The sequence below is a fragment of the Cimex lectularius genome, unplaced genomic scaffold (assembly GCF_000648675.2).
Source record: "Cimex lectularius strain Harlan isolate CLEC.00 unplaced genomic scaffold, Clec_2.1 scaffold185, whole genome shotgun sequence".
NCBI lineage: Eukaryota > Metazoa > Arthropoda > Insecta > Hemiptera > Cimicidae > Cimex > Cimex lectularius.
The window spans coordinates 115365-357558 of NW_019392756.1; the positions used below are offsets into that span (position 1 = coordinate 115365).

Consider the following 242194-nt stretch of genomic DNA (forward strand, 5'->3'; position numbering starts at 1 on the left):
TGAGGATTTTTATTTACAGAAGAAAAGAAAAGAAAAGTGTTCCATGGCATAAATGATCATTTTGTATTTTCAACCTCAATGGCCTTTCCTCAGCAGGCCTTTGGGTCAACCTGAGTGTTCATACAAGTAGCGACTTTAGTCTATTTAAGTAGGTGGTATGTGTTTTTCCTATGATGCATCCAAAAATGTGCCACCTGGTATGTATGTGTGTTTGTTGAAATTCGCTGATTGTACAATATTTTATTTTTCCAATCTGCAATAAATTTTTTAGTTTATTTTGATCTCACCCAATCAAGAAAAGTATCCAAGACATTAATTTATAAATAAATAATCAAGTGGACAGTTTGAGTAATTAAAACAAAAAAAAATAAAAATTGTAAGATATGTATGTAATTATTTTTATATTAAAAAAAATTAATTAAAAAAGAACATTTTCTTTTTTTGTACCATCTTTGTTTTATCATTTAAAGCCAATCCATCATAGGAAGAGATAAATTTTAAAAAAATCGGACTGAAAGAATGCTGTGATAGAACTTTTTTACAATTTGTCCCCTCCGGCCTTGATTTTTGAATATTTTATTTTTATCGGTGCTGACGGTTATTTTCCCTTCCCTTTTCTTTTTAAGATTTTGTCAATATATACACGTAATATATGTATATATTTACTTACATTCTTTCCTTTTAATAAACGATGTGTTTTGTGCCATTTTTCTTTAGTTCGTTAATTTTAAGTTTTACATTATTGAATAGGTTAATATACTGCATATGTAAAAAAAAATTGATAAATCATAGAATTTAAGATGGATTGGTTTTTGAATTATTTTTTCGATAGAATTTTAAAAGAAGTAACTTGAAAGTTATTTAAAACGTTGACTGTGTGGTTGATTACGTGTCTGCCCATAGTCGACATGTTAAGAAAAAGAAAGAAAAGTAGTAAGGAAAATGTAAATAAAATGAAACTGGACAATTTTAACTATTTTGTACCCTTGTTATATAAAAATTAGAATTTAATTACAGACAGATTCACAGAAGAACAAAAAGAGAAAAAATGTGCAAAAAATTCTTTTCTTTTATATGGTAATTATATAATCAATAATTGTAATGTATACGAAAATAAAAAAAAAACTTTAGTTACCAAAACTGTTTGATTTTTTCTTTTTTTACCCCTTCTCTTTAATAGTGTTATAAAGAATAACCTGAATTTTTTTTTATTTCCCTGTGATTAGCCACGACCATAAGGCAATAATGGCATTTTTGATCAGTGGTACAACTACCCTCAATTTAGTAACTAGTAACACTGAGAAAGGAAATATTAAAAACAAGAGTAACAAAACTACCTATTGGGAGTACTACAACATTGTATATTTACTATAGTCTAGTGTTGTTATCAGTTTCACTGTCAGTGCTTAAGAGATCCTGCGTCCATCGGAGGGTTTGAGGCAATTCATTGGGATGAGAGTTTCTGGATGTGAGGATTTCTGGTAGTTGGGAAGGTTTTATGAAACTTGCAATAACTTTAATCCAATAAAGTCTCAACAGGCTACAAAGAAGAAGAATTCAAGTGGTCATCAGATACATGATATACAGATGGCTCCAAAACAAATGGAGGTATCAGAATAGGTTTTTTTTTATATGAGCAATCAAACTCATTAAGGAAGTGTACACCTTGATCTTTCTACATATATGCCATGTGCCTTAAAAATTCTTAAAAGAGAACTAACAAAGAGGAGTAAGATCAGATAACCAAGTAGCTATTAGAACACGCATTTAATAAACCATATCAAAATTAGCCAGGGAATGCACATGGGGAAACACTACAACCTGTTAATATCTTGTATACCAATAGTACTGATAGTAGTTACTTGAATTGCTGTATCATCTACAAAAGTCATTGTGGTGGTTAAAGGATTGGACACAAGGTAAAGTGTTGGTCCTGAAAACAACTCTGAGGAACACCAATGTAGAAAGGAAAATATGTGGATAGGGAATTGCCTTTGTAACTCTGAAAAACTGATCAGCGAAGTAGCTGTGAAGTATGGGATAGTAGGTAGATGGGAGAATGCCCTAGAGCATGTGTTCATGCTAAACTCAATAAAAAAGCTTGGCTAACTTCAAAACAGGCCACAGAAAAGTACTCAAGGCAAGGGAGATGTGTCTAAAATGTGATGACACTGGAGGATAGTACAGTTGCAAAAATCAAATTGACAGTCAGAAATTCAATTTTTAGGTATATAATATCTATATATTTTTGAAGATAGATAAGATACTCTATTCAATATATACAATATAAAAAACATGTACAAGTTATACAACATACAGTATCGTACAGATAACAACCCATCTATCGAGAATATTAAAGGGCATAAAATAAGAAGAAATCAAGAGAGGTGTGAGACAGGGGTGCAACCTGTTGCCACTACTATTTAATATATACTCCAGGGGGGAAAATTCAGGGAAGATTCTTGGTCTTGTGGAGGAGGGTTTAAAGGTAAATGGTACCCCAATAAATAATATTCGATATGCGGATAATACTGCTTTAATTGAACCAGCCAAGAATTACAAAGCCTACTTGATAAGTTGTCACAAAAAAAGTAACAAACTGGTTTAAAACTAATTGCGGCTATGACTAAATACATATCAGATAGATGATGTCACCTTAGAGAGGGTCCAAAACTATCAGTTGAACAACCTATGGGACTACTCTAAAGAAGTAAAAGCAAGGAAAGAAAAGGCAAGGACATCCTTTATTAAAATGAAAATGGTACTGTGCAGTCACAAATTAGATCTGGGGTTAAGAATAATATTATTGAAATGCTACGTCATCTCACTTCTACTGTATGGTCGAAGTTTGGACACTACCTACACACCTCTGGACCTTAGACAGTAAACTAAGCGTCTATGAAAAAGTTTTAGTCCTTTGGGATGAGGACCTATAGAGGGAAGCTAAAAATAAGCTGGATAGAACACCACAGTAATACAGAGTAACTCAGAAGAATAAACGAAACAACAATAAAACCAAGGAAACTTGGGTATTTCCCTAAACTCTGAAACTCCCTTCCCCTTTCTATCCATCACGCTGCCTCCTTTTCCTCTTTTAAATCCCACCTGTATAATCACCTCCTCTCCCTCCAAGCAGAGACCTCACGTTAACATTTGTTATTTTTGTTTAATATTCTCGTAATTTTCTCTTCTGTGCTGCCTTACTGGTATACATTGTGCCAAGATTTTTATCTTTTTTTTTACTTTTAACTTCATAGAAGGAACTTCCTTTATTTATTTCATGTAAATTATTCTTAGGGGACACAGTCCCAGAATAAAGTTATTTTTCTTATTTCAGTCATGTTATACATCACCAGGAGAAATATGAACTGCTTAAAATTATAATAGAAAGAAAAATCTAAGAGAGACAAGATTCAGGTGCAAGAAGAATTTCCTGGCTTAAAAAATCCAATGGGTCAACCAAAGCCCAGATCCAATCCTTTTAGGAAGATAGTTCCTACTCACAGTAAGTTGTTTTCCAACGATCCGTATTTCAAGCTTTTAGCTCATCATCACTCCCTCGACCTGATGATGAGCTAAAAGCTCGAAATCCAGATCATTGGAAAACAACTTACTGCGAGTAGAAACTATCTTTTTAAAAGGATTGAACACCGCACTCACTCCACCATTCATCATTTCTAAGCACCAGATCCTTCTTTAGAGCTGCTGTTGGCAGATTGTGCATTGCGATCACATTGACCAACATTCATTAACATATAGGGTATGCAAATAAGAAGAAAGACAACTTTAAAAAGAATAGCTAATTAGGAATGGTCCAATATATATAACTAAAACTTAACCTTTCTTAGTCAAATAGAAAAAACAAATGGCAATTTTATTTATTTTTTTAATGAAAAGTAATACGTATTGAACCAATTGAATTGCAATGAATTGCTTACATAACAAGCAACAGGTTGTCAAATTTGTTCATTGTTCCAGATAAATTGAAAGTAAGAAAAAGTTGTGTGCGCCTAATATTCAGAAGATAGAACTCTGATACAATTTTGCATTCAGCCACAATGTTGAAAGATCTTTATTCATGAGTTGCATAAATAGTACAATTAGTCTTGCATGGGTTTTTTTAACGTATAGTCCAAATTTAAAAATATTTGTTCAAATCATATTTAGTAAGCATCGCATATCTAAGAAGTGGAAAATGTTTGTCTGCTTAATCAAACGATTAAAGTACAATGAATGGTCCCAAATCTTTATAAAGGAGGAAATAGGTCTACAAGACTTATTTAAGCAGTTCTCATGTTAATTATCCCTTTCATCTTAAAAGGATTATAGTGTATCAGGATTGATCAGTGATGATACAGGTTACTAATCATTTTGGTCTGCCTACCCTCCACTGAAGACAGCAAAGAGCCGAAATGCTCTGACTGACTCAAGATAGGTTAAAATGATCATGAACAACCAAAATACATGTGTAGCTCATATTATGGAACATTCTTTTGTAAACAGTTTTTTTACATACCTTTTTTAAGTATGAGATTTGGTCGTTTGATGCGGTTTTCTATGATTCTCTGCCTGGACATCCAAGTTCATCTTGTGTGACTATTCTTATACTTATAACCTACCAACTCCTAACCTAACATTTTTGGGAGGTTATTTCAGCTGTGAGGTTATATGAACTCAGTGTGCTGGTCCTTTTTTTTAAAAAAGCTCATTTTTAAGTGGGTTGGGTTCGAATTCAAATGCAAGGCTGCTGGATTCGAACCCAAGACCTTTACAGTGATGAGTGCTGTGTCAACACCAAACTTTTTGCAGCCACCAATGCCCCCTCTCTTGTCTACTCTATTTAATCAGGTACCTGACAAATTATGTACCCTTACAAGGTAAGTTATAAAAATATTCGTGTAGGTTTGAATAAATACACATTAATATAAATAATCCCTTTATAAAGTTATAAGTTAACACAGACAAATGTTCAGTACAAAGATAAACTAGACATAAAAACTATGTAATATTTTTAGTTTTCCACAATGTCTGGCACTTTGATGACTTTGTCTATGAAGGTTATACCTTGGAGTAGCGATTTTGAAAGGTGTTCTTTATGATACAAATTGATCGTTTTGAAGTAGGAATAGAGGTTGCTGTCTATGTAAATCAAGCTGTAATTGTTGCTGACCTTCTGAGAGGCCATGTCGTCGACTATGTTGTACAGGGAGACCTTCTCCGATCCCACTAAAGTGTTGAATTGCCGTTCGACGATTCTTGGTTTTATAAATACCAAATTGATCTGCCTGGTTGATTCCACCTCTGAAGTTGGAAAAAAAAAATATTATAAACATAAATTGTAATGTAAAGTTTTGGATTTACGTCTTGCACAAAGCAGGGTGGCAAGTATGCATGCGAAGTGGTGGAAGTTGAGTTCTTTCGAGTACATGGTCGAGTACATCCCTGGGTCTTCAAATAAGTACAGGTCTGCTGGTGGTATTTCCTTTTCACATGTTTTTGCCTTTTTGTTGTAATAAAAAATAAATAAATAAAACAAATAACGAGTATTGTGTGATGTACCATGGTGAATGCAGGATAAATACTGTTGGTGGATATCTCGTTGAATAAAATTTCATGCAGTTTCCAGCCTAAAAGGTATTTTTTATTGCTGTCTATATTCGACCAGCTCATCGCGTTCCTGCTAATGTTGATTGACACAAAAGTGTTGATTTTCTAGAACAAATCAAATTCAATCAACCTAGAAAAAAAATTGGAAATACAAACACTCACGGATGAAATCTGTGGTGATATTATGTTGGCTTTGTTCTTGGTCGTTTTCTTCTTAACAGGCTTGTCCGTTTCCAACATTCTAGAACAGAGGCTGCGCAGCATTTTCGGCCCGATGCCTGGCACATTGAGCAGCTCCTCTAAGTTGTTAAACGGCCCCTTTTCCTTCAAATAGAGGCTTAGCATATCGGCTTGTTTCCCCCTGATAAGTGCTCTATAAAATGTTTTTAAAATCATAAATGTCTTAAAGACTTTCTATGGAACGGTTGTAGGTTTACTATGATTGGATATTAACTCTTTATGTAAGAAAGATTCGAGGTTCAGAATAGTTTATAAGACAATTAATTAAGGTTTTTAATTGAGATAAAAAAGTCAATGGCACGAGCGGGATTCGAACCCACGATCTTCGGCTAGATACGCCGCTGCTCTTCCACTTGAGCTATCGTGAGGTCACGATATCTCCCTAATCCCGCTCGTGCCATTGACTTTTTTATCTCAACTAAAAACCTTAATTAATTGTAATATATTAATTGGTCTATCGGACCACGAAATTAGTGAATTTAATAGTTTTATAAGGTTGAACTCCATAATGGAGGCCATACTTACTCTTATAACCATGAAAACACTAAAAATTGCAATGCTAGAGGGAAGTTATGTGCTGAACTCAATTGTTAGACATTTGCTAATAATTAAACTGTTTAAGCTGGAATTACTTCAAAGTTAGTTATTTATACTGTGAGGTGACAACATTGACGTGGATCAGCTCAGTCCAACCCTGTTCAATTAATGATCAAAAATAGCTGAAGTTTGGTATAAGACTTGGTGAGATAGAGGTAAAGGTATTGCTTTATATGTATAAGTAATTATTGATCTTCATATTACTGTATATGGGAGCTGTTGGTAAACCTTGTTAAATCGAAAAAACATGATTGAAAAACAAAACGTTGCAGATAGTGAATGTTTTGTTTATTGTACATTTAAAGAACAAAAAATGCGTTTTTTTAATTGTGCCTTTTTTTTAAATCGATAATACGATTTAAACGGCATAACACCGACCTAGTCTCGTCTGTCAATCGGTTCAGCTTGTCCAATATGAGTTGCTGTTCCTCTTTGGTGTAGGATCCTTCCCAACGGCCCATCCCCCTGATGCAGGGCCACCTATCGACTTGCCGGTTATGTCGGCCACCCACAGATGGCAGCCGGGTCCACATCGCCCTCATCATACCGATGGTCTCTCGGGGCAGAAGGTTGCTCAACCTCGTCTGTTGGGTTAGTTCGGGCGGTCGGGCCAAAAATACCACCGTTCGTTTGGAACCTGGTGTAGAAAAAAACATCAAACTTAATGTCACGGGAAGAAGTTAAGGTGAGTTATTATCATCTAATGAGTTATTAACAGTATTGAATTATCGGACAGAGAGTTTTACATTACCTTTTACACCCTCGACGGGCCCCTGTTATGTAGTGATGTACACTGTTGCCTCAAACCGACAACGACCATGGTGGTGGACTTTTGGATGGAAAATTGTACAATTGGTCACACGCCGTGATATCAGGAATGACTTGAATGTCGACTATAATTCTGTCGGTAATGACTCGAGATTTTTAGCGGGAGATTCGAAATATCCGTTATAAACATGAATATGTGTAACGGTTATAAACAAAAGTTGAAGCCTTTTTGTTTTGTTTCAATTTTCACCCACCACCATATCACCAATCATAATTTGAATATAGAAAATGTATATTAATAATAACATAACAAATCAACAATCCAAAACAAGCAGTTTTCCTCCATTAATTAAAAGTAATATTTTTGATTTTTCCTATTCTCAGAATAGTCTTGGGTACAATATTGTAGACTTGTGATCGGAAGAGCCAAGAATTTTACATAAAAATTACAATTGTTATATAGTTAAGGTATCAAAATAATAAAACCGACCGTTACTGCATTATTTTTCTTTTGTGACATCCATATTCTTACGGATGTTTTAAAAAAAGTAATGTGCAACTTAAATTAAATGGGCCCAAAATCATTTTTTTCTTTGGTGCTATCCAAAGAAAAAAGTTTTCATATCGATTTTTACTTCTTCAGTCTCTTGGTTCCATTGTGGCTATCCATCATTTGGCGGTAACAAACCATTTTCCACCATTGATTAATAAACCGTTTCCTCCTCTCGGATTAGTTTTGAGTTATGGAGTTGTTTCACATTTACCTATGTAGATATATGATCAGAATGATCAAGAATTTTACATACTAAACTTGCAAATATTATACAGTTACGGTATCAAAGTAATAAAACTGACCTTTACTGCATTATTTTTCTTTTGCGACATCCATATTCTTATGGATGTTAAAAAAGTAATGTGCAACATAGATTAAATGCTCTCAAAAACTTTTTTTTGCTACTATTCAAAGGAAAAAGTTTTCATATTGATTTTTACTTCTTCAAACTCTACGTTTTTGTGGCCATCCATCATTTGGTGGTAACAAACTGTTTTCCACCATTGATTAAAAATCCATTTCCTTCTCTCGGAATAGCCTTGAGTTTCAGAGTTGTTTCGCATTTACCTATGTGAATTTGTGATCGGAACGATCAAGAATTTTACACATAAAAATTACAAATGTTATGTAGTTAAAGTAGCAATGTTAATACATTGCTTCTTTATTACAAGCATGATACATATAAGCATACATTTATTACAAGCAGATTTTTTTTTAACCATCCATCTTCTGATATATCTTTAAAAAAAGTATGTATTATAAATCTAATGGATTAAAATATTTTTTACTTTTTATGTCCTCATGTGAAGGAGAAGAATTTTATAAACTGAAAGTAAAAGGTACGAGAATGCTTCCCATATGCCCCCTGTGTCTCCCCGTGCTGCCTGGCTCCTCGGTCGGGCGTCTGCTTCTCCCGCAGGTCGCACTCAGGACAGATTCAAGGCAAATATAACCCTGATTGTGGTTGCTACCTTTAAAATAAAAATAAAATAAAAAAAGGTACTGTTACAGGCCTGTTCCTTGTACATACAGCTTCTGACACATCATCTTAAAAAAAGAATGTGCATCATAAATCTGAAGGCATAAACAGTTTTTCCTTAATACTATCATGTTTCGAAAGCTGGCAAGTTTTGTTTTCATGGCTTCTTGGTTCCTTTGTGGCCATCTTTTGGTGGGCAGTTGTTTCAAATCAACAATCCAAATCAAACCGTTTTCCCCATTGATTAAAAATCCTTTTGTTAGCTCATTTTCTAATCTCAGAATACCCTGAGTACAGCATTTACCTATGTGGACATCTCGTGTTCAGAAGGATCATTAATTTTATTTTTAAAAAAAAGTCATATAGTTACGGTATATCAAGGCAATACAACAGACCTTTACTGGTTTATTTTTTCTTTTCTGACCATCTCTTATTGATTTTTAAAAAGTATTGAGCATCACAAATGCAATGGGATTAGGCAATTTTTTCCTTACTGCTATCTGGTTCTGAAGGCCGAGAATTTTAAGTTTTCATAATAATTTTTTAAATTAAGGTAAAGTATGGTAACAGGCCAGTATAAGCTTTCCTTTTCCTAGGCCATTTCCTCCCCTCGGAATGATCTTGAACCTACATCAAATGTCTTGTATCTTTGTTTTTGACAAATAATGTACTTCATTATATTCTTTGCCTTCTTGAGTTTTGCCTGGTAGATCAGGTGGTTAAAGGTTTGGGGCTCAACTCCACAGTAACAGAGGTCGTGATGTGGTCACTTGTAACATTCGTTTTTCAGTACAATCTGATGTTTGTACACCTGATTTTTTTCTGGTTTAATGAGGACTTTACATGCAATATCTTTTTGAAAAATATTATCAATTGTACTAACAAGAACCCTTCACAAAAAGTACATATAAATTTGTCTTCTTTTTTAAGTAAACACAGGCTTCTATAGTTTTTACACTAGCAACAATAATCCAACCGTTTCTTTAAAAAAAATTCTTGTACTGTCTTAGGGTTAAGGTAATGTCTTAGGGCTTTTTGGAAACTTTTCTGATCCACCTGATCTGTCGATGTTCAACTGTCAATTTTGGTTGTATGCTTTTTAAACCGCCAGTGTCATAATCATGAATTCTGCGCCATCTTGGTTGATCATAGTGCTTGGTTTTATAACAATGGAGTTATGTCATGAATGACATAAGAGTGATCTCTTCTTTCTCGGGCTTTTCGTTGTGAGAACCTTACTGCACTCCAGACTCTTATTCAGCATTGCTCTTACTCCCCTTACACTTGAACAAATGCCGACTGCACGTGGGGGCATGGCGAGGGCGATGTCCTCTATCCCCGATATCTCCCCCTCCAACTCCTACACTTTCAATGTGAAAATGCTATTAGCGAAATCTCTTAAACATACATGGATGGATTTAAGTCTGGAAAGTCCCTGACTGTTGACGTCTAAAATCATCAGCTATACAGGTTTGGATATGGACATGTATGAGTTATCCATTGATTTTGCAACAAATATTTAAATAAATCCGGACATTATTGACAACGCGGTCGAAATCCTTTCTCCTTTTTTTGTTTAGTTAAAGTATTCTTAGTTCTGCTCCCTGCCGTCTCGGTTGAAAAACCCGTCTCAACTATTGCACAGAGTCAATAGTGAAATGTTGGGTGTTGAAGCTAGTTTCAAGGTCTGCGGTCGAAAGGCAATCGATTCGCGTTGCTCCTGCGCCTCCGTCAATCCAAAGTTTACATTTTCAACCGATCTAGAGGACTGCAATACTCAAAAGGCCATGTCCAGAAAGTCCTCAGACAAAATATTACCAATTCGATTGATTTTCGTTTGTTCTGTCTTGATCGGACGTTCGGTTGTGAGATTTTCTCTTTGGGTCTAAACATGGTGAATCTGGTTTGGCCGTGACCATTTTGTTGCATACCATCGCCGTTTTGGCCTGTGAACATCAACACCCAGTAGCCGGAATGCACCGGACAGACTAGGGATAGGCTAACCTTCCAAACTGCAAAATTAGGTTTAACAGTTTTTATACTACGTTTCATCTAGGTTGATTTCAATGCGTGTATTTAAACATGTAACACTGGTATGACCTATACCCTTAACGGCTCAATCCAGCCCACATCCCCTCTCTTGAGACCCAACTTTATTCATAGATTCAACTGGAAAAGGTCCAAATTATTCAAGGCTTTACGGTTGTACACAGAAATTTGATTTTGTACTGTCTGAGTTCGAAAGCGAACTTGAGAAGTAGTACGACAAATGCCAATTTGTCCAAAGCATTTGTGCTGATGTTTCTCAACAATCCAATTTTCAACAGGTTTTAGGCGATGGCTTTATTTATTCACAACGTGATAGTTGTAGAAAGGCTTATACATAAAACAATATATCGGATAAACATGTTACTCTTTCATGCTTATTCTTTTCATATAAATGCTTAAAAGAGAACTTGTTCTCAATCAAACGTCCTCTCAACTTGGACATTTGTGGCCAGGGTGTCGGCTATTAGCGCAAGCAAGTAGGCGGACCTGATTTTCAGATGTATCCAATGGTTGTATAAGATCTATTTCTGCCTTAAGACCGACCACTTGGCATACAATACCCACGGAATTATCAATTTAAGAAAACGTTTTAGACGGTCTGACAGTCCCACTGGGCTGTTCTGGGAAATTTGACCTTTTCCGAACAATGGGAACGTCGTCGGTCTTTGGCATGGTACCATGGCATCTTAGGCCCAGGGTAGGGGGAATGTCAACGCAGTCAGCAACCGGCAACCTAGCGAAATCTTGCCGGCGATTCACACTTAACGTTAAACTATTATCGTCAATTTTTTTTCGTTCTGTACCATACTTTCTATTATTAAATTAAATAGAAGAAATTGAGCATTAATTTTGGATGAGGAAGAAATGCGGCTAAAAAAAGAAAATGGATACGCAAAGTATTTACAACACAAAATCAGGAAGACGAATACCACACCCTATTTAAAGAATTAAAGGATCATGATATATGCTTTTATAAATACTTTAGAATGTCTCATTATCAGTTTTATGTGCTTATTCAACATACAATACCGAATCATGTGAAATTGAGGTTAAGGGCGATACAAAAGGTGGTAGTGGTTGAAGATCTGTTGTGCCTGACAGTGGTGTTTCATATTGTAATTTTTTTGCATTTGGGGCAGTTGGAATGACCTTATGTCTAAGATGAAAGTGGACCATCCATTCGGTGATGTAATTTGAGCACTTCCTTTTCGGTTTTGTAAATATGTCTATTCTAAATGAGATGCGAAGAGTGGATTTTTCCGTGTGCCTAGAGGATTAGTAATTGTTAATTAGTTTGGTACTTTCAGAGATGGGCCGGAAATAGTTCACAGTTGTCAGAGATGGTCTGGTACTGCTAGAGATGATCTGGGATTGTTTGAGTTGGTTTGGTACTGCTAGGGATGATCTGGAATTGTTTGAGTTAGTTTGGTACTGCTAGAGATGATCTGAAATTGTTTGAGTTGGTTTGGTACTGCTAGGGATGATCTGGGATTGTTTGAGTTGGTTTGGTACTGCTAGAGATGATCTGGAATTGTTTGAGTTGGTTTGGTACTGCTAGAGATGATCTGGAATTGTTTGAGTTGGTTTGGTACTGCTAGAGATAATCTGGAATTGTTTGAGTTGGTTTGGTACTGCTAGAGATGATCTGGAATTGTTTGAGTTGGTTTGGTACTGCTAGAGATGATCTGGAATTGTTTGAGTTGGTTTGGTACTGCTAGAGATGATCTGGAATTGTTTGAGTTGGTTTGGTACTGCTAGAGATGATCTGGAATTGTTTGAGTTGGTTTGGTACTGCTAGAGATAATCTGGAATTGTTTGAGTTGGTTTGGTACTGCTAGAGATAATCTGGAATTGTTTGAGATGGTTGGGTACTACTAGAGATGATCTGGGATTGTTTGAGTTGGTTTGGTACTGCTAGAGATGATCTGGAATTGTTTAAGATGGTTTGGTACTGCTAGAGATGATCTGGGATTGTTTGAATTGGTTTGGTACTGCTAGAGATGATCTGTAATTGTTCAAGATGGTTTGGTACACTAGTGATGGGCAGATATGGTTAGAGAATCGGTTTCTCAAGGTCATAGACGTTTAGACATGGTCTGGTACTCCTAGAGATGGCCAGGACTGGAAACTCATCACTGAAGATCTTAGATATCAATACGATTGACAACTATCATTTTGTTGATTAGTTCGGGTAAAAGTTTACGAGATGAACTCAGTTTTTTTTAAAGTTTCAAATTTCTACCTTTTCATTTCAGATGCCAAGCCGCGTCTTCAAAGTGACAATGAATCTTTGAAACTAAATGTAAGTTTTTCCCATATTGCAACTCGTCAACAATGCACAAGAAAATTTGTATAAAATAACGCCGGCAATATTGTAATACAAATCCATCATGATTATGTATTGGTTCTTTGTTATTTTTGATCAGATACCAGTAACATTTTAAATTTAAATTAATTATTATTCAACAAAATTCTTATAGGTTAGTTCGCTATTTTTTGCTATATATTTTTCATCAATCATTGCTAATTCGGCGGCATATTTTATTTCTGACACAATCCTTTCGAAATTCACCGATTTGTGTGGCTTTGCACTTATTTATTTTATTCTTATATTCAAGCAATAAATTACGAACAATTTTTTTGCTATTGCTTTGAGATTTTGATTAATTAATACTAAACGCGGCGATGTATTTATTTTCATTCGTTAATTATCCCAAATGTGGTGTATTTTGGGCAATAAATTGCTAACATTTATTTAGCTTTTTAGTTCCTATTAATTAATTATTACTAATCTGACGATTTTTAGGAAAGGGGTATCGCACTTAATTTGAATTGTAAAATTTCTTTCTGTTGTTCATCTGTTTTTTTTTTTTTTTTTTTTTAAAGATGTCTCTCTCTCTCTCTCTCTCTCTCTCTCTTTCTCTTTCTCTCTCTCTTTCTCTCTCTCTCTCTCTCTCTCTCTCTCTCTCTCTCTCTCTTAATTACTTTTTCTTTTTCTTTCTCACTCTCTTTCTGTCATAATATTTTTTTCTTTCTCATTCTCTACCATACCACATTAGTTTCTCTCTATCTNCTCTCTCTCTCTCTCTCTCTCTCTCTCTCTCTCTCTTTCTTTCTTTCTTTATTTCTTTCTTTCTTTCTTTCTCTTTCTCTCTTTGATAAATTTCGATTGCCATTACCAAAAGGGCATTGCTGGCATACTATCTGCCGAGGTTTGAGGAACATGGCGTCATTGCAGGCCGTCCTTGAACCACGTGCCACATACTTTAACAGGCCTAAGGCATAATAGAGAAAATAAAACCGATAGCATAAGCTATTTTTTAACAATCCCGGTTTTTCCCACGCAGCGGTAAGTCCAATTGTATTTTCCTTTCAAAAAAACCCGTTTTTCCTCTTTTAGCCGTTTCACTTTCTTATGTTGCTGTTTCGATTCGGGTACGTTTGACTTTTTTTTAATTTATTCAATTTGTAATTAATCGTCAGTATGTAATATTTTCACATTGTTAATTTTACTGTAAGCTTTGACAATTTTATACAAGGCAGGGTTTTCTTTCCCCGTAGAGAGATGATGTGATGAATGACCGGAAAACACAATGGACTGTGTAAACTGTATCCAATGGGTTTATATTTTAATTTTAGCTTGTACGTATGTTTATTATTGGCAGTTGATCCATAAAACGTCCTTGAATGGTATCTTCTTTTTTTTTTGTCCTCCACCAAAGTGGGGTTAGACAAATAATCTATATAATCTAACCAAGTGTTTTGTGAATTAAACTACGTATGACATTGCTATGTTGATTGTTTTATGAATGTTTTCTTTTTTAATGTCCTTGTTATGTTTTGTTTGAACATATATGATGTTTTGGTTGATTAATTATAAATGTTGTGTTGGGTGAATTGTTTTACCCCACCACCTGTCGTGTTTAGGCCTGCATACTGACCCATGAGGTCATTATCGAAATATGACGTCTAACGACGATCGTCGGATCGATACTGGTTATCTTCCACCTCATATAGTGGATAAAATGTTATATGCCGATGGAATATAGGGATAAAAAGGAGGACTATGCCCACCCCCACCACTCTGCCGGGTGGTATTGACGCGACCGGAGAAAAACACGATAACGGCCGACTCCTCGTAAACCGGATGCGAACCGCGTCCGTAGGGTATTCTACTTTTTCACCACATTCCGTTGGATTCCGTCCCATCCAAAGAAAATGGTCCGAAATGGATCCGTGGTCGGACGGCTCTCGCCGGGGAAAGCCAGTTCGGTTGGCAAGAGTGGGCAAGTAGGGCGAGGGGTCCGTCGCGTCAGTGCTCTACTCGTTGCGACGCGATGCCATACTGGACCCACTCTGACGCATGATTCTGCACGTCTTACAACGGCGAGTTGCACCCTTCTGCAAAGCCCTGCGAGGTGAGGGTGACCCCTTGCAGCTTTCCTAGAAACGTTTTCACTTCGAGGTATACATTTCGAAGACGACCTCCAACGGTGCTTTCGTCGTTACGGGCGGCCATCTTGGCCACTTCCTCTTCCACTACTACCACGTGGCCGATAAAGTTTTTACACCTTTCTGGCTAGCTGCTCGATTCGATTTCTTCGGTTTTTTCGACCTTCCAGAATTCAATACCTCGGCATATGACCATAAAAAAAATCCTTACCCGATTTGATCTGTATCCTGCGCAAAAATGCCATATCATGTTCGAAACCATCGCCAAACGTGTACCTCATATCATCTCATTAATTTTCCATAATTTCTTACTCTGTTTAAACATTCACCACGTTTCTCACACTCTAGGATTTATTGGCCAGTTGACCTTTGATATTTATCATCCATAATTTGACTCCGCCATCTTGATTAGATTTGTTTTATTCCATCTACCCCACCACCACTTCTAACCTACCAATGGATTTTCTCCACTATTTTCATACTGATTACCTAAGCGGGTATTTTTCAAGGTTTTTTATAACTAATTTTAATTAATTTTGTTGGTATTATTTTAGTTTACTTATACAGAACATATACAAGCTTTTCACATGCTGATCACTAAATCTAATCTAACTAGTCTATTATTATATTTTTTTTTTTAAATATGCCATGTTTTCTACTTGTTTATTTAATTATTGACATTTTCCTTCCAAGCGTTATTAGTTACAATTGTTTTATTCCACCTTTATACCCAGTTATAACGGATTAACTAAAATGGTATTCTATATGGTAAGTCTTATGAATAACTTTTCCTTGCAATCTCTATACATTGATTAATAGTTGTACATCACCCATATTTCGACTCTTCCATCTTGGTTCCATCCTACCGATGTATTATCCTTCATTATTTTAATACTAACGAATTACTGACCTAAGCAGGTACCTTCAAGGTAATAACTTGCGAGTTAGCTAATTTTAATTAACTCTGTTGGTATTTTTTAAAATTATTTATAGAACTTACACAAGCCTTTCACCTTCAAATCTTTGTACACCTAATCTCCTCTTACAGGTCTATTCATTATTCCTTTCTCATTAAGAAATTAATTAAATACGATGTGTTCTCTCCCTATTTATTTAATTATTGACATTTTTCCAAGCGTTATTAGTAACATTTGTTTTACTCCATTTTTGTTTCCCCACTCATATCCAACCTCTTCAATTTGCGTATTAACGAATTCACAACTAATGTGGCATTCTGTAGGGTTTTTCTTATGAATAATTTAATAATATATGTTTTATTTGGTAACTGTGTTTTGATATGATATATTAGCTTATAAGCGACAGTTTTTCTTCTCCACGTGCGTGCCTGGATTGATAGCCGATATCCGGTCCGCCCGTTCTCGCCGTGTTCGAGCCCTATAACTGTGTTATTTTTAAACGGTCCCAGGACCGTCCTACTCCATCTTCCCCCACTTCGAATCTACGTTCTCTTTTCACCATTAATTTGTCTCAAAGGATTTACAGACTTTACGGTTTGCTTTGGGAATTTTCCGATCAATGAGGATGGGTTAAACCGGACGGTCAATGGAATCGTGTTCTCGAGTCCAACAGTCATCGTGTGCTGTGTTGCCAAGCTGTTCCGACGGCCTGGGGAAACGTTGGACACTTGCTGCGCATGTCCTTGCCTGAAAGGTTAGAGGGTTTACGAGTTTTAAACACTGCAAGAACAGCCGGACCAGAACTACTAAAACTAACTCAACGGCAGCATTACTCGTGAGATCAGAAGTGATCCCGAGTTTCAGCCAACTTTTAAACAATAAGCTCTGTTATAAGAGACTTCCATTATTAGAAGGAAGTGAATGGTGAAAGTAGTCCATAACCATAATTCCGTACATACCTCAATTTTTATTCTCTTTATTACACATAGTTTATTTTAAACTTAAGTTTGTTTTGTCGTCTTTGCGGTACTGGGTTTAAATGTGTAACCTTGTTTGTTTTTCGTTTTGTCTCTTGATATGGTAGGCCGGTGACCTTCGAAAAGCCTCTTTCCATGTTCGATTTCAACTTTATTAAATAACACATGTGCCCGGTTTTAATGCTTTGTTTCCCATTCGACAATGTGGTATTGATTTTCATCTTTATAGATCATTAGTGCCGATATTGTGTTTTTTATTCGAATTGACGTTAGCACCTCTTCACAGTCAACACACAGTCATATCTATTTTATCTACAAAACAAAACATTCCCCCATGAGGACAGATATAAGCAATTAAATGTAAACCATATTCAACGGTTTTACAGGATCATTTATGAACGGACACCGCCCTTTTGCCAAATAGGCACGGCAAGATACAAAATGCCTAGTTAAGCACGTGAATAGTCATGTAAAACCCTATTTATTCGTTTTGTATCGTTATCGCGTTTGTAAGTTTATTGTGCTAATATTTAGCAGTTCACCCAGTTCGTTCAATAGTTTATTGTGCTTGTAATATTCAGTGCCGCAGTTCGTTCAATAGTTCATTGTGTTAGGAGTTCACATAGTCTGTTCAATAGTTTATTGTGCTTGTAATATTCAGTGCTACAGTTTTCCCAGTTGGTTCAATAGTTCATTGCGCCACTTTTTAGTACTAGTGTTCACATGGTTCGTTCAATAATTCATGGGGTCAGTAATATTCGGTTTTAACTGTAATTCATGGTGTATTTAAAATTCGGCGTTAGGGTTCAGCCGGTTGCGATGGTGTCCGAAATATTGTGCTGAAATAAATTATAAAATCCAAGGGGTTTATTTTTATTTTTCCCTTGTCTTTTTCATCGACTGTAATTTTTTTTAAAAGAAAGGAAGGGTGTGTGTGTCTTACCCCTCTGTTCAGAACGTTATCAGCAGATAAGTTGGTCAAATAAAAAAATTATAAAAAATAAAGAAATAAAATTCTGCACATATGATTAACGTAATTATGCTATTGTAGTATTATGTTACTGTAGCTCTTATTTCATCATGTGTTTGTTGTTTTTCGTTAAAGTACATTTTTTCAGTGTTCTATCTATCATTGATGTCAATTTATGATATAGCTATTGCTAGGTATTTCTTTCAAGTACCTGTTTATACCTGAAGCGATTTAGAACACTCGAACGAACCTACTAGCACGACCTACCTGGCACAGAAAAGACTAGCTTGTACAGTCAAGTTGAAAAGTTAAAGTTGAAATCGTAAGGAGGTCGAGTCTGAACGCTTAATATACGGCCTTGCGTTAATACTTATAGAAGAAAACCTTTTGTCGCAGGAAGAACATGTCCGTTAAGGGACACAATGGCACGGTTTATGGAAGAAAATTAAGCAAATTAACTCAACCTAATAGAAGGGCAAAGCAACTTGCCATCTTTCGACTAGCCGTGAGGGAAACGATTTCCCAACGAATTGAGATTCCGAACTTTCACAGATTAACAAGTAGATTACTGTGTTGTAATATTTTATTCTCCTGCTAGTTTCGATGTTGCTTGTTCGATTTGGCTTTCAACTGTTCGCTGAACCCTTCGAGCACCTGGGCATAAATGTGCAAGGATACTGCTCGGATCAATACGTGACGGGTTATGTTCGATCAAACTGCTGTCACCCACGTTTGTCTTACAACGGTTTTAATGTATTTATGAGAAAATTAACGGAGCATTAAACCTTTCCATGAAACAGGTTTTTGACGGACAGTCACAGCTCATTAAAACACTGCAAGGTTAAAAAGAAATCGAGATGTGACTACCTAAAGTCAAACCTTACGATTTAAATCAACATTGACTATCCTAGTTGTCCAGACCTTGTTTAAAAGATATGCCTCGGGAACAGGATCCAAAAGCGGTATGGTGAATGGCGACCTTCGCTATAGTACAGTCCGGTTCAGTCGGTACCAGGCATTCAGTTAAAACGCGTAGAAGCAGGGATAAAATCATAACTGAAGATTGTCAGGTGAAAAGCAATCATGTCCTTTATCCCTTGAACCTTTGTTCTCAACCTTCCCATGGCGGAGTGTGCAACTATAAAATCGATAGGCACGAGTCGTCCAGGCAGCTTCATCATGAAACATCACTTTTGAGCTTACCTTGAATTTTTGTTAAATAAATATAAAACTTTAAGTAGTTCTTTATGGCCTGCTTTTGCTAAGTTTTACATAATTTAAACTAATGCTCATTTGACTTCTGGTTATTTAGTCAATACGTTCTGCATAGTTAACAGTTTAAAAAAATCCCCTGGGAAAGTATGCAGTTTATATTTTGTATTCTCAAAGGCGTCGGAATTTTATTCGTTAAAGCGATAAAGCGAGATAGTTTGTAAAGATGTCAATACGCTTATTTTTTTTTTAAATGTTTAATATAGTTATGTGCCGCGGCTTATGGCGGGATGTCAAGGATATAAGCAGAGAGAGGCAAAAGCCTGACTCGCCCTACGAACTCAAACGATACCGTGAAATGTATTTATTCCGGTCAAAGCGAATTATTAAAACTACCTACTCGGACGTTATTAACAGAGTATTTTTAGAATAATTTTACTGAATTTGCCTTGTGGCAGTAACGTGAATAGGAGACCTACCGAAACCTTAGTCAGAAACCGTGGTTATTTTTGTCTTTGTGTGACTTTTTGTTATTGGTCATTGATCAAACAGTGGAAAGCATGAGGAGAAACAAAATTTTCTCTTTTATCATTGTTATCTGTTAACTGGTCATACTGGCTATGGCATGAGTGGTCCTGTGCCCACTTGTGGATTAGTGGTAACATCTCGTTTTACCAGCGGTTTTTAAAATTGTCAGACAATATTCATCTCTTGGTGTCGTGATATTGAATGATGTCGTCTTCCCGATTGCTCAATAATACATGGTGTTTGTAATATTCACTGCTACTCACATCGTTTACATGGTTCGTTCAGCAGTTTATTGTACTTGTAATGCTAATTGTTGAATTCTGCCCAGTTCGTTCAACATTCAGCGCTGAAGTTCAAACGGTTCATTCAATCGTTTGTTGCTCCTGTTTTATTCAGTGCTAGTGTTCACCAAGTGATATTCGGTTCTGATGTTTACCCGAATCGTTTAATAGTTATGGTGCCTGTATTCAGTGCTAGAGTTTGCCTACTTTGTTCAATACTTATCTTTTATCTAATGTGCCTGCCTTCTTTTTTGTACAAGGATTTACAAAATTGCCAGAAGTGTTTTGTCTAGGAACAGCTGTTCATTTTGTTTACTTTTGAAAATTTGTTTTTGTCGGTGTTAGATGTCAACAAGCAGTCGCATCTTTTCCACACAAACATAACACCGATCTTGATAAAAACCGATCTGGTGATAACAGTAGAGGATTGGATTTCACCCTATCGTGCTATGTTTTTGTTTTTCATTTACTTGTTTTTAACTGATTTTTGTTTGTTTTTGTCATAATGGGTCCGATATGCGTGGTATTTTACGTCAAATAGGACAAATCATGGATTCCTCGATATATGGATTTTTTGGCTTGGCCCATTTCCACCAGGCGCGTCCCACCGTCCCAACGAAGCCAACCTATAAAACAGCCAATATCAACGAAAAACGCTATAATGGCTATATTTATTATACCTTCTTTACCTTTACCTCCTTTGTATACTAGCTTTGCTGCTATGGATAGCTTTTATAGAAAAAACAGTTTCTCGAGTGCCGTGATCACTAATTGAAGCCTTAGTTTTTCGGGTTTGAAACTGAAATTTTGTTTTAAAGATAAATTGATGGTATCTGCCACTGGCTTGTAAATAATTGAAAGCATCATCAGTATGCTCTTTGTACAGAGGATTGATACCGATTCTGACAGTAGTAATCCTTGCATGTAGGTCATTCTCGATGGATTTTATGAGTCATTTTCTCTCAATTTTGGTGTGCTAATGGTGTATAATTTTGGTTTTTGAGTTGTGCCATGTGCATTCGGCTTGGCTCCCAGCTGTTGATCGCTCAGATTGTTTGATGTTCTAGTCGGATAATTTTAAATTAACCTCTTTGTTTTTGACCAGGGTGACTTTGGGCCTGACGCGACCCATGGATGCGACTGCTCTGCTGCCATCTGATAGTGTACAGTCGGATAGCGAAGACCCTTTCGCCGACTTCGAAGAATTCTGCCAGAAAATTACCGAATCCGAGGTCTTGAATGAGTCAACCTCTCAAAAAGGTGGGTTCCGGATTTTTTAACCATTGTGTGTCGGCTTGTACAAAAGAAATATAAGTTTGTGATTTATCTTACATGTAGAAGGGGTGTGTTTCAGAGAGTTCCGTTGAAAGAAAGCCGGCCAAAGTTCCGGAGAGAGACGCAGTCGAGACGCTGAAAGGCGAGATGATCGAGACGCCGATAGGTGATGAAGTGGCACTCCTGAACGGTGAAATTGCATGCGAGAGGCTCGACAAACACATAAAATGCGAGATGTTCGCCGGCTCCGCGGATACGCGATCCGACCCTAAGGAAGACGATGAGAGAGTACAGTCTGATTTAAACCCTAAACTCGTTGAAAGACCTGATGAAGCCATACCGGAGGTAGCAGCCGACTCCCAAACCGAGAAAGTACCTGAAAACGATTGTAACGGATTAAAGGATAAAGGGGCAGAGAGTGATGCCGAACGGGATTCGACCGGTTTGGACAAGCATGATCACGAGAGGCTCGCTGACGTCCAATCGGCCCTAGACCGTTTGATCGACATCGTCGACTCTGGTGTCGAAGCCGGCCCCAAGAAGGAGGAATCCCCCGCCTTGGAAATGATAATCAACCCTGATGCGATTAAGAGGGCAATAGTGGAGAACGCCATCGCGGAAGAGCCGGCTGAGTTTCCCAAAGGCGAGGCGAAAACCGAAAGATGCGAGGTCGATTCTCCAGAGAAACCTGCAGAAGTAGACAAACCCAATATGGAATTGGTCGACACAGAGCTCATCATAGAAGAAAGGATCAGCGATCCGACTGAATTTCACTCACCTCAAGGTAGGACTCAATTTACCTTTTCTTGAACAGACGTCTCATTCTTTAAAACATAATTCATTTATTTTGTTTTCTCTTGATCATGTGTTTAAAAATTGATTAAAAAGTACTTTAACCAATAATAATCTTGGGCTGGATTGAGGGGTGTCTCCCCGGACTCTGAGGTCAAGGAATCTCCAGCGAGCTTAGAGGAGGTGTCGATGGTGACTAGACACCGACCCCCTCCTCGATAAAGTCCTGCGCGCAATATTAAGACTAAAAGCATCAGTTGCGAGAGATCCGTGGGGTTCCATTCTTTCTAGGCCTGGGGCTGCCACTGCGCCGGGGTCTGCGGGGGCCTCGCTCTGGGGGGCCGGGCTGCGCCGTTGACTTGCACAGACTCAAGGCTTAATGACCAATAAGGTTTCAGCCTTTAAATTATTTTAAAAAAAATAATAATAATAAAGCATGAATTCTGAAGCGCGCTAGCCAAGTACTGCCATGTGTATCTTTACTCAAATTAAACCGGTTTTTCTCACCCTCATATCTTTGCTTCATCTTAAGATGAATGTATGGGCTTTTGACATTTGAAACGTAAATTAAGCTTATGTCCCTAAAAATTTGAGCACTTAATATTAACCCTTTTCGAAAGGGGAGAATATTAATTTTGCATTTTTGTTAGTCTGAACACTGGTCATCAAAATTACAAGATACTTCCCGAATAGCCAGAACGTGAATTTCGGTACAAATGTAGGTTTTATATAGCGAGTAAAGGAAAAATTCTGAAAACTGCAATTTTCTCAAAATTAGTATCGCTTTAGCAGAGAGGTTGTAGTCCCACCATTAAAATTATAAGGCACTTCCCATGTAGATAGAAACATGATATTTGGTACAAAGATAGGTCTTACATAGTAGAAAAGGTAAGAATCTGAAAATAGCAATTAAAAAAAAAACTTACGTCTCTTTTGGGGGGAGGGAGGGGTAGGCCCATCATCAAAATTATAAGGCACTTCCCGTATGAGTAGAAATGTGATATTTGGTACAAATGTAGGTCTTATTAGTAAAGGTAAGCAGAAAAATTGCAATTTTCTAAAAATCAGTACCGCTTTAGGGGGTAGGAGTAGTCTCATCATTAAAATTATAATACACTTGTAAAGGTAGAAACATGAAATTTGGTACATATGTAGTGTACCTAGTCCATAACCAAGACGACTTCCACGATGCTGAAGGGAACAAAAAACGCTTTTTGAGAGACCAAAAAATAGGATACTCAGATAAAAATGATATGAAACGACACACGTGATCATCAGTGATCTTGTCTATAGATCATCCATATCTAAAAACTGATATGTAAAACTGAAGATAGGGATACAATCAGGTGATCAGCTGCCATAGATCATTATCCTTCAATGGGGTCTGCGGAGTGATGAACGTGCAGTTGGTCCGCCTGCCCTCGTCGGTTTGGCCTGAGGTATTCCAGTGATGGAAAATCACCCAGATCCAGCGGTGAAAATGGCCAAATCCCGAAACGCCTCTGACAGACCAATATGATCCTTCCACCTTTCCGTGGAAATGTAAAATATAAAATTCTTTCCAGAAACAAAATAATATTTTTATTGATTTTTTTTAACAAACTCAAAACAAAATACACCTTTTTGTAAAATACAATAAATTATATTTTTATTATCTTCTTTAATAAACGCAAAACAAAATACACCTTTTTTTGTAAAATAAAATAAATTGAAATGAACATATAAATTTAACTGGCGATCACTCAAAGGATATCCGGAATTAAAAGAAATAATCTTAAATACCTTGTGTTTTTAATTAGGTTGATCCTGCTCGGGTTCAGGAGAGAGAGTGTCCGATCTCTGTCCCCTCGAGCTCCTCTATGTTTATCTTTCTTTTATTTACATTGGTACCAACCTTTTAAAATTCTTATTAATTAATTTATTATTATTTTTTTGATCTATCTATTTTAGTTTATATTATTAATTTAATTTTAATTAATTTTATTTTTTTGGGACATCGGTTTGTAAGAGATATTACATCTGTATCTAAAAAACGGATATGACATTACTAAAAAATAGGATTTCAAGCGGTTGATCAACAGCGAGAGCAGACGGACCCCTTGTGCGATGATCAATCGTCACATCGTACTTCAATCTTTTTGATTTTTATTTAAAACGTTCATCATTTCGAATATTTGGAATGTTTCTCCGTAGTAAAAGTTGAAATGTTTATGAGTGACCACATTACAACTTGCCTATTGAGAAGGCATTGGCTCAAGCACTGCCTTCAGTTTCTCCGACTTATACCACACTATTATTCAACGCCTTTCAGCCCCGTTGGCACGTTTTCATTATAAATATTTCATTTTACAATAAAAGGACAACAATATATATAAATAATTGAAAATAAGCCGTTTCTTCTACAGTCAAGTTTCAGTATTATTTTGCAGGTTAGTTTTCAAATTTTGATCCAGTTATTTATAGGTTTTGTTTTGTTTTAATTTTAATATTTACCGTTTAGATTCGCCGTTTACCTACGTGTTCTGCCAATGCGATTTTTTCTTCCTTTTTTTTATTTATTTTGATTAAACATTTTAGTTTAATCAACTTGATGACGACGAGGACGTTGGGTTTTTTCAAGTGTTTGTATTTTATTAATATCTCGTATCTTTCGGTTTATTACTACATCAGCTCCATGTTTATTCCGCCATCAGTTCTCAGACCTTATCCCGTGTGGTTTTTAAATAAGTAAATTTTTCTTTAAACGTTTTTATATCTGGTTTTATACACTTTGATCTTTTTCTCTTTCACTTTCAGCGGTTTATTCTGTTAATGTTCGATCTGTTTGCTCCAAAGTAGTACAATTTCCCTCTCTTCATAACCCTTACTCTTCGCTCCATGGTCTCATGTTTGGCACTAAGTTTAGACATGTTCGAACGTTTTTTTCAGTATAGAAAAGCATCTCAAGAAAAAAACCGCTATCCGAACATTGTAATTTAAAAGAATACAGTTTAAACAAAACGGTTGAAGAGGATGTGGGAAAAGGACTAACCCTTGGGAAGTGCCAGCTGTTCCTAACTTAACAGGTTCTGCAGCATAAAAGTGATTGTATAGTATTTTAATTTTTTATTTTGTAAATGTTTTATTGTGCTGGCCGACATTTCAACAAAAATACTCCCAACCTTTGTCCATGATGGAAAAAAGAAACGTCATGAAAAGAAGATTAAATTTTTTTAAAATAAATTTTACGTACCATATCGGAATTCTCATTGGAAAGGCAACAGTTTTAAATTGTTTCTTATCGAATCCAAGTAGGAAGTCAGGAATATACAATTTTTTGTCATAAAAATTCAAACTATGCCTAATTTCTATATTTTAGGGAGGTTTTCAACTGGTTATAATTCCCACGGTTAAGGTTAAAAGGTCCCGGCTTTTTTTCGATACCCCGACCAATATTGGTCTATTGAACAATCACTCTGAAAAGCCAGGGTCATATATTGAGATCGTCTTCACTGGCGAGTTTTTTGAATTAGTAACGCAGGAACTGAAAAACAGTTCCTCACCGAATATGGCGCAATGCGAAACGCATTTGAGTAATTGGAACAAACTCGCGAGTGAAGACGGACCCAAAAGTGACCCTATGCCGGTTTAGTAGAAGAACACCGATTCGCAACCAATGCCCACCGTCAACCCTATTGTACAATTTCCATTATCTAGAGCTCTCTGTATAATCCTTTTTATCACATCCCAAAGCTTTGTTGGCCTTTTCCTTGCCCAATACAGGAATCAGCCTGCATAAGCGTTCGTACAGTGAGGACAAGTTCCTCTTTTTTTTCTTATTCCTGGTCTATACTATAAGAATCTGAAGCGTACGAGTCCTAACACGTCCTAGGTTTAGTAGTTATGCGCTTTCTACCATGGTGTCGCAAGCCTCTGTCCTCTGTCCTGAACTCAGGACTTATTCGATTGTCTCATGGATTTACGTTTTTGACAATTTGGGTATGCCACAATAGAGTTCGGAGCCTATAGGTGTCCTCATCGAACATTCTTGGTGAATTGGTCTCCTCGTTACCCCTCATTCCCTAGTGCCAATGGTACTAATTTGTGACAAGGCCTTGATATAATCCCAGGCTCTAGACTTAAGAGGTAGCTTTTAGTACTGTCTGGCTGTTCCAGTAGGTAGTTATAATCAGCGGGGTTTTTTCGCTGAAAAAGCCCTCTTTGAAAGAACTAAGTTTTAAGTTACTATATTTCATTCCAGTTTTGACTGTAGAATAGGTATTTGACTATATGGGGGCCTTGTAAATGCGTTTCTTTCATCTTGTAGTACAAATACGACACTCATTTCACCTCCGATGACCTGACTGAACAAAAACCCACAACTGATGATGGGGAAAGCAAAAACGTAAATCTCAATCCATCATTGCCCGGCAGACCTCAAAAGTCATCTGTCTGTTGGAAAAATTAGCTTGATCTTAATTGAGCTATGTAATGAAGTAAATCCATTTTGGTGTGAGCATACGCCTTAAAAAAATAGAAAAACTGAGGGGTTGAAAAGCAAGCGGCGCGGAAACCGCATACCCCGGGCAGGAAAAGGATGGGCAATTTATCAAAAATTTAAGCTTTTTACAAAGTCGATTAACCTAAGTTCTTTTGAATGGATCCCCCTGGTACACCACGTTCCCGATAAACTAAGCCCAAATTTTGCGTTACCGGGCAGTCAAAAAAAAAAAAAAAAAAAAAAAAAAAAGAAGTATAATCCATGCTACATTCGCAAGTTTCCGATTCGTCTTTTATTGACAATCTGGCGAAGTATTCTTCAATCCTTCCTCTTAATGCTTGGGTTATTTTATTATTATTACTATATTACTAACGGACCCAGACCTCGCGCGCAGGTTTCTGCCATTCATTCTCATCTTGAACATTTTCTTTCCAACGTCGGACGCCCGCCCAGCTCGGTGAAGTCATCATAGAGGTCATCAAACTAGCGCAAGCGTGGTCTTCTCATGCGAGACCCACCAGGTCGATTGAAGAGTAGCCTCTTGGTCAACCTTTACTCTTCCTTTCTCTCCACTTAACCAACGGAGCTACACATAGCTTATATACATCAAAAGAGCCCGTTTGATGTGTATGTAACGCCTAGCTTCTTGTACAACTTATAGAGTTGGAATTTTATTCTTCATTCTTGACATGTCTGATTAATATAATTAATATATTAATAAAGCATATCCTAGCCCTGGATCCATTAATCGATTGCTTCCCCATTTCCCATTGTTTCATAAGTTTTTCGATTGTTATATGGCGTACATAACTTCTTGGAGATTCAACAAAACCACCTTAGAAGTGTATTATCCATGGGTGTAGTTTTTGCTGCCGAATCTGCTTTCTCCTGTCTACAAATCGCTGGGTGTGCTTTAACTTTCCTAATTTTAATTTTTCTTTTAGTTCCGTTTAACTGAGCACAACTTTTCTCTGATATCAGTGAGCATGGAAATCCGCAGCGGGAATTTTCTCAAGAGAGTTCAACAAATATGGGTCCTCAAGGCGCAGAGTTTATTCTAAACGCCAGGAAACGGCGCTGCTGATAGCTAATAGTTCCGCCTGATTATTTGCTAATAGTTCCTCCTAATTGTTCTCACACCAGCTGCCAAGCTTTATTGCAATATTTTCTTTTATTTTTTGTTGTTGCTTATTGAATATTATTTTAGCTCTTCTTCAATAATGCAGCCGTTTGTGAAGATGTGAAAGTTGAGTTTCGCTGCATTACCACTTATTCCCCAGTGAACCTTTGCCGTTTGTGCTAGCATATTAGTCAATTGATGAGCTTTATCACGTACTTTATTTAAAAATGAACCAACTTGTCAAATCATTCCCAGATACCTGAGTTTCCTGGTTATTTTCATGTTTGTGAGACACCTAATTTGTCTCTCAGGTCCAGGAGCCCATAATGACCCACAGATTCTAAGAGTACCAACACCTGAGACACCCACGAGGCCCATGGTGGTTGGGTGGTTAGGGCGTCCGACTCCTATTTGCCATATTAGCGGGCCTAGGTTTCTAATCCCGCCTAGCCCTTGGCTTTTTAATTAAAAATAGTTTGAAAGAAGTAATGTAAAACGGTTTGTCCCCTCGCCCACGACACCCAACGTATGGTGTCAAGCCATCCTATATAACAGGAATTACTTTACTTCACAACCTCCGAATATCCGCAACTTACCAGATCAGGGTTGTCGTCAATAGTATCTCCAATATGGTAAATAGTGGCGTAGAGTCGTCTGGAATTTTCATAGTCTCCAATTCGTTAAATTATGTTTAACGATCAACTCCACTCGACAGTTACTTAAATGTCCCCACCCTGCCTGGTGGTATATTTATCACAAATGGTTCGGGATTTTGTAAATTAGTCTTAATTTCATTCAGAGTAGTTTTAAAGGCTAGTCATACGCCTCCAATACAATATTATTTGGCTATTGATCTTGTTTGTACAGTCCGCCCTCCTCTCACTCTCTTCCATCCCTCTATTCACTGTATCAGGCAATTCTCTTGAACCTTCTTATGTTTAATTCCGTTCTCTTACCCTCTTTCCTTTATTTTTTACCTTTTACCTTATCCCTATCCCTTCTTTTTTTCACCCTATTCCATCCCTTTGTTCCTATCGTTTCTCCCCTCGCCTGTTACGAGGTATTCACGGTATTTGAACAATTTTTAACCTTAATTCCCGTTCTCCTCCTTTATACTTTCCCTTCCGTCCCTTCATTTTCTAGTTTTCTCTCTCACCTCGCCTTTTACAAGTTGTTCTCGGTATTGGAACAATTTTTAACCTTAATTCCGTTTCTCTACCTTTATACTTTCCCTTCCGTCCCTTCATTTTCTACTTTTCTCTCTCACCTCGCATGTCACGAGGCGTTCTAGGTATTTGAACAATTTTTAACCTTTATTTCCATTCTCTTCCTTTATTCTTTCCCTTCCATCCCTTTATTTTTCTAGTTTTCTCTTTCACCTCGCCTTTTACAAGTTGTTCTCGGTATTTGAACAATTTTTAACCTTAATTCCCATTCTCTTCCTTTGTCCTTCCATCCCTTTATTCTTCTAGTTTTCTCTCTCAACTCGCTTGTTACGAGGTGTTCTTGGTATCTGAACAATTTTTAACAAAAATTCTCATTCTCTTCTTTTATATTCTACTCTCTCTTCCATCCCTTCGTCTTTCTAGTTTTCTCTTCTACCCTCCACTGTCGTCAAAGTATTCCTCTCTTCTCCCACCATTCGTATTCATTCTTCTTATGATTTGTGTGGTACCGTTTCTATTTTCAACTAGCCCCATCCCTTTCACCGCTTCCCATCTCTTTCCAATTTCTTGCTGGCCGGCCAGCAAATTGACTCCGCGGTTCTTCGGGAAATGGCCGATTTCTACCATCTGTTCAACAAAAGCGAGATGTTACGGATCGTAGATAGAACTACGGGCGTTAAAATACTTTTGACTTTGAATTTCGAACACTAGAAAAGAAATCGCGAGATCTGTGAGTTGTACTTTGGCTCAGACCAAATTAGCCTGAGAAACGATCACAGGTTTAAAAAATCAGCTGATAATTGTCTAATAATTATTATCAGACAATACCCAAGAACCTTATATTAAAAGTACATATATACAACTTAAAATAGATTAAAAAGATAAGTGCGTCACTTTTTTTCAAATTTAATTAATTAAGTTGAAGAGTGTGAACCTCTAAAGCTTATTTAAAATAACGATTTTTAACGCCATACCCTGGTCAAATAGAATGCTTCCATGGGTAATTTTGCAATGGAAATTGTAAGGAAGTGGCTTTATTTTTTATAAATTTGCATCAATTATTATCACCAGATCACTATTGTGAATAATAAATATAAATTTATTTTGCTTAAACTGCGTTTTTGTTTGAGATTGATTGAATTTCATAGAAAAAATAGAATTAAATCTTTGAAAAGAATTCAGTTTTGTTTAATTGTTGAATTTTTTGCCTGGATGATTTTTGTAGTCAGTCATGATCTCTGACAGTCTTGTCGAATTGGTTTGCAGAGCAGACACACTTTTTAAAAAGGGACATGAACACATCCGAAATGGAGGAAATAGGAAGGACATCTAAGAAACTAAAGTTTTCCGCGAGCGAAAGCGATGTCGAGAAAATGGACGTAGACGAGATCATCACGAACGGCTACGTTGAACAAACGTGCAACGGTTCGGCGACAAAAGAGGAAATCGAAAGTGCCAGGCCCAAAACAGACAAGCTGCTCAACGGTGACACGCCAAACAATAAGAAGAGTCTACGAGAAGAGGCTTTGTACTTAAAAGAACAACTCAAAAGAGGAGAAGAAATAACTATAAATCAGGAAGTGAGCTTGAAGTGAAAAAATATAAAAATAATATTGTATTATTTTAATACAATAAATTTCAAAATTTCAGCTCTTGGAAGAAGTTATTATGATCAAAGTCACAGAGTATTTGGCTGATTCGGGAACCACAGGGCAAATGAGGGTCAGCGTACAGCATATCGAAGATGAACTGGAAAGGCTGAAAAAACAAGTCGTGATGTACAGAAAACAGGTAATTTTGCTTATAATCGGTAAGAAAATTAAAAATTGCCTAATCGCTTCTAACCAGTTGAAAAATTTTAGTATGAAGATGCAAAGAGGGTTATAAAGAAATTAGTAGACGATAAAAAAGCTTGTAAAGAATATACAAACTCAGTCGCTCCTGCAAAAGTGACACGATCCGTTGGCCTGCAAGTCTGCACAATTGGAAGGGTGAGTTTCTTCATTTTATGAATTTATTTTATTTTATCTGTACATTATGTTTTTAATTTAGAGGTCAGTGCATAATTTGAACATAAATACTATGGCGGAAAGGCGACAGGAAGAACCAACCAAGCCTTCGACGCCTCCTTCGACAAGCAGCATGCAGCCAGTTCAGTTTGCAATGCCAGCACCACCACCCCCAGAGCCTGTACCATCGACAAGCGGTATCAAAACCATAGCGCCGTCTACCAGTGGGGTGAAACCACCGATAAGGCAGAACGCAAAGAAGACGACAACAGGGATACCGAGACTGGGCGAACAAAGGAAGATGGCGCCTCCGCCCGTTGCAAATGACACGGTGCCCATCGTCTCACCCGTTAAACCTCCATCGAATGAAGTCATCGATCTCACCGATAAAGATGATATCCAAGAAGGTACAACACGAAGAATATAAAACGTAATAAAAATTAAAGTTACCGCTGGTTTATTTCGCTTCTTAGGCGTTGAAAAACAAATAAATTACAATAAAAAAAACTGCATATAAATTAAAATTAAACATTTTTTTATCAAGATTGATGAATATTTTTGTTTTTAGATGCCAAGAAGAAGCAGATTGGAACAAATGTAGTTCAAGTTAATTCCTGCCAGGTATTTTATTTAAATTTTAATTAAAAGTTAAAAAATGATTTATGAAATAAATGTATTATTTCATTAGATACAAATTATGAATTCAAACGGGGAGTATTCTTCGCAAACAAATAACGCAGATAATGGTCAGTTTACTATTATTATTTATATATATATATCTCTTTTTTTCTTCTTATAAATTGGCTTTATTGACGTTTGCAAATTTTCCAGGCACTGTAATGATCAAAACAACCAATCTTATAAAACAGATCTCAACGGCCGCCGACACTGACATCATACCTTTACCATCTGTAAGATGTTTATTTTTATTAATAAGCTAAAGTTAAGTTTATTAAATATAAAGTTTCATTTTTTTTTTCTTCTTAAAGCCATATCCAGCACTGCCAGTGGCATTTTATTCTGAAAACGTTCCCCGTCCGCCTAGGCCATTGTTGAGGATAAGTCAGACACCTGGAAACCCCCCAGGGAAATGTACGTTTTTATTTTATTTTTTTAAGCCGATCGCTTTTATTATTTATTTATTTTTATTAATCCCCAGCTGGTATCATGCTGTCGTGGAACTTCAGCAGTGACGACCATCCATCACCGCCAATATCCAAATACCAGGTCTACGCTTACCAGGAGGGCGGTGAAGACGGGAGTAAAGATAATTGGAAAAAAGTCGGCGACGTCGACGCCCTTCCTCTTCCCATGGCATGCACACTTACCCAAGTAAATAAAACCCATTATATTAATAATAATGAAAAACCTTTTAAATATTGTTTTTAACATTTTAATTTTTTAAAGTTCAAGGATGGTTTTAAATACTATTTCGCCGTCAGGGCGATAGACAAAAACATGACGAAAGGGGAGTTCAGCCTGCCGAGTAGCATAAGACTGCACCCGCTTAAAAGGATAAGCATGAATGGGACAAAATAATTTTTCCTTTTCATTTTTTTACAAATTTTATTAATTAGATTATGTACAAAACAAACAAAAAACAATTGTAAATAAATCTTAAAGAATGTACAAAGTGTATAAAAAGATAAACCAAAACAAAAAAGATGTAATGTTAAAATTTTAATCTAAAATTAAACTATCTATAAATAAAAAGTGAATTTTGTATAAAGTATATTGTAATTGTTGTATAAAAAGGTACTTTGTATACTGATCCATTGCTGAAGACGACATCATATTCTTTAAATTGAATACCTTTAATTTTTTCCCATTTTTTAGAACTATCAAGATAATCAGCAAAGGTTCAGGTTTGGTTTTCAGCTTTACTAACATTAAACAGTCTTTATCCAACTTATATTTATAGTTTAAAATTTAAAATCGCTTATTCACGATACAGCGTCAATATGATGTACTGCTTTTGGCTTGCCGAGTGGGTCACTGCATAACCCAGCAAGAATTCCAACTGGTTCACAACGTACATGACGGCATTGTAAGCAACTACGGCGTCTTTGGTGAATTCGACCCTCAGACCCGAGCAGCTCAATTGTTCCACCTCCGCCAGCGGCAGCCCATAGATACGTGTGTTCGCTATGCCTAGTGTACCTGAAAAAAAAAAAATGAGAATTTTCTAATTAAGTTCGAACTTAAGGACAAGGATTACCACGGATGAACACATAAGGCATGTTGTTGATACGCTGGCCTGGCCTGTCCACTCCGTTCCTTAAAAATCATGACAATATATTTTTGTTTTAGACATTTTCTAAATATAATTTTGGAACAATTGTGTAAAGACAAAACATTTTCACATAAAGGACCACGTATGTACTACGGTTTATCATTCATCTGAATTATCTTTAACTTAAATTTGTTGCATAAGATCACCCAAATGTAATTAAATATTTCAGTCCAACTGAACTGTGCATCTGAAAAAAGACAGGTATTAAATGATCAGGGATGAACAAATTGTGAGTTTGAAACAGTGAAAAAGGTTTTTTTTTTTAACACATTCAACAATGCAAATGAGAGTTTAAAACAAACCTTATGTTTATAGTACTTTTTTCTAATGATATGGAAAGTTTCCAACGCCAAGGGCGATCATGTCCTTTTGCATGACCCACAAAGTGACTTCCGGGCTGTGCGTATGGCCGGCGGAGTTGGAACTTGATACAACCTTATAGCCGAAGCGGAACTCAAGCTCGTTAATGACGACTTCAACCGAGTTGTTAAAGATGATTTCGTTCAAATCCTCAGACTTGACGCCGCGCCTCAGACTCTGGGACAACTCATCAGCCTCGGCCCTGGGTAACTCGTTGATTTGAGTGTAGTTACTGCCTAAGTTGCCTCTCACGGTGATATAAGGCATCTAGGGACAGATTTTCAAAAATGTATAAAAACTTTTTTTTTAAATACATCATCCTAGATCATAAAACACATCACCATTTTGTCCCTCAATCAACAATCTTAGAATAGTTATAATTATAAAAGAAATATTTTTGTTTAAGAAAATCATTCAGAGCAATCAGCATTGAAGTACAACCTGCTTATAACCCTGACATTGCATCAACAGTTACGTACTCTTCTTGTTCCACAACAAAAATGACCTTATTTCTATAGAATATTAGTTTTACTTATTGTACTGCCCCAACCTGCTTATTACCTGACATGGGATCAGTTTATAAGTATTTTTATTGTTTCATGCCAGAAACGACCTTTCCATATAATGAAATTGGTTTGATTTATTTAGATTGTACTACCTTGACTTATAACCCTGACATCACATTAACATTTTACAGGATATTCTTCTTGTCCACAACAAAAATGACATTTTCATAATTTTTTTTACATTTTACTGCCTTGACCTGCTTATAACCCTAATGCATCACCAGTTTATAGTGACTTTGTCTTGTTTCAAGGAAGAAACAACTTTTTTAAATTGAATATAATTAGTTTTACTTATTTACATTGTACTGCCTCAACACACTTATATCCCTGACTCAGTTTATAAGGATTTTTCCATGCCAGAAACGACTTTTTCATTTAATAAAAATTGGTTTGACTTATTTAGATTGTACTATCGTGGCCTACTTATACCCTGACATCGTATAACGTTTTATAGGATATTCTTCTTGTTGCACCTCAAAACTGACCTTATTTTCACAGATTTTTTTACACTACTGCCACAGCCCGCTTATTTCCTTGACATCATATCAGTTTATAAGTGTATTTATTTTTATTTTTCTATATCAGAAATAACCTTTTCATTGCATAAAAATTGGTTTGACCTGCTTAAATTATACTACCTTGACTGACTTACACCCTGACATCCTATTAACATTTTACAGCTTATTCTTCTTGTTCCACCTAAAAAAATAACCTTTATTTTCATATCCCGCTCGTGACACTGACTTTTTTATCTCAACTAAAAGCCTTAATTAATTAAAATATATTAATTACGAAAACTAGTGAATTTAGTAAGTTAAAATGAAGTATACCTTCCCTAAAGCTCTCCGTAGCCATTTCATTTGTCGCCGAGAATCAAATAGATTTGAAAAATGGCAAAAAGGGGGAAAATTTAAGAGGTGAGGTTGAGATGGGAAGTTAGTGGATCGAGGTCACGATAGCTCAAGTGGTAGAGCACCGGCGTATCTAGCGCCTAGTGGGTTTGAATCCCGCTCGTGACAATGACTTTTTTATCTCAACTAAAAACCTTAATTTATTTAGAAATAGTGAGAATGTTTCAGAAAAACATTTTCTTTATCGTGCCAATGAATGGCATAATTACACAGAAGACAACCGCTTTGAGTAAGTAGAAATACTTGCATTGAATACATAAAAAATTATTTTGCATTGTATAAATTCACTTTTCCACATCCAAAATGTAATTGTTATATGTAAACAATGTTGGTAAATCCCAGGCCCTGAAGATGATCTCAATAAAGATCGAAACGTTGGTACGATAAAGAAAATGTTTTTCTGATACCTACATCACACCAGACCACATCTCACGATTTCTAAATAAATATTGATTAACAGTCACTAATCACCACACATAAAAACCCTTATTAATTGAAAAATATTACTTGGCCAAACGGACCACGAAAACTAGTGAACTTATTTTCTTAACTTAACCCGTTTATAACCCTGACATCACATCAGCCATTTGGTAACGGCCCAGTAAATAATATTTACCGCGAGAGAAAATTTCCATTTAAATATAAAATTCGGCACATGACTTAGTTGAGGTGTCTATGCTCGACTTTGCGCTATTTTCAGTCAGCACCCATAGTGCGGTTCACCGACTTGCAGACCAACAGTCATCAATTTTAAAATTATTTTAACTGCTTTAACCCAATCTCACCCTTATTCCCAAACAGACCTTAACATAACACCAATGACTTTGAAATCCAGGTTCTTCATCAACTGGCAACTTCCAGAGCTTAAACTTGTACCTTAATTTGACAAAATTTACAAGAATCCAGCCAATACTTCTATCTGTAGGATAACTTTGATCGAAGAATGCCTCATATTCATGTGGATACCAGGACATTGTGGTAGTGAACTTGCTGACTGAGCAGCAAAATGAGAAATTTGAACCATAATAGTTAAACAATGCCCCTTCACCGTTCGATCATCAATTAAGTTGGGAAGCCTAAGAATAGGGCAGTGTAGGCTTACTACTGATCCCTCATGAAATCTCCGATCTGACAAAGCTGTCAGGGACGTTGACAAACAAGCACATCCTAACTGAATACTTTTGATTTCAGCTGAAGAATTAATATGATATATCACTAAGTTTGGATCAAATATGGCCACAAAATTGGGCAAAAAACTTCTTGAATGCTGAGTTTAAGCCTCAGACAAGCCTTGAAGAATGAGGATGGACTCTGTAAGTAATTATATTGAAAATATTGAAGTAATAAAATACGAACCATAGAATTTTGAATGTTCCATGAAACAATGGATTGTTTTTTTCTTCTTTTCCTGAAATAATTATCTGTTGGAGCGGTTCTTCACTGATAACCTCTAGTCCTGTTATAACCTTAACGGGTATAATCTGGCGAAAAGTACCTATCGATTTTTTTGTACTATTCAAAAAAATACTAGTTTCAAATTTATTTGTTATTTAATTTAATTGATTAATTGAAGGATTTATTAGAAATACGAGGGAAGCCTAAATTATTATTTATTTCACTGATAAGTCTAAGAGGGAAGGTACAATTCAGTCAGGTATCTCTATTAAATTATCAATTTTTTTGTCGTGATTTTTTTTTTAATATTCAGATTTATTGGCAAGATAATGTTGAAAGATCAGTTTTAATTGTATCAACATTCATAATTAGAGTAGGCTGTTGGTCGATATAATAGAAAAAATGAATTTTGCGAAGAAGGTAGTTCTTATAACAGGAGCTTCTTCTGGAATAGGCGCGGCGACCGCTGTGAAGTTCAGCAGGCTGGGCGGCCTGCTCGCCCTGACAGGGAGGAACGAGAAGAACTTGGCGAAAGTCGCCGACAAGTGCAAGGAGGCGTCCGGCTGCCGGCCTTTCGTTGTGGCAGGCTCTCTCGACTCCGAAAAAGACACCGAGAGGATTTTCTCATCCACTATGAAGTGCTACGACAAGCTAGACGTACTCGTCAATAACGCAGGGATAGTTGAGCTTGGCAGCATCGAGAATACATCGCTCGAACAGTATGACAGGGTTTTCAGGACGAACGTCAGGTCGATGTACCACCTGACCATGCTATCCGTACCACAACTAGTCAAGACAAAAGGTAACATTGTAAACGTCTCAAGCGTCAATGGTTTGAGATCGTTCGCAGGAGTCCTTGCTTATAATATGTCGAAATCGGCTGTCGATCAGTTCACAAGGTGTGTCGCTTTAGAACTAGCACCGAAGGGAGTACGCGTCAACTCGGTCAACCCCGGCGTCGTAGTGACAGAACTGCAAAAGCGAGGAGGTCTAGATGAAGAACAATATAAAAAATTCTTAGAAAGGTCTAAAGAGACGCACGCATTGGGACGGCCAGGCCAACCGGATGAAGTTGCTGATGGGATAGTATTCCTGGCAAGCGATCAGGCGAGTTTTATCACTGCGACACATCTGTCAATTGATGGAGGAAGACACGCCTTATGCCCAAGATAATAATAATAATAAACAATCCACATAAAATAAGATTATTTTGTCTATATTTAAGCTATTGTAATAAACATACTTATTATTCTCTTTATTTTTTTTTTTAATAGAAATTATAAATTGTCGGAACCATCATGATCAATCCTGGATAGTTGTGTTATGGATGCTTTTACCTTTTTTCTTTCTCTTCTGCTGCTTGTAAGCTCTTATTGTACTTTTTACTAGGCGATCGTCAGAGTGTGTTGAACTGGCATATTAGCCTCGTCATCATTTTGTTTTGCCTTTTTCTAAGATTTTTCATTAATGATCTCCATGATCAATATAAGGACACACGGGAAATGATATATGAACATATATTAAAACAAATAAAATAGTTTATAACAAAACATGAAAAAAATTAATAATAATATATATTTATTTAAATTTCAACTAGTTTTGAAAGATAAAATAAATAAAAAAGTGCACATTAAAAAAAAAGTAAAATAAATGACTAAATTGAATGAAATTAATGACTAATAAAGTTTTAATTTATATTTTATTAAAATAATGAATTTAAAAAAATCAAAAAAAAAATTTCATTCGATCTTATCAGGGGTTTGTACAAGGGCGTCGATTTGTTCATTCAGTTCCAGGTTCCTCCAGCTGGCGTGGAAGTCATCCAGGTGGTTGTCGAAGTCAACGAGTTGCTTGTCAGCCTGTCGGTGGAGCAGGCTCGCTGCCACCCTCCTGCACTCGTCATCGACGACGTAACTGAAAATTGTTCATATGTATATATATATATTTTTTTTAAATATATATTTTAAAAACCTACCTGCTTTGGTCCATATACTCCCATTTTCCTTCGGGGCAGTTAAGCAGCACAAGCGCAGGCTCTTCAACGGTGAGCGTCAGCTTCCGCTGATCGATCTGAACCATTAAACAATTATTTTACTTTAAGCTTAATTGATGTAGTATTAATGGATGTTCTTGGTATAAACTGAGCATCCAATGTTTAAAAGTCAACCACTTACTATTGCGACATACGATGGTGGGTATATGTCGTTGATTTTGTCGGCAACTTTTGTCGCTGGTTTCTCTAAGCTGAAACACCCACAAGCACCAATGAATAAATTGTACACAAATATAATTTATAATTTTTATCATTATGAATAAAGTTTTTATGATTAGCCTTAAATTTGTCAAACATTACATTAAATCACCATTTTTAACTAACTCATGTTTTTTTTTTCCAGTTGACTGTGAGTTTAATGCATATGTATACTCATCGACATGATGTTTTTATTTAAAATAAGGGACAGAAATATTCAAGTGGAGATGCCTATAGCTCTCTATAAGGAACCAAGGTATGAAACTTAAACTTTAAATATTAATGTAAAAATTCAACCATGCCACTTGAGACGATGAACAAATCGACAAGCAATGGGACACTTTGGAGTTACAGTGTTAGCAATTTTACCATTAATAGGCCTACTAGCTCTCTATAAAGAGCCAATATTTGTAATTAAACTTCAAATATCCCAGTTGAGACAACGAAAAATAACAAGCGACAGAACAGCATTCACAATTTGACAGCTGTTGATTACTAGTCAAAATCCCTTCCTTCTTTCCTCGTGCATACGTCGAAAGTGTTTCGACTTGGACATTGTATTTTTAATACATTAAATCAACTGTCTAAAAGATGAACGATAACACTTGATAATATTATGAAAAATCAGCATTGTAGCAGTTTTTCAGTAAATACACAAGATGGTTACATTTTTCCGTGCCTGAAGGGTCATGAAGTTCAACACTGGGAAGGCGAACAGTCCAAACAACTAGATCATGCTTAAATATGTGGCTTTTCAGGGCAACTGGCAGAAATAACTCAATGAATTTAAAAATTTCCCTGCTATTCTCAGGTCGCTCAGGTATAGCAGTACAGATTGAGCAGATTCAACCGATATGAAATGGACACTGAACAACACGGACGCCGAGATGACATCTTTTGTTAACCATGAACATGGACAACCAAGGACATAAACCTTGTGATCCTGACGCTCGGTGAGTTGAGAATATGTAATAATTCATCTTAGATGGTCGGTGATGATTGAAGTACAAATCATACATTTTCAAAATAAAATAAAATTACCTCATGTCATGCAAGCTTTCGTTAGCCGTGTAATAACCTGCCATTCTCTGGCCAAGGGCTTTTGACACGGTGTCGACCTGAAAAACAAGATTTTTGGATCAATTTTTTAAATAATAATAATTATTATTATTTTACCTGAGTGAGGGCGAGCTCTGCCATAGGCGTTAAATGGAGGCAAAGGTGGAAAAGCGGCACAACGTCAACTATAACGAGGGGCTTGGATTTCGACTCCTTCACGTCCGCGTCCGCCAGCATTATTCCGTTGATGGCACAATGCGGGTATTTGGCCGCATGCAGTATTATCTTGCAGTAGGCCCTCGGCGTGAACCGGACCTCAGTCATTTCAAGGCAGTGAGACAAAAATTAATTAATTAAAATACACGGCCCTAAATAAATCGAAAAAACTGATTAATCAGGGAGTGTCGGGTCGCGGATGTAAAAACACGCCGAAATGGGGAGGTTAAGTCGCATGTCGACCCATTGTGACGTCATACTTTTTCCTGACGTCATTTAAACTATCAAACGATATTTTTCATTATTATATCTATTATTTATTTTAAAGGTACAAATAAGGCTTTATACTCCCTTACATGTACTTACATTAGAAATAAATTAAGTTTATAAACAATAAAATAATAACAACAGCAATAATAATAATAAAACATATAATAAAATAATCCATTTATGTTTAGTGGTCTAATTGACCATATTAATTATTTCAATTAATTATTCTTTTTATCTAAGGTCTTGGTTGAGATGAAAAAGCTAATGTCATGAGCGGGATTCGAACCCACAACTCAATACCCCGCTAATCTAACAACTTGAGCTATCGTGACTTCAATCCACTCGGATACCAACTCTCCATTTTATCCTACAATCTTTCCCATTTTACCTCTTTTTGCCAATTTTCACATTCATTTTGGTTTTAGGTTGAGATGGGGAGTTGGTATCCGAGTGGATCGAAGTCACGATAGCTCCATTGGTTAGAACAGCGGCGTATTGTTCCAAAGGTCGTGGGTTCGAATCCCACTTTTTCATTTCAACTAAGACCTTACATCAAAAGAATAATGAATATGGTCAATTAGACCACTAAACATAAGTGTATTATTATAGTAAGTAAAGAAAGTAATACATTCACTAACAACTCGCCGTGACCATTTTCATAAGTCATTAAGAATGGAATCCTGTTTACACGACACTTGAAAAATGGCAGAAACAGGTAAATGTGAAAGGTAGTAGGTTGAGATAGAAGGAAAGTTCTTACATAAATAAAAAGTCAAAATAGACAATACCTTACAAAGCAAAAAACAACAGCCCTTTTAAAAGGTTTTAAACAAAAACAGCAATCCAGGAGTAAAATATGACCATCTCCGTCCTAAACAAAAAGGAACAAAACACCCAGTTTTGTCACAACCAAAAATGAAATAATTACCAAAATCAACGTGAGTTTTTTAAAAATGATTTTATTGTTTGGTGATTACCTATCATCTTGATTTGCCTATCCTCGCAAATTTTGTTAGTCAAACATGTTTCGGCATCTTCAGTGTTTGGGTGATTTCTGTAAAGTTCTAGTTACATCTCTAATGAACAAAAATCCAAAAAAGCCTAGCAACAGCTTAAAATGTCTGGGGATATTGCTAGGAGAAATACGCAACCAGACATCCCCAAAATAAGAGGCAATGCAGTGCACTTTCACCAAACTGAGCATAATGGCAAGATCGAGGATTGGTATTGAGCTCAAAAGCCCTTGGGACACTGTATACAAATTTAACTTAATGATGTGCAGCCAAAGCAGAGAAGTAAAAGCAAAAAACTGTAACGGTCAGAGGATAACTACTAAAATACATCGAAGGACATGCTGGCCCTCCATTCTGTCTAATTAGCCAAGTCGAGGCAAAGATGCAATCATTAGGTAGAGCATAAGTTCCAAATACCCTGTAAAATCTGGAAGACAAAACAGATCAACATTTGATCGCAGTCTTGCAGATCCAATATCCATAATGCCAAAATTCTGAAATGACAATATGGGGGATGGAAAGACTTGGTTGTTCTATGCAAAATATACAGTCAAGTACACAAAAAAAAGAAAAACTTTTTTTAAACATTTAAACCCAAATCATTTTCAGAGTTACAGCGAGCTACTTCATAGGACAAGGCACACCTCAGACCAAGAGGTTAAAAAAGGATGCCCACAAGGGTTTGTCTTAGGCCCAGTATTTTTATTCCTAACTATTGTAAATAACTATTGTTATATAAACTAAATAACTATTGTAAATTATGATAAATTTAGAAACTCAGAAATCTTATAGTGATGAGTCACCAAGTCAATGAGTGAACCCTTGTGATATCTGTGGTGATTTCCTAGCGTTCCTGTCCAGCAGGATTGATATTAATGTCATGTCGTGTGAATAAACAGCAAATGATCATAAATTGAAAATAACTTTTATTTACACAATAAGAGAATTGAAAATAAGTCATTTGGTTTTATCTTCTTTGACTTCTGGTTTAGATTCTTCCTCAATTTTGTTTTCATCTTCAGCTTCTTCTTCATCTGATGATCCATCACTGTTTAACTTTCCTAAAAATAAAAAATATGATATACTCAATTAAATTTGTGTGTAGGTTTCTTCCCTGAAACCCTTTTCCAGTTTTGTTCACTTCCTTTGGTGCGGGTCTGCCGATACCCTGCTTCACCCACACATCAGGTCTAATCGTGTACCGTTAACTTGTCAGGGTTCATCACTGTTGGATGGACTCTATAGCTGGAATCATCAGACGAGTGGCTGAAAAGCTTCACTCTGTCTATATGTCCGCGGACTTATGGACAGCGAGGACTTCATAGCAGCTAGGGAAAGCTGGATGAGCATTCTCGGGAGTTGTTCAACTCCGAGAGCCTTGAGAGGTTTTTACGCTCAGTATGTACCTTCATGACCCCACTAATCAGCTGCTTGAAAGAATCATTTCTGGTGTAGTTCTGTTCCCTCAATGCCTTCTATTTGCCTTGAGGACTACGACTTGATCACCCCTGAGTCTAGTCCTCAGAAGGGAGTTTCAACAGAACAGCAATTATGACCTGAAGCCACCGATCATGGATCATGCCTCTATTATTTTTGAATGATCCTCCACAGCTCTACTCATACTGGAGTCTCCTCATCGCATCCCTCATTGAATTGGTCCACAGGCTGTGATTACCCAGAAAAGGCATCACAGAACCCCTCCACAGATCCCTTGTGCCTAACCCCTTCTGGCTGGTTGAGCCAATGGAGAGCCGAACCGCCGGGAGCAGAAGATTGGGCTATAAGCCACAATGGCATATAGGTCTCTGTTTTTTTTTTTTCCTTGGATTACAGAACACCAAGGACATCGATAATCAGGAAAATCCACCACTTCCACCTGGCTCCCAGGAAAGTAGAAAGGCTGCACATTTCTCTTCATCCCTATGCTTCAGGAAATACAGAATACGACAAGGTAGAGGGCATGTATTTGACTAGTCATGGAGATATTGGTTGCCCACCGCATCTTCGGCAAAGGTCTTCACTCAGTAACCCTTTGTTCCATGGCCAACCAATTCTCCAGCTCCCCCAATTGCACTGCATGCACCACCTGTAGTATGCCGAGTCCACTCCCCTTGCCAATTTCATTTGCGGTGCATAATGGCCACTCGGGATGAATTGGAGAATGATACATCTTGACCCACTTCCAAATGGCCCAAGCCTATCACTAGACAGCCAAGGAGTAAAAAATATATATATATTAATTAAAATTAAAATGACTTACTCTCGCAAGTTTCATCTTCAGAATCTTCCTCTTCTGAAGACTGATCACAACTTAGTTGGCCTAAACATATAAAACATATTATATTATTTTCTAGCATATTACTAAAAGATGAAACATATTGGTAAAGGCCTTACGTTTGTTTCTTGTGTCAATTCCCTCTTCGATATAAGCATTTTGCACTTGGACAACTTCCGTGCTGTTTTTACATTCCGAATACTTGTTGAGGAGTTCACCATTCAGCTCGAGGAAGTGAAGACCCCATGAAAACTTATCGAGGTATTTCTCCGCCTCTTCTTTAAAGCCTGGATGAATTTGTATGTACTTTTATAAACACGGCACAAATCGGAAAATCAATGCAGTAAGCAATATTTTGGGATGATCTGTCGACTCATCGATACCAATTAAAAATACTGCAAGTATACCTGTTATGTAAAGAAGACCTGCTATTGCTTCAACGCAAGAAAGCTTGAGAGGTTTACCGTAGTTGATACGGTTCGCTGCGACTAGGAACGGTAAAAGTCTGGGATGTTGAGTACGCATCTTTTCAAACGGTACCTCTTCAATCCTTGCCCAGGAACAGTCGACGACGGCAATCCCACCACGTAGTACAATCTCCCTATCTTCTGGCGACACGCACTGTAATTAATTTAGCCAAAGATTCCGATTTCGGTTGTAGTGTACCTTTTCTCCTATTGGGGACAGTACGACGCCACTGAACTTCTGCCCGATCTTCAAGGTCCTGATCAAGTGTAGCCTTTCGAGCTTCTTCCCCGTACACTTCTTCGGGTCGCAGTGCTTGAAATCCCACATGGCGACTTGAAAACTGCAGACTGAAAGAAACTTTTGTGATTGTCGAGACGTTTGATACCTCATGAATACCTCTGGACTCGTTAAGCGACATCCCTTCGAAAGAGTTATAAACGCCGTCCAACCTCTTCCTTTCCCTGCCTTGTTTAAAACGTTTCTTATGCGACATTTCGAGTCAAATTTGCACTAATATTAATTAAATTAATTACTTTATCAAGATTACTGTAAATACACACAAAGCATGACTCTTCAAGGAGGTTACAGACCTGTTATTCATTTATTAGTTCAAAAGGTAAGCAGCCTCAAAACAGAATAGTCAAAATATAATAACAATAATAATAGATAGTGAAGACTTGATAGGTTTTACTATATTTTGATTGCAATCCATAGAAAAAATGATATAAAATTATGTATTCACATTTCTTTGGAGCAAGTAGAACGGCAAAATAAAAATATTAAAAAACGGTAAATTTCAACTTTCAATTTTTTTGGCGAAACCAGGGCCATTCACAAGTGGAGGAATACGTGTCCGATATTTTGGATTGTAGAATCGCCAAAAAAAGTTTGGTCCAAATCAGTTATACATCAACTTGGTCGTCCCCTTGTAATTAAGTCTTAAAGCTGTAACTGTAACAAACACTAAAATCGGACAATTATTTCCATTTAAAAAAAAAAACGAGGTTAATTTTTGACAAATAATTTTCCTATAATGTGTATTTTCTTATAGAAATCTTTTAAATGTATTAAACACTAAAATCAGACAATTAGTTGCATTAAAAAAAACGAGGTTAATTTTTGACAAATAATTTTCCTATAATGTGTATTTTCTTATAGCAATCTATTACATATTTTTATGACGCTTGAAAAGCTTCCTTCCTCTTTTTTCAAATAGTATGTTTGAAGTTAAAATCATTATAGCCATTTTTGAATTATAGCCGTTTCAATAAAATATTCCGATAACGACTTCATAAAAATCCGAAAAATTTTAAGGGGAAAAAATAGTTAAATTTAAATTCAAACAAAAATTTATATTTAGGGGTCTTCAGAGGTGCTAAAACGAAATTTCATATTAGTTTAAAGGTAAAAAAAAATATGACCTAGTTTACATGAAAAAAGAATTTTTTTTTAATTTTTTGGTTTATTGATAAACATTGATTGCCTTTGCTAAATTTTTATTGTAAACTACATAAAAAATGCTGTATAAATGATAAGGCGAAATAAAAATATTAAAAAATGGGAAATTTCAATTTTCAGTTGCTTTTTTTTTTTTTTTTTGCGAAACCAGGGCAAATTCACAATAAGTGGCGGATAGGTATCCGATATTTTGGAGAGTAGAACTGACAAAAAAAAAAAAAAAAAAAATAGTACAAATCCGCGACCCACCAGCCCGGTCGTCCCATTGTGAAATTTTAATTACTGAAGAAGACAGAGTTAAGAAATAAAGACGTTTTGGTCATCAGACCATTAAAATTTTGGTAATAATTAAGAGACAGAATGGTGTCAAAATGATCCATGAGGCCGTGTCAAAGGCGGGCGACGAGGGTAATTACGTCCTATGGCCACTGTGACAAAGCCCGGCCGGGAGCAGGTCGTTTTTTTTAATTAATAATTTGTCGAGGGTAGTGAACAATAATTACCAGGCAAATTAGTACGATTTAATGAATTATTAGCAATAAAGAAGTCAAAAATAATGGGAGACGCTAAATTGACGTAAATATTTCGTAATAAAACACTAATTTTATATTATAAAATAAATCTTCCCAGTCTAGTGAAGAAAGGAATTATTGCCTCTTTCAACCTAAATTTTAACCTGTTTATTAAATCGAAGTTAACAAATTTACAATTATTAAATTCATTAAACTTAATTTTACTTACCTCAATTTGTTTCAACATTTTATAAATAATAATTAATATAAATCAACGAGTTTTTCGAGGTTCGGTGTACTTTTGTGGTGGAACTCCATTATCAAACGTTGAATATCAATAATGAAACGAAATAAAAGTACTAAAACAAAATAAATAATAAAAAATATAATATTAATTAATAATAAATAAAAAATAACTATCAGAAGATTGAGCATAATAAATGAATTGCAAAGGATTTGTAATGCTGTTATTTGCTCTGATTCGAAGAGTGGTCTCGAAGCTATCAAAAACAAATTTTCGGTTGACCCATATATCTTAAGCGCTATTTACATCGCGTCACTTTTGTTGAACATCCGAAGTGAATCATCCTTGATTACATATTTTCATCCAGTTATGTGTTTTCACCACTCAGTGTTCCTCATTTCGCGTCTTTCTTCCCTTTTTGTGTAAAAAGTGCCAATATGCTTTGTTCGAGGAGGATCTCAAGAGTTGTGCGTACAGGCATTTACTATAATCACGACAATTGGTATTCCACAAGCACTCATACTGCTGGTATGTTTCCAGAAACATTCTTGCCACTTAAACGTCATTACAATAACATAAAACAGAAGGGAAAACTTTATAATAAAAAGGAATGTCCTCTTTAGAAGACGAGGTTCGTCTGGCAAAAAGGTGAAACCTTGGATGCGAGGGGGAACTTTTGTTTCAATTTCTCACTGCGCCTTCACTCTGGATGAATCATCGGTTGGAGGAATGGTCCCTTTGACACTTTAGATGATTCAGCCATGATGGTCTTCCAAAATGACATATGTAAACGAGCCTTTAGAAATTGATTGTGTTCCTTCCTTGGGAACTAACATTTAATAACAAAAAGAATAGGTTAGCAATACTGACTTAAAAAAAAAAAAAAAAAAAAATACCAAAGGTTTCATTGATATTCAAACTTTGATGATATAAACTATTTATTAATAATTTTTGTTCATTTTTAAGAAATATGTAATTTGAATGGCAATTTTTCATTTTCAGATTCACTTCTTCATTTTAACCTCCTGACTGAAAAACTTGGGTGAGTACAGTACCTTATAAATAAATATATGTTATAATTATAATATATTAATTGGTCAAGCGGACAAATTAGTGAATTTAAGAATGATATAATGTTAATTAATAATTCAAATGAAACAAAAATTCAGGGGGAAAAAGACCTACTCTTTGTCAGTAGACCATAGGATGTATTCTGAGCCCTATGCTCTTTTTCTCGTTTATGAACAACCTTTATAACATTTTTTGGGCTGTCTTCTCAAAGCTCTCATGTTTGCTTATTTCTTTTTATTTATGTTATTTCTGACAGACTGACCTCTCTTCAAAGAAATTTTAATGGTCTACCTTAATAAATCAAAAGTTGCAGTAGTTTGAGCCCAGTATAAAAACAGTACTTCAAGGGTCAGGAAGTGGATGCTATGAATTATTGAGTGTTTTATTGTCTCAGATGGTTTGTTGGCAATATTTTGATAGGCATCTTGCTTTTTGTTTGACTTGTGGTTTTCGCTCCGTTGCAAGTTTTTGCCCAGGGTCTCTGCTGCAAAACGTTCCTTCATACCAATCTCACAGGCTCACAAAGCCCTTATGCACAAAGCCTTTCCAAAAAGGTCCCAGAGTACAAACCCTCCAAGTTCTTGCCATCCGTTTACAATCCCAAGCTGCATATTCAATAATTAGGCAAAAATAAAATAATAAAAACAAATAACTAGGGAACTAGGAAGCACTGCCTGGGAAGTACAACCCCGCTTCATCTCTATCATCCATTATCATCAGAATTGCTCATATTTTATACTTTAATATAATAATGATCAGTAGTACATGTTTACATATCTGGTTACAAGAAAGGATTTTGGGCAATTTTTTTAAAGGAGAAAACATTAACCAAAATCAGGCGTTTGTTAAAGAGACTCATTAAAATGTAAAAATGGTTTAATATTTGAGTATTAACATTAAATCACATGTTAAGATTTAAAAAAAAGTAAAAGTAAAAAAAAAAACCATCATCTTTTTTCCTTGCTGTGAAAGGGACAATTATGTACATGATGTAGGAAATTATTTCATCGATTTAATAAAGACAAGAAATATTAACGTAAATTTATACATTTTTTTGTTTCAACACAGGTTTTTACACACTCTCTTGCCTTGGATTTAATGACTTTACACTTTGACTAATGATTTTTGAAATTCGACTATCGTATCGTTGTTATCTTGCTTTTTGACTATTGTCGGAGCGTGGTAATAGTTGTCCTTGTGGTTGATTGACCATCCAGAATACTAAAACAAAAATAAATAATTATTCAAAGAAAACAATTTCATATAAAAAAATTAACATACAACTGATGTACTCCTGTACAATATCTGCCCGCTGTCATCCTTAAAAGGTATATACTTTTGTAAAAGTGAATTCCCGTCTATTTTCCAAATCGGGTATTCTTCTTCTTTTCCTTTGAAATCGCTTTTCGATACTACGAATGATCGAGACTGGAAAGAAAATGTTACTTATAATCTGAATAATTGTACGAATTGCATCTGAATACCCTGTATTCTTTGGGAGGTTCATCTGGATTAGACTCCTCACTCGCCGAGACCTCATCTTCCTCATCTTCTTCCTCCTCGTCTAGAAGGTCTTCCTCGTCTTCGAGCTCCTCTTCGTCCAGATCGTCGTCGAATGATTCAAATTCCTCTTTACCACCCTTTTTCGTTGAAGACATTTCCTTGTCATTCAGTTCAGCAGACAAGCTGTTCCGCTTGACACCCTTATTATTGCTCTAAAAAATATTAGAACATTTACTTTAAACCAATTGAAGTTTACTGGTCTAATTGACCATATTAATTATTGAGATGAAAATGTGTGTGTGTTTGACTACTGATTTCTGACACTAGCTTTTTCATCTCAACCAAGACCTTACATAAAAAGCATAATTAATTGACATAACTAATATGGTCAATGAGACCACTAAACATAAATGGGTTAATATGTAGTAGTAAAGAAGTATCACTTCACTGACAGCTCCCTCTGGCCATTTCATAAATCACCAAGAATCGTGATTACATGACATTTGAAAAATGGCAAAAAGAGGTAAAATGCGAAAGGTTGTACGTTGAGATGAAGAGTTGGTGTCCGAGTGGATCAAGGTCAAGATAGCTCAAGTGATTAGAGCAGTGGCGTATTGAGCTGAAGGTCGTGGGTTCGAATCCCGCTCGTGACACTAACTTTTTCAACTCATCCAAGACCTTACATAAATTAACTGTAAGGTTAATTGGGTACATTTTTTTAAATTTTAAGCTATTCACAATTCTTATTGTTTGTCATATGTATGTTGTATTTCTTAATTTTAACGGATAATCTATTGAAATTTGGCATTTCATTAATGACACCGCTATTAACCATAGTTAAGATTATTTTTACATTAACGATATAAACATGGAACATCATTAATCCATTTGAAAGTTAAGGTGACATGCATTTATCATTAATGACCTCAGTTTTAACGTTCTCGATTCATTCATATACAGCTATTTATTTATCAATTCAATTTTAAATTACGTCATGAATGACATCAATTTTAACGTTATCCACACTTAATTTTTAATAATGCGGCATTTGTGTTAACGACATTCCGGTTTTATAGTTATTGACCGTTCTTCATTCACAGGTAAACCGAGAATTTAATGACGTCATGTTTAACGTTTATCGGCAATCGATTTTTGTAGTGATCGTTAGCTAATGACATACGATTTCATTCAAACGACGCTTTTGTTTACATACACGAAAACGTGTTTTGTCCATCGTGGTGAAATATGAAAAGTGCAATTTTTAATCTGTCAACAGGCACGTTTATTAAAAAAAAAGAAATATAAAAAATGATTTAAAACAAAATAGAATCTTTTCAGGGCGGTTTCACCCATCGTTAACATTCTCGCCGCCCTTGGATATTTCAAATTATTATATTATGCTAGCTGATATTAAAAAAAAATTATTTGAGAAAAACTAAATTATGTTTTCAATTTTATTTTAATTTTATTTAGAGTTCATTTAAAAACACACCAAGTATCAAGTTTTTCTGTGCAGTTGGGACATTAAAAACAACATAAATTTATCTATTCTACTTTGAACAGGCCATCTAACGTTTATTTTTATGTATTAAATCTTTGTTTGGTTGTTTTTCTTGTGTTAAAAGGCCGAAAAGCGTTTTCCTCCCGGGATTGTTTATTTCTGGCGGAAAAACAGGTTATAACTGTTTAAACATGAGGAACTTTTACTGTGTTAAATAAATCGTTAATGTTAATAATTGTAATATTGGAAAGACGATTTATTAAGACACTCACCATGGCTGAAAAATCGTTCCTGGATTAAAATAACAATCGGACGAGACAGACAAGGAGCCGAGAAGGGACAAGCGTGTGCGACTAGCGGTCTCCAGGTTCGCCGATCGGCCCGATGTCCGCCGGCTTACTGTCAAAAAAACAAAAATTTCCCCGTTTCTTTATAATTTCGCCGCCGCGTGATTGACGCTGATAAATAATAAAAGCTCAACTTTATTCTTAATTTATTTCAATTTGAATGAAGAATGGAAGTTAAGTGGTATTACATTTAAAGTAAATGACGCAATTAAATCATTACTTTCACCCGTGACGTCACGTTACATTCCTTTTCAAAGTTAAAGGACTTTCTATTTAACAAATAATGACTTCACTTTGACGTTTCTTCAACTTCATTCTTATACATACATGCAAAAATGAAAGTTTTATGCACTGATAGTACTTTAAAAAGTTAAGTGATTTAACCCTTTTAAGGTTAATAATCATGATTTAACATTCAATTTCAAAGTTGACATTTCCAACTGATAATAGTGACGTCACGCTTTGACAACCATTAAAAGTTAAGTGTCATTACATTATCGATAATGACGTCACTCCATTGTAATACACAAAGGACGTAAAGTTTAATTGTCAATAAATTTGAAAAGTTAGATTTACCGTTTTAAAGTCAATAGTTTTATTCGTCGGTGGCCGCAACGGTTTAGGCGTTGACACGGCGCTCATCACTGTAAGGTAAAGGTCCCTTACTCCTACTTATAACTGGGCTTTTTTTTCAAAAACACCGGCACCCTGAGGGTTTATGTGTCCTCTGCTGTTGTGTACCCTCGTTAAAAAAAAGTGTTATTAAGGAAAGAAAAAAATTAATAGCAAATCTCGTGACATCATGATTTAACACAATCCGTTGAAAGTTAAGTGATATTAACGATAATTAATTAAGGTTTTTAGTTGAGATAAAAATTAATAAATTGAAAGATATTAATTGGTCAAGCGGACCACGAAAACTAGTGAAATGGAAGATAATGATGTCACTTTAACTTTTCCCCCGCTCTATTATTAAACCCATATGACGTAACGTTTTATTGTTAATTAATTTGAAAAGTTAAGTGATTTACGCGTTTAAAGATAATGGCACGTCTCGTGACATCATGATTTAACAATCCATTTCCAAATTAAGAGACATTCTATTTAACAAATAATTCAATAAATAACTTTAAAGTTATCCACACTTCATTTTTATACATGTGTAAATCAAAGTTTTATCGTTTATCGCTGTTCGGTTAAAAAGTTATGTGATTAACTCTTTTAAAGCTAATAGCAAGTCTTGTGACATCATGATTTAACAATCAATTTCAAAGTTGGCATTTCTCTCTAATAATAGTGACTTCACTTTGACGTTACTCCTACTCATTATTACACTCATATGACGACACGTTTTATTGCTATTAAATTTGAAAAGTTAAGTGATTTACCATTTAACGATAATGGCACGTCTCGTGACAGCATGATTTCATTTCCATTTCAAAGATAAGGGACATCCTATGCAACAAATAATTAAATAAATAACTTTCATTTGTTCCCACTTCATTCTTAAACGCGTATACATCAAAGCTTTATGCACTGGCTGTGCCGTTAAAAAGTTAAGCGATTTAGCCCTTATGAAGTTAATAACAAGTCTTGTGACATCATGATCCAACAAGTTGATATTTATCTCTAATAATAGTGATGTCACACTTTGACAATCCATTGAAAGTTAAGTGGCATTACATTAACGATAATAACGTTATACCCATTCGATTATTATACACATATGACGTAATGTTTTATTGACAATAAATTTGAAAATTTAAGTGATTTGCCAATTTAACAATCCATTTCAAAGTTGACAGTACTCTCTAATAACAGTGAGTGGTGACGCCATGACAATCCATTGAAAGTTAAGTAACATTACATTAATGATAATGACATTGCTTTGATGTTTTTCCCCACTCTGTTATTACATACAAATGATGTAACGTTTCTTTGTCAACAAATTTGAAAAGTTAAGCGATTTACCCAGTTAACGATAATGGTACGTCTTGTGATGTTACGATCTGACAAATCCATTTCCAAGTTAAGCGACATTTACTTTTAAATATAATGGTGTCACTTCAATGTTATTCTCACTCCTTTATTATATACATAATAGTTTTTTGTGTATTGGCGATAAATTTGAAAGGTCTAGTGATTTATCCATTTAACATTAATGTCTCATAATGTGACGATTTGACAAATCCATTATATTATGTTGTTCTCACTTCATTATTATGTACGTCCTATTCCTAATTTGACATTGATGTCACGAATATCATTTTATATGCATGACATTTTAGGACAACCTTTGTTTCAGTTATGGGAAGGGGGAGAAATGATTAGACGAACAGTAATTTTTAAAAAAATTTACTAATTTTTCTCTCGCCTCATTCCAAATGCAACTTCTGATTTTTGTTCCAAAATGATATACACACTAAAAAGGTTTATATTTAAGTAAAGTTTATATTTCTCTTAAAAGAGTAACAAAATAAATAAAATTTAAAATATATTTGGGCACAATTAAAAAAAATTGTGATCAGACTTATTAAAAAAAGTTTTTGCACAATTTTTTTTTTAAGATAATAAATCTTTGACAATAATAATATTTAATTTATGTTATTTAAATAAAAATTAAAACCATATTTTGTACTCTAAAACTGTAAATTGACAGTTTGACATACATAAAATAAAAATAATAAATTCAACTAGATCTAAAAGATAACACAAGACTATACTCTGGACTGGAGTAGGTAAAGTAATTGTGTTATTAAATTTTAATGGATAATTTTTTCCCCTTAGATTCCACATACACAAAGAAGGAATAGTCCTGTGTTGTCAATATTAATTTTATATTAAACTTAAAAAAAAGAAGAAAAATCATTTAAAATTGGAAAACGTCACACTTCAGTTGTCATTTTCCTCTTCTTCTTTCTCAACCTTTGACTCAGTTGCCTTGAGTTTTTTCAACTGCCTGTAATCAAGGGATGAACATTTATATACAAACACATATACAAAAGTATGTTGTATGGTTTACAAACTGACTCAAGTTGGTTTGCTGAGAACTTGACGTATGTGCCATTGCAGCTGTCGTTTTTCTCAAACTCAACTTTTATCGGGTAATATGTGTCCATGACGGATTTCGACCACCCAGCATACTGGAAAACATAAGACAATTAGAATTCACTCAAGGGTTAATACAAGGTTTTAATACATACCGTAGTTGTACTTTTGTAATAAACTTCGTCATCTTTCATCGTCTTGTCGTACTTCTGCAATAATGATTTACCGTCAATTTTCCATAATGGGTGGTCTTCTACGCCATTATCCACATCAGATTTGAGAACGACGAAACATCCAGACTATACAAAGAACAAAAAGAACTTTATTCAAGAGTATAAAGGCTGAAATACTGTTAATACAAGACGTTTTTTTTTTTTTTTACAATAATAATTTCAGTAGACTTCCATATGAAATATTGACTTTTTCAAGATTTTAAATAGGAAATGTCTAACATCAATAATAATAAGTAATCAATATAACATTGTATTTATTTTTATAATAGCGCTAATTTTATGCAAAGAAGGTTGAATAATGAGATTTCCTCCTGAGGCCTGCAGGAAAATGGTATAATGTGATCCTTACTGATCTTGGTCTGCCTATAGTAGCAGGGTTGGTCTGTCATTCCTTGATCCAACATCTCACCATCTTCACTGTGTTTGTGTGATATTATTACGCCAATCTCTTTTATATGGTATTAAACTTCAGGCTTTGAAGCATATTCTTCTTCATACCAATTCATACCATCAAATGAACTTTGAACACATTATTATTATTTTTTTTTTCCAATAAGAAAAATACTATGGTAACATACATTAAAGTTTATTCCACTATGTACATACATACATCAACTGGTATGCACCTATGAAGGACATCGATACAAATGAGAAAAAATTATTAGGGGCCTAAAAAATTTAAAATGTATAAAAAAGATAAATTAAAATTAAGAATAAAAAAAAATGGGGGGGGGGAGCCACAGATGAGTGAAAGTTTGGATCATGGAAGTCTACTGTATTATGTTTTTGAAGCTTTTGGAACGACATTTGCCCCTATACATGGGAGATTTTGGAAGAAATCTGAGTAGTGTTGGTCCAAAAGCTTTCAAAACAAAATAAAAATATTTATGTTTAATACATATAATATTCAACTCACCCTATATTCTAGAGGAGTATCTGCTGCATCACCTTCGCTTTCTTCGCCGTCAATATCATCACTTTCTTCATTTTCCTGCATAATAGGTTATTAATATTTTTTATCAAAACACTTTTACGATATGACGTATATACCTCGTCAAGCTTAGATTTCTTTGCCGGCGGCTTTCCCCTGGTCCTGCCACGGCCGGCAGGCTTCGCGGTCTTCTTCTTGTCCACCTTTTTCTTCGGTGTCTCTAACTTTTCCTCTTCGCTGTCGTCGTCCAGATCATCGTCTTCCTCATCATCGTGCAAATCGTCGTCCGAACTCCCATCGTCCTTGTATGCCTTCTTCAAAACCCTCTGCCTTCCTGATTTTCGCCTTCCTCCCGAATTCTTTTAAACAAAACAAATACTGTTTACTAACTTGAAAAATAAAATTAGAAGTAATTTAAAGGAAATTGTTATAAAATTGAAAGATGGTTATTTTTAATATAAGAGTAAAATTACAAAAATAACTAACTAAATCCTGCAAAATGAGTTTTTATTTTAATATTGATCTGAATTTAAACTTAATTCTGCCATATAATATATAAATAAAATACTAAAAGTTTTATGTTTCATTCTTTATTTCGAAATTAAAAATAATGCCGCCATTTTTTCAGTTTTTTTTGTTGTTTTTTGACAACACTGAAAACATAAAAATTCTTTTTGAACTTCATTAATTAAACTTTAATTCGCAACTTTATCTAATGTTTTGTTCTAAATGTGGTAATAAATAAATTATTTACATCAGTCGGAGAAGAGTCGCCGTCGTCGTTTTGTGGTTCGTCCACCTCGCTCGGGTCGTCGACGTCAAACTCGTCCTCATCACACCTCACCGGCTTTTTCCTCGTCAACCTAGCCATACCTAAAATGGGTGAAATATTAATTTAAACAAAAAAAACTACCCTTTTTCCCCAGTTCTATTGATAAATGCGTTGTACGACTCGGGTTCGGCTAACGTCGATAAATTAGACGCCGCACCGGGTTTGATTGTTTATTGTACAACAAAGTCGATATTATACACCTACCTCAAAACGGTCCTTTCAAACCAATCTGTCAATTTAAAAAGCACAAATTCAGTTCCCGCACCTGAAAAAACGCTTCCCGATAAAACAACAACAGCCTCGAGGAATTATTTTTAAAAACTAGTGATTCCACCGACTCCAGTAACCTGCGACTGAAATACAAACTATGTTTTTCCAGGTTAGCCAACATAAATATTCAATAACGATCCTCCGCGAATTTCCCGAAGTTAGAAAAAAATCATATTTTCCCCCCTTCTTTCCTTTGTTTATGACAGGATAAAAAAAGAAGTCGTTTTAATATAAAACAGAAGTAATCTAAAGATATTTGAAAAATTAAAACTTAAATGGCCAAACAGTTAAGTTATGCCGAGTGACAAAAGTCTACATTGATGAGAAATCCCATGCGGCCCCTCCGGCGACTTATTGACACTGAATTTTATTAATTGCATCAAATTTTATGATTAAAAAATATAAATAAATACATTATTTTATCTAATAATAATAATAATAATAATAATAATAACAATATGGAAAGTATATAGAGATGGTATAAAAGAAAGTAAGCCAGTGTACATAAATGGCCAACTGAGGGACTTGTGAGAAAAGAACTTGCAATTCTCTCTAGATTGCGAATAGGTCACATCAGACTAACAATAATCTTTTAATTGGCAACTACCTTGATTGTATTCCAATTTGTCCTCGATGTATTCAAAGTAGAGAACATATTATTCTGACTGTAAAACATATTTTGGTCGACTGTCGCACTTTGCAACCCTTTAGGGAAAGGTTCAAACTTTCGAGTGATTTAAAGGAGTTACTAGGTCCCCAGTGTTTGTTTCGCAGAGCAGTTTTCAGCTTTCTTAAATTTATCGGATTTTATAATGAGTTTTAGCCCTTTTCACAAATTCTTATAGCCTTGAATGTTTGTTTGATAGTGTATGAATGAGAGTTCTGCGTGAAAGATTTATTTTTTCAGGAAATTTTGAGGCTGCAGGAGTGGAAAAATAAAATAAAAATACAAATTGCGGGGCCTATAATGCCCAAAATCGCAATTTAAATAAGTAAAAATAGCTCCCTTCCCCCTCCCAAAAAAAGAAGTGTTATGTTTTTTGTTTTATTATTATTGTTAAGTAGCTTGATGTTCCTGTTTCTCTCATGCTGAGACTTTTTACTAGTCTGACGCCATTATAATTATTGACCATACTAGCCTATGGTAAATGTTTAAAATATGGAACAAAAATTAGAAATTCATATTAAAAAACAGTAATAAATTACACAATTTAAAATATTTTTTTCATACATTTTGCCTTCCAAATTAAGAATTTTAAAAGGATATATAGATAAATCTATATATATTTANATATTAGATTTTGTTTGAATGTTTGGAGTCAGAGCTTTATAGCACTCGGAAGGAATATAGCTAACTTAAGCTAGAAGTTTTAAATGTATCAGGGCGTGAAATGACCTTAGCCGTTAAAACGCCCTTAAAAATTAATAATAATATGTAATAATAATAATAATCAATACGAAGAGGAGTGGTCTAGCCAACCCCAGCCTTTTTGAAGAATGGGGCTCATTGTGAGATTGAACCGCTGGCCGTGGACGACACGTAAAGTACTTGTTTCTGGATTACAGCAGGTCAAAATAAAGAAGACACTACGCAAAAAATTTGACAGCCGGTTGATAGCGGAATGTAGGACAGGAGTCCGGGAATTTGACGTGCCATTAAATGCTTCTGTATACCAGGGCGCTTTATTCATTTTGGAGTAGCGAAATGGTCTCCGACTTAAATGATTTGCAGCGTGACTTGACAATGACTCTCAGCATACTGGAGAGAATGGCTCTTTCGCAGGGGAGAGGGGAATAATGCCTGATATAATAGATTTGCACGATGCTCAAATTATGTATGAAGCACCCTGCACACCAATCGCCTATCATTAAGCAGTAGTCATCGCAGATTTATGGCACACATTAAACCTCTCAGTGGAGATCGTGCTGATCAGTACCAAGACTCCTGGCAACAAGTATATCTGGCGCAGACACGTGGATTACAGTTCATGGATTGTTGATGGTGATGAAGTTGTGGTATTGGTTAATAGTTCTATCACTCCTCTGAGTCCCTTTCTAACTGTAGCAATAAGTTTGGCTGTCTTGGTGAAGGTTGCTTTAACGTAACTCTGCATAGCATCCCTAGAATTGATCCACTTTTGTCGATTTTTGGAACCATTTCAGTGTAAAATGCGAAAAAGTTTTGTATTGTAGCTCACTCTCAATACGCAATAAGGTTTTAAAATGTTGTATAATAAATCTGTTAAATAAATGTCATCAACATGTGTTAATTGTAAACTTTATTTCTAACTAAATTTTCTTTTAAGCTAATTTTCGTACCATGTTGATTAAAGAATATCGAATCACCCTTCCTCTAAGTCTCCAAGAGTACGAAATAGCCCAGTTGTACACAACCTGTCAAATGAGCAAAGGCGAAACCGGTGGCGGCGAAGGGGTTGAGATCCTCCAAAGGGAGCCTTTTACCGACAGGCCGTTGCTCGGGGATAAATACGATAGCGGGATATTCACCTGGAAGAAGTACTATCTGTCTCAAAAGCTGCCCAACTTTGTGAGGTACATGATGCCATCCGGGAAAGTGGAGATACACGAGAAGTCGTGGAACGCGTTCCCGTTCTGCAAGACGATCCTGACAAATCCGCACATGGACGAGTCGTTTTTCGTGACTATCGACACGATCCACTTGGAAGACAGAGGCGAGGAGGAGAACGCTCTTCAGCTCGACGAGAGACGGCTGGAATTGCGAGACGTCGTCTTTGTCGATATCGCCAACGATCCCGTACAATACAGAGACTTCAGGGCCGACCAGGACACGACCAACTTCACGTCGGTGCAGACCGGAAGAGGGCCGCTGTCCTACGACTGGAAGGCCAAGGCAAATCCGGTGATGACCTGTTACAAATTGGTCACCTGCTGCTTCGACTGGTACGGCCTCGAGGGCAGAGTGGAACGTCTCGTGCACGCCATCGAAAAAAGGCTTTTTCTTATTTTCCACCGCAAGCTCTTCTGCTGGATGGACGAATGGTACGGCCTAAATATGGCGTCCATAAAAGAAATGGAAGATCGGACCCAGAGAGAATTAAAATTTAGGATACAAGGGAAAACAATTCAAGGGATGAGGATAGAATAAAATTTTGCTCACTTACAAAACCATATGTTTCATTGTAAGTAATAGCACTTGATTATGTTTTGAAATATTAAAGTCGTCAAAGATGATTAATTTTATTCTTTTTTGGTTGTTGCTTGTTATGTGGTTTATGCCTCTTCATTGCATAACCTATAAACTTGGTCTACCCATGTGTATAGCTGTTTTTATATATAGCTGTTCTTACGCGCCTTTGGCCGGTATGTAGTTCAATCACTCCCCTAAGACTTTATGTCTATAGCAATGTGTTTGCAAGTTTTGAGGTTTATTTAATCGTGAGTTACTGCGTTTGGCACTTCTCGTCCAATTATAGATCCGGGCCCGAAAGATAGTCTTTCAGATCCTCCTCTGGCCTGTTTATCTTCTTTTTCATTACCCAGAACACCTTTGTGTCCTGTCGTCCTAAGATATCGTCCTATATATTGTCAGGTCGAGTGTAGGACCTTGGTTAACAATCATTACAAGTAATAATATACTAATTGAAGAAGGATGAAAATATCAAATGTTGAGAATAAGCACAACGCCTTGGCTTTTCGTTTTCTTCCTGGCAATATCTGCACAGCTTGTTTCTACTACTTCAAGTCTATATGCCTCTGGAGTCTTAATCATTCTGATCGGGTCCTAGTCTTTTCCTCATGATTCTGTTCTGGAATGCCATTGAGCTAAGTACATATTATTAATATATTGTCTGATGGATTAATGTTTTTAATTTGGTATGACTGAAGGGTTCAGAGGCGCTAGTTGTCCTCATTGAACGCCCTTGGTCAGTTTATCAGCCTCCTAGGTGTTACTTAAACAAGGGTGTTTTTATTGTTGGTGTCCAGCTGTTTAATTCTCTGTAACATCTCCAACAGAAAGACAGTGGCATATTGCCAAAGTCCTATGTGAATTCTAGTCAGCAGAGGGAAACTGAATTAGGCTTAGGTTTTTTACATAAAAAAATTGAAACTGAATAATGTAATGTTAGAGGTTGGAAGGTTGGTTAGAGATGGTTGATTATGTTTGGGACTTCTTGTTTACGATGGATGCGGTTGAAAATAGATGTTCGTAGGTGTTTGTGTTGTTTATGGATGTTTATAGTTGGGTAAGGAGGTAGAGAGAGTGTTGTTGGATGAGTAATGTATTATTAGAAATGATAAATTTGGTTAGAGATAGTTAGAGGATTTTTGAGAATACTTGGTTACATTAAGATGGTTCAAAATGGAGTTAATGTAATGAAATGTGTCTGGCAAAGCTATAATAATTAGAAAAAATAAGTCGTTTCTATATTATATATGCTGGACCGGCACTGGGTTCAGTCTTCACTCGTGGGTCAACTTGAGTTTGATCTGGGGTTTCAAACGAGCCCAATAAGTGACCTAGGGTCGGTTAACCATGAGCTCACAGACTTACAGACCAACATCAAACATCAAATCTGACGTTTAATAATTGTAGGAATGCTGATGGACGGAAAGTGTTTGCTTTATCATACATCATTAATTAATTATAAGAGTAGGGATAGGCTTAATCTTGTAATAAAAAGCATTGGAAATTATTGTTTATTATTTTTCAAACATATGTTAAGATGTGTGAGGTAGAAAAAAAGTATAAGTTGATGTTTGAAGGCAACGAACATTTTATTACACGATTACACCAAGAAGGACATTTGAATAAGAACATTGGCCTGTAAAAGTTTTGATTTTCTTATCGAATTTTAAATTTGAAAAGACAGATAAAGATTTGCCGTGAAACTTACTTCGTCCGTCTTTTAAACCCGAGTTAAATACCATAAATCGCTATTTTTTTTATTTATTTTTATTAAAGGAAAAACAAACATGTGAAACATTGTGGCATGTGGTAATAAGCCATATGATTTGAATGGTAAAAATTCGCAATTCCGCGTTGTAAATATTATTATGAAACGCATGCTCTTGTGGTATGGTGTTAATTAAGGAATACCGTGTAGTACTTCCGCTGACAGTCGAAGAGTACCACATAGCACAGTTGTATTCTGTGTCGGAAATAAGCAAAAGCGAAACGGGCGGCGGTGATGGGGTCGAAGTTCTCAAAAACGAGCCGTTCTCGGATAAACCTCTTCTAGGAGATCTGTTCCACACAGGACAGTACACCTGTAAGATATACCACATGGAAAATAAAGTCCCGACGATGGTAAGAGCCCTGGCGCCGAGGGGTTCGTTGTTCCTGAAGGAAGAGGCCTGGAACGCCTTCCCATACTGCAGAACGATCCTCACTAATCCGGGCTACATGAAAAACGACTTCTACATAATCATAGAATCGATGCACCTGTCCGGCCGAGGCGAGGTGGAAAACGTACACCAGCTCGACGAGGAGAAGCTCAAAGTCAGGGAGGTGATTTTCATCGACATAGCCAACGACCCTGCCAACGAAGCCGATTTCAAGCCGGAACAGGACCCGAAGATTTACAAGTCGAAGAAGACCGGACGGGGCCCTTTGGACGTCAACTGGAAAGAAACCGTCACACCCGTCATGACCTGCTACAAACTCGTCACTTGCAATTTCAAGTGGTTCGGTTTACAGACCACCGTCGAACAGTTGATCCAGAAATCGGACAAACGACTCTTCCACACCTTCCACAGGAAGCTCTTTTGCTGGATGGACGAATGGTATGGCCTCACGATTCAGGACATACGGAGAATCGAAGCAGAAACGCAAAAGGAGCTCGACGAAAAAAGGAAAATCGGACCAGTTCAAGGGATGGTCGCTAGTGATTAAAATGTTTTAATGACTATTTGCTTGTTGTGTGAAATGAAAATTCATTACTTATATTTAACGGAAACCCGAACATCTCTGGTCCATCCATTCACGCTCGAATTGGTAATCGTCACTAAAACCAACTCGACTGCTTGAGACTGCGAGAATGGACACCAGGACCTCCGTCAATCTTTAAAATTCTTTTTTAATTTGAATACAGAAATTCACACTCTGTACCTTTCAAAAGAAACAAACCAGGCATATGTTAATTTCATGCTAATTTATTTTAATCTACTTTAAAACATCAATTTAACAAAATTATTTCCATAATATAATCTGTATTATGTAAGACAACAACAGCTTATCAAATTGAGGCTAAATTTTAAGTACAATTAATTAAGGGTTTTTTTATAGTTGAGATAAAAAAGTCAATGACACGAGCGGGATTCGAACCCACGATCTTCGACTTGATACGCCGCTGCTCTACCACTTGAGCTATCGTGACCTCGATTCACTCGGACACCAACTTCCCATCTCAACCACACCTTTTGAATTTTACCTCCTTTTTGTCATTTTTCAATTCATATAATTTTTGAGATGGGAAGTTGGTGTCCGAGTGGATCGAGGTCATGATATCTCAAGTGGTAGAGCAGCGGCGTATCAAGCCGAAGATCGTGGGTTCGAATCCCTCTCGTGCCATTAACTTTTTTATCTCAACTAAAAAACCTTAATTGTATGATATTAATTGGTCAAGTGGACCACTGAATGAAACTAAATTTTAAGATTTTTAAAAAAACCCTGGACACTTATTAGAGGTATAACGTTGAACCGGGTCTACAAATTCATTAAATTATCACAGCTTTTTTTTGTTGAGCTGTTGTTATCCTCACTGCCAATCAATGAACTGTTTCCAAAAAAGTGTGAATCTTCTGGTGATCATTTCTGTACCGGCTGCCCCCCAGGTGTCACCGGTGAAACAGCAACGGAAACCATTGATTCCGGCCGTTAGAGCATGACCTCTGCCCTTGGAAGAGCTCGCGATAATTTCAATGTTCATTGAACAAAGAGCGATATTTGGCATCCGATCCCACTGGCCCGTGAAAAAGAGCTTAAACTTGAACCATTGGGCCAATAGTGGCCATATGGTCAATAATTTAATTGTTCCGTCCAATTCATGGATGTTAAAGGAACTTATAAAACATGTTTCATCTTTAAACCCTACCTCTGTAATGCAAAATCTGATCAGTCATCATAATAACAAAAAAAAAGAAAAAACAATTTATTACTTAACCTGTACAGTGATTTTAGAGGCAGTGTTATTTGACCAAACTAATTTTTAAAAAAAGTGTTAGTAAGTTGGATTAAAAAGAGTTACCTAACCTGAGAAGACCTAACCAACTATAGTTAATCCTAGTTATCGCTAGTGCATCATCTGCTGTGTACAATATATTTCTTGATGATAATGGAATAGGTAGCGGTGGTTTGGTATTGTCCAAGTACTGCAACCTTCATGCATATAACTCTTCTTAGTCTTTAGTTTTAGGTTCAATTTCAATTCCATTTCTTAAGAAGTACTAGGACATTGACTATCACTGCAATTCTTTTCCCTGGGCTTTCTTGATTATTTCCTCTTCATTGCATAACCTACAAACTGGGTCACTATTGACTATATGTTGTGTAGGTGTTCTCTCAAATGTCAGTGAGAGTTGTACAGTCTTCTGAGACCATCTGCTGTGGTAATGTGTTTGCCAGTTTGAGAATTCATTAATCATAAGTTTACTGCGTCTTCGGCCTGGAATGGAAAAAAATGGAAGATTCTGTTTGTCTTGGTTATCCAAGTCTTTTTTCAACTTAGAACTGATTTGTGTAATGGCACTAGGTTATGTCTCTTCTCTCTCTCCATTTTTTAACTTTTACTCTCCTTCTCAATCTCACGTCCCAGAATCATTGTTGCCATCAGTGTTACCAACTGAGGGGAAAACAGTATTAACCATTTTATATATTTATATAATTGTAAATTGATTATTTTTGGTCATCTTGGTTCGCCTATTCTTATTTTTTTAATGAGTTTCTTTCCAGAAAAAACTGTTAAATCGTGGGGCACCTACAACGAATATTTTGCTTATTGGTAAAGGAAGGTTATTATGCGTCAAAAGGGAGGGGACAACTACCATTGGTGCAAATATGTTCATAGAATTTTTGAAAAGATCTCTCATGAGTTAATAAGCTTCAATCTTGACCAAATTTCCTTTTATTTCAATCTTCTTGACGGATTACAGAAACGACTAGCGCGAGATTCAACATGCGGACACTCAGCGAAGGGGTAAAATGCTGAAATACGCCTTATTGTTGTATTAGAAACAATTCTATAATTGTGGTTCACATATTCTTGCTGTCCAAGATTTATTTCTACTGTAGGGTTTTACGCAGTTTATATTTTACCTTATAAATTTAGACTGTTTTTTTGTCCATATTTTGCTTTATCATCATTGGTTTAATGTATGGGAAGTCATAGTCATCGACCTTATTTAAATATGTAGCGAGCATAGGTTGATCAGGACTATCAGGGATTGGTACACATGATTTCTTTATATGTATTTTTGATGTAATTTCAAAGAATGGACGAGCGCCGAATTCGCCTGACCGAGGCGAAAATTGCCGGATCACAATGATCAGGGACGACCGAGCAGCTGACAAATGTGACACTTTTACTGGATCAAGGGTTTTCTGGCTTTTGAGGCCACAGATGACTTGACCACTGGCGATATGCGCCGAGGCTGGAGAAAAATACACCGCATTCGGCGATTTTGTCTCTTTCTAGACGTCGCAGAGTGAAAAAATCACGCGATCCTCTTAGATAAAGCCTTAGGAAATAGAGCGGTCCATTTTAATTCGGCATCGGAAGTCAAATGGGAAAAACCTTAAGGCTTGAATCAAATCGGGGTCGGAAGGAAATTCAATTCCGCCACCCGGTAATAAAGCGAATCAACAAGACGTGAACAATATTTTCCTTAAAAATGAAGTAAAATCGAGTTTTAGTGCGTTAAAGTGCGTTTCTAACGCAAATAAACATCATAGAACAAACAGCACTGAAATCCGGAACTACATAAATAGCCTGATATTTTTAGTTTCGGGCTCTAAAATCGTGATGATTAATGGGATTTTGAAGTTGACAAATTATTCTTGGGAGAGAAACAAAAAGGATTGACAGAAAATACGATAAAATGATAAAGAAAGAGAGTCTGTGGTGGAAGGAAAGCAAAAACCAAGTTAGTTACAAAGGACAAGAAAAAGAAATTTATAAACAATCAACACTATTTTTCCCTCCATCCCATATTTAGGCAACACTGATGGCAACACTGATTCCGGTAAGTGAGGTCGATTTTAGTCAGTTTGAGTGGGTTTGTTATGTATATAAAAACTAGAACAACAAACAGCAGTTTTATATATTATTATTATTGTTATTATTAGTTATCCTTATCAATAAATGCTGTTAAGAAAAATCTGTCTCTAGTTTTAGCTAACTTTATGAGTATAACCAAAGAAAGAGAGAAAAAGAGAGACAAGGAGAGAGAGAGAGAGAGAGAGAGAGAGAGAGAGAGAGAGATAGAGAGAAAGAGTGAGAGAGTGAGAGAGAGAGAGAGAGAGAGAGGAGAGAGAGAGAGAGAGAGCGTGATAGAGGGAGATAGAAAGACGTATCAACAGAAGGCAGAGGAAGAATGATGATGAAAAACCCTGCATATTTTTCAAGGTTCATCATCAATTTACTCATCAATCATGTTTTATACCACATACATAATGGATTTGTTTGACCAAAAAACTGTCCCACAGTATGATATTAGTTTTTGCAAATAATAAATTGATACAAACAGCTTAAGAAAAATATCGAATTGTGTATGACCCAAAAACAGCAAGACGGGCCAAGTAAATTCTACCATAACTATATGACCTGCCGAGGTTTGGTTATGTTAGTACGAAGAAAAGTAGAATTTGTCAACTTATGAGCTTGAACTTTTTAGATGTTAGGTCCACCTGCTTATCTTTCTTCTCAACCTGCAAATGCAAACATGTAGCTTAGAAATAATTGATTATAATTAAAGTCAATAGAAAATCCACTTAATCTGATTCGACGGCAACGAAGACAATCGTTCTAGAGGAAAAGTAAATGAAGGACTCGTTGATTACAGTTAGTGGTAACTGGAGCGATGGCGCCGTTACTTCCGTTTTGAATTCGTACGAATTAATACTAAAACGAAAATTCATAATTCATGACTCCTTTTATGTCTCGTTTACATTGAAATAAGGTTTTTTAATGGAAAAATATTTTTAAAAAAATGAATTAAAAAGAGAGAGAACGGGAAAAATATAATGCTATTGTCTTAAACAAGTCTTGAAATAGATGCAAAATGCATTTAATTTTTACACGAAGTAACATGACGGTATACAAATAGATATAAACAATTCACGCCAATATTCTAATGAAGTAAGGCACGCATGTAGAGAAAGGTAGGTCGATGTGAATAACTTAATTGAAGGGTGCAACTCCTTGGCTCCGTATAGAGAGCGCGTAGGAACACCAGCCGATATAAAATTATTTTTGAGCAGGACAGCATTTGTGTTCCTTGATCCGAACCTTGGAGTGAAATAGGATTATTTTTATTGCATATAGTGCTATTTATTTATTTATTTTTACTTTCACCCGACGGTTTTCACCATGTGTGAACCATAGGGTCTACAATCTAAGGGGTGCTCACCTACTCCGTTTGCTGCTGGGCTAGTATCCCCTTTAAGCCAGATGCCAAAAGTATCCTCCCGACCAGAGGGCTTCGGTCAGTTAGCTCATTTTAGTCCTCGACGCATGCAAAATATAATCTAACCTAAAACTAACTTATACAATACAGTCGCACAAATAAATACATTTACACTTATGTATGGCACTCATTCTGATTAGTCAGTCCGGTTCTTCCAGTCTACTCTGTCGGATATTTTGATTAGAAAATTCTTGTCAAAAATGAATTTTAGGATCTTGGCATTCGAAAGACATCCTCAGAGAAAGTTATTAAGGAAGCAGTGTTACCACCAGTGTTACCAACCTTTCTGTCTCTCTTTCTCTCTTCCTCTATCTTCTCTCTCTCTCTCTCTCTTTCTTTCTTCCTTAATGTAGTTATCCTAGGATTTATTGCAAATGATAACTAATAACTAAAAAGCAATTATATAATATTATATGAAAAACGTGGTTTCTCTCCTGAACAAAATAGCTCTTATTTTACCTAAAGTTGTAAAAGTCAGTGTTACGATCAGTGTTACCAATCTTTCTGCCTCTCTTCCGCTCTCTCTCTCTCTCTCTCTCTCTTTCTCTTTTTTTTCTCTTTCTCTCTACCTATTTATGTATCTATCTGTCTATGTAAACCTATGTCTATGTATCTATCTGTTTCACTGTTTTTTTTTTCTATCTGACTAATAATATACATACAACAATCATATAATAGTATATAGAAAATGCGCTTTTTCTCTATTGAACAAAATCAGTTGTTTTTGTTCTTATTTTACATATTTACAAAAATATTTCGACGCCCTGAATTCAGTCTCACTTACCGGAATCAGTATTGCCATTAGTGTTACCCAAACATGGCACGAAGGGGAAAACATTTTACATATTTACTTAGATATTTGTAAGTTGATCGATAACGACAAAGTCCTCTCAGGAATTAATAAATCCTAATCTCGACCCACTTTATTTTTATTTCAAGTTCTTTGAAAGACTACAGAAAAGTCTAGCGCGAGATACAACATGCGGACACTCAGCAATGGTGAAATGCGCCTGATCTTCATATAAGAAATGCTGTAGTCCTGGACCAAATGTTGGGAATTCAGAGAAATTGTATGTCTAGATAAATAGCGAGAATAGATTGACCAGAATGATAAGGGACTAGGGAACACAGTGTTTATTTTGTCGATGCTTCCTTTTTAAAAGAAATGGGTCATAGGGAAAACATTTAATTTACATTTTGTTTTTCTCCACGGAAGTATGATCCTTCTTGAATGTTGGCGTGAATCGAGGTCCATCTCCCAGATCTGCGGGACAGCGTTTCAAAGGGGGTGAGAAAGTAAAATCGGACGTTCCATTCTCTGGTATTCAGAGTGTAAAAAAGGGGGTCCGTCCGAGGCGGTGGGGCGAAGAAGAAGGAGGAAGTGGTGATCTTCGTCGGTCCTCTTCGGAAGAAGAGTCAGTTGTCTGTTTGTGCCCTGACCATGGAGACGTCCCGGCTTATCGCCGCGTTCTTCCTTTTCGTAAGTGCGACTTTTTTTTCCCGACAAATCCAACAAATTACATTGTGTGATTGTTGGTTGATTTTATTGTTATTAATTTGATGTAGAGGAGGATTTTTTTAAACTATAGTGTGCTTGACTATACTAGCAAAAATTTAAAGTTATAAACTCTTCTACATTCCAATTTTCCTACTAATGTACATCTTCCTTTAGACATATATATTTTACATGAAAAAACAGTTTCTTCCAATTTATAAATAATAGTTTTTTTCTCCAAGTTATGCCATAATTTCGCTAATTTCTGGAAAAGGAAAACTTTTTCTATGGCTGCGCATGGGCACATATCAATTTTATGACTGTTACAACAGATGAAGCATCTTAAGGTTCAATTTTATTTCTTACTATTTATTTAAAAAAAAATCATTTACTGTGTTATTGACTATTTTGACCCTTGTAGGAAGATTTGAGGTTTACCCAACAGAATGTTTCAAAATTATAGAAATTACATATAAAGTGTAAAAATGGTTTGCTGCGATGACAGTTTTCAAAACGTGGATCCAGATCCAGGGGAGTTTTCTTTGGATTTTTCCCAAATATTTCAATCTCAACTTGCAATTTTAATTCTAAAGTCTTTTATATATAATAATATTTGTTGTTATATATAGATTTATCAACGCTTCAAACAACGCATTAACTTGACCTTACTTATTGGTATCAGGGTTGCCATCAGTATTACCCAAATATGGAAGGGGGGAAAGAAAGAAAAAAATACATTTTAAAAATTTATATATTTGTAATTTGGTCGTTACCAATTATCTTGGTCCGCCTAGTCTCGCAGAGTCGGTCTGGCAGGCGCGCTTCGTCATTTCGCCATTTTTATCATTCCTGGTTTGGTCCTCTTGTTGTTCTCTTACGCTGGCTTTCAACATCAAAAAATCTAAATATTATAAAAAAATTTCATAAGTCAGTTTAAAAAAAATACTGGTGTCGATGGTTGAAAATACAGATCCATAACGAAAGTATAACATTGAATGGTGTATTGACAATTTTAAAGACATGGATCCAACGTGTATTCTTTGGATTTTTTACCAAATATTTCAATCCCATCTTGCAATTTTATTTCTAAAGTCTTTTATATATAATAGTACATAAACATGTGCTGTTTGTTGTTATATATAATTTATATTTACAAACACGCTTTAACGCATTAAACTCGAATTCACTTACTGGTATCATTGTTGCCATCAGTGTTGCCCAAACATTGGACAGAGGGAGTGAAAAAACATTTTACAAACTTATTTATTTAAAATTTGATCGTTACTAATAATCTTGTCTGTCCTAGTCTCGCAGAGTAGGTATATCAGATCAATCAGATCATCATCTGTTTTTGGTTTTATATATTTGATTTATATATTTTTTTATTCGGATCACCGAAAAATTTGGTGAACCCGCAGTCACCAAGGTATCAGTTTTACCAAATAGTACAGTACAGTACGGAGAAAAAAAACCGTGTTAACTGCTTTATAAATTTATATATATAGAGCGATCCTTTTACTTTCTTTTATACCTCTTTTGCATACATATATATATATATATATATATATTTTTTGAATGTTTAAAATAAGATTATTTAGAAATATTAGGATTTTTCTGTAGTGAGTTTCCATTCCTTTACACATACATACAAAATATTTTGTTGTTTTCTTAAGCCTTGCGGTAGAGTGTTATGAAGTCTCACATTTTTTCATTTGCTCTCCTTCTCACATATTTTTTCTTTTCCTCGTATTTTTCCTTTTTACAGCAAGAATCATATAACTATCTGAAACACAACGTATTACTTTACTATACAGAAACTTCATGATTTTTTACATAGAGAGTTTAATAAAGCATTTCTTTATGTATATATGTGTTGCCACCAGTGTTGCCCAAACGTGAGACGGAAGGAAAAAAGTCTTAACCGTTTTACACGAATGTATGTAATATTTACAATTATGTCCGTTCTAGAGGGGTGCATTTCTCTGATGGGCACTGATTGCTGTGGAATCCTCCGTTATGGAGGTGTTTAAAATGTTTAAAAATCCTATATTTTTTCGCGGGGGAATGCAAAAATTGTCCGTTAATAGAGTTGTTCACTATATCGCTATTGAGAGTTGTTCGTTAAGAAGGACTATGTATTTATTTATATATTGATCACCTGTCTTCTGCCCTTCTTCTCGCATACGCTTTTTATTTTTCTCGCATTTTTTTCTATCTCTCACTTCCCCCCTCCCACCCCCCTAAAAAATAATAACTACATACAAATGCTATGTATCGGTCTATTATGTGGAACCTTTAGGATTTTACCCGTAGTGAGTTTAACATTTTTTACACATATCAGTGTAGCCATCAGTGTTACCCGAACATGGGACGGAGGGGAAAAAAGTGGTTTTATATGTATCATCCCATTATTTGGAAACTTTAGGATCGTTCAAGCTTTTGCCTTCCGGGCTTGTCTCGATGAGCAATCTGGAAGAAAAGACGTAAAAACGGTTCTTTTTCAGAGAAAGAAGCCGCTTATCTAAGCATCTCGAAAGATACCGTCTTGACATTTGAGCCTGGTTTTGATACCGTTCCCCCCGTTCCGCTAAGCGTGCCTTATGTCAATAATTAGAATATAGAATTAATTCCTAGATCGAAGTAAAGACGAGCCGGAAAATGGGAATGACTCTGTAGGCTTTTAATTAGGGCGATCGTTAAGGACGAATGCACCCCGAGTGGCTTACATCCATTACCACTTAAACGGACCGATACACTTCTAAGATGTTTTGTTACTTTTCAAACAGACAACTTTTAATTGTGTCCATTTTCTGTTTTACAGGTCGCAAGAGCGATGACCCAAGATTACGATGGTAAGTTTGAAATTTTTCTCTTATAAATTAAGTTTTTTAAGCATGAATTACGTAGAGGATACTTCGAACATTGAGACAGTTTCTTGCTTTGGACCGCATCTCCAAGCAACGTAACCGTAAAGCTGTTTAGTTTTCTGCAGAAAAAGTGGTTATTCTTTAAGAAACACACAAATTTCGACCTCTTGCGCTTAGACAAGTAAAACGCGCAGTCATGCCGGGTTCAACTTCCCCTTGTCAACGGACAAAATCGTCCGGACATCTCAAATCGCCAGTCATTTTTTACCTTATCTTGATCTTAATTTGACCCTATATCAATAAAGAAATTAGAAAAACTAAGACCAATTAGACAGGTTTTTAGTATTTCGCTATTGATGGTTTATACAGGGTCAGCTACACGTGTTACGAAATTAGCCAGTAGATTCTACATTCACAATGGAACCAAAAAGTCCTCATTAACTATGGTCCGAATCTCAACAGTTTCGAAGTTATTTCCCTTGTTCTGATTTTTTAAAAATTTCACGGCATTCTTTCAAATAAACAATGATAACTCCAAAACTAAAAGGTTTTGGACAAATCCATTCATATCATTGAAAATTACGTTAAATTTTCAATAAAATGTAATCAATACTAAACTTGTAAACCTTAGTGAAATAAGCGTTTTAGTAGCCAGAACTTTGAAAAACTTTAACTCTAAACTTCTTAGAATTTCCAAACCTAGAAACCAGCAAAGTTCAGAAAACGTACTCCATTTAATATCCTTTTTAGTGGCGTAATTGCTTTTTTAATTACTTTTTGCAAAGATGAAGAAATTGATGAAGGAAAGGAAAAAACCGTCGTTGAAGGATTGGTAAGGTGGAAAGATTAAAAAAAGAGCCCGTTTTCTCATATTAGCCACTATAACTCGAAAGTTTAATTTAAGTTTAAGTAAAAATAAAAGATTAAAACATTAGAAAAAGTAACCATAGTGTAACATATAAGTTTTTTTAAACTGTTTTTTTAATCTTTCTCCCTTACCAATCTGTCAACCACGGTTTTTTCCTTTTCTTCATCAATTTCTTCATCTTTGAACAAAGCAATTACACCATTAAAAAGTTTATTAAATAGAGTACGTTTTCTGAAATTTGCTGGTATGTTTTTCAATTTTCAAAAACAAATATTTTTCAAAGTTCTGGTTACTAAAATGCTTATTTCACTTAGGTTGCAAGTTTAGTATTGATCACATTTTATAGGAAATTGATATAGTAGTTTTCAATAGAATCAACGGATTTGTCCAAAACGTTTTAGTTTTGGAGTTGTTATTGTTTATTTGAAGCAAGGTCGTGAAATGTTAAAAAAATCATAAAAAGGGAAATAACTCCGAATCTGTTGAGATTCGGACCATAGTTAATTAGGTTTTTTGGTTCCATTTTGGCAGTTTTGTAACACGAGTGGCTGAACACTCTGTATAGATTGCGATTAAGTATTTTCTATTTTTGGTTGTTACGGATCATCCAGGTCTATCTTCGCTGTGTTGGTCTGTCAAACGTGATTCTACCAAATCATTCTACTATGTTCTATATTTTTATATTAATCGCCTTTTTTTCTGGCGTATTGTCTAATTTAGATGGGTTTGAATTATTAGGGACATTCAATTAAAATGAGAAAAGCTTTATATTCCAGGTTAAACTGAAATTTGGCAATTACCAAATGCAATAAAAAGGACATGACAATTACTAATAACTAAAATAATTAAAATAAATACATTAAATTAAAATGAGAAAAGGCTATTATTATAACAAATGGAGTTGACATTCTATGTTAAATTCTGAAATTTTTAATAATTGTAGTATTTAAATTTTTGCATTTTTTAATTGTAACGCGCACATGCCATTTTCTTATTGATTAGATTATGTGTGGTTGAACAATAATCCCTAATACTATTCCCACGAAAATATCTTTATAAATAAATGAAGGGAGCTTTTAATTCCTGCTTGGACTCTAAGACCTAGAGTTTGTTAAGTTTTACAATTTGAATTTTCACTGTTACACGTGTAAATTACATTTCGAGTATTGGACGATTATTGACTAGATCAGGGGTGCTCAAACTTGAACTGCTGGCGATCTACCTCAATATTTTTAGACTACTTACGATCGACTCTGAGAGGCTGCAAGTGTGTGTGAGGCAGGGTTGTCGTACATACACGATACACCCTACCTACCTAGGTAGGGTGTACCGTAGCATATATAGATATTAGCTTTCTGCACAATATAGGTACATTATTTTAGTCAAGGTTTGGGTTAGGTTTAGTTAGGTTCTTCTCTACAATATCAATGAAAAAACTCATAGTTATTCAAAATTGCGAGTTTATTNCTACCTACTTATTAAAAATTTTTTTCTTTTCGAGATCTACTCAAAAAGCACTCGCGATCGACTGGTCGATCGCGATCGACCGTTTGAGCACCCCTGGACTAGATTAACAGGTAATAAAGTAACTTTGTGAAATTACATAAAACACTGTAAATACAGGTACGGAACTTAAATAACTTGTTATATTGAAAGAAATGACGATTTTAACGTTTTTATTTCGAAATGTTTAAAGTTTTCACTTCCAAGTTGCTTTCGCACGTTGGCAGGTTGCGTATCAAGCCCTACACTGTTAAAATGAGAAAATACGTTTGGGTAACAAATTAAATTTCAGTTAAATTAGAAGTTTTGATTATGATAAGAGTAAAAATTTCAATGTTACTCGCCCAACTGTTTGTATAATAGACGAGTTTCGATAGGCTGAGTGGGATGACTTAGTAAGGGTCAAATTATTAAAATGTTACAATTTTTTGATCAAATAAGCTTGAATCACTTGCTAAACTGGAAAAGTGTAATAAGTTTACATAGGGCTGAACGGTTTTGATGCAAAATACATAGTTTTCAATATTGGTAAATCGAAGTCTTTTTTGAGATTAAAATGATTAAAATAGAGTGAAATTATCGAATTGTACTTAGTCGTTTTACATGTCAAGTTAATAAACGATGACTTAGACTGAAAGGCTTTTCAATTTAATATTTCCAACTTGTCCTGTACTTTCTTTGAGCATTAAACGCGTAATGTATAGGTTATGTGAGGTTAAATGTTTTACATCGCACTATTTAAATGATTAAATATGTATATATCTATACAAAGAACTAGATCGAGCTTAAATTTCTGATTAAACTGGACAATTTTCGTGCTTTTTAATGTTCAATTTTGAATTTTTAAATTTCACGGCCGACTAGATTTTGGTAACGTTAAACCCTTAGCGGTCAGGTTATGTGAAGTTAAATAAAAATTAAAAAATCATTCTTTAATGAAGGAATGCGAGCCTAAATTTGTTTAAATTTTCATTTTTCCAATTTTCGACTATTATTTATAAATTGGAACTTTTATTATTTAAAATTTGTCTAAGTTTCAAATCTACCACTTCGAGTATGAACTGTAAAGGTTACCATCACACAATACACTAAATTAAAACATTAAAATATTAAATTAAATTAAATTATTTATTAACTGGGAAATTTGGTTATTAACGTTTCAAAGTTAAATTTTGAACTGTTTCATCCAATTTCACGTTAACATCGTGCTTTATCACGTTGACAAGTGTGTGTATTGAGCTAGTATTGAGATGAGACGAGAAGAAACTGGTGAGTGGTTAGGTTTGGTGAAATAACAAATTTCACATTTTTCGTTCCAAACGAAACCCTCATCAAATCATATACGGAGCTTAAATTACTTGTATCGGAAGACCTCGCGATTATAACGTTTTCAATTCAATAATTTCAAGCTTTTTCGTCGAACTCAATTCTGCACATTGGCCAACTTGTTACGTCCTCCGTATTGTATAGGTTATGTGTGATTAAATACTGAGTATCACACGATTAAAATAGAAAAAATTATTATTCAATAAACTCATGGGAGCTTATTTTATTTTTTATTTTAGTTGAGTTTATTTTTGCTATTTTCGACTATTATTTATAAGTTTCCGGAAGGTAGTAGTAATAATCATTGTTTGTTATTAATAGTGTGAGGCTTATTATTTAACCGCACATAACCTGTACATTACGTATCTAACGCTCGAAGGACGTTTAAGGATTTAAAAGTCAAATCACTTTATTGTCCAGCTCATCAAGCGATTAAAGTTTATTTAACAAAGATATTTTCTCATTTTAATAATGTGAGGTTTGTTGTACAGTCAAAACTAACCTAGTCAATACGCTACCTTCCAGAAATTTATTAATAGTCGAAAGTAGCAATTTGACGATTTATCGTCCAATTGAAATTTAGCTCATGGACTGTGAGGTGTAGTTAATTTAAAAAAAGAAAATCTTTGTATATAGTCTTAATATGCTCCCCTGTAGGAGTTCTCTATTTTTATTCATAGTCTGATAATTAGCTGTAATGCAAAACCAGTGGGAAGAACCAACCTTTTTAAACTATTAAATCACTATATCCCCTTCATCATAATCATTTGTTATTAAGCAGTATCCTATAATTGGCCTAATCCTATAATGATCTGAGATTAAAAATATTTGGATTATGACATTTTGTCTTTTCTCTGTTACAAAAAAAGACAAAATGTCATAATCCAAATATTTTTAATACAATTTTTTAGTAATTTTGTCTGTTAATCCATTTAAACAACCCTAAACAGCACTTAAAATATAGATATCTAGATAATTGGGAAACATCGTCCCGGGCGAAAAATGAAGATTTTTTGTTAAGGTCGTGAAGATAATGGTAGCCGACTTCACACGATTAATAACAACACATAACTGAACATATGGTTAGAACGGGACAACTAATAGTCGACAAGGCAATGAATTCCCGATCCCATGGATACTATTTTTAGAAGGATTACTAATAAACTGAATTAATTTATGTAAAAGGCCAATTTGGAGAGCTGTCGGTGTTAACAAAAGGATGTACACCAATTAAAAGTTTTGTTGTGTTTATTATAACGATCGATGTCGTTAATGCGTTTTGTTACAAAGTAATATGCGGAGATTAATTCGATAAACAAAGGTTTTTAGGTTTGTCCTAGGATTTAAGGTCAGTATATAAAGATCGTTTTCAATTTGAACGGGGTGATGCTTATTATCTAAGTCCCCTTAGCCAATGTGCCTAATACTTGAAAAGTTGTGAGTGAAACGTTAAAAATATAGTTTTTAAAGTTAATCCGCTTATTTATTATATATACGGCAATATAAAAATGAATAATAAAAGTATTATTAATCTATTTTAAACTATGATTAATGATTATTTAAAATTTTAACCGGTGGTGGTTTACTAACCAAGAAGTTCGTTACTTTTTGTATTACTTACTGGTTGCAGGGGTACCCTTTGTATGAATAATATTTTATAAATCTTACTGTGATGCTTACTACTTAACCTCACATAACATAACTGATACGGGTCAAATGTTTTCAAAATCAAGTCGGTCAGAAAACTTAAAAATACCCGATTGAAAGTTCAAAATCGCCAAATTTCCCACTCTAAACAAGAATGAAAGCTCACTCTATTTCTAAATATGAATAATCACTAGTTTTAATAGTGTAGGGAATTTTATTCAATCTCACATAACCTTTACAATTCACATCTAAGCTAGAAAAAGGACGTGAAAAAGTATTTAAAAAAATTCTCAATTGAAAAATTATAATATTGTCCAAATTAGCAAATATTCAAGCTTATTTAATAAAGTTATTTTCTCATTTTAATAATGAGAGTTTTATAGAAAAGTCAAAACTAGCCAAGTCAACACGCATCTACTTTCCAAAAACTCGTAACTAATAGTCGAAAATAACCAAAATGGACAGTTTAATTGATTTAAGCTTCCATGAGTTTATTAAATATTGATTGTTTATTAGTTTAATAGTGTGATATTTATTATCTGACCTTACATAGCCTGACCGATACGCGTTTCATGTTTTCAAGATCAGGTTGGTTAAGAAAATTAAAAATACCGAATTAAAACGTTGTAGCATCCCAATTTCCCAGTTTAACCAGGTATGTAAGCTCAACTTAGTTCAATATATAAATAATTACTCATTTAAATAGTGCGATTGTTAATTAAATTTAACATCCCGTAACTTAACCGATACGCATCTAATGTTTCCAAAAATCAGGCTCAGAAATTGTCAAATTTACCAGTTTAATCAGGATTGAAAGCTTAATCAATTTCTTTGCTCATTTAAACGTGAGTTATTTATTATTTAACCTCACATAACCTATACAAAACGCATCCAGTGTTCGAAGGAGGGCGTGACAAGTTGGCCAATGCATGAAATCTTTGAATTCTTAAATTAAAATCGTTAAAATCTCCAAATATTTCAACAATTGGTTTAAGCTCCGTAAGTGCATGTATTAAGGTTTTGTCTCATTTTACCGATATGAACTTTGTTATTTGACCAAACCTAACCTAGTCAACACTCGTCTCATTTCACTAGCTCAATCCATATCACGAAATGGCAAAAGTTGGAATTGCACATACATTCGAAAATTACACAAATGTTCAACAGATTTGAACTCCCAATTGTTTTGTTAAATAATGATTGTTTTACGTGTGGCCCTGCATAACCCGACCTAACCTAGCCACAGTGCAGAAGGAAGTTGTATTATTCTTCGATTAATGGACAATCCGCGTTTTCTATTCATTTTAATTCCTGGGCAGATATATTTATATACTTTACAAATCTCTGGCACTACGTACTTCTAATTATTGTTTTAATTTATGCTAATTTAATACTTTTGTACGAAAGTTAGGCAGATTTGATTCTTGGAGAGTCATAAACGGCAGAGGAAGAAAAAAAGTGATTGATAAAAGTATATAGGACACAGCTTAGACTGTTTTTTTTCCTGCTGCCTGTTTTGGTAACACTGATGGCAACACTGACTCCTTGACGCAGAATCGCGTCTGACAAACCAAAGCGAAGATAGACAAAACAGGATGACCCGTAACGAACAAATAATAGAAATAACTCAATCGCAATCTGTATAAACCATCAGTACAAGCGATAGTAAAAAACTGTCTAATTTGACCTTATTTTTCTAATTTATGTATTGATAAAAGGTCAAATTAAGTTATTGTTTAATTGTTCCATTAATTATAAGCAGGCTGTTTTCTTTTTTAATGCATAGAACATGTTGAAGTCGAGATCGTTGCAGCTTTTATTTTTTTATACCTCTTTTGTTTTGATAAACTTCAACATAAAAATCATCGAGACTGAACGTCTTTAAAAAGGCTCTCTCTTCTTGTTTTTTCCCCATGGATGAAATTTCCAAGCGATGGAACCGAGAAAAGGAGTGGAAAAAAAGTCCGAAACGTCGGACCGACGATAATTTTGATTTTCCCCACGACCGTTATACTCGCGGTTTTCAAACCAGCCTCCGCCCACAATGAGGGTGAAAAGGCCACCTTTGCACTATCTTCCTGACCTTTTTTTATTTCCCTTTCACTGTGAAAATACACAAAAGAGAAAATCGAGGGGCTTTTTTATCAGGAAGCATCATCAACATCAGTATGACGGTCTGTTTTCTATCAGTGTACGAGAATATCACAGATTGCTTATAAGGATGTAACGTTTATCTATAGGAGGATATACAAGATTAAAGTCAAAAAGTCTCATAATGATTTGGTTTAGAATAAATATCCATACATTTCGAGTTTATCCACAATTCCCCTCAAAAATTGACCTTTTTAGTTTAGATATGACAATGGACCAACAAGTAATCTGGAGACCCTTGCCAGTCGACCAATCTGAACACAATTTTTGGTATGCCTATTACTGCCTTTTCTCACTTTTTTCACCTTGAAGATGCATCAGGAGGTGAATCGAAAAAATTAAAACAAATTAATAGAATTAAACCTAAACAGAACTGCACCTCTGGAATCACCGATGTTTTTCACCTTCTAGCTTGAGATATTGGCGAGAGATTCCCAAGGAAAAAACCGAGCCTATTAATCATAAAGAGCAGGAAAGATTGCGATGAAATATTCCCCCTGGTCGTAGACCCCTTACAATCTCGAGAAAAACCTCTTTCGTTACGGATGAACTGCCAGTGGCGTTGATTGTGACCCAATCGAACAAAACCTTTTTAAAATTGAATTATATTCAGAACGATTTTCGTACCTTGGCCCCGATCGTCTTTCGTCCTTTTTTGGGGTTCGCTGCGTCTTCCTAGAAACGTTTAAAATGTCTTTAAGACGGCAGAAATGATAGCCCTATTATATCGATTGCGCCTTCTGTTATAAAAGATCGCCCCTCTCTCTTTCACTACACAGTTTTGATTCTCCAATTTTCAATTTGGGCAAGAATAACATCAGTCCTGTTTCTTGGTTGTGTCTCAGGACACTGAGGACAGAAGGGTAACTAGCAATGGACGGTCTTAACTGGCCAGAACTCACATCATTCCTGCTTTTTGTCTTGGTTCCAGAGCATGCTGGACAGAAGGATAACGAAGAGGTTGATAGATGAGGAGTCCTTAGCAGAACCAGTAGGACCAAAACCCTTAAAAACCCCTGACCGATGACCTGGATATTCTTAAAGGAGGTCACTCTGACAAAAGCATCCTCACAATATAGAAAGCATTAGCGCATCACATCCAAATTGGTCGCTGAATGCATCCAAAATTTAACTATTATGTCTAACCTCATGGGTGTCAGAGCGAATGGGAATTTTGGGTAATAATCAAACAGTCAAAATTACCAGAAGAGTTCTATAAGCCCTGACCCTAATTTCATACACAATATGAGAAGAGGACAAACTCACTCAGTGCTAGACGCAGTAAATCATGACGTTTAAGATTAAACTAAATAAAACTAAGGAAAGTAATAAGGCTCTACTGGCCACTGGCATCTGAGAAATACCTGCAATGTACACTACATGGCCATATTCAACGTTGACCACATTTGTAGGTGCGAGGAGTGGAGATGACACTGCCACTGATTATCTTCAAATGTGAAGACACTGCTCAATGAAGACCTTAGAGTACACCAAAAAAGACGCAGAAAAAATGAATTGTAGCAGTAACAGTCGATGGCCTTCGTTTTTGATTGATTTGAATCTATCCAATGGCTCCATAGTTTAGCGAAGCTTTACTCCCACTTTGTAGTATCCTCATTGTGCTATTCTATCGGTTAGAAGGTTTCCAGACTTACTACAGATCTGCTGCATTAATGCATTAATGCTGAAACCAAGGATTATTATAGGGTCTTGTTATTGTTGTTATTGTAGGGACATTGACGACTCAACAGATATTTACAAATACTAGGAGAGTTGCAAAACAGCCTGTTGAGATAAGAAGAAAAGAAAACCTCAGTACGTATTGTATGGTATTATAAACGTCTTTAAAGGAAAAGGTGTCTACTCACGGGCAAAGAAAGCTAAAGAGCGACTATCAAAGCTGGATATTGAACAACCAATGCATGAAGGTACCCAGATTTGTCCAAATTTTGACCTAGTAAGACCTTTAGAAAGGTAAATTTTACACGCTGAGATCCATGCCTAACTGTGCCCTAGACATACTCAAAAAGAGGCTGAAAACAGGGAAGCAACACTGAAGGATTTGATCTCCTCTCTTTGATTTTGAACTCTGCCACTTTCAAAATATCTCCAACCTATCTCTTGCTCCTGGGAAAACGCAACCAGGTGAGGTAATTGAACCAAGGACAATCTGACAAAGTAGAAAGAGTAGGTACCGTAGTCAAACTATTTGGACCAGAACCGTAAATCAGACACATCTCAAAGTATCCATGAGATCCATCCTTTAGACTCCACCTTAATTGGAAGCTGATTGAGAATGCCTTTCATCTCCAACTCCTGGGAAAATCAAGTAACTACTTTGTGAATGCCAGGATACAGGGAAATTGAAGGCAACAAACAAGATAAACCAGCAAAAGAAAGAGCATTCCTCACATCCTATGAACCATGCTAAAGTCACCAGGTGCATAACAATAAAAGAAGTCACTCAACATTTTAACCTCTCAGCAAGCAAGAATCGAGAGACCATTGCCCATTTAATTTTTACCTTAAAAAAAGAAAAACTTAGAAACTTACCGATTTTGCCATAAAACAGTAGACATCACATGACCTAGTGACTGCGAAGCGTTAGAAAGAAAACAGCACCACTACTTTGGAAAGGTGACACCATTACCATTGAGGCACATAGAGTAGGTTCAATTTCAAAATAGATCTATTAGCTCGCAGTGGAAAAAGGGTAACCACTTTCACCAGTGACCCCGGAAGATTGTTAATTAACGAAGAAAACAAACAAATCTAACTAGCTTGTGCTGATTTGTTTTACTTGAGAGGTTCAACTGTAATCTTAGTCTCAGGATTGGTCGATTTTGTCCAAAAGCTTTTAGGCCCTTTTACCCATACTGATTTCCTCTTATGTTCCTTAATTGGCAGGTCCATTAACTGGCAACACAGGCTTAAAAAGTTCCCAACTTATTTAAGCGATTTGCATTGTTAAATTAATCCAATCAATTGCAAATTGAAATTGGAGCTTCTCATAATAACTCGAAATTTTCCTTCCAGTTTCAGATATAGAGTGTACGTTCGGATCTTCGGAAAGCGGAGGTGTCGGCCGGACCGGAGTCGATTCGATGACGGCTCGACTGAGGAGGCCGGAAGGATTCAAAGGTGATCCGCTTTTTGCCGACGACCGGGCGATTGACCCTCTCACACACCCGGCCTGCAGGATAACTCCAGACCTTTCGGATATACACAGGCAGTCTTATCTTCTCCAGGTGACTGACTTCTCCAGATGCGGCGTCCTGAGGAGAAACGTAAGTTCAATTGGTCCTTCTTCGTGTTTCTTTATTTCACCGTATCAGATTTTAGCGAAACTTTCTTATTTCTTCATCACTAGTTAACCAATTTACCAGTTTTCCAAATATGACGTCTTTGAATTCACTGAGAGGTGAACATTGATGAACTGGTGAACAGAAACAAACACACACGCATAAACACTATTTTTTAAAGTATTTTGGAAAAAAAAGCAAAAATAGATTTACGTATGGAAAGCATAAACTCGAGTAGGCAACAAAAAAGAACACACACACACACACACACATACACAAAGAATATAATCCTTCGGTATAATTTAATCCGTTCTACTTATTTAGCCCTTTTTGGCCTTCTAATGAACCGTACATCGTTTCGACCATAGACGACTGAAGAATATTTAAGCAATTAATGACCCAAGCTGCTATGCTTGCCTGAAACGACGACTCTTCTGCCTTTTACGAATTTACATTCTAAAATGTTATGTTTTATATATACATAGTTGGACTTACCTATATTTTAAAAATGGATTCACAGTCAAATCCGGCATATTATTGATAGCCAAGAACACTAGTTTTATTTATAATACAATAACGTGACACCAAGAAGTAACGTAGGGATAGCTACGGATGAAAATAGGATGTTATGTGTGGATCTGGAAGGTTAGAAGGGTTTGTCGATTTAATATGATACTGCTATGTATAGTTATTGGAGGTTAAGGGTGGTTAGGATGGTCAGGATGGCTCTGAATGTGGTTATGCAGTGAGGGATGCTTTTGGAAGGTTAGGGGTCGTTATTAAAGGTTATGAATGTTATTATGTATAGTTATTGATGGTTAGGGGCAATTATGGATGGAAATAGTATAATACAAAATCATGTTGTTGCAAAAACGTGATGTTGCAAAGTTTCACCAGGGATTCGCTTGTTGTAAAGCCTGTTTTCATATCAGGTCAAATATTCGGGGATTTACTGGATGAAAATAAGTTGTTACGTATGGTTTTGGATGGTTGGGAGAGTTTATGGATTCAATAGAATATTGTTAGGGAAGGTTATCGCTTAAGTGTACTTTTACGCTGAAAAAGCAGTCTTTCCCTCCATCGTACATCAACACCAAAGAGATACCAGTTCCGCTCAAATCAAATACCTGGGACTATATCTCGACAAGAGGCTGACGTTGAATCAACAAGACGTTAAAAAAAACTTTATACAAGACTTGGACTACTACGATGACTTCTAAAGCCGAAATTTACTTTAGACTTTACTTCGTCCAATATGGACATACGGAGTGGAATGTGGGGTTCTGCCAAGCCATGCAATATCCAGCGCATTCGGTCCTTTCAATACAAAGCCCTTAGACAAATTGTCAAAGCACCTTATTATGACATTAACCTCATCATCCACAAAGAACTCATATTCCTCCAAAAAGTAGCTATCCAAACATTAGGCAGCATACAAAGACTAGCAAACCTATATATCACAGGGGCGATGAGAACAACCCCTACAAACGCATTAGAAACTTTGCTAAACCTACCTCCACTGGAAATATTTATACAAGGAGAGGATAGGAAAAGCTCATGTAGGCTCCAGAAACAATTAAATTGGAAAGGAACTAAACAATTCGGGCATACAACCATAATCAACAAAATGAGACACCCATTATTAGAAATGGGGACTGATTACATGATCCCGGAAACAATCTTCACAACTTCCTATAAAGTCTCAACGGACTATAAAGGAGAGGAAGAACACAGGAGAGCATCAGATACAATGATATGGTACACAGATGGTTCCAAAACAAACGAAGGAACCGGATCAGGCGTTTTCTGTACAAGCCCAAAACATGAGCAATCAAACTCATTAGGGAAGTACACTTCGGTCTTTCAAGCGGAAATACATGCCATCAATGCTTGTGCCCTGGAAAATCTTAAAAGAGGTTACACTGACAAAAAAATCCTCATAAGATCAGACAGCCAAGCAGCTATTAAAGCATTAGCATGTAAAAGAATTCCATCAAAACTAGTCAGTGAATGCATCCAAAATCTCCAAAACCGAAACACAACAACCTGATGATATCTTGGGTGCCAGGGCACAGGGGAATTTTGGGTAACGAGAAAGCAGACAGACTGGCCAGAGGAAGATCTGTACCATACATAGGCCCCGAACCTATCCTTGGGACAACAAAAACAAATATAGAATCCTCCATCGGAGAATGGATGCAAGCAAAACAAAAGGAGAAATGGATGAACTCTAGCGGTGCTAGACATAGTAAACGTATGATGAAACAACCCTCACCGAGACTGGCAAAAACACTGCTGCAATTGGAGAGAGCCAAACTCAAAGGAGTGGTAGAACTACTAACCGGTCACTGGTATCTGAGAAAACATCTACACAACATGGGTATAAACAGCGATGACCCCCATTTGCAGTTTATGTAATGAGGAGGAGGAAACAGCCACTCATATCATCTTCGAATGCGAAGCTACAGCTCAATGGAGGTTTAACCTAACGTACGGAAAAGACTTAGGGAATCAAATTGCAGCAGCAACAATCAATGACCTTATACTTCTAAGAAGAAGAATTGAGTCTATTGACTGAACTAAGGAACTAGGGAGGTACAATAAGCCAGAAGGCTGCAGTGCCTGGGGAATACCCCGCTTCCTAGTATCCTTTCCACCATACCATACCAGACCATACCGAGGGGATCGAAGTCGTGAGTCTCTATTGTTCAGAGCAGCGGCGAATCCCGCTCGTGACACTAACTTTTTCATGTCAGCCAAGATCTTACATAAAAAGAAGAATTACTCTTAAATATTTATGTATGAGATTATATGGTGATAATTCGGCCAGTTAACATATACAAGCAGGACTTGCAAGGATGGAAATGTCAATGTACTTAGTCGATAAATAATATTCTTTATATCAGTTCCCAGGGTTTCAGGTACGGATTAGGGCGGGTGGAAAATCGCTTTTCCGCTCTTCGTCTTCCGTTATGGTTCTCATCGTACACATCCTTGGGCGATGTGGAGGGTCGTTTGATTTCATTTCGCATTCTTTTATGCTCGGGCCGCGTCAGACAGACTCACATTTACGTGTTAAACAGACCGTTTACCACCGGCCGGACGGCGAAAATACCCGCCGTTGGGTTTCCACGGTTGAAAAACCCGGCCTTATTGCTGAATGGTTTGAGATGAGAAAGTACCCGTTCGAAGGAGGGCCGTTTACCCTTCCTCCTACACACACGGAAGAAGTTATTATTTTTATAATAATTAAGAAGAAATGGCCGAAGACAGTTCTTTGTATTGTTTTTAGTCTGGTCATGATCCGTCATCTCGGATCTGTTCACACGAACAATTCGAGAAAAGTGCATTTGTTAAATAGTTTATTTATATATAAGATTAACTATCTGGAATAATAAAAAGTTAAACAATAATAATTACAATTATTCTTTTTATGTAAGGTCTTAGTTGAGATAAAAAAGTCAGTGTCACGAACGAGATTCTAATTCCTAATCTGTTCATAGTAGATACACCATACATTTACCAGGATAACCCTACAAATCTCAAATTTAAAAAAAATTGTATTCCAGATAAACAATGAGTCAAGCAATAAAATTCATCTTTAAGACCAAAAGTGAATCGAATTGCCACACGGCAAGCAGAAAGCAAATTTTTAAAAATTATCCAAATAAGTTCGGTTCATTAATGACAAAGTCCAATATGAATTACGAAAAATCCATTATATTTAGTGGCCTATTGATCAAATTATTTCTTTCAATTAATTAATCTTTTTATGTAAGGATTTGGTTGAAATGAAAAAGTCAGTGTCACGGAGATTCGAACCCACGACCAATACGCCGCTGCTCTACCACTTGGGCTATCGTGACTTCGATCCTCTCGGACACCAACTCTCCATCTTAACCTACAACAGTTCGGATTTTCCTTCTTTTTGCCATTTTCAAATGTCGTGTAATCAGGATTCGATTCTCAGCGACTTATGAAGTGGCCTCGGGGAGCTGTCAGTGAAGTGATACTTATTAAATATTAATCCATTTATGTTTTAGTGGTCAATTGACCAAGTTATTTCTTTCAATTAATTATTCTTTTTATGTAAGGTCTTGGTTGAGATAAAAAAAGTCAGTGTCACGAGCGAGATTCGAACCCACGGCCTTCCTCTGAATACGCCGCTGCTCTACCACTTGAGCTATTATGACTTCGATCCTTTCGGACACCTACTCTCCATCAACCCACAACCGTTCGAATTTTCCCTATTTTTGACATTTTCAATAATAATAATTGTGGTTTTTTTATGGTCAAATAGTACATAGAGAACCTTTAGGTCGTTCAAGATGATATAGAGCAATATAAAAAACTTGAGCCTTCTCGATTCCTCGTGTAAAATCAGCTTTATCAATTAGAACAAAACTCTTGGGACATCGCAGGTATTGTGAAGATCGGAGGAGTAGCGGACCCGACGGGTAATGAGACGTCCGTCGCAGTCTCTTAACTCCGTTATTGTCGTACGTGAATTAATGCAGATTGTCCGTTTTTATCTCCCGACGTCGTACGTGATTTCGGAGAGTTAATCTTCTAAGGCGAGACGTAAAATTTAATGGGGGGGACAAATTACAACAGATTATCCACCTGGGGCGGGCTTATTGGCCCGAGGGACAAGAGAGGAACTGGCCAAATAACACCTGTCTCTCGGAATATGAAACAATAAGAACCCAAACTATAATACCATTAAATACCCAAAGATATCGACATAATAAAACATGCAAAGGTCCGGTACCATATTCACTGGGCATTGAAATAAAAAAAAATTCTTTATCAACTAAGCACATTGACATTTTCATCTTTCCAATTCCTGCTATGATATGTTCTTTCATATCTTCTGTTGTGAAAACCACATAAAAAAACACCATATCAAACAATCAAACAGTATACATTTTGACAAGTTTGCAAGCATAAAATTCCTTGCAATTTGGCTTCATTATCTCTACAATAATCAATTTTTCGGATTAGGAAGACTTGTGGGTAAGTCTACGAAATGTTGAACTACCCAAGGCCGATAAATATATAATAAATAAATAAAAAACATTAACGATAGAAAGGTTTTTAGACTATGTTAACCTATAATTAACCAAGTGCCATATCAGGACATCATCGTCAATGTCAAATAATAACATCCCCTAACCTCCTCAATCCAAAATCACATTTTATTACGATCCACAACCTCTCCCTAATCTCCTAAGCCCAAACATAAGCTTGTATTACATTCCATAAACACTCCTAACCTTCAATAACTATAAATAATAATATCCTAAAATCCATAACTTCCATAACGTCCCCTAACCTTCCAAAACAAAATCCTTTTACAAATAATAACCTACCCTAACCTCCTCAACCCAAAATCACATTTTATTACGATCCACAACCACTCCCTAATCCCCTAAACCCAAACATAAGCTTGTATTACATTCCATAAACAATCCTAACCTTTAATAACTATAAATAATAATATCCTAACACTAAATAACTCCCATAACGTCCCGTAACCTTCCAAAACACAATCTTATTACAAATAATAACCTCCCCTAACCTCCTCAACCCAAAATAACATTTTATTACGATCCGTAACCATCCCTAGCCTTCCAAACCCAAACATAAGATCTTATTATAATTCATAACCACTCCTAAGTTTCCTTCAATAACCATACATAATAATAATGCTACATACTTCAATAACTCCATAACTTCCCCCTAAACTTCCATAACATATAACAAAAATAACACCCTATTACAATCCATAATCAACTGTGACCTTTCAAATCCAAAAATAACACCCTATTACAATCCATAATCAACCATAACCTTTCAAAACCAAACATAACATTTTATTACATTTCACAACCATTCATATTCTTCCAAAACCAAAAAATAACATCCTATTACAATCCATAACCTACCATAACCTTTCAAAACCAAACTTAACATTTTAGTACTCTTCACAACCATTCTTAATCTTCCAAAACAAAAAATAAGATCCTATTACAATCCATAACCAACCATGACCTTTCAAACGAAACATAACATCTTTTTGCCAACCTTAACCACAACTGATCTAAACGCAGGGCACGTTTTATTTCAATGGCATTCTGGCTCAATGAAATCCAAAATTTAATTCGTGAAGATCGGTTAAAAATTGACAAGATCAAGCTAAAATTTGGACACAGCATCACAATAAAGATTGCAATTCCAACAACAGTTAAGACAATTAAAATAAAAACTACGAAGAAATAGTCTTTTATCGAAGATTTACAAATACTTTTTACAAAACGGTTGTAGTCGAAATCGAAGCTGCCGAAGCTGCACGGAAAGCGGTGATGGCCCGTGAAACCTCAAAACAAGTGTCACGGCCCCTTCCGTCCGGTTATTCCGGGTAACTGAAGGAGTTAAATCCCGAGATTAACCCGACTCCCTTGATTTATTCCAGAGCAAAAAAGAAGAAGAAGGGACAGCTATTGTGTTTCACAAAAGCGTAAAAGTCATTGAACACATCAATCATGTGTGTACAGGCGATTATTTCTCAAGTCTAGGACGGGATTAAAAGGACGGGTCGACTTTCTCGTGGCCGGATTCGAGAAGTGTTTTGTGGCGGAAAGAAAAAGAGTGTGTGCACTGTTGAAGAGCCGTGGCGGATCGGCCTGTTGTCCATTGAGCAGCTTGAGCGTATATGGAGCGAGACATATTAGCTAGCGGGCCACAACAGTAAATAATGCGCGACGCCCACATTTACATTCTTGACCGGGGCCATTTGGCACAATTACCTCTTAAACACAATTGAAAACAAAAATCTATGTATGTACTACAAATGTGATCACTATAAGTTCTTCTTATCACACGATCACAGCACTAATACTAACACGTTGCCCCGGAGGACACGTGCCCATGACACAAGCCAATGCTGGCACTCAATGTGACGGATTAAGGGGCAAAGAGGTCTCGAGAGCATCGACGATTAAGGCGACGTGGCGGATTCTTGGGATGGAAATATATGGAGAGGGCTCCCAGTACGGTTAGGATGGATCGAGAGGTTCGAGTGAAACTTTCGGAATCGGGAACGGATGGCTGAACCCCACAGTTCCACTCCGTATGTCCCATATTGGACTTAGTAAAGTCTAAAGTCGATTTCGGTCTTAGAAGTCTTCGTAGTAGTCCAAGTCTTTTTAATGTCTTGATGATTCCACGTCAGTCTGCTGTCGAGATATATCCCAGGTATTTGACTTTAGTGGAAACTGGTATCTCGTTGATGTTCAATTGTGTGCATGTGCATTTTTATTCGTTGAGTACTGTCTTCCATTATTTGAAAAGTCTTCGATAAGCTCAAGGTGTTCCTGGATGTTGGAAGTAGCTTGAGCAGGATTCGAGTTAGAGGATAGGATTGCGGTGTCGTCCGCGTAGGTGGTGATAACAATGTCAGGATGTATTGGTAGGTCAGGTATAAATGATATATAGAATAGGATACTACCTTGCGGTACACAGGCCTGTAACTGTTTGACTTCCGACAATTCATTGCCTCACATCGGTCGCAGTAAAGTCTTGACGGTCAAGACGGATAGTTGTCCAAGTCTTCTGTTAAGTTGTTGTCTTTTAAGTCTTGTATGAGGATTCCACATCAGTCTGCAGTCTAGGCATAGACCGATAACATAACCGCCCCTACCTTCTATAACCACTTACAAACCAAATTACAAAATTCACACCAAAACACCAAAAACTATCCCTATCAATCTCACCACCCCTAATCATTTTTAACAACCTCTAACCACAGATAGTGAGTGATCTTGCCAAATAGTGACTCCATGGCTGTTTTGCTTACGAGATGTCATGTCTTCAATTTAATATTTAGGTTCAAAATAGATTTCTATCTGGATTTAAAGTATTTTTGTTTTTTATTTTCAGGGTTTTGTCCACGTACGGGTCTGGTTTCCACAATTTCCCGGCGTGGTCATGATGTCGGACCAGGAGCTGATCATAATGTGCAAGCCGCCGGAGCCGACCATCATCGAAAACAAAGCGGCCGGTTTTGCCGGAAGCCTGTAAGTCAATCTTCGATTTTTTAGACTTTCCGAACAAATTCGGCTTGGAATAAGGTCAATTATTTTACCGACTGTTACATCCCGGATAGAACAGGCGACATAGGCTGATTTCTGGGGTGGACCAATGACCCGTGATGTTCTCGAGCTGATTCTACGACTTCCCTAGGCGAAAAAAAAAGAATCAGCCTATAATCCTCAGAGCGAAACCCCGGAGATTTTTTCCCCTCTTGTTTCGCTTCTTGACAACCACGCGAAAACTTGTCATCGCTGCTTACCATTTTACCATCTGACTATTGATAAACTTGTTCGTCTTAAGTTAAATCCCTTGTCTTGTACAATAAAAGCCAAACTTATCCAGATCAATTGGAATCTCGTGAATCTGGAATTCCTACATACATCCTACAGTCACAGGTGTAGTGTAGTCCACGTGATTGTGGCAGCTTGGTTCATTAATAAAAAGTTAAATTGTTTGTCTAATTATTTTTCTACAATAAACTACATAAATAATAAGCCTAAACATATTTGCTAGTTAGCTTCTTAACACACTAGATCTAGATTGCGGTTGTTTCTTCTCGGCGCCAAAATTTAAGTTAAAGACCACTCAGAGAAACATTTGGCGTCCAGGTGACAGGAAGAAGAGAAAAAAGTGTATTGATGTTCTTCCGGAACATGAGCCCAAACTTGCAAGTACAGTTACTTCATACACGGTTTACCTCGTCAACCTTGACCGGTCGAGAGCGGATCTCTTCCTCCTGAAGAGACAATTTGGAGAAATACGAGTGTGACTCCACGCTCGGTGGACTCAACAGAGGAGAAATGACTTTTTAATGCGCACAACTATGATAACTGGACTGCAAGTCTGCAACAGCTCGGGGAAAAAAACAATTCATAGATTTGTTTATATTATAAATTATTTTAATAATTATAACGAGATCGAAAATCTACTTTTTTGGTCTAATATTGATTGAACAGCCTGAAATAGAGTGACCCATAACCACGTTCTAAACAGACATAACAACCCATAACCTTCCATAACTACCCCTAACCATTACCACCCATCACCATTATTATAGAAACAGGGATTTATTTGAAGAGTACTGGTTAAAAAGTAACAAAATTAATACGATTCAAAGAAAATACAAACTAAAAAAACCACTTCAAACGAGCTAAACTACCCAGAACCGTACCTAACAATTTCTAACCAACCCTATTCATTCCTACTAACATCTAACTACTAACAACAACAACTTAACCACCACCGTTAACAACTCATAAACTTTTATAACCTCCCCTAAAAACAGCAAAGCGTTTATATTCACTTCTAACCACAGCTAATTTTTTTATAAAGGACGCTTAAATTTTTTGTTTTGAAAGACGTCCTGAATGTTTCTCACCAAATTTCCAAATCACCCCAAACCACCTCCAATCACCCAAAACCATATCTGGCTATTTTTAACCATCCGTAACCATTCATAACCATCTCTAACAGGAGATAACCGGTAACCACCCCAAACCTTCCGTACCTACCCTAACCGCCACTAATTTAGATACAGGACGCTTAACTTTTTATTTTGATTAATATCCTGAATGTTTCTCTCGTCATTTAAAAACGACTTAGTCCATGAAAACTTTTCAAGAATATCAGGGGAAAAGAACAAAGTTTAGACAATTTGAAGGTAATAAAAACTTCAAAAATCCCCGAAAACAACCTCCATCTAACCATGATTGTAACCACTCCTAGCTATCCCTAATCATCCACCACTAACCCCTAACCTTCTATAATCACTTTAACCACTATTAATTTATATAAAGGACACTGTCAACATTTTATTTTGTTCGGCTTCCTCAATGTTTCACAAGAAATTTCAAAACTTGACGTATTTCATAAAAAATTAACTTTATACCTAAAATATCAGACAAAAATGAACAAATTTGAGACTATTTGAAGAAAACCCACTCTAAAAAAATCACCCAAACCTCCTCCAACCATCTAAAACCACCCTAACCATCACCGATCTACATGGTTCTTTACTTTTTATTTTGAACGGCTTCCCGTATGCTTGTTTTCATTTTCTTTAAACTCGACGGTATTCACATAAAATTAGGTTTCTTTTCAGGCAGATAGGTTAAAGATGGACCAGATAGAGACAAAAAGAAAGATAGGACAAAACAGCACAATTAAGTTGATAAATCCATATTTGTAATGGGAAATGAAAAATCGATAGAATTAGTTATCGATAGAATCACGGATCTTCACCCTGTTCACATATAACAATTCATAACTACTCCTAACCTTTCATGTTCTTCCCTAACCTTTAATAACCATACATAACATTCTATTACAATCCATAATCTGCCAGAACCTGTAGTAACCACACATAAAATTCATAACCGATAAATACACAAGCCACTTTACTTGGTGTATATGTGGCATCCAGCACCTTTTATTCTATAACTACCAGTAACAATATTTAACCAGCCCTAACTACACATAACTCCATAAAGATCGCTCATCTACAACTATCCCTAACCTTCCATACTTGTACACACTACTGTCCACAAGTAATCAACATACTGGTCACTTTTTATTCTGAATATCCCGACTGTTTCTCTCCAATTGTGTAAGTTCGACGATATTCACGAACGTTTTCTTTTCGGAGAGATCGGTTAAAAATTAACAAGGTTTTGATAAAAAATAATTGAACAAAACTTTAATTCAAGAAGTGACTTAAAGATGAAAAAATTTAAGAAAATGCGAACTACAAAAACCATCTCCATATACCTAAAACAACTTCTATGTCCAATCACCCAAAGCCACCCCTAACCATCCCTAACTAGCCATAACCACACATAACCACCCCTAACTACAATTAATCTACATAGAGGAAAATTTTTATAAAATCTGGATGATAATTTTCAGAAATAAATTAACTTTCTTTGAAAAATGAACTAACTCTTAACCTTTAACCATCTCTAACCAACCAAAAACAACGTAAAACCACATTTAACCATTTCCAACCACCTAAAACCACCCCAAAACAATCTCTAACCAGTCATAACCAACCGTAACTACAATCAGTCTACATACAGGTCAATCTTAATGAAACTTGGATGATAATTTTTAGCAATAAATTACAATTCTCTGAAAAATGAACTAACTCCTAACCTTTAACCATCTCTAACCAACGAAAAACCAGGTTAAACCACATTTAACCATTTCCAACCACCTAAAACCACCCCAAAACAATCTCTAACCAGTCATAACCAACCCTAACTTCAATCAGTCTACATACAGGTCAATCTTAATGAAACCTGGATGATAATTTTTAGAAATAAATTATATTTCTCTGAAAAATGAACTAACTCTTAACCTCTAGCCATCTCTAACCAACGAAAAACCAGGTTAATCCACATTTAACCATTTCCACCACCTGAAGCTACCCCAAAACAATTTCTAACCAACCCCAACTACAATCAATCTACATGCAGGACAATTTTTATGAAACCTGGGTAGTTTTTAGAAATAAATTATATTTCCTTGAAAAATGAACTAACTTCTAATCTCTAACCACCTCTAACCAACAAAAAACCACGTAAAACCACATTTAACCATTTAAAACCATCTAAAGCCACCCCAAAACAACCTCTAACCAACCCTAATTACAGTCAATCTATAGGATGCTTTTTTGGAAATCTGATGTTTCTGTCCAGTTTAGAAATAAATTATGTTTATTTGAAAAATGAGCTTATTTCTTGAAAGATCAAAGGTCAAAAATGAACAAATTAAAAAAAATTAATAACATACAAACTACAAAAATTACCACATAGCATCTCCAACCATCCGAAAAAACCTGAAACCAAACCATTCATAGCCGCCTCTAATTTTCCATACTCACCCTTAACCTCAGCTAATGTACTCACTAGACTATTTTTATTTTGCATGGCATCCTGGATATTTCTCTCAGATTTCCAGAAGCGAATTATATTTCTTTGAAAAATGAACTTTATTCCAGAAAATTCGGGGAAAAAAACCACTCACAACTATCTATAACCACCCCTAAACACGAAGTCTACACTCAATGGACTTTTTATTTTCAAAAGCATACCTGCTAATTCTCTCCAATTTAGTAGAAGTAAATTATATTTCTTTATAGAATGCACTTGATTTCAGGGAAACCGGTTAAAAATTAACAAAGTTGAAACAAAACGATAAAATTCAATGCTTTATAGTAGTTATAATTTGGTCTTCTGATTGTCCTTGATTGTCCTGGTCCGTATCATCTCGCTATCTTCCTTTAAAATTTCAAAACTAGACTATTTCATGATAAAAGACCCTTTTCTCCATCCGAAACCACTTGAACCTACACAACATCCCCTAATTTTCCATACTCGCCCTTAACCTCAGCTAATGTACTTACTAGACTCTTTTTATTTTGTATGGCATCCAGAATGTTCCTCTCAGATATCCAAGAGTGAATTGGGGACAAATCAACTCCAGGAAGATCGGTAAAAAAAATCTTCTGATCGTCCTTTATCTTCCTGGTCCGTATCATCTATGTACCTGTAAAATTTCAAATCTAAACTATTTCATGAAAAATGAGACTTTTGTTCAAGCGAATCAGTTGGAAAATTAACCAATATGGTAAGTTGAAAAACTTAAATTACAAAAAGTTCCGTTTAAAATCCAGCCTCCCTTTTAACTTGGGTATGAAAAAGATTAAACATCTGGTTAAAGAAACGACTGTCTCCTGGAGGGCTCTAATTTTACGGGTCAATTCTAGATTACGAGGTTGTGATTATTGAGACCGGCCAGTTTACCTTGTGGAACAATGGGCTTCGACTATCCTCAAGACACTTTACTGACCCACAAAGTCATAAAAGAAAAACTTTTCTTAATTAGTACAAAAAATGTTCTGCTTTTAGTTTCCTTTGTAGATATATATATTTTTTTTAAAATCGATCTTATCGTGGGTACTTAGAAGAGGGGGTTTTAGAAGACAAACAACGAATCTAGGCCAGGATGATAAGGAACGGTCAGGATATGACCCACAATCCCGTTTCACTTATGGGCCTACTTTTCATACTATGCATTTTTACCTGAATAGTTTGTATGTTTTATTCTGGATTTAATACCTTATTGAAGAACCATATTCTTGATGTTGTTTTATACTTGATATTTTCAGTGGTGTAATTTTTCAGACCTCACGGAGCCAGGGTGTCTGGCGTTGTGGAAGAAACCCCGGGGAGGCTGGAATACGAGGTCGCCCTCTACAAAGAAGCCCCTGCCAGGATCACCAACTCGACGATAAACGAGTTGCCTGTTGACCAGGCTGTGCCGATCGGGACGAAGCTACAGCTGAGAGCGAGGATCAACCCGAAATCCGGTAATAGGAATTTAATATTAAATTCTTCTCTAAAAAGGCCAATTCAATTAAATTGAATTAAAACTGAAAGCTGTATAAAATTCATCGACTTATTGAACAAATGGCGAAATCACTGTTTTCTACAGAATACCAATAATAAAATAAATAGAAAGGAAATAAAATATTGATAATATTTAATAAAATATTTATAAAAATATTGTTTAAAGGACAAGGTGGAGCTTCTGAAAGCTTGAGCTTTAGTACAAATCCCACCCCTAATTGGTTTCGAGAATAGACTTTCAAAATTTTTATTCTTAAGTCTAATTTTGTTTATTACAACAAATACAAGTTGGTTGTATAACAAATAGAAAGGAAATAGATGATTAACAAAAAATACGGTTTGAAATTTTAAAATAAGTAGCTTAGAAGGAATTACTGTTGGAAAATTTTCTTCATCCTACAAAAGATTCCTTGGTCACCGCACTCTGAAAAAGTATGACGTTGCCAACTGAGATACTAAATCAAATCAGGGTAATCACATTTATCAAATTGCTTAACATGTACCCCAACTGTGAATATTTAATTAAAAAATTCGATCTCTTAAAGGTTCCACTTGTGAAGTTACCAACTGAGATATCAAGTTAAAAAATGGTAATCCTACTAGATAACTTTCCCGAACGTGACACCAACTGTGATATATAAATTAAAAACTATAACTTGACTATTTAGTTGGTTGTTAAAGAACGGCGATTCGACCACTTTAAATCTAACTTTGTCGTGTTCGCAACTGAGAAATCAAGTAAATCCTACTAAATAACTTTTCGGCACGCAGCAATACCAACTGTGAGAAAAAATCGACCACTTAGTTCCGATTGTCGTAATTTCAACTGAAATACCATCTTAAAAGTAATCCTATTAGCAAACTTTTCAGTTTGTATTCAACTGAATTGTCTAGTTAAAGAAAGATGCTATATTTGAAGTCTCTATTTATTATGCTACCAACTGATATATGAAGTTTTCAGAACGGATCGATACCAACTGTGATATATATATATAACGGTCACTAATCACCACACATCCATACATACACACACACACACACACACACACACACACACATATATATATANATATATATATGGTTATATAGGGTTAAAAAAATATTCGACGTCTTAATTGTGATTTGGTGATATCAACTTTGATATTAAGTCAAATGATGGCAATCCCACGAAATAACTTTTCAGCACACAGCAATGCCAATTTTGGTATTAAATCAAGTAAAAAAGGATAATTCGACATCATGATTTAGAGATATCAACTGAGAAATCAAGTCAAAGAATGTAAATCCAACTAAATACCAACTGAGATATCTAGTTCAACAATGGCGATTCGACCACTTGAAGTTTCCATTTGTGGCGTTCACAACTGAGATATCAATTTAAAAGGACGTAATTCCACAAAAATAGGTTTTCAGAACGCAGCAATACCAACACTAGGATATCTAGAATAAAATAAAATAATTCATCCGTTTAGTTTCGAGTAGCCGTGATACCATCTAAGATATCAATTCAAAAGTCGGTAATCCCAATAAATGACTTTCAGCACGTAGCAATACCAACTGTGATATCTAGGTTTAAGAAAAAATAGACCGCTTAGTTTCGATCTATCGTAATCTCAATTGAAATCTTAAAAAATCGTAATCCTATTAGCAAACTTTTCTGCTTGTATTTTACCGAAATGTCTAGTTAAAGAAAGATGCGATATTTAACCTATCTATTCACTGTGCTTAATAACTTGTCAGAATAAACCTATACCAACTGTGATATCTAGGAAAAAAAATTCGACTTCTTAGTTGTGATTTTGTGATATCATCTGTGTTATCAAGTTAAATAATGGCAACACCACAAAATAACTTTTCATACCGCAACAATGCCAATTTTGATATTAAATCATGGTAAAAAAGGAAATTTCAACTTTTAGTTTTGATTTAGGGAAGTCAACTGAGAAATCAAGCCAAATAATGGTAAATCAAACTAAATACCAACTGTGATATCTAGTTAAATAATGACGATTCGACCACTTGAAGTTTACATTTGTGTCGTTCACGACGGAGATATCAATTTAAAAGGGATAATCTAATAATCTTTCAGAACATTGCTATGTATACAAACTGGGATATCTAGATTAAAAAATAAAATAAAATTATTCAACGTTTAGTTTCGCGTTGCCGTGATACCATCAGAGATATCAAGACAAAGGACGGTAATCCCAATAAATGACTTTTCAGCACGCAGCAATACCAACTGCGATATATAGATTAAAAATTATAACTTGATTATTAAGTTTTGATTTGCCATTTTCGCAACTAAATGTTAACCACTTAAAAGTTTCCATTTTGTTATGTTCCCAACTGAGATATGAAATTAAATAGCTTTCCAGACCGTAACACCAACTGTGATATATAGATTAAAAATTTTAACTTGACTATTTAGTTTTGATTTGTCATTTTCGCACCTGAATGTTAAAATTCGACCACTTATGTTTCCATTTTGTGATGTTCCCAACTGAAATATCAAGTCAAAGGACGGTAATCCCACTAAATGACTTTTCAGCACGGAGCAACACCAACTGTCATATAGAGATTAACAATTATAACTTGACTATTTAGTTGGTATTTAAAGAACGGCGATTCGACCAATTTAAGTCCAACTTTGTGGTGTTTGCAACTGAGATATCAAGTTAAAAAATGGTTATCCTACTACCTTTTTTTTTTTACTAAATTTTCAGTTTATCGCAATAACTGGGATATAAAAAAATCGACCACTTTAAGTTTCGGTTTGTGGTGTTTCAACTGATATATGTAGTTATGGGATGGTAATCCTACTAAATAACTTTTCAGAACGATGTGATACCAACTGATATATCTAGATTAAAAAATAGACTAAAATCATTATTAGACTTTTTAGTTGTGATTTGATAACATCAACACGGATATAAAGCCAAAATCCTATTAAATAACTTTTTGTCGTGTAGCAATAATAACTGTGACATCTAGGATAAAAATGGTGATTCTACCATTTGAAGTTCGATTTGTGGTGTTGTCAACTGATATGTATATCAAGTTAAAGATGTAATCCCACTAAATTACTTTTCAGAACAAAGCAATGCCAACTGTGAGATCTAAATTAAAAACAAAACAAAATGATTATTCGACTACTTAAAGTTTACATTTATAATACTCAAATGATCGCACTAAATTAATATTCAGTACGTAGCAAGCCATTTTAATAACTTGACAAAGAATAATAATTCTACTTTTTAATTTTAATTAGCTGATATCAAAACTGAGATATAAAATCAAAGGATGGTAATTTCATTAAATAACATTTTAACGTGTACCAATGGAATTTACCTGTTTAGTTTCGATTTGCCATGTTTCCAGCTGAGATACCAAGTAAAAGGATGGTAATTCTATTAAATAACCCCAGCTCGTAACTGTGCCAACTGTGATATCGAGTTAAAGAATGGTAATTTCGATCATTTAAAGTTTGATTTGTGGTGTTGCCAAATGGAATGTCAAGTTAAAGGTTCGTAAACCAACTAAAAAAACTGTCCAGAATGTAACTGTAATGTTTTTTTAAAGAATAATTGGCCCACTTACCGTTTCGATTTAGCATGATCCCAACTAAGATATCACGTTAAAGGTGGGCAATCCTATTAAATAACCCCATCTCGTAGCAATGCCAACTGTGATAATCATTTAAAGTTTGATTGGTGGTGTTGAAATGACAAGTTAAAGGATCGTAAACCAACTAAAAAATGGTCAGAATGCCAACTGTAATGTTTATTTAAAGAATAATTGGCCCACTTAAACGTTTCCTTTTTGTGATGCTCCCAACTGAGATATCAAATTAAAGGGTGGTAATTCCACTAAATAACTTTTCAGAACGTAATACCAGCTGTGATAAATAGATTAAAAATTATAACTTGACTAGTCAGTTTTGATTTGTTATTTTCGCAACTGAATGTTAAAATTTGACCATTTAAAAGTTTTCATTTTGTGATATGCAGGATAAAAAATAAAATGATTATTCGACTATTTAAATTTTCATTTATGGTATTCAAATGAGATATCACGTTAAAGGATCTCACTAAATCCCACTAAATTATTTTTTAGTAAGCATTTTAATAGCGCAGCAAGCCATTTTAATAACAAGGTAGAAAATAATAATTCGACATTTTAGTTTTAATTGGCTGATATCAAAACTGAGATATAAAATCAAAGGATGGTAATTTCATTAAATAACATTTTAACGTGTACGAATAGAACTTGCCTGTTTAGTTTCAATTTTAGATGTTCCCAACTGAGATACCAAGTTAAAGAATGATAATTTCGACCGTTTAAAGTTTGATTTGTGCTACCAACTGAAATGTCGCGTTGAAGGATCGCATACCAACTAAAAAAAGAACTGTTGAGAATGTCAACTATGATGTTTTTTAAAGAATAATTGTCCCACTTAACGATTCAATTTGAGATGTCCCCAACTGAGATACCAAGTTAAAGGATGGCAATCATATTAAATAACCCCCTGCTCGTAGATATGCCAACTGTGATATCGAGTTAAAGAATGATAATTTCGACCGTTTAAAGTTTGATTTGTGCTGTTATCAACTGAAATGCCGCGTTGAAGGATCGTATACCAACTAAAAAAGAACTGTTGAGAATGTCAACTATGGTGTTTTTTAAAGAATAATTGGCCCACTTGACGATTCAATTTGAGATGTTCCCAACTGAGATACCAAGTTAAAGGATGGCAATCATATTAAATAACCCCTGCTCGTAGATATGCCAACTGTGATATCGAGTTAAAGAATGGTAATTTCGACCATTTAAAGTTTGGTTGGTGGTGTTACCAACTGAAATGTCACGTTACTGTTATGTTTATTTAAAGAATAATTGGCACACTTAACATTTCGATTTGTCACGTTCCCAACTGAGATATCAAGTTAAAGTATGGCAATCCTAAATTACTTTAGTTTGTAGCAATATCAACTTTCATGTCAGTGAATGATATATCTTTCAACCGTTTTACCAATTTTTACGTTAAAAATGACTTTGTTTTTCAGCTTGGAAGTATGTGAAACTGATGGAGGTGGCTGTCTCCCCGGATCCGGACGAAGCCCATGCACTAGGAAGCGTCGCCTTGGTCAGGAATGGGTGAGTCGCTTAATTTTCTTCACTCTTCTTTTCACACCGGCTGGAAACGACCCAGTGCGGTCGTCCGCAATATATGCAGAAAAACCGCAGACATTCGAACGGATCGATTTAGAAGAAACCGTCTGGCACGTTTGGACGACGCGGTGATATTTTTATTATGGTTCATCGGTTCGAAAATATAAATAGGTTAAATTATCCTTTGGAGGGAAATAAATAGCCAGATAAGTGAGTCTTAGGTTCGGCTTTGTTATCCTGATGGAACTGGCGTAGCAAGGGGGTGAATCCTAGTCAACCACCCCTCTTCTTCATTGATTGATTCCAATGCTCTCTCCGGTCTGAAAGGAAACGGCGTACGCCTAGAAAGGGTGGACCCGTGGCAAATAATTGCACTGATCCACTAAGCCATTCCGTTAACGTTAAACAGTTGATGTCAGAGAGCTGTCGCGGTCCAATTGTGCCAAGGGCAATTCGACTGCGTCCAGACGGCCTGATCGGCAAAAGCCCAAGTCTGAAATCATCCGTGAAAATCTCTCCCATTTCATATTCGGATGTGCATTTTTTTCATTAATTAAGAAAATAGAATAAAAAGGGAGTTCGGAAACGCCAGTAGAAGGTCAAAACAATTATAATTTTCCGCTCTCAAAAAGGATCCTATGGAAGAAAAATATGAAGTAAAAAATGCATCCACTTCTTGTGGCTCTTAAAAACATCTCACTACTTAAACAATATAACATAAATATTTATTTAAAAAAAAGAAAATCAAAACCAACTTAAAAAACTGAAATATTAATCTATAATTATCGTTTACCATTTTAAAATATTGTCTATATACGTCAAGCCTTCTACAGTTGGTAAGGTACTCGACCGTTATTCCATCCCTGATTACGGTTGATGTATATAGACAATATTTTGGCATACCATCGGACCTGTGGCCTGTGGGTAGTCTTAGGACACGGCAGCGGGCATAGATCGCTGTTCCTGTATCTCAGGGCTATAGCGATTTTATTTAGTAATTTATTAGCGTGAAAGGAAGGGGTTATTTAACCCCGCCACGAGGAATATCGAGTACTCTGGGGGAGTAAATATGACTGGATTTCTATGTTTCTATCGAGTATTGTGTTTGTGTTAATTTATTGGAATGAATGTAATTTATTAGCGTGAATGTAAGGGTTTTCTTTTAACCCCGCCTCGCGGAATATCGAGTACTCTGAGGGAGTGAATGTGACCGGACTGGATTTCTATGTTTCTATCGAGTATTGTGTTTGTGTTAATTTATTGGAATGAATGTAATTTATTAGCGTGAATGTAAGGGTTTTCTTTTAACCCCGCCTCGCGGAATATCGAGTACTCTGAGGGAGTGAATGTGACCGGACTTTTATGTTTCTATCTAGTGTTTGTGTTAATTCATTGGAATGAATGTAATTTATTAGCGTGAAAGGAAGGGGTTATTTAACCCCGTCACGAGGAATATCGAGTACTCTGAGGGAGTAAATATGACCAGACTTCTATGTTTTTATCGAGTGCTGTATTTGTGTTAATTTATTGTAATGAATGTAATTTAATAGCGTGAAAGGAAGGGGTTATTTAACCCCGCCACGAGGAATATCGAGTACTCTGGGGGAGTAAATATGACCAGACTTCTATGTTTTTATCAAGTGTTGTATTTGTGTTAATTTATTGGAATGAATGTCATTTATTTGCGTGAAAGGAAGGGGTTGCTATAGATATATATTGTACATTTTGTTTCTATTCAATATTTGACAATCTGAGATACAAACGAGAGGCTAGAATTTTTAGTATATCGATGTGGTACACATTTAAAAGCAGAGTCAGTAACCAGATTGAGACACCCAAATAGCTGCAGTTTAAGTCAAAATTACGTGTGAAAGACCAGAAAAGGAGGAACAGACGCAGAGGGCCTGTGATGAACTCAGCCGTTTGTTGGCCCATAAACCTCCTACTTTATACATAACATTTTAAATCCAAGTTACCAACTAATATTAATTTATATGTACCAATTAGCAAGCTATTGTATTTTGTAAATTATTTACTTTATAAAATCACGATCTGAAAGTCAGAAAAAGTGGTGGTGTTCCATACACAAACCACCAAAGAATTTAAAGCTACCACCTGTGCCAACTGTGCTATAGATTTGACCACTTAAAGTTTCCAATTGTGGTGTTTCCAACTGAGATTTCAAATGAAAAGAAGGTACATTTATTTTTATCCTATATAATAAATGCCCCTGTGGTATGGAAAAAAGGATAACTGGACTGCTTAGTTTTGAGTTGGTACTATCAACTGAGATATAAGGATGGTAATCCCATTCAAAATCAATTTAACATGCATCAAAGGAATTTGACTGCTTAGTTCCAATTTGTCATGTTCCCAACTGAGATATCAAGTTGAAAAATGAAAATCTCGTTTATTAAAATTTCAGTTCCAACTGTGATATTTATGAAAAAAATTTATTTTGACTGCTTTGTTTCAATTTGTCATGTTCCCAACTGAGATACCAAAATGAAGAATAGTAACCCCACTAAATAACCTTTCCGTAAATAGCAATACAAACTGTGATATCTAGGTGAAAAATGATAATTTTCTATCGGTTTAGTATAAAGATGGTAATCTGTCTGAATAACTTTTCAGGGTGTAGTACTATCAATTGCGATATCTAGGTAAAAAAAAGGCTAATTCAACTGATTCAATTTATCATATTTTCTACTGAGATACCAAAATGAAGAATAGTAACCCCACTAAATAACCTTTCAGTAAATAACAAAACAAACTGTGATATCTAGGTGAAAAATGATAATTTTCTATCAGTTTAGCATAAAGATGGTAATCTGTCTGAATAACTTTTCTGGGTATAGTACTATCAATTGTGATTTCTAGGTAAAAAAGGTTAATTCAACTGAGATATTAATTTAAAAGATGCTTTTCATTTCCCATTCTTTAAATCGCATTTAAAAAAAGGAACTGTGATATATAATTAACAAACAGTAGTATCAAGTTACAATATGGTAATTCTATTCATTAAATTTTCACCATTTAGCAATACCAACTCTGACATCTAATTGTTTTTTATTCATGATTTTCCAACTGAGATATCAAGTTAAAAGATGGTAATTCCATTAAATAACTTTTCAACAATACCAACTGTGATACTTACATTTTGAAAATAAATACAATTTGTGGTATGTAGGAATACTCTGACAATTTATTTTTTTAAAATCATAGTATAATTTACCCAAGAGAACTTTTCTGTTATAACAGTGTATCATGTCATTACTGAACGTTTTATTACATTGTACCAAGTTTATTAAAGGAAAATTTATCTGTTTACACAATGTGAAAATATTCAACATATTTTACAGATGCCGTAATTCCGATTTCTCTTCGATCATACCCCACCAGCCTGCCAGATACAGGGAAAGGCACAACGAAGTTTTCCTTGACTTCGAGGCTTTCCTTTTATCGAGCATGCGAGAACGATCGACGCTCTGGATCCACTCCCAGATCAAGGCATGCATGGACCCGTTGGACTGTCAACCGGTAAGAACAAACCCTAAAGGTATAAAAGTTAAGAGTATATTGATGGACGGTTTTTATCCAGGAGTACTGCATGGACCAATATGAGCCTTCGGGACACGGCAGGAGAAGAAAGAGAGAGGGGAACATGACCGATTCATCTACCAAAGACAAAAATGGAACAAACCAATATACAAAATTTAAAGAAAACATTGAATATACTGTCCTTATGCCAGGAGGTATTTTTTTTAACTTTGTTGTTTTAATTTCCGGATTTTAATAACACTCATAAATTTTCTGTTCCAGATGTATATTCAGAGCCAAATGTAGAGGCTTCTTGTCAGAACATGCTACTCATGTCTGCAGCTCTTGGAAGTATGCTTTTCACTGCTGCTTTTCTCATGTGCTACTTGGCAGCCAGGCTGCATGCAGTGCAGTCCCAGTCGGCGCAGTCGCAGCCCAAGATTTCACACTTCCCACCACGATCGACACTCACATGAGACAGCTGAACCAAAGACTCTAGATCTCTTCTATAAAACAAAAACAAATCCTTTCTTGTAATATTTTTGGTTTCATGCGTGTGACATGGAACAAACCACCTCCCACCTGAGGGCCTTGTACAAAGTATTTATGACTTTTTTAAAAAGAAAAGTATCAGTTTTGAGCTGATTGCTTTTTTTCGGGGAATTTTGGTGTTTGTCCTACTTTATTTAGTTAATTTGTACAGTTTCAATCTAAAAAAATAAAGAGTTTAAACTTAATTTTTTTCTGAAGCCTCATCACACCCTGGACTCTGCACTCCTTCTCTTTTCTGACTATAGCAATAAGTTGTTATATCCACTTACATTCCAAAAGCTAATGGTTAGTACCCGTAATTAATTTTTAGTAAAAAAAGAAAGTCTGGTTAGAATTTCTAGAAGATTGGTGTCTTTGAACTCCTTTCCATCGGATTATTTTCACCCATGGTGTCTCTGAGAGTTTAAGAACTTTTCTGAGAACCAACTGAGATATCAAGTGGATGGAGTTCATGGATGGAATCCCAATAAATAAATTCCTACCTTACAGCATGCCAACTGTGATGATTGTGATTCCAAAAGTTTAAAATTCCATTTGTAATGCTCCCAACATTACAAAGAGGTGGCTATCCTGCTAATACTAATACCAATTGTGATATGTAGCTAGAGAATGGTAATTACTTAGTTTTAGAGTTGATGTTCCCAACTGTGATATGAAAATGTTATTAGATAGTAATCCAACTAAATAAATTTGTAGCATGTAGCAATACCAACTGTGATGTATATGTAAAAAAATGATAATTTCACAATTGTTTCAATTTGTCATTTTCCCAACTAAGACACGAGTTTACAGCTGACATATGAATAATTACAATTATTATAGTGGTAATCCCAGTAAATAACTTTCCAGGACAGGCATAGTAATCCCAACTGTGATATATAGGTTTAAATCATTTTTATAGTTTAGATTCGATTTGTCATGTTCCAAGCTGAGATATCAAGTTCGAGGATGGTCCCACTAAATAACTATTCAGGCCGTAACATTACCAACTGTGATATCTAGTTAAATATTTATGTGCGATATTTAGTGACTGTTAATAAAGGTTCAGATAAACATTTTCTTTAATTGCCAAAGTTTCGATCTTTATTTAGATAATCTTCAGGACTCAAAGTGTACGTGTCAAGGTTGTGTGTCGTGTTGGGAGTGTCGGCACGATAAAGAAAATGTTTTTCTAAATCTACATCACACAAGACGATGTCGCATCTCACGATCTCCAAATAATATTTAAATATTTATAATTTGTAATTTTGCAAACTGAGATAAGTTAAAGGATGGTAAAATTCAACGACTTCAAGTTTCTTTTGGCTGTGTTTTTCAATTGAAGTATTAAGTAAGTGATCCTATTAAATAACTTTTTGCTTGTAATAATGCCTACTGTGAAATCTTTATAGATAAAGAATGGTAATTCGACCACTTTGTTTTGTTTTGTCATGTTCCCAACTGAGATATCAAGTTGAAGGAAAGCAATAAAACTTTTATGATGAAACAAGGTGCAACTTCCAACTGAGATACACAGCTAAAAGATAGCAATAAAACTTTTATGATGAAACAAGGTGCAACTTCCAACTGAGATACACATCTAAAGGAAAGCAACAAAACTTTTATGATGACACAAGGTGCAACTTCCAACTGAGATAAACAGCTAAAAGATAGCAATAAAACTTTTATGATGAAACAAGGTGCAACTTCCAACTGAGATACACATCTAAAAGATAGCAACAAAACTTTTATGATGACACAAGGTGCAACTTCCAACTGAGATAAACAGCTAAAGGATAACAATAAAACTTTTATGATGAAACAAGGTGCAACTTCCAACTGAGATACACATCTAAAAAACTTTTATGATGAAACAAGGTGCAACTTCCAACTGAGATACACAGCTAAAGGATAGCAACAAAACTTATGATGAAACAAGGTGCAACTTCCCACTAGATAACTTTTCAAAATGTAACAGCACCAACTGTGATATATAGATTAAAAATTATAACTTGACTAGTCAGTTTTGATTTGTATTTTTACAACTGAATATTAAAATTCGACCACTTAAGTTTCCTTTTTGTGATGTTACCAACTGAGATATTAAGTTAAAAGATGGTAATCTCACTAGAAAACTTTCCAGAACGTAACAACACCAACTGTGATATATAAATTAAAAATTATAACTTGACAAATAATAAAGGGTTATTTTTGGTTTCAATGCTTGGAAAACCTCTCCAAAAACCCTCAATTAGGGTATTATACATTTGAAAAATTCTCTTGCAATAAGGTTGAATCTGAGTCAATAAAAATATACACAAACAAACAGTTTTTAATTTATTTTTAAAAACTTTACGACTGTAACAGTTGAACTGTACTTGAAAAACATAAACATATTTCACAGTAGAACTAATACAGTTCAACATATATAAAATAAATCAGCTTTGCCTTTACAAAATGTACATGGGAAAATATTAAAAAACATATTTTACAGGATTTAATTTATAAAAATAAGTAAAATTGTCAAAAACTTTTTTTAAATTTTTTTGACAATGGACCCCTAACGAATCATACTCATGCGCATGAATGAACATTGTTTAAAAAAAAAATGTATTTATTACACTTAAACTGTTAAACAAAGTTCATTTTCAAGAGTGTCTGTTTAAGTTGCTTCATTTTTCTCTCCACCTCGTTGTATTAGAATTTCAAAAACCTATCGAGTGTTGGGCCACCTCTACCTAATGGATCTCGAGGGAACATAAGCATGTCGTCAACCCATGTGAACATTAGCAGTCTGAAATAGAATAATTCAAAAATAAAAGTAAATAAAGAAAAGTACGATAGAAAATCATTACCTGTTTGCTATGGTTGATTCCCATTCAGGATTTTCCTGGAGAACATCCCTAAAGTTATCTCGCGTAACTATAATTCCATTGAGTTTATGAGCATATTCCACAATAAACCTACACGAAGGGAAGGTAATCAAATACGCCCATGGGTTAAGAAAAAAATAAAATGTTTAAAATTTACCTATCGTCGTAAGAGACCACCATGCGGCCGTGTACTGATCTACTCGGCGTGTACACGAGTACGCCCTCCTTTTCCATCTCATCAAGCAGGTGCGAGTCCCTTGTCGAAGAATGCCGCCTACGAAACTGCGGGATGAATGCTTTCACCATATGCCCGCGCTGTTTGAAATAGTCAACGCAAATTTTGAGTCCGAGGCTCGAAAACTGATCCCTACCGTGGCTGTAAATCAAAAGTTGGAATACTGGAGGTGTGCTCTTCCGATCTGATTGTGTTGCAGTTAAATTTTCCCAAACAAAATTCACTAACGCTGCCAGGAGTGCAAGGCTTTACACAAACTTATAACTCGGATCCTATTTACTTTCGTCCAAGTCATTTAGGGGGAAAAAAGACAAGGTAATTTATTCTTGAAAAAAATATTAATCACACTAATGCTGCCTCTTTCACTGATTTTAGTCCAATGCTGACTGTAACATACCAATTGCCGAATAATGAGAAATGCTTCATCACTTCAACAACCATTACCAATTGTAACAATAAATACTACTCGTGTTTTTTATTGTCCTATTTATGATGTTACAAGAAGCACCTTTCAACTGAGATACACAGTTAACGGAAAGGAATAAAACTTTTATGAAGTTACATGGTGCTTCTACCAACTGAGATACACAGTTAAAGGAAGCAATGATACTTTTAAGATGTAACAAGGTGCAACTTCCAACTGAGATACACGGTTAAAGGAAAGCAATAAAACTTTTATGCTGTTACAAGATGCATCTTCCAACTGAGATACACAGTTAAAGGACAACAATAAAACTTTTATGAAGTTACATGGTGCTTCTACCAACTGAGATACACGGTTAAACGAAAGCAATAAAACTTTTAAGATGTAACAAGATGCATCTTCCAACTATGATTCACATCGAAAAGATAGCAATAAAACATTTATGATGAAACAAGGTGCAACTTCCAACCGAGATACACAGTTAAAGGAAAGCAATAAAACTTTTATGAAGTTACATGGTGCTTCTACCAACTGAGATACATTTTATGAAGTTACATGGTGCTTCTACCAACTGAGATACACGGTTAAACAAAAGCAATAAAACTTTTATGAAGTTACATGGTGCTTCTACCAACTGAGATACATGGTTAAAGGAAGGTGATAAAACTTTTATGCTGTCACAAGATGCATCTTCCAACTATGATTCACATCGAAAAGATAGCAATAAAACATTTATGATGAAACAAGGTGCAACTTCCAACTGGGATATACAATTAAAGGAAAGCAATAAAACTTTTATGCTGTTACATGGTGCTTCTACCAACTGAGATACACAGTTAAAGGAAAGCAATAAAACTTTTATGAAGTTACATGATGCTTTTACCAACTGAGAAACATGGTTAAAGGAAGGCAATAAAACTTTTACGCTGTCACAAGATGCATCTTCCAACTAAGATTCACATCTAAAAGATAGCAATATAAGTTTTATGATGAAACAAGGTGCAATTTCCAGCTGAGGTATACAATTAAAAGAAAGCAATAAAACTTTTATGAAGTTACATGGTGCTTCTGCCAACTGAGATACATGGTTAAAGTAAGGCAATAAATTTTTTCTTAACTTACAAAATGTTTCTTCCAACTGGGATACCCAATTAAAGGAAAGCAAGGAAACTGTTAATCCAACGGACAATTTTCAACTCTAAATTTTTATAATTAGTTCAAGCAAGAAGAGGAAGGGTCTGTTTCAAAGACAATAACTTACATATAAAGCAAAACATTTCTGAAGTACTTGAACCGCCCAACCTTAGTCCTGATCTTGCTCATTCAGGCTACCATCTGGTTGCGATTGCTTACATATTACCGAAATGTTTCGTAGTTTAATGTATGAATGTTCTTACTTAAATTTATTAGCATGGGTATGCTCTAATCAGACAAATGTCTTCTCCGACTGTGAATATTGAAAATTTCAATGTTCCTTGCGTATAAATGAACAGCCAAAAGGTTTCCCTCTTTGTAATGTTGTATGAAAAAATATTACTGAATCTCAAAAACAGATAATTCCAAATCTGGATCCCACCAGTGGTGAAATTATGAAGGGGGAAAGACAAAAAAATATCTGCATTATTCTTTGATACTTGAATAATGGAGGTCACCTCTTGAGAAAGAAAAAAAACTTTCCTAGCTTTTTTCTGCTAACCCATAACTGAACTATGATCAAGAAGAAAGGAGTGAAGAAAATCAAGCTCCTTAAGTATTAACCAATTACACTCCTGGTCTAGCTAGAAAGCATTTTCTTACCCGAAAGCCACATTACTGCCGTCAATGACTATGGGTCGGAGGCCAGTCAACTTCTGTTTGTTCAGTGGTGATGGAAGGTAGCTACTGCCGATAGCCGCTCCTTTATCGCTCGTGTTATTGGCTCCAAGCATCTGGTAATTATTCGTCCAGTTTTTCTTTCTTGATTTTTTCCTCTTCACAGTCCTGATGACTCCGGTGCAAATTCCGAGCTCTTCACTGTCCGAAAGCTCGACGACAGAATCGTTCTCTTTCTCATCTATAATCTCGATACAGCTATCTTCAGACTCTGAACTATCAATGACAATTGTTTCTTCTTTTTTCATCTTTTTTCTCTTTTTCTTAGGACAAGGTGTCGAAGAAACTGTAATGACATTTTCATCCTCTAGTTCATTATTTACACCCGTTTGATCGATGACGAAAAGTTTGTTCTCATCGATGATCCTCGCTTCCCCGAACACTGAATCGTCTATCACTTTAGCGTTTAAGAACGATGTTTCTTCAATTTTCTTTTTCTGCTTTCTCGCCCTCTTCCTGCCTTTTCTACGAAATGAGACTGATTCTACTGATGTGTCCGCTACCTCTACTATCTCTTCAGACATTCCGATTTCAAGTTTGACAGGCCTCTCCATCAAAATCACATGCCTCCCTGGCATTTGTCGGTCTCCTAATAAAGAAGATCCCCGTTGAGCCTGGTTTATCGTTTCTTCTAACAACTGAGGAATACACGTCATGTATAAATAAATAGGTCGACTATAAGTTTTTGACAATTTGAAGTTCGACGATAGTCAAGTCCATTAACAAACGTCAGTTTAAAGTTACAAATTAAAATATATGAAATGAATGGAAACACTTCATCTATTATCATAACTGATCATAATATTTAATATTTTTTTAAATCAACAAGAAGACAATGACTCACCTCATTTAGCTGATTCACTTTTTTGACATGGCCTTTGATACATAAAACTGACTTTAACACTTTTTTCATTTTAAGTTTTACCATGCTGTTACGTGTTAGGCTAAAGTCAGTTTTGTTCAAACAAAAACTTTCTCATTTTTCACAAATTAAGCCATATTCTACAGTTTTAAAAACGTGGACAGGCTGAGACTTAAATGTATTTCCAATTTGAAACTAGTGGAAGCTCTAGTGCAAAAATAGTACTCATAAGAAAAAAGAATACAGGATCGCTTCCACTAACAAATCCAAAAATTCTTTTAAAAAAATAAATAAAAAAAAACCATCCTTGTTAAAGAGTGAATTTAAAGCCATGCGACGAGTACAATTCTAAACTATTAGATAATCAAGACACCTTTTAAGCAGGTTTATATTTAATCTAAGAATAAGACGAGTGTTTGCAGCATTTCGATAGAAAGTATGTACAAAAGTAGGATTTAAGCATTCCAGTAAACACCCATTAGAGAAAGTTGTACTTACCTTTTCTGCAGAAGGACAAGACATGACATGCTGAACAACAGAGCGAGAGACTGGCGGATGATAGTCGACAGAATGAGATTGATATACGATTTGTGTTTACAGAGATACACAGTAAAATGAAGACAATAAAATTTGTGATTGTCACAAGATGCGTCTCCCAACTGTGATATGCAGTTAAAGGAAGGCAATAAAAATTTTACAGTGTTATAAAATGCAACTTCCAACTGAAAATGTCGGTAAAAAAAGTTCCGAGATGTTACAAGATGCATCTTCCAACTGAGTCACACAAGTAAAGGAAAACAATGGAACTTTTATGCTGTTACATGGTGCTACTTCCATCTGAAATACTGTTAAAGGAAGATTATAAAACTTTTATTATGTTACAGAGAGATTCATAGTTAAAGAAAGGCAATAAAACTTTTATTGTGGTGCAAGAAATGTCAAAACTCAGATGAAAGCCAGAACTAGTGAGAAAGAATAAGGTACATGCTTCATCACCTCAACAATAATTACCAATTATAACAATAATTCACTAGTTTTAGTGGTCCACTTGAACAATTAATATCTTTCAATTAATTAAGGTTTTTAGTTGAGATATAACAAATACTACTCTTATTTTTCTCCTGACATTTATGTTACAAGATGCACTTTGCAACTGATATACACAGCTACAGGAAGCAAGGAAACTTCTACAATGCAAGATGCATCAGATGCAGCTTCCGACTGTAAATATGATAAAGTGCACCTCCCAATCGAGATGAACATCTAAAAGATAATAAAATATTTATGATGTTACAAGGTTTATCTGCCAACTGAGAAACACAGTGAAAAGAAGATAACAAAACTTTTAAAACGCTACAAGATGCATCTTCCAACTGTAAATACTCAGTTAAAGGAAAATAATACAACATTGATGATGTTACAAGAAGCATTTACCAACCATGATAAACAAACAGTTCAAGGAAGGTAATAAAACTTTTATATTACGAGAGACATCGCCCAACTGAGATCCCAACAAGGAAGGTAACAAAACTTTTAAGAAATTACGAGATACATCTTCCAACTGAGATACACAGTTAAAGGAAGACAAACTTGAGTACTACCACAAGATCATCTTCCACCTGAGATACACAGTTAAAGAAAGGCAATAAAAGTTGTATGCTGACACATCTTTCAAGGAAGCAAGGAAACTTCTATGTCAATTTAAGATGCATCTTCCAACTGAAATACACAATTAAAAAGTACTAAAACTGAAGACATTACGAGATGCATCTCCCACCAAGAGATACACCGTTAAAGGAAGGCAATTAAACTTTTAAAACGCTACAAGATGCATCTTCCAACTTAGGAACACCATTAAAGGAAGCAAGGAAAGTTCTATGACAATACAAGATCCATTTTCCTAACTACAATCTTAAGAGGAGCATCTCCTAACAATGATACAACATTTCAAGGAAGGCAATAAAACTTTTAAGACCTTACGAGATGCATCTTCCAACTGAGATACATAGTTAAAGAAAGGCAAACTTGTGTGCTACCACAAGGTGCATCTTCCAACTGTAAATCTTATGAGGTGCATCTCCCAATCATGATAAACTGTTCAAAGAAAGTAATAATTTTTTTTAAGTTGTTACGACATGCATCTTCCAATTGAGATACACGGTTAAAGAAAGGCAATTAAACTTTTATCTTCCAACTGAGATACACAATTAAAAGGTTATAAAACTTTTATGTTGCAAGTAGCTTCTTCCAACTGGGATACACTAGTCGATTATCAAAACGCGTCTCTCACTCTAATCAGCAGTCAAAATTCTTGATTAAAACTAATGTGTACTATTTTAACTGGCCTTCTTTTTTTAACCCTATAAATTCAATATTAAATCACTAGAGCCACTGTTCTTAGTCCAGAAACGTGCAACGGATGTACTGAAACGGATTTTACGTACAACGAACCAATACAAAAGAACATGTCCCCGGTAGAGAAGAGTGGCAAATGATTCAATAGCCCCGAAAAGGGCTTTTACTGGAGGGCGAAGGCCACGTTTATCGATCCATCCTCACTTGACAAATACTTACCTCGGTCGAATTATCTTGCATGTTGGACTTACCTCCGTTTAAAGACTTCCTCAATCTTCCAGCGTGAAGTGATAAGAAAGGGGAAAACTGAAAAATCGCCCTGGAAAAAGCGGGAGGCTCATCCAACGCAGGACGTTTTAAAGAACCAGATGGACGACCCAGAAAAGGCGAGCGGAATGGCCGGAAGCACCTTGAACCTGTTCTGGCGCTTCCAGAAAAGGCACAATTACGAACATACCGGTGAAATGTGCCGATTATAGGCCGTTAAAAATAATAATATATATATATAAATAAAAATAAAATTTCAAAACTTGTTTATAATTATTAGCTTGATTTTGAATAACATATGGTTAAATTTTGAAAATGAGTGACGTCAAAGAAGTACAAATTTTATATTTTCAACATTATTATAATTTTTCCCCCTTTATATTTAAGATTTAACTTTCAAAATATTGCTTCAAAACTGTAAAATGCTCCACTCTATCTTTATATTTTTGTAATTTTCAATCAAATTTGGTTCATTTTGATTGTCAATATTGACCACCTTTGGCTGAGCCAATAAACAAAAACCTCATTAGTTCTTATAAATCTTATAATAAATTTACCATTAAGTTTATTATAAAAAAATCTAGATCAATCTTATGATTTTACACAGTTATAGAACATTATTTAACCCTGAAAAGCATTTAATGATTTTGAGTCTTTTATGGTGATTTATGTAATCAGATTCTTGTAAGTTTCATCAGTATTTACGACTATACTTAAAGTGATCCATCAAAATATACCTTCCAAGTAGTTTTACTAAGAAAAGTTTTAATCTGTTTATTTCATTTTTATAGTAAAACAGTGACGTTTGTAGAGGAGCATGGAAGGCCCCTTCACTCTTATACCGTCAGTCCTGACAAATAAATAAAATTGATTAGATAAAACTGGTAATAAAACGTCAGTCATGTTGACAAAGTCAAGGCTGATCATTGGCAATTTTTTCAACTCGAGGAATATGACAACACAATGCCAGAGGCTCAAAGGCAAAGTGGCTGTTGTCACTGCATCCACTGATGGGTGACCTATATATATTTTTTTTATTACAATCTTTAAAATACAAATATTTTTCTCATTTTAACATTGTATCATGAAAGGAGAAAACAACCGTTGCTGTCCAGGGGCATCTCTACTCAGTGTCGTAAGAGTTGGTATCGTTATAGGGGAAAATTTGTTGAGGATTTGGTTTCTTAATGAAAGGCAAAATGTAGGTCGTTTTGAATGGTGGCGTTGAAGTTGACCAATGACTGGATTGGAAGAACTGTATTTATTGGACGATACAAAGTTTAGTCATTCTCTAATCAGTACGTTCAAATTGGTTTCAATGTGTCTTGCATTGTGTTTGTTTCTTTGTCAATACATGCAGTTTTCTTGATTACAATTCATAGTCATGCTGAACCGGCACTGAGTTACTTATTGGGTCCGTCTTCAGTCAGGGATGTGTTAAAGACAGTGCCGGTTCAGCATGATTTCACTGACTCGATCAACTCACTAATTTATATAGTAGTCCGAATTGTCTGTTTAAGCATTGCGTTCGTGTGTATTAGTCATGAGTATTCCGATCTGTGAAGAACCCAGGCGAATTTTTAGTTATAAATATTAATCCATTTGTATTAATTAATATTATTAATTAATAATTAATTAACATTAATCCTTTTTTATTAGAAACAGAGCCCCAGAGGTCTTGATCGAACCTGAATACAACCATCAGGTGCCTTTTTATAATAAAATTAAAATCAATTAAATTTCCTTTTTAAATTTTAATCAAAACTTTTTTTTCTTTTTTTTTTGGGTTTACGCTGGCATATTATCCATGAAGTTTTCTTCTATTTTCATTTTACTGTCGAGCGTGATCGGCTGACCAGGGCCAGGTCCTCGCCACGTGCCTGCACCACTCATTCAGCTCCATCATCTTCTCATCTAAATTTTCATGCTTGAAGATAATCAAAAAGAAACGTTTATCGACTTTAGAAATCCATAGATAATGTTGAAAGCTGATGGATCGTTGCTTATTAGGACAGATTCTAAGTTTATTGGTTTTGAAATGTTTGGACTTTGCTCAGATTTTTTAGCAGTTTGTCTCTTTCATTTTCATATTCTGGACATTCAAAAATTATGTGGGAAGGATTTGAAGGGCAATCGCAAGTGGGTCAGTTCGGAGACGATGCCAAACCGATTCTCTTCTTGTAGCTACCCCATAGGCCATGATTTGTCTTCAGTCTAAAAATAGTAGAATAGAACTCCTTTGACATGCCTTCTGAGCTATCGCCTTCCGAAAACCATGGTTTTTTTCTTGAGCTCAGGGAACAGTGACCTGTAATAATTGCCAACATTTGATGTGTTGTATTTTTCTTGCCACAGATTTCTACAAAACATTTCCAAAATGTTTTTCCCGTCATCTTTAGGAATTTTAATGTCAAGGGTTGGACCTTAATTTTTACCTTTTAATGTCAAGGCACCTCGTAGCGCGGGGGAACCGCACTTGCTTTTAAACTAATCAAAACTTTTCAAATTTAAATAAACAGTAATTTCATGCAAATCCATTTGCCAGACCGTTTGGAACGAGGGTGGATGAGTACTCACTGTTTACAGTTAATCTGCTGTGAACCGAAGCACTCTATTTTAGGGAATCCAACACTTTTTAAATTCTTTTCAGGATCACACATTTCTTTTGGTCTCTCATCTACAAGGAATGGTCTTGTTCATTTCATCATCACTTCAAGATCATCTGATATTAGAATATGCTTATGCACAGAAGAAAGTATTTGGAATCCCCTGTTCTAATTTCTGGAGGAATCGAGGCTGTTTTTATTCTTACAGTGTCTGGGTTCTTTAATTATATAGATCTGAATGGTAACAAAAAGGCAGGGGTGTAGGTACCTACCTCCCCATTGGGATTCAACCATCTATTGCTAAAACTTTAATTAAAAAAAAAAAAAAATGATTAAAAAGAAGTGGCAGCATCAATGGGCCGGATTGGCAGAAAAGCTCTCAAATATCAAAGAGATATTTAGGTGGCCATCAGAAAGGCTGAATGAAAGCAGATCATCCTCAACTGACTTCGAATAGCTTTATCAAGTTAACAAATGGATGCTAATTTTTAAACTTGCATATGTATCCAGTATGTAAAGTTTGTTCATGTGAAGATCCCCAGAAGGGAATCTTAAACGGGGTTGTAAAAATTTAAGTTTGTTATAAATATTAAAAATTAGATGTAGAAATAGGTTAGCTAATTGTGCCGGGGTGAGTAACCGGAGGTAGCCTGGAATCGCGGGAGCCGACCTGGTCCTTCTTGAGAACTCCAGTTGCAGCAAAAAAAAAGAAAAGAAAAAAAGCTGGCGAAATAATGACAGCTGGACGTTTTCAATTGAGAAATGTGGGTCGATCCCGGGGCAATCACTCTAGAAAAATTGGCTGTTGTGCTGACGAGTGGCCTTATTGCTCAACCCTCAGGATTAGCCGATGCCAGGACTCATCCGAAATAGCTTAATGACCTGGAGAGGACAAAGGGCAATCGGGTCACCCGGAAGTGTTTTCAAAATACAACTGTTCCCCACCTCCTCCCTGAATGGATTGGTATAAAAAGGACAATCAGAGAGTCAGAAGAGAGTCCGAGAAGAGAACCCGGGTGGAGTCCGAAGAGAGAATCTGGGTGGAGTCCGAAGAGAGAATCCGGGTGTAGTCCGAACCGACGGAACAGATGCACGTATTCCAGTCCTGTGAGTACAATTTTTGTCAGTTGGTTTGCGGGAGATTTGGAGAACAGTTGGGCGATTTCGAGCTACTTTTAGTACTACGATCCCAATAATTAAGCCCCTAGTATTAAGGTTTCGTTATAGAGAGTAAGAGCATTAGTTCTATTTAGAATTGGTCTTCCAGTAATAAGTTTTGTATATGAATTGTTTAATAGGAAATAAGGTTGCTATTTATAAGAAGGGTTAGGGCGTTATTCACTCGTTGATTATACATATTGGGAATTGTACAGTCATATCAAATAAAGGGACCTGGTGTTTTGTCTGAATTGGTGTATCTTTTCCCCAAACCTCCTTGTCCAGAGTTAGTAGTCAGTAAGGAAAGGGTGTTCACCCGTCAAGCCGGGCAACCTGACAAATCTTACCCCTAAAAGGCTTGACGTGCCTAGAGTGGAGTAGCTCGCTACCCTCTCAGAGCACCCTACGAGAGACGGTGTTCGAATGAGCCGCGAGCCGCGCTCAGGGAAAAAGGGAAACCGCTCGTCACAGTTCACATGAGACATAATTGAAGCATCCTTAGCTCCATATTAGAATTTCTCAGTATCAGAATTGTGCTTGGGCAGTATTTTGGGTCCCATACAAAAAAATTTAGAGGAAACAAGTCTGTTTTTATTTTATATTATTAGTACTTAGAGTGTCTTGGGAAAACGATGGTGCCAACCTCCAGACCACTGCTATCCGGCTCTCTGATGCTAAAAGTAAATTAAAAAAGCATAATTATAAGAAAGTCCATCATTGGGCCAGGTCAGTAGAGAAGTATTGCGCATCAAGAGTACTTTTAGTAATTGGCCTTTGGAGGATCTGACCCATAGAAGGTCATCCTAACCCGATTAAAAATAAGCCATGCAAGGTTAGCACATGGATACTTACTTCTGGGTCAAAGCCCACGTATCCAGCATATAGAGAAAGATAACTTGATGTGTCCCCCCTAATTGAATTGTTCCATATAGAGAGCTTGTAGGAATGCCACCTGAAATGAGAATCGTACTTGAGCATGTAAGCGAGTATCTAGGTCCCTGTTCTTTTTTTTAGACTTCTTAACTAGTATATATCTTGGTTTTTGCTTTTTTGTGTGTATTGAGACTGAATGTATTTATTACCATGAATGTGTAATGTGAAATGGCAGAATATTGCGTACCCCATCAACCCTTAATTAGGTTAGTTATAGGTGTAAAAGGTGATGGAATTTACATTGAATATTCCAACACCCTAATACTTACCATAATTCTCTTGTTAGTATTAGAAAACAGTGATAGATCATTTGAAGTTGTGACGGTTTAACGCCAACCAAGTGTGGTACCCTGGTACAGGGAAAGCCATTTGTTGTTATATTCATTTTTCAAGATTTCTTAATTATTTCAGGATTGGACTTGCTATTGTAAAGAGGTTTGCAGAAGAAGGCGCCAAAGTTGTGCTGAGCAGCAGAAAAGAGAAGAATGTTAAATCGGCTGTTGAACAGCTGCGAAATACTGGACTCGAGTCTGTTTCAGGCATAGTTTGCCATGTTGGGAACAAGCAGGACCGGATCAATCTCTTCAAGCATGTAATGTTTTAAATGTATATAAAAATGAACAAGATTAAAAAAAATTGGTTTTGTCAGGCTGAGGAGAGATTCGGCGGTGTCGACATACTAGTGTCCAATGCTGCCGTCAATCCTGCAGTTGGCCCTGTCTTGGAAGTAAGGTTTTATTATTTTTAGTCCCAAAACCTGGGTAAATTTAATTCGTCTCTTAACAGAGCAGCGAAGATGTCTGGGACAAGATCTTTGATATAAATGTCAAAAGCGCTTTCATGCTCTCGCAAGAAGCTTTGCCTTATTTGAGAAAAAGGGGCGGCGGTTCTATCGTGTACGTTTCTTCCATAGCAGGCTATCAGCCATTTGATGTAATTAATTTTTTTTTACAAGGGTAATCTGTTATTAAAGTTAATTTTAATTTTGTTTAAAAAAAAAAGATTCTAGGTGTGTATTCTGTAAGCAAGACAGCACTGTTGGGCTTGACAAAAGCAGCATCTTCGGATTTAGCCCTTGAGAATATCAGAGTCAACTGTGTCGCACCTGGTATTATAAAAACGAAATTTTCATCGGCTGTAAGTTCAAGCGAGTATAAATTCAGAATTATCGTACTGATAATAAATTTTTTTTTTCAGCTTCACGAATCAGAAGAAACGCACGAAGCATTATTATCACATATCGCAATGAAAAGGTTTATTGACAGCAATTAGTATCGATTTAGTTGAATTTTTTTTTAAAATTTTTTTCAGGCTGGGAAAACCATCGGAAATTGCGAGTACAGTTGCATTTCTCGTTTCCGATGATGCTTCGTACATAACGGGAGAAACCATCATCATATCGGGAGGAATGGCTTCCAGGCTCTAAATCGTAACCTTAGGAATAATAGAAAATCATCTGTGATAGAGCAATAGTTGATCAAACCTATTGGTAGAAATTTAGAAACTGATTTGGGATTTTATATTTTGATTTGATTGATTAGTTTGGAAAATAAAATACTGAACATTATGTCTATACTAGAAGTAAGTAAAAATAAACACAATTACATAATTTTAATATATTAATATCTACAAAAGAAATTGTGTCTTCCTAGTACAACATATAAATTTGTACACAAAAAGGTGTCCAAAAAAAAATGTATATGTTTTTAACTTTTATTATTTTAAAATAAACGCATAAAAGATTTTTGTTTTTTAAATAAGAAGGGGACGAACGCCAATACACCATAGGAAGATCTCTTCTCAGTCTGAGTGGAAATGCGTAAGATCCTGGTTGCCTGGAATTTCTGTGTTTAACTTGACCTTAGAACAGAAAAATTAGTTTATGAGCAATGCCCGTCCTATTATCCTCTAACAGTGGTATAAATGTTATTGTTCTAATTGGAAATAAATAGTGAAAATAAACAAATTATTTTCGTAAGATTTCAATGCTACATCAGGTGTACCACAAGGTGGACTTCTCTCACCCATACTATTTAAAATCATTTCATTTCTATCCCTCAATTTTCTTCTCAATCTTCAATTCATAATTTCTATCTCTCACCCATACTATTCAATCTCTATATTAATGACTTAAAATATGTTAAGAATAGCAATTTTCTTCATCCTGATGATGTGATGCTTTATAAAACCATCATTTTTACTTAGGCTTGCTGACTTGTCGCTTAGGATCTTTAGGCCTTTTTGGGAGGTTGAGTACTCTGGCTGATTTTAAAAGTTGTCATTCAGTTAATATAAGTTTTACAGTCAGAGATGTGTTGCATTGTGGAGGTGTTTTTCTGTTCATGAGGTGTGTATTTGGTGTGTCCGATACGTAGCCTGGTCAAAGTTAATTCTTCTTGTCTGCTTTGCCGGAAGGATGTAGTCCACCTGACAGAATCTTTGATGCTTCGTAGTTTATTGTCTATGATATGCCACGCAATTCATGTTTTATGTGTGATTCTAAATCCCCACATGGGTACGCTGTCACTGGAATTCCTTGTGTTGTTGCTCTTTTTGCTTGGATATTAACTTGAGTATTGCTTTGAATATCATATTGAATATATCATAACTTTTAAAAATGTTCGATAGTTCAATAGTTAAAAATCAAAACTAATTTGGTTTTTCACTTAAAAAAAAAGAGGTTTTATGTAATAAGCAAAAAAAGTACAACTTTGTAAGCACATTTTTCCTAATTTTATTACTTATTTTAAAAAAAATGAAAATATTTATAATGAAAAAAATTTGAAAACAAGTGGGATACTGTGATACTTACTAGCCTGGTAAGTGGTTACACACTCTGTAACTAGAGTGTGATACTGCGATATCACACTCCGTCACTAGAATTCCTTGTTTTTTTGCTCTTTTTACTTGAATATCAGCTTGAGTATTGCCTTGAATACCATGTTGAATATATCATCACTTTTAAATGTTCGATAGTTAAAAATCAAAGTTTATTTGGGTTTTTCACTTTTCAAAGAAAAAAAAAAAAAATTAGAAAAATACTATTTAGGTTTTTTTAATAAGCGAAAAAAGTACAACTTTGTAAGCCCATTTCTCTTAATTTTATTACTTATTAAAAAACGAAAATATTTATAATAAAAAAAATTTGAAAACAAGTGGGATACTGTGATACTGGTCTGGTAAGTGGTTATACACACTGTAACCAGAGTGTGATATTGCAGTATCACATTTTGTCCCCAGAATTCCTTGTTTTTTTTGCTATTTTACTTGAATATCAGCTTGAGTATTGCCTTGAATATCATGTTGAATATATCATCACTTTTAAATGTTCGATAGTCTAACATCAAAGTTAATTTGGTTTTTCACTTTAAAAAAAAACAAAAAAAACTATAGGTATTCAGATATCGTGAGATGCGGTCGGGTGTGATACTGATAGGTGTGATATCATACCCGACCGCATCTCACGATATCTGAATAACTATCGATTAACGGTCACTAATCTCTACACATTTCTACACGGGAAAAAAACTATAGGTTTTATTTAATAAGTTAAATTTCTCTTAATTTTAATACTTAGTTAGGGATGGTTACTTAAGGGATACTTATTTAAAAAATGAAAATATTCACAATGAAGAAAATTTGAAAACAAGTGGGATACTGTGATACTAGCCTGTTAAGTGGTTATACACTCTGTCACCAGAGTGCGATACTGCGATATCACAATTCACAGACTGTTATATACTGATGTTTTGAACCGGCGATTGCTGACAAGTCGAAACAACTTTAGTTTGTTTTTTCTTTATATATCTGTGATAAAATGGCAAATTTAGACGGTTTCGACCTTTGGAAACAGGGCGCGGAGGCCAAGATGTACACAGGAGCTTTCCTCGGTGATGAGGTAGTGGTTAAAGAACGTTTCCTCAAGAAATACAGGCATCCGGACTTAGACGAAGCCCTGAGCAAGGAAAGGCTGAGGAACGAAGCAAGAGGGATCCTCAGGTGCAAGGCGGCAGGTGTAAAATGCCCAACTGTCTACTACATCGACCTGGATCGGCGGTTGATCTATCTCCAAAAGCTGTCCGGCGCGTCGGTTAAAGAAGCGCTTGATGACGGTACAGACAAAGCGCTTCGAATCGCTGAGCTTATCGGTACAAAATTTGTTTTATCAAACAGCTAATGTCGTTTGTTAATTTTATTAAATTACAGGAGAGAGCGTCGGTAAAATACACTCAAACAACTTAATCCACGGAGACCTTACGACGTCTAACATGATACTGCAAGATGATGAAATATACCTTATTGACTTTGGCCTTTCAACTGTGGCTCAGAGCGCTGAAGACAAAGCCGTTGATCTTTACGTCCTGGAAAGGGCCTTGTCGAGTACGCACGAATTGAACGAGCAGTTCTTCATGACGATAATCAAATTCTACCGCAAAGCCAATAAAGGGAGTAAAGAAGTTATGAGAAAGTACGAAGAGGTCAAAGCTAGGGGGAGGAAGAGGACTATGGTAGGATAATAGTTTGTTTTTAAATACTGTTATTTATTAAATTGTTTTCTTTTTACTGTTGTGTTATATTGCAATAAAACCTCTCTTAACAGACAAGTTCTGTAAAAAAAAAAAAAATTATATACATTTTTCACCAGGAAGCATAACAGTATTTCCTAAGCTTGACGAGTCTCCACCTCCTTCCCATCTGATTAATAAATGTACAATCCCAAAAAGAACAGGGGCAGGCCTGAAGAAGAGTCAGTCAGAGTCTGAGAACAACACTGGTATGGCCATGGTAGACGGCGTAGAGAAGAGTCAGTCTGGAGTCAGAGAGGACAGTGAGGCAGTCAGAGTCAGGAAAGAGAACTGCTGCGGCCTGGTAGTCAGCATAGTTTGCAGAAGCGGAACCACATCCAAAAATTGTTTTCATTACACCCCACTTCCTAACCTTAACACCCTAGGGGTATCAGTGGCTGGTTTAGGCATTGACAAAGCGCTCAACGATGTAAAACTGGGTTTCCACTGCGCGAAACTTGAAGCTGTTTCGCAAATCTTGTCTTGTATTGTGGAGACTTAGCCGGGACTGCTAACCTTTCAGCAGGAGGATGTTTCAAGGTCAGCCGACTGCCTGTTGGCCTTTTAGTGCGCATCAAAGTTGTTTGTTTCGCTTCATGTAGACTTGTCTCAATTATGAGAATGGACTAGGAAGAGTGCATTCGACTTATCCGAATATATCACAGCTACTGATTTTTCTGATATGCTAAAGATAAAACTCATTAGAACATGAGAGAGGATGCTGGAAGGAAAACATCAAAATGGGACAAACTGTCGATACTGTTAAAGCGAAAATGAAAACTAATGAGGTTCGCCGATGAATAATTCTTTGGTCCACCAAGGTTTTCTTTTTAACGTATACAAGTATTGCCATGATAGGAAACGCTGATGCAGCATTTAGTGTAATTATTAAAGGTGTGCTTGTCTCACGCTGATGGCTCACTTTGTTTTGCCTAGTAGAAATCCAGCTTAAGGTAAACGCCCTGGATTCGAATCAATTTCATTGTTCAAGAGTGTCCGTTATAGAGAAGTTTCACTGTATATAGACATTAATTGGGAAAAAAAACCCTTAAGATCTTGAACTGGCCGGCGCTAGGGTGTAACACTTTGCAATACATAAAAGCGTTGCTGGTTTAGCGTATTCAATTGATTTAAGGCAGTGTAAATTCTAATCCTTATAATTAAATATTTATTATTCTATTGCAGGTAAAAGTCCTGGATTCGAATCAATTTCATTCTTCAAGAGTGTCCGTTATAGGGATATTTCACTGTATATAGACATTAATTGGACATAAAAAAAACCCTATGATCTTAAACTGGCCGGCGCTAGGGTGTAACACTTACGCAATACATAAAAACGTTGCTGGTTTAGCCTATTTTTTTTTTTTTTTTTTTTTTGGCGTTAGCTAGAAGGAAGAGACGTTTCGGAGGTAAAATAGCAAAACGACCACTATCTGCGTACTGTACAAACGTGACTAGGGAAAAAGAAAAGCCTCTTGTGATTTTTCTTTCTTTCTTGGGTGTTGAAAAAAAGACTAACAACCTTTTCTACACTGAGACCTACAAAATAATTCCTTTCATACAAAATGGCTTAACATCCAACTTCACTTGGGTGACAATGACAAGGGGGTACGATTCTCAATTAAAAAGCCATTTGTTGTGCCGGGATTCGAACCAGACGACCTCACCACTTGACCCTTGGTCCCCTTTGCTGTATTGGAATATAAACATTTTTCCCCTTTACATATTAGACCTTTGAAAAGTATAAAATTATACAAAATTTGTTGTATTAAAAAAAAATTTCTTTTTAAATTAATATACTACAGCTTATTGTACTTTATTCCTGGCTCCATTTTTTGTGTGCTGATGTTCTTCCTTTGAAGAAACTCATTTTTGAAGGGGGTTGGGGCCAAGTTCAGGGTCACTGAGATATGATCCCGCCCTAGACCTTCTATTGATGATGCCGTGTCAATTTCTTCCAATTGCGGTCACCATACCCCTTAGGCGTCAGAAAGAAAAGACCGCAGGATCTACCAGCCAAGAGTATGACACCTTAACCACTTGGCTACCACAGTCCCTGTATCCATTATAAAGGAGTTTTCTTTATTATACAAGCCATTCCCTAAGTAACTAAATCACCGCACCAATTCTGAATATGAAAAGCATTAAAAAAAAGTAAGAGGTAAAAAAAGAATTAATATTTATTTATAAATGACTATAAAAATACACGAGGAAAATTTACGCAAGCTGTTCTTCCAGTGAGGGTTCTGTGAAGGTAGATTTATTCTGTAACAAGAATAAATTGATTTGAATATGAGAAGAGAAAAAAAATCTTAATAATTTACCAGTTTTGCGGCTCGTTCCTCTATGATTTTATAAGCAAACTGATTAAGCTGGGGACAAAAAAAGATTACTAAAAAACAATTTATTTTGAAGGGATGTTACTTACTAAAAGTCCTTTAGGGAGGGCAACTCCTTGGAACCTAAACAAGACTCCATCCTCGCTCTCGATTTTATGGACCTGGAAAGTCGGGAAATTATGATTTTGAATTTTATACAAAAAATAAAAATTTTGACTTACAGCAGCAATCGTACACCTTCCGATGAAAGATGAGTTACCTACGAGTGGCCCCTTGCTGATATCTATGTGCGTTCCGACTCGATAAAGTGTTATATGGCCATCTATAAAGCGTAAATTAAATCTAGAATTTTTTCTCTCTCTCGATATATTAAAGACAAACCTGATTTATTGGCTATATTCGGTATTTGTTGAAGTTTAAACTTATTATCGGAAAATATTTCCTTGGCCATTTCCTCGGAGACTTGAAGCCTTTCGAATGGTAGACTCTGATTGACTAATTTGGCCATTTCTGCAGAAAGGACTCGTAGCTCATTCTTAGTCGGGTTCCAGTCGTCCAGCGATAAACTAGCATCGTACAGAAAACTCCCGCTCGTTACTGATTAAAAAGAAAAATAATTAAGAAACGTTCAAGTTTGTTTAAAAACCGCTGATTGATTATACTTTGCGGGGAAGGGAAGCTGTGAAGGGTGACTTTGATATGGTCGGAGAACGCCGTGTTGATCACAGCGCCGAGAAGAAACGAGCAAGATTTCCAAAACGCCTTGTTCACCAGGTAAGGGTCCGAGTCGTTAAAACCGAGAAAGTTAAGATGGCACGACTCTTCAAATGGCCTGTGCATATCCCATGGCGTTTGATTGTCCACAATCGCCAATGCGCTTCTACCAGCGACAAACTGCGATATATCTAACAAAAGATAAACTTTTAATAAAGTTTTGCATTTATTATTTTTTAAAAATTATCTCACGTAATGCGACATCATGAGGCGTTGAAATGTTTCTGTTCATGTACAACGTAGCTTTTTCCGGTAAGCCGTCGTAGGATATTTCAACCTTCTCGATACGTCCGACGTTGTGCATCTGCCTGTTCGCTTCTGCTGTGAATACATCATTCTGATGCTTTACATACGCAGGGGCTGTATTTACAAATCTTTCTAAAAACGAAAAAAAACAATAATAATAAATATAAAAACAAACAGGATAATAAAAACTCACTGAAAATAGTCAAAGAACGCCCGTAACCCAAGAAAGTTAAGACTTTCATTTTTAAAAATCCGGTCAACCACGTTTTATATTTATTTACATATATTTTAAATAAAACATTACTATTTTTTTAAACAAACATCTTAAAATTGCAAAAGTGAAAAAAAACGTGAATAGAACCTGGTGGATAACCTTCCAATTTACGGATATACGGAACCTAAACATGGATATCGACCATGAATCGATAAATAATGCATGAAACAAAAGTAACGACGAAAAATGATCATATATTTTATATTAATTCAATATTTATTATAATATTGTTCATTTAAACAAATATCTTTATTTATTTACTACCATGCCCTTATATCTCATTTTTAGTCTGGCATTCGAAAATTTCTTAATCGTGGGGCAACCCCTCAAAATCTCAGATGATAACCGCCTCTGTTTGATTTTTTCCAATGCTTTCGGCTCCATAAATCATAATTTCCTTAATTGGAAATTTATTTTATCTTATCTCCTTATTGTCTCAGAATTCAGTGAGTTAAAGCTGCAAATTCTTTCACATCTTCTCTTTCGATTTCAGCTTGTGTACTCCAAGGCTATATTCTTGGACCTTTAGTCTTTTCCAAGTTCCTAAATGATCTTAATTTCTCCCAATTTCATTTTATGCTGATGTCTTTAAAAGCTTTAGCCTTTTTCTCTAGAATTGTAAGGCTTTGGAATTTACTTTCCCAGGGAGTACTTTCTACTTCCTCACAGGCGTTTTTTAGGCCCATGGCACCTTTGAAAAATGACACAAATCATCTTCTTTCGTTTCTTTTCCCAGTTTCCTTTTTTCTTTCTCTTTCTGGTTTTCTTTCTTAATGCGGTTTCATCAATGTATTATAAATATGTGTGGTGATTAGTGACCGTTAATCGATAATTATTCAGAAATCGCGAGATGCGGTCTGGTGTGATGTAGGTTTCAGAAAAACATTTTCTTTATCGTGCCAACGTTTCGATCTTTATTGAGATCATCTCAGGGCTCAAAGTGTTTGTCTTCTGTGTAATTGTGCCATTCTTGCGTGTTGTGTACGTGTGTGTGGCTCTCTCAACATGACACGCAAGAATGGCACAATTACACAGAAGACAAACACTTTGAGACCTGAAGATGATCTCAATAAAGATCGAAACGTTGGCACGATAAAGAAAATGTTTTTCTGAAACCTACATCACACCAGACCACATCTCACGATTTCTGAATAAGTATTATAAATAATTAATATTTAAAGAATACATTCTTGTAATAAAAAGTAGTAGTAAATAGTAAGACAATTTATTTCTAAAATATGAGAATTGATAAATTATGGTTTAAGCAATATAACTTCAAAAAATTGTCATATATTTATATTAATTTAATATTTATAATTATTAATTTGAACAAATATACTTATTTATTTACTACCATGCCTTTATATCTCATTTTTAATCTGGTTTACAAAAATTCATAATCGTGGGACACCCCTCAAAATTTCAGATGATAACAGCATTCGGCTCCATTAATCATAATTTCCTTATTTGGAAACTTATTTAATTGTATCCTATATTTTTCAAAACTCGGTTCTGCAAATTCTATCACCTCTTCTCTCTTAATTTCAGCTTATATTCTTGGGTTATATTCTTGGACCTTTAATCTTTTTTAAGGGCCTAAATAATCTTAATTTCTCTCAATTTCATCTGTACGCCAGTAGTCTTTGTAGACTTTGTAGCCCATTCTATGTATCCTTTGTTCAGTGTTTTGGCCACCATATCTGACCAAGGGTCTGACCATTGTAGTGTACAACCAATATGCCATCCTGAGGGTTATACACAGTTTTTGTTCCATAATCTCTGGCCAATGCTTAGTGGAGCCTTTTGTCAAGGATTATACCTAGCTACTTTGTTTCTTTGGAGAAAGTTAAGTCTTCTTCTTTTATAGTGGGTGTTTTTAGATATTAATTTAGCTTACTTCTTCTTGTAAAAGGTATGAGATGTTTTCTTAGGGTTTATGTTTAAACCTGTTTTCTCAATTCATCTTTAGGTCATTTTGTATCTGATTTGATAACGTCTCTCTCCACTATCATGACCTCAGATTGCAATTTAAAATTCCAACTCTTGAATCTCACAGACAAATTTCTGACATTTTTACTTACAAAAACTTATTACAAATATCTCTGAACTCCTGCTTCTCCTAAAATATCATATTTCCCAATGATCTACGAGACAAACTATCGCTTTTAATATATCTGCGGTATGACACAAAAGGGTTCAGGGCCAAATCAGAACGAGACCCACTCCCTTCCGTCCTCAAGCAGTTCTCATATCAGGTTCACGATCTCTATATAGAGACAAGGAATGTCACCCTTTAATTCAGTTGAACACGTTGAGAAACATTTCTCTATACGTGGATACGTAGGCTTTGGCACAGAATGTGTCAACCTCGCATGGCCTATTCTTAATCAAGATGGCTCTTCTACAAGTCAGATCCTCTTAAGGCCACCTATCAACAGTGCTCTTGATTATAGCTTCCTCCTACTCAGAACCACTATTTTGCTGAGATACTACAGTTTGTGGTAACTGGTGATGAAGGAGTCATGAACTGTAACCGCACAGAGGGAGTCGGTCCAAACAAGGAAACCATAGCCACCTTTGTTGATCACCTTAGCTATCATAGAAAACCCTAGCAATACACACCTCACCTCACCAGTGAAGACAGTGAAAACTGGCATAACTCCTTTACTTTAACTTTAAATGAGCCTACTAGTACTATAAATTATTATTAATCTGGAAACTGTGTGCATTGTTTTAATAACTTGCTATTGCTTCGCTCGCTATCTCAGTAGATAAAAAATGTTTAAACAATTCTTTTCAAATTATCTTTTAGTCGTATCAATTTTTATCTGTGTAAAAGAATGCGCAAAATTTAACCTTGATTTAAAAAAAAGTTTGTATTGAGATAAGACTGATAATGGGATCTTTAATATAATTCATTCAGAGCTCTTATTTTAATTTGATCTGAAGGTTTGTGCAGTTTAAATTTATAAAACAAAACTATGGACCAATTGATCGGTTTTTTAATTTTAGTCACAATTTTAATGACATTTTTGTATTATTATGGTACTGCTACGTACAGCTTTTGGAAAAAAAGAGGAGTCCCTTACATCAAGCCAAAGTACCCGTTTCTTGGTACAATCGAGTCCGATCTTGCGATGGAGGCTGAAGTGCAAAAAGAAATGTATTGTACTTTCAAAGATGAACCGTTTTTCGGTTCGTTTTCGTTCAGACAGCCTGTCCTTTTTTTAAGAGACCCTGGTCTTGTTGAATACATTTTGATCAAAGATTTTTCATTGTTCACCGACAGAGGATTTATCGGTGATGCGAATGATCCGACATTAGCCAATATCGTCAATCTCGAAGGTCCGGTTTGGAAGGCGCTTAGGGATAAATTGAATCCGGCGTTTTCACGTTTCAAACTGAAAGGAATGCAGGATCAAATCGTAGCATGCTCAGACGAACTGGTGAATTTTTTATCGAAATACACAGACGGGACTCCATTCGAAGCGAGGGGGTTGATGATAAAATTTTCAATGAATGTAATCGCTTCCTGCGCTTTTGGTATAAACGGTGATAGCTTCAAGAATGATTCTTCGCTGGTGAAAATCCAGCAGTCGATTTTTGCAAAGCCAAAAAATAAATTTTCACACCTCGTTAAACTCTACATACCTTGGCTCGCTGAATTATTAAAAATGCATCAGATTTCCCAAGAAACGCAAGATATGTTTGGAAATGTTTTACAAACCGTATTAAACTACAGAAAAATGAATGATATACATATAAAAGATCTTTTAACTATCCTTGATCAATTGAAACGCGACAAAGCAAATATTGCAAATAAACGTAAACCCTGATTAATTAACTAATAATTTAACACTTGTAACAGTCTGAAAGTTTAATTTGAATTTTCAGTTAAATTCGACCATACGGTTTTCTTATCTAATGCAATAGTATTTTTTGTCGCCGCTTTTCAAACGACATCAACCACCCTTCACTTTGCTCTTTATGAACTGGCAGTCAATCAAGATGTGCAGGAGAGATTATATCAAGAGATAATAAACCATATTAGTCAGAGTGATTTGAAATCTAATGAATCCTTCGTTAATATTAACTATGTAAAACAAGTAATTTCAGGTAATGCATTTACATAATATAAAAAATTATTTGTGATATATGGTTTATGCTACACTGTGTAGCCATAAAATTTATTTGAAAAAAAAAAAAATCTGTTCAGATTATCAATTACTATCGAATTACTATTGTTATACACTCTATGATTATATTTTATAGTAAAATTTACTCTGTATTTAATATTTTTAGAAACACTTCGAAAACATCCACCAGCGAAAGCAGTTTCGCGTAAATCTCTGCAGCAGTACAAGCTTCCTGGGACGGAGGTCGTCATCCCGCCAGGGACGATAGTCACGGTGCCGGTTTATAGCCTGCACAACGATCCGAAATACTTTCCGGAGCCGGGTAAATTCGATCCGGAAAGATTCGGCGACGTGAGAAAAGACCGGATGGTTAAAAATGCATTCGTACCATTCGGCGATGGGCCAAGAAAGTGCATCGGTAAGTTCGAGCCTGATCCAACGGTGCTGATCTAACATCAAAAGTTTTTAGGGTCTCGATTTGCAAGGTTAGAAGTGGAAATCGCCCTGACAAAAATTATTCTAAACTATAAAGTGACGCTCAACGAAAAGACAAATATACCGATTAAATACAGAAAAGGTACGCTGTTATTAGCCGTAGATGGAGGGGTGTGGATTAACATCACCAAACGCAGCTGAAAAAAAAAAAAGTATATAATATTCAGGTCTTCTTATTATTTTTTAAATTGATAAATGTTTTATATCTGTTTAAGGGCGAGTGTGTACAGTAATTGCATCGTTAAAACCATATATAATATTTACAGGAGGTCAGAGAACGAAAATTGATCGCCACTAACTTGCATTTTTATAAACTGGTGAAATTTATGACTTCAAATAATAATTAATGGGACACAAAGCAATTAAAATTATTTTTTAATTGACAGTATATGAACATTTAAAGTAAAATGAAAATATGCAAAGAAACAAATTTCTTACAAATTTTCTCTAATAAATAATTAATCCTGTTATACTTAGGTTTTCTTTTACCCCTCTACATACATGATACTTAGATTATGAAGATATTCAGCACAGATTCTGTGGTTTGTCCTTAAACTGATTGATTGTGCCAATTTTAGCCCTTTTTGGGACCGACATAAAAGGGAAGATTGAAAAATAAAATCATTCGAGGCCGGGAGCCAATTCGAGCACAGGGATATGAGTTGAGCCCTGGCTGGAAGAGGCCAAGATCAGGAGAGTCAACCGATGAGTAGAGTCGAGACCAAAAACTGAGTAAGGGGCAGAGATGAGTCGAATGACGGCATCTGATTTTTTCTAAATTATCCAATCCATGGAGACTAATGTTTTGTTTGACATTTTCAACTGTTCAGTCTACCCTGTTTTAAATTGCAAATTAATTTAGCTAAGCAAAATAATTTTCAATGTTCAATAATAGATTTTATCTCAGTTTTTATACTATTATTGTCAAAATATTTTTCTCTACTTTTGTATTTCTCATGGAATATGCAGAACTGCAACCACTATTGCTAAATTTCCATGTTCCACGGTTACAGTTATCTAATTATTATCTAGTTACTTAAAGTTTAGTCTGATTTCTCATCTCATGGGGACGAGAAATAAATTTCCTTTAAATTGTATCACTTTTTACCTTTCCTTAAATCAATTTAAACATTAAAAAAAATATATGGATCTGATTTCTTATCATTCCTTCTTACTTCTTTTATAAATATGTATATTATGACATAATTTGTTTATTTGTGTTTGTTATTTTTGAATATGTTTATATTTTTAATTATTGTTATACGTTATTTGTATTTATAATTATTCATTATTACTTATGTATGGTTTAACCTCTTATTGAACCTGTACTGGGTATATTTTTTCCCGTATAAATAAATAACTCACACAAATTATTTCCAAGTCAATTTCTTCATCCAATTTACTTAATAAGGCTGAAAAAGAAATAATTTAGTGGAATGTTTGACCAAGATGGTTTGTAGGTGAGGAATGATTACGTAAAGCTTATTTTTCATTTGGTTTTCATACGACGATGAGGGCTCCATCTGAATATTTTTATTTTTTGGCTATGCGATTAGCAGGGATGATTGTAGACCCTTCTAAAAAGCATTCTAAATTCGTATATTTATACGTCGTTTACCAAACTTTTTTCACGAGTGCGTACTTCTTCCTGTCTCTCTTTTATCTTCTGAGCGACAGGCCGTTGATCGACAAGCTGGCCGCAAGTCAGTTCTGCATCTGCATGGTGCACATCGTGACGAGGCATTTCAATACACTGTTGAGAGCGAAAACTGTCGATAAGATAGTGAAAAGGCTCGACGCGATTTGGAAAGAAGGAGCTGCGGAGAATATAATGGAGAAAGAGTACGAAGAACAGGATTATATGATCAGAAAATATACAGTCTTCTACTTTGTAATATTTGTAGGCCTTTGCCCGTTGGTCATTATCGAATGTCTTTTAAACAATTGGAATCAGGAGGTCTGGATCCTCCCGCTTCCAGCTTACGCGCCGTTTCCTTACTCCTGGTACTGGTCGAATTTTTCATTTCAAATCACTTCATTTTACTGCGGGTTGGTCAGCACCTGCGTCTCCGTTAACATTCTCTTCTTGATTACGACATACTCCGCTTTTAACCTGAAATACCTCCAGCAACTTTTAATACAAAAAGATATGAAAAAACTTGGAAACAGACCTTACATACTCTACCAAGAAATTTTAAAGTGTGTAAAAACACTGAAATTTAAATTTTTTACGCTGTTTAATAAAGCTTTGTTTTATTTTTTCTAGGCATAACAGAGAAATAAACAATTATTTATCAACGGTTTACTTCATGGAAATGGTCATCAACGGCATTGAAGTCGCTGCGAGAGTAGTTGCTTTTTTTCTCGACTTGAAAAAGGGAGATTTTTCCAACTTCCTTTCATTCGTTATTTTAGCCATAATAACACTAATCACTCCGTATACACTTACTTGGGGAGGGAATATAATCAAAACAGAGGTTTAAAAAAAAAAAACCCCCTAATGTTTTACTTACAAACTTTACATTTTGCGTTAATTTCTAGAATGAGAAACTATTCAGGGCAATATATGAAAGTTCGTGGTATAAGAACGATGTCAGTACGAGAAAGAAATTGCTCATATTTATGACAATGGCGGCTAGACCAATGCAGCTTCATTTCAGGTTCGTCCTCAAGTTCGAGCTGGAGCAGTTTACGACGGTATTTACTTTTTTAAATTTTTAACACTTGTAACACAATGCCTTGTTACGCTTTTCTGTTTACAGTTTATGCAAGGTGTCTATTCTTATATAATGCTGCTGCAGCATTTTGGAACCGCTTGATGCGATTTTGGCTCAGAGGAGTTAGAAGGACTAGATTTTTTCTGTAAACACACTTACGCAAGCATCCACTATTTTCTATCAACGAACGTCTTAAATCTTGAAGCATTCACATATAACATTTTAGGTTCATAATGTAAAGATGTGAATTTGTGCTTAAGGAATATTTTTTAAAATTCCGGGTTCTTTCTTTACTAAGGACTCTCCTTCATATATGCATGAAAAGTTACTAAATAACACATTGATTTCATGGGTGAATAAAATAAAAAATAAAAAACGAATTCTACTCTTTGTGTTTTAAAGTTCTTATTTAACCAATGGGTCGAGTCAGCCAAAAGATGGCAGTTCGAACGAACAGCAAGGGTCTGAAGATCCGGTGAACAGACCAACGACCAATTTTATAAAGCATAAAATCTTGTTGAATAACTCGAAAAAGCTTTCTTCGCATTCATCCTCTTCATCGTACTCAGGGATTTGGGTTGTTAGCACCTCTACATCTGTAAAGATTAAAATTGAAAAAAAAAAATCGATAATAATAAGAACCAAAGAAATTCAATTACCATCTTCTGGGTTCCCTGAAGCAAATCCTCCTTGCCTAATGGCGTAACTAGCTGAAATCTCGAATGACAAATTATTTTAACAGTGTAAATAACATATATTTATTTTTTAATTTACCACAAGAAAGAAAAGTAATTTCATTTTTAATTTATTGACCGGACTGGGCGCGTGCTTATTTGTAAACTAATTTTAATATGTCGCTCCAAACTGCAAGGTTCATGATTCAAATTGAGATACCTGCCAGGAAGTTAAGCCTTAACGAGTTTTAAATTACAGGAACTTTCTACACATCAGTATGTCGATATATGAAAATTATGTTCTTTTATATTTAAAAAAAAAAAAAATCAAAAACAATAATCAATTGATTCAATAACTATTGGAACCTTGATTACCTTGGGCTCTAATTTTTTATTTTTGTTATTTATTATTTTTATTTTTTACGGATCAAAAACCCATTTCTTAAAAAAACATATCTAAAAGTAAAGAGAAAAAAAAATGTATATACAAAGCAATGCTTATAATTAACTCAACATAAATCACTATACTAAACATCAATGAAAAAGATAATAAAATCCATATAAATATAACAACATAAATATTTAATTAAACACCCTGTCTGTATAATTATACAACTAGAACAAAAAAAAAAAATAATATAATAAAGCATTATAACTAAATATATTGTAATTTTTAGCTTTTTTTACAAAATAAAATTATTATGCTTTAAGTAACTGACGTTTTAATGAGGAAACAGAAATATTAAATAAATTAACAGTATTGCATACGTTGTTACATTCTATCAACGTACAATGCATTATTCATCAATTGCTGCTCAATTTAATTTGATCAAAGTCCATAATGGTCCACAAGGAAGTAGATAATATCTTCATTTTTTTTTTTTTTTTGTAGAGATTTTTATTTAATGTTTAACTTTACTATAGGGGGAAAGCAGGGAAAGTCGATTCAAGTCCAATTTAGACTAGAGAGGTCATTTCCAGAAAAGACCATGGATAGTCAAGTTGAATCAAGACCGAGGGGGGAAGAGTTGAGTTGACTCTAGTCAAGTCGAGGCCAGGGAGAATCAAGTCAAGCTTGAGGAGAATAGAAATGAGTTCAGTCGAGAACGGGGAGAACAAGACCATGGAGAGTCAAGACCAGGCAGGGGAGAGATGAGTCAATTCAAATCTAGACCAGGTAGAGTCAAGTCCAGTTGAAATAATATAGAGTCGAGACCAAAGAGAGTCGAGACAAGCCCAAGCAGAGTTCAAAACCTGGGAGAGGAAAGTTGAGTCAAGATCAGAGAGGGGAGAGTCTTGACTCATCTTGATGAGACAAAATCAAGGTGGGGAGAGTCGAGTCGAATCAAGACCAGGCAGGGGGAAGTCGAGTTGAGCCGAGACCAGGGAGATCAAAGACCATGAAGAGTCGAGTTGAGATCAGAAAGAGGTGAGTCGAGTCATCTAGACAACAGAGGGTAAGAGCCTAGACCATGGAGAGTCAGCCCAAGGAAAATTGAAATCAGGGAGCAAAGAGTTGAGTCAAGAACATAGGTGAGAGTGGAGTTGAGTCAAGACTAAGTGGGGGGGGGGTTGAGTCGAGCCGAGACTAGGAAGAGCAAAGTCGAGACCAGGAAGGGGGAAGAGGATAAGTCGAATCAAAACGAGGGAAGGAAGAGTCAAGACCAGGCAGAGGAGAGGTGAGTCAATTCAAGTCTAGACCAGGTAGAGTCAAGTCCAATTGAGACTAGGGAGAGTCATTTCCAGAAAAGACAATGGAGAGTCGAGTTGAGTTGACCAAGGTGGGAAGAGTTGAGTTGACTCTAGTCATGTCGGGACCAGGGAGAATCGAATCAAGCACAAGGAGAATAGAAATGAGTTGAGCCGAGGCCAAGAGCAAAGTCCATGGAGAGTCGAGTTGAGACCAGAAAGAGGTGAGTCGAGTCGAGTCACCTCTTCAACAGAGGGTAAGCTTAGACCATGGAGAGTTGAGCCCATTGAGAGTTGAAACTAGGGATCAAAGAGTTGAGTCAAGAACAGAGAGGTGAGAGTCGAGTTGAGCCCACTAAGCAGGGGGGGGTTGAGTCGAGCCGGGACCAGGAAGAGCAAAGACCTTGGAGAGTCGAGACCAGGCAGGGGAGAGTTGAGTTGAGAAAGAGTAGAGTTGAGACCAAGGAGAGTCCCGCGACCCCAATGCAATCCCAGACTCTGGACTTTACTACTATTGTGATAATTGTGCTCAAGTGCTGTCTGAATAAATGGCTATTTTTCCATTAACAATACCTAGCCATTTAATCACGTTGGCACAGTTTCAGCATCCATAGTCTCTACTTGAAAGACAGTGTCATATAGTCCAAGGTTTTTTTTTATGCATTTTGATCCTTGGTTTATTTCCATAAACACCATGCCTGACCTCAGACCTGAGGTATGGTATGGGCTATGGATTGTCATGATAGTTTTAATTGGTAACAGCAAAAATTCTGAGAAAAAAACAAGTCAGTTGGGACCTGGGAAGTGCGGCTCGTTTGGATTTCCTCTGTTACAGTTCGTTTAATTTTAATTTTTAAGGCAAAAAAATTACTCTTGGAGGTTGATTGCCTTTATAAATATATTTACGTTTAAAAAAGTTAAATAATTATTTAATCAGTGTCGTTTGTGTTTGAAAAAACTAGAAATTGAAAACAAATGACGCTAATTCAGCAGATGTACAATTAACAGATGTATCTTAAAATTCATAATTTCCGACAGTGACACATCAATTCAGACAGACTCCAACTAAATTTTCCAAATTTCTTTTTATATTAAAAAAAAAATCCACACTCGAAATTTTGCTCTTTGTACGTCCCTCTGCTACCGGGCCGAGCCGTTTGAAGTAACTTTTATAATCGGGCGTATATTTTTTCTTCTATTTTTGTATATTCCCTGAAACGATGCCGTCCTCAGAGGTGTTGAAGTTGAGGTCCCTCGTCAAGAAGCTGGCCAAGCACCACTGCGTGGCACCGTCGTCCGTTAAAATGACCCGAGTGCCGTTCTTCAACTATATGGCCTTCATGCTTGCCAAGTACCCGACGAAGAGCATCTGCGACGTGAGCATAAAAATAACAATAAATACATCGAAAAGCCCGAAATTTTCACTAAAAACACTCGTTTTTTAATCTTTTTTTCAACTTTTACGCACAGCTTGTAGCATCGCGTTAAAGTCATAACTTTACTTTAAAGCACGACAACGCTTTTTTTCGATAATACGTTCCTTTTTTCGTTTTTTTCCAGGTGGCAGTGCGTGCTGGCAAGTGCTGGAGAAGAATGGAGTACGTACACAAAAAGCCATACTGCATTATTGCACAGATTGTCCAAAACACGGCGTTAAGGGCTTGAGAGCTTTGTTTGTCTTCATGATTGAATCATCAGTATAACAATAAATTGTGTATAATTTTATTTGCATGTTATTTTTTGATTTCTCAGTAGTACTGACCCTTGCATGAAACCATTACTGACCCATGGTAGTTGAGCCAAGGGTTCCTATTTATTTGTCTAAGCAAATAAGCCTTTCCAAAGTGGCTATATGATATCTCCACTGGTAACTTTTGTCTGTTTTCCCATTTTTAAAACAAATAGGCAATGGCCAGTGCAAAAGCATATTTTGATTGAGACCTCAACCTTGAGAGTCTGGTTTAGTCATGTCCAGAGAGATTAAAGAGCATGGAGAGTAGACCAAGGACAGTTCAGGTCTGGGAAGGGGGAATCGAGTTAAATCAGGTCTAAACCATGGAGAGTCAAGACCAGATTGAGTCAAGCCTAGTCAAGCCCAGGAGAGTTGAGTCAAGCCCAAGAAGAGTTCTGATTAGGGTGGGGAGAGTGAAACCAACACCAAGGAGGGGAGAATCGACTCGAATCAAGTCAAGGCTTAGACCTGGAGAGTCAAGACCAGATTGAGTCAAGCCTAGTCGAGCCCAGGAGAGTTGAGTCAAGCCCAAGTAGAGTTCTGATTAGGGTGGGGAGAGTCAAACCAACACCAAGGAGGGGAGAATCGACTCGAATCAAGTCAAGGCTTAGACCATGGAGAGTCAAGCAGAGTCGAGCTAAGGCCAGGAAGACAAGTTGAATCAAGTCTAGACGAGAGACAAAGGAGAGTCCCAATGTCTGACAGGGTCCTGACGCAATCCCAAACGACTGGACTTGACTTTTTTCAAGTCACTGTTTTCCCCATTTTTTTAAAAGGTGGTAATTAAATAAGTAATGGCCAATATAAAAGGCCTATTTTTTTAATTCTTCTTGGTTCAGCTATTAAGGAGAGAGATGGAGATGGGTAGAGGATACTATGAAGCGGGATTTGTGCTACCCAGGCAGTCTTCTAGCTTATTGTATCTTCGCAGTTAATGAACTTTTTTGCACATTTCTGTCCTTTTGAATTAAACTGAGGTCTTAATCTTAACCCATTGTCTCATATTGTTTTTGGCAATTTGGCGCAACAGGGGTCCTGACTGGACTTTCCTTGGCTAATTTTTCGTCTTCCTTGTTGCTCCTCTGCTCTGGGACCCAAACAAGGGTGATTTCATTGGTTTTCATCATGTCTAACTTGATGCATTCCCAGGCTTTAGACTTTACTGATGAGGTTGTCTTTAGTGCCACTGTATGCACAATGTTCAAGCCACAGTCTCTGCCTGAAATACAGTGATGTATTACCTGTGACTTATACAATTTTAGTTCTTGGTTTATCCCATAGATACTGGTCCCTGACCTGTACTGGGCCTTGAAGCCATCTGTATACTAAATCAATCGATATTAACTGGGATTTTTTTTTTTCAGTCCGCTTTTTTAAATATGATTTATGTGATGCTCATTTTTATGCAGGTAATATTGGAGCCTGTCTTTACATTAGCCTTTGGACTGTGAATATGTCGTGGTAGATTTGGGAGGACTTCCAGGGCAGCAGTGGCAGGTCGTTCTTATTGCTCCTTGGGTAATGTGCCTGGGCAATAAAGAGGGTCCTAGTAATCAGCTAAAGGTCAAAGATGGCACCTAGATATTTCACTTCTTTAGAAAAGGACACCTCCATTTAGCACAAGTGGCTTAAGAATTTCTAGCAGCATTTTCTTGGTTGGTTTGTGGTTTATTGATGACTCTTCCCTTTTGCACCATCCGTTTAAGCCTGAATCTGCATTAGCCTATGAATTGTGGCTCTAGCCTCCTGAAAGTAGAGGTGGTAGATTTAGGAGGACTTCCAGATCAGCAGCGGGAGTGATTCCCATTGCTCCTGGGGCTAATGTGTCAATACTGATGGTCATAGCAGAAAGCTATGTTTTTGCCCACCAAGCTTTCATTAACGATTCATAGGTCATCATGGGTGTTAAGTAAATTCTGTTGTCACAATATGATGAAGGTGGATTGGCAACACTGCACGCCTTTGTTCATTTTTGAGTTAGTCTTTCCTTTGTCTATTGTCTATTGGATGTGTTCCTGGTGTGTGTCACCTGTTGTTGTATAACTGTGTCTTTGTAATAAAAAACGTTTAAAACTAAATAAAAATCTTATCAATGGGTCTTAAAATCACTGAATGTAACCATATGAATATCCTTTACACTCCTTTTTCGCACAAAGGCGTTTACATCCTTGGCCCAATGGCAATTTTCGCTCTTTGTGTGCTCTTATTTAGTTGCTGATTTCGAGAAAGTTTTCAGTCAAAGATACTTCATTTCTCTAGAAAATCCATTTAGCACAAGTGGCTTAAGAACACCTTTCTTGGTCAGTTTGGGGTTAATTGTTAGTTCCTCTGTTTAAGTTTACAATGCAAATCCCAGGACCTTATGTAGCAGTTTGAGGAGATCGTCAAAGATGTAAGGTGACAAAACACCACCTTGAGAGCAGTTCTGATTGTTATCGCTCTAATTGTACTAACTCCAAAAGAAGATATAACAAAAGTGTAAAATTGTAAAATTTCATTTGCCCACTGAAAACTTTTAACTTTTAGGCTTAGATATAAAGCCTGAAGCTACGGATTTTTATTCTGAACTAAGAAATTTGTTTATTTGCTGGATGACAAACACTATATAAAATATTTTTAAAAAAAGTATGCAAGAATTAGTTAATTCACAATTATTTGGCAATCAGAATCATGATGTGAACATATGTTTGATACTGATTTTGTAAAACATGAAAACTTAGTTTCATTTTAGTTTTGTTATTTTGTTTATTGTACTATTCTTCTGGTGCATTGTCTTTGGTTTATGTCCTACACTCACCAGTGAGCCGAAATACTAAGGTATTTTATGTTATGTAGAACTTAAGCGTATGTTGGTAAATAAAAGTTCAAATATTATATTTAACTGTTTATTATAAAAATATTTCTATGTCTCTTTTATTGACTTATTTATTAAAAATAAAAATAAATATTGTTTTATCTTAGAAAACATGGATGTGATTAAAGCTCTAAGTTGGAAGTTGCGATGTACATACCATCGGAAAAAGCACTTACTTTCATTATTTATGGTAATATGTATTTCGTCGAATCTATTAACAGCTTACTACATCGGAAAGAACACTCATAACATTATACTGCCCCCGCTAATAAGTAGACACAAATTAGTGAGTGAGATACCAATTTATTACGCTACTGTTGACGTATTGTACACTCCAGTCAATAAAGACACAGAAGAGATTATGAAAAAGTTCAAAGATAATAATGTAACTGCTCTAAGTGAGTTTAAAAAAAAAAATATTTAACAATCAAAATTATTTTCTGATCATTTTCGGTTTAGAGGAGGTTAAAGGGATGGAAACTGAGAAAAAGATGGAGGCGTGGTTGCACAAACAGCATTTCAATGAAAGCGAAGATGACATCGGATTTGGGATTATATTCAAGGAGACATCAACCACATCACTCATTTACACGATAAGATGCACAAAAATGTTGGACTGGCATACAGATGAGTTGCTTATCGAAGGCACAGATCCTTTTCTTAGCGGATGTAAGTTTCATGTGAACATAAAATTTACAAACATTCATAATCAACATTCATTTCAGATGATTATGGTGCAAGTGGGTTCCTTCTTATTCAATCGTTGATAAATTCAGGCTATTTGGCCTATATAGGGGTTGAGGAGTCAACTGTAAGTAATCAAAATAATTTTATATACATAAACAAATAAAATATAATAATAATAAAATAATTTAACTCAACTCTCTTTGCTATGACTGACTTGATTTTCTACTCCTCCATTTTTATATTGTTTCTAAAAACGAGGGTTGAGGGTAGGGCAAATTCCTGAGGCCATATGACCATCACAAGAAACACTCACCAACCTCAGTTTTCACATTCCTCAGTTTCTTGCTGCCTTCTCTGGTCTCTCCTTGTCTCTGGTATCTGAACTCTTGTCAGTCGGATTATGTCCGTTTTTTCACTGGTCGTGACAATTCCTGAGCTCAAATCTCATTGGTCTTGACTCGACTTTCCCTAATCTCAACTTGACTCTCCCTGGGCTCGATTCTCATTGGTCTTGACTCGACTTTCCCTAGTCTCAACTTGACTCTCCCTGGGCCGGACTCTCATTGGTCTTGACTCTCTCCAAGTCTGACTTTACTTGTCTAGATTCGACTCTATTTTCCCTGGGCTTGACTCTCATTGGTCTTGACTCGTCTCAACTCCCCCTAGGTTTGACTCGTTGGTCTTCAGACAGTTCTACCTGGTCTCTCTCTCTCTCTCTCTCTCTCTCTCTCTCTATCTCTCTCTCTCTCTCTCATAAACTCTCTAATAAACAATACATCTTTTTTGTTATTATTGGAGCTATTTGTTTCTTCACTCACTAGATTTTTGGAAACATTACAATGTTTACTACTCGATTAGCCATTTGTACAATTTACTTCCTATGATATATTAAATTCCTTCATTGCCTTACATTAACAATTACAATTTTTCAAGCATTATTTACATCTGGTTATGAAACAAGATACAGTTTGATTGGTCGTCTTTTTCTATCATCTCACTTAAGTGTACTTGCCGGTTTATGACATATATAATGGTTGTTGATTTTAACATGAACATGTTTTTTTTTGGGCTGGATAAACATTTGGTCTTGACCATTCTTGCATCTTTGATTTTGTATTATCTGGGAATGTACATGGGTTGGATTAGGGTTGTAGGAATTTTTTAATTTTTCCTTCTCAATACAACGATAAACTGAACTGGATTTTTTAAGATTTATTTGTCTCTTTTTTGTCTGTCTGTTTCAGTGGCATATGCAAGTATTTCCATTTCCAGCAAGACCATTAATTTTAGGTCTTATCGACAACCAATGGAACTTTATATTAGGTGTCATTATACAATTGTACCCATTTTACATAATAATGATAAATTATGTAATAAAGGAAAAGTCCAAGGGTGAAAAAGTAAGTAACTAGGAGTAAAAGTAGTTACAATGGAATTTAGTTGATTCATAAATTACAAAATATACTAAAATATTACAGGAATTGATGGTGCTCAATGGTGTAAAACGTCCGTTGATTTTTGCCTATTGGGTTGTCTTTTTTGCCATTTTATTCTTCTTTGTTGCTACATTATCGACTCTGCTGTTAAAAATACCGTTCTTTTCAACTGCTACACTCTCAAACACAAACTGGTTCGTATATTGGTTTCTTCTTCTGTTGCATTCAGTTGCGATGACGTTTTTCATTCTTACAGTATGCTCATTTTTTAATAAGGGTGAGTTGGTGAGTTATCTTACTTTATTTCAAAATCGCTACTAATACTTTTTTTTATTTCCAGCTACATATGCGCAGTCGTTAATAATATTGGTGATATTTTTATGTTATTCATTAATTCAGTACCTAAAAATTTATACGACATCCTTTCTTGGGGTCATCATCTCGTTTATACCGATTGGGGCTCTTATACAAGGCCTCTTGTTAATAGTAGAAGGTGAACAAACAGGTGCTGTTAATTTTTTTTTTTTTTTTTTTTTTAACATTTCAGCACGATGAAGATGATGAAGATACAAGGAAGCAGGGATTTAGATTTCCATTTTTTCATTGGGCAGTTTGTCTGCTTGTTCATTAACTAAAAGTCCTTCATGCCTTAATTTGCTATTTAACCAGGTTTTGGATGCACAGCCAAGCTGTGATTTTTTAAAAGATTTTCCATGGTACAAGCATGTATTTCAGCTTGAAATACCTAGGAGTATTTCCCATTATGAGTTTGATGGCTCATATTTGAGCTTGAACAGAATATGTCTGGCCCGGGCTATCTGTATTCTATATAATTGTATTTGATTTTATCCTGATTTCTTTTTCCCAAAAATCTTTTCAGGGTCGTCCCCATGTCTGGTGGGTGTCTGAATTTATTTGCTATTACAGTATGTCCAAAATTTTGTATCCCCCATCTATGTAAGCTTTTCCTAGCTTCTTGTATTTCAATGGAGGTAGGTTTAATAGTGTTTTTAAGTCAGCTGACGGGGTTGTTGTCATTGCCACTGTGATGCATCGCCTTTTCGAGCAGTTAATTAAGCTTTCCACAAGATTAATGAACCCATACATATACTCAACTCTGCTTGGTCTCAATTTACCTTGGGCTTGACCCTCCATCGTTTCAACTCCCCATGCTCTTTATTCTCCATGGTCTCCATTGTACTTGACACTCCCTGGTCTTGACTCTCCATATTCTATTCTGTCCCTGGTCTCATCTAGACTTTACTCTCTGTGGCATCAACACAACTTTACTCTCCTTTCCAAGGTAATGACTCAACTTGAATCAACTCTTCCTGGTCTCAGCTTTCTTGGGCTTGACTCTCAGTTGACTTAACTTTCCATGGTTTGAACTGTACTTGCCTCTCCCTGGTCTCGACTCTGCTTGGTCTTGACGTTCCCTGGTTTTGAAGTTCCATATTCTCTTCTGTCCATGGTCTTTACTCTCCCTGGTCATGGCTAGACACGATTCTCTGTGACAACATCATAACTCGACTCTCACCTACAAGGTCTTGACTCGAATCAACTCTTCCTGCTCTTGGGTCACCTTGGGCTTTACTCTACATTGACCTGACTCTCATGGTCTCAACTGAACTTGACTCTCCCTAGTTTTGATTACACTCGACTGTACTTGAATCACTCTACATGGTTTAGACATGACTGGCTAGGCTCAAATCTCCAAGATGTACTTAACTTCATTCACTTTTCTTTGGCCCGATTTGTGCCTCCCTGGGTTCAACTAGACTCTCCTACGTCTTGACCCGACTCATTTCTCCCTGGTATTGATTAGACTCTCCCTGGACTTGACTGTTCTGTAAATGACTGGTTTGCTTCATTGTTCAACAACATTGTTCTACGATGTTGAGTAATCTTGTCCTGAGCTTTTTTACGAATAGGATTATTTTTTAGGATTAGATCCTGAGTATGATGGGCCTTATGATGGCCCTAACCATCCCTCACCACCCATAGCTATGTCAGTTGTTAAACTATACAGAGGAGATAATTGATTAATTCAGCATATTATATTTTATTATTATTATTTAAATATGTAATCATTGTCTTAATTTGTAGGAGACGGTTTAAGATTTTCGGATGCATTTACTTTCCAGTCCAATCAAAAGTACGGGCCTTATCCTTTGTTAATACTGATTATGCTATTCTCGATTTTGTTTTACATCGGGCTACAGTTATATATAGATGCCATAAAACCCGGTAAATTTGGAGTGGGCAAACCTTGGCACTTTATTTTCAGCGTATGTAATCCAGCGTTTCTTCGTAATTAAATGATGTAATTTAATGGCAGATTGTTTCTAAAGGCATTCTTCAAGAAACACGATAAGGAGGAAATAATCCCAGAGTCGACAGGTAATGCACCGATCCTTGAAAATGTCAAGTTACCTGTCGGCATTCAAGTGAAAAACCTATATAAAGTGTATGGTTGTTTTAATGCCATTAACAATCTCACAATTGATATTTACAAAAATCAAATAACCGCTCTACTCGGTCATAACGGAGCTGGAAAAACCACTCTATTTTATATAATATCAGGTTTGTACATTTTTATTAAAAAAAAAAAATAAAATAAAATAACGAGCCATAATCCTAATTTTATATTTTTTAAAATTTATTTTTGATTTGTAATTGGAAATTATATTTGTAGGAATTCATGCTCCAACGTCTGGTCATATTTATTTCAACAATATCGACATATTCAATGACCTGCACTTCTTCAGGGAATCATTGGGGTTTTGCCCGCAGGACAACTTACTTCTTGAAGACCTCACCGTGAAAGAACAAATCGTGTTTTTTGGAATGGTGATCCTTTGAAATAACTGATCTTTCATTTTTCCTCAACCTCTCAGTCAAATATAATAACAGGTGAAAGGATTAGCTCCGACAAATGTACTGCAGTCTACAAAAGTCTTAATAGCAAAGCTCGCAATGCAAAATAAGCTTAACGCCCTGCCAAAAAAATTGTCAGGAGGAATGAGGCGCAAATTATGCCTTTTGAACGCTTTAGTCAACAACCCTCCTGTAAGATTTTATTCCCGTTTTATGAAACTTATAAATATCTTATATAAATATTACAGATACTTCTGTTGGATGAACCGACTTCAGGATTAGATCCTGAGTCAAGGCGTAACATATGGGATGTTCTGTTGGTAAAGTTTCAAAATATTACTTTTTTATTAGTTGTTTATAAAAAAAAATATTTAATTGAACAGAGTCTGAGGGAAGACAGAATAATCTTGATTAGTACGCATTTCATGGAAGAAGCAGACGTCCTCGGAGATAGAATCGCCATTATAGCACACGGCGAATTAAGATGCTATGGATCAGCGATGTTCCTTAAGAAACAATTCGGTAAAAATTGTCTCCTTATTTATCATTTAAAATTTATTTATTTTTCTTCTCAGGTTCTGGCCATAAAATTACAATAAGTTATCAAAAGGAGAACACCAGAGCTATAGTAAAAATGGCCGAAAGCTATTCGTTCACAAGAGTGATAGAATTCAGCCAGTTGAAAAAGATTACAATCGACGTACCAATGGAAAATACATCCCAGATGTCCACGATACTCTATCAACTTGAAAATTCAATTAGCAGTTCGAGCAAAATTTCAGTATCGGCTTCTTCAATGGAAGAAGTCTTCCTTAAGTAAGTATATGTTGTTAAATTATAATTATTTTTTATCAATGGAACTTGAAAATTTTTTACTCTTAACTCTAGAGTTCTTGAACAGGAGGGAATTTCGACTGGATACAAAGAGGAAGATATATTGGCTCTTCTTAATCTAACAGAAAAGCAAACAGGATGTAAGAATGATGAATTGTAATGTAACGGTGGTTTAATTTTGTTTTTTGTTTTTTTTTTTTGTTTAAAGTTATTCTAGTTCTCCAGCAGTTTCTTGCTTTAATGTACAAAAGGCTATTATGCTTGCGATACGCATGGCCGACATTAGTCATTATGGTATTTCACTTTTTTTTTGGCGCCACGAGGAATGCCTAAAACATTTATTTTTCAGCTTGTAATAGTGCCCATCATTATTACTATAATCATAATGCTACTATCCGCAAAGGTTATTACGCCGTACAGCCCGCCGTTTAGGTTGAAACTTGCTGAGTATGGAAAAACGACCGTTTTGATCGGAGCAATACCGGACAGCGCCACTGCTAGGGCTTTTACAAGAGGAGCTAAAGACAATAAAGCGAAGGCCATAGTTGACCAAAATCTAACAGCAGGTTAGCAATTATTCAATCCTTACTTTAAAAATAATTTTTCTTACATTTTTAACCTTCAAGTCCCCAATGTAATATGTAAATAATTTTTTAGTGCTCTTTAAATCATTGCTACGCAATATTGAAGAATTCAAAAATAATTATATAATAGCTGCTGATTTAATAAATAGAACAACAGTATTATATTCTCCATTCGCTTTTCACTCACCAGCTATTGCCGTTGATGCAATGTTCAATTATTTAATTGAAATAAAAAAACCAGGAAGTGAAATTGAAACAATCAATCTACCTTATGAATTTAATGCTGTAAGTTCATGTGATAATTAATATTTTCTTTTATCTGAATTTTCTTAAAAAATATATCAAGTTTTTAATTGTAGAAATCATGTGAAATAGACTTGGTAGGTGAAAATTTGGAAATAACGGTATTGTGGTTGTTTTTCATTATTTTTTTCACGACCTCGCTTGGAGTATTTTCGGCCTATCCGATTATGGAAAGAACCATCGGATTCAGACACCTCCAAAAACTGACAGGAGTGAGTTCAATACTGTGCTGGGCCACCAATTTATTATTTGATATTATTTTGGTTTCCATTTCACTGAGTTTAGTCATTTTAACTATTCTAATATTCGACACGGAGGACACATATAGGAGTGTAGAATTGCTCGGTATTTTAAATTTAATTTAATTAAGTTAAACAAACAAAAATACAGCGTTTTCATTTTTGAAGGTACATTTTTTCTGATGATGCTAACATTTAGCATAGTAATTATTCTTTTATGCTACTTGACAAGTTTTTGGTTCTCAAATTATGATCTAGCAACAGCTACTATATTGTTTGTACTTTCTATATTGGGTGCGTATGTTTAATTTACTCAAATTTCCAATTTAATTAAGCAATTTTGATTTTGCAGGTGTCGCTACCAGTGTGGCCACATTTAATGAAACATTGGGCCAAATGCTGACAGCCATGTTGCCATTTTCTCCATTTGGAGCAATAATTTTTATAAATCTAGTCCTTATCCCAAATCATTTAGCAAGAAATAGATGTGAAAGGTGTATGACAGAAACACGAAAAGAGAAGTGTTTAGGTTAGAAAATCCAATATTGTTTCATGGTCCCAATGCTTTATTTGTCTCTTTTTGTATTGTAGAAGTACAGCAACCCTTTCTAGAAAATGACTATGTAAAATTAAGTTTTAACGCTCTCTTAGAAACTATTATGTTACTTATCATTATCATAATCGCTTTGGACTACAATATAATTCAGGATTTCTACAACCAAGTCTTTGGACCGAGGTATAAGAAAGCTGAGAAAGAGGAAAAGGAAGATGATGATGTAGTAGCGCACAGAGATGCGACGAAGGCTCACATGCAAAATATAAGTAAGCAGGAAGAAAATTCTTTAAAAAAAAATAATAATAAAAAAATAAAATAAATAAATGAATAAATAAAAAAACAAAAATTTAATATATATTGCACATAAATATTGATTTTACATTTTCACAGCTTTCGAAAAGTTATTTAAAGCATCTTTAAAGCTCCGAATCCCTTGGGGCTGGTTATTTCTCTTAGAACACTAAGATTTCGTAGTTAGGGTTTTCTGTAAAGTTTGAATCTTTAATTTTTGGCTACCAACAATTGTAACAAAATTGTTTTATTTATTTTTATTATTTTTTATTTATTTATTTTTTTTTAGTTTAAAATCTCAACATTTTCCATTACTGGGTGTTTTTATGCCTCCTCACCACTATTGTTTGCCTATCATTGCTCTATACAAAAAAAAAAAAAAAAAAAAAAAAAAAAAAAAAAAAAAAATGGAAAAAAGCATACTGAAAATTCAAAAATTTACATTTTTTTAGGAGAAACAATTTTTCTGATTGAGCTCGGATTTTTTTCCATTGTAGATCAATTCACGCTATTAAAACATATAAAAGTCTTTTTTGTTCATAAGTAATTTTCGATTTTCAAAATTTATAAAATTCACAGTTTCTGTTTAAAGTAATTGATTTTAATAAGAATGTCCACATTTTTAATATAATATTAAAGGATTGTGGATAATTTTTTTCTTAGAGTAAAAGTTATAATACAAGTTTTATTATTATTAAAATTACATAATTGTTATTTAACCGATTTTACTAATTTTATTTCAAATTATAGTATTCATTAAATCTGTTCAGTAAAAATCAATAAAGTGTGCATAACTGAAAATCTGGCCCTTTATATTGTTTCCAAAGACCATTGATATATATTAAGAAAAAAATAAGGGCTAGTACAATACCCTGAAGTACCCACCCCTTAAAAAATGCTATATATTTTGTATGTTTCCTAAATTCCCTTATCAGGGTTGTTATCGCTCGTAATACTATAATTATAAATTAAAATCCAATCTGCTGGTTGTATAAAATACATGTACAATTGTAGACAGAAATAAATGAAGTGTAAAAAAATTTCACTATTTCAGTTTTGAGTAAAAAAGGAAAGAAGACATTACAATTAAAAAGATTTAGCAACTCTTCCCAAGATACAGAGGCTTCAACGCTTGGGAAAATACCACTGCAAACAACCAGCTCGCAACAGGGTAAGTTCCATAATGGTAATTTCTGTCTAAGTTTAATTTCTACAATAAAAATTAATAACTGGAAAAAAAATCCTTTTATATTTTGGCAAGGGATCAAGTTGTATTGTGGCGCAGATCTTTTTTCTCCTGTGTACAACCATAATTTACCACTGACACATCTCATCACACTTTCTCTCCATCTAGCTGGTTCCTGATTATATTTGTGGCTTGATCTCTTGTCTCTTGTGCCCCAGGGGTACTCCCTCTGAGACGTGAAGCGATCTTATAAATGAATATTGCAGTCAGTGGTGCAACAAGCTTAGTTTTTATTAGTGTAAAGTTCATGCTGGGGAGGAATATTTTCATATTTGAGGCGGTAGAATACTCATTTTCTGATTATGATGGGGCTTATAAACTTAGACTTAGGTGACTTATCTTACTCTCAACACAGAATGCTCCTAGAACCATCATTTATTACTGACTCATCTCGTGTCATTACTCTTTCTCTCCATTTAGTCGATTCCTGATTTTATTTGTGGCAGAGATGTCTTGTGTCTTGGGTCACCGCCCTCAAAGAGGTAGAGTGGTTATACAGGAAAAATAATTTAATTAAATAAATGCTCCAATGGGTTGAGTGTATAGTCTTCATGTGAGGGAGGAAACGTCACTTGGATCATAAATCTTGGTGGCGGTAGAACAGTGGAGGCCCTTTTTTTATTGACAACTTCCAAACTCAGACTAAGTATTCAAGTGATGAACTCAAAACCAATTCTGATTTCTTACTATTTTCCCTCTCACTGTGTTAACGCATACTATGTTTTGTATATATTGTATATATTTTGTTTTAAAAAATAATTAGTATAAGTTACATGTAATTATTGTTGTTAAGTGTGAATTTTGTGATCTGTACGTCGCGCATCTAAAAGGCCGTTAAGTGACTGGTTTTTTGTTGTTGTGGAGACTCGCTTGACGACGAGGCCCAGAGACACTCTTCTTCGCTACTCGCACGTGTTCGAGGCAGTCCCGCAACCCGTAAATTTGTGTAAGACTTTGTGTACGAGTTACATGCGCAATTTATTCGCGACCGTTTCTTCTTTTGTGCGTGTCGATCTCCTCCGCATTTAGTTTGTGACTCGCCGCTCCACTCGCTGACCTCACCGTGAGTTTTTTCTCGCTTTAGACAATTTATGTGTTTTTTTTGTCTCTTTGTTTTATTAAAATTATAAACTTATTTTATATTTGTTTAATACTTATACCATTGTATTATTATCGCATTGCTGAAAATTTGTCTAATCTAATGTATCAGGCGCCTTTCTTTTGTTTGTATAAAATTTAAATTTAATTCCTTGGTTCTTGTACAATTATAATTAATTTCAAATTTAAATGTATGCATTAATTGAATTGTAATTGACTTACACGTATTGTGGGCTGGTAAGTGTTAATTATAAGGATTGAATTTTCCATTTTTTCATTACGTATGAGATGTTGATGGACTGCAATCTGGGAAAAATTGATATTTAGCGGATTCTAGATAAATTTAGAGTTTGGAGAGTGAGGGATTATCCTCAATTGAGTTGGGTCGCCCTTGCTCGCACACACTGTGACTAACTTACTTTGTCTGATGATCTTCGGTACTATCCGGTCTTATTCCTGTGTGTTTGGATAGTGAGATGTTGCTCTGTGAGTCTTAGATGAAGCAGTTTTTTTTATGAAGGCATGGATTAGAGCTAGAATCCAGGACCTAGCTGCAGTGTAACATTATAAAATGCACAATTATTCAAAAATTGATCTCCAATTTATCATTGGTTTTATCTGTAATCATTCACAAAATATTTTTTTTTTTATTAGTTATTGCGGAAAAGACGGAAAAGGAGTTCACCGTGTATATCAACGGCTTGTGCAAGAAGTACAACCGGAAATCCACAGCGGTCCATGATGTCAGCTTTTTAGTTGAGAGCGGTGCATGCTTTGGACTCCTTGGGGTGAACGGAGCCGGCAAGTCCACAACATTCAAAATGCTGACTGGTTTGATCCTTCCTACCAAGGGTGATGCAGTACTTGTAGCAGACCAATTATATTCACTCGAACACAGTGCCTTATCTTTTATTCAAAATATCGGCTACTGCCCTCAAGACCATTGTCTGATAAATGTTTTATCTGCAAGACAGTTATTGTACATTTTTGCGTTTTTGAGAGGTGTGAAATTAAAAAATGTCAAAAAAGTCATCAATTGGTGGATAACAAATTTAGGTTTGTTCATACTTTCATATTAAAAATAATTGAATCATTTCTCAGTGTTTTTTCAGATCTACATCTTTACTGTGACAAGGCATGTGGTAAATACAGCGGTGGCAATAAAAGAAAATTGAGCACAGGCCTCGCTTTGATCGGTGAACCAAAGTTGATTTTAATGGACGAACCGACGACTGGAGTAGACTTAGTTACCAAAAGGAAGTTGTGGCAGGTTTTCCAGTTGATAAAACACACGAAACAGACCATGATTCTCACCTCTCATAGGTTTGCCGTTTCAAGACAATTCTCAGTATCAAAAAATGACTTTTTGTAATTTCAGCATGGACGAGTGCGAAGTAGTCTGCAGTAAGCTTACCATTATGGTCGCAGGTAGGATGAAATGTATCGGAGACATACAGTACCTCAAGCACAAGTTCACCCTCGGCTTCACGATCGACCTCAAGATTGATGTCGAGGCTAATGAAAAGGTCATCAGCAATATTAAAAAAGTCTTCATGAACACATACGGGGCAAAATGTATGCTTCAAGATGAACACCAGGTAATGCGAATACAATCTCTAAAAGGTTCGTTGTTTAACTTTTTTTTTCTTTTTTAGGGTTTTTTGTCATTTGCTGTAAATGAGATAAATTTTTATTGGTCGAAGGAGTTCAGTAAAATAGAATCAATCAAGAGCAGTACAAAAGGAATTGAGGAATATACTGTAACAGCCACTAGTCTCGAACAGGTATTCCTTAGCTTTGCTAAAGATGCAATAGAAAAAGCTAAAGAAGCGGCTCCAACAACTCAGCCTACTGAACCAACTCAACCAACTGAGCCTCTTAAACCATCTGAGTCTCCTAAATTGCCTGATCCTCCTAAACCAGCTGAGCCTCTTAAGCCAGTTGAGCCTCCTAAACCGGCTAAACCAACTAAGCCATCTAAAAAATAAACCAACTTTAAAAAAAATATTTAAAAAGAAAATATATATATAAACATATTGTGCAATTTAATTTGATATTATTATTAATATATGAAGAGTCGTTGAAGATTTTGGTCTGCAAGTCGGTGAACTCACTCAACTGAACTGGCAGGTCACTTATTGGGTCCATGCTGGTTTAACATGAATTATTGTACGTAGTTTAAAAATTTTCAGAGAGATAAATCAGAATATGTTCAGGTTCAAATATTATGTAAGAGGGGAGATATGGTGTGCTCGTCTGTCAAAATCCACAAATAAAGCTTCCTGTCCTCCTTAAATTTTTATTTCATATTATGGATATAATTAAACATTGGCAAGAAAGCTGTTAAAATCCACTTAGGTAGAGAAGAAATTTTAATTGCAATGATATTGTTTATACTAATAAAATTTATTGTCGAAGGAAAGTACCATTCAAACTTGCTAACTCTTAAAAGTCTTAAATGGTAATTTCTCGTCTATATGTTTAACGTCAATCACTGTGGATGTCAAGGTGGAATTCCATGAAGGGCTAGCTTCCTATTAGCTTGTTTCCATGATTTAGACCATTTCTATAAGGAAAAATTGCAGATATTTAGGAGAAAGAAGATAACAGGAAGACGTGCCCGATATCCATAATAGTTACTAAGGCATCAGGCTGATGACCACAAGAAGGACCTTAGACAAATCCTGGGGACTAAAACTGAAAATGGCCTGTTGGCTATATACGGCAGTAATAAGACCCAGAATAACCTACAGATCACTAATCTGGTGGAACAAAGCTCAACAAAAAGTAGCTACCCAAACATTAGGCAGCTTACAAAGATTAGCAAACCTATGTATCACAGGGCGATGAGAACAACCCCTACAAACGCATTAGAAACCTTGCTAAACCTACCTCCACTAGAGATATTCATACAAGGAGAGGCTAGGAAAAGCACATTTAGACTCCAGAAACAATTAAATTGGAAAGGAACCAAACAATTCGGGCATACAACCATAATCAATAAAACCAGACACCCATTGTTAGAAATGGGGACTGACTACATGATCCCGGAAACAATCTTCACAACTTCCTATAAAGTCTCAACACTATAAGGGAGAGGAAGAACACAGGAAAGCACCAGATACAATGATATGGAATACGGATGGCTCCAAAACAAACGAAGGAACCGGATCAGGCGTTTTCTGTACAAGCCCAAAACATGAGCAATCAAACTCATTAGGGAAGTATACTTTGGTCTTTCAAGCAGAAATACATGCCATCAATGCTTGTGTCCTGGAAAATTTTAAAAGAGGTTACACTGACAAAAAAATCCTCATAAGATCAGACAGCCAAGCAGCTATTAAAGCGTTGGCATGTAAAAGAATTACATCAAAACTAGTCAGTGAATGTATCCAAAATCTCCAAAACCTGGGAAAACACAACAACCTGATGATATCTTGGGTGCCAGGGCACAGGGGAATTCTGGGTAACGAAGAAGCAGACAAACTGGCCAGAGGAGGATCTGCAAGACCATACATAGGCCCCGAACCTATCCTTGGGATAACAAAAACAAACATAGAATACCCCACCGCAGAATGGATCCAAACTAACAAAGAGAGAAGTGAATAAACTCTAGCGATGCTAGACATAGTAAACTTATGATGAAACAACCCTCACCAAAATTGGCAAAAACACTGCTACAATTGGAGAGGGCAAAACTCAGAGGAGTGGTGGGACTACTAACCGGTCACTGGTATCTGAGAAAACATCTACCCAACATGGGTATATACAATGATGATCCCATTTGCAGATTATGTAATGAGGAGGAGGAAACAGCCACTCATATCATCTTCGAATGCGAAGCAACAGCTCAATGGAGGTTTAACCTAACGTACGAAAAAGACTCAGGGAACCAAATTGCAGCAATAACAGTCAATGACCTGATACTTCTGAGAAGAAGGATTGAGTCTATTGACTGAACTAAGGCACTAGGAAGGTACAATAAGCCAGAAGGCTGCAGTGCCTGGGGAATACGAGCCCCGCTTCCCGGCATCCCTTCCACCATACCATACTATACCATACCATGAGGACAATGTGGAGGCTGAGTAAAGAGGAGATGAAGTTAAGTGGACCAGATTGTGAAGATTATCCAAGCATGCCGGGAAAAACGAGAAGAGCTTTGATTTTAGGTTTTAGGGAGGTAGAGAAAGGTATCAAGATGCGTCCCACATAATTGAAAGGAATTGAATCCTTTTGGCATAAAAGAAAAACACTAAGTTCATTTTTAAAAATTTAATACTGTTCAATGATAATAAAGACAATAAATTCTTATGAAAAAAAAAAAAAAAAATCAAATACCTATTTCATAAAAATATTTTTTCTTTCTCCTGCTTTTAAAATTATATGACTGTTGCTTTTAGTCCAAAAATTTATTCTCAGCATAATTGCTTATTTTTTATTGCCAAAGCCAGGATAACTCATAATAATTAAGACGATAAAATCATAAAATTATTGTATTGACATGTTTGTTTTTATAAATTTCATTTTTATCCTCTCTGACCTTCTTATAGAGCCACCCGCTAGATAATCATATAATTAATATACAGGGAAATAAATAAATGATATTGTTTATTAATTTAATAATACCTTTGTCTTCTTTTTCTTTGTCTGAAAAATAAGAGTTACTTATCCTTTTATTCGATTGGAACCTAAATAAGTAAAAAAAAAAAAAAAAAAAAAAATCAAACGTCTTGGCAAAATGGTAAAGGTAGTATGAGGAGAAAGAAAAGGAGGAAGAGGAGCCTAAGGCCTTTGGCCCTGCATTACTTAAAATGTAAAAAAAAAATATATATATATATATCAAAAGGAAATAGCATCAGTGGGTCCGATCAACAGAGAAGCTGGGTGGCCCTCAGAGGGCCAGAATTGAAGATCATACTCACCCAATTAAGAATAGGTCATGTGAGATTGCTGTTGCTGTTTAGCAAAAATTGAAAAGTATCATTTGTTCCATATAGGGAGTGAGTAGGAATGCCACCTGATATTAAAATGATGCTTGGTATTTCAGCCCTGTTTCAATTTTAGATTAAAACAGATCTGTTGTATATAATACTGATAGATATCTCCTTTTGTGTATATCAAAAGTGAATGTATTTCTTAGCGTGAATGTTTAATGTGAGAAGGCCGAATAGTAAAGAATGTATCAAAAATTAAAAATTGTAAGCGTTGGGCTGAAATGATATATAAATATAAATCAATATATACCGTGCACTACTTACGCTTTTGTAGATCCAGCTTGCTTCTTTTTCCTCCTGATTCTAATTTAACAGACAAAAGTTCTTATATTTTGTTTGTTTTTTAATTTAAATATTATTAAAATATTAACCGTTCACTTTGCCTCTTTGTCGCTTTTTCGACTTTTTTTACAATGTTTTTCCCAGCGTTCGGTTCGCTGGGGAAGGACAATTTGGCAGAAACAGTCCTTTTTTTAGAAGAATTTGACTTTTCTGAGTGTATTCTCTTCTTGTTTGGCATTCTGTCATTTGATGGATTGCTGCTATTGTTACTTTTGCTTTTAGGTGATGATAATTGATTCCTTTTATTTCTTTTATTCTTTTGGCTTTCAATGCCTACATATTTGAAACAAAAATACATTTAAAACTTTCCTAAAATGATTGTAGTAACAATATTTACAGAACACTTTTCTTCCTTGACTACTTCCAGAATGGATCTAAAAAAAGAGAAAAATTGTGAATCATTGTGGTAAGATCTGTGTATCCTGATCTGCTTATGCTCAATAGTTGTCTTGCAAAGTGAGACTGGGCAGACCAGGAAGATTGGAATGATAAAGCTACAATTTTTGCGAATTTCAAAGCACAGTTTTCACTTACTATTTTGGGTGTTGTAAATTCAGAAATGGGACTGAGTATATCTGATGTTTCACGATGTATTTTAACTTCTCTCTCATCTAGAAATGAATGATTATTAACATAAACCAGGTTAGAAGAGCATCTGAATTTTAAAATAGACTTACATTTCTTTCTTGCAGAAAGTTTTGCATGATTATACCTAAAAGGTTTAATACTAACTAAAGGGCTCTTGATCATCTGACCTTCAGGTGTTTTTGCTTTATCTGTGATAGATTATCTATTAATACCTCCTTTTAATTCTAACATGAATATGATTTTGGGCTGGATACACAAATTTGTTTTGTCTTGATTTCACATTTTCAGGTATATTCATAAGTTAATTTAAAAATGGTTATGTTTGGGTTAGGAGTGGGTTAGATTAGGTACGTTAGGTTAGGATTAGACAGATTAAGTTTTGTTTGATTAGCGTTATAGCTGCCAAGATTAGATTATGACAGTTTTTATCGCACTTTGAGTGCAGTATTGTTTGAGTTAACGGAAAAAGGAGCTTGTGGGTTGGGTTAGAAATGGTTACATAAGGTTAGAGATGGGTTAGGTTAGGATTAAGATTAGGTTAGGTTAGAGTTAGGAATTGCCTAGATTAGGTCAGGACAAGTAAACTTAGGGTTAGGATAGGAAAATATCCTAAATCCTGTAGGGAAGTGTTAGGTTCGTTAAGGGTTAGAGTTAGGACTAGGGTTTTTTGTTTGGGGAAAGGGAAGTGGAGAAAGTAAGCCAGAGTTTTGTGGTGGATATTTTAGATAAAATAACTTGTTTCAAGAAGAAACTAAGATTAATGGATTAATAAAGTGTTTAAGAAGGTAGCAAGTTTTAACTTTCCTGGATGTAGGATGAGTTATGTTAGGTTTAGTATTATTAAGTGTATGGTTAGGAAATGGGACGGGTTAGGTTACGTATCCTTTATTCAATGTTTTTCTTGAGAAACAGAGAAAATAAGCAAGAGTTTTGTGTGAGATATTTAGGACTCAGCGGGAAGAATTGAATCTAGGCTCAAAGGATTAGTAAAGTGATTAAGAAAATTGCAATAGTTTTGACTTTCCTAGAAGTTTTTTAGGGTTAGGTAAGGTTCCATTAGGCAGAGTTAAGTTAGGTGAGATAGGGTTAGGGTTTGGTTAGAACAAGTAGAGGTGGGGTTAGGTTAAGATTAATTACATGTAGAGTTAGGGTTAGGTTATATGAAGTTTGATTGGTTGAGGACAGGATAGAATGCATGTAATGTGGTTCCATGAGGCAAAGAAAAGAATCATTAATTCATTTGTTACTTGAGACATTTGTTGGTGTGCAGTCATTGATACTTAAAATAACAATTTAAAAAAATAATGTCGTGATTAAAAAACAAAAAATTAACAATAAAAGTGAACTGAATAAATACAGGCAGTTTTACCAAACTCTTCTAAGCAATTCTTGTGTTCTGTTAAATACAGTCTGGTCTTCTGTAGTACAGTAGAAATGTTTCCAACTAAGGTGAGACGAACTTTGTCCATATTTGCGTACATTGCCCAAATTAACTGCTTTAGCTTATTGTTCTCAGATGTTTTCAGGCTCAGTGAATTCATTAGGTCTAATGCTTTCCTCGTCAGCTTGATATTTTTACTCTTGACTTTAGAAAGCGCTGATGATTTTTCAACTATTTTTTTAATCAGCTCCTTGTTCAATTCTAGAGTCTTCTGGTGTTCTTGTTAAACAAATTATTATAAAATTGGGCTTTATTGTTGAATCCTTTGTATTTACCTTTGTTTAAATTTTCCAAACGACGTAATGTTATTTGCAACCTTTTATTGTCTTCAGCCTGGAAAATATCCTAAAGAAAAGAAAAATACGTTTGACTGTAGGTTTGTTTTCTGAAAACTTCAGAATATATATATTATATAAACGCAGTCAATAAACAGAATAATACACAGTTTTAAATTTGTGTTCTTTTTCCTTAGTTTTAAACAAAAAATAAATCTAAGGATGAGTTAAAAAGACAAGAACGGTTGCCAAAGAATTTATAACTTAGAATTGAGACATTCCAATAGTGGTATTTGCCCAAATACTAAACTTCATATTTTTAAATTTTAAACTTACTGTTGTTGAATTCGACATGATTTATGAGACAGTAGATTTGCATAGAAAGGACAGTTAAAACCTATTGACAATAGACTGTTTCCAATGAGTTCAAAGTCCAAATGATAATGTACCTGTGACAAACAATAAATTTATCAGTGGTGGGCAAAAATGTTTTTACAAAGATGATATTTCTGATTAGCCGATCTCTTCTACGTTTTACGCAAGCTTAGCGTGACGATGGGGAGGGTAAAATAAGACAATCTGTGCATTTAACTTTTAGGGGAAAAAATCAATATTAAAAGAAAACTAAGTCCCAAATCGTGGGCTTAAACTCTTTATCAAGCCTCATCCCTTTTCATCGTTAAGTTCCATCTCTTTAATTGCCTCTTCTCTTTACAACTTGGAACTGAAGACTTAAACATCCCTTTTTAATTTATTTCCATGAGTGTGTCACAAAATTGAAATCTCTCCATACTCTTTAAACTCTATATTAATGACTTAAAATATTTTGTTAAAAATAGCAATTTTCTTATTTATCCCGATGATTTGAAACTTTATAAAACCATCAAATTCCAAAATATTCAGGATAGTCTTGATTTTCAGTCTGACCTGAACTCTACTCATGAAAGGTGTCAACATAATTCAACGGTGCTGAATATTTAGAAATGCAACTTTTTCCATTTGTAAAATCAGAATACCGGTGAATACACAAATTATTTACTGTTTCTTTGTCAGATCCCATTTTGATTATTGCTGTGCTATTTGGTGGAAAAGGTTCAGAATAAATTTCTATGATATGCAGTTTACAAACTTAAAATTCCCCGGGTACACGACAACTTTAATATTTTGGATTACTTTGACATCTTAACTTTGGAAAAGAGAAGAATTTACCTTGACCTCTTCTTCCTTTATAAAATTATGAATAATCGGATTGAGACCCCTTATTTACTTTCCAAATTAAATTTTAATGTTCTCCAGCTCTCATCCCGGAAACATAAAATATTCTGCATTTCTGCTCATAAAACTAATTTCATAAAAGAAAGTCCCATAAATGGTTAATGCACATGATAATGCTTATCACACTTTTCATACCAAGATAATATTAACATTTTTAAAAATCAGACAATTTCTACACTCAAGATATAAATGTTTAGTCAGTTTATGTACTATTTTCATATCAGTTTTTCATGTATGTCTCATTATCATTCTGTTTAATATTTACAAATATATTATATTATGCTAGGTTAGTTATTTATTTATTCAGCTAAATATACCCAGTTACAAGTTCTATAAGAGTTTAAACTATTTATAGGTAATAATGCATGAAACATAACATGTAACTACTCAATTAATTATACACAATTTTTTCAAAATGAAAAATTTGTGTCACAGGCGGGATTCGAACCCATGACCCTCGGCTGAATACCCCGCTGCTCTACCACTTGAGCTACCGTGACCTCGATCACTGATGCCACAAACTTCTCATTTCGACTCCCCGATTTTATTCCTATTGTAAGAATTGGAATTGATATAGAAACACTTTTTATTAACGATTGTACTACATTAGCGGGACTGTGTACGATTCACAGGTGTGGTTCTAGATTAATACTAAATTTTTAATTATTTTATTAGCTTCTACTTAATTATATAAATACTCAATTAATTAAGGAGAAGCTGATAAAATAATTTAAAAAAATAGTAATAACATATAACAATAATTAAAAATATAGACATATTCAAAAATAACAAACACAAATAAAATATTGCAAGTATTGTGTCATAATACACAAGTGTATAAAAATATAAAAAAAGTGAGAAGGAATGATAAAAATTTAATTAAACAAACAGTAGAAGCATATAAACAAATCAAATGATCAATTAAAAAAAAAGGCTTAAATTGACTTAAGGAAAGGTAAAAAGTCTCATTGTAGAGGATGTTTATTACCCATTTCCATGATTCTAGGAATAGGACTAAATTTTAAATAATTTATATTATAATTAGATTTTGAAAACAATATTTTTTGTCTGGTATTACACTGTGGAACATGGATATTTAGCAAATTGATTAATTAAGGACAGCCGATCATATCATTCAATTATGTTAACTGTGCATATATTTACAGTCATGTTTTATTTAATGGACAAAAATAAAGGCGAAAATGAATTTATTTGCCGTACATTAAATACATTATTCTGAGGGGAAAAAATATATGACGAGGGAAATGTATTTATATCAATTTTGTTTTGACGTATGAATCTTAATAATTTATACATCATATTATTTGTTATTGTATTGTAATTCTAATTCAGTTGTTTTTTTAATTAACTGTTTTGAAATGAATCTCTTTATTAGCTCTCCTAAGTCTATTTGTAACTATTGTATAATTTTAATAGGCTTTGCCTGTAAAAATAAATAAATAATGTATAATGTATATATTTGTAAATAAAATTTCTGTTCTGAGTTTAATAATATGTTTTATTGGTTTGTTGTTTAATTTTACTGAGAAAAAGTTGAGAAAGATTCAATTGTTTAAAAAAAAGTTGAAAATTGTCAGTTAAAAAATTAAAATTATTGTAGTTTTTTAGTAAAAGGTACATTTTTAAGAATGTATTTTGTATGGATAAATTATTTATTTGATATCAGAATAGTTCAAAGTAATTTAGTAAGACAACCGGGCGGCTGTCTTATCCAAGATGGCGCCTCGTAGTGTAGTCCGGGAATGTGCTCTCGACTTAAAATCGCATTTAATCTTCGGAAGATTGATATTTCTTCATTTGGCCCTTTTGAAAAGTGGTCATCGTGCTAGCGAACTGCGAAAATTGGCAAAAAGTCGAAAATTCGAAGCTCCCAGGAGGAAATGCGGCCTCGCCTGGGCATGCCTGGCCCTGGTATTTTCGACGGCCTTTTACAATTTCCCCGTTGTAAACGATATCGTAAAAGACGCCCTCGAGGTGAAGTGCGTCTTGCCGAACAATTATTTCATCTGGGAAGCGACGAGGCCGGTTGCAGACTGCAGAATCTGCCAAAACGACGTACTCTTCCTCGAGAACGTGACACGAGAGAATTTCGCCCCGTTCGCCTATTCCTACAGGTTCTTCACCTCTGAAAGGAAGAAAAAAAGAACATTTTCCTCATCGGATTGCGTTTTCCAGGCCGATGGTCGTCCGTGGCGCTGCCAGGGACTGGCCTGCAGCTGAAGACTTCGACTACGGGTTCTTCAAGACCCTGTTCGATGGGACTCCAGGGGCGTACGACAGCGTCGAGGAGGAATGCCAGTTTTTAAATTTCAAAACGGATTTATACAGCCTTCGAGAGGTGTTCACAATGCCACAAGAGAGGGTGAACAATTCTGACAGTGCCCAGCCCTGGTACATCGGATGGTGAGTACAATTTTCATCAAATATGACCTTTTTACCCCATAACTAATCATTCTCATCACCCTGACATAAATCTATTACGATCACCGCCATTCTTCTTTAACCCTTAAGAAGTTCACTATTTCTTAAAATCAATGGTAGCAGAACGATCACCTAGTAAAAAAGACATTTCCTACACATCTAAGAACATGCAGAAAATTCCCCTCTGTCATCTCGGTCTTCATATAATTTAATTTGGATCAGATGTCTGTACTTAGACTTTTCATTTCATACAAATCTTCTGATCACCTCTGATCCTGATTTAGTCTGTCTTGCTGAATCGGTTAAATAGCTATTCGTAATTTGATCCTTATGCCAATCTTGCTGGACCATTTCCATTTCGGCATTTTGCCTTCTTCACCCCAGCGAGAGGCATATCCCTCGTGTAGTTCAGTGAAAGGTGAATGTGGCACAATTGGACAGGCAAAGCAGAATGCTTGGAAAATGATCAAATTACAATTTTTTTTTCACCCTGCAGATTTTAAGAAAAATTTGAGAAAATTCAAAAGTTATTCAGATATCGTGAGATGCGGTCGGGCTGACCGCATCTCACGATATCTGAATAACTATCGATTAACGGTCACTAATCTCTACACAAAATTCAAAAGGTTGAAAGGAAAATTTGAACGGTTGTGGTTGAGATGGAGGGTTGGTGTCCGAGTGGATCGAAGTCATGATAGCTCAAGTGGTTAGAGCAGCGGCATTTGAGCCGAAGGTCGTGGGTTCAAATCCTGCTCGTGACACTAACTTTTTCACCTCAATGAAGACCTTACATAAAAAGAACAATTATTTGAAATAAGTAATTTGCTCAATTGGACCCCTGAACATAAATAGTTTAAGAAAAAATCTCAGTGATTAATGCTGAACCGTAGTTCCATGGGTAAATTTTTAAAGATGAAAAACTTGTTCCTTTCGGTCAAAATAGGAGGATTTGTCTAATATTTAGGCCATAGAGCTATTTTAAATATATTTTTCATGACATGTATATTTTTATTGTATAAGTAATAAAAAAATTTGTTACAGGAGCAACTGTCACGCAGAAGTGTTAAACACTATGCGAAAATTCTACAACAAGCCACACTTCCTCCCGGAGGACGCTGAACACTCACACGTCGATTTCATATTTATGGGATACCAGCAAGGCGCATTCATGCATGTAAAGTTCTTTTTTTAAGTTTTTTTTATTTTTATAGCTTTTCTTGTGTTCATCTGTAGTTTTTTGTTTTTGTAATTTTTTCCAGCTGGACTACATAAGCAGACTGATGTGGCAGGCGCAGCTCCGAGGGCACAAGACCTGGCGCTTGAACCCACCGCCCGAATGCGAAGACGTCTGCCAAAGGCACTCGTTCACCATGAACCCCGGCGATATTCGTAAGTTCTATCAATTCATAATTAAACTATTAGAAAACTTTTTATTTTATTTTTAATTTTTAGTTCTTCTTGATACAAGACAATGGTATCATGATACATACATAAAAGACGGCGAGTTTTCATTAACTGTTAGCTCAGACTATGGCTAATACTAGTTTTTAACATTTTGAAATTTTACTTTTATATTTTTATTTATTTTATTTGAATAAATTTTAACTAATTTTTGTATTTTTTTGTGTATTTGTGTTATTTTCTTCTTGTTAGTTTTGATGTACAACCATTATAATTAATTATAAAGGTTTGCATATTACAAATATCGATACTGGAAGAGCCGATTTACTAGATTCGTCTTGTAGTGTTCAATATTTATAAATACAAATATTTTACAATCTCATTGTATATTTTTGTAAAAAAATATGGTTTATACTTTATTTGTGTTTTATTTAATTGTGTGGTGATCAATTTCACATTTCTGGGGAGTAAGCATAGGTTGGGTTTGGTTAGGGTCGGATTTTTTTTTTTTTTTTTTTTTTTTTTTTTTTTTTTTTTTTTTTTTGTATGTAGATATTTTAGCCCTGCGGAAAAATGAAACTAATGCGAAATGTAAAATTTAGGTTTGATTAGGGATCCAGGAATAATGATGGATTAGGTTGCATATCCATGATTCAATGTTTTCTGTGAAGAAGGAAAAATATGCTTTTTTTAATATCTTAATCTGGGAAAGAAATGAAACTAATATTAATATTGTGTAAAATTTAGGTTAGATTAGGGAGAGGTTAGATTTGGCAGGATTAGGGCTTAGAACAGTGGGTTAGGTTTGGTTAGGCAGGGTCCAGGATTAATGATGGATTAGGTTGCATATCCATGATTCATTGTTTTTCTGTGAAGGAGGAAAACAATTTTTTTAAATATCTTAATCCAGGGGAAGAAATGAAACTAGGATTAATATCATGTAAAATTTAGGTTAGATTAGGGACAGGTTAGGTTTAGGATTAGGGCATAGCATGGCAAGTTAGTTTTAGTTAGGCAGGGTCCAGGAATAACGATGGATTAAGTTGCATATCCATGTTTCATTGTTTTTCTGTGAAGGAAAAAAATGAGTTTTTTTAATATCTTAATCCAGGGGAAGAAATCTAGGCTTAAGTAGTAATAAAATGATTAAGAAGACAATATTAATTTTCTTTCATTTCCCTGAAAGATTGTCATGTAAAGTTTATAGAGAGAGGGGTTAAGTTAGGTTTGGTAGGGTTAGGGTTTCAAAGAATAAATTTAAGATAATTTTGTTTATTATTTATTACTATTTGTATTTACATCAATTTGCCTAATATTAGTTGCATGTTAAAAAACAACAACTGTGGCCCTGTGTTTTTACTGTTTAGGACTGACAATATCTATTTTTTGAGTTCTTCTTTTCCCTGTAGATTATTTCCGTTTCGGATGGAGTCGAGGAAGAAGACATGTAACTGTTTCTCTTTTCCTCGACAATCTTTCTGTACGATGATTTTCTCAAAGGCTTGTAAACGTCCAAATTGCTCGTCTGCTGTGAAGTCGAAACTGAGAGGGAGGTCGAATTTTCATGTACTCTGTGTGATTTGCCTTTTGTTTTTTTCTCATAAGAGATTTCCTGTGTGGCGGGTGTGGGTGTGTCACTGTACGTGGTAGATTTCTTCTTCCGCCTCCTTCTTCTGTGCACTTGGCTCCCCTTCTCCATCGTGACCGGATACATGCCCGGTACGGTCCTTTCTAAATATTTACTGCAAGTCGGGTCGTTGAAGCAGGGTGCAAACGGATTGCCATACTCTGACTGGTTGAAGTAAAAAGGAAAAAATTGTTCCTTCGTTTTCGTCGAATCCCTACGTTCCTTTTCCGAATCATAGCCCATCTTCTTGGAGAGTTTTTCAACTTCTTTTGTCAGCTTGTCAAGACGGTCGGCCAAAGTGTCCTTGTTCGTGTGGTGGCCATGGTACGGGTACCTCTGAGTCGAACACGGCGCACAAGGGCCACAAGGGTCAAAGAGGAATCTTTTTGGGTCTTTCTTAACATAACTTTCTTCCTCATCATCACTCTCAAATGACATGCAAGGGGAATTTAAAAGTTTGTTGGCACATCTAAAAAACAGATTTTTTAAATAAATATCAATCTTTCATGGTTAATTTTATACATTTATTTTACCATCTGTACAAACATGTAATGAGTAACCATATAATATTTTTCTCATATGTCATTGGTCCTGAGGGGAGCCAGCACATTACACACTATCAATTAGTAGGTCCAAGGGCTATTTACGCTTCAGTGGCCTGACTAGGTTATGGATTATGTAGAACATTAATTGGGCTAATGCGTATAAGAGGATTTATGTGGAAAATTTATAGGATTTTAATGAAGGTTGGAGGTTGTACTGAAGGGTTGGGTTGTAGATGTAGTAGGGTTGTCAATGGTTCTTAGGACTTGGATTGGAAATATATTTGGATGGAAGGTTTAGCGGTGACCCATAATTTGTATGTCCAAATCTATTATCGAAGTGAGGACTGACAAGATCGATGATTTAGAATTGGACATAGGGATAAATTTAGGAGGCTAGAACTGCCATCTGAGGAAAGATCATGATTGTGGATATTGAACCGTAAAAATAACTGGTTTCTGTAAGATGAAGGAATTCAGCCTGTCAACCTACCTAACCATAAATCCATCAATCTACCTAACTACCTACTTAGCCACATATCCATATAGCAACCCACTAATCAATCCATCGTTCTAACTAACTGCTTACCCCCTGTCCATCTATCAACATACTTAACTGTCTTGGCCTTTTTTTTTTTTTGTACTGTACCTAAGCCGTCGCCGGCTCTTTACAGTTTCTTTGGCTTGCTTTTTTATTATAGACGGAAGCTATAAGAACTTGGGGGTCAGAAAGAAGGAGCAGCAGAAGAAGAAAAAAAATAAAAAGGAAAGAAAATAATATAAATAATAATAATAAATAAAGAAAGAGATCACCCCATCGCCACGGGTCCCCCCGGGACACTGTTCCTTAAGCCTTTTCGGCTCCCTACAGCGCCCGGGTGGTCGGTGCGAAAGGGAAATGAGAAAATAATATAAATAATAATAATAAATAAAGAAAGAGATCACCCCATCGCCACGGGTCCCCCCGGGACACTGTTCCTTAAGCCTTTTCGGCTCCCTACAGTGCCCGGGTGGTCAGTGAGAAAGGGCAATGAAAAATAAAAAATAACATAATTAATAATAGTAATAAAAAGGAAAGAAAATAATATAAATAATAATAAATAAAGAGATCATCCCATCGCCACGGGTCCCCGGGACACTGTTCCTTAAGCCTTTTCGGCTCCCTACAGCGCCCGGGTGGTCGGTGAAAGGGCAATGAAAAATAAAAAATAACATAATTAATAATAGTAATAAAAAGGAAAGAAAATAATATAAATAATAATAATAAATAAAGAAAGAGATCACCCCATCGCCACGGGTCCCCCCGGGACACTGTTCCTTAAGCCTTTTCGGCTCCTTACAGCGCCCGGGTGGTCGGTGCGAAAGGGAAATGAGAAATAAAAAATAAAATAATTAATAATAATAATAACCATGTATCCATATATCGGCCTACCCACCAATCCATCACTCTACTAATTACTTGCTTACCCCCTGTCCATCTATCAACCTACTTAACCATAAATCCACCAATCTACCTAACTACTTGCTTGCCCACATATTGAAATATCAACCTAGTCATCAATTTATCATTTTACTAACTACCTCTTACCCTTTGTCCATCAACCAACCTACCTAACCATAAATTTACCTGCTTAACCATGCGTCCATATATCGACCTACCCACCAATCCATCACTCTAATAATAACCTGCTTACCCCCTGTCCATCTATCAACCTACTTAACCATAAATTCATCAATCTACCTAGCCCACATATCCATATATCAACCTACCTAAAAACAGTTTCAGCATTGTTAAATAATTAAATCAATTTGTCAATTGTTCCAACATATGTTTTTCAAAACCCAAGAAATGTTTAATGTAGTATAAGGCTTGAAAAGAAAAAAAAAAAAAAAAAAAAGTTCAATTAATTATAGATACCTGTCGACAAACTTGATCCTTCTGTTCAACTCGTTTTTCTTAAGATTTTTCATGTAGTTCGGGTTTTCCTCGGGGTTCATCTTCTCCAGCATCTTTTCCCTGGCTTTTCTGAACCAGGGGAAGTACAGTTTGCCCTGTTGGGTTACGACGTCGCAAGGAAAGGCGGTGCCTGGAGGCAGAGGGTTGGCACCAGGGCCGAAGAACTTGGCCTGCTCGTCGATCCTCGCGCTGGGCGCCACTCGGCAGCAAGGACAAATCACCTTTTGTTCTACCATCCTCGATTGGTGCATTCCGTACGGCGGGTATGGAGTCGCCATGCCATAGTTCATGGGGGTCAAGTCGAACTTGTGGCAAACGGGGCATTGGTAGTAATGAGTATCGGCGGTACCCTGCGGCTCGTACTTCATCCTCTAATGGAATCTTTGAAATTTGTAATTCAAATCTGTAAATTGCTTATATTAAATTCTTTCCTTTTATTAACAAAATAAAACTAATAAGTTAAGTACTATAATTGTGATTTTTTTTTCTAATCATGTGTAATGCTTGCTTGTCACATGTGTGTTCTTCAGAATAAGGAGATTAATTCCAATAATTACATTTAATTTCTTTACCAGATGCCCATTTTCACTTATAAAGTAAAAAATACAACCCTAATTCACATCAATAATGATTGTGGCATACAAGATCGTAAAGAGGCCGACTTCTTACAAAGAAAATGTGAAAAAAGGGAACTTTAGTAAAACAACATATACAAAAATATTTTATGTACACAGTCAACAATATATACAAATCAATAAAAGATATAAAGTCAGTTAATTTTTTTTCTTTTGTTTTACTTAAAAATTAATGTTGTACTACTGAGTCAAGTACACAGTTTGTTTGGCGTTTAAATAAATCTATTGTAAGGGAGGCGAGAAAAACAGGAATCGAATTGTGCTGGATTAGAATCAAGTCTATTAATTCGGACAGCGTCTTGGAAAATTCAGTTTCAAGCATTTCCATCTCTCCAGAATTTGACTTCTAAAAAAACAAAAACAGATTTAAGCATTTTGTTTTGTAATATTTATTGAAAAAGTTTAGAAGAAAAAAATTGCCTTAAATAATAAATGATGTTCTTGCGATTCGGCATAAAGGCTGGTCACTCTGAAGATCTTGTTCGGAAGGCCGTCGATCTGGTAGCCGAAAATTGAGAAAATCGCCTCGCGGAAATCGTGCATGCTTTTCTTAAACGCCTCCTTCAAGCGTTGGTTCTGCATTTCGAGACTTTTCACCTTTTCCTTCGTCTCCTGAAGCGTCTTTGATATATCAGTGTCGATTATTCCAGCGAGGTTTTGCGTAATGTTCGATTCGCCTTCCTTCATCAACCTCAGTCTTTCTTTAAGCTCGATGTTCTCCTTGCGGAGCACGTCGATCTCGCTCTCTTGTTTTGATACGGCCTCAGAAAGAGGATTGTTCCTGCGAAGAAAATATTTAAGATTATTTTATTATTTGAATAATAGTACTTATGATTTTCTTACTTGAAATGCAAAATTTTAGTGTTCATGTTGCTAAAATCACCCTTGAGCGCTCTGTGGGCAATTTCATACTCAAATTTATCTACTTTTTCTTTTAGACTTTGATTTTCTGTTTTTAACTTTTCAAACTCAGCCATATCAATTTTGACCTCAGACGATGGTCCTATAAAATAATTTTTTTAATGAATATTACTGTAATGGATAATTTTTCTGTTTCATACCAGGCAGTGATAGAATATTAGGGCTGGATTCGATCTGCTGCAGTTTGTTTCTGTAGCTTGACACCAATTTCTCAAGGGCTTCAACCCTGGGGTCGTGCAAACTTCCGATTGTCACTTCTTTTTGACAGGAATCTATGAGGCTTCTCAGATCATTTCTTTCCTAGTGGATAAAAGGTATATAACAAAAATTTAACAACGCATTTGTGGATTTTAAATTGACAATTTACCCAAGTTATCAGGGCGTTTTGTTTCCTGAGACGTTTAAGGTTCAGGTTGCACGTGTCGAGCTCCTTCTTCAAATCCGCCAATTCTGTCTTTTGGCTTTCTATTTTGTTGTTAGACTCTTGAGCCATTTCTTCCAGGCTTTTTACCCTGAAAAATGAAAAGGAAACAAAAAATTTATTGGTCAAATTTAATCATAAACCTGAAATTTTATCAATATCGTTTTGGTCTGCATATCCTCATTGCGCTGGTATGAAATTTAGCCATTTTCAGTGTTAAATCTGCATCTTAATAATCATGGCAGAAATACAATACCAACCGGAAATTATAACAGGAGGAAAAATGTAATGAATATGGTGGAATGCTGAAACAACTGACAAGCCAACACAGTGATAGACCAAAATGATAAATTTTGAAAAACATTGTACTTTGTCTATAAATTTGAATCATAGACAAATTTAGCAAGAATATATAAACCAGGATGCTAAAATAAAAAGTAAATTAAAGTAATTCCACAGTTGGGTTCAATGTACAACTTGTTGGGTGTCGCAGACGAAGGATCAAAGCAACAATATATTTTTTATGCTATTTACAAATAAAACCCATCTGCTATGTTGGGATTTGAACCCAGGACTATTAGCGTGGCAAATACAAGTTGGACAGCCTAACCACACTGCCACCGCGGTCCCCCTACGGTGCTATATAAAGATTAACAATAAAAAAAAATTACTTTGATTTGAGTTGAGATATTTGGCTTGAGTTGACGAGGCTGTTGGCCTGCAGGTGGCGAATATAGCTTGAAAGTTCATCGGCCGACGAGCCAGCCCCGGATACGTCCTTGCTCAACCGTTTGAATTCATTGAGCTGGCCTTCTAGCGTGCTGAGCTTGACATTCGACTGGACGAGCTTTTTCTCGCATTCGTCCATCTTTTCCAATTTGATTTTCAGCTCCTCGACGACAGACTCGAGATAAAAGGAATTCGTTGTCGACTCTCTGAAATTCCAAAAATTTTATTATATGGGCCTGTAAAGTACTCCATGCGATAGTTACCTGAGCTTGTTGTTTTGTTGTGTTAGAGATTTAAGCTGTCTCTCAAGCTCACCATACTTGGACAGTTTCGACTGCTGAATTTTTATAACAGCGGCTGTCTCACTTTGAGAAATTATTTCACTTTCCAACTCCTAGAAACATTTGTAACATTTATAATTTATTAAATTATTTAAAACAATTTTTTTTTAAATACTTTTATTCTATGCTCGGCATTGGTAAGAGCAGCTTTGTTAATTTCAAAGTCTTTGATACAATTTCTCATTTCTGTCATTTGTTTTTCCATTGATTCAAGCTGCTCTTTTACAATTTGAAGTTCATTTTCTAGCTTTTCTGAAGTCATTTTTGCCACTTTGAGTTTTAACTCATTTTCTTTCTTGTCCTTATCTAACTGCGAAAAAAAAAAAAAAAATGTTTACAATAGAAAAATATTTATTAAGAATGATAAAGAAGCTAACGTTCTGAATTTCTTCTTTCAGATTCATGTTTTCCTCCTGGATTTCGACAGCTTTCTGCTCGTAGTCTTGTCGGTCTGTGTTCACCTTGGACATGGCCGTTTGTAGTTGGCCGTGGAGTTTCTCTTCCCTGCGTTTCATTATTTTGATCCGTCTTTCCAATTCTTTCACCTTCGCCCATATAAATGACAAAACATTAAATATCGTAGGGAGAAAAATCCCATTAAGACTCAAAACTCACGGTGCATCGTTCGCGATCTAGCGACGCCTTAAGCGAAGCCTTTTCGTTCTCGAATAGGACTTCAGCTTCACGCCTGACACCATGGAGTTGCGAGATGTTCGTCTCGAGCGCTTTGATTTCGGCACGCGCTTGGGAAAGTTCGGAAGACAAGTGTTTTATTTCCCATGGCGTATCTGGAAAAATTAGAAAATTATAAATTTACAGACATAAGTAAATAGAGGCGTTGTTATCTACTATGATTGAAACTATAGGAAGTCTAGCGCTGTTTGGAATTTCATAAAGTCCCTAACAGACATTGATGAAAACAATAAACACACCCTTTTTCTCGTACTAAAGCATATAAGGCAAATTGACAATAAATTAGCCAAGGAAAGTATAATCAGGGCACCTATTGGTCCTGAACCCTTTTGCTTAAATTGTCAGTTATGAAAAAAAGGCCTGTCATAATTGGTATAAAAGCAGAAGAAACTTTTTTGCAACTTAGTCAACTCCGATCATCCTTCGTTTTTCCATTTTTAATTCCATGGCCGAAAAAGACGGCCAATGGCCTTGAAACATAACAACATAACAGAAGAAGAATCTGATCATCACACATCATCCCGATTTAGGAAGATTGTTTCACTGCCATTCGCCATCTTGTGTGGTCCTGGACTAAAGATGACAAAACGCAGAATGATCAGAGATGATCAAGCTTCAAATTAGATATCTTATTCCTTAAAGCAGATACTTGGACTTGGAAGATCAAGTTCTTTGATTATGAAGCTGTCATAATTTTTTTTAAAGAAAAAAAAACTTGCAACTTTCAACTGCAATCATCTTGCGTTTAGTTCCATGTACAAAAAAATGACAAATTGCCTTAAAATGTTTTTCTAAGACAATTATAGAGGAAAAATTGTCACATAATATACTTTGATTACAGAAAAATTTATTTGGAGCTTGACCAATTTAAATCATACTGATCTGGCAGCATTTCGACAGTCACTTTGCCATCTTTAGTTTTGTAGCACAAGATGGTGAATGGCTTTAAAATATTCTTCCTAGACCAGATAGATTTGAGAGGATCAGGTTCTTAAATTGTGAAGTAAAAGTCTTTCATAATCTGTAATAAAGAACGAACAAAAATTATTTGGATCTTGAATTCCTCCGAACTTCATGCATTTTGTCATCTTTAGTTACATGACCAAACAAGACGGCAAACAGCAATGAAACGGGTCTTTATAGGCCAGCACGATGATAGACGATCAGTTTCTTCTTCAGTAATGGGATAAAGGTCTGTCATGATTTACATCAAAGAAAGGGGGAATAAATAACCAGGGTATTTCAACCACGAGGCTACATGAACCCTTGAGATGTTTGTGAATAAAATAAATAAATAAAGCTGGGTAAGTACATGGATTTATTGGACCTGAAGAAGAAGCTTGTTACCTTTGGTAGTAACTGGCTGACTGACGCTCAGTGGAGAAGGGGGGATTCTCGGGGAACCAATACTATAGTCGGGCGCCACACTATTTAATTCAGGGAAAATAGTGAATCCCTAAAAAGAAAAGGGGAAAAGAAAAGAAAAAAAAAAAATCAACGGACTGAAAATGACCTCAAACGCACTCGAACTGCAACCTTCTAGTCTTAAAACGAATATGATTCCCCTGCGCTACGAGCTGCCTTGTTAGTATCTGACTGTTCACCTTACTCAATCATTAAAGTGAGTAGACCGGCATTCGCCAGGGGTCGGGAAAAAAATTGAAACAAAACGAATAAATAAGTAATAAAAAAAATGGAACAATCTGAATTTAGACTAAACAAAATTCTAATAATTACGATTTGATTTACAATCGCAAACGAAATTAAATTTACAATAATTGGAGTATCCTCTCCAAAAAAAAATTCTTAATAAAAAAAAACACTATTTCTTAAAACACAAAAAAAACTGTCTCCACACGTTGGACTTCGCCGGAGCACCTCGTCTCGACGCCTGTCCTCCTAGCTCCTGGTTGGATGCGTATCCTGTCCCCGGAGGAGAACGGCTGTTTCCCACACTGGAAAAAGAAAAGGATGTCCCTCATTCCTCTCGTGTTTTCCTCCTTTTTTTTTCTCTTTTTCCTCTCATCTCTCACCGCTTGCTCGCCTTTGCCTGCTTCCGCCTCCTTACTCCCGTCCACCCCCACCAGTCCGCCGCCGTCTCAGTTCCCGATCCAGGCGTCCAACCCTTTTACACGGCTGCCGTCATTCTCTCCTAGGTCGGCAACGGTCCCTGCCTCGTTAGAGGTACCCCTTACAAAAAAAATGGAATTTTTCCGTCCCCTGACGTCGAAAATGATATACTTTTCTAAAATTTTGACCGGAAGTCCCAAAATCCGGGAGGTGAACAGTCAGGGCTAACAAGCTTTATTTGGAGCAGGATCTTCTCCAATTTTTCTACAGTATTCTTAGACCAGGATGATTTGAGATGATCAGATTCTTCTTTGGTTAAAAAAAGCAAAAGTGTCATAATTTACGTTAAATAATACGATCCTAATTTAAAGCTTCATCAACTCCAATCATATCCTGCATTTTGTCATCTTTAGTTACTTGACCACACAAGATGGTGGATGGAAGTGAAACAGTGTTCCTAGATCAGCAGATTGCAAGATGATTAGATTCTTCTTCAGTTAGCAAAAGTCTGTCATAATTTAGTTTAAATGATGGATCTCAAAGGCTGAACCCCACATGATTGCTGTCTGCCTGCCATCACATGGAGAGCGAATAGGTCAATGGAAGTGAGTTGGCTAGTCCCCACTCTCCACACCGTGCCCGACTAGTTTGGTTTAGTTTTTGATGGACACAAATTGTGTGAGCTCCAGTGAATCTTAGAACAATTTTATATAAAAAAATTATAATTTTATATAAAACTTTGTCTCATCATACTTTAGAAGTGGAAGCAGCGAGTAAAATTCTCAACACAACTTTTTTTCCATGCGTGATCCCACATTATTCTCCTTCTGCGATGATTTCTTTGCCAATTAATATATCCTTCCTCTAAAGAAAGTGTTATCATCCATAATTCACTATTTTTGTAACTTCTTAATATTTTTTCTCAATGAAACAATGTATGCTTCAAACGATGTAGCTTTGAAGATACTGAACTACTGAGTGTGTTGTCCAACATGGTAGGGACAAGTGGGGTCTTCCATCACCGGTCCGGTGCAGTTATGGGGCCCAGCTTTAATTTGAACATTGATCAACTCCGATCGTCCTATGTTTTGGCATTTTTAGTTACATGACCAAGCAAGATGGTGGATAGCCTTGAGAGGATGCCTTGGATGATCAACTCCTTTAATTATGGACCAAAGTCTATCTAAGTCCAATTTGCATTAAATAATATGATCCTAATATGACGTTTGATCAACTCCGATAGTCCTGCATTTTGTCTTTAGTTACATGACCAAACAAGATGGTGGATGGCAGTGAAACGGTCTTCCTAAATTAGGATGATTTGAGCCTATCATTTTCTTCTTTAGTTATGAAGAAAAGTCTGCCATTATTTGATTTAAATAAACAATCCTAATTTGAAGCTTGATTAACTCCAATCATCCTGCATTTTGACATCTTTAGTTAAATGACCAAACAAGATGACGGATGGCCTTGAGAGGATGACATGGATGATCAACTCCTTTAATTATAGACCAAAAGTATATCATAATTTGGATTAAAGAACACGATCCTAATCTGAAACTTGATCATCAAAAGTCTGCATTTTGTCATCTTTAGTTGTATGACCAAACAAGATGGCGAATGGCAGTGAAACGGTCTTCCTAAATCAGGATGATTTGAGCCTATCATTTTCTTCTTTAGTTATGAAGCAAAAGTCTGCCATTATTTGATTTAAATAAGCAATCCTAATTTGAAGCTTGATTATCATCCTGCATTTTGACATCTTTAGTTAAATGACCAAACAAGATGACGGATGGCCTTGAGATGATGACTTGGACGATCAACTCCTTTAATTATAGACCAAAAATATATCATAATTTGAATTAAATAACACGATCCTAATCTGAAGCCCGATCAACTCCGATCATCCTGCATTTTGTCATCTTTAGTTGCATGACCAAACAAGATGTATGGTATCCATACAGACTGTGACATACCAACTATACACAATGTTGATTCCTAGAGGATGGTCAGAGATCATTGTTAAACACCTCTCAACTTCAACGCAACATACCACAAAATCTTTATTGTTTGAGTTAATTGTTCAGAGTGTAACAATTAATCCGGTTAAGGCTTAAAAACAAGTAATAAAAGTTTTGTTTATTAAGTTTTCTAAATAGTTTCTCACCGCATAATCCATCCTGTTCGCACTCGCTCGAGATGATGGAATCATCGAGAGACTTCCTCATCTTCTTTCTTATGATGGAATCGTTGATGTTGAGCACTGTGTCGTCGAACGGCCTCTTCGGCGTGCTTTTCGACCCGTCGTACGAGACGGTGTTGTCCAGAGGAGTTGGAAAGCCGCTTTTCCTGGCCCGGTTGAAGAAGCCCATCTCAGGGCCTCTGAACTCTGTCAGCATTGATGTAAATGTGTCCTCTCGGCTCATTCTGCAAAAAGGAGGCGACTCAGGGACGCGCGGATCAGGTGAAATCTCGTCGACCTGATCTTTGACAAACTTAACCTGGCCGGCGACCGTTAAAATCGAAACCTCCTTTCAAGACTCGATACATCGAAATAGACGCCAATCGACCCAAGTCACGACATGCATCCGTTCGAAGAAAAATCAACAGATATTTATTAACAAACTTTATCAAATAGAACACAGTACAAATCTTCGAAATTTATTGATTATTATTAACGATAGTTTTAACCAAAATATCATTATACTATAAGACAGTCATGAAACAGAATCGTGACATGTATCAACAAGTATTTTTTATTTATTTTATTACATAAATTAACAATTATTAACATTGTTCATGAGCAGTAAAAGTCTGAATAGTATCATTTATGTATAATAAAATTGATTCATTTTAATGTAAAAATATTTCTTAACTTTTTCAATTTCTTAGGTTGCCAATGGATGGTCATGTTAGCTGACTTAACTCAACTATGGATGGCCATGTTAGCTGAACTAAACAAAAAATTCTGACCTTTTTTTGGATAAAAATATTAATTTTTTATAAAACTAAACTATACTGTACTATAAAGATAGATAAGAAACCAAGAAAAAAATGAATGTTGAAGATTGAAATAAAAATGTGTGGTGTTTAATGACCATTAGTCAATGATTATTCGGAGATCGTTAGGTGCAGACTGGTGTGACGAAGGTTTTAGAAAAACTTTTCTTTATCATGCCAACGTTTCGATCTTTATTGAGATCATCTTCAGGACCTGGGATTTATAAACATTGTTTAAATTTTACAAATACATGTAGGATGTGAAAAACATGAAGTTATACAGTGCTACAAAATTTTAGATTAAAAAACATGAATTTATATAATGATAAAAATTTTAGATTTAAAAAAGCATGCTATAGCATTGTATAAATTCATTCTTTTTTTAAATCAAAAATTTTCTATCATTATATATCAATTTCTTTTTTTTTAATCTAAAATTTTCTACACTATAATTTTTTTTTCTAATATAAAATTTTCTAGCATTGTATAAATTCATTTTTTTCACATCCTACATGTATTTGTAAAATTTAAACAATGTTTATAAATCCCAGGCCCTGAAGATGATCTCAATAAAGATCAAAACATTGGCACGATAAAGAAAATGTTTTTCTAAAACTTACGTCACACCAGACAGCATCTCACTACCTCTGAATAATCATTGAAATAAAAATAGATTCCAAATAGTAAAGGTTAATTTTTCTGGATCTTTTAAATTTATTAAATTTACAGTAACTTCAGGAATTCCTCAAGGCTCTCACTTAGGGCCTCTTTTCTTTCTTGTTTTTATAAATGACATTTACTCTGTATTTAACGATATAAATTTTCTTCTCTTTGCTGATGGTTTATTTCTTTCTTTCTTTATTTATTTTTTTTAAACCAGGGTACTTCAACTACAAGGTTATATGAATGAGCCCTTAGGATGGGTTTCAAAATAGTCCATTTCTTTTAAACGAAAAATTACTAGATATACAGTTCGGCAAGACCGAACAGTATTTACGGTTTAGCCTAGACTAAGCGCCGTGCTTTTGTCCACATTACAGTTTTAATACATTGCCTCCTTTATATTTATCACCTTTAAATATGAATATAATAATGATAATAATTGCATTTTTTATGAGGTTATTTAAACTACGAGGTTATATTAACAAATCTTTAAAATTTATTATTTTAACCAAAATATCATTATACAATAAAACAGTATTGTGACATGTTTCAGCAAGTATTTTGTTTATTTTATTACATAAATTAACAATTTTTAATGTTGTTCATGCTCATTACAGGTCTGATTAGCAACAAGTATGTATAATAAAACTGATTAATGTAAAAATAACTTTTAACTTTTTTAATTTCTTAGGTTGCCAAACGGATAGTCACGTTAGCTGACCTAAACATGATCCATGGTAATGTTAGCTGAACTAAACAAAAAGTTCTGACCTTTTTTTGGATAAAAGTATTATTTTTCAATAAAACTAAACTACACTATACTATAAAGAAAGATAAAAAATAAAGGAAAAATAAATGAAGAAGATTGAAATAAAAATAGATCCCAAATAGTCAAAGTTAATATTTCTGAATCTTTTAAATTTACTAAATTTACAGTTATTTGAGGAATTCCTCGGGGCTCTCACTTAGGGCCTCTTTCTTTTTTTACCAGGATACTTCAACTACAAGGTTATATGAATTAGCCCTCAGGATGGTTTTGAAAAATAACCCTTTTTCTTTAACGAAACTGTTTGAATCAGGGCTCCAGAAGATTTAGGGTATCCCAACTCTAATGTATTTTTACCTGTTTTCCACGAATGACCCCCTCACACTGATGGAAGGGGTATGATGTCTTCAAACAAACCAATTCCTGAAATGTATTCATATAATTTGCTAATTATATTATTATTAATATAATATTAATTCAAGAATTTGTTAATAACGAGAGCAGGATTGAGCTTATAAAATGAGTTATAATGTTAATACAAGTTGTAATTAAAAATATATAAACATATAAGAACAGATACTATAAATTCACATGAGAAGAATTAGAATTGCATGCAATAACACAGGTCAATTATGGTAATAAAATTAATAATGTAAAGCTAAAAGAAGATATTAATATAACTAATAGATATACAATAAAAAGGAACAATCTGACCGAGTGTTAGTATCCAAGATGCTGCAGGCTGGATGGAAATGGAAAAGATGGAGCTGGGTGCTAGAATGAACAGATGATCCACGAAGTTTGTAGATTCTTGACTCTCAGTTCCGTAGATAACTCGTAAAGTAAGTTAGCACAGATGTACAACGCGGCTCTCAGCCTCGGAGAAGCGATGGAGAGTAGACAAAAATTAGGCAGAAGGAAAGGAACGCTTCTGCAGGCTCGCACGCTCGTTCTCAACACGTCACACTTGTCTCCCCACTCTCCACGCTGATTTATCAAAAACTCTGTACGCAATTAAGCCTACGGCCAATCGCACCTGCTTATATACTACTTAAAACTACCTTAATATTATTATACATAGATTATAAATCCACTCTAGTTTTTAGCAAATTGTTAAATGAAAAATAACCGTTTAAAAATAGACAAAAAAGTAAATAATACCAGTTGACCCCAACAGAAACATTACTCGATATATATTTCGGCAAGACCGAAGGGTATTGACGATTAAGCCTAGACTAGACGCTGTACATTTGCCTACTACTTTTTTTTAATGCTTTGTCCCGTTTACATATGAATATAATAATAATCATGTTAATTAATAAAGATATTTGCGAAATAAAACAAAATAACTCAACGACAGCATATTTTGCTTGGATATACAGCCGCCAGCAGAATTGCCAAACATTTTTTTTATGAGGATAGTTAAACTACGAGATTATATGAACCCACGGGTGTCGGTGTTTTTGAAAAAAGCTCATTTGTAAGTTATATATACATTTCTTTTAGACGAAAACTTACTAGATATATAGTTCGGCAAGACCGAACGGTATTTACGGTTTAGCCTAGACTAAACGCCGTGCATTTGTCCACTACATTTTTAATACATTGCCTCCTTTACATTTATCACCTTTAAATATGAATATAATAATAATAACAATAATTTAATTTTTTATGAGGTTATTTAAACTACGAGGTTATGTTAAATAAGATAAAATACTTTTTTGCATGAAGTTAACCACAAAAAACTGAAAGAAATTAAGAGAAAGGTTTCCAGAATCATTTGGGACGGATTAGAGCCCTGTCAGACATTTCGGAAAATAACAAACGTACCCTTGTCTGGGTGCCAAGGGACACGAGGCAATTAAGAGGTGGATAAATTGGCCAAGGAAAATTCAATAAGGACACCCATTTGCCCTGAACAGTTTTATGGCTTACCAAACAGCCAAAAACGTCGATCCATTAGACAATGGATTAAAAACAAGTCCTCTGCTTAATGTGAATATAGCCCGAAACAGAAGCTTGGGAAAAAGTTTATCAAAGGACCATCGCAGAACTGCTAAATCTAGGACATGCTAGGACTAGAATCGGAGTGGAAGAAATAAGCATGCACAGATATTGCTAAGAAGAAGAAACAGGAGAACACGTCCTCTGTTGGTGCAAAGGCCTATGTAGGATAAGAGTCCTAATCCTGTGAGAGGAAAAGCCAGGGCCTGAAGGATACTCATGCCTTTGAAAAAGCTTCGGGGTCTGGTAAAAAGCCTCAAGCAAACGAGGGGCCATCTAAGAGAAAGGTTTAAATCTGTTCAAACAACCCGGAAGGAGGAAACGGTCCTCACACAACTAAGGGTAGGCCATTGTAGGTTTACCGATGGATTCCTCATGGCAAGGGAACCTCCTCTGATTTACCAAAGCTGTCATGAACTAACAGTCAAGCAAATGTTTTCAATTTGTCCTGGAGAGTACATGTGGTTCTTTGGGTCTATCTAATGATAGTCACGGAATAGAAAACCACTTCAATTTCTTAAAGCCAGCTGATCTTTTACCTGAAGTTTAGAATAGTGGCACTCAAATTAGAGTGGTATGGCAGGTGCTTAGGGTACACAACAGTCGAACCCGTAAAAGCACAACGAAGAAGAGGAAAAATCTATATATGTTAAATTATCTTCAACAAAAATCATCAAACAGTTACCGTAGAAATCCGTTTATCTGAACTTGAAAGTACCCGGACTAGTCCAGATGATTGAAAGTCCGGATAATCTGAAAATTTGTGATTTTATTAGTATTGTGTCATAAAAACAGGAAAAAAAACATGAAAGTGAACACTTTCATTCATATATCAAGTTATATTTAAAATAATAGATAGTTTTAGTTTTGTTTAAGTCCGGACATCTCGAAAAATTTATACATAAAACATACCTAATAAAAATATACGTAATAAAAAAACCTTTATGGAAGCCAACATAAGAACAACACAACACAACAATTTCTGTCTTTTGAAATAGGATGCACCTTTTTTTATTTATTCATTTTTAACAAAAACTATTTATTTAGAAATCGTGAGATGCAGAGTCTGGTGTGATGTAGGTTTCAGAAAAACATTTTCTTTATCGTGCCAACGTTTCGATCTTTATTGAGATCATCTTCAGGGCCTGGGATTTACAAACATTGTTTACATATTACATTTTGGATGTGGAAAAGTGAATTTATACAATGCAAAATATATTTTATATATTCAATCAAAGTATTTCTACTCACTCAAAGTGTTTGTCTTCTGTGTAATTGTGCCATTCTTGCGTGTCGTGTCGAGAGTGCCAGTGAGATTTTGCTATTTTGTGTTTATAGAGAGTAAAGCAACATATCTATGATTGCAAAAAACCCAAGCAAAATCCTACAGCACTCGCTACCCACCATTTTGAACACCAACACAATTTCGACTTCAAAAATCCAAAAATATTACATACAGAACAAAACAAATATAAATGTAATTTCTTAGAAATTGTTTATATCAACCGAGATAAATACAGCATCAATTACAGAACAGATACATGTAAACTCAGTCGCAGCTACGCCAATATCATTAATCACATTCAATACAGATAACATACATATATCATCACATTACATTCCACACATCAAATATTTTTCACATTGTCTAATTTCCCGACAATTCAGCTTTCCTTTTCCTATTTATCCCTTTCTATATAATCCTGGAAGGATAATCTGGCAAAACCATTACCAACACATTTTTTCCCTTCGTTGGCTCTTTCCACCTCAAAGAAGCCGACGCCTTATACACACATTTTAACAAAAACATAACTGTCGGCCTCTCTGATTGTGTGTCTAGTGTAAGGGCCTTGATTTGGTGGCCTTTATAAATTTCGAACGACGAATTAAGTCCCATAGTTGAATTATGAATTTTTAAAAATTAATACACATGCATTGAGAAATATGAAAAATTTATTTTAAAATATATATATATATTTTTTTTTAAAATAAATTTTTCATATTTCTCAATGCATGTGTATTAATTTTTAAAAATTCATAATTCAACTATGGGACTTAATTCGTCGTTTATATTAATGTTATTATAATGTTTTAACAAATGGGTTTCCACTGTAATTAGAAAAATGTCTATAGACCGAAACTCCTTAGTACTACCAACTGGTGTCCTTCTAAAGATGACATAAAACCCAAAGAATCTCAAGTGACTGCAAGATGCTAAGGTTTCCGACCAACTTGGACTAATCAGCCTCAAATGAAGCTGCTGTGGTACTGATATTGACAGTACATCTAGGTTATGTCCTTACTGCATACTTGAGGGATGTAGATGATGTAGATGGCACATAGGCTTGCAAATCCCTTGTCTTTAGCCCATGATTGTTTTGTTTGTCAATTGCTTAAGCAAGTGTGTTGAAAAGCCTATAGCATAGGCAAGCCGGTCGTTGGTTTCTGTTTTTTGCTATACCGCCTTCATCATTATTCTGTTCAGGGTTATGACCCATAGCGGTTGCATGCCTTTACAAAAATTTTAAACTTCCTATTTCAGACCATCTGGTACCTGTAAGCAATAATTTTATATACAGATAAATTTTTCTGTGAATAAAATAATGTTTCTTTAAAAAAAAAATTATATCATGTAGGAAGAAGGTTGTAAATGAAACATTTACTTGTCAACATTACTATAATTGAATACACTGGCTTTCTATCCGATCGGGTTTGTCTAATGAAAGTAAAATAGTAATTTCATCGATTTTTATTAAACAGAGTTTTATGCCTTGAAAGCCATTTTTAACAATGGTGCAAAATTACCACTATGTACATCTTTGAAAATAAAATATATAATTATCGACTTATTACGAAGCGTGCGCTTTCAAGAATGAAGGTAATGGCAGCTTCAACCCTTCCTTCGCCTCGAAGAAAGTATAAGAAAGGATTATTGTGTCGACTAGTTCTAGCCTAGGATCCTCCGTGAAATCAGGGTCAATGTAGAAAAATACAGGCATGTCAACCTGAAAAAAAAAAAAAAAAAATGAATTTACGAATAAATTTATTATAAAATAAATGAAACTCGGTCACCTCTTCGTGTGGATTGAGCAGTTGCTCTTCAAAGCAGAAACACTGAATCTTGTTGAAATACTGTCCAGCCTCGAAAGGAACGACGTTGTAAGTACTGATACCAGTGACTGGAAATTCCGTACTGTTTTTAGCCTTATAAAACGCCAATGCTGTTTCTCCAGGAAACACCTAGAATAAATATAACAATAAACTGTAAATACTAAATTTAAACATTTATTTAAAAAACAAAAAAAACCTTGATTTCAGACTGTTGTGGTTTGAAATTCCACCTCATGTTAGCACCTCTATCAGCATTGAATCTTACTGTTATCTCTCTATGTTTTACCTTCTTCATGTTTTCAACATCTTTCGTGTTGGTCACTGTCGTTCCTCCATAGCTGTACGCCTGTGAAATAGAGTTTTATTTCAAAATATTTTAGTTTGATTAGTAAACATTTTAAAATGTTCAAGAGAGCTGAATTCTTATGTGGAGAAAAAAAAACTATACGACAGTCGAAAATTTCAATCAGATCTGATTATGTACACAATATGTAAGAAAAAAGATCAGGGCATCTGAAGGCTGGAACGGATTTAGAACAGATAATGTAAATATACCACATGCCATCCAACTACTAATAGGTACACTATGATCTAATAGTAACAAACTATAAAGGCATCTGATGGCTGGAACGGATTTAGATCAGATAATATAAACAAACTACATGCCATCCGACTACTGATAGATACAGTATGATCTAATAACATACAACCAAGGTGTGACGGATAACCAGTTCACATAACCTGATCAAAGGAAACATACAACATACAATCCGTCTGCTGTAAATTATTGCATAAATTATGATCTGATATTAAGAAACCATCAAGGCAACTGTGACAAGCCATCTGATGCCATCAAACATCACATACAATATGAGAAGAAGGATACAAAGGTGGCTCCAGACATGCGGTATTCACCGAATACCAATTGCTGCCTAACATTTGTCAAGTCTCGAGATGCTCGTTTTGGCATCCATCAATAGCAAGCCTTTGCGTCCACACATGCGGGGATCATACAACCAACCAGTTGTGAACATCAATACGTATTTGCCAAGTGCCGTGCAAGTCCTCAACTTACTACCAATAGTGATGGGCAACAATGAAACTGTCATTGATACAGCTGTAGTTACTGTTTTGTGTAGTGGCTACAAACACCCATCCACACTAGTTGGGAATTCGGCCTATGCTTGACATTTGGCGAATCTCACACTTCTGGAGCCACCTTCAGAAAAACATGTCATGGTGCCTGGTGGAAAGAATAACTATTTCATACAATTAGACCTGATAATAAGACAGACATACATGGTGGTTCCTTTCTGGCCAATGGCTAGAATGGATAAACCATTTAACAAACTTGACAACAGAAAACATAAAGCCTGCTATCCAACTGCTTTCAATATTCACTGAATCCCTAGGCCACAGAAAGGTTCAGGACCTATCAGCAGTACACCCCTTTCCAAGGACGTCAGGCTGTTTGATGGCCGCTTAGCATGAGAGGATTTTCTTGTTTTTTTACCCTTTGTTCAAGTTGAACTGGGTACATCTCTCAATAGTACTTCAGCCTGGAAACGTGTATTTTCCCATAGTTTCTGAGTATTTGGTTCCCAGACTGATACTCCTGCCTTCGTACTTTCCTGCATTCTAGATCATCAAGGGTTTTTCCCTCTTTCCTATTCTTTTTGGTACATAAATTTGTTTGGAACTTTCGCTTCAACTCATTCTGTTCATGTCGTCTCTTGGGGCCATGAGTATCGGGTCCGATGGCTAGAATGGATAACTGTTTAATATCAGACTGACACAAACTACACAATCAAAGTGATCTTATAAAAAAAAATCTGTCATGTCTATTTTACACAGTCAGACCTGATAATATGACAAATACATTTTTAATGTAGTCGACCTTTTCTTAATATGGCATGATTGTAACAAACCAATCATGGCGTCTGACGGCTGGTATGGATAACCATTCACACAACCAGACCTGACATGCTCCAACTGCTGTCAATTGTCATGTACATGACGACAAGAAAAATAATCTTGTCACGTCTGATTTGTATACCCAACACACCAGCTGTCTCGAATTTTGCAAATTTGTCTTAACTCGTCTATAATGCATCTCACCTGGCAAAATATCCTGTACAAAGGTACCGCCGCGTAGGTCAATCCTACGGCGAGAACGCCGATAGCTCCTACGTAGTAGACGGTAGACCTGAGCCTATGGTCCTGCCTGCCTCCCCTGCCAGGGCCGGTGGCCAAGTTCCTCCTCAGGGCACCCAGAAACCCGGCCTTCATTCGCAGTAGAGTGGACATTGGATGTTCTTTTTCTAGTCTTTTTTTTTTATAAAATAACGTAAATCACCATCATGCCGACTACCTTTTTATATAAGACAATAACGGACTAAGTTTGACAGTAGGAACTTGTCTATTAAGAAGAAACCTTCCTTTTCTGTAACCACAAATCATTATCAACCGGTAAAATTTTTTTTACAAAATTTCCTCGATTAAGGTCAATATACTTTTTAAAATAAAAAATAATAGTATTTATTAATTAAAACACCGTTAATTTACGTGATTGTTAACAATAATCAATATTAAAAAAAATTAAGTTATTTAAGGGTGATTATTTAATAGCTTAATATATATAAAATTCAGTTTACATTTTTTTTATCATTAAAACAATTTTTTTTTATCCATAGACATCTATTTTTGAGTTGTTAGCTCCTTGCAGTACCTCTGATTCTTTGGGTTAAGTGTCATAATCTGGACTTGGACACTGGATTAGTAGTACTAAGGAGTTTCATTCTACTGGCCCTTATCTGGCTCATTAATTGTTGATTTTTGTTGAAAATAATTTAATTCATAAGCGGATTTTTCATCTTTGTCATTATAGAATTCTCATATGTTCAGCTGTTTCTTGCTGTTGATTACTCGCAGAGAACCCCAGGCCCACAACACCAATCACTCCAATTTGAATGCTAGTGTTTTGAATTTTAAATATCAGAAATTCTAAATTTTACCAGCAATTTCATCGATAAACGATCTTTTAGAATACGAATTGGCAATCATTACTCCAGATCATATTCTCTGTCTCGTAAATGGAATCCTCCAAGGACGTGCTCTTCACCCCCCCCCCTTATTAGTAAAGCGCTATTTACATTGTGTCAGCCTTAAGAAATTGAAAAGGTTGTTTATTCCGTAACTATCATCAGACATTAACACAAACTATCAGATGTACTGCATGACTCCTCTACAGGTCAAATCAGAAACAGTTCCTGATAGCTTTGGCAAATCGTAAGATGTCTATATGAAAACCTGCTATGTCCTATTCTCAGGTGTGCCAAGACCTTACAGGCTGTTCGAAGCATAGGGTCATTATTTATCTTTTCTCTTAATCAATTAATTAATCTTTTTATGTAAGGTTTTGGTTGAAATGAAAAAGTTAGTGTCACGAGCTGGATTCAAACAAACGACCTTCGGCTCAATACGCCACTGCTCTAACCACTCAAGCTATCAAGACAGTCTAATGACTTGTACAAAGATTGCGACCCTATTTAGATTATCTGCAGGTCGATCAACGAACATCATATCTTACATAAAAAGATTAATTAATTGAAAGAAGTAATTTGGTCAATCCGACCACTAAATATAATGGACTTTCTCTTAATTTTACTCAGTTTATTCTGGTTAACTTTACAGGCGGTGTAGAAAAATAGCTTGATGATTTTGTTAAGATAATTAAGCACAAGCAGATTTTTCTTCTTCCTCATTGAGAGTTATTGTACGTTCAGCAGTTCCTTTCTGTTGAGTACCTCAGGAAACCCCAGACCCAGAGCACCTGCTGCCACTCTACTTTGTACATTAGTATTTTAAATATTAAATTTCAGAAAACAGATCAGTCAGCTTTAAGAAATTGAAGGATTGACTATTCCAACCCAAACTATCAGACAGACCAAACTACCACATGTCCTCCTATCAAGGTCAAATTGACCGTTAGTTCGTACAGCTTTGGCAAATAAGAGGTTCCCTTGACATGAGGAATCTATTGGTAAACTTGCAATGTCCTATTCTTAGTCATACCAAGACCATTTACTCCAGCATAAGTATATTTAACCTTTTTCTTATGTTCCCTCAGTTTGTTGTGGTTAAATTTATGCCATTCGTTAAGACATCTTTGCATCTGAAGAACCAAGCAACTTATATCTTAATACTTAGCTTTAATTTTTGATTTTAGAAATTTTTAGAAAATACTAACTTCCAATTACAGGTGTTTTATTTATTTATTTACCATAAGTGTAAATGGATTTTTTCATTGTCCCATGTGTAAAATGTAAGTCTTGACATTGATGACACAAGATGTAAGCGTGAGATGGGGGTGGAAGGAAGAAAGTTGTCGTTTTGCAGTCATGGCATATTGAGGATTCTCCAATTAAGTAGCTCTGCTGCATATGAAACATGAGGTTCAATCTGTAATTGTCCTAAGAAAATTGAAAGCCAACAGATAAACCATGTTCCATTGGCTGAAGGCTCAGTGGAGTCGGAGCATTCAGACCCTAAAGCCGCTGCCCAAAGAGGAGAGAGTGAAGAAGAAGAAAATGAAGAAAGAAAGGAAGGAGAGGAAAAAGGCGAAAAAGAAGAAGAACAAACACCAGGAGGATGTGAACATCAATGTAAACTCCTCGATCACACAGTCCTCATCGTCCGGGGACATTCCTCTCAACGAGTACATAGGTCTGATATACAGGCTGACGAGGATGGAGGATTTCGACGTATACATGCAGAAACTGGGCGTCAACTTCTTCAAGAGGAAGATCGCCATGAAGATGATGCCGACCCATTTCATCCTCGACTTTGCCTCCGGCAAATACATCCTGAAATACTTTTCCAAGCTGGTACAGATCGAGCAACAGTTCCGGCTCGACGAAGAGACTGAGGAGAGGATTGTGGACGGAAGATTCTGCAAGATCCTTTTCAAGTATCATCCACCGGACACGCTTATCGAGACTCAACAGAGTATGAACATGGTGAACGTCATCAAACGGGTGTTTTCCCTGGACACCGTTTATACTACTCTCTGCTATGACTCTTGTGTAAGCAAAATGATCTTTACGAGGAGTTACTTCCATGGCCAATCCAGAAGCCCAAGCTTCACATCCTCCAATTACATCGTCTAAGAATAATAGTGTCTGTTCAAAACTAAAATCATAGCTTTCAATTGTGTGTAATTTACTATTAACAATTTAAAAAAAAATTATAAAAAACACATTGTGTCAGATGATGACTAAAAAATTACTGCTTGATAGATCAGAACGTAGGTTAACACAAAACATATTGTGTTAACCTATGATTACCGAAAAATACCACTTTCACTAGGCATCGCTGCTGCTTCAGCAATGGTACCACCTTTAAGGCAGGCAGCCAATGACTAATGAGCTTGCAACATCCCTGTATACGGGGTGGTGCATTTTTCGACGAACCATAGGAAAACATTTGCACTGCTTAAATGAACTCTGGTGCAATGTTTGTAATTTGCTAATTAAAATTGTTAAACACATAGTATGTACTCAGGAGTAGTTGCAAAATAGTCGTATAATTTAGTCATTACCGATAATTTGTTATTAATTTTCTTTTGTTATAAACAGCGGTCTTAAGAAAAATATAAAATATATTGGTTGTCCAATTGTCAATGAACAAGAATTAAATTAGGGAGGTGAAGACTTTTTTATCAATGAAGTCAGGACCAGCAACAACAATGCTACAAGGACACAAACACTAGAGTAACTATGACTCTTAGTTGGCCTTCCTTCTTCCTCTCTTGGAAGTGGGTATTTTGACAACTGGTGCCATGGATTTAAGGGTCCTAGATGAAGACATTCTCACCTTCCCTTGCCGGTGGTTTTCCTGGCAGTGTAAGCAAACAAATTAGGCTCTGTTGTCTGCCTAGAAGGAGTTTCAGTGTGATTGTTATGTCGCACATTGAGTAGCTTCTGAGTAGACTCAACTATACCTCGGGCTCTCAAAACATTGCGGGGCCAACTTTGACCGGTTTCACACCGTGGACTGTAATACACCTCAGTGTCCTGGAGCTGCGTTTCCAGTATCTTGACTATACACCTGAAAAACTGTAATCCTCAGACTGTACACGGTCAGCCCAGTGTAGTCCATTGAGAAGGATGTGGTGTTCTAGCAGCTGATTGGCTCTAAGCTATACACATATGGCATCATGGCCAGTTGGGCACAATGATATTGAATTTAAAATATAAAAATAGTACAATAACTGAAAAAAAAAGAATATATCTAAAGAAAACAACGACCATTACTGGGCAGGGGATTTTGCCATGGGTTGAACCTCATAAGACGAATTTACACCATAAACCCTGACCAAGGATGATTTCAGGAGTATCCTTCACTCTTCACCTTAGGAAACATGAAAAGGGAATTTGACTTAATTTTTAATATTTTAAACGTGATATTACTGGCAATTGTATGATATCTCTAGAAATTGTAAGAAATTTGGGTAAAAAAAGTGTACCATGATATGGGATGGTGACAGGTTTATTTTTGAACATAACTGATGAATTTGGTATGCTAGTTCACAAAATTTTGTGCCAAAAATCTAGAATGACATGGGCATCAGGGGGAGTCCATTGCAGTGGTTTCAATCATATTTGACAGAGCGAACCCACTGAGTAAGGATGGGAACCACTCTAAGCGCTAATAGGTTCATTGAGCGTGGAGTACCTCATGGGTATATACCGGGCCGTATCTTATTGTTATTAGACATTTTGGTGACCACCTGTGTCTCAACCTGCTTATATATAAACATAAATACTTAATATATGGCAAATATGTTGAAATATATAAACAGGAAAAAGTAAGAAGTGGCAGATTTACTTCTTTTTGCTATTTTCCTTTATTATTGATATGATTTGTAATTTCTATCATATTTTTGTTAAATCTAACCTAGACAAACATTTTTAATTAAAAGAATTGTTCAAAAAATGTTTTAATTTATGACAATTATTGATAACCAAAAATCTGATTTGGGCAGATTTTCTCCATTTTGTTTCTTTGCTATTTATATATTTTGATAATTTCTGTCATCATTTTTGTTTAAAGTACTATAAATAAACAATTTATAATAGAATAGATAAAATATGTTGAAAATTAAAAACATCAAAAGGCAGTAGTGGCAGATGTATTTCATTGTTGGTAATAATGTATTATTATTCATCAATTTTTAAGATTATAGCAAATAACCAAAATTAAACTATATCAAATTCTTCTGGCCTTTTATCAACGTATCAAAGCGGATTTGCCTGAACTTTGGAATTTTTAAGGCTTGATCCTAATAATCTAATAAGCAATTCAGTAGATTATCCGATTAGCGTAAATAAATAAAAAGACCCCGGGCAAACTGGAAACGCTCACCAAGGCATGGAACCTTGTGACTATGGGTCGTGCGACAACAACACATTCTGGGCACCGGAGCCAAGGTAAGCGATCACTCAACTTTTTTTTTACAATTTATCTTATTTCTGTTTTAAAAGGGTGAGTCCAATAAAACTGCTCGGATGGAATTTGAGCCCAGAAGAGCTTAAACACATACCAGAACATTGGCTGAGCTATCCAGAGCCTAAGCCGTTGTACAATTACATACTTGGAATTTTATACATCGGTTTGACGATCGTTTCTCTTGTTGGGAATGGGCTTGTCATATGGATATTCACATCGTAAGTAATTTTATATAATATTTTGTTCTTTATTTTATTTTTTATTTGTGTGTGTAAAAGGGTAAGGTCATTGAGAACCCCTTCGAATGTGTTCGTCGTCAATCTTGCAATATGCGATTTCCTGATGATGCTGAAAACTCCAATTTTCATATATAATTCTTTCAAATTGGGCTTTGCGTTAGGCAACTTAGGATGTCAGGTAGTATAAAAGTTAGTCGTATACAAAATTTACAAATTTAAAAAGGTGTTTGGAACTGTTGGAGCATTTTCTGGTATTGGGGCTTCGGCAACAAATGCAATCATAGCTTATGATCGCTACAGGTAATAACACTGAGCTATGGCACAATTTACTATATATAAATATTTTTTCAATATTTCTTTTTTTCAAAGAGTAATCGCAACGCCATTCGCTCCAAAGCTGACAGTCGGAAAAGCGCTATTGTATCTTTTATTGATCTGGATATATGTCACTCCATGGGCTTTGTTTCCTCTTTTCAACCAATGGTCTAGATATGTACCAGGTGCGATTCGATAATTTCTATTTATTTAAATAAAATTATTACAAATTCAATTTTTTTAAGAGGGCTTTTTGACAAGCTGTACTTTCGACTATCTCACACAGACCGATGAAATTCGCTCATGGGTCGCCACAATGTTCGCCATTTGCTACGTTATTCCGCTCAGTCTAGTCATATATTTTTATTCACAGATGGTTTCCCATGTAATTATACATGAACACAATTTGAGAGAACAGGTAATTATTTATTAAAAAAAAAAAAAATCAATTTTATAACTGATATTTAACAAAGGCGAAAAAAATGAATGTCGAGTCGCTAAGAAGTAACGCCAATATGCAGCAGACGTCTACTGAAATAAGAATAGCAAAAGCAGCGATAACGATATGCTTTTTGTTCGTCACCTCCTGGACACCGTATGCTGTCCTTGCCTTGATTGGTGCCTTTGGAAACCAGTATGTTTGACTTATACTCAATAAGAAATTTTTTTAGTTAAAAAAAATATTTTAAATAGAAATCTTTTAACTCCGGGTGTAACGATGATACCAGCTTGTGCTTGCAAAGCCGTGGCATGCATCGATCCTTATGTCTACGCTATAAGTCATCCAAAATACCGGTAAGCTCCATGTAGTATTTTTCCAGTCGAATACTGACAAATTGTTGCTTTCAGGCAAGAATTGAACAAGAAGTTCCCCTGGCTCGAGATAAAAGAAGCACCTCCGCCATCAGGCGATACAACATCGGCAGCTACAGAAATGACAAACACCCCTTCAGCATGATTCACCTAGTACAATAATTAACAAATCAAGACAGTTGTAGAAAGAAAGTAAACTTTTCTCAACAGGCCTTCAATATTTTACCTTTTTTTTCTCCTTTTTGAATATGGTATTTTTTTGGCTGTTGGTCCAAACATGCGTTATTAATGACCTTGCACCTGTCAGAACAAAAAAATATAATACGAGTATTCTAGACATACTAAAGATTACAAAATGCAGAAATGTGTTGGACAGACTTATACAAAAAACATGAAAGATAAACAAAACAGTGAATTTAAAGACCACAATGTAACTATCAAGGTGTCTCAGGAGCCCTACAAGCATATTGGAAATAAAATAAAATAAAATAATATAGGAATTTGCTAGCTAATATGTTCTGGTAATTGAGAAAGTTTGAAGATAAGTGATTCTAAGTAATTATGATTAAAAGTCTTACAATTAATTAAGGTTTTTAGTTGAGATAAAAAAGTCAATGGCACGAGCGGGATTCGAACCCACAATCTTCGGCTTGATACGCGATATTTGGTTGAGATGGGAGGTTGGTGTACGAGTGGATCGAGGTCACGATAGCTCAAGTGCTAGAGCAGCGGCGTATCAAGCCGAAGATTGTGGGTTCGAATCCCGCTCGTGCCATTGACTTTTTTATCTCAACTAAAAACCTTAATTAATTGTAAGATATTAATCGGTCAAGCGGACCTTTTTTAATTTAATATGATTAAAAGATTGAATGACTGTTAGAACATGAAATTTAATATTTTGAAAGTGAATAGGACAGTCTGTACATATAAAAATACATTTGACAAATTTGTGTTTTTCTTTCTTTTGGTCTCAACACTGATACTTTGGCCAGTACCTGGTCACATATTAAGAGAAACCAGCCAGCGCTGGCACTTAAATATGTGGGATTAAATGGGGCAAGGAGGTCTCGAGGCCGAAGTAGAACATGGTTCTCGGGATGGAAAAGTGCCGAGGCTTGGGCAACAGTGTTAGGATGGATTGTGGACTTGTATAACTTTTGCAAGAGGGACTGGATCATTCGTTGGCTAAAAAATGTTGAGGTCATTAGTTCTCTCGAGCTATTTCCTTTTTTCCTCTGTTCAAAGGAAACGTTTAGGAGAAAAAATACTTAGAAGTGTTAAATCATGAAATATCCTGGGTTGGTTGTCATACACATTTTGGCATTTTGCCTTCTTCGGTGTTGTCTAACCGACCCGGCAAGTATAGGTAGATCCAGATGATCGTTAAGGACCAAATTTCTTATCCTGTACTGCCAAATCTTTCTCATTCCCATGAATTGCAGAGTTCTTTTTTTTTTATTAATGGCAATTTTCCAGTCAGTTTCTTCATTCAGCATAATTTTCAGGGCTATCAGTATAGAATGTATGCAGCAAGGATAACTGATTTTGTCAATAGATGATTGTCCGTCCATAGTAAAGCAAGAAACGGTGATGCTGATAGCTTATAGTTCTTCCTGATTGTTTCATTGTTCAAGCACCAGTTTGCAATTTTTTATTTTAATTTTTTTTTTAATTTGTTTCTTGATGTTGATTAGATAAGAGGAGTTTGAGTATGAGTATTGGTCTATTGTGCATCTTCATTGTTGTCTACTCCTCATTAAGCTTATGGCTTTTTACCAGATGCCAAAGCTTTTTCAAGGACTGCACAAGGGTTATTTCCGCCTTTCCAAGTCTATGCATAAGCCTCTGGTGTCCAGTCAACAGTCCAACAATTATTCCAGTTCTAACACGTGAATGAATGAAAAAAGTACTTTATTAGATAAACAAAAGAAAGAAAAAGATTGTACATAACTAAAAAGCACATAACGGCGATGGTTAGCAACTGTCTGCCGGAGTCGGATTATAAATTTTTAATAAACAAACAACACATTTCTTCTCTAGGAATAAACACAAGAGAGAAAAAACTATATAAGTAAACTAAAATAACAACATATCTATGTATATTTACATACAGTTACGCACATATAAATAACCAGGGTGTCTGATATATACAATAAACATTTAATAATTGAAATAAAAAAACTAGTATTTTCCTGTAGTTTCAGGCTTCCATCACAAACTTTACTAATTTTAAGGACTCGGGGTTATTTAATAAAGAGATTAGGTGCTCTCATTGTCAACGTGGGCAGACCTATATGCCGTGCTAGGAATTCTGCTAAAAAGTGAAAACAATCTTATCGAGCTTGCCTGTTGCAGAGAGAGTACTTATCGGAACCATTGACTCTTGTGGGGTTATAGATGAAGTAACTTGCACCTAACTTTGAAAAACCAGTGAGCTAGCGGAATGGTTGGAAGTTTAGAAATTTGCGCTGTGTTCAATAAAGAATGACTGATAGGTCCTTATACAGCAAAAACCTAGAGGAATTTTGAGTATGAAGGAGACATTTCATTGTGTGAGAGGTGCGGATTTGATCAATTTTGAGTGTAAAAATGGCCACTCTTTAAAATTGTCCAGGGAAAAATTGTCATTCAGCTGAAATTGTTGAGCCAAGTCCAGGAAGAGAACCATGTTATTTTGGACCATAAGATTTTCAGCGCAATATTCTTGGAAAGGCGGTAGTTAGAAAGGTCTAGGACCCTGCAGACATAGGAAGCATGCAAATTTAATGTAAATTGAAACAAAAGTTCAGCTGAGGTCTCAAGGTAGATCATGTAGTTAGGGGTGAAAGAAGGGAGATGATAAATTTTACAGATAAAATAGCGCTGTAGGGTTTCAATTGTTTCATAGCGCTGGACACCCCAAGCCTGGGTTCAGTTCAAACACTTTCTAGATTTAGCAGTTAGTTGTGCAATTGTCCTTCGATGATTTTTTCCTGGGCTACATTCCTGTTAATCGGAGGACTTATTTTTAATCCATCTAATAGATCTGCATTGGAAATGAATTTCTTATTAAAAAGATAGAAAAGAAATTACAAATATGAAAAGTATTTTTATTACTTCTATTAATCAAAAATATAACCTAAATAATTATGTAAATGTAACCAAGAAAAATCCAGATATAAAACAAGTTTAGTCATGTGTTAATAATTGGTCTGTAATTATAATGCATGTATTTTTTTTATATAATATCTCCTGTCCTCTACACAAGCTCTATACAATAAAATAAATTTAAAAAATTAAATAATGAAAACAGAGGTATCAGGAGGGATGAACACTGAATTAAAAGTCTGGGTTTAGTGCCATCTGGGTCCTCATGCTGATGAAAGGTATACATTTGACAGTCAGCAGTTAGCAATCAGCAGTTCAGCAGGCCAATTGTTTTGATGCGAGTGTTCATTTTAAATTTTAAAAAAGGGGCTGTAAAGTTCTATTTTTAAAAACTTAAATGCCAGACCTCTCAAGTTGGAAACAATCGTATCGTCACGATCACAAGTCGAAACTACAAACACCATTAATTTTCTAAACTTTAAACTATTTAACAATAAAGGTTTTTAACAAAAAAATCTTCGAAAGAAAATGAAAAAAGGATTTTTTTTGCCTTTTTATGAGTGAGAAAGCACGTGCTATAACAGCATCTCAAACCTAAAACAGATCTCAAACCTAAAACAGGTGCATAACCTTCAGTCAGTTCAGTCGTCCGCTATAATTGTACAATGTTTGTTTTCTCTCTCTGCTAATTACTCAAATATTAGGCATTTTGATGATGGCGAGAAATATTGTATTTGTCATTTCTAGATGGCCCGTTACATATAAGAGGAACATTTGCGGTGAGTAGTAATATTTGGGGGGGAAAAAAAACCATGCCAAGAGTCATTCAAAAGTCAAAAAAATCTTATACCATGGCTGCTTAGGTTTTTGAAAAAGCCTTTTACACGAATAAAGCCAAATTTATAACATTTCTCTACTCTTTTGGGTGTTTAATTACCAAAAGGTCTTATTGTGTCAATAGTCTTAGAAATGAACAAGGCTTAGGGTTTGCGAATAAATTCAATTTAAAGATATTTAAGGAAATGTACTAACTTTACACCAAACTATCTCCGATCTTGCCTGTCCTCGTTTGTTCTTGTTGACATTGCACAATATTTAGTTGTACGTCTGGCGACATACACCATCTCTAAACCTAATCCTGAACCGTTAGGTCTTTCTTTATTTCTTCTGCGTTCCTAGGCCTGATCTTTTACAGTGAGGTACTCGACACTTTGGCTTATGCTCTGCCTATAGTTGGCTCCAGATATGCAGGATTTGCCGAATGCCGAGTTAAGGTACACCAAATCTCAACTGGTAGGGATGTGTGCTCGGTTATTTGAATCAATATTTGGTGCTTGCCTCAGCCAATTGTCAGTTTCCGATAATATAATACATAATAATTGTCCGCTTCAAAGTGCATGGATATTCGTGAAGTAGCCGAACTCAAAGCATCCACACATTCGGGAATCATCTGTACTGTATATAAATCAACCGTAATCATCAGTCAACAGTTATTATTTACTTCTATTTACTGCTTTTTATTTTTTAATAATAACGATTCCTAACTAGTGCAGATGTATTAATGATTATTAGAAATGACTAATATAATATGATTAATAACTGTTACAATTCATTGAAAGATGTGGTTGTAAATTCCTTCAACCTGACGATAGCTAGCTTGAAATCTGGATCGTTGTAAGAACTATCTTTTTAAAAAGATACAAGCTTTATTTCTGTTGGCTCAACTTTACAGTCTTCGAGTGTGTCGATTTGAAACAAAGATTTGGAACGCTTCTCGTCCCAATTTCAAAAATCGGAACCAGGTTTTTGATGCGTGGAAACATATCAAAAGTATATAATTCTATTTATTTTTCAATAATACACAATTCCTAGATGTATTAACGAAAGAACATAGCGTTGTTGGTTAAGAATGGATTGACCAAACTGATTTATCACTATGCTGACCTAAAGAAGAAATGTTATTTGTATATCTTACTCTAAAAAGCAAAATATGTAGGGCATTCTCTCATTAGGGGTGGTTTCGGCTATTTACAGTATAGTTTTGAACAATTCAATCATTTTTAATTATCAACAGAAAGTATGTTTAGATTTTTTTAAGTTTATAGTAATTTAGTCTTTTGAACTGATACTATGTGTGGGTGGGTCACTTATGGGCTTGTAAGCGTAGACGAGCATAGAAAGTGGCCCAGTGCCAGTACAATTTGTGTTCAACCCGCAGACCAACATCCACCATCAAATAAGCCGTTAGTGGTCTCATCCTACTAGAAAGATTAAGAAAAGGCTTGGTCAATTTGATAAATTCCTTATAGTTTCTAAGCTTTTAAAAAAACATTATGTTAAGTATTTGCATGTACATCATAACTTAAATAGTAAAATAAATGTTAGAATATAAGAAAAAATGAATAAAGAGTGTAGTTCTGATTTAAAAAAAAAAAAAATCTTAAAGGATTGACTTTATTAGATTGCAGGGGTGTTGCGTTATTAATAATTAATGTTCATCATGCATCTTCACTTCATTAAAAAGAAACAACCATTGTCGTGATGGCTTATTCAATTGTTGCAGAACGAGACTGAAAAAAGTAAGAAAAAAAAGTGATGGGCTCAAGGAAAACAACAGTAAATATGCCAGACGATCAGAAAGAGCTGATTGAAAATGTAAGGCAGTGCCTTGAGGAAAACCGAGTCTCGGACGCGTGGGACCTCACATTCGGGGAGGAGAACAAGAAACTTGTTGGGAGTTGCTCGCAGGAGCTGTTCTCTGTAGTGAGCAAGTACCTCAACGAAGACTCTGCATTGAAAAACACAGTCGTGTTCGAGTATGCCAAGGATCTTGTCCGGCAGATTGCCGATCAGCACGAGCCCGAAGAGACGCTCCTCGAGCTGCTCGAGTTTGTCGAAACGGCCGACGTCACCGGCTTTCTCATTTACACGGACGCTCTCAAAACCTGCCTTCATAAAATGCCCAACAAGCGTGGCACGTCGATCATCTGGGTCTGCAATACAATCGTGCGTTACTTGTGCGACATGGACCTACCGAAAGAAATCGAGGATGAGAAATACGACTGTTTTCTCGAAGAAGACTCCGCAGAAGCTAAAAACATAATCAAAGTCTATAATTCAATCATAAATATGTTCGAACCCTTCGTACGCGAAGTTGAGACTGGACAGTTTGAAGTGAAGGAAAAGCACAGGGTCGAATATGTTGAAACTATACTTAAATTTTTGCTCAAGCTTCTTGGAAGGCCGTTAGCCTTCATGGACCTCGAGACAAAAAGTTATTACGAAATATCATGCAAAATTATTAAATTCATTTCAGTTTATAAACACGACCCTCTTCATTATTTAAGTTGCATCGATGTGAATTGTTCCGTCTATGATGCATTAAGCTCTACGACGGTTGATGCGGATTACACAAATCTCTCTTTGATGGTTTTTTATCATATGCTTTTCAAACACAAACTAGGTTTAAATGAAATCGCCCATGTTTATTCAATTGAATACATCCTTGAGAACATATTGACCATGACGCACGATGTTCTGACGATGAGGAATCCCCCGACACAGTTAAAAGCGACAGAAATGACTTTGAAGTTTTTCGAAAGGGTTTGTGATAAGAGTTTGTCTATAAACAATTTGCCTTTTACAGTCGTAAGTAAGTTCATCGAAGTCCTCACGCACACCATGGTCTACAGTGATACAAAAACAATAAGGCAGAAATCTGTTCAGATCTATAAACAATTTCTTTACAAGTTTAATTCAGAAGGGAGATTCAGGCTGATTACGAGTCTGGACAAAACGGGTGACCCTGGATTGGTCGGTTACGGTCTTACAATACTTAAAGATTTCATCGTGGAAACGCTTGATAAAAACGACAGTCAAGATTTGAAAGAGTTCACCGGCACAAAGCTGAAATATTTACTCCAACAGTTTTGCACGATGGATCTGAACGACGACCTTGTGCGCAATTCAGACCGCATAATAAGTACACTCAATCTCTTGCGTTTCATTGTCATACGAGATCAGGACAACATAACGGGGATCGCCCAGTACATCGAAAAACTTGAAGACGATTATCTCACCCCGCTGAAGCACAGGATCGAGGTGATGCGCAGAGAGCACGTATTCGAAAAGGATGGCCTGATCAAATGCCAGGAACGAGGGTCTGAATCGGATGTAAAGAAAGTCCTCGGTCTCACCTGCGACGTACCAATTGATGAGCAGATCAAAGCCCTGGACAAATCGTTTACAATTCTTGACCTCATCGACAGTCTCCGGAGCCGGTTGTCAATGTTCATCTACTCAAAAGTCAACAAAGTCGAAATCCCCATTGATACATAAAAAAAAGAAAAGAAAAGAAAAACCCTAGAAAAACTGTCAAATAAATTTTGTATTTAAGTAACAACTTGCTTTAATTCTTAAAGAACCTGATAATATATCATGTTTTATTAAAATTTCAGCTACATTCTGGCTTTTTGCAAAAACCTTTTTGCTCCTACTTTAAATTATATTAAATAGAAACACTTTTTGAACATTTTTAATTATAAAAAAAACAAAACTAAACTATAAGTTGAAGGACTATAAGTACTTTCTTTGGCTTTATTGTGGCTAGATTTATTGAATTTATGTATCTGAAAGTTTAACTGTAAGATTAATAAATTATGTTTTTCTTGACTAAATTGCAATGAATATGCAAAGAAATTTTAAAAATTACTGAGAGTTATGATACTCAAATTATTAAAATTCTGTATAATGCTTGGATATTAGTGTAGGAATATATTTGCCAATTTTTTCTTTTTCAAAATAACAGTTTGCACATGAACCAGCCGGTTCATTATTTTTATATTGGTTGTGTCAATTTGGGGCAGAAGAGCGATTTGAGTCGTTGCTTTGGCTTTGCAGGTGTATCAAAGCGACTTTTAACGACCGAGCCTCCCGCCGGGAGTGCCAAGTTGAACGACAAGCGTTCAGAAGACTCTGTGAAGGCTCAGATCCTCGACTCGTCCCTTCAGTTCGTCCACTTTCACGGATGGTCCCGAAATGCCATAACCGCCGGCGCCGAGTCTCTCGGTTACCCGGGTGTAACGCACGGCTTTTTCCCCAAGGGCGGCATAGAATTGGTCGAGCATTTCTACAAGACCTCGAACAGCCTTCTCTTCGAATCTCTCGACTTGAAATACGCAGAACTGCCCAAAGAAAAGAAAACAGCGTAAGAGTAGTTTGACTTTTTATTAAAATTTTTTTTATAATAATAAACTTTTTTAACAGGACGAGGGAACTTATGGCTGAAGCCGTAGAAGAAAGACTGCGAATGATAATTCCCTATATAGATAAATGGCCGGAAGCTTTAGCTTTGATGTCCCTACCTCAGAACATACCTACTGCACTGGCCAACCTCCTAACTCTAGTTGATGATATTTGCTATTATGCCGGTGATCATTCAATAGATGTAATTATTATTTTTTAAAATTAAAATATACATATAGTTTAATATATGTAATCTCTAGATGATTTGGTATGGGAAACGAGTCGCTCTTGCAGGTATATATAAAGCTACGGAGCTTTACATGCTTCAAGATTCATCTCTAGATTATAAAAACACTTGGGAGTTCCTAGACAGGAGGCTTGAAGAAGCTTCTCAACTTAATAGGTATGTTTATAACTTAAATCAGGAATCATATTAATAAAAATAAATAAGTAAATTAATTCCTGTCGTGCAGGACCGCTTAATGTCCAACTACCTGTTGGGAGTTGTATATTTTTCATACTATAATCCATTAAAAAAACCCACGGGTTATGCCGGGATTCGAACCCAGAACTGTTAGCATGGCAAATACGAGTCGGACACCCTAACCACTCGGCCACCACAGTTCAGAAATAATGTTAATATATATATTTTTTTAATAAATAGGTACATAAAACAGACAGAACAGGCATCCCAGTTTGCCAAAGACTTCGCATCAGCTACCTTTATCACGGTATGTTTTTATTATAATGGGTTGTAAAATAATTCTTTTTTAAAATTATTAATGGTAAATTTAATGAAAATTCAAGGTACTTCTAAACAAATTTAATGAACAATAATCTTTCATGTAATTTTGTAATTTAGTCTTCCCAGAACTTCTCAGGTTATTGTGTGATGCACTCCTCGGTGTGTTTTCCTCAGTTCTCAAGTGAATTACAGCTTTTCCCATTAATAGTTTTTCAGGGCTTGGAATAAGGGAAAATCGGAAGGGGCATTGTCATGCGAAGGTGGATGGGATAGCAGATCCCAGCTGAGCGTTACCCTGGTGGAAAATAAACACAATTCGTGTGGACAGTAACAAGAATTGACAGTTTGGTTGGACAGAAGGATCTCATAGTAAAGCACCCTCTTCCATATAATCTTCTTGTAATCTGTCTTTTGTAATTGTTAACAGTAGGTTGTTGCATTTTCTCCCAGAATTTTCTACCCTGAACATGTTGTTGGATCCGATTTTCATCTCTCAATTATTTTAAAAATTGGTCATTTACATTGCATTTTGAGAGGGAATCGTAAAAAATGCAGTCCAATAATTTCTCAGTCGATATGTTTGGAATCCATATTCCAATAAATATATCCAACTGGTTTCAGATGCCATGAAACATTTGTATGAGATTGGTTCAGCATTTCTGCGATTTCTCTTGTCGAAGGGTTATTTGTGACAAAGTTAATTTGATCATCATCAGTGGTTGTAGTTGACCAGAGCACTTTAAATCAAACTCTCCACTTTTGAAAACTGAGCAACATGCAGACACTGTTTTTTTTCCTTTCCCTAAAGACTGTATTTTAATAGTGTCAAAAGATCCTTTCCATGTCTCGAATTTTTGTCTTGGTTTCTTTAAATTTAAAGGTTAGCAAACAAAAGATGTAATTGCATGTGAATCCGGTCTTTTTTTAATAACCATACACATCACAAACTTTCCTAGCAGTCTGAACGTTTCCCTTTTTTGATACTAAAAGAACTATTAAGTTATAAACATGCCACTACAACTTTTCCTCCATTTTAAATTAGATTTGATTTGAAAAGGAATCTGCCTCTTTACGACCTGTCTAGAGCTCCTCATTAAGCTGAAGGCTTTTTAACAGATCCCACAGCTTTTTCAAGGATGTGTGCATCCTCATATTTCCCTTTACCAGGAGTAGGAATCTCAGTCTCCACAAGCCTTTGCGCCACTCGAGAACTTGCTCTGCTGTTTCTTCTTCTTCCTGGCAGAAGCACAAGCTTTTTTCTTCCACTCCAAATCTAAACATATGCCTCTGCAGTCTGCAGCACACAGTTAGCAGTTCTACTATCATTCTGGTCCTAACTTGTCCTAGATTTAGTAATTCTGCCATTAGTTTCTGTGATGGTCCTTTGGTGAAATTTTTCTCATGCCTCTGTCCTTGGCTACATTCACATTGAACAAAGGACATATTTTTAATCCACTGTCTGATGAATCCACATTTTTGGAAGTTTGGTGTGCTACAAAATGGTGCACGGCCAATAGTGTCATCATCAAACTTTCCTTGTGTAATTTATTATGGCCGCTCTCCCCTGATGTCTGACCATAATCCCCCCAAATGTCTGGGCTTTACTTGACGAGGCTTTAATAAATCACCCAAGGAAAGTTCAATGATGACACCTATTGGTCCTGAACCCTTTTGCAGTATACTAAACTGCTAAAACATGGATCTATCAGACAACGGATCGATCATAAGTCCTTCGTTCAATGAGAATGTAGCACAGAAGAGAGGCATGAGAAAAAATTCACCAAAGGATCATACAGAAACTAATGGCAGAATTACTATGTTGGCACATTACCATCAGCATCGCCTGGATGTCCGAGTAGTTGGCTATTCTGTTAACAATTTAATCTCCTTTGCACAGTGTTCAATAGACATTTTCCGCTTGAAAGATGGTGGTATATTGCCCAAGGCTTAAATGGCCCAGACATATTTTAGTTTTGCTTGATTTTTCAATCCATTTGGATCAACCATAGTCTCAATATCAGGCTTTGCCAAAAATTTAATTTAAATTCTACCACTTGTAAATTTTTTATTTCGTATTTGACCTGTCTCTCACCAGTTTTCTATTTCAACTCTAAATGATGTGACATTGGTTTTATTAATTTGGGAGTTTCACAGGGGTCAATCTTAAGTCCTCTTTTATTTTCCTTATAAATGATATTGGCGTGGGCTTTTTCTCTACAAGGGCAGGAGGCTGTCAAAAAGATGGGACTTAAGGGTGGAAAGGGTTTAAAACAAAACATGGTATTAGCACAAGCTTGTTTTTGCCTCCCTAAAATCCTAGATTTAGTAGAACTTCCATTAGTTTCTATGATGGTCTTTTTATGAACTTTATCAATGTCTACTTACATTCCCGTTGAACTGAGGACTTATTTTTAATTCGTTATCTGATGAATATATTTTTTTGGCTATTCGGTACTCCATGAAAGGTTCCAGGGCCATCAAACTTTCCATGACCAACTTATCCAGCCTCTTTATTGCCCCTCTGCCTTGTGTGCCCTGGCACTAAAACAAAGGCAATTTTGTTCAAATCAATTTAGTAAAAAACACATAATGGACGTATTTTACAACCCAATACTTAAATTATATAAACATTTGAACATTCAAATTTTATGTTTTGTTTTGCAGGCGAGGAATATTCTTGGTCTCAATTGGAACAGATAGCGCTACGCTTAACCAACGCTAGATTTATTCAAATTAGTTTGTTTTTTAATTAGTCATTTTTCCTTGTATATATGTACTTACATGTTGAAATATAAAAATAAGCTTTGCATTGTTACTAAATTCTTATTTTACAAATGGTGGACTTTTGTATATCCCTTAAATTTTTCATATTTTTTTGTTGTGACTTCACCGAAGATCCTTTTTCCAAGTTGTTTAACAGCAGGTCGATCTATCATCTTATCATTAATTCTTCGAATTTTTCTCTTTGACTCATCATAATGTAATTTAATTACAAATTAAAAAATAATAATTACAACCTTTAGGTACGACATAGCATGAGTAGAAGCTGAAATTAAAAAAAACTAGTTCAAGTTTGCTCTAAGAGGCTTCTGAATTAATAAGGTCAGGTCTCCTATTCTCTGTTGACTGTTGAGGTCAGAAGTTTTTCTATTTTTCTTTCGCAATTATTAACAATTTCAGTTTAAGTTTGATTGGTCAAACTCGAGGTGTACTGCTTCAAATTTGACTTTTCAGCTTTTGATGAGGGGCTAATGTGACTTTTTGGATATCTTTTGTTTCCATTTTCAGGTCAAGGAGTGGATGTCTTCATTTCTGAAGTGCTAGAGTGAATTGACTTGGTCTTGCTATATGGCATAAGTCCACATGGGCTTGATGGAATGTGAGAGCTTATTTCAATGGGCTGCCCATCAACCAGTACATTTTTGACAATTTATTGTTAAGCTCTGTTAAAAGTGTTATATCACCCTCCCCCAACATTGAAAGGTTTATCTGAAAGGTGTGCTTACCCTGTAGAGAGAAGCAGAAAACCAATGACTAGAAGGAAGCAAGTCAGGACCAAAGTTGGTCAAATGTAGGGTAAAGATCAGTTTTGTGCAATAATTTTAGCTTATTGAAAAAAGAAGAGGAGCGAAATAAGCAATGACTGGAGATAAGTTGTGCCTGGCAGTGTTCAGTGAACATTTTGCTGGATTTTCCTCCTTGTGAGCATCCGATCATCATCCTGGATCATGATATGATAAGGTGAATTCTACTATCTTTTTATTCTTTCTGCTTCTTGGCTCTAATGGTCCGTGTCTCCTCTGCTGAAACGCATATCAATATAATTGGGCTCAGATGCTAGAAAAACTAGGAAAGTATTCTATCATGACAAACCAATAAGAAAGACACACTGAAGATGTCTAAACGCATCTGACAGACCTACCCAACGAGGATAGGCAGACCATGATCTATAATCATCAAATTACAGTTTTTTAAAAATATTTTTTATTATAGAATAAAAACTAGTCAAATATTAGTATAATTTTATTATAACAGCCTTAATTTTTATAGCTCGTAAATCATCCAAGCTAGATTTCACAATTTTGTCACTAATAGATAAAAACTATTAGAGGAATGTATTTTAAATGGATAAATAGATGTGTTTATTTATATAACATGAACTTTTATAAATACATAATTTATTTTCAGTCTAAATTACAAAAAAAAGTCATTTAAAATTATGGCATCTGCTACTAACAATAGCCTTTTTAAAAATCTATTTTCTACTTAACTTAGATAAGACTGCATATAAAAAATAATAAACTTTAGTTATTTATTCATAAATCTATAGTATTTGAAAAGGGTTAAAAGATACTGGTAATTTTGGTATCATTTTATTAATTTGATCTGACTGAATTCGAAAAATTAAAAAAAAAAAGTTTCGCTTATATACATTCTTATTCTTTTTATTATCACATTAATCATAACATATAGCCTACACTAAATATTAAAAAACTATTTCCATGAGTATAATTTTAAAAAGAAATTATATCTAAAGAAAATTTACAATTAAAAACAAAAATTACAAGAGATCTAATTTCAATCGGTTCTTGCATAAACTAAAGTTAAAAATTGGCTGAATTTCGGGTCCTTGACACTTTGTGTTCGGATGAAAGTAAAACTCTAGTCCAAAGACATGACCGACTCTTTACTTCGGTTTGCCGAAGGCCTTCGAAACCTTTGCACCCTGAAGTAGCTGAGCGGGGTGCCGAAGCTGCGCAGCCTCTCGTTGAGATAAACCGGTCCTAAGAGCTTTCCCCAAAGTTGTCTGCCGCCTTGGGGGAGGAAAAAAATTGAATTTAGATAAAGAAATTTTATACAAAGCCTCCTTACCCGTCGACGAAAGCGATGTTGAACTTGAAGCGATTGAATTCCTGTTTCTGTCGACTTCCTCCTTCAAATTGATGCGCTGCATTAGCTTTTTTTGTATTTAATTTTTATTTTAAGCAAAGATTAAAAAAAGTCTGTCTTCTTGATTAAAATTTGTACAAAATGCATTCATATTTAGTAAATAATCTCCAAGCCTTTTATTTTTTGTATTTGTAGACGTGGAATATCAGTGCGACAAGTCAATTATGGGTGTCATATACAGGCAAAAAATAGTTCTTCAACGACTTACTCTCAGAACTTTACATACTTGAGTCAATGATACATAATGAATCACATGATGAGATAAAATCCCTGAAGATGCTTAAAATATGTAATGTAGCATTCTTTTCCGTCCAATTTTTATTAAATTTAACAACTTGGAGATATTTTATTAGATAAAACGGAAATTCAATAAACCTGATTCTATTTCCTAGGCTTGATCTACCATCGAATAAGTTGTTTTTGTACACCAGTTCAAAAATAAAAAAAATTTAAACCCAGGATGCTAGCAGGACAAAGTCAGAAGCCCTAACCATTCGGCCACTGCGGCCCCTACAATTATCGTATTTCCAGACAGCCACTATCAGAAGGATGGCGACAAAGGCAAACGTACAAGAACACAAGAGGAATTATCAAGGGATGATTTGAACGGAGTTATGGGGCCTTTTAGTGCTAGTGCCATAAGAAATTTAATTTTTTTTTTTTAGGGGCATCTGACATCTTGTTCATTCAGTCCCGACACAATATGCAAAATACAACTCAATATGCACTCACACAAATAAATACATTCACAACTATATTGCATTCATTCTATTTAGTAGATGGAGTACTAATATTCCTCCATCAACCTGCTTGCAATAACAAACTAATCTAGTTGGGGTCGATGGGGTACTGCTATAATTCTGCCATCAGCCCCTCCCCATTTACTCTAATAAATACATTCACTCATACAAAACATATTTTGACGGTTATATACAATAAAAAAAAATGCCCAATTACCCTAAAAAGCGGAACAGTGGACCCTGAAACTTGCTACTGTGTCCAAGAACCATTCTTAAATCTGGCGGCATACCTACATGCTCTCTGTATGGAGCCAAGGCATGATACGCCTCTATTATGTGGGGCACATTGAGCTACCTTTCTCTGCATAAGGGACTTGTGTGCCAATCCTTCCTCAACTGGGTGAGGACAATCCTTGTCTCTTGTTGTTTAGAATTTATTGAAGACTTTATACAGAGTAATTTATATATACGCATATTAAAAAACAAACTTTAAACAAAGTAACCAAAACACAAGGAAAGAAAAAAAAATTATGAAGTTTGGCTTGTTATGCCTAATAAGGAAAATAAGGCAAAAACATGTTTTTTTTTTGTGCTGGGGTGACCAGATTCAGCAGGATACAGGGGGTGCCCTTGGCAAAGTCAGGCAGGCTAAGGTCACACCAAGAAGCACAGGACAAATGCTGTGAGTAATTGAAAAAAAAAAAAAAAATGGTTTCTTTAATTTGGCAATTTTATTCTCGTTGCATGGGACTCTAGAGGATCTTGAGAGAATGTGCAATGCAGAAGGGAAAAAAAGGAAGACGCTGAGGGAATCCAGGGAGTCAGAGAGAAAATGTATTAGAGAAGACCAGGCTTGATTACAGGTTTTTCCTCTTCCCTTTTTTTCTGTTTTGTTCAATATAGTTCAATATGTTGTATAAAAATATTTTGTTTGATTTTATAAATTTAATTGCAGACTGCAACTTGTCTATTATAGTTTATATAATTTTATATTATCTTATTTTCTTATTTATGGTCAATTCTTTTCATTTACTGCATTGCAAAGTATATTTTCAAAGGTTCACTATTCCCAGGAAAATAGGATGGCACCCAAATTATTATTATTTTTTGTTTTATCAAACCATGGACAAACTTTTCCACCTCCCATAATTTTCTTGGGTGCCAAAAGAATTATCATCAAAATTTTTGCCCTTAAAAAAGTCCATCGACCTGAAATACATCATTGGTGCCACCGAAATCCGAGTTGTTAAATTTATACATTATAAAAAAAAAATCATGCACAGATGCGTTGAAAGCCATTCAAATAAATTCACACCAAGCTTGAAACAATATAAAAGCAAAATCTGTTACTATTCAAGTGCATAAGATCGCTCTCCATGTAAACATGCTCTCCTGATACCTGAGTTATGAGTATGTAGTATATTCTACAGGATTTTCTACCAAGTAGTGATTATTGTTCCTTAACTCCTGATGCACCTATAAAAACGCATCAGAGGTCACGATGAATTAAAAATTGATGTGACCAACGAAGAAAAAGTCGAAAGAAATACATAAATAAACACAAAATTGTAAATATATCATTTATGTTTAACCCATGATTAAAAACCATGCAGGAGAATTAATTAATTTTTCAATCTCTTACCAACTTGTCTTTACCGCCGACGCTAAAATCAACACTCCTGGGTCGCAAGTTGCGCTGCATTTCTTCCTCTTCTTCCATTTCGCCCGCATGGTCTTCGTCAATGGTGTAAGTAACTACATCGAGATTCGGTTTTACGATAACTTCATTTGGTTTGAAATCCTCTTTGATCTCGTTGGTCAAAGACTTCGAACGCACAAAATGTTTAATGTTTGTGTTTAGAAGGAAAGTTGTTTTTTACTTACGGGCTTCAAAAGTTCTCTTCTCTCCTCTTCATCTATGTTTTTCTCTTGTATTCCATTTTCTTAAATGATAAAATTTCAAGTTATTTTCAGTAATAAACATTTTTTTTTGTAAATTTACCTCTGATAATATGATCGTCGGAAGGTATTCTGAATCGTACGACAGGGGCTGGAGTGCTCGGTGATGATTTGTAGACCGGTTTCAAATCGGAGCCGTTGTGCGAAGAAGATTTGATGCTATCATCCTGCTGCAAAATTGAACGATTGAATTTTAGTCTAATAGATTTTCGAAATTAAACAGAAAAATATATATTAAAAAAAAAAAAAAAAATACAATGCACAACGTTCATCGAACTTTTTGCAAGGAGATGCAGGATATCATGCAGTACGCCTTTGGCACAACGTTACTCACACTCTTTGACCTGGTGAGTTTGATTGCGGGTCTTAGAAGTGATTCCTGGTACTGTACAGGCCTTCCGTTCTGCCCGGTGTACAGGCTACCCTCGCACACCTTCGATCCATACACAAGCGAACAATACACACCGACAAGTTAGCAAACCTCAACTTGCAAAATTAATATACAAAAATGACAATAATTTTTAGAAAAAAAAAAGCTTTCTTAAGTCTACAATCTCTTGATTAAAATCACATTTAAGAAAACTTTTTTCTTGTTATATCTTGTTTTATAATTAATATTTAAAACAATTACTTGACAATAAGCACAAAAATTTTATCTTTAAAGTCTTATATTTTAATAAATTATTTTTCTAATGTAAAAAATTATGAAGCAGATAAAAATTATAAAGCAAGCTCTTCATTAATGGCAAAGCTTTAAGGAAGAAGCCTTACCCTAAACCAATTAGTACGAGATTAAGTCATAAAATAAGTAATTGTTTTTATTTATTTATTTATTTTTTTAAATTGATGTCCGACTTACACTTCTCGACCTGACAGACTTGATAGGTGCTATAGGTATAGGAGGCTCTTTATACTGAATCGGAGCGTTATGCCATAGAATCGTCGTTTCAGCTTCTTTCCTCCGTTTATAAGCGACATGAGTCCGATAGACGTGGTAAAACGTACCGGTTACAAATATGCAGAACATTGACGTGGCGATTATAAACAGAACTGGAAGATAAAAAAAAATAAATTTCAGTTACAAGCCATAGATAGAAAAGATGCCGACCTCTCCCTGTTCCTTCTTCTGCAGTCGACGGTCCAGAATAAAGCGACTTGTAAGGGATTTTCGCAGGAGGGTCTTCAACCCATGTATGCTCTTCTTCTCCCTTGAATATAAAATTATTAATCTTGTATTTTTTGTTTGTTTATTGTATGTATTATAACTTACACTGACTGAGCTCAGGTTGAGCACAGGACCAGGCCTTGGTTTATTCATCGCTTCAAAAAATGCACACTGAGCACTTCGCACGCCTTGGGATTTTTGTACATGTACCGTACTACCAGTTTTCCAGGACATGTACTCCTCCAGAGGCTTCATCTCTTGTCCGTTAACTTCCAGAATTACATCTGGGTAAAAAAGTTAGATATTTAATGGCTGAAAGGATGATTTTAACATTATAATTGACTTATGTGTAACAAATTTGAACAGTATAATTACTCTGAACTTCAGACAAGTTTTGCAAATTTTATCTCTTTGGTTTTTGTATTTTTTTTTTTTTTAACCTTACCTTCCTTCCAAACAAAAAATATATGCTAAATATCCTTGCCTTGCTTAGTAATAGGGATATAGTACATCTGTGCCACTAAAAAATTTTTAGCGTGATCATTTTCGCGGTTTTGCATTACCATGGATTGAGGAATTAGGTTAGGTTAGACTAAGGGTAAAAATGGGTTAGGTAATATCAAGGATACTTTATTATTATTATTATTATTTTTTGAGAAGACTTACTGAAAAGACAACCACTTTAGCTCAGTAGCATTAGCACCAAGGTTCCCAGGTACTTCAGTCAGACTTACGAGTACTAGGTTAGGTTAGGTAAGGTTAAGGGTAAAAATCAACTATTCAATATTTTTCCATGAGAAAATATGCGAGTGGGAAGCATTTTCTTATTGAAAAGACAACCGCTATAGCTCACGTATGCCGTGAACAACAGATCACCTATGTTCAATCCTTCGACCTGTACTTTCGTAACACCGTGGTTCCTGAGCAGTAAAACTCAGAACAGACATCGGTAATGCAAGTATTTTTTTAACCTCTTTCTTCCACATAAAAAGTAATACATTAAATATCCTCACCTTGCTTAGCAAGGATAAAGTAAGGCATCTGCGCCACTAATTAAATTTCTTAGCATGACCATTTTTGTGATTTTGCATTACTATGGATAGGTTAGGTTAGGTTGGGTTAATGGTAAAAATGGGTTTTTAGGCTATATCGATGATACATTTTTTGTGTGTGTGTGAGAAGACTTACTGGAAAGACAACCACTGTAGCTCATGTATGCCGCGAACCGTGGATCGCTTGTGTTCAACCCTCCAACTTGTACTTCATTAGCACCATGGTTCCCGGGGACTTCAGTCAAACTTAGAACAGGTATCGGTACCAATTGAACTTCCTCGCGGTCAACCTTGAAAAAATTAATAGAAAATTAAGTTGTAATATTTTCAAAAGTAATATTTCACTGACGAGAAGTATGGCAGAGTCATTTATCCGTTTGTAATAGACAGAATGCCTGGCTCCGTTGAGGAAAGATCTGTCTTTCATTTTAACACCGTATGCTGATCCTTCTCTGTCCTCCTCTATGATCAAATCGCCTTCAATATTCAGTGCTACAATTAGGTAATAACTCCTTCTGAAAAAATTAGAAATTTAATTATTTGAATATAAATCAATGTCAAATATTACTTGTTAACGGTTTGAAGTAAGAGAAGAGCCGTGCTTCTCTGCCTGTTGTCAGAACTGGAAAACGCAAGTTGGACTTTGATATTGTTTATCGTACTGTTGGCTTCGAGAGTGAATTTCCTCTGTAGAACTGACTCACCGCCGAAATCGGCACCTTTTTCTGAGTAACACACAATTTTATTAAATAGAAATGAAGTTATTAATTTAAAAAAATATTTATTTACCTTCACTACATGATTCACCTTCATAGGAGGTGAACTCACAGTTACAAGAAGCCTCGCCCTTGAGAAAATCTTCGATGCAGATCCCCTGATTTTTACATGGATTCTCATCACACTTCATTCGACATCCAGGTATCATGCTCACTTCAGAAAAAAAATCCGTTTTTAATTTTTGTTAATAACTTATTGAAAAAAAGAAAAAAATTACCAGAGGCGTTATCGGTTTTCTCTTCTATGTAATTTGTCAGGTTTACAACTGTGTCACCGATTTTCAGCCCCCTGATGCAACCGATGAACCCCTCAAGAGGCTTGTCTTGCCCAGCATTCAGCAAGTTTTCATATCCGCCGATATTCACTTGGAAATATTCTGTTGGTGGTGCAGGGGGACGTTGAGGCGCTAAAACTTCTGTAAAAAAAATTAATTAAATAAAAAATAAAAACGGATTTTATTACTTACCTTGTTCAGGATTTGCCCAAGGCTTGCTGGAATAATTAGTAAGAAGAAGAATAGGTGCAATAACCGTGCTGTTTTTATCATTAACGTGCAGTATCGTCTCGTTGTAATTTCTTACAATCGCTATTTGAACAGATTTTCCACTATTCAATCCTAGAAGAAATATCTTTTGTCACAGACGTTGATGATTCTTCATCAAAAAACTCACCGTGGTAGTCGACGCTCACGTTGTGAATCAAGTCACCCGAATTGAAGCAGAAAACGACCCTACTTTCGTTTTTAATGTACAGCTGGATGAAATTGTTCAAATGGTCGTTTGCGTGAAGAATAAGCGAATGGTTGTCGTACGTCCTGATATTGAGGAGGATCGTCTCTTGCAGGAGGTTTTTGAACGTCGACTTATCCGTTTCGTTTGCCATCGAGAGGAAATTTTTGCTCACATGCGGCTCCCTCAATACTTGTGTTATTCCATTTTCATTTATGTCTAAATAAAGAAAAACAAGAGATACAAGATAAATACAAAATATTAAAACTAGTCAAGTTAATGATTAAAAACTATTTTATATGTTTACAGGCCAACACTCTTTATACACAGCCAAGGCAAAACACAAAGGAAGGCTTTTTGCTAAAAAGTGACCTGTGTGTCAACTAGGTACGGCTTATTCTGAGTCTGGCGAGTATATTTACCTCTACTCAGATCAAGAAATGTTTTTAAATCAACTGACCTACACGCTCTTTATACAGAGCCAAGGCAAAAACAAAGGAAGGGTTTTGCTAAAAAATGACCTGTGTGTCAACTAGGTACGGCTTATTCTGAGTCTGGTGAGTACATTTACCTCTACTCTGATCAAGAAATGTTTTTATATCAACTGACCTTTACGCTCTTTATACAGAGTCATGGAAAAACACATAGGAAGGCTTTTGCTAAAAAGTGACCTGTGTGTCAACTAGGTACGGCTTATTCTGAGTCTGGTGAGGACATTTACCTCTACTCAGATCAAGAAATGTTTTTAAATCAACTGACCTACACGCTCTTTACACAGAGCCAAGGCAAAAACCAGGAAGGCTTTTGCTAAAAAATGACCTGTGTGTCAACTAGGTATGGCTTATTCTGAGTCTGGTGAATACATTTACTTCTACTCAGATCAAGAACTGTTTTTAAATCAACTGACCTACACGCTCTTTATACAGAGCCAAGGCAAAACACACAGGAAGGCTTTTGACCTGTGGTCAACTAAGTAAGGTTTATTATGCTTCTGGTAGGACATATCTGCTTCAACTCATGTTCTCCTCAAACGTTTGTTATGATCTTCTATGCAGATGATCCAACAGTGCTGAAATTCTTGGATACCCTTTCATGGATCAACTATGTATGACCTATTCTGAGTTTAGTTTAAAAAAATGCTTAGTCAAAACACACTGGCAAGCTTTTACTCAAAACAAGGGCATCCCTCTGTGAACTTTATACGGCCTATTCTTAATCAGGTCAAAATAATGCATCTTTCCTGATTCAGCTTCTCTTGCACCTTGATACTCATGATCTTTCTTCAAAGCTGGCCCAACAATGCTGAAATTTTTGGATGTTTTTGAATTTTATGTATATAATACATGGGTAAACCACGTATGACCTATTCTGAGTCTAGTTAAAATAAATCCAATGCTCTGACGCAAGTTATCTTGGAATCACAAACGAGCAACTTAGAAAAAATGATGCTGTTACCAAGGATTATTTTTACGTCTACTACGAAGATCTTTATGCAGCCATGTCAAAACACTCAGGTAGGTGTTAGCTCAAAAGAAGGCCTTCTATGTCAACAGTCAATATGCCTATTCTATTTGGGTGAAGATAACGACTCTTTCCTAACCCAGGTTCTCCTGGAACTTGACATTCATGATCTTTTCTGCGACTCTGGCCAAACATTACTGAAATTACAATTAATTAAGGTGTTTAGTTGAGATAAAAAAGTCAATGGCCCGAGTGGGATTCGAACCCATGACCTTCGGCTAGATACGCCGTTACTCTACCACTTGAGCTATCGTGCCTTCGATAGACTCGGACACCAACTTCCTATCTCAACTCCACCTTTTGAATTTTCCCTCGTTTTTGCCATTTTTCAAAAGGTGGGGTTGAGATGGGAAGTTTGTGTCCTAGTGGATCAAGGTCACGATAGCTCAAATGGTAGAGTAACGGCGTATATAGCCGAAGGTCGTTGGTTCGAATCCCGCTCGTGCCATTGACTTTTTTATCTCAAGTAAAAACCTTAATTAATTGTAATATATTAATTGGTCAAGCGGACCACGAAATTAGTGCATTTACTGAAATTCTTGGATATACTTGACTTTTTTTTGTATATTATACATGGATAAACCACGTATGGCCTATTGTCGTTTATACGTATTAAAATATATTTGGGGATAGATTGTCAATATTTTTTGTATTTGGCAATTTTTAGTGGTTAGCACTTATCTGGATGATCAATGAACATTCATTATAACACTTATGATTTAAAATTTTAAAAAATGCGTACTCGTTTCGCAGAAAGTTCCGATGTACGCCCATGAGTTCTCACAAACGCACTGGAACGTGCTCCAAAGCTCTTTACACTTTGCGCCATTTTTGCAAGGATTCGGGTAGCAGGACGGCTTGCAGTCTTGTATTATCTCAGAAAGGTGCACCGACATGTAGGAATATATGTCGAGGATCTCGCCGTTGACGACCAAACCCCTGAAACAACCTATAAGGCCTTGTTTCACCGATCTCTCCACAAGAAGTTCTCTGTAAAAAGAAAGAAAAAATCAAATGAAAATGTAATTTTAATTGTTAATACAAAGACCTACTCGGTTGCTCCGCCGATGAACATGCTACCTTCGAACGGGCCGAATTCCTCGTCAGGCAAAAGATCCACCATTTGATAATCCGTATTTATCATAAACCTAACGTGATGCTCGTTGTAATCTATCCATATTTTCTGCCATTCACCGCTGTTAAGCTTCCTCTGAGATTTTACAGCCAATTCACGAGAATTTCCAGTGTTTAGTGTAAAATTGAATGTAAGTTGAAAATCTTAAACAAATATAAGTAAATATTTTTTTAAATTTAAAGTTTTTTTTTTAAGTTACCACTTGTAAGTGCCACCATGAAGGATGGATGATGCGGTCTTATCGGCGGTTGATACAGGAGAATAGCTTTTTCCCCTGTGGTTCTGAAACTAAAAGCAATGTCCCCTTTGCGCCACCCCGGGACTTCTATGTAAGACTGGCTCGTTGTAAATGTCACAACGTATTTCTGCGTATCTTGAAAAACAATTAGATGAGCGGAACAATTTGGTCGAAAATGCGTACATACTTGTTTCGACGCATTCCAATGGGCCTAGGGTGATCCTTCCGAGCGCGTCTTCTTCTAGATCAGTCTGTTGGAGGAACACCATTTGAGTGATACCGAGAGAATTGGGAGAGATGTAATAACCATCGTCTGACAGCCATTTCGCCTCGGATATGTCGCAGTTGCACGACTGTTCCGTACTCACGCATGTTCTATTTTCTAAAATCAAAACGAGGTCAATAGAACAAAAGTTAAAATCAAAACAGTTATAACTTGCCTGCACAAGTGCAAGAGCCTCGTTTTACATTTCCGAGGTAGTCTACAGTCCCGTTATTCGCCGCTGCTACAAACCAAGTTGCAGAATGAAGTTCAAGTGGCGCTTTGTAACAATCATACTTGATGTACTGAGAACAGTAAAGCGAATGAGATATCAGCTCCTGGAGCATCTCGGATGTAAACTCTCTGTACATAATCTGAAAGCTGAAGTCACTTTCAGACGCACTTCGCACATCCTGCAGGAAAAAAGAACTAGTAGCACTCATCATAAAACATTCATTTGGTTCAAAAATAGGCGTGTGAGTATCAGCTGGATATGACCTATTCTGAATCTAGTAAGAACAAATCCTCTTCTCCAATTACTTCTCTAAGAGTAGTTGATACCACCCTCCCTGCAAATTTGGCCCAACAATGCTGAAATTCTTGGCTTTACTTTAATTTAATGATGTATAATACACATGGGTCAACCAAGCATGCTGGTGGCTACCTGCAGTTACCATGGTATCCGCTAGGTGTCACTACCAGTTCTGGAACGGTCTCATCCTCCACTCTGCAGCAGTTCAGAGTAGAGCCATTTTGCACTGACTTCAGACTTGTCTATTTGATGAGCTCTCGCCAATCACTAATGAAGCACCGACGACATTAAGGGTACTCGTAGCATTAACCTCAAACTCGCCTTCTCAACACAGCCTGCTTGGCTATTGGCCAACAGTTGCACTTAGCTACCTGCTGCACCAGAGTCCCTTCAACAGCTGCAGAGTCAACTGGCTCATGACCCTGGACGTCAGCCAACGGTTCTCTCGGTCACAGACTACAACCAACGGCGCACACAAACACACACACATGGTCCCAGTCTCATCCATTGTCTCAACACTACAAAACAACACCGGCCCTCATCAGAGCCACCAAAACTCCCAGTCACTAAACATACCATATTCTGATTCTAGATAAGAAAAATCCTACAGCTCGTATTCTCTGAGAGGGAAAAATTATACGAGTACTCTTCTCTTTCAAAAATTGGAACAATGAATTTGTACTTCATTGCTGTGATCAAGGTTTGTTTTTATGTCGACTGGCCTACACGTTCTTTATACAGAGCCAAGGCCAAATCAAAATGAATTTGGTTCAAAAATAGGTATCTGGGCATCAACTTGATTCGGCCTATTCTGATTCTGGTAAGGACAAATAATCTTTTCTTCTATCAGGTTCTCTGAGAGCATTTAATACGATATTCCCTGGAACCTTGCCCAGCGATGCTGAAATTCTTGGATATACTTTTATTTTATGACATGTAATATACATGGGTCAACCATGTATGACCTATACTGAGTCTAGTTTTTATGACAAGCTCTTAGAGAGCTTTTGATAATATCCTCACTGCAAATCAAGGCAAAGAGACTTTTGAACTTTAAAAAGTTTTAGGTTTGTGCGAATTTTCTGGAATATAGAGACACGATAAGCTTAAACTCTGTGCCAGCGGTTAAACCAGTAAATAATAACTTAAATATGTTTTAGTAAAGTACTAAGAACTTACCACTTGGCTTGGTAAGTTGTGCTCTACAATAGTTTTCGTTGAATCTTCAAAAGACTGAAATTCGCATTTAACATGTGCCGGAGGAAATCTTCCATTGCCGTCGATATCAATTAAATAAACATCAGGCTTTGTATAGCCCAAGAGGGCGAGCTCTTCACATGTCTTTCTAAATTTGGCTGTATACATTTATAATTAGTATGAATGGTTAATTTTTTTTAAATAATATAAATCATACCGAAATGACAGTTTTTTCCGATGTATCCTGTGTCTTTGCAATCGCACGTAAGCCGGTCGTCTTTCACGGAACACTTACCGTTGTGTTCACAAGCGTTGGGCCTTTTACAAGGGTCGACGAGTTCGCAGTTGTCAAGGGACACCTCGCCGGTCGTGCGTTTCGAGAGAACAACGAGCCTCGGCTCGACAAACTCTCTGTTAATGAAGACTTCGCGCAAACAGCCGACAAAACCTAAAAAATCCTGTTAAATGAAGGTTTTCGGGCTAAACCGATATACCGAACTTACCCACACTTGCCTTGCCGCCAGGGTATGCGCTTCCAATTACAATTTTATCTCCGAGTAAAATCTGTTCTGTTATCTTCATCTTTTGCCTTGGTTTCTTTCCGACAGTCAGTGCAACTTCGCCTTTCAAATATAAAACTTCTACCTGGCACCAAAATATCAATAAAACTTTTCTTATAATAAAAAATAAATAGAAATACATACAGAATGCCAGACGTTTTTCGTTTCCACCTTGACGCTTAAAAGATATGTGACATTTTTCATAGAGTCAGGAACTAATTCAAATCTCAGCTCATCGTTGACTATTTTTAGCTAAAAATTTTCAAAATTTGTTGAACATTTTCTTATATTTTTATTTTAAATTGTAACTTTACCTCCCACCATCCTGGTTTTTTTTCTGACATGACAGCCGATGCGGCAATGACAGCAGCATTTTTATTCGATTTGTACTCAAACTGCAAGTGAAGAAATTCACGACTGGCTACTTTCCATGCAAAATTGCTCGATGAGAAAGGAAAAGTCATCGGAATGACATCGACGTCAACTTCGGCGAACAACGGCTCCAGGACACCGATGTAATGCACTTTATGACTTGTCTTGTTAAGCTCGTACAGGATGGATGCATCATTGTAAAAGACGTATTTGAGCGAGCCGATGAAATTATTGACTGAGTACAATCCCTTGTTTTTGTTCAGCTCTGTTCCACCGCCTATGTTGATTTCTGGGTCGATGTACAAATGCCTATTACTACCTGGCAACTTCATCTCGGCGACTGTGTCGTCAAGGTAGATTGTGACGGTTGAGTTGACATGCAGCAGGGTCAAATTGTGCCATTTGTTGTCGGTCAGATGAGAGCCCATTCTCTTAACAACTGCACCATATCCGAGATCAATGTCGACTATTATCGTCGAGTTGAGCAAAGAAATCCCTATGTAGTGGCGATAAGGAGGATATATGTTTTCACCACTTGCATAAAAAAGCGCTGAATCATCAAATCTTGTCTTTAAAAACGAAAAAAAAAATTTATACATTATAATACAAACCATATTTATAAATATTAAATATATAACTTACTTTAAAATGTAAACTTATTCTATTTACACTAGAGTGGACTCGATCTTTCCAGTCATAGACTCGGTATGATACAAATGAAAAGCCTCTTAGTGTAAGTATCGTGGCAGCTAGAAAAAAAATCTTAGTTAAATAAACAACAATCAGTGAATTGATTGATTGATGATTGATTGATATTGTCAGTCCAGGGTCAGCCATAACATTTTTCCTAATACCACTCAATTAGGGTGGAGGGGGTACTCAATATTTCTCAATCATCCTTTACACTGTGCATTCACACTAATAAATACTTTCACTCTCAATATTCACAAAATGAGATACCTATCAGCAATAATAATAAATTATTTGGAGATCGTGAGATGTGGTCCGCATCTCACGATCTCCAAATAATCATTAGCTAACGGTCATTAAACCCCACACAATAATAATAAAATAAAATAGCTGTTTTCTAAAAAAAAACTCGCTGCTCAGGTACAATTCTCATATTGGGTGGTCTTCCTACACACTCTCTATATAGAGCCAAGCATTGACACTCTTTAATTAAGGGGGAAGCATTGAAATTTCTCTTGGCCCAAAAGTGACTGTGGGTCAACTTAGGCCTATTCTTAATTGGGTTAGGATCTTCCAGGTTTTAGATCCTCCAAGGGCCACCCATCAACCTTTCTCTTGATACTTAGAAGCTTCTATGCCAAATGCTATTTCCTTTTGATCACGTGGTGGCCACCTGTGGTTAAGTTATACACTAGGTGTTACCATTGTCTCAACAATGGTCTCAACTTCAGTGATGCAGACAATGATCTTGCAGCTGAGGGGTTCAACCTGATCACATCAACCTCAAACTTGCTGATAAGGTCTCGCCTATCACTAATGGAGCAAGCCTTCAGCACTAGCTACAAGGGTATTACTACTTTGACCAACAGCTCCACCCATAACACCAGCTCTTTTTCAGGACTGCCAAAAACACCAGTTACTTGATTTTTAGCTTCAGAGGGCTGGAGGTTGGGGTTCTTTGCCTTAGCTGCCTTTTTTGAATTTTTGTTCCCTCCGGACCTATCGCAGACAGCAGTTTAAAAAAAGAAAAACTTACTGTATATATCACATTGTTCTCCTTCATAGTATGTGCCGAAGCAATCGCATGATAAATGATTGTAATGATTAATACATTTGCTACCAACGAAGCACAAATTTTCTCTCGTCCTGCATCTAAAATTCAGACAAAATTTAAATTTTATATCATTAAATGATCAAAATTATTTTATTAGTCAAACTTGTCAATGCATCCTTCGAGGACATTATCGTGTTTCGTGGCTATGAGTGGGATTATCGCAGTGAGCGAGGAAACATTTTTACCAGCGCTTAGCCTCACGTCTTTGATGCAACCGACAAACGATTCGATAATGTACTTCACACCGTGGAGTTTCTCTTCCGGGCTCAGTCCTGTCGTAAATTATTAGACTTAAAGTGAAAAAATAATTATTCCAAATATAAAATAACATTGCTAATTTTTTTAAAACAATTTTTAACTGATGTTTAGGCACTAGAATGGAATTTTTGTACCTTGTGTACCAACCTCCAATGAGAACGACTGATGTTAAATCTTTTGTAACTCCGTAGTTCTTGGATTTGTGGAAACCCTGGATTTTGTCCTCTCCAGACTGGTCGTCCACCGTGGCTTTCAGTCTTCCCTGCTCGAGGTCGATAGTCACAGTCACGCTGTGCCACCTGTCACGGTTTAGACCTGAAAACAGTCAATTATATTAAAATTAAGTTATAGAAATGCACGATGCACGAGTGATGCAGACAATGATCTTGCAGCTCAGGGGCTCAACCTGATCACCTCAACCTCAAACTTGCTGACAAGGTCTCGCCTATCACTAATGGAGCAAGCCTTCAGCACTAGCTACAAGGGTATTACAACAAGGGTAAACAAAAATATTAACATTTCGATATTAAAGTTGTTTTCAGTTGGAAATATGACACCTGACGATGTTTAGCAACTTAAAATTTTATAATGTTTATGAATATAACAAAAATTGGTTTATTATATTTCAAAGAAACGATTTTAAAGAAATATTTAATTCTTTTTTTAAAATTATTTAGAGTTCGTGAGATGCAATCTGGTGTCATGTAGGTTTAGAAAAACATTTTCTTTATCTTATTATCTTTATCTTTATGATCAACATTTTTTTCTAAACTTACATCACACCACCCCGCATCTCACGAACTCTAAATAATCGTTAATTAACGGACACTGAATACTACACTTTTTTTTAAATAAAGGAACCAATTTAAACGTAAGTCAATGACGTAATAGGCATGGCAGCAATGACGTCACGAATTGGTCGACCGTTAAAATCAAAATCAAACCGGCGAACTTATAACCTGACGTTAAAATAACCGGTAACAGTTTGAATGCCTGTCCCTTCATGATTTTTTAAAAACTGTTTAAAAGTTTTATGTTATTAAGTTAGTTATCGCTTGTATTGGCGTTTTAACGTTTATTTAACGCAAAATATTCTTTTGGAGAGTGTTTTTATTAAGTTTTTGTGAGGAGGGATGGGAGTATTAACGGAATGTGATTTTGTTTAAAAATTAAAATATTTTATTATGGATCCCAACGAGTCGACGGACTCGTACACATGCAGGCTGCCGAATATCGAAGATTTTAAAATCCTCAAGCCTATAAGTCGTGGGGCGTACGGCAAGGTGTTCCTCGGACAGAAAAATGATAAACCGGACAAGTATTATGCAATAAAAGTGATGAAAAAAAGCGAGATGATAAATAAAAACATGGTCCATCAAGTGAACAGGGAAAGAAACGCGTTGGCCCTGTCGCGAAGTCCCTACTGCGTCCAGCTATTTTATTCACTTCAGAGTTCCTCTTGTGTCTACCTCGTCATGGAATATCTGATAGGCGGGGATTTGAAGTCCTTGCTAAGCATGTCCGGCTTTTTCAACGAATTTGTCGCCACGTTTTACATAGCGGAGGTTGCCCTCGCTCTCGAGTACCTACATAAGCATGGGATCATCCATCGAGACATAAAGCCAGACAATATGCTGTTGACCGCTCAAGGCCATGTCAGGTTGACAGACTTCGGCTTGAGCCGTATCAGCGTACTGAGGGATTTGGAAATCGAAGACCTTGTTAACATATCGCCGAATATTGTCAACAAAAGAACCCCTGGGCAGATTTTATCGTTGACTTCACACCTGTCCTTTGGCTCCTGCGAACAGATAAAGTGCACGCCTGAAATGAACAAGAGCAGGGAACTTTCCGAAACACCTGTTTTGCCGTGTCGAAGCTTAAGCACGTCCAGGAGGCCGAACGCTCTGTCATTCGGCAGCCACGTCGATCAGAACAGTTCCGTCGAGTCAACATTTTTCACATGTTCTTCTTATTCAAACAGCCGTGGGACAAGCGAATTGTCAGACAATAACGAACATTCATATCTGAGCAGGTCGAACAATGAAAACATGCAGCCCTTATTGATCCAAAAATTAAAGAACGCCCCTTGTAGTACTGGTATATCGCAGGAGTTGGATATTCTAGACTTGTCCGATATCGATCCGTTAGGAACGCCCAACAGATTTTCTAAAAGGAGTCTTAAAGAAGAAAGTCCTTTGAGAGGGGTACTGAAGAGTAAAAGTCTCTCTGCGGCAAAAGAGAGACCAGTAGTCATGATGTCGACACCAGTTTCTGCAGTGAAAAGATTCAAACCTGATAGTTATAATGTTTTAAAGAAAACCAGGTTCAATCTCGACTACAACCTTGAACGTGATGATTCTAGAATGGCTGAGTTGTCGATGAGCCCTATAGTTACGCCGAGCGTGAAGAATGTCGCATTCAAAACGCCAAAATCCGTGAGGAAGGGTAAACTGCAGAGTTCGAATATTAGAATCCTCGGGACTCCGGATTACCTCGCCCCCGAGCTTCTTCTGAAGCAGGAATACGGCAATAAAGTCGACTGGTGGGCTCTCGGCGTGTGCATGTACGAATTCATGACTGGAGTTCTCCCTTTCAACGACGACACCCTCCAGCTCGTCTTCGCGAATATACTCAATCGGCAGTTGGACTGGCCCGAGGGAGAAGAGGCGCTCACAGATGACGCCCGCGAAGGCATAGAGGCTCTTCTCACCCTCGACCCGAACGCAAGACCGAACGGTGAAGAACTAAAGCGCTTTTCAATTTTCAAAAACATCAACTGGGATAATCTCTACGAGAGTGAAGCGCCTTTCATACCACAGCCTGACAACGATATGGACACGACATATTTTTCAGCTCGCAACAATCTTCAAAATCTCAAGGTCTCAGCATTTGATCTTTAAGTATTACTATAATGAAAATAGTGTAAATATTCTTAATTGTAAACTGTATAAAATAAATGCATTTAAAAATAAAAAACAATAAGTATTTTTTTAATTTAGTCATTAAATTTAGCTATAGTTTTGGTCATTTCTGATCATTTTTGACTACCAATCTTTACCGTTTTAGTCTGTCAGATGCATTATGGCTTTTCACCAACTTCAGTTCTACCCACAGACTAGATTAAAAGTAAAATAATTCCTAAAAACTTTATTATTATAAATTGATTGTTTTTATGTAATTAATTTTCTTTAATAGCTTGTTTTTATAATTTATGATTATTTAGAGATCGTGAGATGGGGTCTGGTGTCATGTAGATTTAGAAACATTTTCTTTATTGTGCAAACATTTTGATGTTTATTGAGAGTGTCTTCAGATTTATAAACATTGTTTAAATTTTACAAAGACATGTAAGATGTGAAAATGAGTTTATACAATGATGGACACAATATATAAATTTTAATCAGAGTATTTGTACTCACTTGTAACAAATAAAACCGATGTAATTTACAGAAACCAATTGTATAAATTGTCAGGCAACTTTCATCGGAATTACATCCCAATATCTGGATAAGAGGGTAAAACAACTTATCCATGATTGCAAAAAAAAAAAAAAAACCCCAAAAAATCCTACAGCTCTGGCTACCCACCATTTTGAACACCAACACAATTTTGATTTCAACCATCCAAAAATATTAAACACAGAACAAGAGTACTACGATAAATTAAATTCGATATCGATATCATACAACACAAAACATATAATACAACATATAAAATCACTCCACACATCAAACAATTCTACATAGTCTAAATCCCCAACAATTTATCCCCTTTCCCTAATAATCCTGAAAGGCTAACTAGACCCGAACAAAACAATTACCCTTTTTTTCCATTGTCGGTCCATTTCACCTCACAGAAGTCGACTCCTCATAGAAAAATCAATTTCTATCTCTACTTCCTTCCCCACTCCTTCAAAACCAAACAAATAAACAAAACAACAATCTCACTAATACACTCAACACAACACACAACCGTGACACATCTACACAGAAAACATGCTTTGAGAGAGTATAAAACTCTGATTAAATATGGGTGATTAGTGACCGTTAATTGATAATTATTCAGAAATCGTGAGATGCGGTCTGGTGTGATGTAGGTTTCAGAAAAACATTTTCTTTATCGTGCCAACGTTTCGATCTTTATTGAGATCATCTTCAGGGCCTGGGATTTACAAACATTGTTTACATTTAACAAATGCATTTACAATGTGGAAAAGTGAATTTATACAATGCAAAATATATTTTCTTTTATATATTTAAACAAAGTATTTCTACTCACTCAAAGTGTTTGTCTTCTGTGTAATTGTGTCATTCTTGCGTATCGTGTTGAGAGTGCCAGTGAGATTTTGCTGTTTTATGTTTATATACTTTGGATTTTGAAGGGGTGGGGAAGGAAGTCGGTATAGAAAAGACATTTTTGTATAAGGTGTCGGCTTCTTTGAGGTGAAAAGAGCCAATGAAGGGAAACAATGTGTTGGTAATGATTCGGCCAGATTATCCTTTCAGGATATAGAAAGGGATAAATAGGAAAAGGAAAGCTAAATTGTTGGACAATTAGACTATGAAAAATATTTAATGTATGGAATGTAATGTAATGATATATGCATGTTATCTATATTGAATTTGATTAATGATATTGGCATAGCTGCATAATTGATGCTGTGTTTATCTCTGTTGATATAAACCATTTTTAAGAAATTATGTTTATGTTTGTTTTGTTCTGTATGTAATATTTTTGGATTTTTGGAGTCGAAATTGTTTTGGTGTTCAAAATGGTGGGTAGCGAGTGCTGTAGGATTTTGCTTGAGTTTTTTGCAATCATAGATATGTTGCTTTACTCTCTCGTCCAGGTATTGGGATGTAAGACCGATGTAAGTTGCCAGACAGTTTGAACAGTTGATCTTGTAGATTTATTTGTTATTGGTGTGGAATCTTTAATTTTGGAAAAAAGTTTGGATTGTTTTATAATTTTCTAAAGCTATTTTGAAGTTATCGGACGAGATAAATGTGTTTTAATTTATGTGATAGGCCTTGAATAAATGGCATGGAAATGTATGCTGTTTTTTTGTATTTGATAGACTTAATGTAGTATTATTAGTAATAGTGGATGGTGTTAGTGTTGAGTCATAGTTGTTGATTATTCTTTTAATGATGTGTTTAGGGTAGAGATTGTTATGGAGGATCTGTTTGTATATCGTTATGTTCTTGTGGTGAAATGATTCATGGCTTAGGGTAATCATTCTGTCAATTCACTTTTCCACATCCTAAATGCATTTGTTAAATGTAAACAATGTTTGTAAATCCCAGGCCCTGAAGATGATCTCAATAAAGATCAAAATGTTGGCACGATAAAGAAAATGTTTTTTCTGAAACCTACATCACACCAGACCGCATCTCACGATTTCTGAATAACTCTGATTAAACCTAAAATTTCTATGTGTACTTCATTGTATAAATTAATTTTCACATCTTACATGTATTTGTATAATTTAAACAATCTTTATGAATACCAGCCCTGAAGATGATTTCAATAAAGATTGAAATGTTGGTATGATAAAGAAAATGTTTTTCTAACCTCACATCACACCAGACCCTACCTCACGATCTGTAAATAATCATTAATTAACAGTCAATAAATATTTATCATATATATTTATCGTTTATTTTTTATCTTATTATTTCAGGGGACTGCAGTGGCTGAGTGGTTAGGATGTCTTTTTAATTTATATGGCTTTTTAATTTAAAATGGTATTAAATATGTAAAATGGTTTGACTCCTCATCCTTGACACCCAACAGGTAGGACTTTAAGATAGGAATTGTTTTTTTGTTTATTCCTTCAGTTGCTTCCAACTCTTGTGTCTAGACTTAAGAGCCAAACCACTTTACAATACCTTTTTCATTCTCAATAAAAAAATGAAAAAAACATGTACTGTGCTTAGATTCGTACCCAGAACCGCCCTACACCCTAACGCTTTCGGCCACCGCAGTCCCAAAGATCATACTTCCGCATAATAGTTAAAGCTAGATGAAAAGAACAATACCTTCACCAACTATCATGGATGTGGAATGTTTGCCGAAGACATGGACGACTTTCAACTGGCCTTTTTCAACAATGACGTACAAAGCGTAAGGATTTAGTCCAGGAGGCCTGTCTTTGATGCTGTGATAGACCAAAAGTCCATGTGGCAGTCGTGTCCGGAATTGAAAAGATATTTCTCTGCTCATTCTGAAAAAAAAAAAAAAAAGTATCAGAGAGAAATCAGATTTTTATTATGACAAAATAATACCTCAATTGGAATTCGGTGATCCTGTTTCCATCTAACTGTATAAACGCGTTGCTTTTGGCCATCATGAATACTTCTTGGTAGCCCGTTTCCGCGAACGTCAGCTTCGCGCCTCGCTCGTCGTAAGGCGCAGGCGGGATCGTGGTCGTCTTTGGGACCCTGAGGATTTCCGGTTTGTCCGTTGTTACGTTTCTCGGCCTCAAGTTCGGTGGGAGAGTGTCTGCGAATAAAACGACAGTCGTGAAAATGAAACGAACCGATCGCCGGTTAAACCTACGCTGCCCTCCTATGCAGTAATGAAGACATTCAGCTTCCGAGTTGAACACATTCTCCCCCTTGCAACCCCCGTAAATGAACGTCCGGCAGGCTTGTATCGTCTGGTTGAAGTACCATTTTGGACTCCAGTCTGTGCAAGGTCCTCTAATTACAACACCATTACATCTATCTGCAAAAAAAATTTAACACAACATTAATTCAGGTCTAAACTATGTTTATGTATTGCTTCTAAATTACTCCCTCTCCTTGGCCTGGTACACTAAATACATGAGAGCTTTTCTGTGATCCGGTCCACTAATGCTATAACTTTCTTTTAATATATATATTTTTTTAAATTGTATTTTTGTATCAGGAGTGGTTGAGTCTGGACATTGGGACATCCCGACCTTAGCCACCTCGTCTGTCTTTTTGTTACTCCCAACCAAAAATTCAATGTTTATACATACTACAATTAATTAAGGTTTTTAGTTGAGATAAAAAAGTCAATGGCACGAGCGGGATTCGAACCCACGATCTTCGGCTTGATACGGATAGAATCCCGCTCGTGCCATTGACTTTTTATCTCAACTAAAAACCGTAATTAATTGTAATATATTAAATTGGTCAAGCAGACCACGAAATTAGTGAAGTTAATATATACTACCAACTTACTATTTTTTTCTCTAGAGAAAGTTTTATGATTATTATTATAAGGTTTAAATGTTTAAAATCACAGTGCACCTTAAGCTGAGGCTGGAATTTAAGCAAATTGTAAATAAAAGTAATTTTTTTAAAAATATTTGTTCCCTGAAGACTGAGGCACAGCATGAAATACTATCGATTCATTACTTTTTTTTTCCAATTTAGCAATCTCTCCGAAAGCCATAAATTTCACCAAGGCAAAAAAAACAAAACCTTGTTGAATGTTGTAAAATGTCCTAATGCTACTTTTTATCTTCTGATATAATCCCCAAATGATATTTAAATTAAAATTGACAACGTGAAAAAAAAAGTTTACAAGGCTTTGTTACAGGCCAACGATAATCCCAAGATAAGGCATTCTTGCTTTTCTCACGAACATGTTCAAGGATGTGTAAATTCAAATAAATTGGAATGCGGAACAATAGGACAGCAAAAAAACTGGATCAAAGCTGGTATGCTTATTTTTTTTTTTACTCTTAATTTTAACTAAAAGATATAGATAATAAAAGTTAATAATAATAAAAGTTATAGATATGAAAATTTGAAAAATGGCAAAAAGGAGGCAAAATTCAAAAGGTGGGGTTGAGATGGGAAGTTAGCGTCCGAGTGGATCGAGGTCATTGTAGCTCAAGTGGTAGAGCAGCGGCGTATCTAGCCGAAGATCGTGGGTTCGAATCCCGCTCGTGCCATTGATTTTTTATCTCAACTAAAAACCTTAATTAATTGTAATATTAATTGACCAAGTGGACCACGAAATTGGTGAATTTAGTTATAGATATGAAGATATTAATCTGAGATAAGATGATTTTAATTTAATTATATATGTTTAGTGATCATAATTGACTATTCTTTTTATCTAAGGTCTTAGTTGAGATGAAAAAAGTTAGTGTCAGATGTGTAGTAGCAGGATTCGAACCCACAATCTTCAGCTCAACATGGTGCTGTTCTAACCGCTTGAGCTATCGTGACTTCGAAGTTACAACGTATTGAGCTGAAGGTCATGGGTTCGAATCCCGCTTGTGACACTACTTTTTTCAACTCAACCAAGACCTTAGATAAAAAGAACAATTAATTGAAATTAGTATTAGTAATGACTTACCTTTAGGGGATAAGTTTGGAATGTACGGCATGATCTCCTGAGGCATAGAATCGACGGCCAGCGCGAAAAACAGTCCCAAGCTTACAGTCCACAGCTCCATTTCCTGCGCCTGAAAGACTTAATTAGCTTTAAAAATTGTTTTTGTATCAATTTATTTAAAAAAAAATGCCAAAAAGGAGGAAATTTTATTTGAACATTCGACACCCTGTTTTGATTCAAGAATTTTTAATTTTTTTGTGTCTATAAATCATTGTAGAGACAATCTATGTTCTAATTCGGCCCAATGGTCATCATCAGCATATCAATCATATCCGGCAAGGCGGGCCTTCCGGTCGAGGGATTCGGTGCAAGTGCAAGTCTGTATGACAATTGGAAGATTGGGCTAAGAATTGGCCCTACCGCAATCCATTATTGCCCAACCGAATTGCTCCTTCCTGCTCCGGAGAATCGCTCAAGGTTCATGAATAAAAAATCCCCCCTCGGACCGTCCCTGGTACAAAACGACAATTTTCGGACGGTTCGATTCGACGGAAACGGGGACTTTTTTTGTTGGAAAAACTGGTCGAAACGGTCGGAAGCTCAAAATCCTTTCGAGATATTTCAAACGGAGATCTATCATGGAAAGAAATTCTAAAATCGTACTATAGAATACAGATTAGGTCCTCTGCTATGACCTCTTTGTTTAAAAAAAACAGACTTCAGTTCTGGAAGGCCACTACCAACCAAATATAAACCTCTATCACCTACTTTGACTCTTTGTTTTTTCGACTGGACATTTAGAGTAAATAAAAACAACTCGAGGTCGGAAAATTCCAAGAGCAAAGCATCCGAACTCAGGACTTTTCTGGATTTTCCGAACCCAGGAATTTTTCAAGATCTAATTTTGGGCAAGAACGGCATCTTTTCAAAATGGTAGACAAAAAATTTGAGCTTTTCTACATTGATAATCGTAAAATTTTAACACATTAAAACATTTTTATGCCAATTAATCATTGTATTATTAGCCAGTGTGCAGTGTGGGGTAAATAGAAAACTTACAAGTTTGAAAATTCCGAGTGACGCCTGGATTCGAACACAGGACCTCTTAGTTTACAAAAAGTGACTTTCCTGCACTGAAGACCACTGTCAACCAAATTTTACCCTCTGTCAACTACCGTCTAAATACAAGTATATATTATTATTATTATTATTATATAAAACTGATGTGTTAAAATTTGAAGATTATCAAAATAAGATCGAGAAAAGCTGAAATTTCTCTGACCTCCATTTTGAAAATGTTGCAATTCTCGCCCCAAATAGAGTCCGTTTATATATAAATATAAATGTATATATATTTTTTATTAAACTTTTTTTGTCAATAGTTGGACAGTTTAACGAGAATAGAAACTATTAGTCTGAAAATTCCAAGAGTAAAGCTTGGATTTGAACCCAGCACTTTTTTGGCACAAAAAAAGGTTTTACCACCCTGAAGACTACTGCCAACCAAATCTAAACCTCGATCAGCTTTATTAAACTTTTTTTTAATGGTTAGCCAGTTTTGTATAAATAAAAACTACTAGTCTGAAAATTCCTAGAAGAAAGTCTGGAACCGTACTCAGGATCTCTTTCAGTAAAAAAAAACTTTATCTTACTAACGATCACGGCCTTCTCAATTTCAACCAAAATATAAGTAGATATTTATAAATTTTATAAACATAAAAAATAGCGTTAAAATTGACGGTTATCGAGAAATGCTTAAAATTTTGCCCTCCAGTTTGGACAAACCCAATTCTCGCCCAATTTGGAAACTGTGTACATTTTTTGTTATTGTCAACTTTTTGGTTGTTTGTTTTGGTCAAACGTTAGACAGGTTGCAGTTTAGACTTTAGAGTAAATATAAATTACAAATAGTAGTGAAAAAAAAAGATTTCTTAACAGACTACTCGCCACGTTCATAGACGCCCAGACATCCACTTTTGAACTTATAATTACGTAAAAAACCCATCAAACAACTTTTATTAAAAAAGTCACTGATGATGGTCTATATTAGACCGAAACGAATCTGACAAAATAAATGCCTATTGTCGAAAAGACAATTTACTTCCTACCCATGAACTTATCCAAAAAGAGACTTTTTCCCCGCATAACGACCACAGCCAAATGAATTTCAAAACTTGATCAACTTATAAAACAAAAAGGAGGGCTAATCGTTTATGAAAATCGAAAGAATAATACACATTTTTCGAGATGCGATTTAGTTTTCTTGTCCACCATTTTGAAACGCCATTTTTGCATTAATAAAAGCCCATTTATAAATTCTGTGCAAATTAATTCTTTTGTTAATAGTCAGTGCGTAGTGTGAGACAAATAGAAAACTTACAAGTTAGAAAATTCCCAGAGCCTAGCTCGGATTAGAACACAGGATCGTTTTGTGTAAAAAAAAACCTTCCTAAGATCATTACAAATTAAATTTCAGCTTTATAGCTTATAAATAGAAGTACATATTTAAATTTTATCAACATATAAAACGTGGTGAAAGGTGCGTTCAAAGTAGACGATCATCAAAATATCAAGAAATGCTCAATTTTTTGTCCTCCATTTTGCAAATATGCCATTCTTGCCTAGATGAGTCTTTTTTTAAATTTTTATTCCAATCAATCCATTTTTTAACAGAGTTTATTTTAGAGTAAATGGAAACTACTCGAGGTTAAGAGCCTTCAGGATTCCAAGGACCAAGGATTCAAATACAGGACGTTTTGGCGTAAAAAAAAAACAGGTTTTCCCACTCTAAAGACCACTCCATACTCAAATAATTCTTCAAACAGTTACGTTAACCTTTTTTTCAACAATCAGACAGTTTAGAGTAAATAGAAACTACTCGAGGTGAGAAAATTCCAGGAGCAAAGTCGTGAATCCGAACCCAAAACCTTTTTGGTTCAAACAAGAGACTTTCCAGCCCTAACGGCCGCTACCAATTAAATTTAAACCTCACTCAGCTACTTTAACAGTTTATCAATAGTTGGAAAGTTTAAAGTAAATACAAACTACAAATAGACTGAAAATTACGAAAGCAAAGTCAGTAGGCAAACCAAGAATCTTTCTGATGCTAAAAAAGGATTTTCCCGTCCTTAAATCCCTGCCAAACAAATGTAAATCTCAACCAGCAACTTTAATACTTTTTTCAATAGGTAGACAGTTAAGAGTAAATAGAAACTACAAATAGTTTGAAAATTCCAAAAGGAAAGCCTGAATCCGAACCCAGGGCTTTTTTGATTTCAAAAAAGGGACTTTCCAGCTCTACCTAAATACCAAACACTACCAAACAAATCTAAATCAAGCTACTTTAACCTTTTTATTCAATAGTTGGAAAGTTTAAAGTAAATTGAAAGTATAAGTGGTCTGAAAATTCCAAAAACAAAGCCCGAATCCAAATCCAAGACTTTTTTTGGTGAAAAAAGAGAAGTTCTAGCTCTGCCGACCCACTACTAACCAAATATAAACCTATGTCAGCTACTTTAACATTTTTTCAATAATTGGAAACTTTAAAATAAATTGATCCGAACCAAGGCATTTTTGGGTGCTAAAAAAGTCATTTTTCCCGCCCTAAAGACCACTGCCAACCAAATTTAAATCTCAATCAACCTCGTTAACCCCCTTTTTTCAATTGTTAGACAGTTAAGAGTAAATAGAAACTACAAATAGCCTGAAAATTGCAAAAGCAAAGCGAGAATCCGAATCCAGGCCTTTTTTTGGTTAAAAAAAGAGAATTTCTAGCTCTGCCGACCCACAACAAACCAAATCTAAACCTATATCAGCACTTTAACCTTTTTTCAACAGTTGGACAGTTTAGAGTAAATTGAAACTATAAATAGTCTGAAATTAAAAAAAAGAAAAACTTGATCCGAACCCAGGACGTTTTGGGTTTAAAAAAGTCGTTTTTCCCGCCCTAAAGACCACTGCCAACCAAATTTAAATCTCAATCAGCTACATTAATCCCTTTTTTGATTAGTTACCAGTTAAGAATAAATAGAAGCTAAAAATAGACTGAAAATTTCGAAATCGAAGTCAGGATTCACACCCAGACCATTTTTGTGCTAAAAGAGAAGCTCTGACGACCCACTACCAACCAAATCTAAACCAATATCACCACTAAGTGTCTAAATATAAATATATTTTCGTATTTTATTAACATATAGAATAGTCAAGGTTCGTTAAAAGCGAATCTGTGGACATTTTTTGTCCACCATGTTGAAAAGATTCCATTCTTGCCCAAATTAGTTCCTAGTAAGTCTGAAAATTCCAAGAGGAAAGACAGGATCATCACCCGTGAAATGTTTGTGTTCAAAATGTGATTTTCCCGCCATAACGATCACAGCCAATTAAATTACAGCCTTTAATGAGCTACTAATAATCTAAATATTAACCCGTACATGTTTAGCGGCCATAATTGGCCATATTAATTATTTCAATTAAATATTATTTGATCAAAGTAAAAAACTCAAAGGAGGTTTGAAGTCAAAACTGAAAGAGAGCTGCAAACATTTTTCAGAATGGGAATTTCTTGTCCACCATTTTGAAAAGATGCCGTTCTTGGCAAATTACAGTCCAATTATCATTTTTATTTTTATAATAATCCTCTTTTTCTTCAATAGTTGGACCGTTCTTAACAAGTCTGAAGATTTCAAAAGAAAAGACTGGCTCATCACTCGGGGAATTTTTGAGAACAAAATGAGACTTTCCCGCCATAACTATCACAGCCAATTAAATTACAGCTTTAATCAGGTACAAATTATATAAATATCATTTAATCAACGTATAAAACTCAAAGGAGAGCTGAAATAAAAACCGAAAGAAAGCTGCATACATTTTTCAAAAAGCGAATTTGTTGTCCACCATTTTGAAAAGATGGTCTTGCCCAAATTCGAGCCCGTTTATAATTATTTTGTTTTGATTCAACTTTTTTTTACCAATAGTTGTGCAATTTAGAGTAAAGAAACTACTGGACTGAAAATTAAGCAAGGAAAGCCAAGATCCAAACCCAGGACCTTTTTGTTTGAAAAAAAAAGACTTTCCCGCGATAATAATTACGGCCATAAATTTCAACTTTGATATACTTCTACGTATACGTTTATACTTTATTGGCAAATAAGAGCGACAAGTTGGTTTAAAAGAAGTGATCAAAATAATCCAGTAGGGCAAATGGCTGCGCGCATTTTTCACCCGCCATTTTGAAAAGATCAGACGACAAAACGATTCGAATACAAAAACAACGGTGTCACATTCCCCCGAGATAACACCGTCAAAATTGAAGTGTTTGTACATCGGGGGCGAATATAAATTATAGGCCAGTTAACGGGCAATTAGAATCAATTTAAGTGCGAAACAGTCAGGGGATATTGTCTTTGTTTACTGATTGAATAAACAAGAAGATAAGATTAGACCTTTTATGAATAGGGGGAGACCTGGCCCGTTCCAAGGGGCCTTTTAAACATGAACTGTGACATTACACCAAACCAAAATAGTGAAAAAATAGAATGTTGTATAAAGATAAAGAGAGATTTACATGATTAATGCGACAAAGGAAGGCCCGAAAACTATTTATCTTTTTTTTTAATAAATGCTTTTCGTTTTATCGAAACTGTCAATATTTACACTATTTATCTTTCTTAAAATTGAGTTTATCTTTAGTTTGTACAACATTGAGACGTTTCACTCTTTCCTTCGACGGGACTACCGGAGTTTGCAGAGGGCTTTTTCCGGTCTTATTGTCCTTTTGTTTTTAAGAAACTCGCCCCCGCAGGCGTCGTTCATTCTTTCAACTCCTCCGGCCAATTTAATATTTCGTGTCGGACGGAATAAACACGGATTTAGGCCACCGGGCCTGATTTCCAATTCAAATTTTACCTCGTCCCTCGACTCAGTTCTTCCCCCCAGAACGCAGCCGAGTCGTTACATGTTGGGTTCTTTCCACCTTGCCGGTGACAAAATAAGCACCTGAGCACATGGGAAACTTGCCAAATCCCGTGATAAATCGGCCAAAATCAAACTTTCAACCTTCGAGATGTTTCTACCCAAGAAAAACTAACATAAAACAACGGGAACATGTCCAAACAACATATTGAACTAAGAAGTCAAAATCATCATCATCAACTAAATATATAACAAAAACAAACAAAAACACACGATCGTAACGTGCAGTTCCTGGTTAGGGCGACCGAATTGTATTCGCCAGGATTCTGGTTCCAAATCACAGTACAGCTCGCTTTTATTAAATTTCAAGTGGTAATATCATGTAAAACGTACTTTAAGACCTCCATCATAAACAGCCGGTATGGACATTTTGTATACATCTATTGATCGATCATAGACGCGGGAACTTTCTGCAGATTTCTGCCAGAATGGATCCTATCCTTTTTTTAATGGCTGTAGGTTTTATTTTTCTTCCTTTAAATTAGATTGTCGATATTTCCTTATATATATTTATATAGTTAAGTGGAGCGGCGATCTGAATAAATATTTTCATATGTGGTGCTTAAAATAATGGACGTTTTGTAAATCTCTAATGATATCTGAAGCGTCATAGAGGCAGGAACTTACTGCAGAGTTCTGCCAGAATGGATCCTGTCCTTTTTTTTAATGGCTGTAGGTTTTATTTTTCTTCCTTTAAATAAAAATGTCGACATTTCTTTATATAAATTTATATATTTAAGTGATGCGATCTAAATAAGTATTTTTCATATTTGGTGCTTAAAATAATGGACGTTTTGTAATTCTCTAATGATAGCTGAAGTGTCATAGAGGCAGGAACTTACTGCAGAGTTCTGCCATAATGGATCCTATCCATTTTGAAGGGCCTTAGGTTGTATTTTTCTTCCTTTAAATAAGGTAGTGGATATTTTGTGATATATATCTATGTATTTATGTGGAGCTGTCTAAATAAATAATGTGTGGTGATTAGTGACCGTTAATCGATAATTATTCAGAAATCGTGAGATGCGGTCTGGTGTGATGTAGGTATCAGAAAAACATTTTCTTTATCGTGCCAACGTTTCGATCTTTATTGAGATCATCTTCAGGGCCTGGGATGTACAAACATTGTTTACATTTAACAAATACATTTAGGATGTGGAAAAGTGAATTTATACAATGCTTTTGTTGAATATAAAAAATATATTTTGCATTGTATAAATTCACTTTTCCACATCCTAAATGTATTTGTTAAATCCAGGCTCTGAAGATGATCTCAATAAAGATCGAAACGTTCGCACGATAAAGAAAATGTTTTTCTGAAGCCTACATCACACCAGACCGCATCTCACGATTTCTGAATAATTAAATAAATAATTTTCAAGTTTAGTGCTTATAATAATGGCCATTTTATAGATGTATAATGATAGCTGAAGCGTCATAGAGGCAGGGACTTACTGCAGAGTGCTACCGTAACGGATCCTATCCATAGGATTTTCATAGGATTGTCGATATTTCCTTATATATTTAAATATTTTTCATATTTGATGTTTAAAATAATGGACGTTAGGAAAGGAGGGAATTTACTGCCGAGTTCTGCCATATTAGATCCTATCTATTTTTGAAGGGACTTTGTTAAACATACATATCTATATGTTTAACTGGATATAAATAAATATTTTTCACGTTTGGTGCTTAAAATAAAGGATGTTTTGATAACTCTAATGATCGCTGTAGCGTCGTAGAGGCTGGAACTTACTGCAGAGTTCTGCCACAATGGATCCTATCCATTGCCGGATTTGTAAACATTTCTGTGACCTTACTGCTATTCCTAGGGGACCCTAATCCAAAAACATAGTATTTTTTTCTCTGTCTCATTGTGAACTGACGTATGGTTTTTTTTTTCTACCGTTTTCGTACTTACGATAATAACTTATATAACTTCTTTGTCGCATTTGAATTCTGGTTGTTTGTTATATAATTCAGCTCGGTGTGCACAGTTAGATGTCAATTTATATTTGTAGTTTTCAATAAGTACATCGCTGTACATGAAAAATAAGCGCTTCTAAGTCCTTCCCATGTCTTTCTCCCATCTGATTTCTTATGAAAAATTCACAAGACTCGCCCAGTAGAGATTGTTCACTAACTTGTCAAAATTTTCTACCATGTTTTCTTGTCAGATGTTTTTTCATTGTTCGATGTGTGATTTTTGTGAAGTCGAATCTTTTTTAACCTTATAAACATGAAATGGAGTAAATAGAACGAAGAAGCGCCGTGTGAAATTTAAAAAATATAAATATACACATCATTCATCCCTGATAACTTTCTCAAGTTGGTTTTTGTTTTTCTTCCAGCGGTGAACAAGCGACATCTTCAAATACTCGTTTTATTGAATAATTACTGGTTTTTGCTTTTCTAATAATCAAACGGGTCGAGTCGGTCGAGTACTTAGCCTTGAAGAGAGAAAGAGAGAGAGAGAGAGCGAGAGAAAAAGTAAATATTTTGTACATCGTAAAATTAATTAAGATTTAATTATTTTTCTAATCGATTTAATAGAGCGTTCGAGTGATTTCAACCGTGATAAATTGACACAGGTTGTTTTAAGTGAAAGAGATATTATAGATGAATAAATATTTTTCATATTTTGTGATATTTATATCTATATATTTATGTGGAGCTATCTAAATAAATAATTTTCATGTTTGTTGCTTCAAATAATGGACATTTTGTATACCTCTAATGATCGCTGAAGCGTCATAGAGGCAGGAACTTACTGCAGAGTTCTGCCATAATGGATCCTATCCATTTTAAAGGGCGTTAGGTTGTATTTTTCTTCCTTGAAATTTGCCGATATTCCCTTAAATATATTTATATATTTAAGTGGAGCGATCTGAATAAATATTTTTCATATTTGGTCCTTAAAATAACGGACGTTTTGTATATCAATAATGATCGCGGAAGCGTCGTAGAGACTGGAACTTACTGCAGAGTTCTGCCACAATGGATCCTTCCATTTTGAAGGGCCTTAGGTTGTATTATTCGTCTTTTAATTAAAATAGTCGACATTTTGCGTTATATATCTGTATATTTATGTGGAGCTATCTAAATAAAACATTTTCATGTTTGGTCATAGAGGCAGGAACTTACTGCAAAGTCTTGTCATAATGGAACTTATCCCTTTTTATCGGGTGCATTTTTCTTTGTTTTTATTACTTAATATTATTGATATTTTGTTATGTGTAGCTATATATTTAAGATTATTTTCAAGTTTGATTTTTGATATCTTCGATGTTTCATTTCAATAATTGCTATTATTAGTAGCAAACTACTTTTTAGGTATGAACGATAATTAAAATTTTGTGAATTTTTCAAGGACCCCCTATATAACTCTACAGTGCTAATTTTACTAATATAACTAATAAACATAGCAGCGACAGTCTTTGGATACGAATTGAACTCATATGAAATAGCATGGAAACACAAGTAAACAAATAAAAGGACTTGGCAGGGGTTAAAACCATGATCAATGAAGTTCAAGGGTGGAAAAGACAAGAAAAATGGTTTTAAATGGAAAACTCTTTTTTCTCTTTTAATTGCTAATTTACAATGAAATTGGATTATGGAGTTGTCTACTTTATGCAATAAAAACAATTAATATATCGTTTTGTTTTTTTATTGGAGGAAAATTTCCAGTCGAGTTATGTTTATGATATAACAAATTTAAAAAAAATCGTCCTACCTTTAAAGATGAAAAATCCACAAGACACTACATAACAATTCAAAACTCGAAATTTCCCAACGGCACTGTGTACTTTCGTTTTTTTTTTTTTTTTGAAAATTTCTTCTTCCCCGACTTTTTCCGAAATGTGTCAAACCGGCCCGGAATTGTGACGGACACTAGTTCTCGGACGGATGTCCACCGCCTCCCACTACGACGAAGACGGCGGGGGAGTGAGTACAAATGATGTCATTGACGAAGACGAGTTGACACTAGGAGGGGTACCAAGATGGTAATTCACGTCTGCCCTATCGCTCCGTTCGCACCCGGACACGAAGTACTTCAACTTGTGATTTTTCCCATTTTGTATTTATTGACACTATCGACAAAATAATCCCTTTGACACCCGCCTGCACGGCCTGCATTAGACACAAATAATTTTTTTTTTCATTTGTTAAGCCGAAGGATTTTTCGACCATTTTTGATCACTGCCAAGTTCTTTTATTGGTTTGCTTATGCTTACGTGCTCCTTTCCTATTTCATACGCTTTCATAGCATTTTAGGGTTTTATGGGTCCTTGAAAAATTCACATTATTGTAGGTATTATCGTTAATTGCTAAAAAAAAGTCATTTATGGCTTATAATAGCAATTATTGAAACAAAACATTGAGTATTTCAAAAGTCAAACTTAGCTTAAATATATAACTACAATAAAAAATTGGTAACCTTAAGTACTAAAAACGAAAAAAATACAACCTACAGCCTTTCGAAATGTACAGAATCCATTTTGGCAGAACTCTGCAGTAAGTTCCTGCCTCTATGATCACAAATATTTATTTAATTATTTCCACATAAATATATACGATAACGAAATGTTGATTATCGTATGTACGAAAAAGTAAGACAAAATACCTACAGCTCTTCAATATGGATACGATTCATTACGTCAAAACACTGCAGTAAATTCTTGCCTCTATGGAACTTCAGCGATCATTAGAGATATGCAAAACATCCATTATTTTAAACACCAAATATGAAAGAATTTTATTTAGATCGCTCTACTTAAATATATAACTATACATAAGAAAATATCGACAATCTTATTTAAAGGAAGAAAAGTTCAACCTACAGCCATTAAAAAAGGATAGGATCCAGTATGGCAGAACTCTGCAGTAAGTTCCTGCCTCTTGGACGCTACATCGATCATTAGAGATATGCAAAACGTCTGTTATTTTAAGCATAAAATGTGAAAAAATATTTATTTATATTCAGTTAAATGTATAGATATGTATGTATAACAAAATCCCTTCAACAATATATAGGATCCAATATAGCAGAACTCGGCAGTAATTTCCTGCCTTTCTGACGCTACAATGACCATTACAGATATACACAATGTCCATTATTCTAAGCACCAATCATGAAAATTATTTATGTAGATAGCTCCACATAAATATATAGATTTAAATCACAAAATGTCGACTATGCTATTTAAAAAAAAGAAAAATTCAACCTTATGTCCTTCAAAATAGATAGGATTCATTATGGCAGAACTCGGCAGTAAGTTCCTTCCACTATAATGCTGCAGGGATCATTACAGATATGCAAAACGTCCATTATTTTAAGCACCAAACCTACAAAATATTTATTTATATACCTCCAGTTAAATACAGAGATATGTATATAAAACAAACTCCCTTAAAAAAATATAGCATTCATTATGGCAGAACTCATCAGTACATCCCTGCCTCTTTGACGCTACATATGAAGCTCTTGCGATCATTAAATATATAAAAAACGCCCATTATTCTAAGTACCATATATGACAACATTTTTTTTTACATCGCTCCACTTAAATATATTACTTATAAATAACAAAATGTCGATTATCGTAATACTAACTAAAGGAAAGTACAAAAACTTACATATACTGTTTTGATGTATATACTGTTACAGTCGTTGGCAATGGACTGAGTCAGTCTTCAAGGAAATTTTAGATTGCATATAAAAACCTAAATAGATCAATCTATACGCATAGTTAAGATAGTTTTGTCCTGATGATGACCTTGAAATAGATCGAAAGCTTGGAAGTAAGAACTGAATTTGCTTTTGGCTTCAAGACCAACCTTGATGCAGAGTTCGTGAGTGAAAAAGTCGAAAAGGTGAAAAAAAATGAAAGGGTCTATACTTCTAACTTTCAAAATTATAATGCTTCAGCGATCACTAGAAATATACAATAAGTCCATTTGTTTGAGTTTGAATAAACTTATTACGCTTTACAAACTGTGTTTTACGATTTGAAAAGAAAAATCGTAAAATACAGTTGGAAAAGTGTAATAAGTTTATTCAAAAACAAACAAAAACATCCAACAATAAAATGAATAAGAATAAAAATGTCTAAGTATGAAATATGATATATACTCCGTAAATCTAATATCTAAATACATTTATTCATGTTTGGTGCTTAAAATAATGGACTTTTGATATCTCTAATGATCATTGAAGCTCCATAGAAGCAATGCTCCAAGTTTTATCTGTCCGTGTTTTTAATTTTTTTAAATAATTTTTTAGGCAAAGATTCAAAATTAAACGTGAAACTTTGATTTATATATAAAAATATATACAAAGCAAGTTATATTACAAGTGGTATTTTTTGCCTGTCAATATATATGCAGATCTATATATTTAACTGGAGGTATGTAAATAAATAATTTTTCACTGTTCGCGCTTAAAATAATGGACATTTTGTGTATCAATAATGATCGCTGTAGCGTCAGAAAGGCTGAAAATTACTGCCGAGTTCTGCTATATTGGATCCTATATATTGTTGAAGGGATTTTGTTATACATACATACCCATATATTTAACTGGATATAAATAAATATTTTTTCACATTTTATGCTTAAAATAATGGATGTTTTCTATATCTCTAATGATCCTGAAGCGTCAAAGAGGCGAGAACTTACTGTAGAGTTCTGCCATACTGGATCCTATCCTTTTTTCATGACTGTAGGTTGTATTTTTCTTCCTTTAAATAAGATTGTTGATATTTTCTTATGTATAGTTATATATTTAATTAATTAAGGTTTTTAGTTGAGATAAAAAACAGCGGCGTATCTAGCCGAAGATCGTGGGTTCGAATCCCGCTCGTGCCATTGACTTTTTTATCTCAACTAAAAACCTTAATTAATTGTAATATATTAATTGGTCAAGCGGACCACGAAATTATTGAATTATATATTTAAGTAGAGCGATATAAATAAAAAATTTCATATTTGGTGTTTAAAATAATGTACGTTTTGCATATCTATAATGATCCCTGCAGCATTATAGTGGAAGAAACTTACTGCCGAGTTCTTCCATAATGGATCCTATTTATTTTGAAGGACATAAGGTTGAATTTTTCTTTTTTTTAAATAGCATAGTCGACATTTAAATCTATATATTTATGTGGAGCTATCTACATAAATACTTTTCATGATTGGTGCTTAGAATAATGGACATTTTGTATATCTGTAATGGTCACTGTAGCGTCAGAAAGGCAGCAAATTACTGCCGAGTTCTGCTATATTGGATCCTATATATTATTGAAGGGGTTTTGTTATACGTACATATCTATACATTTAACTGAATATAAATAAATATTTTTTCACATTTGGTGCTTAAAATAACAGATGTTTTGTATATTTCTAATGATCGCTGTGGCGTCAAAGAGGCGGGAACTTACTGCAGAGTTCTGCCATAATGGATCCTATCCTTTTTTAATGGCTGTAGGTTGTATTTTTCTTCCTTTAAATAAGATTGTCGATATTTTCTTATTTATAGTTATATATTTAAGCAGAGCGATCTAAATAATTTTTTTTCATATTTGGTATTTAAAATAATGGACGTTTTGTATATCTGTAATGATCCCTGCAGCATTATAGTGGAAGGAACTTACTACAGAGT

At 35.5% G+C, this 242194-nt stretch overlaps 23 protein-coding genes and 2 pseudogenes across 48 annotated transcripts; 13 read left to right on the plus strand and 12 right to left on the minus strand.

Moving 5' to 3' along the window:
* Positions 1 to 4923: 4923 nt before the first annotated feature.
* On the minus strand, positions 4924 to 24049 carry LOC106663011 (transcription elongation factor, mitochondrial-like). Of its 2 annotated transcripts, XM_014387490.2 has the most exons (6): positions 23980 to 24049; positions 6823 to 7081; positions 5770 to 5980; positions 5560 to 5712; positions 5362 to 5500; positions 4924 to 5301 (listed from the first exon to the last, which is right to left on the minus strand). In XM_014387490.2, exons 2-6 carry the CDS (start codon positions 6987 to 6989, stop codon positions 5012 to 5014), a joined length of 960 nt encoding a protein of 319 aa, XP_014242976.1. In that variant the 5' UTR covers positions 6990 to 7081; positions 23980 to 24049; the 3' UTR covers positions 4924 to 5011. The 2 variants fall into 2 exon arrangements, with proteins under 2 accessions (XP_014242976.1, XP_014242974.1); XM_014387488.2 differs by lacking the exon at positions 23980 to 24049 and having other exon boundaries at positions 6823 to 7123.
* LOC106662955 (activating transcription factor 7-interacting protein 2-like) lies at positions 7024 to 32860 on the plus strand. 5 transcript variants are annotated; one of them, XM_024227324.1, is made up of 14 exons: positions 7040 to 7129; positions 13049 to 13095; positions 21236 to 21390; positions 21485 to 22189; positions 30230 to 30543; positions 30614 to 30754; positions 30826 to 30954; positions 31016 to 31379; positions 31541 to 31593; positions 31661 to 31718; positions 31804 to 31883; positions 31962 to 32064; positions 32132 to 32304; positions 32380 to 32860. In XM_024227324.1, coding segments are annotated over exons 2-14 (2409 nt in total). In that variant the 5' UTR covers positions 7040 to 7129; positions 13049 to 13093; the 3' UTR covers positions 32512 to 32860. The 5 variants fall into 5 exon arrangements, with proteins under 5 accessions (XP_024083093.1, XP_024083092.1, XP_014242898.1 ...); XM_024227325.1 differs by lacking the exon at positions 13049 to 13095 and having other exon boundaries at positions 7024 to 7129; XM_014387412.2 differs by lacking the exons at positions 7040 to 7129; positions 13049 to 13095 and adding an exon at positions 14997 to 15211.
* Positions 32861 to 36592: 3732 nt separating this feature from the next.
* On the plus strand, positions 36593 to 37808 carry LOC106663014 (uncharacterized oxidoreductase TM_0325-like). The gene has a single exon (XM_014387493.2). The coding sequence runs from the start codon at positions 36900 to 36902 to the stop codon at positions 37668 to 37670; it is 771 nt and encodes a 256-aa protein (XP_014242979.1). The 5' UTR covers positions 36593 to 36899; the 3' UTR covers positions 37671 to 37808.
* A 354-nt stretch (positions 37809 to 38162) lies between these two features.
* LOC106663016 (ER membrane protein complex subunit 8) lies at positions 38163 to 40259 on the minus strand. Its single transcript, XM_014387497.2, has 5 exons — positions 39925 to 40259; positions 39790 to 39866; positions 38672 to 38741; positions 38473 to 38567; positions 38163 to 38411 (listed from the first exon to the last, which is right to left on the minus strand). The coding sequence occupies exons 1-5, from the start codon at positions 40129 to 40131 to the stop codon at positions 38237 to 38239; spliced, it is 624 nt and encodes a 207-aa protein (XP_014242983.1). The 5' UTR covers positions 40132 to 40259; the 3' UTR covers positions 38163 to 38236.
* On the plus strand, positions 38772 to 105632 carry LOC106663019. 7 transcript variants are annotated; one of them, XM_024227331.1, is made up of 11 exons: positions 38772 to 39004; positions 39560 to 39701; positions 47266 to 47305; positions 70981 to 71011; positions 81558 to 81808; positions 89765 to 89901; positions 95101 to 95285; positions 100392 to 100482; positions 103860 to 104037; positions 104099 to 104252; positions 104320 to 104764. In XM_024227331.1, exons 4-11 carry the CDS (start codon positions 70993 to 70995, stop codon positions 104511 to 104513), a joined length of 1209 nt encoding a protein of 402 aa, XP_024083099.1. In that variant the 5' UTR covers positions 38772 to 39004; positions 39560 to 39701; positions 47266 to 47305; positions 70981 to 70992; the 3' UTR covers positions 104514 to 104764. The 7 variants fall into 7 exon arrangements, with proteins under 7 accessions (XP_024083099.1, XP_024083098.1, XP_024083100.1 ...); XM_024227330.1 differs by having other exon boundaries at positions 38772 to 39701; XM_024227332.1 differs by lacking the exons at positions 38772 to 39004; positions 39560 to 39701 and adding an exon at positions 45940 to 46083.
* Positions 42210 to 44791, minus strand: LOC106663013 (ribosome biogenesis protein TSR3 homolog). Of its 2 annotated transcripts, XM_014387491.2 has the most exons (7): positions 44640 to 44791; positions 44446 to 44559; positions 44248 to 44396; positions 43989 to 44202; positions 43701 to 43868; positions 43567 to 43626; positions 42210 to 42367 (listed from the first exon to the last, which is right to left on the minus strand). In XM_014387491.2, the coding sequence occupies exons 2-7, from the start codon at positions 44540 to 44542 to the stop codon at positions 42264 to 42266; spliced, it is 792 nt and encodes a 263-aa protein (XP_014242977.1). In that variant the 5' UTR covers positions 44543 to 44559; positions 44640 to 44791; the 3' UTR covers positions 42210 to 42263. The 2 variants fall into 2 exon arrangements, with proteins under 2 accessions (XP_014242977.1, XP_014242978.1); XM_014387492.2 differs by lacking the exon at positions 42210 to 42367 and adding an exon at positions 43128 to 43509 and having other exon boundaries at positions 44446 to 44651.
* On the minus strand, positions 48057 to 50743 carry LOC106663018 (transcription elongation factor SPT5-like). The gene is made up of 4 exons (XM_014387499.1): positions 50611 to 50743; positions 48819 to 49049; positions 48616 to 48762; positions 48057 to 48555 (listed from the first exon to the last, which is right to left on the minus strand). Exons 1-4 carry the CDS (start codon positions 50611 to 50613, stop codon positions 48439 to 48441), a joined length of 498 nt encoding a protein of 165 aa, XP_014242985.1. The 5' UTR covers positions 50614 to 50743; the 3' UTR covers positions 48057 to 48438.
* LOC106663015 (nucleolin-like) lies at positions 53274 to 56096 on the minus strand. Its single transcript, XM_014387496.2, has 7 exons — positions 55934 to 56096; positions 55652 to 55770; positions 55017 to 55256; positions 54883 to 54957; positions 53889 to 54032; positions 53716 to 53828; positions 53274 to 53644 (listed from the first exon to the last, which is right to left on the minus strand). The coding sequence occupies exons 2-7, from the start codon at positions 55766 to 55768 to the stop codon at positions 53578 to 53580; spliced, it is 756 nt and encodes a 251-aa protein (XP_014242982.1). The 5' UTR covers positions 55769 to 55770; positions 55934 to 56096; the 3' UTR covers positions 53274 to 53577.
* On the plus strand, positions 58320 to 59126 carry LOC106662956 (annotated as a pseudogene).
* On the plus strand, positions 60696 to 62100 carry LOC106663012 (annotated as a pseudogene).
* Positions 105633 to 107157: 1525 nt separating the features above from the next.
* On the minus strand, positions 107158 to 113739 carry LOC106663168 (endoribonuclease rege-1-like). The gene is made up of 5 exons (XM_014387791.1): positions 113441 to 113739; positions 109898 to 110610; positions 107599 to 107817; positions 107424 to 107531; positions 107158 to 107362 (listed from the first exon to the last, which is right to left on the minus strand). Exons 2-5 carry the CDS (start codon positions 110548 to 110550, stop codon positions 107266 to 107268), a joined length of 1077 nt encoding a protein of 358 aa, XP_014243277.1. The 5' UTR covers positions 110551 to 110610; positions 113441 to 113739; the 3' UTR covers positions 107158 to 107265.
* Positions 113740 to 114323: 584 nt separating this feature from the next.
* LOC106663222 (dehydrogenase/reductase SDR family member 4) lies at positions 114324 to 119897 on the plus strand. Its single transcript, XM_014387892.2, has 7 exons — positions 114324 to 114470; positions 118565 to 118745; positions 118803 to 118880; positions 118940 to 119086; positions 119156 to 119290; positions 119351 to 119406; positions 119465 to 119897. The coding sequence occupies exons 1-7, from the start codon at positions 114358 to 114360 to the stop codon at positions 119577 to 119579; spliced, it is 825 nt and encodes a 274-aa protein (XP_014243378.1). The 5' UTR covers positions 114324 to 114357; the 3' UTR covers positions 119580 to 119897.
* Positions 119898 to 121856: 1959 nt separating this feature from the next.
* On the plus strand, positions 121857 to 122757 carry LOC106662968 (TP53-regulating kinase). The gene is made up of 2 exons (XM_014387425.2): positions 121857 to 122301; positions 122360 to 122757. Exons 1-2 carry the CDS (start codon positions 121971 to 121973, stop codon positions 122668 to 122670), a joined length of 642 nt encoding a protein of 213 aa, XP_014242911.1. The 5' UTR covers positions 121857 to 121970; the 3' UTR covers positions 122671 to 122757.
* Positions 122758 to 124880: 2123 nt separating this feature from the next.
* On the minus strand, positions 124881 to 126456 carry LOC106662965 (39S ribosomal protein L39, mitochondrial). Its single transcript, XM_014387423.2, has 8 exons — positions 126271 to 126456; positions 126024 to 126209; positions 125720 to 125962; positions 125439 to 125654; positions 125279 to 125379; positions 125147 to 125218; positions 125043 to 125090; positions 124881 to 124983 (listed from the first exon to the last, which is right to left on the minus strand). The coding sequence occupies exons 1-8, from the start codon at positions 126317 to 126319 to the stop codon at positions 124936 to 124938; spliced, it is 963 nt and encodes a 320-aa protein (XP_014242909.1). The 5' UTR covers positions 126320 to 126456; the 3' UTR covers positions 124881 to 124935.
* A 2895-nt stretch (positions 126457 to 129351) lies between these two features.
* On the plus strand, positions 129352 to 134089 carry LOC106662957 (probable cytochrome P450 6a20). 2 transcript variants are annotated; one of them, XR_002910364.1, is made up of 7 exons: positions 129352 to 130176; positions 130246 to 130467; positions 130654 to 130905; positions 130957 to 131134; positions 133249 to 133459; positions 133524 to 133679; positions 133745 to 134089. XR_002910364.1 is itself a non-coding variant. In XM_024227320.1 (5 exons), exons 1-4 carry the CDS (start codon positions 129375 to 129377, stop codon positions 131121 to 131123), a joined length of 1443 nt encoding a protein of 480 aa, XP_024083088.1. In that variant the 5' UTR covers positions 129352 to 129374; the 3' UTR covers positions 131124 to 131133; positions 131198 to 132111. The 2 variants fall into 2 exon arrangements, 1 of the variants encoding a protein (XP_024083088.1); XM_024227320.1 differs by lacking the exons at positions 133249 to 133459; positions 133524 to 133679; positions 133745 to 134089 and adding an exon at positions 131198 to 132111 and having other exon boundaries at positions 130957 to 131133.
* A 6364-nt stretch (positions 134090 to 140453) lies between these two features.
* On the plus strand, positions 140454 to 152837 carry LOC106663172 (ATP-binding cassette sub-family A member 3-like). Its single transcript, XM_014387801.2, has 27 exons — positions 140454 to 140611; positions 140756 to 141046; positions 141108 to 141317; positions 141374 to 141459; positions 142580 to 142735; positions 142814 to 143048; positions 143112 to 143276; positions 144878 to 145059; positions 145123 to 145354; positions 145467 to 145621; positions 145685 to 145840; positions 145897 to 145968; positions 146032 to 146170; positions 146224 to 146464; positions 146537 to 146622; positions 146691 to 146776; positions 146832 to 147048; positions 147140 to 147351; positions 147426 to 147714; positions 147777 to 147902; positions 147961 to 148137; positions 148200 to 148430; positions 149510 to 149626; positions 151454 to 151855; positions 151912 to 152122; positions 152178 to 152397; positions 152455 to 152837. Exons 2-27 carry the CDS (start codon positions 140761 to 140763, stop codon positions 152785 to 152787), a joined length of 5022 nt encoding a protein of 1673 aa, XP_014243287.1. The 5' UTR covers positions 140454 to 140611; positions 140756 to 140760; the 3' UTR covers positions 152788 to 152837.
* Positions 152838 to 155276: 2439 nt separating this feature from the next.
* On the minus strand, positions 155277 to 158896 carry LOC106663262. 2 transcript variants are annotated; one of them, XM_014387960.2, is made up of 10 exons: positions 158776 to 158896; positions 158440 to 158509; positions 158093 to 158383; positions 156813 to 156911; positions 156670 to 156746; positions 156473 to 156509; positions 156165 to 156408; positions 156058 to 156096; positions 155426 to 155487; positions 155277 to 155358 (listed from the first exon to the last, which is right to left on the minus strand). In XM_014387960.2, exons 1-10 carry the CDS (start codon positions 158791 to 158793, stop codon positions 155288 to 155290), a joined length of 1008 nt encoding a protein of 335 aa, XP_014243446.1. In that variant the 5' UTR covers positions 158794 to 158896; the 3' UTR covers positions 155277 to 155287. The 2 variants fall into 2 exon arrangements, with proteins under 2 accessions (XP_014243446.1, XP_014243447.1); XM_014387961.2 differs by lacking the exon at positions 158093 to 158383 and having other exon boundaries at positions 158776 to 158884.
* Positions 158897 to 161394: 2498 nt separating this feature from the next.
* LOC106662958 lies at positions 161395 to 163700 on the plus strand. The gene is made up of 5 exons (XM_014387414.2): positions 161395 to 161849; positions 161911 to 162138; positions 163198 to 163330; positions 163416 to 163545; positions 163609 to 163700. The coding sequence occupies exons 1-5, from the start codon at positions 161452 to 161454 to the stop codon at positions 163692 to 163694; spliced, it is 975 nt and encodes a 324-aa protein (XP_014242900.1). The 5' UTR covers positions 161395 to 161451; the 3' UTR covers positions 163695 to 163700.
* A 1159-nt stretch (positions 163701 to 164859) lies between these two features.
* Positions 164860 to 168370, minus strand: LOC106663190. 2 transcript variants are annotated; one of them, XM_014387842.2, is made up of 3 exons: positions 168151 to 168370; positions 167645 to 168086; positions 164860 to 165653 (listed from the first exon to the last, which is right to left on the minus strand). In XM_014387842.2, exons 2-3 carry the CDS (start codon positions 168049 to 168051, stop codon positions 164921 to 164923), a joined length of 1140 nt encoding a protein of 379 aa, XP_014243328.1. In that variant the 5' UTR covers positions 168052 to 168086; positions 168151 to 168370; the 3' UTR covers positions 164860 to 164920. The 2 variants fall into 2 exon arrangements, with proteins under 2 accessions (XP_014243328.1, XP_014243327.1); XM_014387841.2 differs by having other exon boundaries at positions 167645 to 168369.
* A 50-nt stretch (positions 168371 to 168420) lies between these two features.
* On the minus strand, positions 168421 to 176022 carry LOC106663189 (mitotic spindle assembly checkpoint protein MAD1). Its single transcript, XM_014387840.2, has 11 exons — positions 175661 to 176022; positions 171346 to 171518; positions 171108 to 171275; positions 170846 to 171040; positions 170653 to 170783; positions 170332 to 170595; positions 169607 to 169751; positions 169380 to 169539; positions 169162 to 169321; positions 168739 to 169099; positions 168421 to 168664 (listed from the first exon to the last, which is right to left on the minus strand). The coding sequence occupies exons 1-11, from the start codon at positions 175917 to 175919 to the stop codon at positions 168488 to 168490; spliced, it is 2193 nt and encodes a 730-aa protein (XP_014243326.1). The 5' UTR covers positions 175920 to 176022; the 3' UTR covers positions 168421 to 168487.
* A 6567-nt stretch (positions 176023 to 182589) lies between these two features.
* LOC106663062 (cytochrome c oxidase assembly protein COX11, mitochondrial) lies at positions 182590 to 185558 on the minus strand. The gene is made up of 4 exons (XM_014387598.2): positions 185156 to 185558; positions 183234 to 183383; positions 182999 to 183166; positions 182590 to 182931 (listed from the first exon to the last, which is right to left on the minus strand). Exons 1-4 carry the CDS (start codon positions 185342 to 185344, stop codon positions 182776 to 182778), a joined length of 663 nt encoding a protein of 220 aa, XP_014243084.1. The 5' UTR covers positions 185345 to 185558; the 3' UTR covers positions 182590 to 182775.
* Positions 185559 to 190189: 4631 nt separating this feature from the next.
* LOC106663061 (opsin, ultraviolet-sensitive) lies at positions 190190 to 192213 on the plus strand. Of its 2 annotated transcripts, none has more exons than XM_014387597.2 (10): positions 190190 to 190527; positions 190582 to 190764; positions 190825 to 190963; positions 191009 to 191085; positions 191155 to 191285; positions 191346 to 191518; positions 191574 to 191734; positions 191794 to 191895; positions 191950 to 192065; positions 192141 to 192213. In XM_014387597.2, the coding sequence occupies exons 1-9, from the start codon at positions 190469 to 190471 to the stop codon at positions 192056 to 192058; spliced, it is 1134 nt and encodes a 377-aa protein (XP_014243083.1). In that variant the 5' UTR covers positions 190190 to 190468; the 3' UTR covers positions 192059 to 192065; positions 192141 to 192213. The 2 variants fall into 2 exon arrangements, with proteins under 2 accessions (XP_014243083.1, XP_024083078.1); XM_024227310.1 differs by having other exon boundaries at positions 191950 to 192061; positions 192138 to 192213.
* Positions 192214 to 195581: 3368 nt separating this feature from the next.
* LOC106663059 (ubiquinone biosynthesis protein COQ9, mitochondrial-like) lies at positions 195582 to 203804 on the plus strand. 2 transcript variants are annotated; one of them, XM_014387596.2, is made up of 6 exons: positions 195582 to 195779; positions 199900 to 200206; positions 200266 to 200446; positions 200505 to 200647; positions 200909 to 200975; positions 203654 to 203804. In XM_014387596.2, the coding sequence occupies exons 1-6, from the start codon at positions 195713 to 195715 to the stop codon at positions 203687 to 203689; spliced, it is 801 nt and encodes a 266-aa protein (XP_014243082.1). In that variant the 5' UTR covers positions 195582 to 195712; the 3' UTR covers positions 203690 to 203804. The 2 variants fall into 2 exon arrangements, with proteins under 2 accessions (XP_014243082.1, XP_014243081.1); XM_014387595.2 differs by lacking the exons at positions 199900 to 200206; positions 200266 to 200446; positions 200505 to 200647; positions 200909 to 200975; positions 203654 to 203804 and adding an exon at positions 197564 to 199365 and having other exon boundaries at positions 195587 to 195779.
* Positions 203805 to 205005: 1201 nt separating this feature from the next.
* On the minus strand, positions 205006 to 238502 carry LOC106663124 (contactin-associated protein like 5-1). 9 transcript variants are annotated; one of them, XR_001339997.2, is made up of 36 exons: positions 238268 to 238500; positions 228583 to 228691; positions 226804 to 226971; positions 226530 to 226746; positions 226284 to 226468; positions 220387 to 220554; positions 220085 to 220253; positions 219904 to 220019; positions 218820 to 218926; positions 218120 to 218746; positions 217950 to 218057; positions 217749 to 217890; positions 217463 to 217693; positions 217228 to 217403; positions 215695 to 215929; positions 215442 to 215636; positions 215216 to 215389; positions 214934 to 215159; positions 214624 to 214871; positions 212304 to 212579; positions 212099 to 212248; positions 211850 to 212047; positions 211645 to 211785; positions 211424 to 211580; positions 211205 to 211370; positions 210992 to 211145; positions 209909 to 210087; positions 209747 to 209846; positions 209498 to 209688; positions 208973 to 209071; positions 208682 to 208808; positions 208564 to 208622; positions 208322 to 208504; positions 208079 to 208155; positions 205862 to 205922; positions 205778 to 205803 (listed from the first exon to the last, which is right to left on the minus strand). XR_001339997.2 is itself a non-coding variant. In XM_014387711.2 (35 exons), the coding sequence occupies exons 2-35, from the start codon at positions 228680 to 228682 to the stop codon at positions 205652 to 205654; spliced, it is 5982 nt and encodes a 1993-aa protein (XP_014243197.1). In that variant the 5' UTR covers positions 228683 to 228691; positions 238268 to 238498; the 3' UTR covers positions 205006 to 205651. The 9 variants fall into 9 exon arrangements, 6 of the variants coding, with proteins under 6 accessions (XP_014243197.1, XP_024083079.1, XP_014243195.1 ...); XM_014387711.2 differs by lacking the exon at positions 208079 to 208155 and having other exon boundaries at positions 205006 to 205803; positions 211205 to 211367; positions 238268 to 238498; XM_024227311.1 differs by lacking the exon at positions 208079 to 208155 and having other exon boundaries at positions 205006 to 205803; positions 208682 to 208805; positions 238268 to 238498.
* On the plus strand, positions 221194 to 223215 carry LOC106663125 (serine/threonine-protein kinase greatwall). Its single transcript, XM_014387715.2, has one exon. The coding sequence runs from the start codon at positions 221424 to 221426 to the stop codon at positions 223140 to 223142; it is 1719 nt and encodes a 572-aa protein (XP_014243201.1). The 5' UTR covers positions 221194 to 221423; the 3' UTR covers positions 223143 to 223215.
* Positions 238503 to 242194: the final 3692 nt, after the last annotated feature.

Excerpts from the sequence above, each read along its gene's own strand:
- LOC106663011 (XM_014387488.2), bottom strand. The coding sequence starts at position 7,100 with ATGTTTTTTTCTACACCAGGTTCCAAACGAACGGTGGTATTTTTGGCC. Across the intron at positions 5,981-6,822 it reads CGATTGACAGACGAGACTAG|AGCACTTATCAGGGGGAAAC; the intron begins GTCGGTGTTATG and ends AACATTTTATAG. Across the intron at positions 5,713-5,769 it reads TATCACCACAGATTTCATCC|AAAATCAACACTTTTGTGTC; the intron begins GTGAGTGTTTGT and ends GATTTGTTCTAG.
- LOC106662955 (XM_014387412.2), top strand. The coding sequence starts at position 15,012 with ATGGTCCGAAATGGATCCGTGGTCGGACGGCTCTCGCCGGGGAAAGCC. Across the intron at positions 30,955-31,015 it reads AAGTCTGCACAATTGGAAGG|AGGTCAGTGCATAATTTGAA; the intron begins GTGAGTTTCTTC and ends TTTTTAATTTAG. Across the intron at positions 31,884-31,961 it reads ACATCATACCTTTACCATCT|CCATATCCAGCACTGCCAGT; the intron begins GTAAGATGTTTA and ends TTCTTCTTAAAG.
- LOC106663014 (XM_014387493.2), top strand. The coding sequence starts at position 36,900 with ATGAATTTTGCGAAGAAGGTAGTTCTTATAACAGGAGCTTCTTCTGGA.
- LOC106663016 (XM_014387497.2), bottom strand. The coding sequence starts at position 40,131 with ATGACTGAGGTCCGGTTCACGCCGAGGGCCTACTGCAAGATAATACTG. Across the intron at positions 38,742-39,789 it reads GAAAGCTTGCATGACATGAG|CTTAGAGAAACCAGCGACAA; the intron begins GTAATTTTATTT and ends TGGGTGTTTCAG. Across the intron at positions 38,568-38,671 it reads CACCATCGTATGTCGCAATA|ATCGATCAGCGGAAGCTGAC; the intron begins GTAAGTGGTTGA and ends TTAATGGTTCAG.
- LOC106663013 (XM_014387491.2), bottom strand. The coding sequence starts at position 44,542 with ATGTCGCATAAGAAACGTTTTAAACAAGGCAGGGAAAGGAAGAGGTTG. Across the intron at positions 44,203-44,247 it reads TGTCCCCAATAGGAGAAAAG|TGCGTGTCGCCAGAAGATAG; the intron begins GTACACTACAAC and ends AATTAATTACAG. Across the intron at positions 43,869-43,988 it reads AGGTCTTCTTTACATAACAG|GCTTTAAAGAAGAGGCGGAG; the intron begins GTATACTTGCAG and ends AAATTCATCCAG.
- LOC106663018 (XM_014387499.1), bottom strand. Across the intron at positions 48,763-48,818 it reads AACCTCCCAAAGAATACAGG|TCTCGATCATTCGTAGTATC; the intron begins GTATTCAGATGC and ends TTTTCTTTCCAG. Across the intron at positions 48,556-48,615 it reads TGTACAGGAGTACATCAGTT|TATTCTGGATGGTCAATCAA; the intron begins GTATGTTAATTT and ends TTTTTGTTTTAG.
- LOC106663015 (XM_014387496.2), bottom strand. The coding sequence starts at position 55,768 with ATGGCTAGGTTGACGAGGAAAAAGCCGGTGAGGTGTGATGAGGACGAG. Across the intron at positions 54,958-55,016 it reads AGAAATCTAAGCTTGACGAG|GAAAATGAAGAAAGTGATGA; the intron begins GTATATACGTCA and ends CCTATTATGCAG. Across the intron at positions 53,829-53,888 it reads ATTACAAAAGTACAACTACG|TATGCTGGGTGGTCGAAATC; the intron begins GTATGTATTAAA and ends TATGTTTTCCAG.
- LOC106663019 (XM_024227328.1), top strand. The coding sequence starts at position 68,106 with ATGGAGACGTCCCGGCTTATCGCCGCGTTCTTCCTTTTC. Across the intron at positions 89,902-95,100 it reads GCCGGTTTTGCCGGAAGCCT|ACCTCACGGAGCCAGGGTGT; the intron begins GTAAGTCAATCT and ends GTAATTTTTCAG. Across the intron at positions 100,483-103,859 it reads GTCGCCTTGGTCAGGAATGG|ATGCCGTAATTCCGATTTCT; the intron begins GTGAGTCGCTTA and ends CATATTTTACAG.
- LOC106663168 (XM_014387791.1), bottom strand. The coding sequence starts at position 110,550 with ATGCCAGGGAGGCATGTGATTTTGATGGAGAGGCCTGTCAAACTTGAA. Across the intron at positions 107,532-107,598 it reads GTGGTCTCTTACGACGATAG|GTTTATTGTGGAATATGCTC; the intron begins GTAAATTTTAAA and ends CCCTTCGTGTAG. Across the intron at positions 107,363-107,423 it reads GAATCAACCATAGCAAACAG|ACTGCTAATGTTCACATGGG; the intron begins GTAATGATTTTC and ends ATTCTATTTCAG.
- LOC106663222 (XM_014387892.2), top strand. The coding sequence starts at position 114,358 with ATGTTGACAAAGTCAAGGCTGATCATTGGCAATTTTTTCAACTCGAGG. Across the intron at positions 114,471-118,564 it reads GTCACTGCATCCACTGATGG|GATTGGACTTGCTATTGTAA; the intron begins GTGACCTATATA and ends TAATTATTTCAG. Across the intron at positions 118,746-118,802 it reads GGATCAATCTCTTCAAGCAT|GCTGAGGAGAGATTCGGCGG; the intron begins GTAATGTTTTAA and ends TGGTTTTGTCAG.
- LOC106662968 (XM_014387425.2), top strand. The coding sequence starts at position 121,971 with ATGGCAAATTTAGACGGTTTCGACCTTTGGAAACAGGGCGCGGAGGCC. Across the intron at positions 122,302-122,359 it reads TCGAATCGCTGAGCTTATCG|GAGAGAGCGTCGGTAAAATA; the intron begins GTACAAAATTTG and ends ATTAAATTACAG.
- LOC106662965 (XM_014387423.2), bottom strand. The coding sequence starts at position 126,319 with ATGAAAGTCTTAACTTTCTTGGGTTACGGGCGTTCTTTGACTATTTTC. Across the intron at positions 125,655-125,719 it reads CAGCTTCCCTTCCCCGCAAA|TAACGAGCGGGAGTTTTCTG; the intron begins GTATAATCAATC and ends CTTTTTAATCAG. Across the intron at positions 125,380-125,438 it reads GAATATAGCCAATAAATCAG|ATGGCCATATAACACTTTAT; the intron begins GTTTGTCTTTAA and ends TACGCTTTATAG.
- LOC106662957 (XM_024227320.1), top strand. The coding sequence starts at position 129,375 with ATGACATTTTTGTATTATTATGGTACTGCTACGTACAGCTTTTGGAAA. Across the intron at positions 130,177-130,245 it reads AGCAAATATTGCAAATAAAC|TTAAATTCGACCATACGGTT; the intron begins GTAAACCCTGAT and ends TTGAATTTTCAG. Across the intron at positions 130,468-130,653 it reads TGTAAAACAAGTAATTTCAG|AAACACTTCGAAAACATCCA; the intron begins GTAATGCATTTA and ends TAATATTTTTAG.
- LOC106663172 (XM_014387801.2), top strand. The coding sequence starts at position 140,761 with ATGGATGTGATTAAAGCTCTAAGTTGGAAGTTGCGATGTACATACCAT. Across the intron at positions 146,171-146,223 it reads GTTCCTTAAGAAACAATTCG|GTTCTGGCCATAAAATTACA; the intron begins GTAAAAATTGTC and ends TTTTCTTCTCAG. Across the intron at positions 146,465-146,536 it reads ATGGAAGAAGTCTTCCTTAA|AGTTCTTGAACAGGAGGGAA; the intron begins GTAAGTATATGT and ends TCTTAACTCTAG.
- LOC106663262 (XM_014387960.2), bottom strand. Across the intron at positions 158,384-158,439 it reads TTTGGAAAATTTAAACAAAG|AACACCAGAAGACTCTAGAA; the intron begins GTAAATACAAAG and ends TTGTTTAACAAG. Across the intron at positions 155,488-156,057 it reads CAAGCTGGATCTACAAAAGC|GTTCCAATCGAATAAAAGGA; the intron begins GTAAGTAGTGCA and ends TTACTTATTTAG.
- LOC106662958 (XM_014387414.2), top strand. The coding sequence starts at position 161,452 with ATGGCGCCTCGTAGTGTAGTCCGGGAATGTGCTCTCGACTTAAAATCG. Across the intron at positions 162,139-163,197 it reads CAGCCCTGGTACATCGGATG|GAGCAACTGTCACGCAGAAG; the intron begins GTGAGTACAATT and ends AATTTGTTACAG. Across the intron at positions 163,546-163,608 it reads CATGAACCCCGGCGATATTC|TTCTTCTTGATACAAGACAA; the intron begins GTAAGTTCTATC and ends TTTAATTTTTAG.
- LOC106663190 (XM_014387842.2), bottom strand. The coding sequence starts at position 168,051 with ATGAAGTACGAGCCGCAGGGTACCGCCGATACTCATTACTACCAATGC. Across the intron at positions 165,654-167,644 it reads AGGATCAAGTTTGTCGACAG|ATGTGCCAACAAACTTTTAA; the intron begins GTATCTATAATT and ends TCTGTTTTTTAG.
- LOC106663189 (XM_014387840.2), bottom strand. The coding sequence starts at position 175,919 with ATGAGCCGAGAGGACACATTTACATCAATGCTGACAGAGTTCAGAGGC. Across the intron at positions 170,784-170,845 it reads ATGCCGAGCATAGAATAAAA|GAGTTGGAAAGTGAAATAAT; the intron begins GTATTTAAAAAA and ends AAATGTTTCTAG. Across the intron at positions 170,596-170,652 it reads CAACAAAACAACAAGCTCAG|AGAGTCGACAACGAATTCCT; the intron begins GTAACTATCGCA and ends TTGGAATTTCAG.
- LOC106663062 (XM_014387598.2), bottom strand. The coding sequence starts at position 185,344 with ATGTCCACTCTACTGCGAATGAAGGCCGGGTTTCTGGGTGCCCTGAGG. Across the intron at positions 183,384-185,155 it reads TGTACAGGATATTTTGCCAG|GCGTACAGCTATGGAGGAAC; the intron begins GTGAGATGCATT and ends TCTATTTCACAG. Across the intron at positions 183,167-183,233 it reads CACAACAGTCTGAAATCAAG|GTGTTTCCTGGAGAAACAGC; the intron begins GTTTTTTTTGTT and ends TATTTATTCTAG.
- LOC106663061 (XM_014387597.2), top strand. The coding sequence starts at position 190,469 with ATGGAACCTTGTGACTATGGGTCGTGCGACAACAACACATTCTGGGCA. Across the intron at positions 190,528-190,581 it reads TTCTGGGCACCGGAGCCAAG|GGTGAGTCCAATAAAACTGC; the intron begins GTAAGCGATCAC and ends CTGTTTTAAAAG. Across the intron at positions 190,964-191,008 it reads TAGGCAACTTAGGATGTCAG|GTGTTTGGAACTGTTGGAGC; the intron begins GTAGTATAAAAG and ends AAATTTAAAAAG.
- LOC106663059 (XM_014387595.2), top strand. The coding sequence starts at position 197,596 with ATGGGCTCAAGGAAAACAACAGTAAATATGCCAGACGATCAGAAAGAG.
- LOC106663125 (XM_014387715.2), top strand. The coding sequence starts at position 221,424 with ATGGATCCCAACGAGTCGACGGACTCGTACACATGCAGGCTGCCGAAT.
- LOC106663124 (XM_014387709.2), bottom strand. The coding sequence starts at position 228,682 with ATGGAGCTGTGGACTGTAAGCTTGGGACTGTTTTTCGCGCTGGCCGTC. Across the intron at positions 220,020-220,084 it reads CTCGAAGGATGCATTGACAA|ATGCAGGACGAGAGAAAATT; the intron begins GTTTGACTAATA and ends TCTGAATTTTAG. Across the intron at positions 215,390-215,441 it reads ATTGGAATGCGTCGAAACAA|ATACGCAGAAATACGTTGTG; the intron begins GTATGTACGCAT and ends TTGTTTTTCAAG.